This window comes from Thamnophis sirtalis, unplaced genomic scaffold (genome assembly GCF_051295495.1).
Source record: "Thamnophis sirtalis isolate CommonGarterSnake01/CBP01778 unplaced genomic scaffold, rThaSir2_p1.2 scaffold_7, whole genome shotgun sequence".
Classification (NCBI taxonomy): Eukaryota; Metazoa; Chordata; class Lepidosauria; order Squamata; family Natricidae; genus Thamnophis; species Thamnophis sirtalis.
Genome location: NW_028261387.1, coordinates 15,462,623 through 15,736,884, shown reverse-complemented (window position 1 = coordinate 15,736,884; position 274,262 = coordinate 15,462,623). Strand labels below are relative to the sequence as shown.

The 274,262-nt window shown below is 39.6% G+C and overlaps 11 protein-coding genes and 1 long non-coding RNA gene across 20 annotated transcripts; 3 read left to right on the top strand and 9 right to left on the bottom strand.

The window, feature by feature from the left end:
- Positions 1 to 61,360: 61,360 nt before the first annotated feature.
- RPF1 (ribosome production factor 1 homolog) lies at positions 61,361 to 68,694 on the top strand. 2 transcript variants are annotated; one of them, XM_014073041.2, is made up of 9 exons: positions 61,367 to 61,590; positions 61,929 to 61,985; positions 62,775 to 62,855; positions 63,446 to 63,541; positions 65,783 to 65,936; positions 66,193 to 66,275; positions 66,351 to 66,532; positions 66,612 to 66,738; positions 68,260 to 68,694. In XM_014073041.2, the coding sequence occupies exons 1-9, from the start codon at positions 61,384 to 61,386 to the stop codon at positions 68,299 to 68,301; spliced, it is 1,029 nt and encodes a 342-aa protein (XP_013928516.2). In that variant the 5' UTR covers positions 61,367 to 61,383; the 3' UTR covers positions 68,302 to 68,694. The 2 variants fall into 2 exon arrangements, with proteins under 2 accessions (XP_087575511.1, XP_013928516.2); XM_087719385.1 differs by lacking the exon at positions 66,612 to 66,738 and having other exon boundaries at positions 61,361 to 61,590.
- A 64-nt stretch (positions 68,695 to 68,758) lies between these two features.
- GNG5 (G protein subunit gamma 5) lies at positions 68,759 to 76,728 on the bottom strand. The gene is made up of 3 exons (XM_014073042.2): positions 76,440 to 76,728; positions 73,914 to 74,043; positions 68,759 to 70,842 (listed from the first exon to the last, which is right to left on the bottom strand). Exons 1-2 carry the CDS (start codon positions 76,518 to 76,520, stop codon positions 73,918 to 73,920), a joined length of 207 nt encoding a protein of 68 aa, XP_013928517.1. The 5' UTR covers positions 76,521 to 76,728; the 3' UTR covers positions 68,759 to 70,842; positions 73,914 to 73,917.
- Positions 76,729 to 80,460: 3,732 nt separating this feature from the next.
- Positions 80,461 to 100,541, top strand: SPATA1 (spermatogenesis associated 1). 4 transcript variants are annotated; one of them, XM_087719382.1, is made up of 15 exons: positions 80,461 to 80,539; positions 81,010 to 81,121; positions 81,286 to 81,471; positions 84,172 to 84,278; positions 84,777 to 84,894; positions 88,155 to 88,208; positions 88,297 to 88,633; positions 89,331 to 89,573; positions 91,150 to 91,294; positions 91,622 to 91,694; positions 92,317 to 92,440; positions 95,530 to 95,655; positions 95,901 to 96,079; positions 98,706 to 98,804; positions 100,094 to 100,541. In XM_087719382.1, the coding sequence occupies exons 3-15, from the start codon at positions 81,421 to 81,423 to the stop codon at positions 100,196 to 100,198; spliced, it is 1,761 nt and encodes a 586-aa protein (XP_087575508.1). In that variant the 5' UTR covers positions 80,461 to 80,539; positions 81,010 to 81,121; positions 81,286 to 81,420; the 3' UTR covers positions 100,199 to 100,541. The 4 variants fall into 4 exon arrangements, with proteins under 4 accessions (XP_087575508.1, XP_087575509.1, XP_087575507.1 ...); XM_087719383.1 differs by having other exon boundaries at positions 91,147 to 91,294; positions 91,646 to 91,694; XM_087719381.1 differs by having other exon boundaries at positions 91,147 to 91,294.
- Positions 100,542 to 104,515: 3,974 nt separating this feature from the next.
- Positions 104,516 to 116,421, bottom strand: LOC148044552 (di-N-acetylchitobiase-like). The gene is made up of 7 exons (XM_087719380.1): positions 116,135 to 116,421; positions 115,033 to 115,171; positions 113,506 to 113,714; positions 109,707 to 109,878; positions 107,946 to 108,043; positions 106,911 to 107,072; positions 104,516 to 105,714 (listed from the first exon to the last, which is right to left on the bottom strand). Exons 1-7 carry the CDS (start codon positions 116,276 to 116,278, stop codon positions 105,526 to 105,528), a joined length of 1,113 nt encoding a protein of 370 aa, XP_087575506.1. The 5' UTR covers positions 116,279 to 116,421; the 3' UTR covers positions 104,516 to 105,525.
- Positions 105,657 to 123,106, top strand: LOC148044551 (uncharacterized). Its single transcript, XR_015697248.1, has 3 exons — positions 105,657 to 105,859; positions 106,953 to 107,084; positions 123,019 to 123,106. It is a non-coding gene; the product is annotated as an uncharacterized LOC148044551 (long non-coding RNA).
- On the bottom strand, positions 122,642 to 133,974 carry LOC148044550 (di-N-acetylchitobiase-like). Its single transcript, XM_087719378.1, has 7 exons — positions 133,724 to 133,974; positions 132,407 to 132,545; positions 128,655 to 128,863; positions 125,365 to 125,536; positions 124,045 to 124,142; positions 123,780 to 123,941; positions 122,642 to 123,154 (listed from the first exon to the last, which is right to left on the bottom strand). Exons 1-7 carry the CDS (start codon positions 133,862 to 133,864, stop codon positions 122,966 to 122,968), a joined length of 1,110 nt encoding a protein of 369 aa, XP_087575504.1. The 5' UTR covers positions 133,865 to 133,974; the 3' UTR covers positions 122,642 to 122,965.
- A 9,620-nt stretch (positions 133,975 to 143,594) lies between these two features.
- LOC148044549 (di-N-acetylchitobiase-like) lies at positions 143,595 to 154,912 on the bottom strand. Its single transcript, XM_087719377.1, has 8 exons — positions 154,664 to 154,912; positions 153,724 to 153,862; positions 150,627 to 150,835; positions 147,577 to 147,748; positions 146,518 to 146,615; positions 146,255 to 146,416; positions 144,762 to 145,631; positions 143,595 to 144,350 (listed from the first exon to the last, which is right to left on the bottom strand). Exons 1-7 carry the CDS (start codon positions 154,802 to 154,804, stop codon positions 145,443 to 145,445), a joined length of 1,110 nt encoding a protein of 369 aa, XP_087575503.1. The 5' UTR covers positions 154,805 to 154,912; the 3' UTR covers positions 143,595 to 144,350; positions 144,762 to 145,442.
- Positions 154,913 to 171,477: 16,565 nt separating this feature from the next.
- Positions 171,478 to 180,045, bottom strand: LOC148044548 (di-N-acetylchitobiase-like). Its single transcript, XM_087720780.1, has 7 exons — positions 179,867 to 180,045; positions 178,279 to 178,417; positions 177,832 to 178,040; positions 174,565 to 174,736; positions 173,247 to 173,344; positions 172,984 to 173,145; positions 171,478 to 172,355 (listed from the first exon to the last, which is right to left on the bottom strand). The coding sequence occupies exons 1-7, from the start codon at positions 180,005 to 180,007 to the stop codon at positions 172,167 to 172,169; spliced, it is 1,110 nt and encodes a 369-aa protein (XP_087576906.1). The 5' UTR covers positions 180,008 to 180,045; the 3' UTR covers positions 171,478 to 172,166.
- Positions 180,046 to 184,680: 4,635 nt separating this feature from the next.
- Positions 184,681 to 193,558, bottom strand: LOC148044547 (di-N-acetylchitobiase-like). The gene is made up of 7 exons (XM_087719376.1): positions 193,354 to 193,558; positions 191,783 to 191,921; positions 191,336 to 191,544; positions 187,863 to 188,034; positions 186,546 to 186,643; positions 186,281 to 186,442; positions 184,681 to 185,651 (listed from the first exon to the last, which is right to left on the bottom strand). Exons 1-7 carry the CDS (start codon positions 193,492 to 193,494, stop codon positions 185,463 to 185,465), a joined length of 1,110 nt encoding a protein of 369 aa, XP_087575502.1. The 5' UTR covers positions 193,495 to 193,558; the 3' UTR covers positions 184,681 to 185,462.
- Positions 193,559 to 201,811: 8,253 nt separating this feature from the next.
- On the bottom strand, positions 201,812 to 213,235 carry LOC106538533 (uncharacterized). The gene is made up of 15 exons (XM_087719375.1): positions 212,809 to 213,235; positions 212,602 to 212,714; positions 211,154 to 212,290; positions 210,099 to 210,152; positions 209,373 to 209,471; positions 207,984 to 208,163; positions 207,737 to 207,879; positions 206,796 to 206,934; positions 206,269 to 206,380; positions 205,458 to 205,644; positions 204,781 to 204,872; positions 204,183 to 204,280; positions 203,716 to 203,866; positions 202,967 to 203,128; positions 201,812 to 202,108 (listed from the first exon to the last, which is right to left on the bottom strand). Exons 1-15 carry the CDS (start codon positions 212,909 to 212,911, stop codon positions 201,996 to 201,998), a joined length of 2,883 nt encoding a protein of 960 aa, XP_087575501.1. The 5' UTR covers positions 212,912 to 213,235; the 3' UTR covers positions 201,812 to 201,995.
- Positions 213,236 to 213,733: 498 nt separating this feature from the next.
- LOC148044546 (vitellogenin-2-like) lies at positions 213,734 to 230,388 on the bottom strand. The gene is made up of 22 exons (XM_087720752.1): positions 230,349 to 230,388; positions 230,191 to 230,211; positions 227,854 to 227,874; positions 226,739 to 226,759; positions 226,546 to 226,566; positions 225,849 to 225,997; positions 224,346 to 224,591; positions 223,469 to 223,636; positions 222,647 to 222,792; positions 221,205 to 221,259; positions 220,942 to 221,093; positions 220,590 to 220,767; positions 220,337 to 220,459; positions 219,791 to 219,994; positions 219,170 to 219,387; positions 218,742 to 218,812; positions 217,604 to 217,722; positions 217,372 to 217,473; positions 216,211 to 216,397; positions 215,388 to 215,457; positions 214,410 to 214,595; positions 213,734 to 213,812 (listed from the first exon to the last, which is right to left on the bottom strand). Exons 1-22 carry the CDS (start codon positions 230,386 to 230,388, stop codon positions 213,734 to 213,736), a joined length of 2,577 nt encoding a protein of 858 aa, XP_087576878.1.
- Positions 230,389 to 243,036: 12,648 nt separating this feature from the next.
- SSX2IP (SSX family member 2 interacting protein) lies at positions 243,037 to 270,534 on the bottom strand. 5 transcript variants are annotated; one of them, XM_087719373.1, is made up of 14 exons: positions 270,517 to 270,534; positions 266,028 to 266,155; positions 264,510 to 264,676; positions 264,171 to 264,371; positions 260,209 to 260,319; positions 258,153 to 258,288; positions 257,446 to 257,521; positions 257,191 to 257,368; positions 253,843 to 253,993; positions 251,922 to 252,058; positions 250,999 to 251,172; positions 249,015 to 249,126; positions 244,999 to 245,119; positions 243,037 to 244,305 (listed from the first exon to the last, which is right to left on the bottom strand). In XM_087719373.1, the coding sequence occupies exons 2-14, from the start codon at positions 266,068 to 266,070 to the stop codon at positions 244,134 to 244,136; spliced, it is 1,779 nt and encodes a 592-aa protein (XP_087575499.1). In that variant the 5' UTR covers positions 266,071 to 266,155; positions 270,517 to 270,534; the 3' UTR covers positions 243,037 to 244,133. The 5 variants fall into 5 exon arrangements, with proteins under 5 accessions (XP_087575499.1, XP_087575498.1, XP_087575497.1 ...); XM_087719372.1 differs by lacking the exon at positions 270,517 to 270,534 and adding an exon at positions 270,338 to 270,353; XM_087719371.1 differs by lacking the exon at positions 270,517 to 270,534 and adding an exon at positions 270,190 to 270,298.
- Between the last annotated feature and the right edge of the window lie 3,728 nt (positions 270,535 to 274,262).

Here is a 274,262-nt window from a genome sequence, read left to right as displayed (position 1 = left end):
CTTCTGCCAACCTAGCAGTTCGAAAGAATGTAAAAATGCAATGAGAAAAATAGGAGCCACCTTTGGTGGGAAGGTAACAGTGTTCCGTGTGCCTTCGGCATTTAGTCATGCCGGCCACAGGACCATGGAGACGTCTTCGTACAGCTCTGGCTCTTCAGCTTTGAAATGAAGATAAGCACCGCCCTCTAGAGTCGGGAACGACTAGCACATATGTGCGAAGGGAACCTTTACCTTTACCTTAAAACAATGTAATTTGATATTTCATTTTAAAAACTAAACCAGTGGTTTTCAGCCTGTGGTCCACACACTCCATGAAGGCTTGATGAAATCTTGAGTTAAGTCTTGGGGGTCTGTGGCCATGGCCCGTGGCCACAAAATATATTTAAAGAAATCCGTGGTGAAGAAATGACTGAGAACTACTGAGCTAAACAGATGTGCCCTTATTAATCTTAACTATCAAGAATATTTATCCTTCTCCAAAACAAAAGTGCTTTGCTAGGGCTAGAGGCAGTAAGAATCTAATATTCTGTTTGCTTTTTTTTGCTCAGAATGCTGCTTTAGGCTGTGTGAACCCAAGTCCCAGAATTCCAGAGTGAGGAATTCTGAGAGTTAAAGTCCACATGGGTTAAAATGATTGAGGTTGAGAAACACTGAGGTAATTCAATGCTTTCTGCCCTAAAATCCATCCATTCTGTCCGGAATCCTGAATCTGTAAGTATCAGGATCATCTCACTTCATTTGAAGAGATTTCCTTCCTCTTTGCTGCACCATTTATTTCAACCCAGGGTTCTTGAAAAGTAAAAAGTACACACACACACACTATGTTGTCATTTTCTGATTGCTTCCAACAAATGTATTGAGAAACTCTCAAATGCCTTAGAAAGCTTATTATGGATGAAGGAAATTAAATCCCTGCCTTATTATTTGTACGCATCTTTCCTACTGTACAGCACCATTATTCAGCATATCTGTTCGCTCATATCACTGCCCAATTTTAATATAATTGTACATTGTCTGCCTAAGTGCCCAGGGCTGGTGATTAATTTATTTATGTGATCAGCACATTTACCATGGTAGCTTTTCAACCCAAAGAATCTGTTTTAAAATCTTGACATCTCTCCTGAGATTCTCAGGAAATCCTGACTGTATGCATAAAAGACTCTGGGACAGAATCATCTCTTGTTGTACAGGTTTGCATATGAAAATTACATATGACCTCATCTACATCCTAAAGGGAATTTCTCCTCAGAGAAGGGTGGAGAGAACTGACAAGCATATCATATGTAGGACTGAGGACAAGGGAAACTTAACTTCCTGTAATATCGTTCCTGAGTTGGCATAGCAGTTTAAGGTGGCCTAGTTCTTCCTGAGTAACCGTAATTTATCTGGAGATGCTCAAAGAATGCAGAATTCACATGCCCAGAAAAACCATCTTTTCCTTTTCCTGTTGTGTGGAAGATATTTTTTGTGAAGATAGGAAGCCACAGAGAAAGGAAGCATATCTTAGCAAACATAGGATTCTGTAACTTGTTTAGGTTGTTGTATTTGTATTTGTATTTATTTGTCTTGTATGCCGCCCACTCCCGAAGGACTCCGGGCAGCTCACAATAGACAAGGGAAAAGGAAAATAACTAGACAAAGACAACACTTAAAAAACAACAACGCAACATTCACAGTTTCCGTGGGGGTGGATGTTTCACAAGCCCCCCCGGCCTGCTGGAGCAGCCAGGACTTGGTGGCTTTGCGGAAGGCCGGGAGGGTAGTGAGGGTCCGGATCTCCACGGGGAGGTCATTACAGAGGGCTGGAGCTGCAACAGAGAAGGCTCTCCCCCGGGGAGTCGCCAGCCGACATTGGCTGGCGGATGGAATCCGGAGGAGACCTAACCTGTGAGATCTAATCGGTCTATGGGAGGTAATCGGCAGGAGGCGGTCTCTCAGGTACCCAGGTCCGATGCCATGTAGGGCTTTATAGGTAGCGACCAGCACCTGAAGTGGATCTGGAGACTAATGGGTAGCCAGTGCAGCTCGCGGAGGATAGGTGTGACGTGGGTGTACCTGGGTGCACCCACAATCGCTTGCGCGGCTGCGTTCTGGACTAACTGAAGTCTTCGAACACTCTTCAAGGGCAGCCCCATGTAGAGCGCGTTACAATAATCCAGTCTTGTTGGTTTGGGAACACGTCTTAAACTTCTCAAAATTGAGATGTACTGAAATAGATATGCAAATAATGACAGAATTAATTGCTTTATGTCAGCCTTGCAAGATAGATCAGCTAGGAAACAGTCAGATGAGCTAATTGTAGTTTAATGGAAAGTTGCATTAATCTTGCAAATCTGAGATTTCTCTCCTTTCCGTCCCCCTTATATCCCAAGAAACTAGGGAGGGTCTCTTCTGAGCCGCTTGTCTTGCCCATGTTCTTGCTGTGGGCTGTTTCCCTTTATTTGTCTGTTTGCTTTGCTGCATCTCTTCTCCCTGTATCCCAAGGTCATTCCCTCATATCAATTACATCTTGATATGTAACAGACAAGAGACATAGTTATCTTTTGTTTAATTGCATTAGTATAAATGAAAATGTACATTTATGTTGTTCTTGTTTGTTTGCTTAGCAATCTGAATATGAAAGCAACTGATCTATTTGGAAATCACAGGGTATTTTTTTTAGCATCGTAAGATTAAAGAAGGTTTTGTGAGTGAAGGCCCTTTGATTACAAATGGAGAGAAATTCAATGGTATCTGCACCAGTGGTGGGATTCACTTACCTTCCCTACCGGTTTGCAAATTTGAGCGCACGCGACTCCTTCTGAGCATGCACAGAAGGTTGCATATTATGTGAGGGGGTGGAGCCTCCCGCAGCCGCCGCTACAGGTTCGCCCAAACCGGAGAGAACCGGCTGACTACCACCTCTGATCTGCACTCATAAAAGGGTTTCCAAACCCAAGTTCCTGGTACTGTACTGCTAATAAAAGGCTGAAATCAGCATTAATCCATTTACTCAGCTGGGATCAAAGTTATTGATTTTACAATACCTGCAGAAGTGGAAGAGCAGATTCTTTGCTAATTGGTTTATTCTTTAATTATGCTGTAGCTATCCCCAAATGCCCAACTTAGCATCAAAGGATGGGTCGGCTGAAGGCCAATGAGTTTCACCTGCTTTCCTTTTACCAACTATGGTAATGATGGTGATGATGACCAGCAACAAAAATCTGGAGGCGCTCAGAGAAAATCTGGTGCTATTAATAGAACACCAGATACAAACATCTGCCAACACAACACTTCCTAATTATTAAAATGCACATTCAGCCAACAAGTTAAAATGTATAAATGCAAGTGACCATTGCAGCATCGGATCCAACTGTATCAATACAGAGAACAAAATTAAAGTTCATGTGAGGTAAAAGCTCATCTTGAATAGGATTGGACTTTAATTTCTCGTACGAGAAATGGGTTCACAACTTTTTTTCCCTTCAGGATTGTCCTTTAAGGTGTTTTGTAAGATCTTATTTAAACACAGGCTGGAGGGTAGAAAAAGGTAACCACATCATTTGGTGGTGTGAAAATACAGGATGAACAAGACATACTGAGCTGGTTCATTCGTGTACGTGCATCTGTCTGTAGCACCAATTACTTCTATATGTGGATGAACAAGACACCATCACAAATCCAGACCAAGGCCAGCTATTTGCTTGTGGGCAAAACTTTTATTTCCTTAAATTTTCTTTCTGGGAAATTGTTGGCTCATATTCAATATATAAAAGTAGTATTTTTTAAAAGATTACAATAGTGTTGTGGCCCGCCAGCGGAACTGGCAGCAAAGTTGAACAGTGAGGAGATTGGGGAGGAGCATGGGCCAGTCCTGGAGGCTGGAGAAGGCTTGGACGAGGGCTCTGCATCAGAGGCAGAGACGGGGCTGAGGCCATCTGGCAGTGATCAGGTGCCTACGGAGCTAGGCAGCAGTAAGGCAGAGGAACAGCTAGAGCCTGTTCCCAGTGTGCACATGCGCAGAGCTGCTAGAAGAAAAGAACAACTCAGAAATCAGGGTAAAGTCTCAGGTGGAAGGTAATTGGCCCCTCTCATAGGAAATAAAAGAGGAACGAAAGGGGAATGGACTTTTGCAGGAAACAATTCATTTGTTCGTTCGTTAGATTCGTTTTAGGAGTGTGAAGATCTGTCCGTGAATCTCAGAGACTCTGTGCACAGTCTTTCCTTGCGCAGCACCTCATTTGGAAAACATTTACATGGCAGCTTTCCAAGAGAGATAAGGTCTGTAGTCATAAATATTCCTTTAAAAGACTGTTTTCCAGGCCTTGCTGGATCTGAATGAGAGGAATTCACATTCGTTTAATAAAAGGGGTTTTGTTGGGACCAGGACTCCACCTCGTGCTTTTTGGGGAAGCCTGGGTCAGAAGAGATATCTAGGAATGTCAAAAGAATGCATTTTCTTTTGACAGCAGTTAACTAATTCAATAAAAAGTGCTGCATTATCACTTTTAACTTTTTAAACGAGCACTTATCAACTTAACGTACCTTAATGGCATGTTGTAAACATAAAAGGAGACGGAATGAAGTGTGTCATAGGGAACATCTTGAATGAAAGTCAATGTATCAGGCATCTTCCAAATATGTGGATTTCAAACTTCTCAATTTCCACCCAGCATATCCATTTCTGAAACTTCTGAGTGTTGATATTTACATACCCAGATGGTGTGAAGATTGAGGAACGCTAATATAAAGGAATAAATTAACCTGGAATTTCTTTGTGTCTCTGCCCTTATCTCTAATTCATATTAGTTTTTAAGTATGGCATCTTACTGGCTGCTTCAGCTTGTTTATTGTAGTTTCACTGAGCCTTGTTGATAGATGACTGTAAATGGAAGTGAAGTTTATGATAAGTAATCGGCAAATTTCAAGGAAGGTTAGTAATAATGAATGCTTCCTTTTGTGATTTGTAAGTATGTTGTACATGTCTATTACAGGTAGTCCTTAACTTACAACAGTTCATTTAGTGATTGTTCAAGTTACAAAAGGCACTGGAAAAAATGACCTATGACCATTTTTCATACTTATGACTATGGTCATGTGATAAAAATTCAGATACTTGACAACTGACTCATATGATGGTTGCAGTGTCCCAGATCATATGATCACCTTTCTCTGACAAGTAAAATCAATGGGGAAGCCAGATTGGTTTAACAACCATGCTACTAACTTAACTGCTGTGATTTACCTAACCACTGTAGCAAGAAAGGTCATAAAATAGGGCAAAAATCCACTTGACAAACCTCTCACTTAGGAACAGGAATTTGGGGCTCAATTGTGGTCATAAGTTGAGGACTACCTGTATTTGTTATTTCTTATTTGGCTCTATCCTGCCTCTCTGGGCAACTGAAGTGAAGATGGCAAGCCCTTGAGATCAAGTATGGGGCGGGAGGAACCTGATGCATTGAACAGAAATCTGATGACTCTCAAACACTGATCTCTTTAGGGAAAATAACGAGCAAATTAAAGTGGCTTTTGAACTAGCCTGAACTAATCTAGGAAATGAAATGTAGGTTACTGAAATCTAATTAGGTTTCTCTACAATTTAGGCATGCCATTACATTATGACTAATTGCAAAACACTCACTGATTCACAGAGGGCTTGTTTCTTTTGATCAAAAGAAAAAAATAATTATGCATTACAATTCCAAGCCCGAGGTAAGAGGAACATTAAGAATTGCACGTACGTTCAACTGTATTTCACTGATGTGGGATTCTAGCCTCTCATTTTCTTCTTGGTACACAAATGTGGGGCAGGAGAGGAAAATCAGAGATAGCTATTTCTTAACCTCCACCACTTCTGTTTAGTTCTCAAACAATCATCATCTCTGAACTGATCTACTTCCTTTCTCTGGCAATTTCACCATACTGTCAAAAACTCTGAAACTGAACAACCTGCTTCATGTTTAAGGACAATTTTACTAATAGCAGGGGCAGGGCAGCTTGCAATGAAGGGAAATAAGTTGCTTATTCTAGCATATTTTCTTCACTTGGTATTTATATCAACACCAGAATGGCCTAGCAACCTTAATTGTAGCAACTGTACTGGTTTTCTTGCATCTACTTATTCTACTAGAAAGAGGGCTATGAACAAGTACCATCCTGAGGAAAGGTCATTGAGCAAGGGCATGTTCCAATCAATGTTGCCACTTTGGGCAGATTCTGGAGACAGGTCCATGTTCCAGGTCCATGTTGCGTTGGTTTCCATATTTCATGGAAAATACTTTTTTAGATTAACAGAGTTGGAAGGGACCTTGTAGATCATCTAATCCAACCCCGCGCCCAAGCAGGAGATCGTACACCATTTCTGACAAATGGCAGTCCAATCTCTTCTTGAAAGCCTCCAGTGATGAAGCTCCCACAACTTTCGAAGGCAAGCTGTTCCATTGGCTGACCGTTCTCATCATCAGAAGATTTCTCCTTATTAGGTTGAATCTCTCTTTGATCAGTTTCCATCCATTGTTCCTTGCCTGGCCTTCAGGTGCCTTGGAAAATAGCTTGACCCCTTCCTCTCTGTGGCAGCCCTACAAATATTGGAACACTGCTATCACATCTCCCTTGGTCCTTCTCTTCACTAGACTAGCCATGCCCAGTTCCTGTAACTGTTCTTCATATGTTTTAGTCTCCGGTCCCCTAATCATCCTAGTTGCTCTTCTCTGCACTTTTTCTAGAGTCGTTACATCTTTTTTATAGTGTTGTGACCAAAACTGGATGCAGTATTCTAGGTGTGGTCTTACTAAGGCTTTAAAGATTGGTATTAGTACCTCACTTGATCTTGATTGCATCCCTTTATTAATGCAGTTTAGGATTGCATTGGCTTTTTTGGCTGGCACCACATACTGCTGACTAATATTTACCTGGGTGTCCACTAAGGATTCCAAGATCCCTCTCACAGTCACTGCTATTAAGCCTAGTTTCACCCAGTCTGTATGTGTACTTTTGGTTCTTCTTGCCTAAGTGTAAGACTTTACTTTTCTCTACATTGAATTTCATTGGTTAGATAGGGCCGAGTGTTCAAGTCAGTCAAGATCCATCTGGATCTTGAACCTATCTTCTATGGTGTTGGCTATTCCTGCCAGCTTAGTATTATCTGCAAATTTGGTAAATTCCCTTTCTATTCCCTCATCTAAGTTGTTTATGAAGATATTTTTTTAGGATTTAGGATTTTAGGATTTTTACTTTATTTATATGCCGCCCTTTTCCCTGAGGGGACTCAGGGCGGCTCACAATCCAGGGGGAGGGAAGAACAAAACAAAAATACACACATAAAGACATTACATCATTAAAAAGTGCAACAGTCATACTATTCGGGTGGGGTTAAAGTCTTTAGCCCCAGGCCTGTCGGGACAGCCAGGTTTTAAGGGCTATGCGGAAGGTCTGGAGGGTGGTGAGGGTACGAATCTCCACGGGGAGTTCATTCCAGAGGGTCGGAGCAGCCACCGAGAAGGCTCTCCTCCGGGTAGTTGCCAGTCGACATTGACCAGCTGATGGGATTCGGAGGAGGCCAGACTGGAATGGATCAAGATAACTGGCTTCCTCCAGTTATTGAAGAGTACTGGGCCTAAAATGGAACCTTGTGGAACCCCACTGCTTACTTTCATGTAGCCGTAGACCCATTAAGGATTACTCGTTGAGTACAGTTTGTCAGCCAGTTACGAATCCAACTGGTACTTCTGAAATTCCTTCAGATTTCTTCTGTGTGTTCTACAAGTAAGTACATGTTTTGTACCAAGAGGTCCTACCTACGTGATCAAAAGAAGGGGCCAGGTGTTGAGTTTTACAGAGGAGAGTCCCACACAGCAAGCTGAGATGAAGATGATGATGATATGAAAATTACAACATGCAGGAGATAACATCATTGCCCATAGGTTTCTCCTTACATAATTGCACCCCTAAAGTACATAGGCCAGGGCATTTGTATTATGATATAGTTACACATAGGTTGTCATGTGCCCCTCCATAGACTCCTCACACCCTACAGTTGAAAAAAAAAGCATGTCTTTGAAGAACTGTAGGGTTGGACCATAAGCAGTGGCGGATTAAGGCTCACTGGTGTCCTAAGCACTGACAAATCTTGGTGCCTCGCCTTTGTACATACTGTACAAATCGTCATTGGTTTTTCTTTCTTTCTCAACTTTGTGGTGCCCCCTTTGGGCCTGCTGCCCTAAGTCCACGCTTAGTCTGCCTAATGGTTAATACACCACTGACCATAAGGAATAGAGGCTTTAAAGCTGATCATTATGCGCTACCTCCTAAGCAGTGAGCAAAACAGACATGTATCACTTAGTACAGTGTTTCTCAACCTTGGCAACTTGAAGATGTCTGGACTTCAACTCCCAGAATTCCCCAGCCAGCATTCGCTGGCTGGGGAATTCTGGGAGTTGAAGTCCAGACATCTTCAAGTTGCCAAGGTTGAGAAACACTGACTTAGTATTTTTTTTTTCCATTATGGGGAGAAATAATAAATGTTGTGGAATTGGGGAAGAAATGAAAAACTGAAGATGGTTCCACTAAAAATGGAGCTGACCACCACAGCAGAATAAAGTGCTAGTAAATAGGTAAAGGAAGGGCCTGAGTCTGAGATTAGCAACAAGTGCTTCAGACAGTTGCTCCTCATAAGACAGCAATCTCTGTCTGGTTTAAAGCTCTCTCTGAGATCTGGGAAAGCCATTTTTGCTCAAACCGTGATTGGTGCCTTTACGGGCACGGGGTTCATATATTTGCTTTTGTAATCACTTTTGGAAATTTGCTTATTAACTTCTTTTTTTCAGCTGTTAGGAACTTTTGTATCGACAGGTTTTACAGCATAGTGTCAGGTTTCTGAAAGATGCCCTAATTAATTCATGAGTCTGAGTTTCCTTGAGTCCTTAGCAAAATAAATTTTAAATAGAAATTTGAAGACTATTGGGGGGGGAGTATTTTGGGGAATAAACAGCAAAAGGATGATCAGAACATTGATTTTAGAAAGTTACAAATGGATCCAGATAGTTTTGAAAACATTTTATATGAATCCATCTCATGGGAATGATGCTTTTGTTTTGAATTTAAAAATAATAGGATGAAGGTTGGACATTAAAGGAACCAAAAGGAATTAAATATTACAATTGAAGAAAGGAGAGAAGGAGAGAAGAAAGGAGTGAAGGATGGAGGGAAGGAAGGAGAGAAGGAGAGAAGAAAGGAGGGAAGGAAGGAGGGAATGTAAGAGAGAAGGAAGGGGGGAAGGAAGGAGGAAAGGAAGGGGGAGAGGAGGAGAGAAGAAAGCAGGGAAGGAAGCAGGGAAGGAGGATGGAAGGAGAGAAGGAGAGAAGAAGGGGGGAAGGGGGAAGGAGGGAGGGAGGGAAGGAGGGAGGGAAGGAAGGAGGGAAGGAAGGAGAGTAGGAGAGAAGAAAGGAGGGATGGAAGGAGGGAAGGAAGAAAGAAGTAGGAATGTTGTAAGATAAGATGGAGTTATGGGATGGTAAGAAAGCAATTTCAAGTATATTGTCAACTGTAGGGGAAACAATTGTTATAAATACATATTATTAATTACAGTTATGAGATCATATAATTGTGAATGTATATATGAAATTAATAAAATTAAAAAATAAATAAATATTACAATTGCAGGAGGAGAACACTTAAATTTGGCTTACCGATATAGGAAGCAAAATATTTTAACATTGGACTTAAAGGATATTTTCGAACAATGGACCCAGAAGTTAATTTTAAGAATTAATTTTCCATATATATAGATATGATATGGAAGACAAACAAGTTTTACCAGGCAAGAGTGAGGCTCATCTTAAAGTGCATTGAAAAATGATAGGCTACAAGAATGATATGGAATAGATGCTACACTGGATATACAAATGAAACCAGCTGATGCCTTAATAATTAAGGCATAATAAAATAAAGGATCTGAATAACTCCCATATTGGATTTACCAAACAGACTTGTTAAAGCTTTAAATAATTTTATAAAAAGCGACAAAGAAAAATGAAAAGAAATCCAGTTCTAGGATGTTATTTGAAGGGATTAAATGTCAAGATTGTGCAAATTCATTTCATCAAGGTAAAAGTAGATACATTGTTATGTCTTAATGGGTCTTTGGTGACCACTTCTGTGAATGTTGAAGTGAAGTTAAGGATTTGTTTATAAATAAGAAATGGGAGTCATCTTATAGGGGAAATGGGCAGCATAAACATTTAATTAATAAATAAATATGGGACGAAGAGATAATTTGTTATATTTTAAAAGATGATGATGAGTTACAAAAATACTCCATGTTTCCGATAAAGGAGAAAACCTTTTGTTTATATTTTTATTGTTTTCTATTCTTGATTTTCTATTTTTAATTTTAGGTTTGTGTCGTTTTTTATGTTTTTTATTGCCATGTTTAATAAAATTACCATATGAAAGAGAGAGAAATAATGAATGTTAACTTCAATAATAGCAATTAATGATGTGCAGCATTCAGATTCACACCTTGGAAATAGAAGTCTATGCTCATTGCAACTATGACCTTTTTTAAGGTGCTTTTCCCAAGGTTGACACTTACAGGTTAGCCCTGTAATCTCAGGAAAATACATCTTTGTGTTAAGGAGATGCCAGCAATTTGCATCAAGGTCCTTATACCTTGTCCTGTCTCTTTAATGCCAGCTTAATGCAAAGGTGTATTTTCTTGAAATGGCATGGCTGCCATGTGAAAAGGTGTGGCTTTTTGAAGGAGGTGCCTTAAACAAACTCCCAGTTCTTCTTCATGCTTCTGAAGTTCATCTAAAGAAAAAAAGACCTGTTCACTTCCTAGAAGCTGCCCACATGTTCATAATACTTGTCAAATACATGGTTAATCCTGAGTAATGCATACCTTCTTTTGCTACTTTAGCCTCTGAAAACAGACTAAGCCTTAATCCCTACTAATTATTTTTTTTTCTTTACATCATTTTCTTCTGAACAATATTCTTTCTAAGTGCCTAAAGTCTATGAAATATGAAATCTGGCAGAACTGGATCAGAGCACATATTTATAGAATCAAGCTTGGAAGTAGAGGAAACATAACAGAGGATGCTCTGGGGCAAACATTACAGCAGCTGGAACAAATGTGCAGGAACAAAGCCAAGTGATAAGAGATGCAAATGAAGCAAAGATGAGAAAAGGCTTTAACATTCAGAACGACATCCCAGTAAGAAAGCAAAAAAAAATAGCAACACGAAGGCTGTCATACAATGATTTTATATTGCAATTGTTTCGCCTTAACTATTCCCAATATTTTATTATGAATCCAGATAATGTCACGCTACATTGGCAATCCATCTATCTCTTCTCAGCTTTTTTCCTTCATTTTTACATTTAAAATGTACAATACAGAAAAATACAGTGAGTTAGGTAGGCATCTGGAAATAATCCAAGAATATAATCTGATACACCGATAGTCCTCGATTTACGACTAATTGCTTAGTGACCATTCAAAGTTACGAACCCCCCCTCAAGATACTTACGACCCAATTCCAATGTTCTGATCACCATCAACCTGCCCCGCCCCCCATCAACCTGCCCCCCCCCCGCCCCGCCACAACTACATTTTGGGCATTCAGCAACCAGCCTGCATTTGTGTCTGTTTAGAGCATTCCGTGATCACATAACCACGGTTTATTATGTTTTTGGTGAAAACTGGTATTTATTTCCAGTTTTCAACAAAAATGTTCCATGGCAAACAATAGGCTCACAGGTTCACTTAACAAGCATGGGGATTCACTTAATGACCAACCAAAAGTTATAAAATGGTCACATGACCATTTTATACCAATTGGTCTCCGGACACAATTCAAGGTGTTGGTTATTACCTTTAAAGCCCTACATGGCTTAGGGCCAGCGTACTTGCGAGACCGCCTACTGCCACATACCTCCCAATGGCCGGTAAGATCCCACAGATTGGGCCTCCTTCAGATGCCGTCAGCCAGACAGTGTCGGCTGGCGGGAACCCGGAGGAGACCCTTCTCTGTGGCTGCTCCGACCCTTTGGAATCAGCTACCCCCAGAGATCCGGACCTTACCCACTCTCATGGCCTTCAGGAAAGCTGTTAAAACCTGGCTGTTCCAGCAGACCTGGGGCTGTTGAACTCATTATTAAGGTCCAGCCCCAATTAGAACGAATGTGTGTCTTGTGAATTTTTAAACTATCCTTTTTTTAAATTTTCCTTTTCTTTTTTTTCCTTTTCTCTTTGTAAGCCGCCTGGAGTCCTTCGGGATTGGGCGGCATATAAATTCTAACAATAAATAAATAAATAAATAAATAAATAAATAAATAAATAAATAAATAATGATCCGATTTATGATTGTCACAACTGGCAATACTAGGCAAGGCTAACTTTTAGCTTAATACAAAATGCATAAGAGGTATGACTTAAATCCCCATAGGTAAAGATAAAGGTTCCCCTCACACATACGCGCTAGTCATTCCCGACTAAGGGGCCGTACTTATCTCAAAGCCGTACTTATGTTTCAAAGCCGAAGAGCCAGTGCTATTCGAAGACCTCTCTGTGGTCATGTGGCCGGAATGACGAATGACTAATCATCATAAGCCATCATAAGTGACTACCAATTACCAAGCCTTTTCTATTTTCCATATATAATTTCCTCTGGGTTAAGTAAGGTAATTCAGAAAGAGGATAAAGAGAGCAGTCCCTGTCTTCCCATATTATCAGCAACGAATCTCTCAACCTCTATTTCAGTGGTTCCCAAACTTGGCAACTTTAAGACTTGTGGACTTCAATTCCCAGAATTCTCCAGCAGAGCTGGCTGGAGAATTCTGGGAGTTGAAGTCCACAAGTCTTAAAGTTGCCAAGTTTGGGAACCACTGCTCTATTTAAAGGAGAAGGAGAAATATAGCATACAGTAATTGTTCATAATAAGTAGCAAGCTAGGATGATGAGGTAGAGCATTTGTTTGTTCACCTTCCAGATTCTCAGAAACATTTTCCCACAATCCTTCATGGCTATGATCCTCATAATTCCTAGAACTCCCCATCAACCAACCAGCACTTCGTCCAGGTAACTTACTGATCCTTTCTTCCTTGTCTTTGCCTTCATGGTGAGAGGGAAAAGTTGGTATATCTACACTATCATCTATCCCTTCCTTCCTTCCTTCCTTCCTTCCTTCCTTCCTTCCTTCCTTCCTTTCTTTCTCTTTCTTTTATTTTCTTTCTTTCTCTTTCTTTTATTTTCTTTCTTTCTCTTTCTTTTCTTTCTTTCTTTCTTTCTTTCTTTCTTTCTTTGTTTCTTGATTTATTCACTGATTTACTGGCTCAATCTTACTTGTACTCTAGATAAAATAGATAAAATTCAAATAAATAACAAACAAGAATAATGAAATAGCATTTTGGGGGTTTGAGAAAAAAAAAATCATATCCCTCAATTATCAATTAAGAGAACAGTCTCCAGACCAGTCCATAAAAGGTTGTGAGTAAAAGACAGAAAAAAAATCACTGCCTCAAAACACTCTGGATGATAAACTGGATTGGAAAATGGAAGCAATCAAAGTATTGAGATTTCTCTTCATTGTTCCCATCTTCTTTCAATAAATATTTTAAGATTTAAAAGAAACTGGGGAAATTTGCTTTCTTTTGAAGAAAATTGCCAGGAGCTGAAAAATGATAACACAATTAATTGTTGGTAATACTAATAATTATATATGCCATTTTGGGACAGTGACTCTACACTAATCAGTGCTATAAGGCAGTCTAGAGAAGCTAAGTTTTTACCAAGCTTCTGGAAAGCCTGGACAGTGGAGGCCCCTCTTGTTGGGGGCCAAGGAGGAAAGTCTGCATAGAAAATGTTGCTACTGAGCCTTTTCTCACTGCAACTAACAGGTGGGAACCATCAGCAGTTGCTTTCTAGCTACCTAGTTCTAGCCTTATTGTAAGCTTACATTAACAGAATCTTGCAGGTCAAAAAATACCCATCCTTCTCTCATTTTTATGCTCCTGAAAACTAGGGATGGTCCTATCTGAGATGCATTTGCCACCCTTCCTCCTTCAGACTCCAATTTCATTTATCAGGCTCTTGTCTTAGCTGTGACTCTCCCTTGTCTCTCCTAAGGTCAATCCAATGTACCATTGCAGCCTAGGAGCCAATGTCAGGGTTCCAAATAGCATCCAAAAGTACATCAGAGTCCAAGGCAAAGTATTGCTCCAAGTTCCAATTTATTAAGAGAGCAATGTTGGCACATCTGGAAAATCCAAAAGCATCTGAAAGTTTCCTGATTTTCCCCACCCAGTTGAAAGTTCAAGATCCTGCCCCCACACCCACAAGTCCATCACATGGTCCAATCTTCCACTGCCATGCTGGTAGTTTCACCCATCCAGTTCCGGTCCGGTGCAGAGGTGCAAAGACAAAGTATGACCTTGCTTTCTAGACAGAATGTTGTTATGGCTACATGGCATCTAACTCCATACAATCCTTCCTCCCATTTTCCCACAATAGAAAATGCATAGTAGAATAATAGGAAGTGCGGCAGTTATTTCATCCTTTCCTTCAATCCTATTTTCCTGTGTTGGAACCCTTCTGGGTTCAGTTTCAAGTGGGGAGAAAGACACTGGAATCATGGAGACTGTTTGGAAAGATGGTTTTAATGGTGGACAGGACCACATGGCTTGAGATCCTGGGCAAAAAGGCACATGGATGAGAGAGAAATTTATACCCTCTGTTGGGCTTTGAATTTGAGCTTGTATTCTGATTGGTTGTCAGACTCCCATGTGGCCATTCAGGGGCAACTCTGTAGACTGTCCTGAGTCCCAAGCTTAGTTGACTCTTGCTGGGTGACGATGTGATGAAAGGGCTTTTGGATTCCTATTATGGCTGTGCCTGAAGGAGGTAGATATTTGTTATGTAAAATAGACTGGCCCAGGCCTTAATGGCCCATTGCAAAGGTGGGGGGGAGGCTGAGTGTCTGCCTCCCTTTTAGGGGAAATATTCTGCCCTTTTAATATTTCTTAAAATATTTCAATTTTCTAGGAGAGGGGTGGGTGCTAACTTCCTACACTTGATTAACCCTTTGCCTCCCTCTCATCTTCTTTAATCCTAAATTATGGGAGGAAAGGTTTAAACACAATTAATAGAAACAGAGAGAGAGCTCATAATTTCATAAAACTTCCCATAATGTGATTCCATAGAGCCCCATTGTTCTCACGGGACCATGTTCTGCCAGGCCTTCTATGAATGACTCCCTTCTGTGTTCTGGTCTCATGTACCACTAATGAGCATCATTCCTAAATGCTGGATTTTTTCCTAAGATGAGAAAACGTTATATCTTTTGGACATTGGTAGAGAAGTTAAAGATGCAGGAATGAGATGAAGATGCGATATGAGCTTACGTTTATCACGGTTTCTTCATTGACTTTTTGTGGTTATTTTTTATCTCTATAATAATTAAAAGTTAATCATGATGGTAAAATATAATTTAGGCATTCTTACTGCTATTAAGAAAAGTTCAACAGAATTCGTTTTTTGTATCATATTATATCAATATTCCTGTATCCTTGTATTTCTTCTGCCCCTACTCACAGAAGGGTTTCTGCTTATATCAAGTTTCTGCTTGTACAAAATTTTATATCAAAATTTCCTTGTTAATTACAGAACTGTATTCCCAGGTTTCTTTCATTTCCTGGGAAGGCTTATAATTTCCACTGGAAAGAACAAGCAGGCTTTCATCTACGTTATAAAACAAGTGATAATAATTGGGAGAGGCTTCCTATTGATCAGGGTTTGTCTATGAGAGTGATTCATATAGTTGTTGTGTTCATTACATTTGACATAAAAACTTCTTTGAAGATTACTAAGGAGTGAACTTAAATCAAAGTCAGTGATTTTGTCAGAGCGTTTGCAACGTGACTACTACTAGGAGACACCCCAGGAGCAAAACGCAGCACACAGAGACTTAAGACATTTAACAGTGGTTTATATACAACATATATAGAAATATACGTGGTAGCAAATACTTGGCAAGCAATCAATCTTCTTCTTAACTCTACACAGAGAACTTAGCAATGGATACCGGACACACGGAGAGAGAGAGAGATGCCCTCTCCCAGCTGCCTTATATAAACACCTCCTAAAGTGGTAAAGACTTGTGTGTACCCAGTGGTGAAATTCAAAATGTTTTACTACCAGTATGTGGGCGTGGCTTGGTGGGTGTGGCCAGGGAAGGATACTGCAAAATCCCCATTCCCTCTCCACTCTGGGGCCAGTTCTCTGAACTACTCAACATTTCCACTACCGGTTCTCCAGAACCTGTCAGAACCTGCTGAATTTCACCCCTGTATGTACTTCTTCATAGCCTTCAACTGGCTATACCAATGCTGATTCATCTTCATTGCATCAGCTCTTCTGATGCTGAGTTAAGAGCTAGGAACCGGTTAAGCACAGATGCCATGTTTGGATAGGTCTCTAAAGACTTGAAGGCAAAGAGGCACCATATTGCTCATTGCTATGAGGACAATCATACCTGAGGCCTCCTGCTTTGGGACAGCTTAGGAGAGCAGAAAACTATGGATTTATACCTAGCACAGACAATTAGACTTTGAACACTGTAGTTAATCTGCAAGCTATGAGAATATCATACTTACACTCAGGCCAAATTACAGCTGGCCCAAAACATTAAAGGATAAAGTAATTAAATTAGTAGATCAGCAAAATGCTGTGGACGTAATATACTTAGTTTTCAATAAGGCATTTGACAAACTAGACCACAACCCACTTCTTGGTAAGCTAGAAAATTGTGGGCTACACAGCATCACCACCAGATGGATTTGTAACTGGATGACAAACAGGACTCAGTGAGTAGTCCTTAATGGTACTCCATCTACATGGAAGGAAAGAAACAGTGGGTACCACAAGGTTCTATCTTAGGCCCAGTACTTTGCAAAATCTTCATAAATGACATAGATGAGAGAATAGAAAGGGAATTTATCAAATTTGCAGAAGACATAGACAACATCCTAGAAGACAAACTCAGGATCCAAAAAGATCTTGAAAGATTTGAACAATGGGCTCTATCCAACAAAATGAAATTTAATGTGGAGAACAGCAAGGTTTTATATGTAGGCAGAATAAACCAAAGGAACAAGTAAAGATTAGGTGAAACGTGGCTCAAAAACAGTAACTGTGAGAGGGACCTTGGAGTCCGAGTGGACAATTGCTTAAATATGAGCCAGCAGTCTGCAGCGGCAGCCTAAAAAGCTAATACAATCCTTAGTTGTCTAAACATAGAATCATAGTATCAAAATTACATGAACTATGAGTACCAATTTATAAAACCTTAATAAGACCACGCCTGGAATACTACATCCAGTTTTGGTCACTACACTATAAAAAGATGTTGAGACTATAGAAAAAGTGCAGAGAAGAGCAACCAGGATGATTAAAGGCCTGGAGCAGGGGTGGGTTTCCGCCGGTTCGCAGCGGTACGCTAGAAGCCGTTCGATAAATTTAGTGTACTTTTGGAACCCGTTCATCTGGTGGCACATTACCAGAACACTCCCTCCCGCCTGCCCCCCCTCGCTTGCTCCCCCCTGCCTGTCTGGTCGCCGCTTACTTGCCGCTTGCTTGCTTGCCCTGCCCATCCGCCCCATGCTTTCCCCACCCACAGCTCACTGATTGGCTGGCTCACCAATCCCCCCACCTCTGAGAGACAGGGGGGCTTTCTTGCATGCCTTCTTTTTTTCTCTGAAGGCGTGCAAGAAAGCTCCCCCATTGCCTGAACGTGTGAAGGAAGGAAGCTGCAGGCTCCTTTGCCTTTCCTTTCGTTCTCTGTCTGCCTACTTCACTTGTTCGGGTAGCAGAGAACGAAAGGAGGTCGCATAGCCGAGGGCAAATGAGCCTGCAACCTCCTTCATTCCTTCCTTCCCTCAGAGCTCACAAAAGCACTGCCCCCGCTCAGCTGCCGTCACTGCCGCCACACCCCCTCTGCATGGCCAGCCTCCAGCCTGAGTGGTAGCGAGCAACGGTGGCGTGGAGTGGCTGGCAGCGGCTACTGCTCCTGGGCTAGCTGTGGGTCACGCTGCTTGGCGGGCAGCACCCCAACTCCCCTGCCGCTGCCACTGCTGTGCCACGTCAGCAGCAGCACCTCTCGGCCGCAGAACCAAGGCAGGGAAGAAGATTGAGAGACGTGGAGCCACAGACTCCCCCTTTCCCCCACCCCACAGCTCGCCTCCTTGGGTGGGACCAGGGCGCGCACAGGGTGAGTGGAGTTTGTGACCAACTTTAAAATGAATGAGGCTGATTGTGACTAAATGGGACAGAGAACATAGAGGAATGCATCGGAACATGGAGGTAATCTAGTCCAACCCATTCCCAAGGCAGGAGTCCTTCCTTCTCTTTGAGAGTCAGTGGCAGACATGAGGGAAATGGTGTGTGTGTGTGAGAGAGAGAGAGAGAGAGACAGAGAGAGAGAGACAGAGAGAGACAGAGAGAGAGAGAGACAGAGACAGAGAAAAAAAGAAAGAATGAGAAAGAGAAAGAAAGAAAGTTGGAGAGAAATAAGAAAGAAGGAAGGAAGGAAGGAAGGAAGGAAGGAAGGAAGGAAGGAAGGAAGGAAGGAAGGAAGGAAGGAAGGAAGAGAAAGAAAGAAAATAAGTGGGGGAGAGAAGCACCAGAAGGCAAGACAAGAAACAATGGATGGAAACTAATCAAGGAGAAAAGCAATCTGGAATTAAGGAGAAACATCCTAACAGTGAGAACAATTAACCAGTGGAACAGCTTGCCTTCAGAAATTGTGAATGCTTCATCAGTGGAAGTTTTTAGGAAGAGTGATCAGCACTTGTCTCAAATGTATGCGCGTCTCCCAGTAGAGACCCAAAAAACAGCTGACCAGCAGGAGGCACGTCATGCGCATGTGCGATGGAGCTGACCTGGGCGACGGCTTGCATGCCAGCAGAGATGGCTCTGCGTGCTACCTGTGGCACACATACCATAGGTTCATCATAAAGGGTTTAGGGTCTCCTCCTTGAGCAGGGGGTTGAACTAGAAGACCTCCAAGGTCCTTCCTAGTTCTATTCTGACTGATTGACCTCTCAGGAATAGGGCTCAATGACTATATCTTATCCAATTTCTCTATGTCCCCTGCCCCTCCCCCCCAATCACTGAACTGGCACTGCTGCCTATAATTTAGTGGCAATTTCTACTATTCCAAATAGAAAATTGTTCTTTGGGATATTACTTATGTAAATCCCACTTGATTTGCATAAGCTAGTACTTTTATTGTAAGAAACAGTCAGTATTCACTTAAGGACTGACGAAAGAAGATGCAAGGCAAGTCTACTTTGGTTTTTTTAAAGAACATACTTTTTAAAGGTAAAAGCTGTAGAAGCTAAATTAAAAAAAAGGTAGGAGAGCATGCAGACTAGGATATCTAGAATTCTTTTTGCCAAATTTTACCTCTTTTGTTAATTTTCAGAGAGTTGTGTAAGTGGACAGAGTCTTAAGCCTCTTTGGGTTCAAAAGAATAACAGTAAACAACAACCTCATTACTAAGGTGACCAGACATCCCGATTTCAGTGGGACAATCACGCTTTATAACAATTTGTCCCGTGTCCCGGACCGTTTTAAAAAAGTCCCGATTTTCTGGCTTCATGTTGAAAGCCCAGTGAATTTGCTTAAGAAATCCTAACCGGGGCAAGACAAAAGACACCCTGTCTAATCCCTCTCTCTGTCTCAGTACTTTCATTGAAGATATTAAAATGTTAAAGCAACAAAACGGACCCCCCGCGCCCCTTTTACCTCATTTTATAAGAAAAAATGACTAAGTACCATAGAGCTCCAGGAAACACTTGGCTAGAGAGATCACGAGTGTTACTTCCTGGATTTTCCGGAAGGGAGGGGCACGGAGGTTGGAGGTCTACTTTGAAATATATTGTGCATAGAAAGAATAGTTTGAAATGTTTTACTTCAATTTATCCTGTGTGGATTCTTTTTTTAAATTGTCTTAGGCTATTTAAAAAAAGATTCTATCCAAAATACAAAATACCAGCTGCAGTTATTCACTTAAAAACTGTGGCAAGAAAGTGGTATAATGGGCTTAGTGACCAAAGTTACAATGGCATTGAAAAAAATGACTAATGACCATTTTTCACACTTAGCGACCATTTTCACACTTAGCATTGCAGCATCCTCATGGTCACATGATCAAAATTTTGATGTTTGGCAACAGTTACAATTTATATTTGTAAATTGTAGTTATGTTGAAATTAAAAAAAATTACAATACTATTTTTGCGTTGTATGAAAAATTTTGTTGCTCTGTAAAAAAAATTTAATCACCCCCCACCTCCCCCGTGAGGAATGTCCCTCTTTACCAATCTGAAAATCTGGTCACCTTACTCATTACAATAGGGAAAATTATTTCCCTGCAGTGCCCCCTGTCCAAGTACTAACCTTTGATGAACAACTTCAAAATTCATTGACCTCCCTTTTGGAGTACATTATTTTTAAACCCAGTGTTTGACCAAAGAGCCTTTCAGGTAGCAAATTCCGTTATATATAACAGATGTCTATTAGATAAGAGGTGACCAGAGTTTGTCTTGTGGAAAATACACCCATGGCAATAAGGAAATTAGAAGAGGACAGAAAAGTAAAAGGAAGGATTTTATTATCTGCTATAGAATTAATGCTTATTGTCACTTTAAATGTATACTAATTGGGATACATTAAAATGAAATTTGATTGCATACAGTTCTCAAAGAGTCTACAATAGAGATCATACTAGAGTAGAATCTGAACAGGACTATCTTGTTTCATAAATGTATTCTCTCCAGCTATAGTGCTGTTCCAGTTTTAAGGGCAGATACCATGAACTGATACCATGAACTCCTGCCTAGGCAGGGGGTTGGACTAGAAGACCTCCAAGGTCCCTTCCAACTCTCCTATTGTATTGTATTGAACTGCAGACATCGCTTTCTTCCTTCCACTTGTATTTATTAAGCAAATTTTATTGCCCAGTACCAAGCCAGAGTGAGATATTAAAATCAGAAATACTTTTTTGTAGATTTGTAGATTTTATTGTCATTTATAGGCCGCCCTTTTCCCTGAGGGGACTCAGGGCGGCTTACAATTCAAGGGGAGGGAGTGCAAGACAAAACATGAAATAATAAGTGAATAGAAAATAAAACAGTAAAACACAACTTTCATTCAACATTCGGGTGGGGTAGGTTAGAATCTATCCCCAGGCCTGACGGGATAGCCAGATCTTAAGGGCTGTGCGGAAGGTCTGGACGGTGGTGAGGGTGCAAATCTCCACGGGGAGATCGTTCCAAAGGGTCGGAGCTGCTACTGAGAAGGCTCTCCTCCGTGTAGTCGCCAGTCGGCATTGACTGGCGGATGGAATTTGGAGGAGGCCTAATCTGTGCGATCTGATGGGTCGAAGGGAGGTAATCGGCAGAAGGCGGTCTCTCAAGTACTCAGATCCACTACCATGGAGGGCTTTATGGATGGTAAGTAGCTTTGAAATAATTAAAAGACATTTAAACCAACTATTCCCCTTTCAATGGGTTTCAGCCAGGAATGCTAATTTAGACCTTAGGGGCAATCGTGCTGGCTTGCAACTGAGGACGGTTTCATTTCAGTATGATTAAAAAAGAAAGCTACATTTTGGCCCTTTTGGAATCTAAATTCAACTATTCCATGGGGGGCCTCTCCTCTCCTATGATCTTGGCTTACCACCACCAGATGAACTGCAGAAACATTGATCTTCATGAAGCAGCTGCTGCAGACCAAACCAAACCAAGCAAATGGCACCAAAGATATGAACACTGACATTGTTAATGTCCCAGCAAGTTGAAACTACTAACTACCTTTTTCGTTATTTCACCTAGAAAGTTCTAGAGTTGATACCCTGTGTCCTGTCATTGGGGTTGGTTGTTCAAGGCTGAAAAGGACTTAGGAAGGGATCATAATGGTCCCAACCACCCCCATCCCCACTTGCAAAGATCCAGCCACTGCCATAGCTACATATGCAGGGGTGGGATTCAGCTGGTTTGAACTAGTTTGGGCGAACTGGATGTTAATTTTAATTGTTCACCGAACTGGTAGTTCCGACCACCAGCTGGTTCCACTGCACCCCACCCTGCCCCTCCCAAGAGTTTCCATATGGTCCGTTCATCATGCCAGATAAGTGTGGGGCCCGCGTGGTGGTTTTGGGTGGGTGAAAAATGGGTATTCCAGAAGTTCCAGAAGTCCAGAAATGGGCCTGTTTCTGACCTATGGAGGGCCTCCGGAGTCTGGGAGAGGACATTTTTGCCCTCCCGGAGGCTCAAAAAAAGCTCCAGAACCCGGGGAGGGTGAAAAATGGGCCAACCAGAAGCGCACGCTCAGAGAACCGGTTGTTACACTGGTTGAATCCCACCACTGCACATAGGATGGTACCAGTGAAAGGTGTTGACACTCTGAACCAGAAAATAAAAATGTGTTGGTGTGTTGATCATTGGCAGACTGAGCATAGAATAACCGCTATGTTTCTTGGGTTGCTGCTACTTTGACCGGGTATTTTGTAAATGCTACCACTAGTCATTGGGCAAAAATGTAGAAGGAAGAATAAGTCCTACACTTGGGGTGTTAAGAATGAGATAGAACTAGGAACCTTGTCTGAGATGGTTGCTAGTTTCAGAATCGAGAGTGTGGAGGTTTTTCAGTGTAGAAATGTTACTGCAGAGAGATCCCACATTTCTTGGACAATCCTACTGGATGTTAGTTGCTGGAGCTGGTAGGTAGCTTTGGCTGGGATGTAAGGCGTTGCTCAGTTAGATACAGAATATTTCTGATAGGAATAACAATCCTCTGAATGATTCAGGTACGGTTGATGAAAGCTGTTCCCTGCAGTCAGAGTATGTAGGGTGTGTGTGTGTGGGGGGGGGTGTCACCTTCTTTCCTACGATCTATTGAAAATAGGGTTAAGCAGGAGAAAAACCCCTGAGCTGGAATGATGGGGAAAGGCAGTCTCGTTGTATTCATGGATATGTGCAAGGATCCCTGAATTCTTTCCAGATTGCATCTTAAATTAACTATCAGGTTTCACGCCATAGGAAGGAAGGAACTATTTCTGCAAGCTTGCAAGAAATCCAGGAGCGATAGATGACCAACATATGAAGACAATAGAAGGCCATACTCAAAAATTCAGCAACTGCTGTTATTCAAGAACTAGCCTTGCGTACAGAAACATTGTTTAAACATCTTGCATTTTCTTTTTCTTCTTGCCTATATATAACAGATTATTTGTCCCCCTATTTTGGATAGGCTGACATCTCTCTGTCTGTATTTTGTTCTTTAGAATCAGAAGATTTTCTATCAAATTGTTTTTCACTACTGTGTGAGAACTGACTGTCCTAGAGGGACTGGCTTTGGGAACTGAATGCATCTGAAAAATTGTGCCATTTGCCTTGTAAAAAAGCACCAGTGCACCCCTTTTCTAGAATTCATCTCTCAAGCCATTCAATGTAGACTTATCTCTAACTTGCCCTTGAAGAAAGTGGTGAGACAACAACTACAGAGGGTTTAGATAAAATTCATTAAACTGGATCTCTTGCAATTAGAATTCAGGTTTAGACATGGGATGAAAACCACATTGGTTACTCTCATGAGTGGCCTATGGTAGGCCCTGGGTAGATAGAGGAAATGGAGACTTCAAGCTGAGAGATCAAGCTGGATCTCTCAGTAGCTTTCAGTATTGTCAAGCATGGTATCCTTCTGAGCCATCGGCAAAGGTTTAGGGTTGGAAGCACTGTTTTATTAGTTCCACCTTTTTGTAAGTAAGCCACTTTAGCTGTGGGAGGAGGTGAAGGGAGGTTGAATCTTCTCCATATTGTGTAACTTCTGAAGGAATCCAATGGCCAATTAGGCTTTTGAGCGCATGTGCTAAAATAAGCCCTCCCCAAAAATATTGCAACACAGCAGCAACCATGAGGTGACCATGCTCGCCGCCTCCTGCACCTCAAAAATAATAAGTGTTCCCCGAAAATAAGACCAAGCACTTATTTCAGGGGTCAAAAGAAAATAAGACCCTGTCTTATTTTCAGGAAAACGTGGTGTGTGCGTGGGTGTGCGAGTGCACACACACACACATATACACACATATTCATATCAGGGGTGGGTTTCTCGCCCCGTTCCAACCGGATCGGTTGGAACGAGGCCGGCGGCGTCCTCGCGCACGCACGCGGTGCGCGCATGCGTACTAGCGTCTGCGCGATGCTCCAGCTGCTCCTGAAGGATCGCGCAGGCGCTGTATGCGTTCTGCGCATGCGTGGAAAGCGCAGAATTCATAAAAACCGGGTAAGGAGCGGGCGCGGGTGTGCGGGCGCGCGCGGGCGCGGGGGGGGGGGGGCTTCGCCGTTCCCGGAAGTTACTTACTTCCGGGTTTGGCGACCAACCGGATCGCAGGGACTGGTGCGAACCGGTCGAAACCCACCCCTGATTCATATACATATTCATATACATACACGTACTAAACAAAACCAGGAAAACAATCAATCTTAATCTTAAAACTATAACACGGAGGCACACACGGAGAGAAAGACACTCTCACATGGCCTCCCTTATATAGACAGCTTTTTAAAGTGGCAGTAACTCTACTGACTCATTCTCATTTTATCATCAGTTTACAGCTTTAGAACAGCTATTAAATCATTACTTTAACATTATCCATAAATTACAAACACGTCACACAGGATTCTGAAAACGTCTGTAAATGTGGGTCAGTTGTTGCGTGCCCAAAATGTGATCGTGTGACCTTAGGGGAGGGGGCATCAAAACTTTGAATCCAGGGCATAAATAGCCCTGGGGAGGTCTATTGTAACTTTCAATGGTCACTAAGCAACCACCATGCACAGAAGTGTCCGAGTTGGTTGGCAGAGCCTCCTGCTGCCCCTACTACCGGTATGACCAATCTGGGCCGAACCGGCAGCAACCCACCTCTGTTGAGGACTACCTGTAATATTCAGGAGGCTGGTTAAAAGGCCATTCTTCTGAATTCTTCAGGAATGAGTATGAGAATGAATGTCCAAATTTTGAATGTATATCTCCCATGTAGGAGAGGCTCTGGCCTAAACTACTATTTGTTTCCCTAATAAAATTATTCTGAGGGTAAGGCATTACTAAATATTTACTAATTGTAAGCTACTTAAAGTCTACAACTGAAATGGCGTAACGTGGTTTGAAAACAGGTTGATAAATAAATTATTAAATCTCTGTTTACGCCTGAACATTAACAAAATAAAACAGACCTACCCTAGTCTGTTGTTTTGAATAAAAATCAATTGACTAAGCGGAAGCTAGAATGCTAGAATGAGCAGTGGTAGAGGGGGAGATTGCCAGAGATATTTTGCTTCCTGAGGTAGAAGATAAAGTCACATCCCTTTCAACTTTACATAGAGAAGCCAACTAAACTGAACCTACTTCTTGATAATCATGATCTAAACTGCTGTATTTGTTGCATTCAGGCCGGTTAATACACTCTAAATTACCCCACAATTGAGCCTAACATTTATGTTGCTAAATGAGACATTTGTTAAGGGAGTTTTGCCCCATTTTACGACCTTTCTTCCAAAAGTGGTTAAGTGAATCACAGCAGTTGTTAAGTTAGTAACAGGGTTGTTAAGTGAAACTGGCTTCCCCATTGATTTTGCTTGTCAGAAAGACATAAAAAGCTGGTGAAAAGTCACACACACACCCCTGGGACACTGCAACTGTCATAAATATGAACCAGTTGCCAAGAGTCTGAATTTTGATTATGTGACCTTAGGGATGCTGCAACAGTCATAAGTGTGAAAAATGGTCAAAAGTCGCTTTTTTTCACTGCCGTTGTAACTTTGAACAGTCACTAAACTGTTGTAAATCGAGGACTATCTGTACAGCCCAGATTATACAAACTTGGGCTTACTTTTGGACATAGCAGCTGTTTTTATCCTAATGATTTCTGTAAGTACTAGTATATCTCCCATAAACTCCCAACCAGCATAACCGCTTCACTCCCAAAAAATCATTCTCACTTTTTACATATTTCATAATCAGATAAGATTAATATCCTACTTGGGATTAACTAGAAGAAAGCCTGCAGCAGGCCTCTTATCAGCTACGCTAAGTCTTGTTTATGATATCTTTTACATCAAGGACATGTGGATTACGTAAATCCTTATTCAATAGATGACGTTTGTTTCCGATATAGTTGGAAAAGATATCAAAGATGAAAGATTGACAAATGCAGAGTTTGTTTATCAAAACTTTACAAGACTGCACAAAAGAGGAGTAGTCTCCGAGTTATTTGATCCTTGACTCCCCCCTTATGGCCTTCAGTGCTCCCTGACAGCTTCCAACATTTTAATTAGTCTAATCATTTTGCCACACTGTGAAAGATAGTTGGATAACACAATATACAGTGGCTATGATATACAAAAAAGACATTTTGGTCTCTCTTTTCTGTGAGTGCAGTTCATTGTCATTCTATTGTTTTCTTTCTGTAGGAGGTTAGCACCCACCCCTCTCCTAGAAGAATGAAATATTCTAGGAAATATTAAAAAAGCAGAATATTATATTTCCCTCGATGAGAAATGGAGAAACATGTTTTTAGGCAGGAAGAAGACTCACTCTTAATAGCCCCCACCTCCTCAATAGCCCACAGCAGATTTCCGCACTTAAGAGATAAACAGATAACTAAGTCTAGCAAATACCCTCACCCAAGATCCAACAAAGGTAGGATTAGCCCTCTCTACCCATCTAGCAACAGAATTTATCATATGGCACTTGGGAAGATTACATTACCCAGTAAGATTCAACCAAGCTTGGGATTCAAAAGACAACCTACAAAGTTACCCCTGCTTGGCCCCATGGGAGTCTGACATCCAATCAGAATACAAGCTCAAATTCAAAGCCCCATAGAGAGAATAAATCTCTCTCTCACACACACACTCATGTGCCTTTTTGCCCAGGATCTCAAACCATATGGTCCTGCCCACTATTAAAACCATTTTTTAAAGTAGTCTCCATGTTTCCAGTATCTTTCTTCCCACTTGGAACTGCACCTAGATGGACATTTATTCCAACACTACTAATTTCTCCCCCTTCTGGTATCAATTTGAGGAGAGGTTCCTAAAAAGCTAGGAGAAAGGAAGAGGAAAATTTTGAAATGTATTTTCCAATGAGACATTTAAAAAAAAACATGGATATGATGGGAGAAAAGAAGATCACAGCAAGAGACCCATGGAAAGGTGTTGGTTGTTGTGATGTAGGGCTGTGCCACACTTTGGCTTTGATCTCCAAAAGGTGTTTTGAAGGTATGCAGATGTGCAAACATAGCATCCAACTGCAACACTACAAACCAAGTTTATCTTTTTGTGGAATCTGGGAAGGGCACAGTTCCTTTAAAGTATTGCTACAGTCTATGTAACTTATCTCATGTTTGTATACACAACCATTTTGGAGAATTTAGGAATGCTAAAGAAGAAAACATGGATGTATATGTACACAAAATTATGCAGAGCGAGATAGGTAAAATTAAACTGACACGTATTTTTTTTTCCATTTTTAAAAATAGTACCTTAATCTTATCTGTGTAAAATAGAGGATAGGATGTTGAGAGAAAGAAATGGCTTTGGGCATAGCAGAATAACAAGCCCTGAGAAGTTCTTTCTCTTCCTTGCCAAAGTTCCACTCCAGTTCAACCATGCTGACATTTCCATGAATCTTGGTTGTTCAAGTTTGGCAGAAGATCCCCAAGCTTTTTATGGCCCTGGGAAAGAGTGCTGTGTCGCCTGAAAGGAGAGATGAACCTGTCCATCTTGCATGCCAGGAATGCTACTTCCTCAGGAAAGCAGGTGAATGGCTAATTGACCCATGATTAAGGTCTGGATTATAGCTTCAGTGGTGGCTTGAAGAACCTGCAACTAGAAGAGGAAGTTGAAACATCTGTAGCCACCAACTGCTGCGTTTGAAGATTCATTCAGGACCTAGGCTATTTACAGCACTCAAAACAAGTTAATCCAAGTTTTGCTGATCTAAGCTAAAATGGCGAGCCCAGGCAGTGTTTACCCTATTAGAGGTATAAAGAGGTCAGATACATAGGGCTGTAGGGGCCTCCTGTTTTATTAATGCATTTATTGTTAAAGAAGCTGTTTTTGAAATGCAACCAACCATTTATTTTTATAAGAATCTAAAGTAAATGGAACTTAAACTGATCTGTTTATCACCTATTCTGATTTATGAACTGTGGAAGAAAAATGAACTATCTATATTTGAGAAATAAGTAGGTCCAGGTTTTAAGAAACGCTAAACAGTCTTATGATTTAAAGAGGAAGTTAATTGAACCGAAAATTCTATTTTGTGTCTCCTGGACTCTCTAGAGCTTGGCAATTTGAAGATGTCAGAACTTCTAGACCCAGAATTCACCACCCCACAGGTATTATTGTTGCTGGATTGTTTCTTATTCTTGTCTGTTAATTTCCTAATAATAAATAATAATAAAATAGGTGTGGTGACGAACCCTCCAGCTGTCAATTATAAAAGTCCACACTGTTTGGAGCTGCACGTGGACTATGCCAATATATTACAACATGCTAGATTTTTGGGAAGCACTCCATGCGTAGGAAGGCCAATATCAGCGAAAGAGCTGGCACTTGTGATTTCACATTCTTGTGTACATAATAAAATTGACAAACCATAATAATACCTAGTTAGCTGCTACAAAAAGATCACATAGACCACACAGCAAAACATACAAAATAGCAGTAATGGTGCTTTGGAATATCTGCAAGGAATATCATTTAGTTCAGTTCTGCAAGCAAGAACTGGTGTCACCGCAAAATAGGCAAAGTAGAAAATAGAGAAGCTAAAGTCCTGGGAATTCAAACAGAGAAGCAGCTGCCACATAACACCCTAGACCAGTGTTTCTCAACGTTGGCTACTTGAAGACGTCTGGACTTCAACTCCCAGAATTCCCCAGCCAGCGAATTCTGGGAGTTGAAGTCCAGACATCTTCAAGTGGCCAAGGTTGAGAAACACTGCCCTAGACTTAATGAATGTTGATAAGACAGCCAAAAAAAAGTATGGATAGTGGATGTTGTAGTACCTAGAGACAGCAATAGTAGTACCAATAGTATTTGGTGCCGTAGGGGCAATCCCAGAACATCTGAAAGACCACTTGAACACAAAGGTGGGTTGGCAATTTTTTTTACTACTGGTTTTCTCTCTCTCTCTCTCTCTCTCTCTCTCTCTCTCTCTCTCTCTCTCTCTCTCTCTCTCTCTCTCTCTCTCTCTCTCCCTCCCTCCCTCCCTCCCTCCCTCTCCCTCTCCCTCTCCCTCTCCCTCTCCCTCTCCCTCTCTCTCTCACTCCCTCCTTTTCTCTCCCTCTCCCTCTCCCTCCCTCCTTCTCTCTCTCTCTCTCTCTCTCTCTCTCTCTCTCTCTCTCACTCACTCTCACTCTCACTCTCACTCTCACTCTCACCCTCTTCCAGGTGGATGGATGGAGCCTTCCGCCACTGCTGGTTCGCCCGATCCGGGCCAAACCAGGAGCAACCAACCTCTGCTTGAACACCATCAGCATTGACCAAATCATCATTCTACATCAACTGCAAAAGGCAGCTTTACTTGGAACATCTTACATGTCAATAACTTTAACCCCATCAAAAACAATATTTCTCTAACCCAGATCCTTGGAAAGAATTTGGTATATGAATAAAAACGCCAAGTGTAATCTAAACATCTGGCTGACTGAGCAACCAAAACCATAATAATAATTTAAAAGGTACACCTTTCAGCCCTTCAAATAACCACCAAGTACATTGCAATGACAAAGCAGACTATTATAATTAATGAAAGACTGGTTATTAATTAACCAGTTAATTAAATGATTATAAATCCGAAGATAGTTCTGTGCTTGTAGAACATTGTGTGTCATTGGAAATGTAATTCTTTTTCCATAAGTGAAGGTAAGATGAAGAAGACGTTTAACTGAATTCTTATTTGTTGTTTTTTATACATATTTATAATAGAGACCTGAACTTTGCTGACCAAATTGCCTTGTTTTGGTTAAAGAGAAGAATTTATTTCATGTCTAGACTTGACTCCTTGTTGCTGCTGGAACTTTCCCCATTCTGCTGGTTTAATCTGTGAATTTTGGAAAATTATAATCTGTTGTCCACAATAACTGAACTGCCAAAATCCAGATAACTACAAGATGGCAGCAGAATTGGGATTTCCTATCACTTTTGATGCTGTCTGGCAATAGCTTTGATGTTACTTCTCAGATATGTTAGCCTGACCTAAGTACCACTAACAGTGTTTCAACATTACTGAGTCACTTAATTCTGCTAAACCACAATTTGTGTAATGACATCTAGATTACCTAGCTTTTCACCATACACAGAACATAATTCATGGTTTACAAATCCTATGAAAGGGTTCAATCAACATATTACCTCAGAACAAATGATTTTTTTAACAGTATTACCAGATTTCATGAACTAATCAGTTGACAGAATGCTAAATGTTGAACAAGGAAATGGGAGAAATTTATCGTGTTGAATTATTACAGTTGTTATATGCTTTTTCTCCATATTTAAAGCAATATTTTAGATTAACAAGACCATGAAGCCAGGTTTCCAGGAAAGAACTGATCTCATGTAAATAGCATATATATTTAAATAATGATACAGCTGCTTAAGCTTGCAATCCTCATTATCAGACCCCAAGTGCCACGGAAATGACTATGATTTATTCCCATTAACATATGGTTAAAAATGGGATGTTAGAAACCTTAAATGACAATGTGGTATAGTAGTTAAGCATGCTGACTGGGAAGTGTAAAGAGTTGCAATTCAGTAGTTTGGCACAATGGTTGCCATTTATGAATGAGACACAGTTTGCTTCCTTGTAAAATGACAGTATACAGATTCACACACAAATATTCTTGCATCTTGGCCTTGTATGGAAAGGGTGAAAGTAAATAATATATGAGAAGGCTGATATTTCTAAGGCTTTGTAGTTATATATCTAATTATAAGTCTAATATTATCACTTTAGATATAACCAGGATCATCTAGAGTGGAGACAAATACCAACGGTGCTCCTGTGTAGGCTACACAACTGAAATACAATTATTTAAAAACTAGTCACATTTGTTTTTGAGATCCCAAAGTGGGATTCCAAGGCCCAAATACAATTAAGAATTGTGTGTGTGTGTGTGTGTGTGTGTATATATATATATATATATATATATATATATATATATATATATATATATATATATATATATATATATATATATATATATATATATATATATATATATATATATATATATATATATATATATATATATATATATATATATATATATATATATATATATATATATATATATATATATAGTGTCGGCTAGCCACCCCCAGGGGGAGAGCCTTCTCTGTGGGAGCGCCTTCCCTCTGGAATGAGCTGCCCCCGGAGCTTTGTATAATCCCCGACCTCCGATCCTTCCAATACGCCCTAAAAAGTTGGCTTTTCCAGCAAGCCAGCCTGGCCTGAACAAAACAAAATAAATTATTGGTCATTGTTAATTTTAATTTGAATTTTTTTAAAAAAAATGTTATTGTCAATTCTTATTGGATTTGCTTGGGTTATTCTATTTAATTTTTTAAAAAACTTTTGTATTATCTGCTTCTTTTAATGTTGTACGCCGCCCTGAGTCCTAGGGAGAAGGGCGGCATATAAATCTAATAAACCTAAACCTATATCTTTGTCTATGTCTGTCTATACTAGTGTTTCTCAACCTTGGAGACTTGAAGTCCTGTGGACTTCAACTCCCAGAATCCCCCAGCCAGCACAGACTTGAAGTCCTGTGGAATTCTGGGAGTTGAAGTCCACAGGACTTCAAGTCTCCAAGGTTGAGAAACACTGGCTATACCTTCTCTCTCCCTCCCTCCCCCCTCTCTATTATTCATCATATTGGTGTGGCCACCTATCATCCATCTCTCAGACAAGTGACTCTGAGAAGCATGCAACAAAGCTAAAAACAATGTATACAAACAAACATTAATATTACCACTAAAATTATAAAATTATAAAATATGTATGTGCATATATTGTACATGTGTGCTAATTACATTGGAGCCATCTCAATATTTTGCCAGTATCCCAAGCTTGATGGCATAACCAGATGTTCGGGGACTTAAAATGGATAAGGCCAAGCTCCTTTTGGCGGAAAGAGTGTTCCACTAAGTGGGGTGGGAGGGTGGCCACAGCAGAAAAAGGCCCCTTCCTAAGGCTGCCAAAGGACGCTTCCTAGCCAATGGGATCCACACCATGTTCTCTCTGCTGGATCTGATGGAGTAGCCAGATGTAATCAGGGAGAGGCAGTTTCTCAAATAAACAGTCCTATGCCATGTAGTGCTTTAAAGGTCAAAAACAGCACCTTGAATTGGACTTAGAAACAGACTCATAACCAAGGCAACTCATGGAGCAGAGGTGTAATGTATGTTCTTTTAAAAACACACATAACTACCCACACTGTTGCATTCTGCACAGCTAAAACATTTGGATAATCTTCAAGGGCAGCCCCATAGAAAGTGCACTGCCGTAGTCCAACCAGGATGTGAGTAGGGCATGAGTGACTATGAGCCCTTTGATCTAAGAATGGGTGCAACTGACACGCAGTAGGAAGTGGAGCAAAGGCCCTTCTAGCCATGGCCACCACCTGTTTCTCAAGCTGGAGTTGTGAGTATAAGAGAACTCCTAGATTGCACACAAGGTCTGTTTGGGGAAAATAATTCACCCATCCAGCACCAAAAGTAGCACTGTCCCAGAACCCAAACCACTCAGTCTTGCCAGGATTCAGTTGCAGCTTGACCCTCACAGCTTTTAGGCACTAGGATAAGACATTAAGAGCATCATTTAATTTACCAGGGATAGAGATCTATACTTGGATATTTCTGCCTATTGATCAGTAATGGTTTTCTCTTATCTTTGCTATCGGTTTGGAACTGGGAGCACGCGCTGGGTGCTACTGTGCATGCAGAGCATCCATGATGATGGATGAGCGGAGCCTCCCACCGCCACCATTACTGGTTCGCCCGAACCGGGGTGAACCAGCAGAATACCACCTTTGCTATTGATGATACCTCACCCAATGGCAATGGACAAGCTCGCCCAAGGGCCTCATGTACATTTTAAATAGGAGCATAGAGAGAGCACCATCCCTTGAACATCCACAATAAGGGCTGGGGGCAAGATTTCTCCCCTTCCCCATTACAGCATGGACTGGAATTGATCCAAAAAAAGGAAGGTGAAATCGTGCTGCCCACCTCCAATCCTCTGAGTTGATCCAGAATGATAGTATGGTTAATGGCATCGAAAGCTGCTGAGAGGTCAAGTAGGGAGAGGATGGATAAACACCATCCTTCCCTTGCCTGAGATCATCCAAAAGTGTGACTAGTGCCATGCCCATTCCAATCCCAGGTCTGAATCCTGACTGAAAAGGATCCAGATAATCCACTTCATCCAAGGCCCTCTGAAGCTATTGTGCACCAGCTTCTCAACTACCTTCCCTCAAAAGTGGAGACGGTTTTTTTTTTTTAAATATAACATACACATGAACAAACATTCATACCACAGAAGCCAAAAAAGGACATTTTTCTTGAACAGGGATAACAATGTTTAACATTCATTGTTTTTATTTGGCCTATAACTGCCGGTTCCACCACAAAACCGTGTTTGACTAAACTGCGCTCGACGAAACCGCGTAGCTGATGTCATCAACAGCGCGACAACAGCGCGGAGATAGAAGCACGCTGTAAATGCTAAACCTAAAATTAACCCCTAAACCTAAACCTAACCCTAACCCCACTAAACCTAATCCTAAACCTAACCCTAAACCTAACCCTAAACCTAACCCTTAACCTAACCCTAAACCTAATCCTAATCCTAACCCTTAACCTAACCCTAAACCTAACCCTAACCCTTAACCTAACCCTAACCCTAACCCTAACCCTAACCCTAACCCTAACCCTAACCCTTAACCTAACCCTAAACCTAACCCTAAACCTAACCCTAAACCTAACCCTTACCTTAAGTTAAATCGGCTTGCTTTCAAAGCGCTATTTAAAGCGCCCTTCTTTCTCCGCGCTCACTGTTGTCGCGCTGTTGATGACGTCAGCTACGCGGTTTCGTCGAGCGCGGTTTAGTCGGGCGCGGTTTTGTCGTGCCACGATAACTGCCAGGGAGCACTATGACATCCGTTTCCATTTTTATGTTTTCTATCTGAAATCAGTGGTATATAACCCTGAATACATATCATTAGTCACTGCAAATATCTTAGTAGCATTTGGTTGTTAATGAAAATGCCATCACAAGACAAGGTAATCAGACCTTGTCACGTACATTATTTTCAGAGAAGCACTGAGCAGATGAGTGGTTAATAGAAAAACTGCAAACAATAAATAACTGAAAATAGCTATAATTCAGAATGCCTAATTTTTTCTCTGCTAAACTTATTTAAAAATCAAGAATCCAGAACAAATGATGTTTAACTTTCAGCAGCTTTAGCAAAATACTTAGAAGACATTAGGGGATAGTGATATGGGTGAAGAGTAAACAAAGTATATGTGGTTTCAGTCACAAAATATATATTAAGAAGGATCAAAGAATATGGATTCAGAATAACTTCCCTGATTTGATAAGGGAAGCAAGAATCTTTTTTAAAAAAAGTTTTTTTTAATTTTCTTATACTCGTTGCTAAGCCTATGGAAAAAAACACCAATTAAAATAATCCAGTATTTCATCCTGATAGCAACACGCTCAGCAACTGGTTTTATTGTAAGAATAATTACATGCCACATTTGACACCGTTTGATCCTTTTTCTCTTTATATATCAATAGAGATTTTCCTCTTTCATAAGGTAAACCAACTTTTCTTCAGGAATTATTTTAGAAACATAAGCTGCATCTTTTTCTTTTTTGATTTTCCAATTTGTTGTTATCTTTATGCCATTTGTAATTATGAAGTAAAAATTCAGTCAAAATGTTATTTAAAAAAGATCTGACGTAGAAATCTAAATATTATATAAATGTTTTTTGCTGGGGAAAATGCATAAAGGATGTTAATGATAAGAAAGCAGAATGATAAGAAAGGTATGACTCCCTGTGAATTTTAATCTCACAGATTTCCCTGAAACCTGAAAGACAGTATTCCAAAACAGGTGGGTCATAATAATAATAGCTTAAAAATTACTAGGTTTGCTCAAGGATTTTGTTCAGTCTGTATTTCAAAGTAATCCAACCTGATCTATACCATCTAAAATAATCAGCAAACAGAAACACAGAATGTATACAAGAAATACTATAGAGTGCCATATAAAAATAGGTTTACAAGTGCACATTTTGACAGAATAAGTATTTAATAAATTGCAGTCTAATGTGAAATACAGAGTTGATTCTCACTGTAATGGGGACTTATAGCTAAGCATATATGAGTGAACTCTCATCCTTCTTCCAAAAATTTCTTCTATAAAACTTTATTCATTGAAGAGCACAAATTACATTTTTGTATTTCTGGGTGCCTGGTGCTACAGGATTTGTAAATTGAAAGCTGTCTCAAAATAACATCATCTTTTATCCTAAATCCTTGCTTGCTTACTTGTTTGTTATTCCTGTTTATCATCTATGTGGTTTCCCCAGGCATTGTTATGTTCATTGGTTTTGGAATTAGGTTGCTAGGACAATTCCAGAAATGTATAGAAACGTAACTCTACACTTAGATTGTCTACGTTGTCTACTGCATAAGGAGAAGAAGAAGAAGAAGGTATGAACTTACACTTACAGTAGTTGGACATCCAATAGGTCTCTGCATTTTTTGACTCTTGGAGATGGCGCAGGAAAGCAAGAAGAACTCAGACCTACAGCTGGCTGCAAACTGTTGCTGTTAGTGCTTTATACAAGGTGTCATCTTCATAATATGTGGAGGTGGAGCAATGGTTGAGAGGTTGGCCTTACAGATGTCAGTACTGCAGAGTTTACTTAGTGGTAGAACTGAATGTTTTCCTGCCTCAGGCAGAAATGTTAATGAAGGAAAATATGCGAGACAACAAAGGAATTAGTTAGGCAATGGAATAAATTCACTTGTATTTGAACAATGGAAGTTTGCTATCAATAGGTTTCAATATCCCAATATTAAACAACCCGTGCCCTATTGGGTGAGCCTTTTACAGATATTTTCTTACCAGATTCTTCAATGCCTTCTACCGTGACCTAATTTCTAGTGTGCTACCTGGGATACATTCAGAGGTATACCTGCCTTAAAAATAGCTCATATTGAACTGTGGAGCATAGTCAAACATTAGCATAGGAAATGTTTTGTGATATTTTGTATTATCTGCTTTATGATATTTTTTGTGCCATAAAATGTTATAAAATCCCACACCATGTCCTCTCTGCTGGATCTGATGAAATAGCCAGATGTAATCAGGGAGAGGCAGTTTCTCAAATAAACAGCCCTATGCCATGTAGTGCTTTAAACGTCAAAAACAGCACCTTGAATTGGACTTAGAAACAGACTCATAACCAAGGCAACTCATGGAGCAGAGGTGTAATGTATGTTCTTTTAGAAACACACATAACTACCCACACTGTTGCATTCTGCACCAGCTAAAACATTTGGATAATCTTCAAGGGCAGCCGCATAGAAAGTGCACTGCCGTAGTCCAACCAGGATGTGAGTAGGGCATGAGTGACTGTGAGTCCTTTGATCTAAGAATGGGTGCAACTGACAAGTAGGAAGTGGAGCAAAGGCCCTTCTAGCCATAGCCACCACCTGTTTCTCAAGCTGGAGTTGTGAGTATAAGAGAACCCCTAGATTGCACACAAGGTCTGTTTGGGGCAAATAATTACACACCCAACACCAAAAGTAGCACTGTCCCAGAACCCAAACCACTCAGTCGTGCCAGGATTCAGTTGCAGCTTGACCCTCACAGCTTTTATTTTTTTTAATTTAAATTTTATAAAATTGCCAAGTTTAAATTCCATGGGAATCAGAGTTCACAGGCCCAGCTTTTGGATGCATTCTGTAGGTTAGTATATTTAAGGTGCTGTCATTCTATGATGTACCATTTGACCCAGTTGAAGGTTACAGGAATGAAAATTTTAGTGATATATAGATTATTGCGGGCCCAAGTAGCAAAGGAAAGCTCAACACTGTATTGAATGGAAATACGCAGAAGAAGCCTTCATCCTGCAGTGGATAGGCAATGGCTAGGATGATTATGATGATGATATTTGGTAGATTTATGGGAATAGGTCGTCAGAGATGATGATGGTAGTGATGAAGAAGATGATGATGGTGGTGGCAGCATGTTTGCTTAAAATGTACAGACAACATTCTAATTTAACATGAATTGGCAATATACATCTAGACCAGAGGCTGAATATATTTAAGCTGCCTTAATAACTTTGTCCTACATTGCATAATAAACTTGGGTCAGTTAGCAGGGAAATAATGGTATGATGCTGTTGGTATTGATGGGACCTAATTTATGAAGATAGGTTCCTACACCACCACCACCACCTAATTCAGGGGAGGGAAAAACAAGAGAATAAGAAAATAGACATAAGAATAAATTGGGGAGAATATGCATATATTTGAATGCCTATTTCCCTTAGCAAAGTATGGGGATTTAGAGTCTCCTGGGAGTTGTGAATTTTTAAGAGAGAAAAGAAGAAAAAAAGGTGGAAAGAAAGAAAGAAAGAAAGAAAGAAAGAAAGAAAGAAAGAAAGAAAGAAAGAAAGAAAGAAAGAATTTTGCATCTTGTAATTGTTCTGGACGGTAATGCCAAATATAAATGATGTCAACAAAAAAAGACAGAAGCAGTAGTAGACGTTGTAAGAACATTAGATAATAATTTTTGAAAAGAGAAGAAATCAAAATATGTGCGCTACTGTCTCATGTACAGTCAAAAAACTGTCACAATAATTTTAAGCTATGGGTCAATGTTAAAAGAGTGAATGCAGTAGCCCATCAATTCTCAAAATGGTCATTAAAAAAGATTTTTTTTGAAGCTTAGCTTTTTTTTCTGCATTTAGCTGCAGCATGGCAACTTCTCAACATGGATTAACTATGGTTAATGTTTACAAAACTGGCATGTTTTTTAATTAATCCCGGCTGGGATGAAACAATATAATTATTGAATGTGGTTAATTTGATAAGAGCAAAAGAACGGATTGTGAAATCTTGTTTACAAGATGCGAATCAGTTAGGAAACAGGTTTAAAACATTCAGCAAACTTTTATTTAATCACCAGAGATCAGACAAAATTATTTCAGAAGGTCTATTTGGTGTACATGTTCCCTACCAATTAACTATTATAATTTACACTATGTTTCAAATTAATCCTTTTTAAAAAAAAATACCAGCACACTGAGAGAAGGGGAGATATTGAACACTGGACCACAGTTAAATTGTTTTGGAATTCCAGGGCAACTTTAACTGTAAGTGTGGATGTGTTAGTAAATTATTTCAAAAACCTTTTTAAAAAGTCATTACTGTATTGATTTCCTACAATACAATGAACAGGAAACAAACTCTACGGCAGAGGTGTGTCTAACTCCGTGACCCGTCAAAACAGTGATCGTCAAAATAGCACCGACAAAATAGCGCCGACAACGCGACGTCATTAGCGCGCCCACAACTTCACGTCGATATAAGCGCGCCAACTAAACCGCGATGAAGGAAAACCCCACACCATTTAGAAGTAGAAATTTATTATGTCTAAATAAGTTAAAACTTAAGCAGTAAAATGTAAACTGTTTAAAATGTAAAAAAGTTTATTTTGTTGCATCAAATGGCATAAAGAAGTCAAGGTCTGCATACCAGTGTCTGCATACACATAATAAAAGCCAGCTAATTAATATTAAAACTTAGTGCAATAGGTATACTCATTGATAACCTTTTTAAAATAAAGTCTTTTCTTTAGCCTCTCTCCTGGTGGCGGTGGCTGCTCCTTCTCTTCCTCCTCTTGCTTCTGCTTCTCCTCCTTCCAATATAAAACTGGCTTGCTGTTGATACTTTTATGGATGTTTTCTCAGCTTCTCAAACTAAATTCAAGGATTCCCTTGAATGGAAATTCACCAAGTATTAGTGCTTTCTCTCCCCACCCAAGAGTTTCTGCATTTTGATTTTAAACCACAGCGTTTGTGTCAGCATTTTAACATTTTAAGTGTTGACCGTGTTTTGATTGTAAACATGTGCACCAGGGGTGGGTTTCAACCGGATCGCACCGGTCCCTGCGATCCGGTTGGTCGCCGAACCTGGAAGTAAGTAACTTCCGGGAACGGCGAAGCCCCCCCCACCCGTGCCCACCCGCGCCCGCACACCCGCGCCCGCTTCTTACCCGTTTTTTACAAATTCTGCACTTCCACGCATGCGCAGAACACATACAGCGCCTGCGCGATCCTCCAGGAGCAGCTGGAGTATCGCGCAGACGCTAGTATGCATGCGCGCGCCACGTGCATGCACGCGCGAGGACGCCGCGTGCGTGTGCGAGGACACTGCCGGCCTCGTTCCAACCGAACCGGTTGGAACGGGGCGAGAAACCCACCCCTGATGTGCACGCAATTGTGTTGGCACACACATGTCGGAGCACTACTGTCGCATAACGATTAGTGGTTAAGACAGCGCGGATTTGACACACGCGGTTCTGTTGGTGCGGAAATGGTTTTCACACATTTGTCGGTGAATTGTCTAACTCTTCCTATCAGCGAATCCTTACTGTCAAATGGACCTGAGGACATAAACTTATTGTTATATTCAACAGCCAATGCTGTATTCGAGTCACCCAACAGTATTGGCTGAGGAATCCACAGTGCCTTGTGCCAAACAGCATCTCCTTCAAAACTTATTATTGTGAAGGATTATATTTTAATACAAATATGCGTATTAACGCTAAGATTAAAAAAAAGTTTTACTAATGTAATAAATATTATTGTTATTATTGTTATTTGTATCAAAATGAACGATACCCAGATGCCACACTGTTCATGTATTCATGTTGATGAATATTTAAAAACAAAATAATAATATTTTTAAAAACCTCATTATTTGGTCAGTGTTGCAGTGTATGTTTTGAAAAACTCATGACTAAAGGTATTGCTTTTATTTTTCAGATGTTCAAAGAAGAAATCGCATTTTATTAATCTAATCCAGAGATAGCTTGCTGCCAATTTGGCCCATTTCGGCTGAACCAGAAGTGGAACCGGCAGCAACCCAGGCCTGACACGCCCCCGAACTGGTTCTCTGGTGTTTTCCGCCATTGCCGGCAGAAAACACCAGAGAACCAGTTCGGGGGCATGTCAGGGGCATGGTTCTGTGCATGTGCAGAACAATTTTTAGTCAATTGTGCATGCACAAGCAATGTGTGGCTGGCGCGCACACAGCAAACTGGTACTAACCGGTTTAGGAACCCACCCCTGATCAAATCCTATGAGAAACTGCGGAAAAGAAAATGGGGGAGGGGGTAAATAAAATGCCACACCTGTTGGTGCCCCCCAACAAGTTCTACCACCTTCACTGACTGCAAACTGGCAAAAATTAGAAGGGCGCTATTGTCATTATATCTCCTCCCTGCCTTTTCTTTTAACAAGAAGAAAGAATCAATTACAGAAATTATTTGTTGCAGTGATTCACCGGATGCTTTTGCATCAGAAAACTGCAAAATCATCTGTACTGTAGCTGCCTCAGCTGGATGTTTTGCTCTAGTTTTCTTGATGTGATTGTTTTCAAAGAAAAGAACATTTTTAAAATGTACATTCCCAAAAAAGGACAAGAGACAGGATTAAGAACAGTAGTGCTGATTGAATAAGATAACTTAATTACAGGATGATTGGCACATCATTTTCAGTCTAGATTAACATTTCAAAAGAATATTGGCAGACCAATCAAACTGAGTAATTATTTGACATGAGTTCAAGATAGCAACAAGATATTGTTGGCAGCACACACTACCATATTGCCAACTTCCTGTCTCCATGTCTGTATGTCTTGATTCTAGCTACTATTTAAAATAATGTGACAAAAAAAATCTTTGGAGAAAAAAAATAAATGGACTAATTATTATCATATTTGGGTTTTGGGTCCAAATGAAGAATTGCATATTTAATACTGTAAATGATGAGAGGAAATTCCACATTTATCTAATATTTATTTATTTATTTATTTATTTATTTAGTTAGTTAGTTAGTTAGTTAGTTAGTTAGTTAGTTAGTTAGTTAGTTAGTTAGTTAGTTAGTTAGTTAGTTAGTTAGTTAGTATGCCGCACACTCTCGGAAGACTCAGGGCGGCTTACAAATAAAAAGGAAAGGGGGGAAAAAAAATAAGAAAAACAACAATTTAAAATTCCGCAACATTCATAACTTAGGATGGGGCTGGATAAATCAACAGCCCCAGGCCTGCCGGAACAGCCAGGTCTTGGTCGCTTTGCAGAAGGCCAGAAGGGTAGTAAGGGTCCGGATCTCAATGGGGAGATCGTTCCATAGGGCCGGAGCAGCTACAGAGAAGGCCCTCCCCTCGGGGGACCGCCAGCCGACATTGACCGGCAGATGGAATCCGGAGGAGGCCTAGTCTGTGCGATCTAATAGGTCTCTGGGAGGTAACTGGCAGGATGCGGTCTCTCAGGTAACCAGGTCTGATACCATGTAGGGCTTTAAAAGTAACGACTAGCACCTTGAAGCGTGTCCGGAGACCAATAGGAAGCCTGTGCAGCTCGCGGAGGATAGGTGTAACGTGGGTGTACCTAGGTGCACCCACAATCGCTCGCGCGGCTGCATTCTGGACTAGCTGAAGTCTTCGAACACTCTTCAGGGGCAGCCCCATGTAATAATTTGTTAGGTAGCTACAGTATGCAATATATTTTTGATAAAGTTGCATAGAGAGAGCACCTGGTTAGTGTGGGTTGTTTTTCATTATACTTGTGTTTCTAATTTGCCATCTGTTGCTCTGCTGATGCAAATATCCAGGAGGGGTAGTATATTGTGGTTTCCTTCTTCCCTTGTGAATTTTATTTCTTTGAAATGTTGTTAATTGTACCTTATTTTACAGTGGCCAGCCAGATGCAGATAGTAAACTTTAATATGGTTGCAAAAACACTCAACTGCATGAATTCTCATTTAAAAATATTAATAACCATAAATGGGTGTATACTATTTAATTGTCCTTTGGAGCAGTATCTCTTGGCGGTCATCCAGAAATTCCACGGAAGGCTTGGTGCTCTGTGAAGTATTATTTAGCTTCTTTCACTGACCCATCTGTGAGAGAGTAAGAAAAATACGTATGCATTTTCTCAATATCACACGTGTGTTAAAGAGCTCCTTAATCATACTTCTTTTAATAATCCTTTGGCCAAATTAGCCAAGAGTTCCAGGAAGAGTCTTGTGTAGCCTAATAGGAATCTCATCCATAAGAGCAAAAGGTCAAAGTGATTGAAGACATGGCAGCCATGAAAAGGCTTTGGCTGTATCAGATTGAATGAACCTTTGCATCTATCTCTAGATACTCCTAAATGAATATATTCATGCACATGTTATTTGCATGTAGAACTCACAACTGGAAAAGCAAGAGTGACATTTCCTGGCTTCTAGGTATCTTAAGGATGTATTCTTCAGCATGGCTTGTCCTATGCGCTCATCCCACTTGATGCTAGATAGGTAGGGCACAGAGGTAGATCTTTTCCACAGCAGACCTCCATTTGGAGAACAGCCTCTTCCTACCGTCGTAGTCCAAGTGGCACCTACCCAGATGGAGCCCTTGTGCTATGAACTTAACCTTCTTAAAAATGCTGTCAACCTGAACTCTGAGGGATCTGCTCCTTGGATTACAAAATGAAAGCCTAGCATTGTGCATGTTTTTATTCAGATTTTAGTTATGATTTTACAGTTGTGATTTTATGTTTCATGACTACATGTAGTCCTCGACTTAGAACAATTTGCTTAGTGACCATTCAAAGTTGAAAAAAAAAGTGACTTATGATCATTTTTCACACTTATGACCATCGTGGCATCCCCTTGGTCCTGTGATTTACATTCGGATGCTTGGCAATTAGTTCATATTTATAATGCTCACAGTGTCCCAGGCTCATAGGATTCCCTTTTGCAACCTTCTGACAAGCAAAGTCAATGGGGAAGCCAGATTCTCTTAACAACTGTGTTACTAATTTAATAACTGCAGTGATTTGCTCAACAGATGTGGCAGAGAAAAGTTGTAAAATGGGGCAAAACTCACTTAGCAAATTTCTCACTTCGCAACATAAATTTTGGGCTCAATTTTGTTCGTAAGTTGAGGACTACCTGTATTGCACCGTAAACTGCTCTGAGTCTGCTCAGATTGGGTGGCACGCAAGCACAGTAAATAAATGAAGTACAACTGGCTCTGCCCAAGTCCCACATTATTGGACTAGCCCCATCTTGTTTTCTGACAGGTATAAACTCCAGCCCTGATGCTTAGATATTTGTTTTGAAGTCTGTGATAGAAGTAAATAAGGTACAGGTTATTAGATTGAGGGACAGCTGTTCTTGGATGTGGCTTATTTATGTGATTATTTTATTTATTCATCAATCTATTTGCATGCTGCCTCAATAAAAACCGTTTGTGGATAATCTACTATAAGATGACCCAATTCCAACAGATCCTGAACCTGGCTGAGCTTTCTTCTTAGAGCTTTCTTCTTTGCCCAGTTGGCTAAGATTTGGTTTGGCTTATGATCCCATTAGAGGAGTGTCAATCCACGATTCTGGAATTGTACAACGGCATCTCTGTTCCAGTATCCTCTGGGAAAAATGAGGGGGGAAATTGAAATGAGAATGACTATGGGAGAATTAGACAATTGGCATGTTCTGTAGCACATCAGCATAGAAATACTATCTCAGTCCATGAATCTATGTAGAAAGCTGTACAGACCTGCCCTTGAGAATGGCTTTTTCGTCTCTTAGATTCTTAACAGCAGCTTGATCAGCATATAGGAATTATCACCTGTCCCCATCTGTAAATCAAACTGCTACTGTTTGCACAGCAACAAGAGTCAATGGGGTGTAGCCTTCAAGTAGGTTGAGCCACAGCGTTTTTCATTTTGGAAAAGAAGTGGCTATCCACAAATACTTCAATTAATTGTAGGAGGATGGAAGGAAGATGAGCTATCTGGCTATCATCCCACACCTAAACTCACGGGGCGGGAATGGATTCCCAACTTGCATCATGAGAGATTATTAGCCAGGAGCATCCTGTGTTCTACGATTCTGTTTTAGATGGCACAATGAATTAATTTGAGATAGAACTTGAAACCACACAAAAGACAAATTATTTTTCTTCTTTTGGGGTGTTCAAATTCCTGTTTGGGGTATCATTTGAATGCCTTTTATAGCTCTATTACATTGAGCACAAAATTATTTTCACTAAGGTTATATTTGTAGCTTGATCTCTTCTGTGTTGGAGGAGAGTCAGCCTCATCATTCCCAGTCTACAGAGCTAATAACCAGATCATTGTAAATCAGCACCCCAAAAGGATATCACAACTCTTCAGTGGATCCAGTTTCTAAACAGGAGAAGCAAAAAAATGGTTCTCCTCTCCTCATTTAAAATTAAACCCATTTTATTTTCTACATGTATGTGTACCATTGTCTTGGAGGGAGTGATTGTGTTAGCCTGTTATATATGTACTATCTTTTATCTGCCAGAAAAGTTATCTTAATATGATCACCAAGAAAAAGGCTGTTGTGTCATCATTCAGGGGGATAGACTAGCCATCATTACTGCTTACAGTCATATTCCTTGGCAGCCCAGAGAGGAGGAAGCCCAACACGTTGTGTTCTCAGAACATATCCCCTTGTATTGGTCAAGTGGGTCACAAGTGGCCTACTTGTGAAAGCACACAAATAATAGCTGAATTTGCGTTGGCTTCAGACTCTTGTCTGATTGTCCATCTGCAGGATAAGTCTCCAAAACTGAACAGAAGCAAATCAAATTCAGAGTAGGGGAGAAACTGGCAAAAGACAAAGTGGTTTTCAAAATGGACCATGTCCAGCTCAGTTATACAACTAAGAATAAAGCCATTCTTTTGGGAAGGGCAATTGGGCAGTAGTTCAGAATGTGAATGATTGCTCCCCACTTTTTCTGGTCATAATCCTCAGCCAGGCATATGCAGCTGGTCTTATGATTCCCAATGCACACATATGTAATACAAGGGGAGAGTAGAAACAAGGACACAGAGAGTTAAGACATTTGTTAGACAAGAAAATCTTGGCTCCGACCCTTTGGAACGATCTCCCCGTGGAGATTCGTACCCTCACCACCCTTCAGACCTTCCGCACAGCCCTCAAGAGCTGGCTATCCCGTCAGGCCTGGGGGTAAAGATTATAATTCGCCCCCACCCGAATGCTGAATGAATGTTGTTTATTCTTTTAATTACGTGTTATGTTATATGTTATTGTTTGTATCCCCTCCCATATAAGTTGTTAGCCGCCCTGAGTCCCCTCAGGGAAAAGGGCGACCTATAAATAAACTTATTCAATTCAATTCAATTCAATTCTCTTGCTATGGCCAATATTGAAAAAACTTTTGCTCAGAATTCCAGAAACCAGGCTCTGCATATATTCCTTACTGCCATTTTCTATATCAATTTCTTTTCTAATTATTCTCCAAGCAAATGAAGAAAATCTTCAGTGATGCAATCAGAGACTATATGACTATGGAAAGGAGATGTCTCCTATCTGTTTTGCTTTGCACTGGTCACTTTCGGAAAGCGAGGGGAGCCGAATGTTAACTCATAAAGTTGTCATGGTGAGGAAAGAGGTGGAGCGCATTCCACACATATCTTCAGCTCTCAGATTACTACAGCAGGCTTATGAGTCGTGCACCTCATTGGCGAATGTGATTTAGGACACAGATTGAGGGGAGGGAGGAAACAGGGGTAAAGTTCAGCCATCATTAAAATGAGATCAGATCTGACTGCAATGAGGTATTGCTGAAATGGTGTTCCTAATAAACACCAGTTTCTTTTGAAACTTGGCTCAAGGCACATGAATTAATTAGAACATCTTTCGGAAACCTCACATCCTCCCTTTCTGTCTATTTTTCTCCACTCCCCTGTAAGGGGAGGCAAGCATCAGCCCAACCATAGAAATGAACCATCACTTTTACCAATCTTCTGTAGGTCTTTTCTGAGAAGTAAGGAAATTATTAATTAATTAATCTCATCACCAGCAGTTCTTATGAGCCAGGACATGATTGGGTCTGTTTAGAGCAATATTGTCTTTATTCACACAATTAAGTATGTGCCTGGAACATGAGCAAAAAGTTCCATGAGAGCAGCAGACACTGGAGTGATTAATTTACCTTCAGCAATTTTTTTCCATCTGGATTTAATTGAAATAATGGAAGTACCTTATTCAGTTGAGATATAAGGTCTACCATTTGGATAAAAGGGGATAGATGGGGAACTCATCATATTTGTAGATGACACCAAGCTAGCAGGAATAGCCAACACTCCAGAAGACAGGCTTAAGATACAGAAGGAACTTGACAAACTTGAACATTGGGCGCTACCTAACAAAATGAAATTCAATGGTGAAAAAAGTAAGGTTCTACATTTAAGCAAGAAAAACAAAATGCACGGGTACAGTATAAGTGGTCCCTTGCTCAATAGTAGTAACTGTGAGAGGGATTTTGGAGTCCTAATGGACAACCATTTAAATATGAGCCAGCAGTGTGCAGCAACTGCCAAAAAACACAGTTCTAGGCTGCATAAACAGAGGGATAGAATCAAGATCACATGAAGTGTTAACACCACTTTATAATGCCTTGGTAAGGCCACCCTTGGAATGCTGCAACCAGTTTTGATGTGGAGACTAGAAAGAGTGCAGAGAAGAGCAACAAAGATGATTAGGGGATTGGAGGCTAAAACATATAAAGAACGGTTGTTAGAATTGGGTATGTCTAGTCTGATGAAAAGAAGGACTAGGGGAGACATGATAGCAATGTTCCAATATCTCAGGGGCTGCCACAAAGAAGAGGGAGTCAAGCTATGTTCCAAAGCACCTGAGGGTAAGACAAGAAGCAATGGGTGGAAACTAATCAAGGAGAGAAGCAACTTAGAACTAAGGAGAAATTTCCTGACAGTTAGAATGGAACAACTTGACTCCAGAAGTTGTGAATGCTCCAACCCTGGATGTTTTTAAGAAAACGTTGGATAACCATTTGTCTGAAGTGGTGTACGGTTTCCTGCCTAAGTAGGGGGTTGGACTAGAAGACCTCCAAGGTCCCTTCCAATTCTTTTATTCTATTCTAAATCCGTGCAACATCACAATGCATATAACAAAGGAGCTTTCATTGCAACAAAATGCCATTCATTGCCTGTGTCATTTGTTCTCTTCTAACATACCCCTTCTATACTCTCACTTCAGCCCATTTTTGGTAATTGGTAATTATCCATCCTGGATAATTTCTAAAAAAAAAAAAAAGCAAATTTAGTAGTGATGGGTGGCTGTTTATTTATTTATTAAATATAAATGCTGTCCATTTCACTATCCAAGTGATTCCTGATAGCTTACAACACTACAAAAACAAAAATATAAAAATATTCAAAACGTTCAAATTGACGGCGATACATATTGCTATAGCAATAGCAATAGCAGTTAGACTTATATACCGCTTCATAGGGCTTTCAGCCCTCTCTAAGCAGTTTACAGAGTCAGCATATTGCCCCCAACAACAATCCGGGTCCTCATTTTACCCACCTCGGAAGGATGGAAGGCTGAGTCAACCCTGAGCCGGTGAGATTTGAACAGCCGAACTGCAGAACTGCAGTCAGCTGAAGTAGCCTGCAGTGCTGCATTTAACCACTGCACCACCTCGGCTCCTATATTGCTCAGTCCATCAAAGACAGCCAGCAGAAGCAGTCAGATAAAGCACATTCTGTATCCTGATGTATGTATGCATCTAAATTCGTATAATCAGAAACTGAGAATACCGGATTTGATACTGTACGCATTACAAAGCCGAGGTGCCCTATGAAGCGGTATTTAAGTCTAACTGCTATTGCTATTGCTATTACAAAGGATTTCTGTTGTCCAGAGCTCAGAGTTATTTGGGAAAGAAAGATGGGTGTCATATAAATTAAAAAAATATTTTATTTAAAAAAAATATTGGTAGCATGTTTTCCTGATGGAGTTTTGGCACTGGATCTTCCTGGGTCCCTGCTGCTTCCATGTGGTCTTATTTCATTGTCACCACTGGGTGGCTGAGCTGGTTTACTAGTCTGCAACTGTGGTGCTATGTGCAAAATCACTTGTTTTCTCTTCTTTAGCATCCAACCGTAGGGTTCTTAGCATTTGGCCAAGATTGGGGCAAACACTTTTCCCATTGCTAGAAATTGTTCATTTTCACACTTTGCACTGGTTGTTTGAGAGAAATAGAAGTATTCGGGTTAAAGATGTTCCCTTGCAGTGAAGATTTGTTGTTTTTTTTAATCTGAAAAATTATTGTTCTTCAGATTTGTGGGGGCAAATGCTCCAAAAATGCATTCAACAGGCCCTAAAAACATGAATGGCGGTGAGTATTAGCTGATCGTTTTCCTTCTTATTTGTATGGGAGGGGCAGGATTTTTATTACTCCAGGAACTGCATCAATTCAGGGGTTGAAACTAAAATTGGCATTCAAAACTGCAGTGAAACCAGTGCACTTCTCTCTTAAGAGTCTCTCTCATTGGTCAGACGGAAAGATATTGATTCTCTGTCCTCAGCCTTTTGAGGTTGGCAGAAGTGGAGAAAAATGAAGGGCATTTTCAAAGAACTTTCAAGAGAGTAGGAAGCAACCACGAAGGCAATAGGAGGTAAAGGTTCCCCTTGCACATATGCGCTAGTTGTTCCCGACTCTAGGGCGTGGTGCTCATCTCCGTTTCAAAGCCAAAGAGCCAATGCTGTCCGAATACGTCTCCATGGTCATGTGGCCGACATGACTAAACGGCGAAGGTGTACGGGACGCTGTTATCTTCCCACCAAAGCTGGTTCCTATTTTTCTACTTGCATTTTTTACATGCTTTCAAACTGCTAGGTTGGCAGAAGCTGGGACAAGTAATGGGAGCTCACTCCATTATGCAGTGCTAGGGATTCAAACCACCGAACTGCCAACCTTTTTGATCGACAAGCTCAGCGTCTTAGCCACCGAGCCACCTTTGAATGTAGTATAGAAGTCCTTAAATTAATAGTCAATACATTACCATTAATACCACTTTAATCTAGTGGTTAAGTCACCAGGAGAAACTAGGAGCCTGTGAGTTCTGGTTCCACCTTAGTCATGAAAGCCTGCTGGATGACTTTTGGATCAGTCTCTCTTGGCCCACAATGTCAGGCTTGGGCAGTGAATCCTGCACTTATGGGAAAATGCTATGGGGAAAAAAAAAACCACTGTCATTGATACAGGAAAAACACACCCACATTTTTCATCCTTACTATGTTCCCTATGGGGCAAACGATGGTTCAAAAAGCATGTCATAGTGGCTCTTTTCAATCCTATCATAATCTGCTTCCTTCTACGTGGTAGGCGTAGCCAGCAACACTTACTGGCTAGATTAAAAATATAAAAGTAAACCCTTAGTGATGCTACACCGTGGTTGCATTTCAAAGAAATAATTAGAAGCCTGGCGTCAATTTTGTACAATAATTAATGCTTTCTTAGACAGCTTCCCTAAGCTTGTGAGACCAGTTTACACACAAACCCTGGTAAGGTTATTTCGGTGGAAACCTTACTTCACCAAGAAACTGTTAGCGGCTGATCAGGACCTTGGCAGGTACTACATAACTTCCTGGCAGGGGTACTGATTGGGTTTCACTAATATGTACAAAAAGCTGTTTCTCACTGTACATCTCAGCATGTGTATCTGTAATAAAGTCATTTAAGAAATTTACCAATGCAAAGTAGGAATAAAGCCTTTTTAGGTCCAATCTAATCTATCCTTAAGTCGAATAACTCTTGCCCAATTTTAAAAACTGTAATTTTAGTAGAAGCAGGGTTAGATGTAAATGATACACACTAGTGGCACTACTATTTATCGTTTACACTAGTGACACAAAAAGAAAAGGAAAAAGAAACTAGTCCCTTGGGAAGTGCAACCCCTCCCAACATACAAATCAGATTAAGATGATAAGAGCAGGACGGATCCACTCTGTTGTGAGAATCAATGCTTATTATACCCAGCCTTGACTAGGTCACCATATCTTTATTGGGATTTGTAATATTGATTTTTTAGTATTTATTTACTTTTTGCAGTTTTTAGTTTTTTAATCAATGTACTGTGGGAAGTTATCATCCAGCCCTCTCCCAGAAAAATGAAATATCCTAGGAAATATTGAAAAGGCAGAATATTTCTCTGGATATGAAAAGAAACATGTTTTAAAAGACAGAATAGTTGCCTGTAGCTTCCTGCCCATCCCCACTTTGTCAATGGGCCATTGAGAGGGCCAGGCTAGTCCACTTTACATAATAAAGACTTCTCCACTGCAGCCCATGGGGGGATGGGAGTAAAGGCTTGATAATGTTGGAACTTTACTCAACTGGCCACATGGCATGTGAGAACTCATCCAAACCTGGATTCAAAACACAGCCTAGAGAGTAGCCCCCTGCATGGCCCCATGGGAGTTTGACAACCAATCAAAATACATTTCTTACACAGGAACAGGAAACAGAGAGGTGGGACTGAACAGGTTATAAAAAGCCTAGCAAGCCCCTCCTTCAGCCCTTCTCTTCTTCTCCACCAACATTGAAGCATGTGATCACCTTTTCTGTTCAGGGCTCAAGCCATGTGGCCCTGTCCAACAATAAACAATCTTTCCAAGCAGCCTCCATGTCTCCAGTGTCTTTTTCCCCACTTGGAGCCGAAGCCAGAAGGACATTTCTTTCATCAGTACATTGGCAAGAGACACAAACTATGATTTGGGCTGCCTTACACATTATTTAAATAATTGAAAATAAATAATAAAAGTTTTACCAGACCCCCATTCAATTTTCCCTTCTGAAGCAAAGCAGGGCCAGTTGTCTTGATCTGTTTTCATAAGACATAATTCAGGGGTGGTATTCAGCAGGTTCTGACCTGTTCTGGAGAACCGGTAGCAGAAATTTTGAGTAGTTCAGAGAACCGGTAAATACCACCTCTGACTGGCCTTGCCCCCATCTATTCTCGGCCTCCCAAGTCCCAGCTGATCTGGAGGAAATGGGGATTTTGCAGTAACCTTTCCCTGGAGTGGGGAGGGAAAGGAGATTTTGCAGTATCCTTCTCCTGCCACGCCCACCAAACCACGGCCACAGAACCAGTAGCAAAAAAAATTGAATCCCACCACTGACTTAGTTCCTAGTCTACTGATCATCCTCATTACTTTTCTCTCATCCATTTTCTAATCTCTCTCAATCTTTCTTAAAGTGTAGTGGTATGAACTGAGCACAAGATTTGAGGTGGGGTCTGAACAAAATAGAATACAGAAGAATTATACATGCTAGGATTAGTAAACATATTTGTGTCAATACAGCCTAAAATAACATTTGTGTGTCTTTTCAACCATATCACACTGCTAATGCTTACTCATTTTGTATCAACTATTATTGTACGATTCTTTTTTACAACTAATATTACCAGCCTGAAAGCCCTCACATAGAGCTATTTCCTTTTTTAATAACAATTTTATTAAACATTACAATTAAAAGGATAAAATCTAAAAATTAAAAGAATAAAAAATATTAAAAGGACAGAAAATAAGGAAAAATAGAAAGAAAAATAGAAGAGAAAGAAAAATTAGAATATAGTAAAGAAAAAAACACAATATAACTTTTATCAGAACAAGTATAAACTATTTTGGTAATTTGTTACCTTCTCCCAAAAAATAAAACGAATAATCCCTTTTTAACATATCCTATCTCTTAAGTATAAATAAATCCTTAAAGCCTTGTTACTCTATTCAGTCCCAGTTAGCAACAGTTCAGTAAGAGTTACCAAAGATAATATAACATATAAATAACTTTGTATTCCCTCCTTTGTTATTTTTTTTAAGTCTTTAATCCCTTTAAATAATGTGCTACAACTTGAACTCTTTTCATTTTTTTTCTTTTTTCCTTCTGATGAATTCTTTCATGGGCTTTTTTTTGTAAATTCACTATAGGAAAATTATCTACATCACTCTTTTGATTTATTATTTGGATATCTCTTTTAACTATTAAGACATCAGCTGGTTTGGTTTGATTTGTATATCCAGTTTAGCGTCTTTTTCTATTCTATTCTTGTAGCTGTATCACTTTTAAATTCACTTTCAAATCAGTCTTGTCTACTAAAAATTATTTGTCTTCTATTTCATCTTTTAAACACAGTCTATCTATAATGGCAAATATTCTGTAGTTAACGTCTGGCTCCATCATTCACAAATCGCCTTCAATATGTCCAATGTTAAAGTATTTTGCTTCACTCTGTATTAGTAAGTCAAATGTGAAGTGTTCTACTCTTTTAAATTGCAATCTTTAGTTCTTTCTGGTTCCCTCTAGTGTCCAAACATCAAAGCCCCAACCTACATGTTAATTTTTTTTAAAGTCACCTTATAGGAGAAATAGACAGCATAGAAATTTAATTAATAAATAAATAGAACACTTTGCATGGAATCCACAAGTTCCACATTGGGACAGGGATAGTGAAACACACAAGCTGATTAACTCCCAGGTCTTGTGTCACTCATTCTCTGAGCTTGTCAAAATTATTATTAAAGTTGATTATTGAAATTTACATCAAACTACCTTGCCTACATTATACACGGCACCGAAAGGGAGGAAAAAATGTAAGTCAAAGAAATTAAAGGCATTATTTAAGAAAAATATAGCTAAATCAGCATTATTCCTCTCCATATTTGTCTATTCTTATAAACTCACCTTGTTTCCACCATATTCATACACTGCTCCCTACACCATCTCTTCTCTTCTAAACTTCTCACCTCTTTTTTGAAGATATCCCATCCTGCCTTTCTCAGCCTTCTCCTTCTTGATATATTCATTCTTCCTTCATACAATCATTTTACAACTTCAAAGCGAATTTGAATGAATAGTTTTCAGCATGCAATCTGCTTAATAGACAAGTTTATAAATTTGCCAAAGTTAATCATTTGGACAAGAAGAGTTGGGAAAGAACTAGAAACATCAGACAGCAACTGATGAAAAAGAAATCAATAAATAAAGTTATCTGTGATCTACTGCCACTGTTTTGTAGGAACTTTTTCAAAATAAATATATTGCAAATACATTCTGAATTATAGAAATTGATCAGTTCACATAATCATTTTGCAAAAATGGGTCTATTTTCTGCATTGGTACTTAGGAGTACACAACTGAAAAACTGAAAGGTGTTTTGAAGAAGCAGAATGCTAAAGAATTAACAAAGAGAAGAAACAGGCTGGTAAAAAAAAAAAGGGAAAAGCCAGACAGAGTCAGGGATAATCCATTGTATCAAGTGTCAAATGTATACATCCCCCCCAAATGATGCAAAACACATGGACGCAAGGTGTGAGATGAAGGGTTCTTTTTCTATTTTTTTTATATGATTAAGAAATAAAGAATAGGGTGATTTTGGAAACAACCTTCTTGTGGGACTCTTCACAGCCATGATCAGTTGAAGGAGAATGGAGAAATAACTTCTAACTTTATTAGGGAACGGTGGAATTCTGGGAGCAGCTCTTTATATCTAAAGTAGTCTTAATTATGTACACAGGGTGTGGAAGAGATAAGAGGGCTATAGCAAATGGAATATCTCATGAATTTTATTCCAAGAGTCCCATTAAGGGAATGAAAGTTTGGAGTAGTTCCACAGAAAACTTTTCTCCTGCAATTACATTGCCTGATTCTAGTGATTCTCAACCTTTTTTTCCCCATGTACTCCCTTAAAATACCTTTTGTGGCCACCGACCATGGCCACGGACCACCAAGACTTAATTCAAGATTTAAATCATAACCTTTCTTCCAGCCCTCGTGGGGCCCCTGTGACAACATCGTGGCGTCCCCCCAGGTGTCCACAGACCACAGGTTGAGAACCACTGGCTTATTCCATGAATGTGATGGGCAGTCCAGATAATGTCATTTCCATTTGCATCTGCAGTAAGCTCTACAAAGTTGAACACTGATAAACAAACAAGGTGGAACCCTAAATATACAGTTGCACATAATTTCCCTTTCTCCTTGGAACTTCCTTTTGCCATATATTGCAGTTTCTTAATTCCATATCACTGAAGGAGGAGAATAGGGCCTTTCCCAGACTCAAATTATCCTTGAATTAGTGTTATTTATATACTAGTTGTTTCCTGCTGGGAGTTTCATTTGCTGCAAAGGTTTTGCCTTTTCTACTCAGGACTGTAACTTCAAAGATGGGACATTCTATCTGAATTACTAGGAGACACACCAGTCCTCTATGAGGCTTTAATTTAATTCTCATTTCCTTTAATTCCTTATTACATAAGTTCCCTGAATGGGGTGGCTAATTTTATCTCTGCCTATTTCTATTATGGCAACATGAAAAGACTCCTGCAATTATTCTATTCAAGAGTGCTTCTTGAACAACAAAAAAGAGGGTGAGGATTAATAGCAGATCCTTATGAATTCTTCCACTGTTGACACCCAAGTCCATAAATTACTACAATCATTTAACAGAATTTACATTTCATGTTCTATACGTGCTCTGCATTTTGTGTGATGCAAGGAAGACAAAAGAAAAAAAATTAATAGAGAGAAAAGTAATTATGAATACATGAAGTCACATCAAAAAGTGTGAAGGTCTAATCATCCACACATTGCTCAGATGCAATGAATGTGGAATTCCAAATACAGATAACAGGAATAACTTGGAGAGCAGCAAACACTGCTTACTACAGCAGGCAAAATGTACAGTATACATACCAGGACTGCAGGGGTACAAACATCTTAATACCAATCTGACTGCATTTAACTAAGGCTTAGATAATTGCAAGTACTACATTTATCGAAGCATCCTAGAGACTGAACTAAGTAACAGCTGATTTATGTTATCTATGTATGTTTCTAAATGCACGGATCATCTCTTGGTTCTCATGGCTTATTCCTAATATCTGCAAAACCTGGAAAGAACTGTCTAACCTACTCCACAATTTTGAGAAATAGAGCGTTAAGACACACATTACCTTTAGAGGAGGAAAACAAGGGGAAAAAAATCTGCCTCTGCTTCCCAGCATCCATCCAGTATTCATCTGGCAAACGGCAAAGGGCCTGGTCAGCTTCAGCATGTTATCACAGCCCCAGCATGTGGCTTGTTAGGGCTCCGCCCCGTTGCGCCCACCATCGGTCAACTGAGCTGAGCTGCTTCTGCCGGTGGGGAATACTGGAGCCTTCACTGCCGAGCAGCTGATTGGCGGTTGGATCGGCCTCCCGGAATACCGTTGATCAGCTGTTATAGGCGACAGGGATCGCAGCTGCCTGTCACTACCGCCACCTATCACCGTCATCACCACTGTTTGCCCCACCGCCAATTGCTACTGCCACTGTTTCCTACCGTTTGCCGCCATTTGCCACCACCGACTGGAACTCCCTTCATACTCCTACACCATTCAAATGCTATGCACTTTGAGATAAACATCCTTCAAAGAAAAACACGAAGTCCAGTTTCCTCCTTAAAAAAAGCACCTTTGGGATAAAGCTGCAGATTTGGTCAGTTTTGCTGCCATTTCCCAAAAAACCACAGCACTCCCCCCAAAAAACCATCCTGACTCAGCTCCTCAAAAAACAACATTGTGAATATTAATCAGACCTACAGCCAATCCCCACATTAGTGCAAAGCATTACTTAAAGAGAATCAGGCTTGAGCCCTTGGGGAAAGAAACAATAGTGGAGAAATTGTCTTGAAAATGGCTATAAAATGTAAGTCTAGCCAAAGATGTAAGCTAGGGTTTTCTAACTCATGTCATCAAGGCAGCGTCACATGACATATCAAAACTTTTTCCCCCTTCACTAAACCAGACATGGGCGTGGCCAGTGTGAGATGTATCCGGCCAGTAGGCTGGGAATTTGACAGTCCTGACCTAAGCGAACAATTCCTTCAGGTGTCTTCTAGATTTAGTGACTTTTTAGAAAGGCGGTAAATCCTAGGCTTTTCTTTTGTGTAATTAGCTTAGGTTTAAGTGTTATTAATTAAATGTGTGAGAGAGTGAGGGGAAAAAGACACCGGTTGTACTGAAAACCTCTATCTGTAACACACGCAGTAGATGGTGAGAACAAAACTCCCTTTTTACAATCACTCCTGTACTAAAGACTTCCCCTCCCAAATACCATACCTCCCCCTCCCCGTTTCAATGGCAGCCAAAAGCAAGTAGTGAAGCAGAGGCTGACATCCTGTTCTTTTGAGCCCCAAGAGGTTGTGTTTCTTTCCAGGGCTAAGATGGGAGTCTCCCTCTTCTTAGCCGCATGGATGGGTTGGAAAGGAACAGAAACTTTTGTAACCTCAACTCTCTAGTTCTAAAGGTCTTCCTAAACAAGACAAATATCCCTGGTATACAGATATAAGACTTCCACATTTTTCAGGGGAAATTCAACAGTACACTTTGTTGTAGTATAGTCCATTTATGCCAGAGGTCTCCAAACTTGACAACTTTAAGACTTGTGGATTTCAACTCCCAGAATTATACGCATAGTATAATAATTATTAAAACTTTTAGACAAGAAGACAAAAGCTAAAGTAACTGAAACAAAGGAAGAAAAAAGAAAAAGAAATCACCAATAATGCTAAATGTGCCAAAAGAAAAAAAAGTTAAAGAAAAATAGAAAGGAAAAAAGTATAAAGAAACGGCTTCCAATATTCTTCACAGCAGTTATAAGTACAAATATATTTAACCCCTCTTTCTAAAGTTATATATCACTTTTCTTTCCATGATCAATCCCATCTAATCATCAGGACCACAAATCAAAAGTTCATTTTTTTTTCATTTTTCACACAAAGCCCATAAAAGACTTCCAGTCAGCAATAAATGTACTGTAAATGATGTCTTTTTTATAATAAAAAAAAGATAAAATTGTCCATTTCAGCAAAATGCATCAGCTTTACCAACCATTCCTCCATTGTGGTTAATGTTGAATCTTTTAATCTGGGTATAATCTCATTGGTAGCCATGGCCCATTGAGTCAACCCTGAATCCTGGTGACTATGGTTATCTTGGCAACATTTGCAGACGTGGCTTGCTCATCTCTTCCCAAGGCTGAGAGAAAATGACTGGGGCAAAGTCACCCAGCTGGTTTTTGCACCTAAAAGAGGACTCCGAGACGCTTGGCTTCTGGACCAGACATCTACAGGCATCTTTTAACCACTACAATCTGACCAGAGCAAACCAAATCTTCTTCCTGGATCACAGTACTGGTTTTATCAGGTTCCCAACCAAGAATTCAGTCTTCTGTCATCATTTTTTGTCTCAGATTAAAATTAGTTTTTTTCTGGTTTAAATGACAATTGTATAAGATGCTGCTTTGCAATCTTGTGGGCAAATAGGTTTTTGGGGATTGCCACAATGTGGGCACATTTAGTGATATGTTGTGCCTTTTTCACTTTTCATTCACTACTGGCTTTTCTTTATCAGCATATGCACCATTAATTGGGACCAGGTCCTCCTTGAAACCATATCTTTGCTTTCCCATTCTTTCCTTTATCCCAGTTCCCAATCATCCTAATGCAATACTGTGTAAAAAAGATGATTTTACCAACCACGTGGACTAGGCAGAAACAGTAGATTTGAATTGACAGTCAATTATCAAAGTATGACATCTCAGGAATGTTAAAATTCCTAACGTGAAAGTATCTCAGACATTTCCTTAAATTTTGAGATGGGGAAATTTTGAGTTAGATGTTCTTTCTTGCTCTGTTTTGGAGAGAAATTAAATCTTATTCTTTCTTTGATTGATTGATTGATTAATATTTGACTATCAGGGAGTTGTTTTCAACTGAAAAGAATGGAGGGTGGTTCTATAAGGGATTTCTAATGCTCTCCCTGTGTCTCTTATTCATTCATTCATCCATCCATCCATCCATCCATCCATCCATCCATCCAATCTCCCTCCAACCATTGCTACAATAGATGAAGATCTGCAAACTAGAAAGGAATTGCACATCATATCTCTCCAGATCAAATTCCCTATAAAGCATATTTGGGAGTGGTAGTACAATTTTTAGTGAGCACTTAATGATAAATTGTTTTCAGAAGCTTCGTTCAATGTTTCTCTTGTTCTCTGAAGAATAAATTAGGCATAATCAGAATAGTCAATCATATGCGAAAAGAGAGACACTGACAATTTCACATATTGCACTTTTCAAGTCATCCTGATTTTGGAGTCGTAATTAGCATAATTGTTAGCAATTCCACACTTTTCTACCTCAGGACTCTGATGACAGACCAATTTGCAACCATTACATTTATTAATACTTCTGGCTTTTCCTGAATTGCACATTCCAGATGTTTTGTGACACCTGATACGTTTCATCTTGGTGATAACAATATAGGAAAAACTAGAACTAACATGCAGATAAATAAAGGGCTTTGTTTTGTTCTCTTTTAAAGTCGCTCCTGGTGGTTTCCTTGTCACGTAAATAAGTTGTCTTGGTAACAATGAAATGCCATTCTGCCTTCTGGGATGTTTTGATAGTCTAGTCAAGCCTGCATAAAAACAGAAGAACATCCTATAGTAAAATTATTTCTGCTCACAGCATGTTAGCTTGCTCCCTTCCAATCTTAAAAGTAGGACTAGGAATGTTCAGGTTCATACAGACTGACTACTGTATCAAAATGATATCCCACCTAATTTATGGTGCCAGCAATACAAGATGCCTGTTTTGGCAATAAGTGACTGGTAAATAAAGCTCTCTGCTCCGCCATCTTAAAATTCTGCAACCTTAAAGCCAAATTTGCTGCCCTCCTGCATAAGACTTTGTTCTATTGCTAGTATAAAAATAATGAAGAGTTTGGTTGGAGTTTATGGATAAAACAGATTGAGAGAATATCAGATTATTTGTTTCAAGATCAGAATAAATATCTGGGCCGTTTTTGATCTATTGAAAATAACAAACTCTGTACCTACGTCTTTCTTTTCCTTTTCTTGTGTTCCTATCATCTTTATTTTCATTTTCATTTTATAATTTTCATAAATGTTTATAAAAAGTAACAAACCTCCAAATAATGTTTGTGTTTCACCTTTTAGAATCCAGCTGGCATATCCCAAAAATTGAGAAAAAACTGTTGCTTGACAGGAATGCTGAGAACTTTTAAAGCAATTTTTGTCCATCCTCTCACTGAAGTATATTTCTCAGGATCCCTTCATATAAGAGAAGAATAAGTATCGGGATTTCCTGTATTTTGGCTCTCTGTCTAAACACATTTTAAACCTTAAAAAAAGAAATACCAAAATAATAGGGGGAAAAATATGGTCTGGGGTTTTAAAAAATGTTTTAAAAAGTTTCAGAATCATATTAGCTGAATGCTTAAAGACGCTGGTTATGGATTTCAATTCAGATGATTAAGTCGTAAAATGAGTAAGATGCTCTCAAATGACCTTCCATTACTACCTGACGAATTTCTGGTTTGAAAATTAGCATTTATGGTTTTGGGGCTGAGCTTCTGTTCAGATAAAGCATGCTTCAAAAGCATGTCTCATTTTGCAAAACAATATTATGTTTCTTTTATTGCCTTTAATTTGATGCTCTGCTTAAGATAAACCTACCTGAGAAGGTTTAAGAGCCTTTATCTTACAAGTCAATCATCTGATAGGATGCCAGGACTAAATTCATTTCCCAGATATGCAGACGGGCTGGTCTTCTGGTAAAAAAAATGCTGACTGAGAGGCAAGATATTAAACAATTTTGTCTGTGAGAGTACTCTCTCATAGCTGAGTTACTGAGTGCAATTCAAATATCTGCTGTTTAAAAACATCTACAGTCATCAATACTGGTGTAAGATAATGGCTTTCAAGTGATAAAACTTGCAAATGTGTGATATCTCCCTACTTTGAAAACGAGAAGACACAATTCCCATTGAGGAACCATTCGATTAGGAGAAACTCTTTACTCTGATAAGAGCCATGGTGGCGCAGTGGGTAGAATGCAGTACTACAGGCTACTTTGCTGACTGCTGGCTGACTGCAATTTGGCAGTTCGAATCTCACCAGGCTCAAGGTTGACTCATCTTTCCATCCTTCCAAGATCAGTAAAATGAGGACCCAGATTGTTGGGGGGGAAATATGCTGACTCTGTAAACCGCTTACAGAGAGCCATAAAGCACTGTGAAGCAGTATATGAGTCTAAATGCTATTACTATAATCTGGCTGGTGGCTTACTGCATTAGCAAGATTTTGAAAATAGAACATTAAACATTTTTTGATTGATGTCTTATTTCATTCTGAATTTAAATATTGTAGCACACCATTTTGATGCCTTTGAACTTTGGTGTTGGAGAAGACTTCCGAGAATACTATGGACAGCGAAGAAATGTAACAAATGGGTTATTAAACAGAGTTCTCACTCAAGGCACAACTAGGCTCAAATCATCCTATTTTATTTTAAGACACTTTATCTGAACACCCAGCTTTCTATAGACAGCTTTAATGGTGGGAAGATGGAAGAAAGAGCATGACTCCGCAAGATGGGCAGACTCCGTTACGGGGGCTATGGGTGAATCATTGGAAGACAAAAAGGTTAGGACAATCATTAAGAAAATCGATGTGCTCACTAAGAGTCAATAATGACCAAAATGGTGCACAATCAATAGATCATCCTTAAAATTATCCCCAAAGCAGCGACAAGTATAACTTCCAACGTCAGGGCTCATTTCCCACCCATCAGAAATTCACAGATACAACAAAACCCGAATTCCCTTTTAACATCCAGCTTCTTCTCTTAGTCATTTCGCACATGCGCAAATTATCTTCCAATCCTGTCTTGTCCATTTTCGGCAAATATGAGGACGCTTTGAGCATGCGCATGCACATCTCGATCATCTGGCTGGTGGGTTTTGGTTTGAGTTGGGGTTTTTTTGGGGGGGGGGGAGTTGCCTGAAAGACATAGAAAATGTTTGCCTTAATTTAAAAAGAAGGAACATACAAATCAAGATCGAGATTATATTATACTAACTAGGAGTATTTGGTTAAATAAACATTTCACCGCACAGGTAGGCGGTGCATCTCAAATCGGGCGGGCGGGCGGGGGAAATTGGAAAAGATTGCACATGCGCACTAGGCAAACGGCGGAACTCTGGATAACCCGGAAGAGAACGAAGAGGTGAAAGATCAACTATTGAAGCGACGGCATGGCGGCCGGCTCTGAGGAGGGAAAACCTATTCAGGGGAGACCTGATGCTGGCGCTACGAGCGAGGTTGTTTATGGCGAGAAGCCTCATGGAAACCCCGCGGAACCCAGCCAGGCTGCCTTCCCGCCGACTTTTAGCGTCTCCGAAATTAAGAACAAGCAGCGGCGCCACTTCATGTTCCTGCGCTGGAAGCAACAGCAGAAGAAGGTGCGAAGGAAGGGGTCGCAGAGCTTTGAGTCGCTTTCGCGTTTAAGCACCAGCTTGCTCATTAGTAAGGAGGGAGGGTGGGTGGTAATCGTTTTATTAATTGGGAAAGGTGGACAGATGTTAATAAAATAAGAGAAATGGAGCCCTTCGAGTCTTTGCTCAGTGGGGGCTCAGAGATTGATAAGCAAATTGTTATCCTCAGACGCATGAGAAGAAAGAATAGGACCTAGATATTGAGCACCCAGACTTGGAAATGTGTTAAAGCGATGCATGGTGGGTTTTCTTCTGTATGGTGACATGTGACTAATTTCTTTTGTTCAACTTCTTTACTCCTACAGGAAAAATTAGCCCTTAAGAAAAAGAAGAAGAAGGAGCGGGAAGCCCTTGGAGATAAGGTAAAAAAGAGGAGTGAGTAAAAGAGTTCAGATACAATCAGATCAGTTGTAACTTGCTCTTGCACTGTTACTTGGGAGGGGGGAGCCCACAAGCAGAACACAATTTCATGTTTCCTGTGAATTGGTTCATCTACTCATCTATTACTAAATGTTATGCATAACTGTCATGATTGGTAATCAATGATAGCCTTCTCTTCCACCTTTACCTCTGTATGCTATAATCATAAATTTCAGTTTATGTCTGGCTATGTCAAGAATGACTTTTTCTTTTAAATTAAGTTATATTTTTCAGTTTCTGTAGTGTAAGAGAAAGACGTTTTTTCTAATCTACTTTCTTTAAAATCTGAATGTTGCTCAGTTACTTCTTTTTTTATAAGACCAAAATCCAACTTTTTGCAGCATTCTCTGCTTTACAGTATTCTTTGTGATATCATAATTAGAATTGTAATATTAACAATAGTTGCAATACTGATTTCTTTAAAGGCATTAATTATAGTGCTACTTTTATTTTCAGTTCCTTTAATGATCCCTAGCAAGGATTTTGCCCTTTTCAAGAACTTAATATTTGTACTGCATTACCACTCTGAAACTTTGACTACCAATTGGGTAATCTGTTGTTTTCCATTTATTTTGTTCTATAATTCATACATCTTTCCACTGATAGCTCAAATTGTCTACATTTTTAAAAATATTTTTGATGCTATTACTAAACTACATCAATAGTCTTTACATGGAACATTTGTTCAATATGAAATTTATCAATTTCAGGTCTCAACTTCTATTTTATAGGCACCACCAAAACCAGAACCAAAAACCATTGAAAACCAGCGTGTATATGATGAAACCACGGTTGATCCAAATGATGAAGAGGTAGTTTTCTGTAAGCATTTTAAAGGAAATAAATGCCAGATAAATAATTAGGCAATGAATTTGGACACACATTTTCACTTTTCTGTAATGTAACAGTTGGCAGGATGGTTATTTGAAGTTCATGCATCCATTTCTTCAATGTTTAATTTTTCAGACACTTCTTTCAAAAAAAAAAAAACGTTTTGTCTGGCATTTTTTCTATCTGAAAAATTTCTTGCAAATGAGTCATATTTAAAATCTCATATATGTAATTATAATTACATATATAATGTGAAGATTAGAAACTTGCTGATAGATGATGCTGCCCTAGACAAAGAAACTTAAATTCCAATTTTTCAAACATCTCTAATAAAAAGCCTAAAGCCTACACTACTGTATTTAATGCAATCCTGTATTTAAGGGCTTTGATGCAAGAGTGTGTTTAAGATTGTCTCAGGATTATACTGTACTTAGATAATTTTTATTGTAACAAGTACATTATAAATGATGAAAGAGCTATTGATTTTTATTTTTAGATGGAAGGTTCTGATTCCTGAAAATTGACTATATCACAGCAATTTCATACAAATGTCATTATTATATATTCCCAGGTTACTTTAGATGATGCTATAGATGAATTTGCTCCATACTTCAACAGGCAAACTGTTCCAAAAATTCTTATCACTACATCTGACAGACCTCGTGGGGTAAATTATTTTTTTAAGATTAATAATATTTTGCTTTGATTGAGGAATATATATACCGTGTTTCCCTGAAAATATGACCTGTCCTGAAACTAAAGCCTTGCCACATTTTTCGCATGGGCAAAAATATAAGCCCACCCCCCGAAAATAAGACCCCTGGACAACACCCCCTCTCCGGCCAGGCAGAGCACTGCTCACTGACATAACGATATCCTGAAGGCGCCAAGCTGCAGGAGCCGGGGGGGGGGGGGAAGGCGCTCACATTGCTTGCCGCCTTCGAGATACTGCTAGGTTGGGGAGTGGCATTATGTACAAATTTGTCCAGGCAAAGATTGGAATTCAGTAGTAGTTGCATGAATAATGCAGTGAAAGATGAGACTATTTCTCTTATTGGTCTTTTCAATATCGTTTCTCTGCTTGTGACATTCCACTTGGCTTATAGAGTCCATCTGTCTGTTTAACTGTTTGCTGAAAAGAAAATTCATGCACTGACTTCAAAATTCCCTTTACTAGCTGAACAAATTGTGCAGTTTTACTTGGCGCTTGATAAATGCAGTAGTGAATGTGGAACCGAGCCTGTCTGTTTATCTGGTAGCTCTTTTTGCATTGTTTCTACTGACCAGTATTTTGCCTAAAGTTTGCTTCTGTGATGGTTGTATTAACTAGCACACATGTGGTTGTGAGAATAGAGAAGAGACAGAGTGGCGCAGTGGTTAGGGTGCAGTACTGCAGGCCACTTCAGCTGACTGTTATCTGCAGTTCAGCGGTTCTAATCTCACCGGCTCAAGGTTGACTCAGCCTTCCATCCTTCCGAGGTGGGTGAAATGAGGACCCAGACTGTGGGGGCGATATGCTGACTCTGTAAACCGCTTAGAGAGGGCTGAAAGCTCTATGAAGCGGTATATAAGTCTAACTGCTATTGCTATTGCATTCTGCCTGGCCGGAGGGGGAAGTTGCTGGGCGGCTGCTCCCTTGCGAACTGGCTCCCAAAGAGCCGGGCACAGCCTCCGGGGTGAAGCAGCCATGAGGTGAGCAAGCTCACGAGCAACCGCCCAAAAAAAACCCTCTCCAGCCGGGCAGAGCGCCATTCACTGACCTAGGGGGTATCCCTAAGGCGCCAAGCCACGTGGCACTCTGCCCGCTCCCCAGCTCCCGCGGCTTGGCACATTAGGGATACCCCCTAGGTCAGTGCATGGAGCTCTGCCCGGCTGGAGAAGGGGGTTGCGCGAGTGCCTGTTCTACCCCCAGCAGGCATGCCTCCTAGCCTCAACATATCCAGGCCCAGCTCTCCCTGCAGCAGCCGCAGCCACGCTCTGAGCATAACGTCTTCTCCGGTTCCAAACTCTCAAACTCTGCTGCCAAGTCTTCCTGCAGCCAGCCCACAACCATAGAGCAGACTCCTAGAGCAACCGCTGCTGGAAAACTTGGCAGCCGAGTTTGGAACCGGAGAAGACATTATGCTTGGAGCACGGTGGCGGCAGCTGCTGCAGGGAGAGCTGGGCCCGGACATGTTGATATTAGGAGGCATACCTGCTGGAGACGGAACAGGTGCTCATGCACTGACCTAGGGGGTACCCCTAATGTGCCAAGCCGCGGGAGCTGGGGAGCTGGCAGAGTGCCACGTGGCTTGGCGCCCTGGGGATACCCCTTAGGTCAGTGAATGGCGCTCTGCCTGGCTGGAGAGGGGATTTGCCGGGCGGTTGCTGATGAGCTTGGTCACCTCATGCCTGCTTTGCCCCTGAGGCTATGCCTGGCTCTTTGGGAGCCAGTTCGCACGGGAGCAGCCGCCCGGCAACCCCAAAACAATAAGCCCTCCCCTATAATAAGCCCAAGGCCATATTTTGTAAGTAAAAAGAAAATAAGACCCTGTCGTATTTTTGAGGAAACATGGTACTTAACCAATTTCATTGTATTTAAGTACAATGACAATAAAGATTATATTTATACTTAAAATATGGATTGTGGATTATATTAGCTGTAATATACTGTTTTGTAAAATAGTTTGTGAGAGTAAGATACACTGAATAGTAAACATGTAATTATATAGCAAACAGTCACTGTTGCTTTAAATTGGATGCTGTATTATAGCCAAAGTTGATTGATATAATCAGTCATTGGTAAACTTAAAAATTTTAAGTTTAAATAAGCATTGACTTTTTATTTTTTTAAGTTCATCAGTGACAGGGAAGGTAAATATTTCTTACAGGTTTTAAATAATACTTGAACTTTTTTCTGTTTTGGCAGAGAACTGTGAGATTCTGTGAACAGCTAGCCACATGTCTTCCAAATTCACATGTTTATTATAGAAGAGGACTGGCTTTAAAAAAAGTTATTCCACAGTGTATTTCAAGGGATTTTACAGATTTGATTGTTATTAATGAAGATCGTAAAATACCAAGTATCCTTCATGAAAACTATGCAATGCTATTTGTATGCACATCTCTATTAGAGCAGATGATTTACTGTTGGATTGGAAGAGAAGGGATTTAGTACTTGTTTCTGTATAGCATGTTTATTAAAACTGAAGCTGGGCATGAAGTACAAAGTACAAAAAAATATTGTTTCAGTATGAATTTTCTGGGAAAATATTTTCTGCATAAATCGGATTAGTTATAATTCACATGTTTAATTATATCTTAACATACTTGAAATAGATGGGCTTGTATTAAGTCATTTGCCTGAAGGTCCAACTGCTCACTTTAAGATGAGCAGTGTTCGTTTACGAAAAGAAATAAAGGTGAGTTTACTCCAATAGTCAATTTCTCTGCTTGTTAATATTAATATTTAATACGTTTTCATCATTAACTTTTAGCGAAAAGGGAAAAATCCCACAGAACATCAGCCTGAAGTAATCCTGAATAACTTTACAACACGTTTGGGCCATTCCATTGGTCGCATGTTGGCTTCTCTCTTTCCTCATGATCCTCACTTTGTTGGCAGACAAGTAGCTACATTTCACAATCAGCGTGATTATATATTTTTCAGATTTCATAGGTAAGGAAGCATTTAAACATTTATGCTACAATGATTTTTGTGAGACAGCTTTGTTAATGCTGTGTATTGCCTTTAACAGATACATCTTCAAAAATGAGAAAAAAGTGGCCATTCAAGAACTAGGGCCACGTTTTACCCTAAAATTAAGGTCTCTTCAAAAAGGAACTTTTGACTCCAAGTTTGGGGAGTATGAATGGATTCACAAGGTATTATTCCTCAACAAAGCATTGCAGAATTTTATATACTGCTGTTCAGTTAAAATTTGCAGTGTTACATGTGTGACCAATAGTGGATGCTGCTTGCAGACATGCGGGCAGTCTGCCTATATACATTAGGTGCATGTGAGTGGCAGTTGAGGGCTGCTTGATTTCTTATTTGCAAATTGACATATTGTCAGCCCTCTCAAGTAAACCAAATAGGAAACACAACTAGACTAGAACACAGCAACAAGCAGTTTAAAAAGTTGCATCCAGTTTTACAATCTTTTTTTACTATGTTCATTAACATCACAGTTGTTAAGTGAATCCAGCTTCCCCCCTTGACTCTGCTTGCTGGAAGCTGACTGGGAAGGCCAAAAATAGCAATCACTGGATACCACTACACTGCAACTGCCATAAACACTTTGGTCACTAAGTGACCAAATTTTGATTCTGTGACTATAGGAATACTGCAACAGTTAACGTGAGAAACAGTCATAAGTGACTTTGCAATGCCTTCGTAACTTCAGTCACTAAACAAAATGGCTGTAAATCAAGTATTACCTATAATTGTATTTGGTGGGCATTCAGTGAAATGGAATATTGACTAACTGGCCTTCAGTCTGATCCAGTAGAATTATTTTCATGTTTTCACTACCTATGATTATAAGTGAGATATTTTTAAATACTTGATCCATCAACATTTCCATAAGGATTTCATTAATAAAGTCACTCAAAAATGTTAAGCTTAGATTACAATAATTGTATTCTAAAGAATAGAATAATTTTGTTACTAGTATAAGTTATTTTTGGCACATACCCAGCCCATATACTAGCCTTCAAAAGTACTTTTGTGCACAATACAATTAGCTGTCAAAAGCTGTCAATTATATTCAAAATATAATTGAAAAAGAACAGAGGTCAGAGTGCTGTGAATGTTTATATGACCTTTAATACAGCCAGAGCATCTTGCCTATTTACAACAATACTGTTTTCAAGGGAGTATTGTATCCCCACATCAATGCATTTTAAGATTATTTATTTACAAGTATTTGGAAAAACAAGGTTTCAAAAACAGGTTATTGAAAGCATATCAAATATGTAGGAATTCTGTGTAAATACATAAGCTGGTGTGGTGGGAGATAAATGAAGATTTTGCACTTATATGACATACTAAGGTTTCTATTTGAGTTCAATGCTTTAAGGTTGTCAGAAAACAGGAATGCGCCTAGATAAAAGGGTGTATAAAAGTGCCGACTGCCTGTGTGCTTAAGATTATGTCCAATAAATCTTTATTAACAAACATTCTTGCTTGGCAAGTAAGAATTCTAAACTCAAAAGGTCCAGACTAAACCTAGGCTGGCTTAAGTTTGCTGTGATATATTAACCTAATTACTTTCATTCCAGGCATGCCTTAAAAATCTTGTAATTTGGTATTATCTTATTGCTCCATAACCTGAACTGTATTATAGGAATTTACAAATATTTGTATTTTTGTAGCAAACTATAATGAACATTACTGTTTTTCAGCGCCGTGAAATGGACACAAGCCGAAGAAAATTTCATTTATAAGAATGAACACAGTAATACCATTTTTGTATTTTTCTCACCAACAAAAGCTTCTGGAGTACCCTTGAAGATATTCAGGTTACACATGGAACACACACACACACACACACACACACACACCTTGCGAACATGGCCATGACCCTATTCTCTTCAGGGCTGAAAATTCAGTTACTTTTTATAAATAATAGAAGACTTCAAGAAAGAGGAAAGAGACTGCATCAGTCACTATCTCCTTTTGTTAAGAAGTCACGGACCCTTCTCAAAAATAATGCTTTGTAATTTAATTCTTTCATATCTTATTCTGAATTAAAATATATCTAGTTCTGGATCTTAAAATCAGGTTTTGTGTTGAATATATTATTTGCCACAAATAAACATTTTACATGTCAAATACTATTACCGGGTATTGTTGAATGTTCAAGCAGTTCATTAACGCAGAAAAATAACAGTACAATTCAGATATAGTGGCTATACAGATTTTGTTTATTTGATCTTCGGTAAGCTTAATTTTTTTTTAAATTGGATAAGGAACTGAAATATTCTTCAAGTACCTATACAAGGAATAAATGGGAAATGAATCTTCTTTTTTTAAAGGGAGAAGAAATTAGGGAACACCCCATTTTCTGTGTCCATCTTAATGAAACTTGAGATAATGGAAATTCTGTCATCTATAATCACAGGAAGCGAAAGAAAAACAAAGTTCTTTTTAATCTGACCAATATTACTCAGTTCTTAGGCAATTCTAATCTACAGATTAACCTTAAATTCTTTAATATTTGTTTACATACATGTAGGTACTACAAAGCAGTTCCCAGTTTGGACACAATGGTAAACTGTACTTCCCATTTTTCACTAATTGTCCCCAGATATACAAAGAAAAAAATGATTTTAGATATAAAACTTCAGTTCCTCATCAACAAATCCTTGTCAAAGACATATCTGAAAAATACGGCTTGAACATCACAAAAACCAAGATCATGGTCATCGGCAAACAACCCATTAATTTACCACCAATAACTTTGGAAGGAATACACTAGAAAAAGTTGAATCATGTACTTGAGTTCTAATTTACATGAAAGCTGGAACATGACCACTGAAGTAAAAACAAGGATAAAGCTCGAACAGCATTCTTAAAATGAAAAGTCTTCTGCAGTCACAATATAAGCCTAAGATTGAAAATCAGGCTTGTTAGATGCTAATTGTTTCTATCCTCTATAGAGTGAAGAGTTGGTCTCTGACAGAAAGCCACTTGAAGAAACTAGAAGCATTTGAAATGTTGATTTACAGGTGGCTATTACATATAAGTTGGCTTGACGAAATCAGAAATGAGGTGTTAAGCTGCTTGGGAAAGCCAAGGAAAATCATCAAAACTATAAAACAAAAGAATATTTTGGATATGTGATTTAACACCCAGAAATATACGGAATGTGTCACTTAATCCTCCAAGGAAAGATTGAAGGCAAACAAGGTCCAGGCAGAAGATAGTCATGCCTTCAAAATCTAAGGGACTGGTTGGAACAAAACAGCACTTTTTTGTGTATCTGTTGATAAAAATAGGATCAACAACATGACAGACAACATCTGTTGATGGATATGGCAGAAGAAGAAAAAGAAGATATAAAACTGAACTTACACCTTAGAAGTCACTCTGTTTAGATAAGTCAAAAATTAAATCAATGGTCTCTAGGGAATAATTGTTTCAAATGAATGTGATACTCAACTAAGCATCACCTCTGCACTGACCTAAACTGATAGTCAGCTTGGTTAACTCAGATCTTGCTTTGACCTGTCAGGCATAATAATTATGCAAATATAAATAAGAAAAACTATATGCAGCCAGTTATTTAAGATTATTCAGTTTGTTCCAAAACTATTTTAGAAATCTACACAATATTCTTGTTCTATGTTATGTATTTAGTAATCGATTTTAATATTTTGGTTTCCTTTTTGACTAATTTATGCTACTCCAGATTGATGTAAAACAGAAGAAACAAAATTGTATTAGATTGGTAAATAATGTATAACAAGGCATTTATTTATTTTTAGTTTTATAGGATATTCACAATTTAGGATGCTTCTAGAGGCAAATACAATTTACTCCAAATTAGTTATGACTATATAACAACTGAAGTAGAAAGAACAAAATCTATACTGATTGTAAACCGTTAATTTGTTTAGATAAAGATGTTATTTTGTTTTGTAAAGCAGGAATATTTTTACAAAATGCACTAACTTTTACAGTATTTTTAGAATAGTGAAGCTTTGGATACACAGTTCAAAGTATTAGGACAAGTTCAAATACTTATGCTAACATTCAAAATCATGTCAACTCTATTGCTTGAGTACAAAATTGATTCCCTCATGATACAAAGTATAGCAACTAGCATACAGCTTGTTAGAGAGGTAGATTTTAAGGGGGGGTTGAAACAATAGCAATCTTACAAGCTCAAAGTTGGCACATTAATACAAAGTTTCTGTACAGGCTCCAAGCCATCTTGTTTCATTTCCATATTCAACATAATCAGCTAGGAAAAGTTGTTAGATCTGCAAGAAATAGAATACATAAACTCATTAAACAAAGCTAAGATATTTAAATTGTATGTTACTTATATTCAAATGTTTAAACTTACAACAAAATTTTAATAGTTGGCAATATAACACAACAAATCAAAATAAGCCACATAAATCAGTTGCTGGCTATGTTCATGCAAGCTAACAGAAGTGAACATTACTTTTGGTTAAACTTATTTACTCCCTTTATTGGCTTCCAAACCAAGAAAGAGGACACTAAAACAGCATTAAATGGGTTCCTAACTCCCCTAAGATTTGTTTCCCATTATTGTGTACATCTGTATTTCAAGAGACAGAGATGGGGACAGAAAATGAGTTATTCCATGCTTTGTTACAGAAATATTCATTTTTACTTAACCAAAGAACAAATTAGAAGGGGAAGACATATCGTAAAGATGATCAAAATACCAGCCACAATGGTTCTTTTCAGCAAACCAGAAATGCTTAGTTTGTTGTGTTGTCCAATGTTACTTTAGGTCAGGCTAAGCATACTTGATAGTTATGACTTATGTAGTGACCACATAATTTTTAAGTTGCTGTTAACAAAATCCCATAGGGGCATTAAGAGCACACACTCATGTGTAATTCTAATCTTTCAAAAACACACCATGACATTGTTGTCCTATTGTCCTATTCAATAATAAGTGAATACTCAAATTCATGTTTGTTGTTCAGTCCCTATGGGAGGGATGATGATGGTGATTATTATTATGGTGAGATTCACAGGCTTTGGGGCTGGTAGGTAGCTCAACAGCTCGAGTCCTAACCAAGGACCTAGGAACTGTTAAGGTAACGTTGGAGGATATAAGCTGTTCCAAGTAGGGTGGTTTTTTGTTCAAGTCTGATAAATTTAAAATTTCCAAATAGCGAGGTAGCCCTTTAGGTATTTCTCCAAGGGCTCCAATTACAATCGGGACAGCACACAATTTCTTTTATTTTAAATTATTATTATTGTTATTTATTTTATTCATTAAACATGACAAAATACCATCCAAAAAAACTGTTAATTGATGGCATAAAAGTACAAAAAAAGAAAATCAATGAATCATGAAATACAAAATGGGCATATTATATAAAAACCACTACCAGGGTTCAAACTACCCATAATCCTGGACTTACAAAGGCAATTGGGACTGGAATTTCCATTGCTAAGTGATGTTGTAAAACACAACTGCCTCACTTAATGATGGCAATCTCTGCAGTCCAGTTTGCTATGGTTAACTGAAGCCCGGATGTTAGCTGAGCCAAATACCTTCTGACTTTCCACAGCTAAAGTCTGTGGATCTACAAGACCAACCAGGCCAGCAGGCATATAAGTGGGGGAAAGAGGGTCAGGGAGGATATAAGGGGACACATGATAGACACAATGCAGATCAAGGAAGATGTACTAGACTACGTGTGAGAGATGCAGGTTGGGAAGGGTGGAGGGAGGTGTTTAATGGGTTGGCAGGAAGCACAAGAGCACAGGTCAGGCAGAATGCAAGGAGTGAACAAAGTACAGCATGGGTTTTGAAATGTGGAAGGAGGTGCACAAGTGGTCAGTGCAAGCAGAGGGGCTAAGGATGCGCAAATGGAGGAGACTGACCTCAGTGACTTGTAACTTTCCCTATCAGCTTCCCAATTGTCTGGGAAAGCTGTCAGTAAAAGTAGCAAATGACAATCACATGATTGAAGGGAGTCCAACAGCTCCTGCTTCAGTATGAACCTGTTACCATATATCCAAATTACAATCTCATGACCACTGAGGTAGCCAATTGTCCAAGAACCTGGTCATAACTACCATTTCTTCAGCGCCATCATCAAAGTTATGATTCTAAACAGTCAAGTGACTATATCCGTGATGGCAAACCTATGGCACGTGGGCCTGAAGTGGCACATAAGAGTCATGTTGCCTGACATGTGTGGTGTCGCCCTTTCTTCTTCCAGTTTCCTGGCACACACGATGATCAGTTGGCCTTTGCGTGTGTGGCATTGCCGGAAAACAGAAGAACTGATCTTCTAGTTTCTGGCATGCCCATGCACACCTACCAGCAGATCTTCACATGCACATGTGTGCCAGAAACCGGGAGACCAGTGGCCAGTGCACACATGCATACCGGAAACTGGAAGTTCATTTCCCGGCGCACATATGTTCCCTGGGCAGCTCCTCTTCCAGATTGCAGCTCCGACGAGTGCAGGACTCCTTGTCAAAAAGGTTCACCATCATTGACCTATATCCTATTTCCATAAAAGAGATCAGGTGATGGCACCTAGCCAAGTCTGATGGATACTAAAACAGTTAAACCTGGATACCATCTGATTGGGAAATCATCAGGAAATCCCAAGGTTTTAGAATAGTCTAGAAAAAAAAAACATCCTAGTAGAATGCAATGTCCAACTACTTGTTGGCATGTAGTTATTGTATTTGGCATGTACTTATTGCAAGTCTAAGCTGAACATTCAGGACTTTTTACCTCTTTCAATAAGAACAGACTTTGCTGTAATAGACTATTTCATTATTCAAAATCTTAATAAATTGTGAAATATTGGTCATGTATCTTTCAATAAAAATATATTTTGTTAGACTACAAATTTAAGTAAAAACTTATGGTACAATCTGATACTTACAAGGAAGTAAATGCTGAATAAAGAGGGACTTACTTCCCAGAGGTCCTGTATAAAATCAGTTTACAGGAAAGTGTTTGACATATTGTGAAGGATAAGTCATGAACTACTATACCAGAGAACAAGGGTAGCAACCTTTGGATGGCTAGAGAAACCGACACTTAATGTCTTTTAGGAGACATATAAATCAGGCTATGGTTCTCTAGGTTTTAAAGGAAATATGGGGAAATTTTTTTTTTTAAAGAAGCTTCTTTATTTATTTTGTTTATTTCCTTTTTCCAGAAACATAATTTTTGATTACTTTTATAACTCTGACCAAGCAAACTGTGTGAAGTTGCAAAGGGGGGGGGGGGAGTCCAGAGGTCACCATCCCTGTTCTAGGTAAAGTGAAGTCGTAGTTAAACTTGAAGCTTTACAAGTGAAAGTTTCCAGTGGCTCACCAAATCAGAGAAAAGAACAGACTTTCTGTGGTCTGAATGGATTTGTACTTGATGAAACTCCTGTTAATAAAGGATCGTGATGTGCATTTTGAAGGCAAAACTGCTTCAGATCAGCTGCAGCTTGCGAAACCTATGAACAGAAAACCACATTTACATAATGTAATAATGGATTTTATTAATATAACAAATGTCAAAAATGGCCAGACATTAAAACTGTTTTTCCACCCCACTATACAGGTGTGCTCAACTTATAACCAATACTTTAATACCATTCAAAGTTACAACTGACTTACCCAGAGCTAGTTATAATTTTTGAAGTTACAGCAGCTGCAGACACACTCATGGTCATGTCACATTTTGAGCACTTGGCCAACTGGCTCACCTTGACAATCATTTGTAGTATCCTGTGATCATGTGACCACAATTTATGTTTTTTGCCAGTTTCTCATGTTTATTTCCAGATACTGACAAAAAACACTGATTGGGAAAAATAGATTCAGTTAACTCGGGTATGTCAAACTCAAGGGTAGTTAGATTTGGCCCGTGGTTCTGGCCTGGAAATAGCAAAGGACTCACTCGCAGCTGCCTCTGGCAGCTAAAATGGGGTGCCAGAAGGCTTTACACCCTCAAACCCCATTTTGGGCCTGGACAGCCTCTTGCAGCCAAACTGGGGTGTAAGGATCGCACATCCCACCCACACCCCATTTTGGCCAGCACTGCTGGAGGCATCCCTCCCATCTCCCCCAGCCCCCTCCATCCAGCAGAGGACAAATACAATGCTATCCAGCCCTCGAAGAAATCCTGTTTGACACCCTTGAGTTAACTGCTGCATTTGCTTAACAACTATCTGGAAAAATGATTGTAACTTCAAATCTAGTCACATGATGCCTCAGTTTATAACTGTAACAACTTACGACTCTAATTCCAGGCTCAGTTATGATAAATCAGACTATGTGTACAGTAGATTAATTACAAGATTGTCCTATCAACAGTATATAAGAACATTCGGGATTGTCAAATGCATACCCTATCTTCATACAAAAACATATTCACAACCCAACTATGTTTGTTGTCAATGGCAAGAATTCTTCAAAATCTCATAAAATTCTGCCAATTGATATAACTCCCAGATTCAGCCTTTTAAAATCACCAGCTTTTATATCAAGTCTTTTACAGTGCAAGTGTTGTATAATAATCAGAGACTGCATTGTTCCAGAGTATACTGTTCTTGATGGAACATCAAATGATCAGTCTTTAGTATACTAAAGTCAGTTTACTAAAGTATATTAAAAGTTCAGTAACTGCTCAACAAGCTAACTTTCAATATTAAAATTCATATTTGGCTATTGTCAAATATGACAATACATTTTTTGCTCTTCAGAATTCTTATAAAAGAATTGAAGGGTCCCAGATGCTTAAGAAATGTGCAATAGCAAGCAGTATTATTTTATGAGTCTTCCTAATTAATGAAGAAAGCAAATATGTTACAATTCAGGTCCTGAAGATGATGAAGATGGTAGCAAGCAGCATTTTACAATCAATTGTTTCTAATTAACCAATAAAGCAAAGTATGTTTTGATTCAGGTTTGGAAAACAAAACCTAGCAACAAAAGCTTTTCCTGGCCAATAACTCACTCCCCATTTTGCAACAAGGGTGGAGTCCCAAGTTGGTTTGCCAGATGGCGTTTATTCTTTTCTTTCCCTCTGAAGAACAAAAAAGCTCTAGATCAAGATGACAAAACTGCGTCCTTTCTTTCACAGCGACTCCAAACCTAAACGGGGAAACCCTGAACGAACCCGGCAAAAGGATCAAAATCAGCAAAACTTGATCCAAGCGGAAAACTGGACAATGCGACTGGGGCCGCTTTCGGCAACACGGTGCCCTCCCTCCAACTCCCACAGCTTGGGTGAAAATACGATGGGGGCCGGGGGTTGATTGGTTCCAAATGTATTTATGATAAAATCAGTAACCGCCGGGTTAAGTCTGGCTTGCCAGGGAGAGGCCGCACGCTTAAGAGCTGCTTAAACCCGAGTTAAATTGTACGGCATTTCATAGGTTTCTTCAACTTTTGTCTCTTGATCCTTTCCCACCTTTCAAAATTATGGAGAAACCCCAAAGAGCTTTTGTTTGCTTGTGTTGTTTTTAATCGACATTTACTCCATTAAACTTCAAACTGACGCATTTACTTTCCTAAGTTGCCCGATTTTAATACTGTATTATTTTTCGACCTTAACTTGACGAATAATTTCGATTTCGCGGAGTCCTCTAAGAGGGTCTCGGGGTGGGGTGGGGGGTGTTTGTCCCACAGGAATCCTAGGGCCACCTCTTTAAGTAGTACTTAAAAAAAAAAAAGCACCCCGGGGCACTCTTCCTCAGGTCTCCTCAGGCCCGATAAAGGAAGTAAAAGTCTCTGAGGCGGCTCAGCGACCGAGCGCCCACGCAGCCTTTTCCCGAGGTGCGCTAATGGCGGCCGAGCCTGCTCCGACGGGCGGGCGGCCTGGTCTCCGCCCCACTCCGGGGCTCACCTTCACGCGGCTCACGCTAGCCTCGAGCCGCAGTTGTTGCACCACTTTCTTCATAGCGGCGACGTTGGAGGCGCCGGACATGGCCCTCTCCCTCACTCAACTCCGCGCGACGTCGAACTCGTAAAAGAGCCGCTGCTGCTGGCAAACGGGCGGGTCGCTGTGCGGGTGAGGGGGGGGGGCTGCTTCTCGGAACTTTCGGGCAAGTTTCCGGCGTTTGGAAAACTCCCCCGCCCATAGACTCGAGAGAGACTCAGGCACAGCGCGCGCTGGCGGACTCCCTGCGCAAACTCGGCCTCGCGTGCCCCCCCCGCCCCTCGCCCGAAGCGGAAGTCCAAGTTGCCTGTTGAAAACTTAAGTTTGAGAAGCTTGAACGGGGCGGGGCTTCGAGTCCTGTCTCGAGCGGAGGGGGGGGGGGAAACGAGTCGCGTCTTTGCTGCTGCTGGTGGGACGCGGCCGCGCGCCGTGCTTTCTCCGGCTTCCTTATTAGTAACTTTGGAGCGTCGCCCGTGCGCCCTCGGACATAAAGGCGGCCTTTGCACTATCAGAATTGGAGCACCGAACAGCTGCAAAAAAATTGCATGGAATCGGCTCTCTTCTTTATCTTAGAACAGAACAGATTAACAGTTGGAAGAGATCTTGTAGGTCATCTAGTCCAACCCCCAGCACAAACCTTACACCAATTCTGACAAACACCAGTCGACACTATCGCACTAGTGTTGCGAGCCTGTAAATTCGTTCACGTTCAAGCAACACTATGCATTTAAACGTCGTGCATGGTTTCTCTCCCCAGCCTCTCCGGCAGTCAGTGCAAACAACCAGCTGGGTGTTCTATTTGCGCGCCAATTAGGTCGCCCAAGGCTGGTTTTGTGTATATGCGATCGAGTGCTACATTGGGACCGAGAAAAAGCGGGAAAGCGCGTCTTAACTGCAAAAATTCGAGACTTGGGACTGGAAAATTAGAACCGGTCGCCGATAATCTGCAAATGGCTACATTTGTAGGTTTGTTGTAAACTTCCCCCCACCTTTCAGAACTACGGACGTCTACGCAGCCGCAGCGAGGTTAAGGTGGTTAGTTCCGCTGCCACTGCAAATATTGTAATAGTTTTGTTATAATCTCTGCACTATCATTTCCAACGGGCCCGCGGTGTTTGCAGTCTGTTCTGCAAAGGAAAAGCAAGATTTCCCCAAACACGTTTGTTAAATATTTAGCTTAACGCTTGAGCTGTAACCCAGCGGCGAGGCGCAACCCGCTGTGTAATCCACTTTTTTTCCCTGCCGCCCGTCCCAGCGGGGGCCGCGCACAGCTGAGCTTCATCATAAAACGACACATAACTGAGCTTCACCGTAAAACGGGACCACCCCGTTCTGATTTATTTATTTTTTTCTTTTGGCCTCCCGCCACTTTCAACGGCTCTCGGGCGCGAGCAGAGTGAAGCGAAAATACAAACCAACTTCCTGTTACGTGGGAAGCTGTCATGCTACCCCTGATGGGTGAGCGGTTGTGAAGCCGGCTTTTAAAGGAGGAGGTCTGGACTCTTCTTTGAAGTCATCGAGATGGAGTTTAAAGGCAATAAACTAACAGATAAGAATCATACATCCTTCCACATGTTTAACACTTGGGGTCAAAACCTGACATTATTAAACCACAATCTCTCTCCAAATGGTGAAAGACTGCCCAGGGTTTTGGGGAAGATTTTGCTACACGTACCTCAATAAGGAACAACTTCAAGAAATAAGCTTCGTTCCCCCCCCTTCTCTTCAGTCAGCACACTTTTTTGTTTTAGTGCAAATTACTTAAACTTTTACCAATTTCAGTTTTAAAGAATTAATGAATGCCAAGGCTGTTATTTATTTCTCTTCCATTGCCCGGTATAATCTTGTGCAAATTTATGTGAAAGTAAATCCCTTCATTTTGCACTTTTTTAAAAAAGACATTTAAGATTACGGAAAGTGGGAGTTTTAACAATAGCCTCACTTGCAGGAATTAAGTCTTTCCTGGTACTATTAATTATAATATCAACAATACAGCTCTGGATTTACTGAGAGAACAAACAGCTCAACAATTATTTAGTTGAAAGAAATGGCAATAACAAAAAATACTTAACAATAGTATTAATAAACATGATAGCCGCTGCCCTAAATTGAATTTTTAAAATTAAGAAAATGTGTGTGACCAGAACTATATTATGTCAATTGATTGTGAGCTTCATTCAGTTCAGGCTTTAAACAAATTTGTAGTATGATTCACAAAACATGCTAACTCATAATGGAGTTGGTTTTGGCTTACTGTAAATTGCATGAATGTTGCCATGTTGCTTGTAAATACAATTAATAGCTTAAGTGTATTGTGCAAACCTAGGTAATTGAGATTTAATCAGAAGATTATAGTTAATCTGCAGCTAGCACAACAAATCTAGCCTGTATATCTTTTGCATTAAATTCATAAGAACTTAAGCTGATTAATTGAATATTTTGGCTCTTCATCGACCAGCAATATGGCTATGAAAAGTCCATAAGTTGGGAATGAATGTTGTTGAATTCTCCTACTTGTATTCCTTAACTACTTTTACTGAGAATGCTGGTATCAAATAGCAATAGCACTTATATACTGCTTCACAGTGCTTTACAACCCTCGCTAAGTGGTTTACAGAGTCTGCATATTGCCCCCATACTCTGGGTCCTCATTTTACCGACCTCAGAAGGATGGACGACTGGTGAGATTCGAGATTCGTCAGCTGATCTCTTCCAGGTTCTGGCGCATGCATGCGCCGGAACCCAGAAGAGCAGCTGGCCGCCATATGCATGCACACCAGCCAGTTTCACGGGTACACATGCATTCCAGTTTCGGCACTCAGTGCCGAAAAGGTTTGCCATCACTGGCTAGCCCCTGAAGCATGCAGCACCGGTGAGTACGGAATTGTCTTCCATGTTATTTGATATTCCTTTTTGGTTTGTGATTTGAGAAAGTAGATTGGATGCTGTCTAGGATGTCCTCTGCTACATGGAGGCAGATTTGTTGCCCATCTTAGCTTTTTCAAGCATTTGGAGGAGGGATAGTTCCTATATTTGGGGAATTGTTGGTACCTTATTGTAGGAGGAGCCACTACTGGAAGTTTTAAAAGAGAGTTTGGTACTCCCTCATTAAAAGACATTCTAGAATCTAGATCAAGAGAGGTTAGAAAACTACTTTCTGGTCTCTTCACTTTTTTACTAACAAGAGCTTTTGAGACAATGAGGACAAATCAACTGCAAAGCCTAAATGAAACATATTTTCTGGCCCCTTGTCAGTCGGAATGGTATAGAGTGTTTTGGTTGAGGAAGTATATAATTGTTGGGACCTAGATGAGATAATATGCCTCTCTTAGTTCTTTTAGATGTTTCAGTGGCCTTCATTATTAGTGACCTTGATACACTTCTTGACTGACTACAGTAATTGGGAATTGGTGGTACTGTTGTGTAGTAGTTCTGCTCTTTCAATGAATGGTTCTACTTGGTGATAAGAGAGAAAAGGTTGGCTTGGTGGCTCTACAAGTAGGATATATTACACCTTCACTTTGAATCCTACACTGGCTTCCACTATAGACTTTGAATTTAAAGTGCTGGTTTGAATCTATAAGGCCCAAGGCTTAGCACCAAGTTTTTTTTTCAGGACTGCTTTTGTCCATTAGAATCAGCCTCATGAATTAAGTCTTGCTGGGTAAACAGCTGGTAAATTCTCATTTTGATAAAATGATGAGGCAGGCTAGACTTAGAATTGCCACTGTAATTTTCCAAGTAGATGCACCAGTCCTCTAGATTAGAATGTCCTCTCATAAAGAGATTGGCTTAGTTCCTACCCAAACTACTTTCTCAAATCATTTGAAAAGAGGACTTCCAAAGAGTGTTTGGGATTTTGGTTTACTGTGTATGTTTTTAGTAGTAGTAGTAGTAGTAGTAGTAGTAGTAGTAGTAGTAGTAGTAGTAGTAGTTAGTAGTAGTATGTGTGTGTGTGTGTGTGTGCGCGCGCATCTGAATACTAACCATGATATTTTAATTGTTATTGTATTCCTGAAAGCTGTTGTGGGAAGCCCCCCTTCCCGCCAGAAGAATGAAATATTTTGGTAAATATTTAAAAAGTAGAATATCATATTTCCCTAAAGGAGACATGGAAAAACATGTTTTTAGAGGCAGAAAGCAGCCCCTAGCCTTTCCTAATAACCCACAGCAGATGCCAGCACTTAAGGAGATAAAGAGCTTATTGAAACTGGAACTGAATCAGATGAGTTTTCCTTTCAACACTATTTAGAGTCTGCAAGATTTTGGTCTGTATTAAATAAATAAATACATGAGCATGCTGTAATGAACCACAATATTGTGTTTAAGATTGGTTGGTATTCATTCTTGTATGGTCAAGTATATATTTTAAGGGAGATATAAGATCCATTTTAGTCAATGTGAATTAAACTAGATATAATTACTGCTGTTATTGAAGGGAAAAAGAACAGAAAACAAGCAGCAAGACCCTTAATTCTTCATAATACTGAGTAAATGTTTACACAGAGTTCTGATCAAGCCTTTTCATTCCCTAAAGTGCAGTGCCCAGATTATGGAATACTTGTTGAAACACACACCTTGATGTAACCAGTACAAGGAAAGCAGAATTGAATTACTGCAGCAAATCACAGGTGCACAGTCCTGGCTAGGTAATTCATCATGTTACTAAGGTGATTTTACTTACACAGAGGGAGTGGTCACCTCAAAGGTGTTTCAGTTCCTACATTAGCAAATGTTTGGCTCCTTTCAGTTAACAAGAAACAAAAGGTTTTTCTACCCTGAAGCTGTCTTTGTTTTATATCAAAATTTGCAGGATATGGAAACAATGGTAAAATGTGGAATATTGCAACTTAAATACCTATATGATTTATGAGTACAGTGCTAAATAATACTTGGAATTCAATATGTGATTTAAAAAACAATATCCAAAAGTCTGTATAAATCAGAAATGACATCAAGGAATATGCTGTCCAATCAAAACAGACTACGCACTTCAGAGGTAAGAAATAATGGATTGTAATAATCACTGATAAATTTTATGCATGTTACACTGCAATATTTTCTATTGTTGGTTGATAAGAATAAAAATATATTTAAAAACTTGTTAGATCTTTCAGCTTCCAATCCTTTAAATGTCAAAAATGGTGTTACATATAGGCTAAATTTAAATTATAATTAATATTTCAAAACATTAGTATTTAATTATGCTAATTACAGACAAAGGCAGTGATCAAGATTTTATCATTTTTACTCAAGTTATTACCATAATTTTCTTCTATTGAGAGTGCAAGAACAGTTGGTTTCATACCTATTCTTTTATTTGACACCATTTTAACTTTAAGCACAGGGTAATGGTTCTGCAGTCAGAAATAATTCAATTAATATGGTTGCACCTGCTACTAGGTACACACAGGAATTATTCCAGTGTCCTTTGACTAATAGAGACCAAAAGATAAGTGTCAGGTTCTCTAGAACCACACTGTGAACAGTTACCCTATTCCTGGGTTTGACCCGGCACTAGTATTACTACTACTAGCAGCAGTAATTATAATACTAACATACTAAAAAGAGGAATAGCTTCTCAGGAATGTCAAACCTGTCTTTTCCTAATTTAATATTAAGTAAAGAAATTATGCAGGAAAAGTAACACCCACATAAAGAATAGAGATTGTATGATTGTTCTAATATGGTTGGTCCACAATTTGCAATATTCCCTCCTAGCATGAATAGTGAAAGGATTCTTAGATTTGATGTTCCTCAACACTTTGACCACAGATTTCCTATCCCTGATAAGGGACCTGAACACAGGCAATTAAATTTCTAGTGATACCAGTTTCAAGTCTAAGGAAAATACATATTTTTAAAGGATTGAACGAATGGAAGAGTGGAGCTTCTATCTCTTTCCCTGTGTCATCATCTGAATGATATAAAAATACTTCACTGATGATAATTTGCTTAAACAAGAAAAAGCATATTTAGGAATGATTTATCTCAGGAACATCTGCAACTCCTTTACAGGCATATATAATCACATTTGATCATATGACAGTGGTATCACTTCATTAGGAATGGGATGCAATCTTGTCTTATTTGGACTATTGAGTGATGTACATGTGTCTGTCACAGAGACAATTCTGAAATTTCAGTTAGACAAAAATGCAACAGTTACTATTAATTGTTTGTACAGCTTCAGAGTATAAGCACTACTTTTAAATCAGCATCTTTGATTGCTAGTAAGAATCTACATGAAAGCAAGGGTTCTGAAATTTAAACCCTTGCACAGTTTGTATCTGGGAAACCTGAAGGATAAAATAAACTAATTATCAATTATTAATAGTTTTTTATTCCCTACACCTGTGGAACTTCATACGTTAGGAAAATTGCTGAGAAATTAGTCAAAACCAGCTGAGATGCTTTTTCCTTATCACTTTTCTGGCAAAAGACAAAAGATAGACTGAATTCAGGTCAGCAACTGAGATAATTCAGAGAGATTAAACTGAACATCAGCAAAATTACAGCATTTTGTCCAAAAATGGAATATAGGGACAATGGCTAGGAATTATCCAACTTGACAGAGCTCAAGGAGGTTTTTTTTTTTTTAAAAAAAAATCAAATACCTCTGGAGTCCTTGGTGGTCTCTGAGCCTTGCCTTTCCTTGCAGACATTTAATTAATAAGGTGACAACATCAGTGCTAATGAATATGAGGTTTCCTGTTTAGCTTACCCTTTGGTGGGCATGTGTTTTTCTCTTTGGTAGTCCTTGATTAAGGGTTTTGTTTTTGTTTGCTTGATTGTTTGGTGGTCCCTGCTTATATGGGTAATTAGTCTTGATTATTTCGGCCTATGGTAGTGTCATCCTTTTCATAGCTTGTGTAGGTTGTGCTGGTCAGCCTACCAGGGTTAAGTGATCAGGTACTTTTTGATAAAGTTGTGTGGGTATCTATTTTGTTGGAAAGTGTTGGATAGGTGATCTATTCCTATCATTCACCTTTTGCTTCTTTTATAACCTAGAAAAATGGGAATCAAATTGGTCTCATCTAGTCAAAGGTCTTGCCCTATTTCAGGTTTAAATTATCCTTTCTAATTGGACAAAAGAGATCAAATATTCATCCACCAGGTCTGTAAGCATTATGACATCCAAATCAAAATGAATGCAAGTGATTCTAGTTCCAAGTTGCTCACAACAGTATCATGAAACTAGGTGCCTCAGTGGTTAAGACACTGCGCTTGTCGATGAGAAAGGTCGGCGGTTCGAATCCCTAATACAGATCTTGTGCGTGAGCATGGAGTTGCACTAGATGACCTCCAAGGTGCCTTCCAACTCTGTTACTGTTATGTGGCCCATATTTGCACATAAATGTTTATCTCTGTCAGAATAGTTTATTTACTGTCATCCCAATATACATCTTCGTATACAATTTCAACATATATCCTTTTTTACAAGTTTTACAAGAGGTACACTTTTTATATGCAACTTGTCAAAAGTGTTCATTTTTGCATATGATTTTTGGACTGAGAGAAATATTTAAACAGTAAGTTCCAAAAATTATATGTCCATTTATGGCATGATGGATTGCATTCTCATAATTTGCACCATTTTGCCTAAGAAGAAATCATTGACATGTATTGTCAGATGTAAACTCCATTATTAAAATTGCCCATGCTAATTACTAAACAGTTTCTTTTTATATATTTTTAGCTTTTAGAGCTGCATGTATTTTACGTTCCAGAAGAAGTATGGAATTTCAAATTGAATACAGTTTCTATAGAAGTTATTAGCAAATTATTTTCAGCTGGATTTATAAGGTGAGATGCAATAGAATAATAATAGTGGGTGACTTTCTTCCAGTTAATCAGCCAGCTTTGTGCCCAAGGCAGCCTAAAACTCAGAGTTTCCTGGTTTCTCCTAGCATTTTAAACATTATACCAAATTGGTTTTCTATCTTATCATATCAAATCACAAAGACCATGCATGTACATTTAGTTTTAGAGTGTGGGTGATAGCTGTAAGCTATGTGTCCAAAGAGTATTGTACCTTATTATGCCCTACACGCTACTTTATATTTTAGATTTTCTTTTCATTATTTCAATAAAAGTGAACAAGGCTTAATGAAATTGCACTGTAATCTTGAATGCTGCTAAAAGTACCAGTTTCACAATAAGAGTTAATATCTCAATTCTAACATTGAAGTGCCTTCTATGTTTTATTCTCTTTCTATTCCCACCTCTCTAAAACTAAATGCTGTACAATATAAGCATTATCTTATATCCCTATTAATACAACAATAAAATCTGATATTCTAGGGTGTCACCTCATATGACATTGAAAACATTAAGAGAAAACCTTGGAGAATACCTAGGTGAAGATGCAGTTATAGATAAGTATGTCTTTCTAAAATGCATTGGAGAGAAACTTGTGGTGGTAAGTACTTCATGCTTCTTGCTGATTATCCTACAGGATTATCAACATATATAATATAGCCAAGAATCTCACCTAGGAACAAAACTAGTAATATGATATTGGGGTAATGACTTCTGAATAGCACTATGTAACACAATGAATATATTCTGACATTTTATTAACCACAGTACAGGCCTCCTGTAAAGGCCATCTGAAACTAATCTTGGCAGCAAATGACAAGTCCTTTTATTCTGCCTGAATTTCATGGATTAGAATGCCCATAGGCAATTGCCAACCACTGTGTAAATAACAATTTATAAACTTTTCTCTATTTGAAATATTTAGATATTTAGATATTTCTGTGGCCTATAATAATCACGGGGAAAATAAGCATTTCCAAATGAAACTATACAACAAAGCAGCAGGAGCAATGGATAAGCCAATATAATTTTAAATGATTTATTTTATAGCTATGATGCACCATATTTCTTTGCTAATAGTTCAGAGAAGTCTTAAGAAATGGGGGATTTCTGAACAGTAGCCATTTTCATGGATTTAAAAGAAAATATGTTCAATAATAGACTGATGTTTAAAAATAATGAATAATGTTTTAAAGGGAGATTCAGAATAAGCCTGATGAACTATTGCTTGGGGAAAAGAACTGCACATGAGGCATCTCTCATCAAAATGAGTATCAAGAGCCAAGGTGGCGCAGTGGTTAAATGCAGCACTGCAGGCTACTGCTAGATCAGCAGTTCAGCGGTTCAAATCCCACCGGCTCAGGGTTGACTCAGCCTTCCATCCTTCCGAGGTGGGTAAAATGAGGACCCAGATTGTTGGGGGCAATATGCTGACTCTCTGTAAACCGCTTAGAGAGGCCTGAAAGCCCTATGAAGCGGTATATAAGTCTACTGCTATTGCTATTGCTATCAAAACGTACATGCTAAAATTCTATAAGGTTGCATAATATCACTCCAAGAGCAATCCATCAATTTAGAAGTTCTAACTAGTTTGCAGAGGAAATGAGAAACCTAAGTGAGCTAAAGATTTGTTCCCATTTAAAAGGCTGCTTTTCTGTGAATAGTAAAAACTTCCATCAGAGAAACTGAAAGGTTATTTAAGCTTCCTATAGCAAAAGTCACAGGGATTTGGGTGGTATATACTGGTACATTTAATTTAATTAAGATGCTGAGAGATTCTAAAAACATATAGGTAGTGTTTTGTTTTCAATTACTGATGCAGTAGTGGTAATAATTCTGAAACCGAATACTTAAATGTTACTTCTCTTTTGAGTAACTAGAGCATTCACTGATAAGGACATTTGGGTGCTTTTGCTATTTCTTGCCACTGTTGTTTTTTACCAGTTTTTTTTCTGATATTAGCTGTGGGAAACACGACATGTGTCCTTAAATTGCCTGATGTGCCACATGCTTTTCAGGTTATTCCACATGAACACTAAATGTGCAATCATATTTTATCCATCTCGCTTGAAAACTGCTTGAAAGATCTGACTCTGATGGCGGTCCTGGTAACAGTCGATAAAACTGTCACAACAAATCATATTCAGTTCTCCTTTTCACTTGCCTAATTATAAACTTTGACTAGATTTTCATTTGTCTAACTATGGTGCCTGTGATTTATGGTAACAAGTTCAAAACAAGCACAGAAGCAACACTGGTTACTGGTATGCACTGGGTTATACGAGGAAGGAAATCCAGTTGCAACCTCATTCACTGCAGTATCAGCAATGAAACCATTTCTAACTTCTGTACTATCTCTGACTTCTCAGGAATAATTGTTACAGCTTTGCAGTTAGGCTCATGAACAGAGAGGTTTGTATTTAGTAATGCAGTCTTCTTCACTGATGTCAATTATAACTAGTGTTAATTACAATTGACATTAATCAATATTCAAAACCCACTTAAACTTACATTTTAAACTCCTAGCTTATGCTGAAACTAGTTACTGTTGATCTGGTTTTATGTCTATAAATATAATGCATAAATCATATTTTATATATCCAGATATATTGAATTGTATATCTTATAATTTCAAGTGGTCAGTACAATTTAGATATTGAAGTGCAGCACATCTGACAGCACTAAATTGGGGAAGGCTGAATAGAATAATAATAGAATAATAATAGAATAGAATACAATACAATACAATAGTTGGAAGGGACCTTGGAGGTCTTCTAGTCCAACCCCCTGCTCAGGCAGAAAACCCTACACCATTTCAGACAAATGGTTGTCCAATCTTTTCTTTAAAACTCCCAGTGTTGGAGAAGTCGTTCCACTGATTAATTGTTCTAAGTGTCAGAAAATTTCTTCTTAGTTCTAGGTTGCTTCTCTCCTTGATTAGTTTCCATGAATTGCTTCTTGTCCCGCCCTCAGGTGCTTTGGAGAATAGCATCACTCCTCCTTCTTTGTGGCAACCCCTGAGATATTGGAACATTGCTATTATGTCACCCCTATTCCTTCTTTTCATTAAACATTTCAGCTAAACTATACAAACCAAAGGCAAACTAAACTATATAGGAAAAACTCTTTCAAGAGAGGGAAAAAGAGTTGGGAATAGACATTTTTCAAGTTCAAAGATATGTTCCCAATCTGCAAACTATAATTTGCTGAAAACACATGCCTTAGGGTTCGCTGAAGGTGTCATTTATTTTTATACATTTCAATTGGGTTTTTACAAACGTAAGCATCCTTCTGAGAATGTTGAAATTGCTGCATAATTTGCAAAGCAACTCTGTAGCTATATCTATATGAGTAAACATTTGTTTAATTCTACTTATACTGGGGTTTAAAGTTTTCCAAAGTATTTTCTTTTAACAAGTGTTATGAAATACTTTTCTTTAAGAAAGGATAAAAGTTACACAAAACAATGTATAAGACAATCACATTGAAAAGAAAAAAATGTTATGAAAATTAAAATTAAAAATCAACAAAATGGAATAATACAAAAAGGTCTCTCTAAGCAAACAAATACAATCGTATATAAATATCCTTTATATCATCTATGATTTTTTGCTAACTTGAATATGACATTTAAACCACTAATGTTTTATGATTGGGACATGCTTTACTGGAGAAGAAAAGATGTCTGCTACAAAACCGTTGTTTCTGGTACATGTTGGGAGTTTTACAGAACTTCAGAAGAATGAGGCAAAATTGTATTTTTATTCATGTGAAATTGGAATTTTTCCCTATTTCTTTAAATAAAGGTGATGGGATGATGAAAGCATTTTGATAATATTATCTTTCTTGTAATCTTTCAAGGTGAAAGCAAAACAAGAGATGGAACTGGAGCTGAAATCATTTGCTCCTCCGTATGTATGTACAGTATATTATTATTTCAGTTTTAAGAAGAAAACTAAAATTCTTAGTTCTTATTTATTTTCTATCATGTTCCACACTCCAGGCATTTCATCCAGAACTTTATTTGTTACCAGGAATAGAAAATATTTATTCATCTTTGTCACCCACTCCAGAGAAACACCAAAATAATCCAGAATATGTGCTTACATCTGTATCATATGAAAGACCGCATAGTTTAATTTCTCCAAATCCTGATATTTATCCAAACTCAACAATGTTGGATAGCTCCTTCAAAAACAATCTCAGTCAAACTTGGGAAAAAGCTGGTCTTGGTGAGTGGAATGAAAAGGAAACTTTTCCAGTTCTACATAAAAAGCAAAGCTCTGAGCAAGAAAAGAATCAAATTATTCAAGGAAAAAGTAGTTCACAACAAAGGAAAGGTGAGACTTTAAAATTTAAATAGAAAACTATAAAAGTCAAATTAAAAATAAGGTAATGAATGTTGTTTTGCACTAATGGGAAGAAGAGTCATTATAATTTTTCAAACAAGATATATCTAGTTTTGCTATTAAATCTACAGCAATATTTCCTGTTCTGCTTTCTTTGGTTTCAATTTCTAAAATTCTGTATTGTTACATTTGTAGCACAAAGATAATTGATTAAGATGAGTTCTTGGAACATTGGGTATCTAAGGATTTTCTAGCAACATGTCAATTAGTGAGCAATGGAACTTTTGGATTGCCTTATGTTTATATAATTTATATCAATTTATGGCAGTGTCCAACATCTCTGCCATGTTACATAAGCATCTTGGATTTTGGTCTTTCTTGTCGGTTATTATTATTACTATTTAGTGTATGATGAGAACATGCCAAAAGAAACATAAACATATATACATATATTTGTAAACATATATTTGTCTGTTGGTTAATCTGATCTGATATGTTTCTAACATATATTCTAGAAAATAGGATATTTAAAAGATTTGTCTTACATTTTATTAATAGCATATCTTCTTTAAATTATAAATATAAATGTATATACTTTCTATATTAGAAAGTAAAAAGTGATTTCTGAAGTTTACAATACTGTGTATGTCAATCTATGTATATTAATATATCATTCTGTCATTTTCAGGCAAAATCAGTTGTAACATTGACAAAACAGAATCTGCTCCATCAAAACAGCATCCTGCAAAGAAATCAGCAGCAGTGAAAATGTATCAGAAAAACACTGATTCTTCACCCCCAGAAATGCATAATATTCCAGGAAAGGATGAAAAATACAGAAAGACAGTTGCATCTCCAAAGATAGATCAGAACCATGAAAAGGAGGAAAACAACCAGTTTCCACTAAGTCACATCTCACAGAAGACAAAAGGTATACGTTATTTCAGTGATGGCGTATCTTTTTTGGCTCGTGTGCCAAAAGTGGGAGGAGCGCAGGGGGATCATGCGCGAGCATGCCACACCCATAATGCTATGTGCATGACCCCACCATGCATGTGTGCACGACCAGTGCTTCTCCCTGGTTTTGGCGTGCTTTTTTGCCATCCTCAGGCTCCAGAGGCTTTATAGGAGCATGGGGAGGGCGAAAACCACCTCCCCCGCCCTCCAAAAAACCGGCCCTATGGGCAAACTGGAAGTTTGGGAACAGGCTTTTGGTTTGCTCGTAGGGCCGGTTTTAGCCCTCCAGAGCCTTCAGGAGGCTTCCCTGAAGGCTCCGGAAGGCAAAAAACAACCTTACGAGCAAACCGGAAGTGACTTCTGGTTTGTCTGTAGGGGCGTTTTTCGTCCTCCAGAGCCTTCAAGAACCTTCAGGAGGCTTTCCGGTGAAAAATTACCTCAAAAGCAGGCTGAAACCAGCTTTTTACTTCAGTTGGATAAGTGCATTGCAGTTAGTAGATGCTTTTTGGAGGAACTGTAAGACCTCATCTTATACCAGGTTGGGGATCAGGTTCACACATCAGGTTTTATGTGTCATTGAGTTAAACCATCCTTTTTTGATTTGGCAGAAAACAATGCCATCATAACATTGGTTGTCCAGATCATTCATTCTATCCTACTTTGGAAATGGCCATCTGGTGGTCTGACTAGACCAGAATGGAGGGGCTATGCAGGCACCTTCCAGTTTGCCCCAAACATGCTTTGTGTACTGTCATTTCATTTTACTTCACATATAAGTTAATAGAGAGCAAAGTATTATATTACACATTTTGAAGTTGCATTGCAGGAGTGTTAAATTAAGGGGGCTGGTATACAAACTAATTATAGATGATTGTTTAAATCATGAACTGGGAACAAGCTGAAAGCAACATCATACAATCAAGAGGAAAATATTAACGTTAGTCTAATTCTCTTGTAAAATGCCTGTAAAATACCACATCTAATTAAAATCATTGCTGCTTAGAGGACTGGAAATAGCCACAGTTCTCTCTTCTCCAATAATTGCTTGCAGTGATATCAAAACAGAGCAAAAATGTGATTACATTTAACTTTCAATCGGAGAGTTGAGATTGTGTTTTGTAATTTGGGGGCCAAACTAGTTTGGGGTGTAGTTTGGGGTTTAGAACTAACCAGAGCTGTCTGGTTCATGTCACAACTATGACTAGAGTGACAGAAAACTACAAGACAACCAATGTAATTGGGAAGAGAGCATATAACACCACAGTATGTTTGTGATCTTTGGATGATGATGATGTGGATAGCATGTATCTGATGAGATCTTAACTATAGCTGCATCCAAATTCAGAAAGTATGTGGAGTTTGGAATCTCATTTATTCAAAATATTGGAAGTATTTTTGTTTGATGACTACCAAAAAGTAGCCAATGTTACTCTGTATTAAGGCTGTTAGTTGGCAATTTTCAAAAGTAAAAGTTCTGCATTCCTCTATTTGTATATGTGCATACACATTCATGTACAGGCAAGGTAATATTTTGACCTTTGATGCAGAAGAGGTTTCTCTCATGTTGGACACAAATGCAGAAAATGGAGGGAATTTGACAGTGATTGGAAATGGAAGGCATACTATTACTGCTGATTCTGGAATCTCAAAATCCTTGGAAGACCGAGACATAACATACTCACCCAAGAAGAGGAGGTAAGGAAATAAATATACTATTTCTGCTGACAGTATTCAGTGTCAATCATTGACGTCACATTAAGAACTTCTAACATATTCAATAATGGAAAAAGCTAGCTCTTTAATTAGCTTTCAGATAAGTATAATTAAGTATCAGAACTAGTTCACCTAGCTTAATTTCCTGTATGTGAGGTTAGTGCACCTTTAGAATACTTGCTGTTAATCCAGTTTGTTACCAAAAGGCTCTTCCAGTCTGATTTCACTATCCTAATTTTCAGATTAATAACTCAATCAAAGCAACTTGTAACCCCAACAAGTTTAATCAGAGGTTTATTTCTAATGTAGCTTTTACCTTGATTTCATCTGTAGCCAACAACATCCTGGAATGACCAAGACTGCTGCTGTGCAGAATAATCAGGTATGTTCTCAGGGGAGTTGAGCTGAGTTGGTTAAAATGTGTGTTAACACATTTCTGTCTCTTGGGATGAATTAATTTTGACTTAAGATTTATTAAGGTTTACTATAATTACATATAATTCGTGTGATTAATCATTTCATATCTAGCCAATTTTGTATTGTTTTGAAAGCAGTGTTTTTGAAGTAGGACATACATTACAAGCAGTGAGTACTGTCTCTTTCTGTATATAATAGAGGTATACAATATATAATAAAGAATACAAGATATAATAAAGTATCAGATAAGGACAGAATGAGCCTATATCTGTTTGCTTAGGACTAAAACCCTTTGGACTACATTCAAAATCTAAAGTAGATTAGGCACTCTTAAGGTTTGAGAGATGATTCAAATGAAAAAGTTTGCTGTAATGCAAGATGCACTTACACATGATCTCAGGGCTGGCTCTAAACACCCTCAGGCAAAGTTATTTACTAATGCTTCCTACGGTTTGGCTCATCTTCTGTCAAGCTTGTCATAAAGGCCCCTCTTGTTTCTTTTTGTACGTGTTATGATTTTTTCAGCCCCGGAGTTCTTATATTGTAAAAATAAAATTGAACATTGACACATTTTTATTTGATCCTAGGCTGATGGGAATAACCTAAATGACTCTGCATATCCTAGTCACTATCTTTCCCCTCCTACTCCACCTCTTCTGGCTGTCTCAGTAAATAGAGCTCAACTTCCTCACAAAGATTTTCCAACAGAAGGTGAGGAAAACTGTCCAAGACCTCTCATGAGATTAGGGGTTTCACAAAAGGTTTCAGCAGCAGGGATCGTAGAGACTTTGCTCTCTTACCTTTAAAGAAAGAGATCAAGTTTGCTTGAAGGCAATGAAAGCAATGGTGTGTACAGTATTCACATGTCTACTAAACATAATCAAAAAGCCTCTAAACTAAAGGGTCATTTGTGATTGTCAACCATTTTTTTAAGGCAATAATTCAGATAGTGTAATTCATGCCTACTTTTAGTCTAGGTGATTTCTGGAAAAGGCTAAATTGGTTTTTTTTCTCCAGGTATAGAATTTATCTAGCCACTAGCTCCATATCTAGCAAAGCACAGAATATTTGAATGTAAAAATTTTGATGAGAACTATATATGGGTTTGCTGCCCTCTTGTGGTGGTGTGGACTTTTGCAACCCACGTGCAATTGCTCTAAAAAGCATATTACTTGGAGTACGTCTATTCAGGATTGGAAGCATTGTACTCAGTCTATTCAGTTGTTGTTTTTTCTTTATTATCTCTTCCTTTCCCCCACCAACTGATCCTCATTCTGTGCCAATGATGACAATCACCATTAACTGGGTTGTTGGTTTTTCTCCCTGAAGTTGTCACCTCCTCTTCCTCCTCGAAGGCCAACAGTAATTATCTCTTGTGAATGGGTACTGTGTTTCCACGAAAATAAGACATTTTCTTTTGACCCCCGAAATATGCACTTGGTCTTATTTTCAGGGAGGTCTCATTATTTTTGAGGTGCAAGAGGTGGTGAGCATGGTCACCTTATGGCTGCTGCTGCGTTGCAATATTTGCGGGGGAAGGCTTATTTTAGCGCATGTGCTCAAAAGCCCAATTGGGCTTATTATCTGGGGAGGTCTTATTTTCAGGGAAATAGGGTAGCATTTTGCATTCCTTGTAAGAGCCGAGGTGGCGCAGTGGTTAGAGTGCAGTACTGCAGGCTACTTCAGCTGACTGCTAGTTCGGCTGTTCAAATCTCACTGGCTCAGGGTTGACTCAGCCTTCCATCCTTCCGAGGTGGGTAAAATGAGGACCCGGATTGTTGGGGGCAATATGCTGACTCTGAAAACCGCTTAGAGAGGGCTGAAAGCCCTATGAAGCGGTATATAAGTCTAACTGCTCTTGCTCTTGCTATTGTGTTTACATTCAGATCATTATCTGTATAAGATTAGCAATAAATGACTCTTACATAGTTTCTATTATTTTTTTCAAAAATAAAAGTGTGTTCTTCAGAGAGATTGTCCAAGAGACATTCTAGGAGCATTATTATTTTTATCAGTTTAGGCATCCTTTAAAAGTGTTTTTCAAGTCTTCATTACTTTACATGTTTAGCTATAGATAGATGGATGGATGGATAGAGAGATACATACATACATACATACATACATACATACATACATACATACATACATACTTACTTACTTACATACTTACATACTTACATACAGTATAGTGTATGAATTTTTCATCCTTTATAGTTTTTTAACCATTTTTATTGTTAAAAATGAATAAAACGAAAAAACAAAATAGGAGAAAACTGAAGAATAACTATGTACATATTAAAAACATAAAAGGAGTCGCTAATAATATATTCCTCTCAAATGCTGACCATAGTTCAGATATCTTATACTTTATACTGAACACTTAAGACTGTTGCTAGCTTCTGCTTAAGTTCCACAAACTATAATCCAAAGGTCTAAAATTGCCTTGCTGTGTAATATATTGTACGTAAAAGAACCATTCCTGTTTGTGTTTGGCTAAACTATTATGGATACATATTACCAGTTTTGTTGCAATGTATATTGCAATAGAAGGTTGATACAGAAGGATCTTGACAGACTTGAACATTGGGTGATATCTAACAAAATGAAATTCAATGGTGAAAAAAGTAAGATTCAACATTTAGTCAAGAAAACCAAAATGCACAGGTACAGTATAGGTGGTACCTCGCTCAGTAGTAGTAACTGTGAAGGGCTCTTGGAGTCCTAGTGGACAATCACTTAAATATGAGCCAGCAGTGTGCTGCAGCTGCCAAAAAAGCCAACCCAGTTCTAGGCTACATAAACAGAGGGATAGAATCAAGATCACGTGAAGTGTTATTACCACTTTATAATGCCTTGGTAAGGCCACACTTGGAATACTGCATCAGGTTTTGGTACCCATGATGTAAAAAAGATATTGAGACTCTAGAACAAGTGCAGGGAAGAGCAACAAAGATGAATAGAGGACTGGAAGCTAAAACATAAAGAACAGTTGCTGGAACTGGGTATGTCTAGTCTGATGAAAAGGCAGCTTTGGGGTGACATGATAGCAGTGTTCCAATATCTCAGGGGCTGCCACAAAGAAGTGGGAGTCAAGCTATTCTCCAAAGCACCTGGAGGCAGGACAAGAAGCAATGGGTGAAAACTAATCAAGGAGAGAAGCAACTTAGAACTAAGAAATTTCCTGACAGTTGGAACAATTAATCAGTGGAACAACTTACCTCCAGAAGTTGTGAATGCTCCAACACTGGAAGTTTTTAAGGAGAGATTGGATAACCATTTGTCTGAAGTGGTGTAGGGTTTCCTGCCTAAGCAGGGGGTTGGATTAGAAGACCTCCAAGGTACCTTCCAACTCTGTTATTCTATTCTATATTGCAGCATATTGTCCAGTTTTAATTTAGCCTAATATCATCAAAAGTTAACATTTTCCAGTGTTCTGCCATTTGTTCTTGCAGTGGTCAATATATAGTTTTTTCATCTTTAATTCATGATTCAAAGTATGGGAAGAAATTCTTGGACACTGTCATCATTCTTCCATATTATCTGCTGACTACTGTAATCTGTTTATGTATATCCCACATAGCAAACAATTGCTTCAAATGAAAACACACTGATATTTATCTTTTCAACCCAGCACCAAACACTAAATCATTCTTTGGTTGAGTTCATTTCATTTTATTGTAGTGGATCAACCCTGTGTTAACCAATAGAAGAATGGCACATTTTTACTTCAATTTTATTCAGAATTGTTCTCATGTTTAACTTTTGCAAATATGATAAATATGGGATTTCTTCTTCCTCAGGAAATCAATTACATAAGCAACTGAAACATATTAAAATAGAAAGAAGACGCCTGGAAAACACTAGAGCGGAACTGGTTAAAAAAGTGAAAAACCTGATTGAACAACACAAGCTCAGGAGATGCCGTGGTATGTTCAAGGATGATACATCCAATTTTTTCATTGACCAACAACTACAAAAACTGAATGTTGTCCAACATCAGGTTTGAGTTTCATAAAAAATATTTTTAAACTTCTCATCGCTGAATCAAATATATACTTCACTGATTCTTTATATGCAATCTATATACATTCATTTAGAATAAACTATTGAACTGCATGGAATCCTTTTCTGAGGAATATAGGCTGAATGTTTTGTTGTTTTAATCTTGCAGTCCGTGATTACTGGAAAAAAAAATATTTTGAAATGAAGAAGGTCACAGTTTTCTCAGAGGAAGCTTTAAATAAATTACAGGAAAATTTAGAACTACACCATCAAAAATTAATGAGGCAGCTGGAAGCTAGAGACACCAAGAAAAAACGAAATAATTTAACACAAACCACCAATTCAAAGGTAATTTTTTTTTAAAAAAAAGTTTCCTTGCCTATAAAAACTAAGTTTTGTTAATCAGTGCAGCAAATCTTGGAACATTAATGCAGTTTTTAACAGACTGATTGCTAATATATATTAAAAATGCCTAAAGCTGAAGTTGTGCAAAAATTTAACTCAAGTTATACAATGACAATATTTATGTTCTAATAATGGTTTAACATAAATTACTAGGTTCCACCACAAAACCGCGTTCGACTAAACCGCGCTCGACTAAACCGTGTAGCAGACGTCATCAACAGGGCGACAACAGCGCGGAGACAGAAGCACGCTGTAAACGCTAAACCTAAAATTAACCCCTAAACCTAAACCCCCTAAACCTAACCCTAAACCTAACCCTTACCTTAAGTTGAATCGGCTTGCTTTCAAAGCGCTATTTAAAACGCCCTTCTTTCTCCGCGCTCGCTGTTGTCGCCCTGTTGATGACGTCAACGACGCGGTTTAATCGGGTGCGGCTTAGTCGAGCGCGGTTTTGTCGTGCCACGAATTACTATAAATATGTCATAATTAATAAAAAGAAAGTTCTATTGGCAAGAATGAAGAATATTTTGCAGGTTCTTTTCCCTTGAGCTGAATTAATGTTACAAGTTGCTAAAATGATTTAAATCCTCATTATAATATGATACACGTAATATTGTTTTTCTTCCTAGTTTAACAATAAAATTAATGAGAATAAAGTTTAAAATTAATTAAATACTTCCCATGTGAATCATGACTTCCTAATATCAAGGCAATTTGGTTAATTAGTTTAAGTTGTCATTGCCAAATGTATTTGTTACATCTTTCATCCAAGGACAAAAATTTAATCCAAAACAAAGATTAATATCTTCAATAAATATTAAGATCACAGACGCAACAATCACAGAAGTCTAAAGCACACACTTACCCGAGCTAGTATAACTTTTAAAGGAAATAACACCATGAGAATGTACAAATTTATAAGAGAACAAAAATATAATTGTACAATAATAATTAAACAAGAACAATTATTTTTGTTTTTTAAAGTTATTCAGAAAGATATGGCTCAGCTTCAGAGAACCTTCAGGAAAGACATTATCTAGTCGCCTACCAGTTAAGATTCAGACTCAATTGTGACACACCAATTGATAGCATTCTCAGAAACTAACAATGAAGGAAGTACTTCTTAATGGCCTTGAATAGCATTGACTATAGACTGCCTGTGAAGGCTAGGAGAATGAAACACAGTTTTGCGTTGATTCCACTCTTACCTGAATGGACAATTTCAATTTATAGATACGGGGGAAGAGCATTCAGGGCTTTGGTTGACTCTGGTTCCTCAGAATTGGCTGCTTTCCCCCATTCTATTTAATAACTATATGAATTTAGGGAGGGGGGATCATTTATTGGTTTGTAATGAGTTGTCATCAGTATGCTGATGATATTGTACATTGCCATCACAGGTCAAGTCAGGGGTATTGTTGAAAGCTTAAATTGATATCTAGAGACTACAGTCTGGAAAGAGCAAACTAAACTCAGATTAAATAAAGTGCTATACAAAAATTAATTTCTAGAAACATTGATCTTGGGGGCTATCCTAGTTGAGGTTGTGCTGCTTGTAAAGATGTTGGTGTGCAAGTTGAGGTCTGCCTGGACTACAGCTTCTCCTTAAACAGAAAATAGGGGCTGTGGCACAATTGTCTTTGCCCAGCTTTGGCTGGCACATCTTTTATCTCCATATCTGCACCAAAACACTGGGGTTAGTAATTCATGCCTTAATCAACACCTAGCTGGATGTCAATGTCTAAAGTGTTTCCATGACTACTATCAACTTGAGAAGGGAGGAGAATTCCATGCATACTTTTGTCTCATATTCTTGTAACTGGGATGTGAATGTGCATGTCCAGAACCCTGCCGTAACATCTTGTTGGAGAATGTGATTGATGACTTCAGGCAGAGGGGAGGGGACATGGGGGTAAAGTTCAGACACCATTAAGTGGGATTCAGTTTAGGCTCCACAGAAGATCAAGCCAAGATATTGATCCTAATGAATGTTTTTTGTTTGAACTTTGTCTCGAGGCTCGTAAATTAATTAGGTCATCTCAGGAACTTCACAGATAAGATTTTTATAGGGCAGTTTTTGGAGGCAACTCAAAAGCTATACCTGATATAGAATGTGGCAGTAAGATTATTAGTGGGTGTTCTCATCTTTACAGGATTACATTTTCTCTTATTAAAGAAAATCTCTCAATTTTTTTAATAATGACAATTTTACAAGGGACAGTCAAATCCATTTTTAACTGGGTAAATCTAGGCTGGCAATAGCAAAACAAACTTTCAAATACTGATCTAGTCAATGTGTGAAAGCATTGCTCTGCTCTATGGTCAATCCATCTGACCAGTTATGTGAGAGATATCATCATAGTAGTTATATTCTTCTGAAAAAAGATAACATACAGGTGTTCAGAGTACTAAAGAACTTAATATACTGTATATTTAAAAAGGAACTCCTGGAGATCCCCTAGGCATCAGTTTAACATATTACTAAGTAACAGTTATATCATGGAATAAGTGTGTTGTTTATATATATAGTTATATTCTAAATTAATTTGAGGGGTTGTTTGTTTCATAGAATAATGTAATAATCCAGATTACAACCCTGGAGCGGGAAATTGACCAGCTAAAGAGAAAGTTAGACAATGCCAAAATGAAACTTGTCATAGAAATCAAGGTACTGTACTAATTTATTACATGCATGCTTGCACTTGTACACATACACATATATACACATAGCGAAGCCAGTAACAAATCAAAGGTTTTGTTTTAACACTGACCTTTAATATGCCAAGTGTTACACAATTGGAAATCAAGGAAAATAGTAGTAGTCGTTGAGACATATTTTGAGAATGAAGGATAGGCTGATTTCCAAATCCAGTTCAGTTAAGAAATCTTCATTACAGTTGTGGGGGAGAGAGTTGCTTGTTGGTTTTGGTTACCAAAATCACCAAAGTGATGGACTCTGTGCACCTGCATACTTCTTTGGCTACATTTAACAATGATCCTTCAGGTGACTATCACTGTTCCACATTAGATACTTTGTTTTGGTTCTCAGAACATTTTCATCTAACTCTAGTTGGAAGGGACTTTGGAAGTCTCCTAGTTCAACCCACTGCTCAGGCAGGAAATCCTATACCATTTCCAATCTCTTCTTAAAAACTTCCAGAGTTGAAGCACCCACTTCTGGAGGAGGTCCAGAATTTGTTTCACTGATTAATTGTTCTGTCGGGAAATTTCTCCTTAGTTTAGGTTGGTTCTTTCCTTGATTAGTTTCCATCCATTACTCTTGTGTTGCCTTCAAGTGCTTTGGAGACTAGGTTGAGACTCACTTTTTATGGCAACCCCTTAGATATTGAGACATTGCTATCATGTAATTCCCTAGTCCTTCTTTTCATTAAACTGGACATACCCAATTCCAGCAACCGTTCTTTGTTTTAGTCTCCAGTCCCTTAATCTTTGTTGCTCTTCTCTTACTCTCTTTTAGTATGTTACACATTGATGCTACTGTACAAATTATACAAACATAATAATTTTAGGCATTTGCCATAGTTAGAAAAATGATATGAATAGAAATCTATTGGAAATCTGTAGTACAATCTACCGCAGTGTTTCTCAACTGTGGCAACTTGAAGATGTGTGGACTTCATCTCCCAGAATTCCCGTCATGTCATAACAACATCTTTATAATAATAATTGAATGTTTATAATGTTTATAGTCATAATTGAATGTTTCTTTAGCCAATTTCCCATTTATGTTAAATCAAACATGATGCCTTATTATATTAAGATCCACCATCACCTGAAGCATTAACATGTCTCAGAATGCATTGCACGATAACTGGTTAGGCTAGAAAGTTTGAAGACCAAGATTGCACTTGTTAAACCACATAAAAGTTGACTGTTATCTATCAAATAATAGTTGTGATTTAATTCTTCCTGTCATAATCTCTGGATCTTTTGTAGATGAAAAAACAAGCAACTTCTGATTTACAAGCGCTGAAGGCAGAACTGGTGCACAAGAAGGTTCAGTCATCTTTAAGATTTCTGTCTGGAAAGCAAATATTTTAGTTAACCTTTTTAATGAAATTCTTCAGTCTGTAACGATTCAAAACCTAGTTTTGATCAAATTTTGATTAACATAACAACACTTGTATGTAATGAAAAGCTATTCACTGCTAAACCACTCACTCATTGTGTCAGCTAACTATTGTATGCTGTTTTGACTGAAGGCTCTATCCTCCTTCAGCTCTAAACTATGTCAAACTGAATTCAAATTAGAAATACCCAAAGGTACAATCAATCCCACACCCAAATACAATTCAGGCTTGACACATTGGTTCTATTCTGATGTAGCAATAGTACTGCAAACCAGCAATAGCAAGTTCGGAGGGAAGAACCCCAGTTGCATCCATTGCAATTCAGCATTCTGAATTGTTGATGGAGGGAGAAAGCCTCACAGTTAAATATTTGGAAGGAGTACATCCTGGGGAATGGTGAAGAATGCCTAGATTGATTTCAAGCCCTTATCCTTCATTGTCTGTCATCTTGGGGTAGAAGGACTTTTATCTATTTAACAGAATAGTTTGCTATAACTATAGCACACCTGGGTTGAGAAGAACAACAACTATCCAAAGATAGAATTATTGCTCAGTACTTTTTTCCTCAAATAAATAATTTTGTTTATAATTTCACAATCTTGTTTCAGGTTTTTTTGTTTGCTTTTTTTTTTACTGTACACCACATTCATTTGATGCCTGTGTTAATTGTCATGTATGCCAATACATATTTATTACTGTACAAAAAACCAATAACTATAAACAGTAAAAATGTGTTTTCAGTTTTGGTTCCTGGTATAAGCTGTATGAACAAATGTTAACTACTCAGAATCTGTGAATATGGGAAGTTGACCTGGGCAAACTGAACTCTCCTGTTTTTTATTGACCTTTACATACCATATTTTTTGGTGTATAAGACTCATCTTTTTCCCTCAAAAAAGAGGCTGAAAATCTGTGTGCATCTTATACACTGAATACAGCATGTTTTGCCTCCTGAAACCCTGCCCCTTCACCAAAATGGCCGTGCATAGCCTTTAGAAGGCTTCCAGGGTGCTCCTGGGGGCTGGGGAGAGCAGAAATGACCGGAAAATGGGCCGTTTTTTGCTCAATTTTGCCCCCACTCTACCCCCAGGATCACTCTATAAGCCTCCTAAAGGCTATGCATGCCCTTTTTTTTTGACAAGAACCGGGCCTGTTTTTGCAAAAAAGGGGCCATTTTTTGCTCATTTGGGGGGGTACCCCCCAGGAACACCCTACAAGCCTCCTAAAGGCTACTCATGCTGTGTTTATTTAAAAAAAAAAACAGGTCATTTTTGGGAGGTCTGCAGAGTGCAAACTTTTTTTTTAATTTGCCTCTTCAAAATCTTAGTGCGTCTTATATTCCGGTGTGTTTTATACTCCGAAAAATACAATATATGTTTGTGTAGGTGCTATTTATCCTGCAAGAGTGGGATCATGAACTTTTAATGTATGCAGCAAAATTCTATTTGGATTCTTGAAAGGCGACATTTAATTTCCTCCATCCAGATACAATTTTGGTATAGAGAAAATTGACTGCTTTTATCTCATAATACCAAGCATTTTTTTTGTGCTCTCAAGCTTAAAGGCACTTTCAGACAATCAAGACTGTCAGTTTCCAACTACTATAAAATGAAGCCAGAGAAATGAATTTTTTTCTTCAGTTATATTCTAATATTAAAATGTTTGAAGTTTTTGCTTGTAACAGAAAAATTAGGGCTTTCCCTTGATGTTTCAAAACTGACTAATAAATGTGTGTTCTAGTCTCAAGGATTTTACTAATCCTGAATTAACAAAATTACTGTATTTTTCAGACTATAAAATGCACCAGAATATAAGACGCATCAAGACTTTGAAGAGGTAAATTTTTAAAAAAAGATTTTGCCCTCCCCGGCCTCAGGCCTCCCAAACCCTCTGCACGCCCCATTTTATGTGAAAAATGAGGCATGCAGAGAGTTTGGGAGGCCTGTAAAGTGTTCCTGGGGCCTGGGAAGGGCAAAAACGAGCAAAAAACCCATCTTTTTGCAAAAATGGGCCCATTTTTTGCAAAAAAAAGCACGATGTGGAGAGAGTTTGGAAAGCCTGCAGAGTGCTCCCGGGGGCTGGGGAGGGCAAAAATACCCGTTTTCACAAAAAAAGTGCCCATTTTTCACTTGTTTTTGCCCTCCCCAGCCCCCAGGAGTATTTTGCAGGCTTCCCAAATCCTCTGTGTGTCCATTTTTGTGAATAAAGGGATGCAAGGGGCGGGGTTTCAGGAGGCCAAAAATGCTGTATTTGGTCTATAAGACGCACCCAGATTTTCACCCTCTTTTTTTTGGGGGGGGACGTGCATCTTATACTCTGAAAAATACGGTATATCCTCCAACAGATTTGTAAAATTAATGGCTAATACATAATCATTACATCATTAAAGTGATATAGAAACAAGTTTACCTAAAGGAGGCTGAACAATAAACTAGTGGTAAACATATTTCTGAATTGCTGTGACCATGTCACAGGAAAAAGGGAGGGAAGGAGGGATATGGTCCAGGGAGCTCTCAAAGCTTTACAGAAATACTACCAAAACACAAGAAGATCATTGACACTCTGCCGTAATTCACCGTAAAATGGTATAACTGAGCGTATATATGAATAGATAAAAATACCATCCAATGCAAATGTCATTGTAACAGCAGCATTGCTGCTTTGAGGCTTCTTAGTGATTATAACAACATCAGAAACAACATCAGCACATTGAAGAGATACAAAAGCTGCTATTGCTGTTAAGAACAACATGACATACATTGCATCAGAAATGGTCTAGGTTTTGTGTTATCAGAATTGTCAATGATGAGGCATTTTGTTCATATAGATGTGTGGAAATGCTTTAATGTTCTTTAGGACAAAGAGATGAAGGATTATAAGAGGCAGATACTACGAACTAGGCTACACATATTCCTTGGCTCCAGGATCTCTTGTGATTGTTCCATATTAGCAAGTGTGTTTTCCTTTGGAAAGACTGAAACAGGATCAATTTAACAAGGCCAAGCAGTCTAGAGATACAGGATATTTAACAGCTTGCTTTAAAAATAGGGACTTAGATTTGGGACCTTTTCTTGTGAGAATCTCTTTCCTTAGAGAACAAGTTTCTGGAATATAAATCTCATTGTGGTAAACCTAGACAAGCTCTTTCTTCAAGTTCTTTAGCCTGAAAGACCAGTTATAAACCTATCCTTACACCAAGAAATTAGGCGCCAATGTGCTATTTATAGAAAAGTACTAATTACTTTGAGCAAAAGAAGATAAAGAGGATATTAAAATTTCACAACACTTCCCAGAGGAACTTGGCTTTTACATTCCAAATACTTTTAATACTGGTGTATACTATATTTTAAAATGAATAAATCCTTTCAATAAGAGATTTCTTATTAAAGGTTGATGCTCTATAATTGCGGGGAGTGTTTATTTTAATCTTAAATTATGAAGGTAATGAAAGGCTAGTCTGGTATAGTGGTGATATATGACTTCAATATCTCCTTGAAGTTTTAAAGGAAAGGCAGATAGATGAATAAACGTAAGTTTATTCTAGCAGTCATCATGTAGGCAACTGCATTCTTGACCAACTGAAGCAGTGGTGGGTTGCAGGCGGTACGCCTCGGTACGGGTGTACCGGATCCTGCCCGGAGCACCAGGTACCGTTCCGGTATGGTGCTCCTGAGGGCCCACCCACCCGCACTCCTTACCTGTGCTTTAAGCTTTTGGTGCTTCTGTGCACGCGCATGGCATGTACGGTACCTGCACGATGCTCCGTCGAGCAGCTAGAGCGTCGCAGGCAAGTACGACACATGCACGTGTTGCGCGGGTGCACTGCACACATCCACGTGGGTGATGCCCGGGCAGTTCCAACCGTACCGGTTGGAACAGAATCCAGAACCCACCACTGAAGTCTCAGGAGCAGTCCCATATGAAGCAAATTGCAGAAATCCAGGCATGAGATAATTTGTCACTGTAAAGCCGTAAGCTTCACCTGCTATACAAGGAGCCACAAATTCAAAAAGAGAATCAGACTATCTCTTTCAAGGGTAATACAATTGTCCAGAGCTAAAGATTGAGGGAATTCTGGAGCCTGAAGGATTCCTTAACAAATAACACCTTCATCTTCCTGTTCTTCATCCTGTGCCTGCTCTGTCTTATGACAGCCTCCAGCTTGGGATAGAAAAGAGACATAAAGCTGGGTACGATTAGTGTATTGTTATGAGTAAGGAAGTACCATATGGATAAAGGATAGAATCTTCATGTTATTAATGAATGATTGAAAATAACAAGAAAACAAACAAACCTTAATACATTAAAATATTTGAAAGGCCAAATCAATTGTAGTTTTTTTTTAAATCCAAAGCTGAAATTTTAATTTTTTTTCTTTAAAAAGTTGACACATTTTTCTTTAAGTATTTATATATATTTTAAAGAAATTGAAATTTTCTTTCAAACCATGAACAGTTTGAGTTTTGATTCTTATGTAAACCCACAGAAATTATTTGCCTCCTTAAAGGCAAAACAATGTAAGTGCAGTGTATATTGTCTGTAAGGAAAACAACCAATTCAACCTTAAAACGAAAGCCATAACTATAAAATGTACAAACTAATATTGGTATTTCTATTTTGAGTAATTTTACAGCCATCTATATGTAAATTTCACACTACTATGATTCTATTTTCACTGGAATTCTTCTAATATAGTCATAGTGCTTCAGGTAAGTTCAATATCATTATTGAGAAACTACCAACATCTCAACATATCTTGATTTTAAAAGTAATAATTGCCATTTTCAATTGCCACGATTACTGGGAATTAAATGAAAACAATTATACATAATCTGAAAAATTAAAAGCTGCTTCAAAAAAAAAAATTCATTCTACTTCACTAGGTATACAGAGCAACATATTCTGAACCAAACTGTAAATTGAAAAGTTCATCGATGCAACCATTTTTCATTCCCTTCTCTTCTTCTCCAATTATTCATTTTAAAAGTCATAAGCTTTAAACAAAAAGCTTTTATGTAATTATAAAAAAACCTTTATTTTCTGTATTTATGACATGTATTTTCCCTTTCCTTTCCTGGAATTAGAAGGCATGCTTAGAATGGTTGATGTAAATTCTTTTTCTTATTGAGAAATAAGTTACTTCAACCCTGAGGAAAGCAGCACGTATCTCATAATGGAACAAGGTAAATGTACAGCAAGTAGCCTTCACAGCTCTTTACTGTGCCCTATACTGTACCCATTTAAAAACTTAATTAATCGTTCACTGCTGTCTGAATTCAAGTCTGGCCCTTGCATAAATTATGCGCCTTTCAAGGCTTTCCACATTGCTTCCGTTTGCTGTTGAGCTGCAACACTTGCTGAATAATCTAGGCAATTTGCATTCCACATCCCAATGCCCTTCAGACCATGTTCTTTTGCATAGGCTGCTTTCAGAGAAACGCTCTTGGCATTGTCAAACCACAGTTGGTGAAAAGCACCCTTTGAGTCCTACAAAAAGCCAAAAGAAGGAGAAAGTTTTAACTGGTTATCCAGGTCAAGAAATGCTGCTAACGAGAAATATACTAAATATACTAAAATGGAGCTGATAGGGCTACCGTCTCACACACAGGTTTACTCTCAAGAATCCTGCAAGGTAAGTCAGGCTAAGCAAAAGAGCTTTCAGACACGTTTCTATTGTGAAATTAATGGATTCTGCCTTAGGAATGAAAGCTGGCTGTATAATGTTGAGCCAGTCACTTACTCTCTCTCAGCCCAATCCAATTCATAGGGTTAGGAGAAATAGGAGGAAGGAGAGTTTGCCAGCTTAAATTATTTGTGAAAAATAAAGCTTTCTTGGTAAGGGAATGTCATTTTTAATATTCCTACGAAAAGAGAGAGATAATTGCTACACAATGTCTTGATTGTAGTGACACAGGTTAAATGAATCATTTTATGCAATATTTTTACATTAGATTCAATCACTTTGTCAGTCTGATTTTGCTCTCTATAAAATGAAAATAATAGGCATCTTCATAGTTTCATTTTGAAGGCAGGCTGAATCAAAACTACTGTATAAGAAAGTTTCTGAAATCATACAATAAATTATTAAAACAATCTATGAACAATAGCTTCAGTTTATAGTCTGAAGAACAATATAATTTTTAATTAACTCACAGAATGTTATTTTTTATACATTTTCTAGTTCACCAATTCACTCAGCCAAGCATATGGACCTAAATGTGTTTTTGAATAGGAAGTATAAAATAGGGTGTAGTAATACTCTTTCCACTAATAACCTCAACTCCTTTGGTTAAGGCCACTGATAAAATTGGATCTAAGAGGAATTAAAATGTAGTTATACTAGAGACTGTGGAGATCTTGACATGACTATATTGTCTCCATGTTTTTTTTAATTAAAAAATGATCCGTTTATAATTATCTACACTTCCATCTTTCTCTTTCTTTCCTGAGTTGTGATCTATTGTTCATAATTTATGCGTAACTTCTTTTTAGTGTATAAATATAAAGCCATAAGACTGGTGGGAATTTTAAAATCTAAATAGAGAAACTTGAAGTGTACAAAAGAAAGTCAGCTGCAGCAGGAAAAATACATTAAATTTCCTACTAATATTTTTGTTGTTCAATTTTTTTTTTTTTTTACAAATGTGTATTGTCTGTGCAAAGGCATCCTTAGAACAACTTACCTTGTATTCTAAAAAGGGAGCTTTTTGTTTCTCATCCCACAGGATCCCAGAAGTAGAAGTCTTCTCCAATGTCATGATGATTCTGTATGGGGCTTGTCTTATTGAGACATTATTGCACGGAACCCCTGGGAAAACATTCTTTGCAAAAAGGCAAATGTGATCCTGAAAAAGGAGGTAACTTCCATTATGTAGTTACGGTAAACCTCAAGAGAGTTCTGTTATTCATACACACATTCATTTCTCAAATAAGGGGCACTGCAAACCTTCTCTTTATAAATTCTTATTTGTCTCATGCAGGAGAAAATCTCAGTTTCCAAAATTAGGTGATTATGTTTGGGTTCATTATTATAAAAAAAAAAAAAGGTATTTTGAAGAATAATCATTACCTAAGATAAGAAGGGAACTTCAGGTCTTTCAATGTTACCCCAGAAATGGGTTTTACCGATTCCAAAACCACATGCTTCAGACTGCAACCTAAGCAAAATTTCAAATATTGATGAAGTTCCTTCAATCAATTTAGGCTTTTATTCGGCAGTGTTTGAATCATTTCTATGGGGGCATTTATGCAGCCTGAGTGTGGGTATAACCAGCACCACTGGGATTTTTCTCTTATTTTCTCTAGAAGAAAACCCATATGAATTTAGATTAGTATTTTTCCAACTTGACAATTTTAAAATATGTGGACTCTAACTCCCAGAATTCCCCAGTCAGCCGGGAGCTGAAGTCCACAATTCTTATTTTACAGATTTCTTTCTTTTAGTAGTGGGCCTTTTTATTGAATATATAATAGGAAGAAGAAAAAATCCATGGCGCTCTCTCCTAACCATTCTTTTTTCTTTTAACATTTTATTTCTCTTTCCCACTCCACCCCACTTATTAATTCTAGTGATTTTCTGCTTAAACACAACAGTTGCTGTAAGAAGATTTTAGAGTGAGAGAAACTAAAACATACTGGTTATTAACATTGTTCAACCTATAGTCCTGGGGTGAAATTCATGCCCACAAAACCATCGAAATGAACTGTTTTTCTCCTACCTTACGTAACTTTGAGCAGATATAATCATAGCCGTACCATGGAACGCCCATCACCAGTTTCTTTGGATCAATGCCCATGCGAATATAATGATCATATCCTGATTTAATATAGAAACGTACTCTCATGCTCAATATGCTTATTTACATTCAGGCATCTACATTTGTAATATCAACCAGACCCCCCCAAAATAGTCATTAAAATAGATGTTTAAAGTAAAACTAAACCAATAAGAAGGTTTTTTCATATAGCATTTTGTTTTTGAGTTTTACATTTAATTTACATAGAACATTTCTGTGTTGATATTTATTCATGAAGAGATGTTAATAGATTTAAAGATGTCAGATAATGATTGTACACAATTATGATTCCTATTAATCCATTTACTAAACTTTTGCCTCCCAACTCTTACAAAGGAGTGGATTATAGTATAGAGCCGAGGTGGCACAGTGGTTAAATGCAGCACTGCAGGCTACTGCTAGATCAGCAGTTCAGCGGTTCAAATCTCACCGGCTCAGGGTTGATTCAGCCTTCCATCCTTCCGAGGTGGGTAAAATGAGGACCCAGATTGTTGGGGGCAATATGCTGACTCTCTGTAAACCGCTTAGAGAGGGCTGAAAGCCCTATGAAGCGGTATATAAGTCTACTGCTATTGCTATTGCTATTGCTATTTGCATTCTACAAACAAATAAATTAAAAACAGGTAGGTTCATTTTTATTTTCAAAAAGGCTTTGACAAAATTCCTCACCAAGACTTCTTAACAAATTAGCAGCTGTGAACATAAGATAAAAATTCCAACTGATAATTATCTGAAGGACAGAAAGTTGACAATCAATTATCTCAGGAAAGCGGCAAAAACATTCAGAACTCCCAAATCACAACTGGTTGTCCTATGAAATAGGGTGAGATTTTTCATTTTTTAATGCCCTCCCTGCCCAAAGCATTAGCTGGGTTTTTGTAATGGAACACCTGCCACAGCCAACTATTGTATTAGAGAGGAAAAGAAGGCATAAGCCACTCCTGAGTTGATCCAATCAACCGGAAGCTTGAAGCATACAAATTAGTGGAATTAGTGGAAAATTTGGTTTTACTCTCGGCTTTTTCCTTGCCCATACAAATTTATCAATACCCTTCTGCCATTCTAACAGGTTCACATCTTTTTTAAGTATTGGTAGCATTTGGAAAAGAAATAAAAATTAGTGGAAAATTTGGGAGAGAGATGGAATTCTTGATACTCAGGAAAGCTAAAACTATTTGTAATCTAGCATATACCTTGGATTTCAATAACATCAAAGAAATGGTAAGCATGATTTTATGGCAGGCATTAGGGGGCAAAAAGGGTGCTGAGAATGGGTGGGCAATCCTATAACAGGAGCTACTAAAGGAGAATTGCAAACAATTACAGGATGGGAGGGAAGAGAAGAGAAAAACCAACATAAAAAAACCACAATCTGACTATCCAAAAAGTTTGAAAATCAAAAGGATAACATATAGGAGGTAAAAAGAGGCCCACATCATCATTAAATGTCTATACAAATAGACTGAAAATATATGTATCCAGGTTTTGCAGTATAGTGTGATCCAATACTTGGAAAAGGGAAATGTGCCTTCCAGCTTGGAAATTGGTTGCAGAGAGTTTGTAGGGCGAAGGACTGATTTTGACTCAATGCATGATGGCATCTTATACAAAGACCTAGTCTTTATTTTTTCCCCAACTAAAAAAGCTAATTATACTTTATATTCTGAAGAAACTGATTCCTACCCCCTAAAGTTTGTTTGTAAGGGGCATTGGCCCCTGCTATGCAATTGGACCACAATGGGCTCTGTTCATCGTAAGACATCACAAACAGGAAATCACAGGAGTCAGCAATCCCAGTATAGTTGTAACATCTACTGTCTATACATTTAGGAGACCAAGGTACATCAAAAGTTACCTGCAGAGAAAGAAAAGCACAACGTGGGCATAGTTCTGTCTTTAAAAAAGCACAAGCAGTACACCTCTCTTTTTTGTTAATCATTTCTAATGTATTCAAAAAAGAAAAGGTTAGGGTTCTGGGAAGTCAGGGGAGGGAAGGCTGGGGGGGGGGTTGGGGGAGGGTGGGGGGGAGGGTCATATATCAGGTTTGACAAGACATGTTAGATTTTAATGTAATTTGACTCCACATGTATACTGTCTTCTTTTATATTTTCATTACTATTAGTATCATTATTTTTTCCTTCAAACTAGGATATATTAAGCATATTGATATGAAGCGGAAATACACCAATGAGAGGAGGAGTGGGAAACAGAAGGGAGAAGAAAGATGGGAAGAGAGGGTTAGGAGAGAGGGTAAGGGGGGAAGATGAAGAGGATGAGGATAAGGAGGAGTGGAATGTAGAGAGAGGAGAAGGAGAAAGGAAGGGGAAGTAGAGTAGGAAAGGATGATGGAGGGAAGATAGGAAGTTGGAGAGAGGTAGTAGAAAGAGGTGTATGGAGAGTAGAAGAGCTATAATGGGTTTTTATTTTTCTGGGCATTGTTGACAAGAGGAACTGATGTAATTATCTTTTAATACTATATGGTACTGGCTATGTATAGTATACATGTGATTGTATGTTATGAAAATGGAAATAAAAAAAATTGTTTTTTTAAAGAAAAGGTTAGGTAAAATTTCCACTTCAGTCAAGTCTGCCTCTTGATAAACAATATAAACACTAGTCAGATTTGCTTAATAACTGTATGATTCACTTAACCATAGTGATTCACTTAGCAACCATGGCAAAAAAGAGCATAAAGTAGGGCACAACACACTTAATAATTGCCTTGGTTAGTAATGGAAATTCTAATCCTAATTATGGCCGTAAATTGGAAATTACTTGTATTTTAAAAATAATAAAGATATGCTATTTCATTGGGAAACACTTGGTGATAAAATTCGATGTTTTATAGCACAATGCTCTAAATGTTTCTAAAACTTTGAAGAGTTCAAAGATGTACATCCAATTAAACTTTATAGACACTCATTCTGCAACCTATATTTCACAGAATGTGTGGCTATCTCCTTTATTGCAACATCCCACTCTTTGAAAAAATCAGTTTTTTATATTTGGTATACTGTATATTAGGATTTTTCCCCGATTGCTATACAGATTTGTCTGTGAATAAGCAATTTTGAATGGTCATTCGGTGAACAGTCACATGTTGAGGACTACCTATATGTGAATATAAGAGCCGAAGTGGCGCAGTGGTTAGAGTGCAGTACTGCAGGCCACTTCAGCTGACTGTTATCTGCAGTTCAGCAGTTCTAATCTCACCGGCTCAAGGTTGACTCCATCCTTCCGAGGTGGGTGAAATGAGGACCCAGACTGCGGGGGCGATATGCTGACTTTGTAAACCGCTTAGAGTATGCTGAAAGGCCTATGAAGCAGTATATAAGTCTAACTGCTATTGCTATAATTTATTAGTTTCCATTCTTACATCATGATGTATTAGCACTGAATAGCCAAAAAATCAAGTTATAGTTTGGTTATTCCGAATTAGAAGAAGGGACAGGCTTAATATATCTAAATTGTATATTTTAAATACCATGTAAAATATTCTTTTTCCTTTATATTTTTAATGAAAACAGAGTTATTTACATTGTTTTCCTGCTACTATCTTATTTTTATTTTATGACTATTTGTAAAATGTCTTGTGTGTAAGGATATTTCATTTTGAAAATTGAAGTTCAGATTCCTGTGGTCTCCCAAATATAATTATTTTGTTTCTAGTGTAGCTGTATTATTAGTCACCTTTTTGTTCTTCATCACGGCTCAATTAAAACACTTTTCCTGCCGATGAGCCAGCAGAAAACTAAACCAGCACAGATTGTACTGTTCCTATTACCAATCCCAACGTCTTTGTTCTGGGTTTCAGTCATTAGGTGGATGTCTACATTTCCCACGTAGCACTGGTCTCTACCCTCCCACCTTTCCCAAACCAGTGGAAAATTAATGTGTCAATCATAACACAATCGTGATTGTTGATGGTTTTCACTGATAGTTAAGACATGCCTGCAAGTTTAGCCATCTGTCAAAACTTGCTTCTGTTTTATCTACCTCCTTTTTCTTGTGTAACAACTGACCAGACAGGGAGAAGGGAGACATTCATCCAACAGGCACTCTCCAGTTCAGAGGCCTGGATCATAAAAACGTAAGTGGTCCCCTGCTGGATGGGACCCTTGGGTCATCTAGTCCAGCAGTCTGTTCTCACAGTAGTCAACCAACTGCACGATACCCACTAGTCTCCCAGCAGATGGTTATCTGAGACAATTATATTGCCATGCATCACCATGATTTCCCAGAATTGATTTGATCCATTTTTTTAACCAGTTAAGGGTGTTATCTAGCAGCACATCTTATGGTTAATAACAAGTGTATTTGGAATACCGGTAGTTCCAATAGCAGCTGCTAGTGTGGGATTTAAGACAGATTTAGATTTAGATTTAGTTTATTTGTATGCCGCCCTTCTCCGGGAGGGACTCAGGGCGGCGAACAACTCAAGGGGGAAAAAAGGGAACATAAAACACAATACACGTGATTAAAATAAACAAGAATCATACAACCATACAAGTCGAGAGGGGAGGGGAACTCATCAACCCCAGGCCTGCTGGCACAGCCAGGTTTTGACGGCCTTCCGGAAGGCCTGGAGAGAGGTGAGGGTCCGAATCTCCGCGGGGAGTTCGTTCCAAAGGGCCGGAGCTGCCATAGAGAAGGCCCTCCCCCGGGTAGTAGCCAGGTGGCATTGGCTGGTGGACGGAACCCAGAGGAGGTCGACCCTGTGCGATCTAACGGGTCTTTGGGAGGTAATTGGCAGCAGGCGGTCTCTCAAGTACCCAGGTCCAATACCATGAAGGGAGTTGCGACCATGTTTAAAATTTCAAACAAAGGCTAATAGGTTCAATGGGTGGACTGTACTATAAAGCCATGGTTAGTCTTGAGCCAGTGAACAGCTTGAAACCAGGCAGATATAGGGAGAAAGCCAGGTTTGAAAGAACCAGTCTCTTTTGCTGCTAAAAGCAAGACAGAGACCAGTGCTTGATACAGATGAAATATCCTTACTCCAGTCTATAGCCAACTTTGAGTACTGAGACACTCAATGGTAATCCCAACAACAAAATGGCTGGTGAAGCACAACAGATGATACCCATGGAAAAACTTACAGTTATTGCCTGCTTAAGGGGAAAATATTGCTTGAATTAGAAATGCTAAAAATAAGGGGAAAATATTGCTTGAACTAGAAATGCTAAAAATATCTTTAAAAAATATAATATCTTTTAAAAGATTCACATATGGGCTGACTTGAAGATGAAGGGGAATGTCAGGACAACCTAGTAAAAAAAGAGATTCCCATATTGTAATTAAGTGTCAGTGAAGAAAAGCCCTTAGTTGTGTTGAGACTGCTTTGACATATTTGCATCAACAAATATGCAGCACTAAAATGTGTGCTCCTAATAGTAAAAACTGTCAAAAGAAACTCATGTGTTAAGACAGGTTGACTAAGTGGAAAATTTAATGTAAAACATAATCTTTTCCTCTAGTTTACCTGAGAACCAGGAATTTCTTTGTGAAACATTTCTGTTGTTTCCTTAACTAAAGCAGTTAATGCATAATATTCAGCTGAGGATTTTTTAACTTTTTGTTCAATGTCTATATTGATTCCATCCATGTATTGGTCTTTAGCCAAGCTGATTTTTTGTTTTATCCAGGCTGTTCGAACAGTAGGTTTTAAAATTTCCTTCACAGATATATTTCCTAAACAACACATAACAATTAGTTGCCACTAGGTTTGCACCACTAAGAGTTTTAAAAAAGAGATCACGGGGGGGGGGAGAGGGGGAGAGAGAATAGACATGGACTGTGAGTTTTACATTATACTGTGTTTCCCTGAAATAAGTGCTTGGCCTTATTTTCGGAGAGGTGTTATTATTTTTGAGGTACAGGAGACAGCAAGCATGGTCACTTTATGGCTGTTGCTTTTTTGCAATATTTTTGGGGAAAGCTTATTTTCGAGGGGAGGGTTTATTTTAGCGCATGCGCTCAAAAGCCTGATTGGGCTTATTATCTGGGGAGATCTTATTTTCAGGGAAACAGGGTAGCTATATTAATTCAGTTCCATTTCTCCCTAAATGAATTACTGGAATTGTTTTTGTGGGGGGGAAACACAGAAGAAATGATTCAAAACAAAATAAATAGTGTGTTTCTACTACAGTTATAATCAACAATAAAATTCCAAATAGTAATACTCATTATCATATGCATATCACCAATAGCCATATATATTTAATTCATTCAAATTAGCACTGATTAATTGTTCTTACTGTCCTTACTTCTACATTGTAACTTATATCTCTATTTGACAAGCTTCCACCCATTACTTCTTGTCCTGCCTTGTGGCATCCTAGAGAATAAATTAATCTCCTCTTCTTTGTTGACAGACCATCAGGTATGGAGAGACAGTTATCATGTCCACCCTGATCCTTCTCTTCGATTGGCAAGAAATGCCTAGGTTTCAACCATTCATCATATAATTTAATCTTTATTACCTTTGTTGCTCTTCTTTCCGCACTCTTCAGAATCTCAATATCTTTTTTGTATCAGGATGACAGAATTGGGACACAGTATTCCAAATGTGGTCTCACTTTAGCCGTGTTTCAAACTATCATGCTAAGCTGAGCAGTTTAATATTATTTATGAAGAGACTGGCTTGATAACAGCCAACCTAAATCAACACCTATTTGACAAAACTTACTCAAAAACTAGTGGGATATGTTTCTATTTAAAATAGATTCCTAAACTAAGGCATTTCAGTTAATATAATTTCCATTTATTGGGGTAGACTGTGTGGGGGGAGCTTCACATAATAGAGAACATGAGCTATCTGGAAACTGATGGCAGTCACTATAAACTTGTGATAACATCATTCTTGAATAATTATTAAGGGTTATAATTATGTACATGCCCAAGGAATAAAGTTAAGTGACTTCAGATGACTACAGTACAAAAGACCCATGCCAGCAAACTGCATAAAACATAATTGTTAACAATTTATGTTATTCTGGATAAAACAAACCTTTTAAAACAACTCTGGATCCTTTTGAATGAGCATAACATATAAGCTCAGGGTCATAGTTTCCAAAAGTTGCCACTGTTGTAATTTGTGCCCAGTCATAAAATTTCCAGGTCTTCCCACCAATATCAAATACAAAGACCTAGAAAGGCACAGCAAAAAAAAGAAGAAAACACATAATAATCTTCCTTTCTTTCCATGTTCATTTTTTTGGCATTAGAATTAGATCTGGTATGGTGGGCATATTCCTTAATTAATGCGTTCCATAATAAGCAATCATGATCAAATATAAAACTGTGTTTTTCAATTCGTAAAATATAGAGTGGCAATTTTTAAAATGGATTTAAGTTGCTACTTAATTATAAAGATTCTAAGATGACTTCTTATTGCTACCACACTAGCATTTTGTTATGTGAGGCTTTATCCATTTAACAAGTGGAATATATGAATTATATATAATGCATTATTGAGTGCCTCTGTCCTTCATTCCTCACCAGCCCTTTATATCTTTCATAATCTTTCAGTCCTAAATGAAGTCGAAAAACTGCTAACCCTAATTTTGAATACAGAAGGTTTCAGGTTCAATCCTTTGCCAGTTTTCAAGTATGGTGATTTTTCCACCTATCCAAAGTCTAGAGATTTAGCACTGATCGCCTCTGAAATAAACAACCCGAACGCTACATAAACCATTGTCTAGCTTCAAACAATGGCAGGAACCACGAAGCCACCAAAGAAACCAGGCTCTCATGATTCACTAAGCCACAACACAAAAATACCTGACCATGATTAGTGCCAACAAAGCTCAGCAGATTGCTATGCGAGATCCTTAACTAACTTTACCCACGTTGTTAAGAACACCCCTAGCTACTGTGCCCCGACTTCAAAAGGCGGGGAGACACAATAGATGTGGGGGGTCTCCGCTTGATGCACGTTGGCATTTTTAAGGACCGCTCAAAAACATTAAACGGAGTGCAAGGCAACCTATTTAGCGAGCTTAAGAAGGAAGACCGGACAGGGACCGATCGCAGTAACGCGTATCTCCCCGACCCTGCCCTTGAAATTCCCCGTTGCCCCCGTTTGGGAAGACCCACGGCCGCCTGGGCACCTCGAAGTCGCACTGACTCGAGATGGGTTTGCAAAGCGCAGGTTGCTCGCACGGGCACGCGCTGGAGCCCAAGAGCCAATGGCGGAGGAGAAGGAGGAGCGCGAGGCAGAGGGGCGCGCCCCTGCCGCCTAGCAACCGCTTCATCCCGGAGACTTTGCCGCTTGGAATCGGTGTCTTTAAGTTACGGTGGTCATTCTTGTCCTCCTCCTCCTCCTCTGAAATATGGAAAGTGGGATGGGCCAATTCTATTCGCTTCGAGCGTTTGAGAACCCTGCAGAGATTTTTTTTTTCCCCACACAAACACCCCCGCCGCTTGAAATGAGTAAAAGTGATTCATGCTCACAAGTAACAAAGGCGCCTGGACTTTGATATATTTATTGACCAAATATACATAAAGTCTGAAGCAATTTTTCCATCGCTACCTTCATTTGGTTCACAAACTTAACTGGACCTAGGTTCTGGTGAATTTAAAAAGCATCTGGGCTATACTTGACCAGTATCTTTAGCAATATTTTGAGCCACCGCTAGGTGGCAGCAAATGGATTCAGAAAACTTTGCGCTACTCGTTAGAACTCGTTAGAACCCAAAAGAAACAAACCAATTTTATGATTGCATGCAATAGCCAAATTCACAACTAAAGCTTAATAAACAGGCATAGAACCAACATCAGGTGAAGTACAAATGATAATACACCTACAGAAGAAAACGCAATAAAGAAAATATTAGAATGTCTTGAAGTGGATAGCTTAACATTGAAAATTAAGGATAAGGGAGAAACAGAACGTGTTTTAGCTTGGGAACTATTCTTCCAATGGTTAGAAAATAGAAGCAGAAGTTTGAAACTTAGAATGGAGGAGGGTATGTAAATAAAGATGAAATAAATGTGTTATTACCTAATGAATATTGAATAACCAGGATAGGTAAACATGATTAACAGAATTAGAGGATAATGTTTACAAATATGAGATTTGTAATGCTTGATATCATTAACTAAGTATAGATAAAACTGAACAGAATGTTTTATTAAAAAATGGAAAATGTTTAATAAGGATAAGTGAAGATTATGGTGAATAGACTTTGAGAATAATAGTTATAGTTATTGTATGTATGAGGCCTGTTACTTGTATTTAAAAGAGATTGTTTTCAGACGGTACTCTGCCATTGTAGATATGGAACTTTCATATACAATGTTCATTTTTATTCAATCACATCTCTCATGGAATCCCCATTGAGAAAAGCTACTCTATCTGAATTCTTTCAGACATGAATTGACAATTTCTGGGCAGTACGATCCTGTACCAAGAAATCCCCGCGTGGTCAGTTTGTGTAGAAAGTCACACTTCTTGACAAGCAAACCTTGATGCCGTTGCTGTCATTCCAATCCAGATTAATTTTAGATCTTCACTGTATTCTGAAGTTAAACGGCAACCCAGGGGTTCATCTTATATCTATGGGCTCCTTCTAGTGCTGTACAGTAGTGGTAGATTTTGATTACACACACACACACACACACACACACACACACACACACTTGAACAAGAGGAAATTTATTAGAAAAATAACAGAGCCTGTTTGCTAACAGAGACAATTTTATCAATCTGTCCAGTGGTAGATAACTTTTTTGGGCTTGGCGTGTCAAAAATTCAGAAAATGCTTAACTTCACTTTTCTGGCATCTCTCTCACACACACAAAACCATCCAGCAACAAGAGAAATAATTTTCTATAGGCATCAGCTTCAGCCCTAACTCCACCACTGCCACTCAAGAAGGCCACCTTGTGCTGTTCTCCAACGGGTCTACCACGTGCCACTTATCTTCAGATGTGCTCTCTTTCTGTTGATAGGCCCCTGCAGACTACCCGAGGCTGGTTTCAGGTCCCACAAGGCCTCTATTCTTGAAGAAGCTTCAGATAATGTTCTTTTGCAGCTTCTGAAAATTGTGTGAAAACACACCCCATTGTTGTGTCTTTTGGTGGCTGCAAAAACTGTGCAAAAGCATAGCTTTCTTACATGACTTCCAGAAACCGTGTAAAAATACATCCCAGTCTTGCATGGCAGGCAGAGTCTCCGAAAATAATTTGTGAGAACAGGTATGATTTCGAAAATAGATGTTGGTGAATACTGGTTTATCCCCCAAAACATTGTGATGTGTTCAGTGGTGAAATTCAATTTTTTTACTACTGGTACTGTGGGCGTGGCTTGGTGGGCATGGCAGGGGAAGGATACTGCAAAAATCTCCATCCCCTCCCCACTCTTGGGGAAAGGATACTGCAAAATACGGTTCCACCACAAAACCGCGTTCAACTAAAGCGCGCTCGACGAAAACGCATAGCTGACGTCATCAACAGGGCGACAACAGCGCGGAGACAGAAGCACGCTGTAAACGCTAAACCTAAAATTAACCCCTAAACCTAAACCTAACCCCCCTAAACCTAATCCTAAACCTAACCCTAAACCTAACCCTTAACCTAACCCTAAACCTAACCCTTAACCTAACCCTAAACCTAACCCTTAACCTAACCCTAAACCTAACCCTAAACCTAACCCTTACCTTAAGTTGAATCGGCTTGCTTTCAAAGCGCTATTTAAAGCGCCCTTCTTTCTCCGCGCTCGCTGTTGTCGCCCTGTTGATGACGTCAGCGACGCGGTTTAATCGGGCGCGGCTTAGTCGATCGCGGTTTTGTCGTGCCACGGCAAAATCCCCATTCCCTCTCCACTCTGGGGCCAGCCAGAGGTCATATTTGCTGCTTCTCCAAACTACTCAAAATCAGAATCTGCTGAATTTCACCCCTGGATGTGTTACTTTTTACCTGGGTCATAGGTTCACCATCACTGATCTAGTCCACCTTTATTTGTAAGCTATAAATATAGCACTGTCAACAGCTCCATTGAAAAGTAGCAGGGGGAAAAAAAGGATCCATTTAAAAGCAAACAAGTCTCAATGAACCTGAGTCTCTAATAAGCTTGTTTTTAAGGAAGCAGCCTTAAAATGTGATTAATGTTTTGCTTTTGTCACATGGGTAGTTCGCTTGCTACATTGTGAAACCACTTTAACTCATTAGCTTCCACTTTTCTAAACAAATATTTGCTCTGGCCCTGAGTTTATATAAAAAAGCACAATTATTGCCTAAGAAGTAAAATTTGTTAATAGTTCACAGAGATTAAGAGCTTAGGTATCTATAGCTAGAATTCAATCACTTCCATGTGATAAAAATTTTTTATCTTAACTATCATTTTCATGGAAAGTATTATAACCAGCCATTCTGTTTTCCATTCTTGTATAAAATAAGAAATCTTGCAATTCTTTTGGTTGTAACAATGCAGAAAATTGGGTATGTTTTTTTCTTATGTGAACTTCGTTTGCACCAGGTAACACCTTTCTATCTTTTGTTGTCTAGGGATATATAACTTTAAACTTAGAGAAAGCTTCTACTTCAGATTGCAGAAAATATAATCAGTTACTTCAGTTTAGGTGCAAGGGCTTTATATTATTTTATAATACAATATATACTATAATACAATATTATTATATCGCATATAATATAGTATAAACCAGAGGTGGTATTCTGCAGGTTCTGACCAGTTTTGGAGAACTGGTAGCGGAAATTTTGAGTAGTTCGGAGAACCGGTAAATACCACCTCTAACTGCCCCCATCTATTCTCTGCCTCCAGAAATCCCAGCTGATCGGGAGGGAATCCTTCCCCTGTCATGCCCACCAAGCCACGCCCGAACCGGTAGTAAATTTTTTTGAATCCCACCACTGGTATAAACTTATGTAAAAGAAAGCATTGACAGGAAGTACATAACATTTTTGTTCATTTAATTATGACTATATAAAAAAATGAAAGTCGATTTGGTGTAATGATTAAGGCACAAGGCTAGAAAATGGGAGACGGAGTTCTAATTCCAACTTGAGCACAAAGGACAAGTAACTAATGCAAATGTCGTCCCCCCCCAACAAAAAAACAAACCTGCACTGATTTCTTCACCACATAGAAAAGAGGAGCGTTGGGAGGGACCTTGGATGTCTTCTAGTCCAACCTTCTGCTTCATCAGGAGGCTTGAACCCTGCTCAAGCATTTAGTTATCAGAATCAAGGCTGACTTGAAGGCATAAAGGAGTACAATAACCATTAATATTCTTCTCTCCCTTCCATTTTGGACATCTGTTCAAAGAAAAGTGTTCAAACTTATGCCACTCCGATCTTTCAGATTATCATCTGAGAAAAAAAAGAGGGGGGGGAGATGAGTCGTGGTGGCGCACTGGTTAGAGTGCAGTACTGCAGGGTACTTCTGCAGATCACCGGCTACCAGCAGTTTGGCAGATCGAATCTCACCAGGCTCAAAGTTGACTCAGCCTTCCATCCTTCCGAAGTGGGTAAAATGAGGACCCAGATTGTTGGGGACAATGTGCTGACGCTGTAAACCGCTTAGAGAGGGCTATAAATCACTGTGAAGCGGTATATAAGTCTAAATGCTGTTGCTATGATAGACTCAGTGATGTCCTCTGCTTACTATTTTCATTTAACTGCTAATATGATAGTCAATGGCTATTAAAAGGAATGGCATTAGAGAGCTGTTTAGTCACTCCATAAAAAAATCTAAAGAAATTAGATCACTATTCCTTTTGATCTGCTTGGAGTTTGTCTAGCTGGGAAACCCTTCTGGATTGGGAGAATTGGGTTTTTTTTTTCAACACAGTAGAAATCAGTCTTGGGAATACAATAGTGATGGCCAAATAAAGATCAATGAAAGGGTTTTGTCTTATTGTTCATGTTTCCCATCATACTTTTGGTACTTGCTATCCAGTCTTCTCCCTCACTTCGCATCTTGGCTAGTTTGGATTAGAAAGCTGCTTAAATTAGGAAAGATTAGCTTCACTTCTCTATAACTTTAGGATGGAGATGGACGATAATGACACTTGTCTTTTATTAGAAAAAAAGAAATCAATTATTCAAAGGTATTCAATTATTTCTAGGGCTTTGATAACCCTTGGGTTATATTAATTGACCAGAATATAGATTGGCTATAATTAGCCACACTAGTTGGAGGAAAGAAATCATACAATTGTGTGTAAGAAAGTTAAATTTACAATGTATTCAGAAAATATTCAGACCCCCTTCACTTTTGTCAATTTTGTTATGCTGCAGCCTGATTCTACAATTGTTGAAAATCATTTTTTTCCTCATTAATCTATACTCAATATGCCATTGAAAAAGGAACTTTAGAAATATCTGTAAATTTATTAAAAACAAAAAAATGAAGTATCAATTTGGCATGAGTCCCCTTCGGGGAAAAGGGCAGCATATAAGTGCAATAAATTCAAGTATTCAGACCCTTATCAGCAACACTTGAAATTTAGCTCCGGTGCCTCTTGACAGTTGCTGACACGTTTCTTCATCTTGGAGTCCACATGTGGAAAATTAAATTGATTGGACATGATTTGGAAAGGCACACACCTCCCTACAGAAGGCCTCACAGCTTACAATGCATATTGTAGCAGAGCATGAGGTCAAAGCAACTGCCTGCAGAGATCAGAGACAGGATTATTGCAAGGCACAGATCTGGGGGAAGCTACAATAATTTCTGCTGCACTGAAAGTTCCTAAGAGCACAGTGGCCTCCACAATTCTCAAATGGAAGACATTTGGGACAACTAGGAATGTTCCAAGAGCTGGTTGTCCTGTCAAAATGAGCAATTGGGGGGCGGTTAGTAAGAGAGGTGATAAAAAACCCAATGGTCACTCTGACTGAACTCCAGAGATCCTGTGTGGAGATGGGATAGAGTTCCAGAAGGACAACCATCACTGCCACCCCCACCAATTGGAGCTTTATGGCAGAGTGACTAGACAGAAGCCACTCCTCAATGCAAAACATGAAAACCCACTTGGAATCCGCAAGAAAGCACCTGAAGGACTCCGACTGTGAGAACAAGATTCTCTGGTCTGATGAAACCAAGATTGAACTGTTTGGCCTAAATTCTAAACATTATGGCTGGAGAAAACCAGGCACTGCTCATCACTCATCCCAACAGTGAAGCATGGCGGTGATAGCATCATGCGTGGTGTTTTTCAGCAGCAGGGACTGTTCAGGGTTGAGGGAAAGCTGAAGGGGGCAAAGTATAGGGATATCCTCAATGAAAACCTGTTCCAAAGCACTCACGACCTCAGAATGAGCAGAAGGTTCTTTCCAGAAGGATCTTAAGCACGCAGGCAATACAACCGAGGAGTAGCTTAGGGACAATTCTGTAACTGCCTCAGTGACCCAGCTGGAGCCCTGATTTGAACCCTATTGAACCTCTCTGGGGAGATCTGTAAATGGTTGTCCACCGATGGTTGCCATCCCACCTGACTGAATTTGAGAAGATTTGCAAAGAAGAATGGCAGAAAATCCCATTATCCGGGTGTGTAAAGCTTATTGCATCATGCCCCAAAAGACTGGAGTCTGTATTGCTGCCAAAGGTGCTTCAACAAAATACTGAGTGAAAGGTCTGAATACTTATGCCAATGTAATATTTCAGTTTTTTTTTCTTTTTAATAAATTTACAGACATTTATACAATTCTGTTTTCACTGTCATTATGGGGTCCCGAGTGTAGAGGAATGAGAAAAAAATGAATTTCAACAACGGTAGAATCAGGCTGCGGCGTAACAAAATTAACAAACATGAAGGGTGTGTGGGTCTGAATACATTCTGAATGCACCGTAACATTTATTTCTTGACAAGAATAGATTAAGTGTAATATAGTGTAATTAAAACTCAAATTGGTGCACAATTAAAACAGCATTAAATTTAAAATGGCAGTGTACACACACACACACACACACACACACACTATTTTGGCATCAAGGCATCCCACATTGCTTCTGTCTGTTGTTTCGTTTCAGAACTCCCAGAATATTCAAGGCAATTTGCATTCCACATTCCGATGCCCCTCAGGCCGTGTTTTTTCACATAGGTGGCTTTCTGAGAAATACTCCTGGGATCATCAAACCATACTTGGTGGAAAACACCACGTGAATCCTGCAAGATAGGAGAACGTAACAGCAAAAATATTAACAAATATACTAGCTGATGTTCCTTTCACTTCCGTCCTTCATCTCACTAGTCACCTTTCTGCAAATGAAATACAAAAATCAATAGTCGCTAAACAGATTTGAAATTATTTGACGCGATGACCAAGTGAATTCAATGAAGCTGAATAATTTGGATTCAGTCCCCAGCTCCAGGAAAGATTACTCACATCATCTCCTTCCCTTCCCTCTCTCTCCCCCCCTTACCCTTACTCCTTCTTTCCTTTATTGCAGTGTTTCTCACCTTGGAGACTTTAAGTCCTGTGGACTTCAACTCCCAGAATTCCCCAGCCCTGGGGGATTCTGGGAGTTGAAGTCCACATGACTTAAAGTCGCCATGTTTGAGAAACACTGCTTTATTGTAAGCCCTTTAATTTCTACACATATTGCCGTTGGATTTGATTTGAAGCTTACTTGTGACTTCCTTGTAACTGTTATATTGGTCCTAGTAAAAGTAATGCAGTACTTTTATTTGGTGATTTGCCCCCCCCCCATCAATGAATCAACATAGCTATGTTATCTGTTTGATGCGGTAAACTAATTAAAATAATGTTCCAAATAAATAAACAACTTACCTTATATTCCAAATATGGCGCTTTCTGCTCCTCATCCCACAGAATCCCAGAAACAGAGCTATTCACTTGAGACATTATTGTTTTATATGGAACCTGACGTCCTGCTGCATCGCTACATGGAGCTCCCCGGAAAGGGATTTTTTCAATGATGCACTCATGAGTCTGAAAAAAATACAACTTTTGTTATGGATCAGTATTAACACTTTAAGGATTATTGCTTATGTAAAGTAAACCCCAGAGTTGATATCATCTGTTTTACTCTTACCTTTGATAAATTTTGACAAGTATAATCATAGCCATACCATGGCACTCCCATCACCAACTTCTTTTGGTTAATGCCCATGAAAATGTAATTGTCATACCCTAATTTAATATAAAATTCAGAATTTATCCACATGCTTTTTTGTTCTTATATACCATATACTTCCATACATATAGTTATATTTGCATCATCAAGCAAAGGCTACTGAGGTGAACATTCAAGATACAAGTAAATATTCAGATCATTCAGATATGGTCCTCTCTTTCTAGATGAGCATCTTTAGTTTTTCTTACTATTTATTTTGCTTTCATGAGAATGTAGAGAAGTAATAGTACATAGCCATGATGGCGAACCTATGGCACGTGTGCCCGAAGTGGCACATGTAGACATGTTGCCTGTTTGTCTTCCGGGTTTCTGGTGCACATGCACAAACGAAGATCAGCTCGTCTTTGTGGGTGCAGAGGTGCCGGAAACCAGAAGACCAGCTCTTCTGGTTTCCAGCGTAAGCATCCACAGCCTGCATGGCAGTAACCAGAAGACGCTGGCTGGCATGCATATGTGCCCCAGAAACCAGAAGTACATTTTCTGGTGCACGCATGCCCTCTGGCGCAGCTCCTCTTCCTGGTCGTAGCCCAGAGAACCATGTGTGTGTGATTGAAGCCCGTGCGCGTGTGCAAAGTGCTACCTTTTTGGCACTCAGTGCCACATGCACACTCACTCCCTTTTAGGCACCAAGTGTTGAAAAGGTTCGCCATCACTGGTACACAGCCTTAGAGCCTAGAAAAGGTCCATAGCCAAGATTATTGCTAATTAGCCAAATTAATTGAGATATTGTCTTTTGCAAGGGAAGCTAAGTAAGCTCTTAACATCCAATATATACCAGGTATCTCCTATGTTAAATTGTCCTCAATGTAATTCTCAGAACATATCTTGAAGATTCCAATGAAGGAGAATATTTGTAACTCTAGCTACAAATATTACACTTTATTATGATATTTAGCTTTTACCTTATTTATTCTCAAAAGCTTTTTTTTTAAAAAAAACTATATTTAGATCCCTTCAGGTATAGTAAATCTCTAAAGACTACAGATATCATTGTTATGTTTTTTAAAAATTAGCTGTAATTATTTATTAATTGTATACACAGCCCAGACTGGTTAATTTCTGGATTCTAATAATACCTGGGGATTAGTGTTACCATAGAGCAGAATAAAATGCTTTAAATAAACATACTTTACATTCTTCAAATTTCAAATACTGCATATATTGTAGGTTTTTTTTTAAAAAAAGATTTCCAACATTTTCCCTTGTTTTATAGCATACCTGCTAAGGTTTGGTTATATGGAGCATTGGCTCTTGCTATGCAATGTGACCAGACTTGACTCTGTTCATCGTAGGACATCACAAACAGGAAATCACAGGAGTCAGCAATCCCAGTATAGTTGTAACATCGCCTATCTATACATTCAGGAGACCAAGGTACATCAAAAGTTACCTGTGTATGAAAGAAACACACCCATCATTTTTCATTCATCCACTTTTTATGGGTCATCCAACTGTTAATCATGCACTAGCAGTATAAATCATAGGTCTGCACAGAAACCATAAAATTACTAACAGGAATATTAGAGTACAGTGGAACAGGCCCAAACACTATAATGAAACCAAGGCATTTCTCTTGCAATGTACGATAATGTAAAAAAAAAAAAAGGAGAATTTTCCCCTTAGAAACCAAAGCTAAAATACATCTAATGGCATCTAATAGATGCACATCATTTTATGCACTCAATCGAAGGCTACCAGGTGAAATGGCACCGTTTGGGAGCAACTCAAATTTATCTTGGTTTATATTTGCCTAGAATTTATGTCACATTCATATATTTGGGAGACCATTATATATTATTTTAAACAGTATGTATGTGTGCATGTATGTATGATGTATGTATGATGTATGTATGTATCAGAGGTGGGTTCCTACCAGTTCGCACCTATTTGGTAGAACCGGTTCATCAAATCTACCGAACCGGTTAGAAGAGGTTCCACCAGTTGACCCGGAAAGCAGGCCACACCTACAGAAGAGGTTCCAAAATTTTTTGAAACCCACCACTGGTCCTTGGATATGATTATTCTACACTATCATGCTCATAGTTATAAAACTCAGTGCCTCGGTGAAAGGTAAGGATGACTACTGCGTTTGTGGTGCAATCAGAACATTGCGTGTGTTGAAGTTGTTTTAACGCAAACCAAAGATGCCTTTTAAAAAACAAGTTTACATCATATTCTTATGCATGCCAGTGCTGTGTGTGAGGTAATTTAAGGTGGTTCTGACAAGTGTCGTCGGCATCTTCATATCCGGTCACATGGGGTGCAAGCCACTCCCACAAAGGAGGCCACACCCACAGAGTAGGTTCGAACAATTTTTGAAACCCACCACTGGTATGTATGTATGTATTTATTTATTTATACATTTTATGTGGCCACCTTCTCATAGTAATGGTCATTCTGAGCAACATAAAATAATTTAAAATTAAAATTGTAATAAAGTTAAACCAACCATTAAGTAATAATATCTGAACATCCCTAATTTACAATGGAGAAAAATAACAAAATCAATCAGCAGCAGAAATGGCTTATTCTTCCAGACAAAATTCCTAAGGCAACTGCAGGAGAACTTTATTTTTTTCTGAAAGCCTAGTAGTCAGGGTCATCTGGAAAGTGAAGGGGATACTGTTGCACAGTGTATGGCTGCAAATCCCATGTGCCGGAAAATGACATTACATAGTCTCCAACCCCCAGGCCGCAGCCCACCACTATTTGCAACTGGGCCACATGAGCAGTAGGTAAGTGCACACAAATGTGCAGCTCAACTTCAGTGGTGGGATTCAAAAACTTTTACTACTTATTCTGTGGGAGTGGCTTGGTGGGTGTGGCAGGGGAAGTATACTATAAAATCTCAATTTCCTGCCAATTCCAGGGGAAGGTTACTGCAAAATCCACATTCCCTCCCGATCAGCTGGGACTTGGGAGGCAGAGAATCGATGGGGACGGGGCCAGTCAGAGTTGGTAGTTACCAGTTCTCTGAACTACTCAAAATTTCTGCTACCAGTTCTCCAGAAGTGGTCAGGACCTGCTCAACTTGTGCAAGTCACGCTGTGCAGGAATGAGCATATGTGCCAGCCTGCCGCTCACGTAAGTTGAGCTGTGCATGTGAGCTGGCTGGGCTGCCAAGCTGCAAAGATTGGGGATCACTGACATAGTAGGCGAAACATGGAACATGTTTGAATGTTGTTGAATGTTTATTTTATTTATATGCCACCCTTTTCCCCCAAAGGGGACTCAGGGCGGCTCACAACTCAAACCAGGGAAGGGGGGATACAGACAAAATTAAAACAACACAAAACAATGCATAATTTAAAACACACGACAGTCATACCATTCGAGACGGGGGCAACGGTTCTTTAGCCCCAGGCCTGTCGGAACAGCCAGGTTTTAAGGGCTTTGTGGAAGGCCTGGAGGGTGGTGAGGGTTCGAATCTCCACGGGGAGTTCGTTCCAGAGGGTCGGAGCAGCCACAGAGAAGGCTCTCCTCCAGGTAGTTGCCAGTCGACACTGACCGGCGGATGGAATTCGGACGCGGCCTAATCTGTGGGATCTAATCGGTCTAGTGGAGGTAACATGGCATTCCTGTCAATTCTGGTGAGGTGAGGAGAAATAGTCAGTGATCAAATAATACCCCACCCTTGTGCCATATAAGGAATTTGACCCCCCAGCCTGAGCGATGGAACACTGGCCAAATTATTGGGAGGGAAACACAGCAGCCACTCGGTCTTGTCCGGATTGAGTACCAGTTTGTTAGCTCTCATCCAGTTCTTAACGGCCTCAAGACCCCGGTTCATCATGTCCACCGCTTCATTGAGTTGGCACGGGGCGGACAGATACAACTGAGTGTCGTCCGCTTTTGGTGGTATTTTATCCCGTGCCTCTGAATGATCTCGCCCAGCGGTTTCATGTAGATCACTGACATAGTATGCAAAACATGGAACATGGCATTCCTGCTAATTCTGGTAGGATGAGGAGAAATAGTCAGAGATCAAATAATACCCCACCCTTGTGCCATATAAGGAGTGATAACAAGCATGTGTGAATCATATCCAGAAATCTTACTGCATTCGGATATATAGTTGAGAAGCATAAAATTGAATTATTGTATTTTTTGGAGTATAAGATTCACCTTTTTCCCTTCAAAAAAGAGGCTGAAAATCTGGGTGTGTCTTATACACTGAATACAGCATTTTTTGCCCCCAAAACCCCAGCCCGTCACCAAAATGGTTGTGCATAGCCTTATGGAGGCTTTCAGAGAAATCCCCGGGAAGCAAAAATGAACAACCCTCTAGGAGAACTCTGCAAACCCCCTAAAGGCTATTCATGCCTTTTTTGTGGGGGAAACGCACCAGTTTTTGCGAAAAACGTGCCATTTTTGGGAGATTTGCGGAGTGCAAAAACTTTTTTTAATATGCCTCTTCAAAACCTTGGTGCGTCTTATACTCCAGTGCATCTTATACTCCGAAAAATACGGTAGTGCATGCATGAGAAGAGTCACTGTTCTATTTTTACCTGGGATCCTGGAATTTCTGTGTGAAAAGCATCTGTAGTTTCTTTAACCAAAGCTGTTAATGCATAATATTCAGCCGAAAATGGGTTAATCTCTTGCTCAATGTCAATATTGATTCCATCCATGTACTGTGTTTTGGCCAGGTCTACCTGCTGGTTTATCCAGGCTGTTCTAATTGCAGGATCAATAATTTTCTTCACAGATATATCTCCTGAAATAAAAATAGTGATGATTTACCAAATTGCTGCATTATTAAGGCATTAAAAATATTTTGAGATCAAAATTTTTCTTATCACAATTCCTTTGAAGTATGTTCTGTCCTGAGAATTTGAGTTTTGTTCTGTGTTTTTTACAACACTGAAGCTACTAAACAATGATGCACAGAGAGATCTCAGTCAATATTAGTAGCAACTAGATGCATAGCTCTACCCCTGTCCATGTATTTATTTACTTAGCACGCCTGTCCATTTTTGTGCACATAAATCATCTTCCTATCCCCCAGAGCAAAAGGAAGGCAAGAAATTAAAATAATTCTGTGTTTGTTATGGTGATGTGGCTCTGCAGTAAAACTCTTTACAATCACGCTTTTCTGAAAACAGAAATGATGTGGGACAAGTGTCCCCACCAGATAGCCAGGCTACTAATATGCCAAAGCATTACTGATATCTACTTCTGCTTTTGCAGTTGTATTTTCTGTTTGCAAATGGAGAATTCCTGATTGCACAAAACGCCACAGCAACTTTGCTTTGCCAAACACAATAGTGAGTGCCCAGCAACAGCATAAATCATGATCTCTGTTCATTTCACAATCAGATCCGAACCCCTGTCTGATATCACCATTAGAAATAGTCAAGTAATGAATTTAAATCACTTTTTGCTTTTGTAAAATTGTTTCTAGAAAGATGAATTCCAATGAGGAGGGAAAATCCACATGATTATCCTTGTCCAGTGGTGGGTTTCAAAATTTTTTAGAACCTATTCTGTAGGTGTGGCCTGTTTTGTGGGAGTGGCTGGGCGGTCATGTGACCAGGCGGGAGTGGCTTGGCAGTCAGGTGACTGAGTGGGAGTGCCTTGGCAGTTATGTGACTGGGTGGGAGTGGCCAAGTTGATGTCACTGAATTCTTTGCCCCAAAGAATGACCTACAAAAAGAAGAATTTAAAAAAGGAAATTTATTATTTTGAGCACTTACTACTTAAATGAGAATAAAATAAGTACACAAAACAATAAAACAGCTACTTTCAGAGGAAATATGGCTGTCCTTGCTGGTCTTCAACATTACTGACCACCTTACACACACACTTCCAGCCCCTCTGCCTCTTCCCTCTTCCTGGATTCACTCAGTCATTTTTAAAACTCACAGCCTGTGCACACACAAGACATTTTTAAAACCCACAGGCTATGCACAGCACACATTCTTCCAGCCCCTCTGCCTCTTCCCTCTTCCTGGATTCTCTCATTTTTAAAACTCACAGCCTGTGCACACACAAAACGTTTTGAAAACTCACAGCCTGTGCACACGCACAGACTTTTCCACTCTTTTAAAAATGTCTGAGTGAATCCAGGAAGAGAGAAGAGGCAGAGGGGCTGGAAGTGTGTGTTCCTATAATATCTTCCAGCCCCTCTGCCTCTTCCCTCTTCCTGGATTCACTCAGACATTTTTAAAACTCACAGCCTGTGCACAGCACACACTTCAAGCCCCTTTGACTCTTCCTGGATTCACTAAGACATTTTTAAAACTCACAGCCTATGCACAGCACACACTTCCAGCCCCTCTGCCTCTTCCCTCTTCCTGGATTCACTCAGACATTTTTCACTCATGATTTACTCAGACATTTTTTTAAACACACACACACACACTCTTCTAACACTCTTCTGCCTTATAGCACTCTTCTGTCTCTTCTCTCTTCCCCAACATCCTCACCCTCCCCCCCCCCCCCCAGCCACTCACCAGTTCTTTCTTCTTCTGGTTCGTCTTCTGAGAAGGGATGGGAGGGGCAAGTGAAAGAGCGAACAAAGGGATGGAGCATTCTGGCACGGGGCCTCCTGACCAATGGGTACAGGAAGGCACACTAAATTTCACCATCCGGTACGACCGTACAGGTCCGTACTGGTTGAAACCCACCCTGTCCTTGTCCATGGAGTTATGTAATGAAAAGTCACATTTGAAGGCCCATATCTCTTCAGAAGAATAGGGCCAGGTTGTAAAAGATATACTTTATAGCAGCCTTTCTTCATACATTAAGTAAGATTTTTAAAAAGCCTTAATCAACATATCAGGGCAGATCACAGGAATGAATATCTGCTGAATTGTATTAATCACAGAGCTTTAAAAAGAGGCCATAAGCATGAGCATGAAGAGAAGATCAGAAATTAATTAATACATGAAAGAGAAATTACAACAAGGAACACCAAGGTCATAAGTGCTTCTGATGTTGCTTAAGATTCCAAAATAATAATAGCCATTCATCAAGTTGTTCAGCTTTTGTTACTCACTGATTGGGATTTATATACTCATTTTGCTGTGCTTTCTATACTGCTTTGCTGATGACACTTATTTGGACAAAATTATTTGAATACTGTTTAGTGTTAACAGTAATACTGGCTTGTCTGAAAAACAATGTATGAGAAAAATCTAGCAGAGAAATTTTATTATGGAAGAACATTATCACAAAGTGGATTTAGTAATGATTTTATATGGATACATTCCAGATGAGCTCTCAACCATGCTACAAATCTAATACTTATGTATTTGGGTTGACTGGGGACGACTGATCAGAACAAAATCATTAGGCTTTGAGAAATAACTTCCCAGTTAGGACAACATATTTACTTTTCCTGTCAAGGCTAAAAGGCAAACTCTCCATTTCACATGATAATCAAAGAAACTGACTACCTCCACTTTTAAAGAAGTTGATTTTGGACATAAATTTATTTCCTTGTTGTAATTGGAGCCTTGTGAATAAATTTAGTTTGTGATACTGATTAATTTACTTATAACTGCATCACTTTTAAAAATTAATATCTTTTTAGCAGGCTGAATTCTTGTTTCCAAGATTATTATATAATCTTGGTTAACCAGTTATTTAGGATGTTAACAATTAGTAACCATTAGTAAGTGAAGCCTGATGACCAAAATATATTAAAATGATTTATTTTTGAAAAGCATAATATTGTCAGTATGTTTTATTAGAAAAAGCACGGAAAGAAGGCCCCAATTCTCTGAATATATATACATACATATATACATGTATGTATGTATATATATAAATATAAATATAAATTTTATATATTATATATATATCAATTATATATATAGGGTTGTTCTTCTTTTAACATAAATGTAATGGGGCTAAATATGAATATCTATGAAACTGATATTTATTCCAATGAAGTTGTACAGGTAGTCCTCGACTTATGACCACAACTGAGCCCCAAATTTCTATTGTAAGTGAAACATTTGTTAAGTGAATTTTGTTCCATTTTATGACCTTTCTTGCCACAGTTGTTTAGTGAATCATTGCAATTGTTAAGTTAGTGATCCTGAGTCTGGTGATGCCCTAATGCAAATGCTTTTAATATGTCATGAGTAAATTGTGATAATAATGGCAATAGTGTTACATAATGATTAAGTCTGCATTTTTACAGACACTTAATATAGAATAGATTTAATGAAGCTCAGTGGGTCCTACCTGTGAGAAAAGACAATAAAGACAAGGTGCAGAAAATGTTCTCCTTGTCCTAATTAGAACTTACCTTTCAAAACTACTCTGGATCCTTTTGAATGAGCATGACACATAAGCTCAGGGTCATATTTTCCAAATGTGGCCACTGTTGTAATCAGTGACCAGTTATAATTTTTCCACGTCTTCCCGCCAACATCAAATACAAAGACCTATAGAGGAACAGTTAAAAAAAATAGTATCACTCTCACCACTCGTCTTTAACTGATTTAGCTGGTAAAGAAAACATTTTAATTAGGACTAGGGGAAAAAAACTTTTTACAGCCAGATTTGTTTTTTGCTTTTTTGTATGTTGATCCAATTCCCATAATCCTCTGTCCAAAATCCAATTCAAAAGCCAACAAATAGGGAAAGGGACCTAAAAACTATTTGCTTAATATAAATTCTGATAATTTGGAATGACATAGAAATGCTCAATTCAATAATAAGCCTTCTGTCTTCAAAAGGATGACTGCTATGCTAGATTGATGGAAATTCACTAGCTCTGGGGGACATTAAAACCCACAGCCATTTGATTCTTCTGAGGCTCAAGCCCAAGGCAGTTCCTACAATGGAATGTCATCAGCATAATGTTGGAATTTCAACCTGTGCTGATGGATGACATCGCCCAGGCCTTTGTAAGGTAGGTGGTAAATAGGAGCAGGAAGAAGTTTGAGGCACCTTGTGTAACCCTGCTGGATCTCTCCCTTCTCCAGTTATTTCTGCCCATTATGAATATTAGCTAAGTATTTTCAGATTAGTCACCCTTTGCTTTCATTTCACAACCACCTTCCTAGAGTTTCACCCCAGCACCAGGAAATTGAAGAGGAGAAAGACAAGTGACACATCAAGACTTAGGCTAGAAGTTGCCACCGTGTGTTTGTTTTTTCTTCCCGCGTGAAGACAAGAAAAAAATGCAGGGCATCGATCCATTCCAACAGCGATCCATTTCCTGGAATGGATCACCAATCACAGGGGAATTTTCAGTCGCCTGCAGTTCGGGAAATCTTAAGATCCATTAAGGTGGAGTAGGCTTAATGTTAGAGACAGAACAGACTGGCTGAGGAAGTATTTGCATGCATAGGGGACACAGATAATTGGGATCTGGGGAGGATCCTCAGTGGGTCCCTGTCCTTCGCATCTTTTCTGGCTCCCACGGTCGCGCGCGGGCCACGCTTGCTCAACTTTCCCCAGCCAAATGCCCAACGCTGCACGCCTCAAAGTCCCTTAAACTTCCACTTTCATTGGGGAGCGACTGACCCGAGCGAGACAATCCACCCGATCCATGCACTTCGCGGAACTCTTCCCCCCCCCACTCCAGGAGGGGGCCGGCGGGGGCCGGGGAGCTCACCTCGAAGTCTTTGGGGCTCGAGATCGGCTTGCAAAGCGCGGGATCCTGACACGGGCACGCGCCGGCAGCCAACCGCAAGTGCAAAGCGAAGAGGATCGCGGTCAAGAGACGCGCGTCTCCGCCCCCTCCCGCGCTCTTCATGGCTAGGGCGCGTCGGCTCGGCTCGGCTTCTCTCACAGCGTCCCCAAAGCGCGTTCCTTTGCCCTGCGAGGCGATCGCCCTGCCTAAAGCTGGGGAAGAACCTGCTTGGCTGCCGGCTGGCTAGGAAGGTGGGGATCTGGCGCTTCTCAGAGAGGGAGGGGATCTGGGTTGTTGGAGCGCAGGGGCTGTGAGCGCCCCCTAGCGTCGATCGAGGCGTCAGTCATCAGCATCGGGCTGATGCTGCCTTTCATCTAGTATATTTGGAAGGGCGGGGGAGTCACGAAGGAAATAGATACTTCCCTATATATATATATATATATATATATATATATATATATATATATATATATATATATATATATATATATGTATGTATGTATGTATGTATGTATGTATGTATGTATGTATGTATGTATGTATGTATGTATGTGTATATATATATATATATATATATATATATATATATATATATATATATATATATATATGTATGTGTATATATATATATATATGTATGTGTATATATGTATGTATATATATGTATGTATATATATGTATGTATATATATATATATGTATATATATATGTATATATATATATGTATGTATATATATATATATATATATATATATATATATATATATATATATATATATATATATATATATATATATATATATATATATATATATATATATATATATATATATATTTAAAAAAGAAGACTCCTCTTGAGGAAGTCACAAATTTTGCTTGTTTCAAGCTAGCCGTGCTCTTTATATTTAACACATATGCATGCATACACCCCTTGTGGAAAACCAATCTCTAAATTCTTTTTTTTTTTCATTTAAAATAATTTGTCCCCACCTCGTTTGTCTTGATGAATACTGGATTCCCTAATCAATGCATCTGTTTGTTTCAATCGGCTTGGGGTGGATGGAGAAGATATTAAATGCAAAATCCATATTTTATAATCTTCCCAAAACTTTTCATTTGTGTTACATAATTTTCCTGCAATATTTGGATTCACAAAGGGGAAAGAGATTGGCCAATTGGAATTCTTGCAATGGTACTGAGGCAGTGAAATCTTATCTTAAGAAACTTATCCGCAAGTAACGGTTAAATAAGATAGCATGTCATTGTGATTTCTGTCATTTGTAAGATGACATCATTATCCCAGTCATTTATATCATTTGGACAATTTTTGATTTTTGCATCTACTATATGCAGAATTTGATATATTGAGATATGCTAAAATGAAGTTTCAGTATACTAAATACTAGTGCAACTATAATTAGATCATTCCTTCACCGGACCACAGATTATTTTGGCATGACATAGTGCTTCAATATGATGCTGGTACTTCAGTTGTGGAACAGTGTTTTCTAAATTTATGAACCAATTTTTTCCTGATGCAATTGGCATATCTGTCGTGATTTGTCTGGGGGTTATCCTGATTTGCTCATAGAATGAGAAAGTACATAAAACGCCATGTATGAGATGTATGGGGCAGACCATAGGAAAATCGCCTATTTGCTAAGCTGGAGAAATGTGCATTTGACCTGAAGCAGTTGGGCTTTCTGGGTTATCACATTTCCATAGATGGGATCCAGATGGATTCCCAGAAGGTGCACGCAGTACCATACACTCCTGGCAATCCCCTATAATGCAAAAGAGGTTCAGCATTTACTCGGATTTGCTAACTTTTGTAGGTAGTTCATTCCTAACTTTGCGCGTAAAGTTAAGTATCAAGTTCAATTGCTGAAACAGAAAGAGAACAACTCATGAGGGGGAAAAGGGGACACAGACACAATACACGTAATTAAAATACACAAGAGTCATAGAGCCATACAAGTCGAGAGGGGAGGGGAACTCATCAACCCCAGGCCTGCCAGCACAGCCAGGTTTTGACGGCTTTCCGGAAGGCCTGGAGAGAGGTGAGGGTCCGAATCTCCGCGGGGAGTTCATTCCAAAGGGCCGGAGCTGCTACAGAGAAGGCCCTCCCCCGGGTGCTAGCCAGATGGCATTGGCTGGTAGACGGAACCCGGAGGAGGCCGACCCTGCGCGATCTAACGGGTCTATGGGAGGTAATTGGCAGCAGGTGGCCTCTCAGTTGCTGACACGTTTCTTCATCTTGGAGTCCACATGTGGAAAATTAAATTGATTGGACATGATTTGGAAAGGCACACACCTCCCTATAGAAGGCCTCACAGCTTACAATGCAGACTGTAGCAGAGCATGAGGTCAAAACAAGTGCCTGCAGAGATCAGAGACAGGATTATTGCAAGGCACAGATCTGGGGAAAGCTACAATAATTTCTGCTGCACTGAAAGTTCCTAAGAGCACAGTGGCCTCCATAATTCTCAAATGGAAGACATTTGGGACAACTAGGACTGTTCCAAGAACTGGTTGTCCTGTCAAACTGAGCAATTGGGGGGGTGGTGGTTAGTAAGAGAGGTGATAAAAAACCCAATGGTCACTCTGACTGAACTCCAGAGATCCTGTGTGGAGATGGGATAGAGTTCCAGAAGGACAACCATCACTGCCACCCCCACCAATTGGAGCTTTATGGCAGAGTGACTAGACAGAAGCCTCTCCTCAATGCAAAACATGAAAACCCACTTGGAATTCACAAGAAAGCACCTGAAGGACTCCAACTGTGAGAACAAGATTCTCTGGTCTGATGAAACCAAGATTGAACTGTTTGGCCTAAATTCTAAACATTATGGCTGGAGAAAACCAGGCACTGCTCATCACCCATCCCAACAGTGAAGCATGGCGGTGATAGCATCATGCGTGGTGTTTTTCAGCAGCAGGGACTGTTCAGGGTTGAGGGAAAGCTGAAGGGGGCAAAGTATAGGGATATCCTCAATGAAAACCTGTTCCACAGCACTCACGACCTCAGAATGAGCAGAAGGTTCTTTCCAGAAGGATCTTAAGCACGCAGGCAATACAACCGAGGAGTAGCTTAGGGACAATTCTGTAACTGCCTCAGTGACCCAGCTGGAGCCCTGATTTGAACCCTATTGAACCTCTCTGGGGAGATCTGTAAATGGTTGTCCACCGATGGTTGCCATCCAACCTGACTGAATTTGAGAAGATTTGCAAAGAAGAATGGCAGAAAATCCCATTATCCGGGTGTGTAAAGCTTATTGCATCATGCCCCAAAAGACTGGAGGCTGTATGGCTGCCAAAGGTGCTTCAACAAAGTACTGAATGAAAGGTCTGAATACTTACTGTATATACTCAAGTATAAGCCTAGTTTTTCAGCCCACTTTTTGGGCTGAAAAAAGCCACTTCGGCTTATACTTGAGTCAATGAAAAATTTGCCCGAAATGGAGGAGAAAAAGGGGCGGGGCCATGCCGCTGGGTGACACTCGTGAATGGCCCGGTGCCCCTGTGAGTTTCCCCTCCCTCTGTGTCAGTTTGCCGCGCAGCGCGCACCGCACCATCCCCCCTCCTCACGTTCTAATGTAATGCAGGGCTGTCTTACGATTCCCCTTCCTCCCCCTCCTGCCGCTCTGCAACGATGTCCCACCTCCTCCTTGTTATGGCAAGCAGCCACATAGCGATGTCCCACCTCCTCTGGTACAGTGATCCAATGATAGGAATCACTGTGCTGTGTGTCATAGGAGGCGGGACATCGCTCCCGCGGCTGCACGGGACATCATCATCACAGCAGGACATCATCATCATGAGGTGAGTGAAGTATTTCATTGAATACACCGCTAGTTTACTGTTTTTCTTTGAAATAAATATTCAAAAACATTATTGGTATCTATTTTTATTTTTGAAATTTACCGGTAGCTGCTGCATTTCCCACCCTAGGCTTATACTCGAGTCAATAACTTTTCCAGTTTTTTGTGGTAAAATTAGGTGCCTCGGCTTATATTCGGGTCGGCCTATACTCGAGTATATACGGTATGCCAATGTAATATTTCAGTTTTTTTTCTTTTTAATAAATTTACAGACATTTATACAATTCTGTTTTCACTGTCATTATGGGGTCCCGAGTGTAGAGGAATGAGAAAAAAATGAATTTCAACAATGGTAGAATCAGGCTGCGGCATAACAAAATTAACAAACATGAAGGGTGTGTGTGTCTGAATACATTCTGAATGCACCGTAACATTTATTTCTTGACAAGAATAGATTAAGTGTAATATAGTGTAATTAAAACTCAAATTGGTGCACAATTAAAACAGCATTAAATTTAAAATGGCAGTGTACACACACACACACACACACACACACACACTATTTTGGCATCAAGGCATCCCACATTGCTTCTGTCTGTTGTTTCGTTTCAGAACTCCCAGAATATTCAAGGCAATTTGCATTCCACATTCCGATGCCCCTCAGGCCGTGTTTTTTCACATAGGTGGCTTTCTGAGAAATACTCCTGGGATCATCAAACCATACTTGGTGGAAAACACCATGTGAATCCTGCAAGATAGGAGAACGTAACAGCAAAAATATTAACAAATATATTAGCTGATGTTCCTTTCACTTCCGTCCTTCATCTCACTAGTCACCTTTCTGCAAATGAAATACGAAAATCAATAGTCGCTAAACAGATTTGAAATTATTTGACGCGATGACCAAGTGAATTCAATGAAGCTGAATAATTTGGATTCAGTCCCCAGCTCCAGGAAAGATTACTCACATCATCTCCTTCCCTTCCCTCTACTCTCCTCCCCTTACCCTTACCCCTTCTTTCCTTTATTGCAGTGTTTCTCAACCTTGGAGACTTTAAGTCCTGTGGACTTCAACTCCCAGAATTCCCCAGCCAGATTTGTTTTTTGCTTTTTTGTATGTTGATCCAATTCCCATAATCCTCTGTCCAAAATCCAATTCAAAGGCCAACAAATAGGGAAAGGGACCTAAAAACTATTTGCTTAATATAAATTCTGATAATTTGGAATGACATAGAAATGCTCAATTCAATAATAAGCCTTCTGTCTTCAAAAGGATGACTGCTACGCTATTCCCATAATCATTATTTTGGGCCCTTGGCAACTGGCTCACATTTACGACCTGTTGCAGCATCCAACTCTCATGTTTTGCAACATTTCTTGCCACTTTTCACGGGGGGGGGGGAGGCCAATTGTCATGGTCATTTGTGGTCATAAGTCAAGGACTACCTATATTTGTACAGTATCCTGTTATGTGGTGTTTTCTTTTACAAGGGCCCATCTGATTGACTAAGCAACCTGGTGATGGTTTAAAGACAGATTGTTACAAAAATGCCTAAGGCATTTTTTATGTTAGGATATGTTAACTGTCCAGAAAAAATCCTAATAGGGACACGGAAGCAATTGTCAACTAAACATTGTTTATGTTAAAAAATAAAGCCTCCTTCATGAGTCCAACACATTTCTTAATGTCTGTGTAGTTTCCTTAACCACAAAACAGCTTGCCACTGCCACATTCTGCCATGTTTTCTTTTTTCCTATTTCTCAGTCTATCCTGCAGCTCTGCTACTTCTTAGTGAACTCCCATCCAAGTATTAATCAGACATGAACCAGTTCGGCCAAGATATGTAATTTCTCTTTGTTTTCTACAAAGTGGGGTTTGTTTGTTTACATATTTATATATCAAGCCTGCCTCTCTCCCAAAGCACTCTGAACAGTAAACTAACAAAAACAACAAACAGAACCTATAATAGCAATAATAGTATTTTTTTAAAAAGAAATAACAATAACAGTTCACCACCACCACCACCACCCCAAAAGTCTCACTAGGATAAACAGGAAATCCTGCACCCACATCAGAGTTCCACGAATACCCTGACAACTCACACACACACTGGGGAGAATACCCAGGTTTTTATCCTATAGAAGGCCATTAGGGTAATCCATCTCTCTAGGGGAAGTTGTTCCACAGGATAGAAAATATACTTTCCAAGGATCTACTAAATGACAGAGCTTCATTGATGGGACCTGGAGGATGCCCACTCTATCCTTTCTGATGGGATCATCAGAGAGACACTCCCATAAGTAACCTAGCTCCATGCCATCCATGCAGGACTTGGAAAATTGACAATCCACCCGATCCGTGCACTTTGCGGAACTCTTCCCCCCCCCCCAATCCAGGAGGGGGCCGGCGGGGGCCGGGGAGCTCACCTCGAAGTCTTTGGGGCTCGAGATCGGCTTGCAAAGCGCGGGATCCTGACACGGGCACGCGCCGGCAGCCAACCGCAAGTGCAAGGCGAAGAGGATCGCGGTCAAGAGACGCGCGTCTCCGTCCCCTCCCGCGCTCTTCATGGCTAGGGCGCGTCGGCTCGGCTCGGCTTCTCTCACAGCGTCCCCCACGCGCGTTCCTTTGCCCTGCGAGGCGATCGCCCTGCCTAAGGCTGGGGAAGAACCTGCTCGGCTGCCGGCTGGCTAGGAAGGTGGGGATCTGGCGCTCCTCAGAGAGGGAGGGGATCTGGGTTGTTGGAGCGCAGGGGCTGTGACCGCCCCCAAGCGTCGATCGAGGCGTCAGTCATCAGCATCGTGCTGATGCTGTCTTTCATCTAGTATATTTGGAAGGGCGGGGGAGTCACGAAGGAAATAGATACTTCCCCATATATATATATATATTTTAAAAAAGAAGAATCCTCTTGAGGAAGTCACAATTTTTGCTTGTTTCAAGCTAGCCGTGCTCTTTATATTTAACACATATGCATGCATACACCCCTGGTGGAAAAACAATCTCTAAATCCTTTTTTTTTTCATTTTAAAATAATTTGTCCCCACCTCGTTTGTCTTGATGAATACTGGATTCCGTAATCAATGCATCTGTTTGTTTCAATCGGCTTGGGGTGGGTGGAGAAGATATTAAATGCAAAATCCATATTTTATAATCTTCCCAAAACTTTTCATTTGTGTTACATAATTTTCCTGCAATATTTGGATTCACAAAGGGGAAAGAGATTGGCCAATTGGAATTCTTGCAATATTTGGATTCACAAAGAGGAAAGAGATTGGCCAATTGGAATTCTTGCAGTGGTACTGAGGCAGAGAAATCTTATCTTAAGAAACTTATTCGCAAGTAATGGTTAAAAAAGATAGCATGTCATTGTGATTTCTGTCATTTGTAAGATGACATCATTATCCCAGTCATTTATATCATTTGGACAATTTTTGATTTTTGCATCTATTACATAGACAACACATACCCACAATAACAAAAACAAAAGAAAAAAAGAAAAAGAAAAAAACCCATCATCACATATAGCATGTTGTTTGGTTACAAGTGTTTTAACATTTATCATTCTTAAAGATTTATTATTTCATTTAATAGGTTATAATATACAGTTTGGGTTGCTTTGTTTACCATCCCTTCCTCCTGTTATAACACCACCTTATTTTCCCTTTCTTTTCTCCCTCCCTCCCTTCTCTACTTTCCTCCTTCCTTCTCTCCTTCCCCTTCCTTCTTCCCGTACCAAAATGAAATTGTGCACGCACACACAAACACATTTTCTTAGCCATAGCTGCCAACTATTCTTTGAGGAGAACCACAAACACACCCCTCCGTTTGTGCACAAACTCTGCCTTGCGGAATATTATGCCCATTCGGAGATTGATGGAAATTCACTAGCTCTGGGGGACATTAAAACCCACAGCCATTTTATTCTTCTGAGGCTCAAGCCCAAGGCAGTTCCTACAATGGAGTGTCGTCAGCATAATGTTGGAATTTCAACCTGTGCTGATGGATGACATCGCCAAGGCCTTTGTAAGGTAGGTGGTAAATAGGAGCAGGAAGAAGTTTGAGGCACCTTGTGTAACCCTGCTGGATCTCTCCCTTCTCCAGTTATTTCTGCCCATTATGAATATTAGCTAAGTATTTTCAGATTAGTCACACTTTGCTTTCATTTCACAACCACTTTCCTAGAGTTTCACCCCAGCACCAGGAAATTGAAGAGGAGAAAGACAAGTGACACATCAAGACTTAGGCTAGAAGTTGCCACCGTGTGTTTGTTTTTTCTTCCCGCGTGAAGACAAGACAAAAATGCAGGGCATCGATCCATTCCAACAGCGATCCATTTCCTGGAATGGATCACCAATCACAGGGGAATTTTCAGCCGCCTTCAGTTCGGGAAATCTTAAGATCCATTAAGGTGGAGTAGGCTTCATGTTAGAGACAGAACAGACTGGCTGAGGAAGTATTTGCATGCATAGGGGACACAGATAATTGGGATCTGGGGAGGATCCTCAGTGGGTCCCTCGCATCTTTTCTGGCTCCCACGGTCGCGCGCGGGTCACGCTTGCTCAACTTTCCCCAGCCAAATGCCCAACGCTGCACGCCTCAAAGTCCCTTAAACTTCCACTTTCATTGGGGAGCGACTGACCCGAGCGAGACAATCCACCCGCTCCGTGCACTTCGCGGAACTCTCCCCCACCCACCCACTCCAGGAGGGGGCCGGCGGGGGCCGGGGAGCTCACCTCGAAGTCTTTGGGGCTCGCGATCGGCTTGCAAAGCGCGGGATCCTGACACGGGCACGCGCCGGCAGCCCAAAACTTTTCATTTAATTTTCCTGCAATATTTGGATTCACAAAGGGGAAAGAGATTGGCCAATTGGAATTCTTGCAATATTTGGATTCACAAAGGGGAAAGAGATTGGCCAATTGGAATTCTTGCAATATTTGGATTCACAAAGGGGAAAGAGATTGGCCAATTGGAATTCTTGCAGTGGTAATGAGGCAGTGAAATCTTATCTGAAGAAATTTATTCGCAAGTAACGGTTAAATAAGATAGCATGTCATTGTGATTTCTGTCATTTGTAAAATGACATCATTATCCCAGTCATTTATATCATTTGGTCAATTTTTGATTTTTGCATCCATTATATGCAGAATTTGATATATTGAGGTATGCTAAAATGAAGTTTCAGTATACTAAATACTAGTGCAACTATAATTAGATCATTCCTTCACCGGACCACAGATCATTTTGGCATGACAGAGTGCTTCAATATGATGCTGGGACTTCAGTTGTGGAACAGTGTTTTCTAAATTTATGAACCAATTTTTTCCTGATGCAATTGGCATATCTGTCGTGATTTGTCTGGGGGTTATCCTGATTTGCTCATAGAATGAGAAAGTACATAAAACGCCATGTATGAGATGTTTGGGGCAGACCATAGGAAAATCGCCTATTTGCTAAGCTGGAGAAATGTGCATTTGACCTGAAGCAGTTGGGTTTTCTGGGTTATCACATTTCCATAGATGGGATCCAGATGGATTCCCAGAAGGTGCACGCAGTACCATACACTCCTGGCAATCCCCTATAATGCAAAAGAGGTTCAGCATTTACTCGGATTTGCTAACTTTTGTAGGTAGTTCATTCCTAACTTTGCGCGTAAAGTTAAGTATCAAGTTCAATTGCTGAAAGAGAAAGAGAACAACTCATGAGGGGGAAAAGGGGACACAGACACAATACACGTAATTAAAATACACAAGAGTCATACAGCCATACAAGTCGAGAGGGGAGGGGAACTCATCAACCCCAGGCCTGCCAGCACAGCCAGGTTTTGACGGCTTTCCAGAAGGCCTGGAGAGAGGTGAGGGTCCGAATCTCCGCGGGGAGTTCATTCCAAAGGGCCGGAGCTGCTACAGAGAAGGCCCTCCCCCGGGTGGTAGCCAGATGGCATTGGCTGGTAGACGGAACCCGGAGGAGGCCGACCCTGTGTGATCTAACGGGTCTATGGGAGGTAATTGGCAGCAGGCGGTCTCTCAGTTGCTGACACGTTTCTTCATCTTGGAGTCCACAGGTGGAAAATTAAATTGATTGGACATGATTTGGAAAGGCACACACCTCCCTACAGAAGGCCTCACAGCTTACAATGCATATTGTAGCAGAGCATGAGGTCAAAGCAACTGCCTGCAGAGATCAGAGACAGGATTATTGCAAGGCACAGATCTGGGGAAAGCTACAATAATTTCTGCTGCACTGAAAGTTCCTAAGAGCACAGTGGCCTCCATAATTCTCAAATGGAAGACATTTGGGACAACTAGGACTGTTCCAAGAACTGGTTGTCCTGTCAAACTGAGCAATTGGGGGGGGGGGTTAGTAAGAGAGGTGATAAAAAACCCAATGGTCACTCTGACTGAACTCCAGAGATCCTGTGTGGAGATGAGATAGAGTTCCAGAAGGACAACCATCACTGGCACCCCCACCAATTGGAGCTTTATGGCAGAGTGACTAGACAGAAGCCACTCCTCAATGCAAAACATGAAAACCCACTTGGAATTCACAAGAAAGCACCTGAAGGACTCCGACTGTGAGAACAAGATTCTCTGGTCTGATGAAACCAAGATTGACCTGTTTGGCCTAAATTCTAAACATTATGGCTGGAGAAAACCAGGCACTGCTCATCACCCATCCCAACAGTGAAGCGTGGCGGTGATAGCATCTTGCGTGGTGTTTTTCAGCAGCAGGGACTGTTCAGGGTTGAGGGAAAGCTGAAGGGGGCAAAGTATAGGGATATCCTCAATGAAAACTTGTTCCACCGTGACCTGTCAAAACCGTGTTCCACAAAAGCGCGGTCGACGAAATCGCGTATGTAACGTCATCACAACGTGACGAAAAAGATCGAAAAATTGAAATAAAAATTAAATTACAGTAAGCCGATTCACATAAAGGTAAGGGTTAGGTTAAGGGTTAGGGTTAGGGTTAGGTTAAGGGTTAGGGTTAGGTTTAGAGTGTTAGCGTTACGTTTAGCTTTAGGTTAAGGGTTAGCGTTAGGCTTTTCGTTAGGTTTAGGGTTAGGTTTAGGGTTAGGTTTGGGGGGGTTAGGGTAAGGTTTTCCCTTTAGTTTTACATTTTTCTATCTTTTTCGTCACGCTGTGATGACGTCACATATGCGCTTTCGTCGACCGCGATTGTGTCATCCGCGGTTTTGTGGTGGAACCCTGTTCCACAGCACTCACGACCTCAGAATGAGCAGAAGGTTATTTCCAGAAGGATCTTAAGCACGCAGGCAATACAACCGAGGAATAGCTTAGGGACAATTCTGTAACTGCCTTAGTGACCCAGCCGGAGCCCTGATTTGAGCCCTATTGAACCTCTCTGGGGAGATCTGTAAATGGTTGTCCACCGATGGATGCCATCCAACCTGACTGAATTTGAGAAGATTTGCAAAGAAGAATGGCAGAAAATCCCATTATCCGGGTGTGTAAAGCTTATTGCATCATACCCCAAAAGACTGGAGGCTGTATGGCTGCCAAAGGTGCTTCAACAAAGTACTGAATGAAAGGTCTGAATACTTATGCCAATGTAATATTTCAGGTTTTTCTTTCTTTTTAATAAATTTACAGACATTTATACAATTCTGTTTTCACTGTCATTATGGGGTCCCGAGTGTAGAGGAATGAGAAAAAAATGAATTTCAACAATGGTAGAATCAGGCTGCGGCATAACAAAATTAACAAACATGAAGGGTATGTGTGTCTGAATACATTCTGAATGCACCGTAATATTTATTTCTTGACAAGAATAGATTAAGTGTAATATAGTGTAATTAAAACTCAAATTGGTGCACAATTAAAACAGCATTAAATTTAAAATGGCAGTGTACACATACACACAGACACTATTTTGGTATCAAGGCATCCCACATTGCTTCTGTCTGTTGTTTCGTTTCAGAACTCCCAGAATATTCAAGGCAATTTGCATTCCACATTCCGATGCCCCTCAGGCCGTGTTTTTTCACATAGGTGGCTTTCTGAGAAATACTCCTGGGATCATCAAACCATACTTGGTGGAAAACACCACGTGAATCCTGCAAGATAGGAGAACGTAACAGCAAAAATATTAACAAATATATTAGCTGATGTTCCTTTCACTTCCGTCCTTCATCTCACTAGTCACCTTTCTGCAAATGAAATACGAAAATCAATAGTCGCTAAACAGATTTGAAATTATTTGACGCGATGACCAAATGAATTCAATGAAGCTGAATAATTTGGATTCAGTCCCCAGCTCCAGGAAAGATTACTCACATCATCTCCTTCCCTTCCCTCTCCTCTCCTCCCCTTACCCTTACCCCTTCTTTCCTTTATTGCAGTGTTTCTCAACCTTGGAGACTTTAAGTCCTGTGGACTTCAACTCCCAGAATTCCCCAGCCCTGGGGGATTCTGGGAGTTGAAGTCCACATGACTTAAAGTCGCCATGTTTGAGAAACACTGCTTTATTGTAAGCCCTTTAATTTCTACACATATTGCCATTGGATTTGATTTGAAGCTTACTTGTGACTTCCTTGTGACTTATATTGGTCCTAGTAAAAGTAATGCAGTACTTTTATTTGGTGATTTGTCCCCCCCATCAATGAATCAACATAGCTATGTTATCTGTTTGATGTGGTAAACTAATTAAAATAATGTTCCAAATAAATAAACAACTTACCTTATATTCCAAATATGGCGCTTTCTGCTCCTCATCCCACAGAATCCCAGAAACAGAGTTATTCACTTGAGACATTATTGTTTTATATCGAACCTGACGTCCTGCTGCATCGCTACATGGAGCTCCCCGGAAAGGGATTTTTCCAATGATGCACTCATGAGTCTGAAAAAAATACAACTTTTGTTATGGATCAGTATTAACACTTTAAGGATTATTGCTTATGTAAAGTAAACCCCAGAGTTGATATCATGTTTTACTCTTACCTTTGATAAATTTTGACAAGTATAATCATAGCCATACCATGGCACTCCCATCACCAACTTCTTTTGGTTAATGCCCATGGAAATGTAATTGTCATACCCTAATTTAATATAAAATTCAGAATTTATCCACATGCTTTTTCGTTCTTATATACCATATACTTCCATACTTATAGTTATATTTGCATCATCAAGCAAAGGCTACTGAGGTGAACATTCAAGATACAAGTAAATCTTCAGATCATTCAGATATGGTCCTCTCTTTCTAGATGGACATCTTTAGTTTTTCTTACTATTTATTTTGCTTTCATGAGAATGTAGAGAAGTAATAGTACATAGCCATGATGGCGAACCTATGGCACGTGTGCCCGAAGTGGCACATGTAGACATGTTGCCTGTTTGTCTTCCGGGTTTCTGGCACGCATGCGCACACGAAGAGCAGCTGGTCTTTGTGGGTGCAGTGGTGCCGGAAACCAGAAGACCAGCTCTTCTGGTTTCCAGCGTAAGCATCCACAGCCTGCATGGCAGTAACCAGAAGACGTTGGTTGGCATACATATGTGCCCCAGAAACCAGAAGTACATTTTCTGGTGCACGCATGCCCTCTGGCGTAGCTCCTCTTCCTGGTCATGGCCCAGAGAACCATGTGTGTGTGATTGAAGCCCGTGCGCGTGTGCAAAGTGCTACCTTTTTGGTACTTTAACTCTAGCTACAAATATTACACTTTATTATGATATTTAGCTTTTACTTTATTTATTCTCAAAAGCTTTTTTTTAAAAAAATACTATATTTAGATCCCTTCATGTATAGTAAATCTCTAAAGACTACAGATATCATTGTTATTTTTTTTTAAAATTAGCTGTAATTATTTATTAATTGTATACACAGCCCAGACTGGTTAATTTCTGGATTCTAATAATACCTGGGGATTAGTGTTACCATAGAGCAGAATAAAATGCTTTAAATAAACATACTTTACAGTCTTCAAATTTCAAATACTGCATATATTGTAGGTTTTTTAAAAAAAAAAGATTTCCAACATTTTCCCTTGTTTTATAGCATACCTGCTAAGGTTTGGTTATATGGAGCATTGGCTCTTGCTATGCAGTCTGACCATACTGGACTCGGTTCATCATAGGACATCACAAACAGGAAATCACAGGAGTCAGCAATCCCAGTATAGTTGTAACATCGCCTAGCTATACATCCAGGAGACCAAGGTACATCAAAAGTTACCTGTATATGAAAGAAACACACCCATCATTTTTCATTCATCCACTTTTTATGGGTCATCCAAATGTTAATCATGCACTAGCAATATAAATCATAGATCTGCACAGAAACCATAAAATTACTAACAGGAATATTAGAGTACAGTGGAACAGGCCCAAACACTATAATGAAACCAAGGCATTTCTCTTGCAATGTACGATAATGTAAAAAAAAAAAAGGAGAATTTTTGCCCTTAGAAACCAAAGCTAAAATACATCTAATGGCATCTAATAGATGCACATCATTTTATGCACTCAATCGAAGGCTACCAGCTTAAATGGCACCGTTTGGGAGCATCTCAAATTTATCTTGGTTTATATTTGCCTAGACTTTATATCACATTCGTATATTTGGGAGACCGTCATATATTATTTTAAACAGTATGTATGTATGTATGTGTGCATCAGGGGTGGGTTGCTAATCCCGTTCCAACCGGTTCGGTTGGAATGGGGGCGGCGGCGTACACATGCGCAGTTCACGCATGCGTCTTAGCGCCTGCGTGATGCTCCAGCTGCTCACGGAGAATCGCGCAGGTGCTGTATGTGCCATCCAGCTGCTCGCGGAGAATCGTGCAGGCGCTGTATGTGCCATGCGCCTGCATGGAAGCGCAGAAGCCTTCAAAGACCGGTAAGGAGCGCGGGCGGGCGGGCGGGCCCTTCGCTGTTCCCGGAAGTTACTTACTTCCGGGTTCGCCGACCAACCGGTTCGCGGGGACTGTCGCGAACCGGTTGAAACCCACCCCTGGTGTGCATGTATGTATGATGTATGTATGATGTATGTATGTATCAGAGGTGGGTTCCTACCAGTTTGCACCTTTTCGGTAGAACCGGTTCATCAAATCTACCAAACCGGTTAGAAGAGGTTCCACCAGTGGACCCGGAAAGCAGGCCACACCTACAGAAGAGGTCCCAAAATTTTTTGAAACCCACCACTGGTCCTTGGATATGATTATTCTACACTATCATGCTCATATTTATAAAACTCAGTGCCTCTGTGAAAGGTAAGAATGACTACTGCGTTTGTGGTGCAATCAGAACATTGCGTGTGTTGAAGTTCTTTTAATGCAAACCAAAGATGCTTTTTAAAAAACAAGTTTACATCATATTCTTATGCATGCCAGTGCTGTGTGTGAGGTAATTTAAGGTGGTTCTGACAAGTGTCGTCGGCATCTTCATATCTGGTCACATGGGCGGCAAGCCACTCCCACAAAGGAGGCCACACCCACAGAGTAGGTTCGAACAATTTTTGAAACCCACCACTGGTATGTATGTATGTATGTATTTATTTATTTATACATTTTATGTGGCCCTCTTCTCATAGTAATGGTCATTCTGAGCAACATAAAATAATTTAAAATTAAAATTGTAATAAAATTAAACCAACCATTAAGTAATAATATCTGAACATTCCTAATTTACAATGGAGAAAAATAACAAAATCAATCAGCAGCAGAAATGGCTTATTCTTCCGGACAAAATTCCTAAGGCAACTGCAGGAGAACTTTATTTCTTTCTGAAAGCCTAGTAGAGACAGGGTCATCTGGAAAATGAAGGGGATACTGTTGCACAGTGTATGGCTGCAAAGCCCATGTGCCGGAAAATGACATTACATAGTCTCCAACTCCCAGGCCGCAGCCCACCACTATTTGCAACTGGGCCACATGAGCAGTAGGTAAGTGCACACAAATGTGCAGTTCAACTTCAGTGGTGGGATTCAAAAACTTTTACTACTTGTTCTGTGGGAGTGGCTTGGTGGGTGTGGCAGGGGAAGTATACTATAAAATCTCAATTTCCTGCCAATTCCAGGGGAAGGTTACTGCAAAATCCACATTCCCTCCCGATCAGCTGGGACTTGGGAGGCAGAGAATCGATGGGGACGGGGCCAGTCAGCGTTGGTAGTTACCAGTTCTCTGAACTACTCAAAATTTCTGCTACCAGTTCTCCAGAAGTGTTCAGGACCTGCTGGATAGAACCTCTGCTCAACTTGTGCAAGTCAAGCTGTGCATGAATGAGCATGTGTGCCAGCCTGCCGCTCGCGTAAGTTGAGATGTGCATGTGAACTGGCTGGGCTGCCAAGCTGCAAAGACTGGGGATCACTGACATAGTATGCAAAACATGGAACATGGCATTCCTGCTAATTTTGGTAGGATGAGGAGAAATAGTCAGAGATCAAATAATACCCCACCCTTGTGCCATATAAGGAGTGATAACAAGCATGTGTGAATCATACCCAGAAATCTTACTGCATTTGGATATATAGTTGAGAAGCATAAAATTGAATTACTGTATTTTTCGGAGTATAAGATTTACCTTTTTCCTTCAAAAAAGAGGCTGAAAATCTGGGTGTGTCTTATACACTGAATACAGCATTTTTTGCGCCCAAAACCCCAGCCCTTCACCAAAATGGTTGTGCATAGCCTTATGGAGGCTTTCAGAGAGATCCTCGGGAAGCAAAAATGAGCAAAAAACAGGCTGTTTTTTACTCAATTTTGCCCCCTAAGTCCCCAGGAGTATTCTATAAGGCTCATAAAGGCTAGGCATGCAAATTTTTTTGACAAAAAACAGGCCCATTTTCGCAAATAACGGGCTTTTTTTGCTCATTTTGGTGGGGGACCCAACCTCTAGGAGAACTCGCAAGCCCCCTAAAGGCTATTCATGCCTTTTTTGTGGGGGAAACGCACAGTTTTTGCAAAAAACGTGCCATTTTTGGGAGGTTTGCGGAGTGCAAAAACTTTTTTTAATATGCCTCTTCAAAACCTTGGTGCGTCTTATATTCCAGTGCATCTTATACTCCGAAAAATACAGTAGTGCATGCACGAGAAGAGTCACTGTTCTATTTTTACCTGGGATCCTGGAATTTCTGCGTGAAAAGCATCTGTGGTTTCTTTAACCAAAGCTGTTAATGCATAATATTCAGCCGAAAATGAGTTAATCTCTTGCTCAATGTCAATATTGATTCCATCCATGTACTGTGTTTTGGCCAGGTCTACCTGCTGGTTTATCCAGGCTGTTCTAATTGCAGGATCAATAATTTTCTTCACAGATATATCTCCTGAAATAAAAATAGTGATGATTTACCAAATTGCTGCATTATTAAGGCATTAAAAATATTTTGAGATCAAAAATTTTCTTATCACAATTCCTTTGAAGTATGTTCTGTCCTGAGAATTTGAGTTTTGTTCTGTGTTTTTTACAACACTGAAGCTACTAAACAATGATGCACAGAGAGATCTCAGTCAATATTAGTAGCAACTAGATGCATAGCTCTACCCCTGTCCATGTATTTATTTACTTAGCACGCCTGTCCATTTTTGTGCACATAAATCATCTTCCTATCCCCCAGAGCAAAAGGAAGGCAAGAAATTAAAATAATTCTGGGTACAGGAAGGCACACTAAATTTCACCATCCGGTACGACCGTACAGGTCCGTACTGGTTGAAACCCACCCTGTCCTTGTCCATGGAGTTATGTAATGAAAAGTCACCTTTGAAGGCCCATATCTCTTCAGAAGAATAGGGCCAGGTTGTAAAAGATATACTTTATAGCAGCCTTTCTTCATACATTAAGTAAGATTTTTAAAAAGCCTTAATCAACATATCAGGGCAGATCACAGGAATGAATATCTGCTGAATTGTATTAATCACAGAGCTTTAAAAAGAGGCCATAAGCATGAGCATGAAGAGAAGATCAGAAATTAATTAATACTTGAAAGAGAAATTACAACAAGGAACACCAAGGTGATAAGTGCTTCTGATGTTGCTTAAGATTCCAAAATAATAATAGCCATTCATCAAGTTGTTCAGCTTTTGTTACTCACTGATTGGGATTTATATACTCATTTTGCTGTGCTTTCTATACTGCTTTGCTGGTGACACTTATTTGGACAAACTCATTTGAATACTGTTTAGTGTTAACAGTAATACTGGCTTGTCTGAAAAACAATGTATGAGAAAAATCTAGCAGAGAAATTTTTATTATGGAAGAACATTATCACAAAGTGGATTTAGTAATGATTTTATATGGATACATTCCAGATGAGCTCTCAACCATGCTACAAATCTAATACTTATGTATTTGGGTTGACTGGGGACGACTGATCAGAACAAAATCATTAGGCTTTGAGAAATAACTTCCCAGTTAGGACAACATATTTACTTTTCCTGTCAAGGCTAAAAGGCAACGTCTCCATTTCACATGATAATCAAAGAAACTGACTACCTCCACTTTTAAAGAAGTTGATTTTGGACATAAATTTATTTCCTTGTTGTAACTGGAGCCTTGTGAATAAATTTAGTTTGTGATACTGATTAATTTACTTATAACTGCATCACTTTTAAAAATTAATATCTTTTTAGCAGGCTGAATTCTTGTTTCTTGTTTTATATAATAATCTTGGTTAACCAGTTATTTAGGATGTTAACAATTAGTAACCATTAGTAAGTGCAGCCTGATGACCAAAATATATTAAAATGATTTATTTTTGAAAAGCATAATATTGTCAGTATGTTTTATTAGAAAAAGCACGGAAAGAAGGCCCCAATTCTCTGAATTTATATACATACATACATACATACATACATACATACATACATATATGTATATATATATAAATATAAATATAATTTTTATATATTATATATATATCAATTATATATATAGGATTGTTCGACTTATGACCACAACTGAGCCCCAAATTTCTATTGTTAAGTGAAACATTAGTTAAGTGAATTTTGCTCCATTTTATGACCTTTCTTGCCACAGTTGTTTAGTGAATCATTGCAATTGTTAAGTTAGTGATACTGTGGTTAAGTGAATCTGACTTCCCCACTGACTTTGCTTGTCAGAAGGTTACAAAAGGGGATCATATGATCCCGGGATACTGCAATTGTCATAAATATGAGTCAGTTGCCAAGCATCTGAATTTTGATCACGTAACCATTGGAATCAGAGGTGGGTTCCTACCAGTTCACACCAGTTCGGTAGAACCGGTTCGTCAAATCTACCGAACCAGTTAGAAGAGATTCCACCAGTGGACCTGGAAAGCCGGCCAAACCTACAGAAAAGGTTCCAAATTTTTTTGAAACCCATCACTGACACAGACTCACACAGAGAGAGAAAGAGAAAGAAAGGAAGAAAGAAAGAAAGAAAGAGTGAGAGAGAGATGAAAGAAAAAAAGGAAAAAGGAACAGAGAGACAAAAGGAAGGAAGGAGAGAGAGAGAGAGAGAGAGAGAGAGAGAGAGAGAGAGAGAGAGAAAGAGAGAAAACACATGGCCGGTGCCACTCCCACCAGGTCACATGGCCAGCAAGCCACTCCCACAAAGGAGGCCACACCCACAGAGTAGGTTTGAAAATTTTTTGAAACTCACCACTAATTGGAACGCTGTAACAGTGTGAAGTGTGAGAAATAGTCGTCAGTTTTTTCAGTGCTGTTGTAGCTTTGAAAGTTCACTAAATAATCTGCTGTAAATTGAGGACATACCTGTACATACCAATCAACTCCAAATGTACAACTGGAGAATGGTTTTCAGAAGACACGAAAACTACTGAAAGTTGTACATTATTTAAAATACTGGAACTGGGTACTATATACATGAGGTTATGTCTGTGATAGAGTATTCAGCACCCTCTAAATATTTTGAAATGCCTATTAAACTGGCATTTTTCAGTTTATCTACAATCCCTTTGTGTTAAAAATGTTTGGATTGAATAGAAAACATTATTTTACCCTGAGTCTGGTGATGCCCTAATGCAAATGCTTTTAATATGTCATGGGTAAATTGTGATAATAATGGCTAGAGTGTTACATAATGATTAAGTCTGCATTTTTACAGACACTTAATATAGAATAGATTTAATGAAGCTCAGTGGGTCCTACCTGTGAGAAAAGACAATAAAGACAAGGTGCAGAAAATGTTCTCCTTATCCTAATTAGAACTTACCTTTCAAAACTACTCTGGATCCTTTTGAATGAGCATGACACATAAGCTCAGGGTCATATTTTCCAAATGTGGCCACTGTTGTAATCAGTGACCAGTTATAATTTTTCCACGTCTTCCCACCAACATCAAATACAAAGACCTACAGAGGAACAGTTAAAAAAATAGTATCACTCTCACCACTCGTCTTTAACTGATTTAGCTGGTAAAGAAAACATTTTAATTAGGACTAGGGGAAAAAAACTTTTTAGAGCACAGATTTGTTTTTTGCTTTTTTGTATGTTGATCCAATTCCCATAATCCTCTGTCCAAAATCCAATTCAAAGGCCAACAAATAGGGAAAGGGACCTAAAAACTATTTGCTTAGTATAAATTCTGATAATTTGGAGTTTCACCCCAGCACCAGGAAATTGAAGAGGAGAAAGACAAGTGACACATCAAGACTTAGGCTAGAAGTTGCCACCGTGTGTTTGTTTTTTCTTCCCGCGTGAAGACAAGACAAAAATGCAGGGCATCGATCCATTCCAACAGCGATCCATTTCCTGGAATGGATCACCAATCACAGGGGAATTTTCAGCCGCCTGCAGTTCGGGAAATCTTAAGATCCATTAAGGTGGAGTAGGCTTAATGTTAGAGACAGAACAGACTGGCTGAGGAAGTATTTGCATACATAGGGGACACAGATAATTGGGATCTGGGGAGGATCCTCAGTGGGTCCCTGTCCTTCGCATCTTTTCTGGCTCCCACGGTCGCGCGCGGGCCACGCTTGCTCAACTTTCCACAGTCAAACGCCCAACGCTGCACGCCTCAAAGTCCCTTAAACTTCCACTTCCATTGGGGAGCGACTGACCTGAGCCAGACAATCCACCCGATCCGTGCACTTCGCGGAACTCTTGCCCCCCACCCACTCCAGGAGGGGGCCGGCGGGGGCCGGGGAGCTCACCTCGAAGTCTTTGGGGCTCGAGATCGGCTTGCAAAGCGCGGGATCCTGACACGGGCACGCGCCGGCAGCCAACCGCAAGTGCAAGGCGAAGAGGATCGCGGTCAATAGACGCGCGTCTCCGTCCCCTCCCGCGCTCTTCATGGCTAGGGAGCGTCGGCTCGGCTCGGCTTCTCTCACAGCGTCCCCAATGCGCGTTCCTTTGCCCTGCGAGGCGATCGCCCTGCCTAAAGCTGGGGAAGAACCTGCTTGGCTGCCGGCTGGCTAGGAAGGTGGGGATCTGGCGCTCCTCAGAGACGGAGGGGATCTGGGTTGTTGGAGCGCAGGGGCTGTGAGCGCCCCCAAGCGTCGATCGAGGCGTCAGTCATCAGCATCGTGCTGATGCTGCCTTTCATCTAGTATATTTGGAAGGGCGGGGGAGTCACGAAGGAAATAGATACTTCCCTATATATATAAGAATCCTCTTGAGGAAGTCACAAATTGTGCTTGTTTCAAGCTAGCCGTGCTCTTTATATTTAACACATATGCATGCATACACCCCTGGTGGAAAAACAATCTCTAAAATCTTTTTTTCATTTTAAAATAATTTGTCCTTACCTCGTTTGTCTTGATGAATACTGGATTCCGTAATCAATGCATCTGTTTGTTTTAATCGGCTTGGGGTGGATGGAGAAGATATTAAATGCAAAATCGATATTTTATAATCTTCCCAAAACTTTTCATTTGTGTTACATAATTTTCCTGCAATATTTGGATTCACAAAGGGGAAAGAGATTGGCCAATTGGAATTCTTGCAGTGGTACTGAGGCAGTGAAATCTTATCTTAAGAAACTTATTCGCAAATAACGGTTAAATAAGATAGCATGCCATTGTGATTTCCGTCATTTGTAAAATGACATCATTATCCCAGTCATTTATATCATTTGGTCAATTTTTGATTTTTGCATTTTTACATAGACAACACATACCCACAATAACAAAAACAAAAGAAAAAAAGAAAAAGAAAAAAACCCATCATCACATATAGCATGTTGTTTGGTTACAAGTGTTTTAACATTTATCATTCTTATACATTTATTATTTCATTTAATAGGTTATAATATGCAGCTTGGGTTGCTTTGTTTACTATCCTTTCCTCCTGTTATAACACCACCTTATTTTCCCTTTCTTTTCTCCCTTCCTCCCTTCTCTACTTTCTTCCTTCCTGCTCTCCTTTCCCTTCCTTCTTCCTGTACCTTTCTCCTACTCCTGCTCTTCCTCATCCCCTTCCTACCCTCTCTCCTCCTCTTTCTCTCCTTTCCATCCTCCTCTCCCTACCTCTTTCTTTTCACCCTCTCTCCCTTCTCTACTTTCTTCCTTCCTCCTCTCCTTCCCCTTCCTTCTTCCCTTACCTCTCCTTGACTCCTACTCTTCCTCTTTCCCTTCCTACCCTCTCGCCTTCCTTTTCTCTCCCTTCCATCTTCCTTTCCTTTTCCTTTCTCTCTCCCTCCCTTCTCTACTTTCCTTCTTCCTCCTCTCCTTCCCCTTCCTTCTTCCTATACCAAAGTGAAATTGTGCACATACACACAGACATTTTCTTAGCCATAGCTGCCAACTATTCTTTGAGAAGAACCACAAACACACCCCTCCGTTTGTGCACAAACTCTGCCTTGCGGAATATTATGCCCATTCGGAGATTGATGGAAATTCACTAGCTCTGGGGGACATTAAAACCCACAGCCATTTGATTCTTCTGAGGCTCAAGCCCAAGGCAGTTCCTACAATGGAGTGTCGTCAGCATAATGTTGGAATTTCAACCTGTGCTGATGGATGACATCGCCAAGGCCTTTGTAATGTAGGTGGTAAATAGGAGCAGGAAGAAGTTTGAGGCACCTTGTGTAACCCTGCTGGATCTCTCCCTTCTCCAGTTATTTCTGCCCATTATGAATATTAGCTAAGTATTTTCAGATTAGTCACCCTTTGTTTTCATTTCACAACCACCTTCCTAGAGTTTCACCCCAGCACCAGGAAATTGAAGAGGAGAAAGACAAGTGACACATCAAGACTTAGGCTAGAGACTTCCGGGGGAGGAGGTGTCATCGCGGGGGCTCAACGGAGCTCCCCCCAGAGTTCTGGTCTGTATATCTAAAAGATCTATAGATATCTCCCCTTTTAGGCAGAAAGGGGCAGGGGGGAGCTCAGTCGTTAGAATCTCTTTGAAATTCACAGCCTTTTGTTTTTCGCTGTGAACGGAGAAGTGGTTCAACACAAAGCTGAGCTTTTTTTTTTTTTACTCCAGCCAGATCTTCTCAGCTGTTTTTTTCAGCCCAAGGCAGGTCATCCTCCCCCCTCAGAACAAATTTAAGCTATTTAAAATCGGTCCGGGCAGTGACCATTCCTGAAATCCTTTTTTGTTTATCACTATTTAAAATACCAGCTTCAATTTAACCAAAAACTCCTTTGTTTAACTGTTTTTCAAAATGGCGATTTTATAACCTTCGCAGTTGATATATTTAATCAGCCCTGTTTTTCTGAAGACTTCTCTATACTAATTGCCAAAGTTTACTCAAAGTATTTTATTGCAAATCAAGGTGTGCAGAGACTTTGTTTGTTCGCTTTTGCTTTTTTATATAATGGCTCCTAAGTCAAAAAATTCCAAGCGTTTTCTTAACAATACATCCCAAGTAATCGCGATAAAGCCACAGTCTTTGCCTTCTACGCCCCCTACTGGAGATTTGTTAACGAAAGAATTTCTTTTTGAAACTCTCAGAGAATTTAGAGAGCAAATAATGCAATTTATTTCGGAACTATGTGATAAATTTGATGCTAAGATTGCCCAAACAAGGAAGATTACCATCAGAGTGATAACCGTGATGACAGATTACATTGCAGGAATGGAGGATAAATTGGAACTTTTGGAACAAGACAATTTTAATCTGACATCTAAAATCGAAAAGTTGCAACGGGAAATTGAAAAGGCAGAGAGACAACTTGTTATGACAAATTATAAAAAGATTGCGTTTGCAATAAGAGTTAGGGGATTTTATTTTTTTTAGATTTTATTAACATTTGTAGGCCGCCCTTTTCCCTGAGGGGACTCAGGGCGGCTCACATAAAATCAGGGAGGGGGAACACAAACAATGACATAGACACATATAATAAAAGTAATAAGCAACATACATTCATCATTCGGGAGGGGCGGCTATCCTTGTCCCCAGGCCTGACGGGCTAGCCAGTTCTTAAGGGCTGTGCGGAAGGCCTGGACGGTGGAGAGGGTACGAATTTCCACGGGGAGCTCGTTCCAAAGGGTCGGGGCTACTACTGAGAAGGCCCTCCTCCTTGTAGTTGCCAGCCGGCACTGGCTGGCCGATGGAATACGGAGGAGGCCCAATCTATGAGATCGAATTGGTCGCAGGGAGGTAATTGGCAGAAGGCGGTCTCTCAAGTACCCAGATCCACTACCATGCAGGGCTTTATGGGTGACTAATAGCACCTTGAAGCGCATCCGGAGATCGGCAGGTAGCCAGCGCAGCTCGCGGAGGATAGGTGTTATGTGGGTGAACCGAGGTGCACCCACAATCGCTCGCGCGGCCGCGTTCTGTACTAGCTGAAGTCGCCGGATGCTCTTCAAGGGCAGCCCCATGTAGAGCACATTGCAGTATTCCAGCCTAGAGGTCACAAGGGCCCGAGTGACTGTTGTGAGAGCCTCCCGATTCAGGTAGGGTCGCAACTGGCGCACCAGGCGAACCTGGGCGAATGCCCCCCTGGTCACAGCCGTCAGGTGGTGGTCAAACGATAGCTGTGGATCCAGGAGGACTCCCAAGTTGCGAACCCTCTCTGAGGGGTATAGAATTTGACCCCCCAGCCTGAGTGATGGAATATTGATCGAATCTTTGGGAGGGAAGCACAACAGCCACTCGGTCTTTTCTGGGTTGAGCACAAGCTTGTTTACCCTCATCCAGTCCATAACGGCCTGAAGGCCTCGGTTCATCACGTCTGCCGCTTCATTGAGTTGGCACGGGGCGGACAGATACAACTGGGTATCGTCCGCATATTGATGGTATCTGATCCCGTGCCTGCGGATGATCTCTCCCAGCGGTTTCATGTAGATGTTGAATAGTAGGGGGGATAAGACCGAGCCCTGAGGCACCCCATATGTTAGGGGCCTAGGGGACGATCTCTGCCCCCCCACTAACACCGACTGCGACCTGTCCGAGAGGTAGGAGGAGAACCACCGCAACACGGTGCCTCCCACTCCCACCTCCCGCAGTCGTCGCAGAAGGATACCATGGTCGATGGTATCGAAAGCCGCTGAGAGGTCAAGGAGGACCAGGATGGAGGAATGTCCTCCATCTCTGGCTCTCCAGAGATCATCGGTCAATGCGACCAAAGCGGTTTCTGTGCTGTAACCAGGTCTGAAGCCTGACTGGAAGGGGTCGAGATAGTTTGCTTCCTCCAAGGACCGTTGGAGCTGGAAGGCCACCACCTTCTCAACAACCTTCCCAAGGAAGGGAAGGTTGGAGACTGGGCGATAGTTATTAAGAACAGCTGGATCCAGAGATGGCTTCTTTAGGAGGGGTCTCACCACTGCCGCTTTCAGTGCGGCGGGGAAGTTCCCCTCCCAAAGAGAGGCGGTAACAACCGCCTGGATCCAGCCTCGTGTCACCTCACTGCTGTTAGTAACCAGCCATGAGGGACACGGGTCCAGTACGCAGGTGGAGGCACTTACAGCCCTCATGGCCTTGTCCACATCCCTGGGGGTAACATCCTGAAACTCAACCCAGAGATGTTCTACTTGATCCTCCTGTGCCTCGGCTGGAACTGCGGGGATGGAGTCCAAGTCCGACCAAAACCGAGCAATTTTGTCCGCTAAGAATTGGGCATAGTCCTCAGCTCTGCCCTGCAAGGGTTCCCCCGCTTCCCTTTTGTTCAATAGGGAGCGGGTTATCTTAAACAGGACGGCTGGGCGGGACTCAGCGGACGCAACCAAGGTGGCTATGTGAGATCTTTTCGCTGCCCTAAGTGCCCTGGTGTATTCCTTGGTGCAGGTGGTTACCATTGCTCGGTTCGATTCGGACTTATCGGACCTCCATCGGTGCTCTAGGCATCTCCTCCGGCGCTTCATCTCCCGGAGTTCCTCGGTGAACCAAGGGGGTCTCCAGGATCCGCCGCCTCGGAGGGGCCGTAGTGGCGCAATCCGGTCGAGGGCCTCCGATGCTGCCGAGTGCCAAGCAGCAACCAGAGTCTCTACCGGACTGTGGGCGAAAGTATCAGGAATGACCCCAAGCTCCGTCTGGAACCTTAACGGTTCCATAAGTCGCCTGGGGCGGAACCACCTGGTCGGTTCCTCCTCCCTACAGTGGGGGTTTGGTCTCCGGAAGTCGAGCCTCAGTAGGCAGTGGTCTGACCACAACAGGGGTATGATGTCGTTACCCCTCAGACCAAGATCACAAATCCACTGCTCCGAGAGGAATACGAGGTCGAGCATGTGACCCGCCGAATGGGTTGGGCCCTGAATTACTTGGGTCAAGCCCATGGCTGTCATGGAAGCCATGAACTCCTGCGCCCCATCAGAGTTTTCACCGAGCGACGGCAAATTAAAGTCCCCCAGGACCATCAACCTAGGGAACTCAATTGCCAGCTCGGCTACCGACTCGAGGAGCGAGGGGAGGGCTGCTGCAACGCTGTTGGGAGGCAGGTATGTTAACAGCAGACCCACTTGACCCTTGAGGTCCAACTTTATCAGCAGAGACTCACACCCGACAAGCTCCAGAGCAGGGACCCTACGCGGAACTAACGACTCCTGGATAACAATGGCCACACCCCCACCCCTTCCCATGGCTCTCGGCTGGTGTAGCACCTGAAATCCTTCTGGGCACAGCTCTACAAGGGGGACTCCTCCCTCTGGGCCCAGCCAGGTTTCAGTAATACATGCCAGGTCTGCCCTCTCGTCTAAAATTAAGTCCCAGACGAGAGGAGCTTTGTGTACAACAGACCTGGCATTTAGCGACAACAGCCTGAGACCAGGGTCCTGATTACTTGCGCCATCTGGTCTCGGAGTGGGACTCATAGAGCCGGAAGGAGGGATCTCTGTAATGTAGCGAACCCTCCTTCCCCGGTAATGGCCTGCCCTAAAGTCCCCGCCGTATCTGCCCCTCCCTGTTACGACCGTAATACCCCGACCCTCTCCCGTGTCTCTGGTCCCCTCAACCACCCCCATGGCCCCCGCATCTCCCGGCAGGTCCTCCGAATCACACATACTCATGCACTCCCCCAAACAGTCCCCACGTAAGAGTTAAAAACACAAAAATTTACAACAATATGATAATAAAAAGTGGGACATTCATTCATCTCATACGTATCTCATGCATATCCCATACAAAGAGAGAAGAGAAAGATGAAAGAAAAGAAAGAAACTAAAATAGTTGCGCAGTTGATTAAAATTTAAGGTGCGAGTTCAGATGGCAAAATTGGCTCTTAATGTTCGGAGTTAAAGTGGCTAGGGACCAGTTATAGTTCAGATGGAATATACGGGGGAGTGTCTTGTTGCCCCTCTCTTCTTTTGCAAATTTGTTGGTCAAAAGGTCCTGCGGGGGTTCAGTGCGAACACACAATACTGCCGTCGTCTGTCCACCCGCAGCCCAGGTCCAAAATTTCCTTCTGGGGGTAAAACCAGTATAATAGTGATGGTAACAGTCAGGGCTAAGAAAGACAGGATCACAGGCCCTAAATATATGGGTGAGGGAAGTCAGACAGTCAAAGTCCAGAGTGGCAGGAAACCAATGTTGGTAAAAAAGGTAGCGTTGAAACCAATGTTGATGGAAAAGGCAGCGTTGGAGAAGATGGTAAAGATGGTATAGATGGTATTGGGATAGAAGCTCCAAAGGGGCTAAGATGGAGTCTCTTAACAACAACGGGCGGCAATGATTGTACCAACCAGGACTAGATCGTGAGTCCAATGTCCAATGTCCAGTAGCCGTGAATAAGGAACCATATGGTAAAGTCCCGTAACAGTAAGAGCGAACTGAAGGCCAGGGAGAAAAGGAGAGGCTGTGCTGTAAAAAAGGCCTAGGGGGTAGATTAAGGGGTTGTGGTAATGGCCGCAAGGCCAGCTGCCAGGTCTTATACCGCCCCATATCAAACCAACTACCCCTCTATAAAGTCAGCAACAGAGTCTAAAGAGATTCCAAGGCAAACAGGGCCAAAGATGTCGAAAAACGCCAAAAACATCCAGTAATATAATCCACCAGAGTAGAAAGGGAGGGGGGGCGCCTAAAGAGACTACAGCAGCCGGGAGAAAACCAGCTGCCTTGCCTCCTCCAGCATCGTTCGAATCACCCACCTCCTTTGAATAACAATAGTCCTCCGGAGACAACTAAGCACCAGGGTCCTCCCAATCAGCAAAGGAAATAGGGCTAAAGCTAGGACCATAAAAGATCGTAAAACACTGGTCCAAAGTTGCTTGTGGGTGACTAGCAATAGCAGTGGACTTATATACCGCTTCATAGGCCTTTCAGGCCTCTCTAAGCGGTTTACAGAGAGTCAGCATATTGCCCCCAACAATCTGGGTCCTCATTTTACCCACCTCGGAAGGATGGAAGGCTGAGTCAACCCTGAGCCGGTGAGATTTGAACCGCTGACCTGCTGATCTAGCAGTAGCCTGCAGTGCTGCATTTAACCACTGCGCCACCTTGACTAAAACGCCTAAGGCTTAAAAACGCCGAAGCAAAGCCTTTAGCGCAGCGCCGCCATTCCGCCAGCCTAAACGAGCGCTGCAAAGCACACTCCGGGCTGCCGCGTGGGACAGAGGACGTTTGGGAGCGTCGACCCTCCGAAAGATTGTTTGTTCAGCTCCCCAGGATCTCGCTCCGTTGCAGGGACCCTGTTTTGTAAGGCTCCGATCCAGAACGGCGGTTTATTTCGGCGGTTTTTTTGCTCCACCGGACGGAGCAAAGGAAACCAGCGGCCATCCTGCCTCGCACATGCGCAAACGTGAAAACGAACAGGAGAATTTGAAGCAGACCATTTTTGAGGCTTTCAGTCGTGTGGTGGGCGGTCCGGGATTCAACTTTGATTGGCAGATCCAAAAAATTTACCGCCATAATTCGTGGACAGCAAAACAGAGACAGCTTCCGAGAGATATGGTTATATATTTTGCTACAAAAGAGTCCAGAAACGCGATGCTGCAAGAGTTCTACAACAACAGGCTGCGAATTGATGGACAGGATTTGATCGTTTTTAAAGAGGTGCCTCCCCAGATGTTAAAAGCCAGGAGAGACTATGCTTTCTTAACTAAAGAACTTAGAGATAATCAGATACGGTACAGATGGGAAGCGCCATTTGGTATTACAGTCACACTTAACGATCAGAAACATCACCTCAACTCAGCTTGTGAAGCCCGAGACTTTTATCATAAGATTTTAAAGGCGGGACTTCCTGAATTACCCGGACTTGGGCAAATACAAAGATAAGTACAACAGAAATAACCAATCACACAATTACAAGGCGGGAGCTATCGTTTTTCCCCTTCGGAAGGGCAGCAGAGCGGAGAACAAGGATTTAGTTATGCTTTCAAAATATTTGCTTAATCTTAACTTGAATAACACTCTGTGACTATGTTTTGTAGAAAATGGCATAGCGCTATACCGATCAAGAGACATTAAGGCTGTAAGAAATGATGCTGATCACCTCGGAAATTATATTGTATGGGACTTTAAAAAAAAAAAAAGACTTGACGGACAACTTGGAACTTTTACAAAAACTGCTTATGTTTTATTCTCTAGGGTGAGGAAGGCGGAGATTGTGACGCTTTTGGATTGTGGTTTAGGTTGAATCGAGTTGGGAAGGGTGGCGCAGATGGGAGGGTAGTGAAGGATTAATTAGAGATTATTTTGAGCCAGAAAGTAAGCTGACTTTTATAGTAATTTTTATTTGAACATAAGTTTGGAAGAATATATTCAGGGAGCTTGAAGGAAGGCGGAGCAAATAGGGGAGGTGTACGGATGATAATAAAATATATATATGGACACAGGTAGAGGCAGGATGAGTGGAGTTGGAACAGAAACCGAGAGAAATATTTGAAGTGTTTAAGTTGCTCTATAGAGAAAGAGGTAAAAGGGATATATTAAAGGTTTGGAAATGGATACATATTTAGATAGAGACAAGGTCCCTAGTTAGAGTAGAATTTTATTTGATTAACTCACTTGGTTTCAACATAGTTTGAAATCCTGCAAGTAACAAATTAATCGAGATTAGGAATGATGTACATTGTTTAAGTGTTAATATTGATGGGAAGCTGAGTTTAAGGTAGAGAGTTTATTGATTTTTTTTTCTGGAGGGAAGTTTTCCCCCTTTTATTTCTTAATTATTCTTTTCTTTTTTTCCTTTATTTTTTATTTTTTATTATTTTTTAACTTTTAATCTATCTGGTTTCAATATACTCCAGACCTTGCTTGATAAGGAACGATGTCGGGGAATGGGATCTGGGAAGTCGGAAGGGGGTCTGGGAGGGGGGTTCATGGGGGGAGGGGGGAGGGTGGAAATATAGATTCAATTTTTAAAACAATGAATGCACTTGGATACTGTTGCTTTTTTTCTTTTTCTTTCTTTTTTTTTCTTTTCCCTAAAATTTTTTTTCCCCTTATAATTTTAGTGTAAATTACAAAACGAATAGACCAATGAATAGTAAAAATACACCGAAGTGAGGAGTAGAGGGAAAGAAGAGGGAGGAATGAAGAGGGAGTGAGAAGGGAATGTAAGGAGGGTGAGATGGTGGGAAGGGGAGAAAGGAATGGTTGAGGGGGAGGGGAAGTAGAAGAGGGGATTGTTGGAGGGGAGAAATGAAAGTTGGAGGGGTAGAAGAAAGGGTGTATGAAGGATAGAAGTGTTATGAGTTGTATTTATTGCTTTTTTTTTTAACTGCACAGTATTTAAGTGATTGTATAAAGGAAAATGAAAATGAAATAAAAATGTTTGAACACAAGACTTAGGCTAGAAGTTGCCACCGTGTGTTTGTTTTTTCTTCCCTCGTGAAGACAAGACAAAAATGCAGGGCATCGATCCATTCCAACAGCGATCCATTTCCTGGAATGGATCACCAATCACAGGGGAATTTTCAGCCGCCTGCAGTTTGGGAAATCTTAAGATCATTAAGGTGGAGTAGGCTTAATGTTAGAGGCAGAACAGACTGGCTGAGGAAGTATTTGCATGCATAGGTAAGGTGACCAGACGTCCCGCTTTTGGCGGGACACCCCCGCTTTTTGATGCATTTTCCCGCGTCCCGCCCGCTTTTTAAAAAGGCACGCTTTTTTTGGCGCTTGCAGCTCCCGCCCATCAGCTGCTGGGCTGGCTCATCGTTCTGTTCTATGCTACCACCTACAAATTTAAGCCAGCCCAGCCTGCCGCTCACTGATTTGATTGGCTGGACTTCAGCCAATCAGTGAGCTGGCCAACCAGCTCACTGATTGGCTGGACTCCTTAGCTGAGGACGCATGCACGAGTCTCCATTTTATTTCGTCTTTGTTTTGGGCAGCTGCGCTTACTCACTGGTGGTGAGTAAATCATGTTTTGTATTAAATTTGGTACCGTGGGAATTGGGAGGCGCTGGGCTGGGGGAAGGAGACAGCCCCCTTGCGGAGTTCGCAGCCAGCCCCTGTGCTGCGCTGGAACGGGCGGCAAAATCTCTGGAACCACGTGGAAGTTCTCGGGCGGCTGCTCCCAGCTCTCCTCCCCCGGAGGGAGCAGCCGGCGGCGGCGGCAGAGGAGGAAGCAGCCCGGCGTCGCTGCTCGCCGCGCGCTCCCTCGCTCGCGGCCAGGCTTTGGTGCTGCCTTTTCCGCTCTGTGCGTGCTGCCCAGACCAGACCTCTATTCCTTCCGTGGAGTCTGTTCGTGAATCCATGGGATTCGCTGCGGAAGGAAGAGATGTCGGGGGAGCGGCGCCGCCAGCAGAGAACGTCCTCTGGCTTCTGGGGCTCCCCGCTGCTGTCCTCATCTCTCTTCCTTCCGCGGAGTCCGTTCGTGAATCCATGGGATTCGCCGCGGAAGGAAGAGATGTCGGGGGAGCGGCGCCACCAGCAGAGAATGTCCTCTGGCTTCTTGGGCTCCCCGCTGCTGTCCTCATCTCTCTTCCGTCCGCAGAGTCCGTTCGTGAATCCATGGGATTCGCCGCGGAAGGAAGAGATGTCGGGGGAGCGGCGGCGCCAGCAGAGAACGTCCTCTGGCTTCTTGGGCTCCCCGCTGCTGTCCTCATCTCTCTTCCTTCCGCGGAGTCCGTTCGTGAATCCATGGGATTCGCCGCGGAAGGAAGAGATGTCAGGGGAGCGGCACCGCCAGCAGAGAACGTCCTCTGGCTTCTGGGGCTCCCCGCTGCTGTCTGTGGATCAATGGGATTCTGTTAAGGTTACAATTGGATGTGTTGGACGAATCTTAAAAGATGAAACTTTTATTAAAATGTTTGACTTAACTAATAAACAAACTAATCCAACCTAAATGTAGAGGAGGAGGAGAAGGTGGGGGGATTTAAAAAGAGCAGAGGAAAAAGAAAAGAAAGCATGAAGAAAACATAAAGAAAGGGATGGGAGGGAGGGAAGGAAGGAAGGCAGTTTATGTTGAAACAGAAAATATTATATAAGGAAGAAAATGGAAATAACTTAGGAAGGAAGGAAGGAAGGAAGGAAGGAAGGAAGGAATTGCACTTAATATTGAAGGAAAAGAGAATGAAGGAAAAAGTATTGGAAGGATTGAAAGAAGGAAGGAGGAACAAAGAATTACACTTAATATTGAAATGGAAAAGAAAATATAATGAATGAAAGAAGAAGTATAGGAAGGAAGGAAGAAACAAAGACTGTTGAAACAGAAAAGATAATATAAGGAAGAAAATGGAAAGACGTATAGGAAGGAAGGAAGGAAAAAAGGAAGACAATGTTGAAATGGAAAAGAATATAAGGAAGAAAATGGAAAAAATTATAGGAAGAAAGGAAGAAATGTACTTAATATTGAAACAGACAAGGGAATGAAGGAAAAAAATATTGGAAGGATTGAAAGAACAAGGTTTTCCTTGTATGGGATTGATAGTGTCATTCTTAAATTTATTCCCCAAAATTTTTCCCATTTGTCTAGTTCAATGTTATAGCCAAAGTTCTGTGCCCATTTTATCATTGGTTCTTTTACAGTTTCCAATTTCCTCTTCCATTTGATACTTCAAGAGGAATTTGTATATTTTCCCTATCATCTTTCTGTCCAGACTTTGAATAATTTTATTCAATTTGTGTGGTTCTGTTTCAATACCATATATTTTAGTGTCTTTATTGTATTTAGTTTTAATTTGGAGGTAGGTTAGCCAGTCACCTTTCATATTCTGATCTGCCAATTCTTCAATTGTTTTTAAATTTCCCTGTCTGTCAATTAGATCTCTGTATCTTAGAATTTTGTTCCAATCTGTAAAATTTGGGTGTGTCGTTCTTTCTGTTGGTGATAGCCAATTTGGGGTTTTCACATAGTGGATTTTTTTGATTTTGAGCCATTGTTGCAGTAAAGTTCTAATTAAATGATTTTGAAAGTATTTGTGCGTTTTATGTTTGTCATTCATTCCATAAGAAATTATGCCAGCCTGCCTGCAGGTCATGGCCTTCTAAGATCAGAATTCTTTTATTCTTTAACTCAATCCAATCCTTCATCATTGTCATTGTTACTGCAGTTGCGTATATATAGGCTCCCTGTGTGCTTCCATCCATCCCTACGAAGATCTGCTGACTCTGCCTGCCTGCTGGTAAGTGAGCTGGGTTTTTTCTTTTATTTTTTTAATGTATTTTAAAATAATAATTTATTTATTGTGCATATGATTTTTAAAAATAGTGTTATTCTGTGTTGATTCTTTTTTTAAATTGTCTTAAACTATTTAAAAAAAGATTCTATCCAAAATAAATTGAAACAAGCCATTTTTAAAATTTCTATGCACAATACTTTGAAATGGACTCAGGAGTCATGATTGACACTGAGTGAATTTGCACTTTTAATAATCAGGAAGATACAATGGCATTGAAAAAAGTGACTGATGACCATTTTTCACACTTAGCGACCGTTGCGACCATTTTTCACACTTAGCGACCGTTGCAGCATCCTCATGGTCACGTGATCAAAATTTTGTTTGGCAACAGATTCGTATTTATGCTGGTTTCAGTGTCCTGGGGTGACGTTTTGACAAAAAAAAATTTTTTTTAATCAAGCCCCCCCCCCCCCCCCCGGTCAAGGGCGTCCCTCTTTTCCAATCTGAAAATCTGGTCACCTTATGCCTAGGGGACACAGATAATTGGGATCTGGGGAGGATCCTCAGTGGGTCCCTGTCCTTCGCATCTTTTCTGGCTCCCACGGTCGCGCGCGGGCCATGCTTGCTCAACTTTCCCCAGCCAAATGCCCAACGCTGCACGCCTCAAAGTCCCTTAAACTTCCACTTTCATTGGGGAGCGACTGACCCGAGCGAGACAATCCACCCGATCCGTGCATTTTGCGGAACTCTTCCCCCCCCACTCCAGGAGGGGGCCGGCGGGGGCCGGGGAGCTCACCTCGAAGTCTTTGGGGCTCGAGATCGGCTTGCAAAGCGCGGGATCCTGACACGGGCACGCGCCGGCAGCCAACCGCAAGTGCAAGGCGAAGAGGATCGCGGTCAAGAGACGCGCGTCTCCGCCCCCTCCCGCGCTCTTCATGGCTAGGGCGCGTTGGCTCAGCTCGGCTTCTCTCACAGCGTCCCCCACGCACGTTCCTTTGCCCTGCGAGGCGATCTCCCTGCCTAAGGCTGGGGAAGAACCTGCTCGGCTGCCGGCTGGCTAGGAAGGTGGGGATCTGGCGGTCCTCAGAGAGGGAGGGGATCCGGGTTGTTGGAGCGCAGGGGCTGTGAGCGCCCCAAGCGTAGATCGAGGCGTCAGTCATCAGCATCGTGCTGATGCTGTCTTTCATCTAGTATATTTGGAAGGGCGGGGGAGTCACGAAGGAAATAGATACTTCCATATATATATATATATATATATATATATATATATATATATATATATATTCCCCATATATATATATATATATATATATATATATATATATATATATATATATATATATATATTCCCCATATATATATATATATATATATATATATATATATATATATATATATATATATATATATATATTCTATATATATATATATATATATATATATATATATATATATATATATATATATATATATATATATATATATATATATATATATATATATATATATATATATATATATATATGTTTAAAAAGAAGAATCCTCTTGAGGAAGTCACAAATTTTGCTTGTTTCAAGGTAGCCGTGCTCTTTATATTTAACACATATGCATGCATACACCCCTGGTGGAAAAACAATCTCTAAATTCTTATATATTTTTTTCATTTTAAAATAATTTGTCCCTACCTCGTTTGTCTTGATGAATACTGGATTCCGTAATCAATGCATCTGTTTGTTTCAATCGGCTTGGGGTGGGTGGAGAAGATATTAAATGCAAAATCCATATTTTATAATCTTCCCAAAACTTTTCACTTGTGTTATATAATTTTCCTGCAATATTTGGATTCACAAAGGGGAAAGAGATTGGCCAATTGGAATTCTTGCAGTGGTACTAAGGCAGTGAAATCTTATCTTAAGAAACTTATTCGCAAGTAACGGTTAAATAAGATAGCATGTCATTGTGATTTCTGTCATTTGTAAGATGACATCATTATCCCAGTCATTTATATCATTTGGACACTTTTTGATTTTTGCATCTATTATATGCAGAATTTGATATATTGAGGTATGTTAAAATGAAGTTTCAGTATACTAAATACTAGTGCAACTATAATTAGATCATTCCTTCACCGGACCACAGATCATTTTGGCATGACAGAGTGCTTCAATATGATGCTGGGACTTCAGTTGTGGAACAGTGTTTTCTAAATTTATGAACCAATTTGTTCCTGATGCAATTGACATATCTGTCATGATTTATCTGGGGGTTATCCTGATTTGCTCAGAGAATGAGAAAGTACATAAAACACCATGTATGAGATGTGTGGGGCAGACCGTAGGAAAATCGCCTATTTGCTAAGCTGGAGAAATGTGCATTTGACCTGAAGCAGTTGGGTTTTCTGGGTTATCACATTTCCATAGATGGGATCCAGATGGATTCCCAGAAGGTGCACGCAGTACCATACACTCCTGGCAATCTCCTATAATGCAAAAGAGGTTCAGCATTTACTCGGCTTTGCTAACTTTTGTAGGTAGTTCATTCCTAACTTTGCGCGTAAAGTTAAGTATCAAGTTCAATTGCTGAAACAGAAAGAGAACAACTCATGAGGGGGAAAAGGGGACACAGACACAATAAACGTAATTAAAATACACAAGAGTCATACAGCCATACAAGTCGAGAGGGGAGGGGAACTCATCAACCCCAGGCCTGCCAGCACAGCCAGGTTTTGACGGCTTTCCAGAAGGCCTGGAGAGAGGTGAGGGTCCAAATCTCCGCGGGGAGTTCATTCCAAAGGGCCGGAGCTGCTACAGAGAAGGCCCTCCCCCGGGTGGTAGCCAGATGGCATTGGCTGGTAGACGGAACCCGGAGGAGGCCGACCCTGTGCGATCTAACGGATCTATGGGAGGTAATTGGCAGCAGGCGGCCTCTCAGTTGCTGACACGTTTATTCATCTTGGAGTCCACATGTGGAAAATTAAATTGATTGGACATGATTTGGAAAGACACACACCTCCCTACAGAAGGCCTCACAGCTTACAATGCAGACTGTAGCAGAGCATGAGGTCAAAGCAACTGCCTGCAGAGATCAGAGACAGGATTATTGCAAGGCACAGATCTGGGGAAAGCTACAATAATTTCTGCTGCACTGAAAGTTCCTAAGAGCACAGTGGCCTCCATAATTCTCAAATGGACGACATTTGGGACAACTAGGACTGTTCCAAGAACTGGTTGTCCTGTCAAACTGAGCAATTGGGGGGGGGGTTAGTAAGAGAGGTGATAAAAAACTCAATGGTCACTTTGACTGAACTCCAGAGATCCTGTGTGGAGATGGGATAGAGTTCCAGAAGGACAACCATCACTGGCACCCCCACCAATTGGAGCTTTATGGCAGAGTGACTAGACAAAAGCCATTCCTCAATGCAAAACATGAAAACCCACTTGGAATCCGCAAGAAAGCACCTGAAGGACTCCGACTGTGAGAACAAGATTCTCTGGTCTGATGAAACCAAGATTGAACTGTTTGGCCTAAATTCTAAACATTATGGCTGGAGAAAACCGGGCACTGCTCAGCACCCATCCCAACAGTGAAGCATGGCGGTGATAGCATCATGCGTGGTGTTTTTCAGTAGCAGGCACTGTTCAGGGTTGAGGGAAAGCTGAAGGGAGCAAAGTATAGGGATATCCTCAATGAAAACCTGTTCCACTGTGACCCGTCAAAACCGTGTTCCACAAAAGCGTGGTCGACGAAATCGCGTATGTGACGTCATCACAACGTGACGAAAAAGATTGAAAAATTGAAATAAAAATTAAATTACAGTAAGCCGATTCACATAAAGGTAAGGGTTAGGTTAAGGGTTAGGGTTAGGTTTAGAGCGTTAGCGTTACGTTTAGCGTTAGGTTAAGGGTTAGCGTTAGGTTTTTTGTTAGGTTTAGGGTTAGGTTTAGGGGGGGTTAGGGTAAGGTTTTCCCTTTATTTTTACATTTTTCGATCTTTTTCGTCACGCTGTGATGACGTCACATACGCGCTTTCGTTGACCGCGATTTTGTCGTCCGCGGTTTTGTGGTGGAACCCTGTTCCACAGCACTCACGACCTCAGAATGAGCAGAAGGTTCTTTCCAGAAGGATCTTAAGCACGCAGGCAATACAACCGAGGAGTAGCTTAGGGACAATTCTGTAACTGCCTCAGTGACCCAGCTGGAGCCCTGATTTGAACCCTATTGAACCTCTCTGGGGAGATCTGTAAATGGTTGTCCACCGATGGATGCCATCCAACCTGACTGAATTTGAGAAGATTTGCAAAGAAGAATGGCAGAAAATCCCATTATCCGGGTGTGTAAAGCTTATTGCATCATACCCCAAAAGACTGGAGGCTGTATGGCTGCCAAAGGTGCTTCAACAAAATCCTGAGTGAAAGGTCTGAATACTTATGCCAATGTAATATTTCAGTTTTTTTTTTCTTTTTAATAAATTTACAGACATTTATACAATTCTGTTTTCACTGTCATTATGGGGTCCCGAGTGAAGAGGAATGAGAAAAAAATGAATTTCAACAATGGTAGAATCAGGCTGCGGCATAACAAAATTAACAAACATGAAGGGTATGTGTGTCTGAATACATTCTGAATGCACCGTAACATTTATTTCTTGACAAGAATAGATTAAGTGTAATATAGTGTAATTAAAATTCAAATTGGTGCACAATTAAAACAGCATTAAATTTAAAATGGCAGTGTACACACACACACACACACACACACACACACACTATTTTGGTATCAAGGCATCCCACATTGCTTCTGTCTGTTGTTTCGTTTCAGAACTCCCAGAATATTCAAGGCAATTTGCATTCCACATTCCGATGCCCCTCAGGCCGTGTTTTTTCACATAGGTGGCTTTCTGAGAAATACTCCTGGGATCATCAAACCATACTTGGTGGAAAACACCATGTGAATCCTGCAAGATAGGAGAATGTAACAGCAAAAATATTAACAAATATATTAGCTGATGTTCCTTTCACTTCCGTCCTTCATCTCACTAGTCACCTTTCTGCAAATGAAATACGAAAATCAATAGTCGCTAAACAGATTTGAAATTATTTGACGCGATGACCAAGTGAATTCAATGAAGCTGAATAATTTGGATTCAGTCCCCAGCTCCAGGAAAGATTACTCACATCATCTCCTTCCCTTCCCTCTCCTCTCCTCCCCTTACTCTTACCCCTTCTTTCCTTTATTGCAGTGTTTCTCAACCTTGGAGACTTTAAGTCCTGTGGACTTCAACTCCCAGAATTCCCCAGCCCTGGGGGATTCTGGGAGTTGAAGTCCACATGACTTAAAATCGCCATGTTTGAGAAACACTGCTTTATTGTAAGCCCTTTAATTTCTACACATATTGCCGTTGGATTTGATTTGAAGCTTACTTGTGACTTCCTTGTGACTGTTATATTGGTCCTAGTAAAAGTAATGCAGTACTTTTATTTGGTGATTTGTCCCCCCCCCCATCAATGAATCAACATAGCCATGTTATCTGTTTGATGTGGTAAATTAATTAAAATAATATTCCAAATAAATAAACAACTTACCTTATATTCCAAATATGGCGCTTTCTGCTCCTCATCCCACAGAATCCCAGAAACAGAGTTATTCACTTGAGACATTATTGTTTTATATCGAACCTGACGTCCTGCTGCATCGCTACATGGAGCTCCCCGGAAAGGGATTTTTCCAATGATGCACTCATGAGTCTGAAAAAAATACAACTTTTGTTATGGATCAGTATTAACACTTTAAGGATTATTGCTTATGTAAAGTAAACCCCAGAGTTGATATCATGTTTTACTCTTACCTTTGATAAATTTTGACAAGTATAATCATAGCCATACCATGGCACTCCCATCACCAACTTCTTTTGGTTAATGCCCATGGAAATGTAATTGTCATACCCTAATTTAATATAAAATTCAGAATTTATCCACATGCTTTTTTGTTCTTATATACCATATACTTCCATACTTATAGTTATATTTGAATCATCAAGCAAAGGCTACTGAGGTGAACATTCAAGATACAAGTAAATCTTCAGATCATTCAGATATGGTCCTCTCTTTCTAGATGAACATCTTTAGTTTTTCTTACTATTTATTTTGCTTTCATGAGAATGTAGAGAAGTAATAGTACATAGCCATGATGGCGAACCTATGACACGTGTGCCCGAAGTGGCACATGTAGACATGTTGCCTGTTTGTCTTCCGGGTTTCTGGCACGCATGCGCACACGAAGATCAGCTGGTCTTTGTGGGTGCAGTGGTGCCGGAAACCAGAAGACCAGCTCTTCTGGTTTCCAGCGTAAGCATCCACAGCCTGCATGGCAGTAACAAGAAGACGTTGGCTGGCATGCATATGTGCCCCAGAAACCAGAAGTACATTTTCTGGTGCACGCATGCCCTCTGGCGCAGCTCCTCTTCCTGGTCATGGCCCAGAGAACCATGTGTGTGTGATTGAAGCCCGTGCGCGTGTGCAAAGTGCTACCTTTTTGGCACTCAGTGCCACGTGCACACTCGCTCCCTTTTAGGCACCAAGTGTTGAAAAGGTTCACCATCACTGGTACATAGCCTTAGAGCCTAGAAAAGGTCCATAGCCAAGATTATTGCTAATTAGCCAAATTAATTGAGATATTGTCTTTTGCAAGGGAAGCTAAGTAAGCTCTTAACATCCAATATATACCAGGTATCTCCTATGTTAAATTGTCCTCAATGTAATTCTCAGAACATATCTTGAAGATTCCAATAAAGGAGAATATTTGTAACTCTAGCTACAAATATTACACTTTATTATGATATTTAGCTTTTACTTTATTTATTCTCAAAAGCTTTTTTTAAAAAAAATACTATATTTAGATCCCTTCATGTATAGTAAATCTCTAAAGACTACAGATATCATTGTTATTTTTTTTTAAATTAGCTGTAATTATTTATTAATTGTATACACAGCCCAGACTGGTTAATTTCTGGATTCTAATAATACCTGGGGATTAGTGTTACCATAGAGCAGAATAAAATGCTTTAAATAAACATACTTTACAGTCTTCAAATTTCAAATACTGCATATATTGTAGGGTTTTTTTTAAAAAAGATTTCCAACATTTTCCCTTGTTTTATAGCATACCTGCTACGGTTTGGTTATATGGAGCATTGGCTCTTGCTATGCAGTCTGACCATACTGGACTCCGTTCATGGTAGGACATCACAAACAGGAAATCACAGGAGTCAGCAATCCCAGTATAGTTGTAACATCGCCTAGCTATACATTCAGGAGACCAAGATACATCAAAAGTTACCTGTGTATGAAAGAAACACACCCATCATTTTTCATTCATCCACTTTTTATGGGTCATCCAAATGTTAATCATGCACTAGCAATATAAATCATAGATCTGCACAGAAACCATAAAATTACTAACAGGAATATTAGAGTACAGTGGAACACTATAATGAAACCAAGGCATTTCTCTTGCAATGTACAATAATGTAAAAAAAAAAAAATGGAGAATTTTTCCCCTTAGAAACCAAAGCTAAAATACATCTAATGGCATCTAATAGATGCACATCATTTTATGCACTCAATCGAAGGCTACCAGCTTAAATGGCACCGTTTGGGAGCATCTCAAATTTATCTTGGTTTATATTTGCCTAGACTTTATATCACATTCATATATTTGGGAGACCATCATATATTATTTTAAACAGTATGTATGTATGTATGTGTGCATCAGGGGTGGGTTGCTAATCCCGTTCCAACCGGTTCGGTTGGAATGGGGGCGGCGGCGGCGGCGTACACACGCACAGTTCACGCATGTGTCTTAGCGCCTGCGTGATGCTCCAGCTGCTCACGGAGAATCGCGCAGGCGCTGTATGTGCCATCCAGCTGCTCGCGGAGAATCGCGCAGGCGCTGTATGTGCCATGCATCTGCGTGGAAGCGCAGAAGCCTTCAAAGACCGGTAAGGAGCGCGGACGGGCGGGCGGGCCCTTCGCCGTTCCCGGAAGTTACTTACTTCCGGGTTCGCCGACCAACCGGTTCGCGGGGACTGTCGCGAACCGGTTGAAACCCACCCCTGGTGTGCATGTATGTATGATGTATGTATGATGTATGTATGTATCAGAGGTGGGTTCCTACCAGTTCGCACCTATTCGGTAGAACCGGTTCATCAAATCTACCAAACCGGTTAGAAGAGGTTCCACCAGTGGACCCGGAAAGCAGGCCACACCTACAGAAGAGGTCCCAAAAATTTTTGAAACCCCCCACTGGTCCTTGGATATGATTATTCTACACTATCATGCTCATATTTATAAAACTCAGTGCCTCTGTGAAAGGTAAGGATGACTACTGCGTTTGTGGTGCAATCAGAACATTGCGTGTGTTGAAGTTCTTTTAATGCAAACCAAAGATGCTTTTTAAAAAACAAGTTTACATCATATTCGTAGGCATGCCAGGGCTGTGTGTGAGGTAATTTAAGGTGGTTCTGAGAAGTGTCGTCGGCATCTTCATATCCGGTCACATGGGTGGCAAGCCACTCCCACAAAGGAGGCCACACCCACAGAGTAGGTTCGAACAATTTTTGAAACCCACCACTGGTATGTATGTATGTATTTATTTATTTATTTATACATTTTATGTGGCCCCCTTCTCATAGTAATGGTCATTCTGAGCAACATAAAATAATTTAAAATTAAAATTGTAATAAAATTAAACCAACCATTAAGTAATAATATCTGAACATTCCTAATTTACAATGGAGAAAAATAACAAAATCAATCAGCAGCAGAAATGGCTTATTCTTCCGGACAAAATTCCTAAGGCAACTGCAGGAAAACTTTATTTTTTTCTGAAAGCCTAGTAGAGTCAGGGTCATCTGGAAAATGAAGGGGATACTGTTGAACAGTGTATGGCTGCAAATCCCATGTGCCGGAAAATGACATTACATAGTCTCCAACCCCCAGGCCGCAGCCCACCACAATTTGCAACTGGGCCACATGAGCAGTAGGTAAGTGCACACAAATGTGCAGCTCAACTTCAGTGGTGGGATTCAAAAACTTTTACTACTTGTTCTGTGGGAGTGGCTTGGTGGGTGTGGCATGGCTTGGTGGGTGTGGCAGGGGACGTATACTATAAAATCTCCATTTCCTGCCAATTCCAGGGGAAGGTTACTGCAAAATCCACATTCCCTCCCGATCAGCTGGGACTTGGGAGGCAGAGAATCGATGGGGACGGGGCCAGTCAGAGTTGGTAGTTACCAGTTCTCTGAACTACTCAAAATTTCTGCTACCAGTTCTCCAGAAGTGATCAGGACCTGCTGGATAGAACCTCTGCTCAACTTGTGCAAGTCAAGCTGTGCATGAATGAGCATGTGTGCCAGCCTGCCGCTCGCGTAAGTTGAGATGTGCATGTGAACTGGCTGGGCTGCCAAGCTGCAAAGACTGGGGATTTGTAGAATTTTTTGTAGAATTTATTTGTTATTTATAGGGCGCCCTTTTCCCTGAGGGGACTCAAGACCCCGGTTCATCATGTCCACCGCTTCATTGAGTTGGCACGGGGCGGACAGATACAACTGAGTGTCGTCCGCGTATTGGTGGTATTTTATCCCGTGCCTCCGAATGATCTCGCCCAGCGGTTTCATGTAGATCACTGACATAGTATGCAAAACATGGAACATGGCATTCCTGCTAATTCTGGTAGGATGAGGAGAAATAGTCAGAGATCAAATAATACCCCACCCTTGTGCCATATAAGGAGTGATAACAAGCATGTGTGAATCATACCCAGAAATCTTACTGCATTTGGATATATAGTTGAGAAGCATAAAATTGAATTACTGTATTTTTCGGAGTATAAGATTCACCTTTTTCCCTTCAAAAAAGAGGCTGAAAATCTGGGTGTGTCTTATACACTGAATACAGCATTTTTTGCGCCCAAAACCCCAGCCCTTCACCAAAATGGTTGTGCATAGCCTTATGGAGGCTTTCAGAGAGATCCTCGGGAAGCAAAAATGAGCAAAAAACAGGCTGTTTTTTACTCAATTTTGCCCCCTAAGTCCCCAGGAGTATTCTATAAGGCTCATAAAGGCTAGGCATGCAATTTTTTTTGACAAAAAACAGGCCCATTTTCGCAAATAACGGGCTTTTTTTGCTCATTTTGGTGGGGGACCCACCCTCTAGGAGCACTCTTCAAGCCCCCTAAAGGCTATTCATGCCTTTTTTGTGGGGGAAACGCACAGTTTTTGCGAAAAACGTGCCATTTTTGGGAGGTTTGCGGAGTGCAAAAACTTTTTTTAATATGCCTCTTCAAAACCTTGGTGCGTCTTATATTCCAGTGCATCTTATACTCCGAAAAATACAGTAGTGCATGCATGAGAAGAGTCACTGTTCTATTTTTACCTGGGATCCTGGAATTTCTGCGTGAAAAGCATCTGTGGTTTCTTTAACCAAAGCTGTTAATGCATAATATTCAGCCGAAAATGGGTTAACCTCTTGCTCAATGTCAATATTGATTCCATCCATGTACTGTGTTTTGGCCAGGTCTACCTGCTGGTTTATCCAGGCTGTTCTAATTGCAGGATCAATAATTTTCTTCACAGATATATCTCCTGAAATAAAAATAGTGATGATTTACCAAATTGCTGCATTATTAAGGCATTAAAAATATTTTGAGATCAAAAATTTTCTTATCACAATTCCTTTGAAGGATGTTCTGTCCTGAGAATTTGAGTTTTGTTCTGTGGTTTTTACAACACTGAAGCTACTAAACAATGATGTCCTACCTGTGAGAAAAGACAATAAAGACAAGGTGCAGAAAATGTTCTCCTTATCCTAATTAGAACTTACCTTTCAAAACTACTCTGGATCCTTTTGAATGAGCATGACACATAAGCTCAGGGTCATATTTTCCAAATGTGGCCACTGTTGTAATCAGTGACCAGTTATAATTTTTCCACGTCTTCCCACCAACATCAAATACGAAGACCTATAGAGGAACAGTTAAAAAAATAGCATCACTCTCACCACTCGTCTTTAACTGATTTAGCTGGTAAAGAAAACATTTTAATTAGGACTAGGGGAAAAAAACTTTTTACAGCCAGATTTGTTTTTTGCTTTTTTGTATGTTGATCCAATTCCCATAATCCTCTGTCCAAAATCCAATTCAAAGGCCAACAAATAGGGAAAGGGACCTAAAAACTATTTGCTTAATATAAATTCTGATAATTTGGAATGACATAGAAATGCTCAATTCAATAATAAGCCTTCTGTCTTCAAAAGGATGACTGCTACGCTATTCCCATAATCATTATTTTGGGCCCTTGGCAACTGGCTCACATTTACGACCTGTTGCAGCATCCAACTCTCATATTCTGCAACATTTCTTGCCACTTTTCACGGGTGGGGGGGGGAGGCCAATTGTCATGGTCATTTGTGGTCATAAGTCAAGGACTACCTATATTTGTACAGTATCCTGTTATGTGGTGTTTTCTTTTACAAGGGCCCATCTGATTGACTAAGCAACCTGGTGATGGTTTAAAGACAGATTCTTACAAAAATGCCTAAGGCATTTTTTATGTTAGGATATGTTAACTGTCTAGAAAAAATCCTAATAGGGACACGGAAGCTATTGTCAACTAAACATTGTTTATGTTAAAAAATAAAGCCTCCTTCATGAGTCCAACACATTCCTTAATGTCTGTGTAGTTTCCTTAACCACAAAACAGCTTGCCACTGCCACATTCTGCCGTGCTTTCTTTTTTCCTATTTCCCAGTCTATCCTGCAGCTCTGCTACTTCCTAGTGAGCTCCCATCCAAGTATTAATCAGACATGAACCAGTTCGGCCAAGATATGTAATTTCTCTTTGTTTTCTTCAAAGTGGGGTTTGTTTGTTTTCATATTTATATATCAAGCCTGCCTCTCTCCCAAAGCACTCTGAACAGTAAACTAACAAAAACAACAAACAGAACCTATAATAGCAATAATAGTATTTTTTAAAAAAGAAATAACAATAACAGTTCACCACCACCACCACCACCCCAAAAGTCTCACTAGGATAAACAGGAAATCCTGCACCCACATCAGAGTTCCACGAATACCCTGACAACTCACACACACACTGGGGAGAATACCCAGGTTTTTATCCTATAGAAAGCCATTACGGTAATCCATCTCTCTAGGGGAAGTTGTTCCACAGGATAGAAAATATACTTTCCAAGGATCTACTAAATGACAGAGCTTCATTGATGGGACCTGGAGGATGCCCACTCTATCCTTTCTGATGGGATCATCAGAGAGACAGTCCCATAAGTAACCTAGCTCCATGCCATCCATGCAGGACTTGGAAAATTGACAATCCACCCGATCCGTGCACTTCGCGGAACTCTTCCCCCCCACCCACCCCAGGAGGGGGCCGGCGGGGGCCGGGGAGCTCACCTCGAAGTCTTTGGGGCTCGAGATCGGCTTGCAAAGCGCGGGATCCTGACACGGGCACGCGCCGGCAGCCAACCGCAAGTGCAAGGCGAAGAGGATCGCGGTCAAGAGACGCGCGTCTCCGTCCCCTCCCGCGCTCTTCATGGCTAGGGCGCGTCGGCTCGGCTTCTCTCACAGCGTCTCCAATGCGCGTTCCTTTGCCCTGCGAGGCGATCGCCCTGCCTAAGGCTGGGGAAGAACCTGCTCGGCTGCCGGCTGGCTAGGAAGGTGGGGATCTGGCGCTCCTCAGAGAGGGAGGGGATCTGGGTTGTTGGAGCGCAGGGGCTGTGACCGCCCCCAAGCGTCGATCGAGGCGTCAGTCATCAGCATCGTGCTGATGCTGTCTTTCATCTAGTTAGTATATTTGGAAGGGCGGGGGAGTCACGAAGGAAATATATTTATATATTTATATATTTAAAAAGAAGAATCCTCTTGAGGAAGTCACAAATTTTGCTTGTTTCAAGCTAGCCGTGCTCTTTATATTTAACACATATGCATGCATACACCCCTGGTGGAAAACCAATCTCTAAATTCTTTTTTTTTTTTCATTTTAAAATAATTTGTCCCCACCTCGTTTGTCTTGATGAATACTGGATTCCGTAATCAATGCATCTGTTTGTTTCAATCGGCTTGGGGTGGGTGGAGAAGATATTAAATGCAAAATCCATATTTTATAATCTTCCCAAAACTTTTCATTTGTGTTACATAATTTTCCTGCAATATTTGGATTCACAAAGGGGAAAGAGATTGGCCAATTGGAATTCTTGCAGTGGTACTGAGGCAGAGAAATCTTATCTTAAGAAACTTATTCGCAAGTAATGGTTAAAAAAGATAGCATGTCATTGTGATTTCTGTCATTTGTAAGATGACATCATTATCCCAGTCATTTATATCATTTGGACAATTTTTGATTTTTGCATCTATTACATAGACAACACATACCCACAATAACAAAAACAAAAGAAAAAAAGAAAAACAAAAAAAACCCATCATCACATATAGCATGTTGTTTGGTTACAAGTGTTTTAACATTTATCATTCTTAAAGATTTATTATTTCATTTAATAGGTTATAATATACAGTTTGGGTTGCTTTGTTTACCATCCCTTCCTCCTGTTATAACACCACCTTATTTTCCCTTTCTTTTCTCCCTCCCTCCCTTCTCTACTTTCCTCCTTCCTTCTCTCCTTCCCCTTCCTTCTTCCCGTACCAAAATGAAATTGTGCACGCACACACAAACACATTTTCTTAGCCATAGCTGCCAACTATTCTTTGAGGAGAAGCACAAACACACCCCTCCGTTTGTGCACAAACTCTGCCTTGCGGAATATTATGCCCATTCGGAGATTGATGGAAATTCACTAGCTCTGGGGGACATTAAAACCCACAGCCATTTTATTCTTCTGAGGCTCAAGCCCAAGGCAGTTCCTACAATGGAGTGTCGTCAGCATAATGTTGGAATTTCAACCTGTGCTGATGGATGACATCGCCCAGGCCTTTGTAAGGTAGGTGGTAAATAGGAGCAGGAAGAAGTTTGAGGCACCTTGTGTAACCCTGCTGGATCTCTCCCTTCTCCAGTTATTTCTGCCCATTATGAATATTAGCTAAGTATTTTCAGATTAGTCACCCTTTGCTTTCATTTGACAACCACCTTCCTAGAGTTTCACCCCAGCACCAGGAAATTGAAGAGGAGAAAGACAAGTGACACATCAAGACTTAGGCTAGAAGTTGCCACCGTGTGTTTGTTTTTTCTTCCCGCGTGAAGACAAGACAAAAATGCAGGGCATCGATCCATTCCAACAGCGATCCATTTCCTGGAATGGATCACCAATCACAGGGGAATTTTCAGCCGCCTGCAGTTCGGGAAATCTTAAGATCCATTAAGGTGGAGTAGGCTTAATGTTAGAGACAGAACAGACTGGCTGAGGAAGTATTTGCATGCATAGGGGACACAGATAATTGGGATCTGGGGAGGATCCTCAGTGGGTCCCTGTCCTTCGCATCTTTTCTGGCTCCCACGGTCGCGCGCGGGCCACGCTTGCTCAACTTTCCCCAGCCAAATGCCCAACGCTGCACGCCTCAAAGTCCCTTAAACTTCCACTTTCATTGGGGAGCGACTGACCCGAGCGAGACAATCCACCCGATCCATGCACTTCGCGGAACTCTCCCCCCCACCCACTCCAGGAGGGGGCCGGCGGGGGCCGGGGAGCTCACCTCGAAGTCTTTGGGGCTCGCGATCGGCTTGCAAAGCGTGGGATCCTGACACGGGCACGCGCCGGCAGCCCAAAACTTTTCATTTAATTTTCCTGCAATATTTGGATTCACAAAGGGGAAAGAGATTGGCCAATTGGAATTCTTGCAGTGGTAATGAGGCAGTGAAATCTTATCTGAAGAAACTTATTCGCAAGTAACGGTTAAATAAGATAGCATGTCATTGTGATTTCTGTCATTTGTAAGATGACATCATTATCCCAGTCATTTATATCATTTGGTCAATTTTTGATTTTTGCATCCATTATATGCAGAATTTGATATATTGAGGTATGCTAAAATGAAGTTTCAGTATACTAAATACTAGTGCAACTATAATTAGATCATTCCTTCACCGGACCACAGATCATTTTGGCATGACAGAGTGCTTCAATATGATGCTGGGACTTCAGTTGTGGAACAGTGTTTTCTAAATTTATCAACCAATTTGTTCCTGATGCAATTGACATATCTGTCGGGATTTGTCTGGGGGTTATCCTGATTTGCTCAGAGAATGAGAAAGTACATAAAACACCATGTATGAGATGTGTTGCGCAGACCATAGGAAAATCGCCTATTTGCTAAGCTGGAGAAATGTGCATTTGACCTGAAGGAGTTGGGCTTTCTGGGTTATCACATTTCCATAGATGGGATCCAGATGGATTCCCAGAAGGTGCACGCAGTACCATACACTCCTGGCAATCCCCTATAATGCAAAAGAGGTTCAGCATTTACTCGGCTTTGCTAACTTTTGTAGGTAGTTCATTCCTAACTTTGCGCGTAAAGTTAAGTATCACGTTCAATTGCTGAAACAGAAAGAGAACAACTCATGAGGGGGAAAAGGGGACACAGACACAATAGACGTAATTAAAATACACAAGAGTCATACAGCCATACAAGTCGAGAGGGGAGGGGAACTCATCAACCCCAGGCCTGCCAGCACAGCCAGGTTTTGATGGCTTTCCAGAAGCCCTGGAGAGATGTGAGGGTCCGAATCTCCGCGGGGAGTTCATTCCAAAGGGCCGGAGCTGCTACAGAGAAGGCCCTCCCCCGGGTGGTAGCCAGATCACATTGGCTGGTAGACGGAACCCGGAGGAGGCCGACCCTGTGCGATCTAACGGGTCTATGGGAGGTAATTGGCAGCAGGCGGTCTCTCAGTTGCTGACACGTTTCTTCATCTTGGAGTCCACATGTAGAAAATTAAATTGATTGGACATGATTTGGAAAGACACACACCTCCCTACAGAAGGCCTCACAGCTTACAATGCATATTGTAGCAGAGCATGAGGTCAAAGCAACTGCCTGCAGAGATCAGAGACAGGATTATTGCAAGGCACAGATCTGGGAAAAGCTACAATCATTTCTGCTGCACTGAAAGTTCCTAAGAGCACAGTGGCCTCCACAATTCTCAAATGGAAGGCATTTGGGATAACCAGGAATGTTCCAAGAGCTGGTTGTCCTGTCAAACTGAGCAATTTGGGGGTGGTGGTGGTGGTAGTAAGAGAGGTGATAAAAAACCCAATGGTCACTTTGACTGAACTCCAGAGATCCTGTGTGGAGATGGGATAGCGTTCCAGAAGGACAACCATCACTGCCACCCCCACCAATTGGAGCTTTATGGCAGAGTGACTAGACAGAAGCCACTCCTCAATGCAAAACATGAAAACCCACTTGGAATTCGCAAGAAAGCACCTAAAGGACTCCGACTGTGAGAACAAGATTCTCTGGTCTGATGAAACCAAGATTGAACTGTTTGGCCTAAATTCTAAACATTATGGATGGAGAAAACCAGGCACTGCTCATCACCCATCCCAACAGTGAAGCATGGCGGTGATAGCATCATGTGTGGTGTTTTTCAGCAGCAGGGACTGTTCAGGGTTGAGGGAAAGCTGAAGGGGGCAAAGTATAGGGATATCCTCAGTGAAAAACTGTTCCAAAGCACTCACGACCTCAGAATGAGCAGAAGGTTCTTTCCAGAAGGATCTTAAGCACGCAGGCAATACAACCGAGGAGTAGCTTAGGGACAATTCTGTAACTGCCTCAGTGACCCAGCTGGAGCCCTGATTTGAACCCTATTGAACCTCTCTGGGGAGATCTGTAAATGGTTGTCCACCGATGGTTGCCATCCAACCTGACTGAATTTGAGAAGATTTGCAAAGAAGAATGGCAGAAAATCCCATTATCCGGGTGTGTAAAGCTTATTGCATCATGCCCCAAAAGACTGGAGGCTGTATGGCTGCCAAAGGTGCTTCAACAAAGTACTGAATGAAAGGTCTGAATACTTACTGTATATACTCCAGTATAAGCCTAGTTTTTCAGCCCACTTTTTGGGCTGAAAAAAGCCACCTCGGCTTATACTCGAGTCAATGAAAAATTTGCCCGAAATGGAGGAGAAAAAGGGGCGGGGCCATGCCGCTGGGTGACACTCGTGAATGGCCCGGTGCCCTTGTGAGTTTCCCCTCCCTCTGTGTCAGTTTGCCGCGCAGCGCGCACCGCACCATCCCCCCTCCTCACGTTCTAATGTAATGCAGGGCTGTCTTACGATTCCCCTTCCTCCCCCTCCTGCCGCTCTGCAACGATGTCCCACCTCCTCCTTGTTATGGCAAGCAGCCACATAGCGATGTCCCACCTCCTCTGGTACAGTGATCCAATGATAGGAATCACTGTGCTGTGTGTCATAGGAGGCGGGACATCGCTCCCGCGGCTGCACGGGACATCATCATCACAGCAGGACATCAGCATCATGAGGTGAGTGAAGTATTTCATTGAATACACCGCTAGTTTACTGTTTTTCTTTGAAATAAATATTCAAAAACATTACTGGTATCTATTTTTATTTTTGAAATTTACCGGTAGCTGCTGCATTTCCCACCCTAGGCTTATACTCGAGTCAATAACTTTTCCAGTTTTTTGTGGTAAAATTAGGTGCCTCGGCTTATATTCGGGTCGGCCTATACTCGAGTATATACGGTATGCCAATGTAATATTTCAGTTTTTTTTCTTTTTAATAAATTTACAGACATTTATACAATTCTGTTTTCACTGTCATTATGGGGTCCCGAGTGTAGAGGAATGAGAAAAAAATGAATTTCAACAATGGTAGAATCAGGCTGCGGCATAACAAAATTAACAAACATGAAGGGTGTGTGTGTCTGAATACATTCTGAATGCACCGTAACATTTATTTCTTGACAAGAATAGATTAAGTGTAATATAGTGTAATTAAAACTCAAATTGGTGCACAATTAAAACAGCATTAAATTTAAAATGGCAGTGTACACACACACACACACACACACACACACACACACTATTTTGGCATCAAGGCATCCCACATTGCTTCTGTCTGTTGTTTCGTTTCAGAACTCCCAGAATATTCAAGGCAATTTGCATTCCACATTCCGATGCCCCTCAGGCCGTGTTTTTTCACATAGGTGGCTTTCTGAGAAATACTCCTGGGATCATCAAACCATACTTGGTGGAAAACACCATGTGAATCCTGCAAGATAGGAGAACGTAACAGCAAAAATATTAACAAATATATTAGCTGATGTTCCTTTCACTTCCGTCCTTCATCTCACTAGTCACCTTTCTGCAAATGAAATACGAAAATCAATAGTCGCTAAACAGATTTGAAATTATTTGACGCGATGACCAAGTGAATTCAATGAAGCTGAATAATTTGGATTCAGTCCCCAGCTCCAGGAAAGATTACTCACATCATCTCCTTCCCTTCCCTCTCCTCTCCTTTCCTCCCCTTACCCTGACCCCTTCTTTCCTTTATTGCAGTGTTTCTCAACCTTGGAGACTTTAAGTCCTGTGGACTTCAACTCCCAGAATTCCCCAGCCTGGGGGATTCTGGGAGTTGAAGTCCACATGACTTAAAGTCGCTATGTTTGAGAAACACTGCTTTATTGTAAGCCCTTTAATTTCTACACATATTGCCGTTGGATTTGATTTGAAGCTTACTTGTGACTTCCTTGTGACTGTTATATTGGTCCTAGTAAAAGTAATGCAGTACTTTTATTTGGTGATTTGTCCCCCCCATCAATGAATCAACATAGCTATGTTATCTGTTTGATGCGGTAAACTAATTAAAATAATGTTCCAAATAAATAAACAACTTACCTTATATTCCAAATATGGCGCTTTCTGCTCCTCATCCCACAGAATCCCAGAAACAGAGTTATTCACTTGAGACATTATTGTTTTATATGGAACCTGACGTCCTTCTGCATCGCTACATGGAGCTCCCTGGAAAGGGATTTTTCCAATGATGCACTCATGAGTCTGAAAAAAATACAACTTTTGTTATGGATCAGTATTAACACTTTAAGGATTATTGCTTATGTAAAGTAAACCCCAGAGTTGATATCATCTGTTTTACTCTTACCTTTGATAAATTTTGACAAGTATAATCATAGCCATACCATGGCACTCCCATCACCAACTTCTTTTGGTTAATGCCCATGGAAATGTAATTGTCATACCCTAATTTAATATAAAATTCAGAATTTATCCACATGCTTTTTCGTTCTTATATACCATATACTTCCATACTTATAGTTATATTTGCATCATCAAGCAAAGGCTACTGAGGTGAACATTCAAGATACAAGTAAATCTTCAGATCATTCAGATATGGTCCTCTCTTTCTAGATGAACATCTTTAGTTTTTCTTACTATTTATTTTGCTTTCATGAGAATGTAGAGAAGTAACAGTACATAGCCATGATGGCGAACCTATGGCACGTGTGCCCGAAGTGGCACATTTAGACATGTTGCCTGTTTGTCTTCCGGGTTTCTGGCGCGCATGCGCACACGAAGATCAGCTGGTCTTTGTGGGTGCAGTGGTGCCGGAAACCAGAAGACCAGCTCTTCTGGTTTCCAGCGTAAGCATCCACAGCCTGCATGGCAGTAACCAGAAGACGTTGGCTGGCATGCATATGTGCCCCAGAAACCAGAAGTACATTTTCTGGTGCACGCATGCCCTCTGGCGTAGCTCCTCTTCCTGGTCGTGGCGCAGAGAACCATGTGTGTGTGATTGAAGCCCGTGCGCGTGTGCAAAGTGCTACCTTTTTGGCACTCAGTGCCACATGCACACTCGCTCCCTTTTAGGCACCAAGTGTTGAAAAGGTTCACCATCACTGGTACATAGCCTTAGAGCCTAGAAAAGGTCCATAGCCAAGATTATTGCTAATTAGCCAAATTAATTGAGATATTGTCTTTTGCAAGGGAAGCTAAGTAAGCTCTTAACATCCAATATATACCAGGTATCTCCTATGTTAAATTGTCCTCAATGTAATTCTCAGAACATATCTTGAAGATTCCAATAAAGGAGAATATTTGTAACTCTAGCTACAAATATTACACTTTATTATGATATTTAGCTTTTACTTTATTTATTCTCAAAAGCTTTTTTTTAAAAAAATACTATATTTAGATCCCTTCATGTATAGTAAATCTCTAAAGACTACAGATATCATTGTTTTTTTAAAAAAAATTAGCTGTAATTATTTATTAATTGTATACACAGCCCAGACTGGTTAATTTCTGGATTCTAATAATACCTGGGGATTAGTGTTACCATAGAGCAGAATAAAATGCTTTAAATAAACATACTTTACAGTCTTCAAATTTCAAATACTGCATATATTGTAGGGTTTTTTAAAAAAATATTTCCAACATTTTCCCTTGTTTTATAGCATACCTGCTAAGGTTTGGTTATATGGAGCATTGGCTCTTGCTATGCAGTCTGACCATACTGGACTCCGTTCATGGTAGGACATCACAAACAGGAAATCACAGGAGTCAGCAATCCCAGTATAGTTGTAACATCGCCTAGCTATACATTCAGGAGACCAAGATACATCAAAAGTTACCTGTGTATGAAAGAAACACACCCATCATTTTTCATTCATCCACTTTTTATGGGTCATCCAAATGTTAATCATGCACTAGCAATATAAATCATAGATCTGCACAGAAACCATAAAATTACTAACAGGAATATTAGAGTACAGTGGAACACTATAATGAAACCAAGGCATTTCTCTTGCAATGTACGATAATGTAAAAAAAAAAAAATGGAGAATTTTTCCCCTTAGAAACCAAAGCTAAAATACATCTAATGGCATCTAATAGATGCACATCATTTTATGCACTCAATCGAAGGCTACCAGCTTAAATGGCACCGTTTGGGAGCATCTCAAATTTATCTTGGTTTATATTTGCCTAGACTTTATATCACATTCATATATTTGGGAGACCATCATATATTATTTTAAACAGTATGTATGTATGTATGTGTGCATCAGGGGTGGGTTGCTAATCCCGTTCCAACTGGTTCGGTTGGAATGGGGGCGGCGGCGGCGGCGTACACACGCGCAGTTCACGCATGCGTCTTAGCGCCTGCATGATGCTCCAGCTGCTCACGGAGAATCGCGCAGGCACTGTATGTGCCATCCAGCTGTTCGCGGAGAATCGCGCAGGCGCTGTATGTGCCATGCGCCTGCGTGGAAGCGCAGAAGCCTTCAAAGACCAGTAAGGAGCGCGGGCGGGCGGGCGGGCCCTTCGCCGTTCCCGGAAGTTACTTACTTCTGGGTTCGCCGACCAACCGGTTCGCGGGGACTGTCGCGAACTGGTTGAAATCCACCCCTGGTGTGCATGTATGTATGATGTATGTATGATGTATGTATGTATCAGAGGTGGGTTCCTACCAGTTCGCACCTATTCGGTAGAACCGGTTCGCCAAATCTACCAAACCGGTTACAAGAGGTTCCACCAGTGGACCCGGAAAGCAGGCCACACCTACAGAAGAGGTCCCAAAAATTTTTGAAACCCACCACTGGTCCTTGGATATGATTATTCTACACTATCATGCTCATATTTATAAAACTCAGTGCCTCTGTAAAAGGTAAGGATGACTACTGCGTTTGTGGTGCAATCAGAACATTGCATGTGTTGAAGTTCTTTTAACGCAAACCAAACATGCTTTTTAAAAAACAAGTTTACATCATATTCTTAGGCATGCCAGTGCTGTGTGTGAGGTAATTTAAGGTGGTTCTGACAAGTAATAGCAGTAGATAGCAATAGCAGTAGATTTATATACCGCTTCATAGGCCTTTCAGGCCTCTCTAAGTGGTTTACAGAGAGTCAGCATATTGCCCCCAACAATCTGGGTCCTCATTTTACCCACCTCGGAAGGATGGAAGGCTGAGTAAACCCTGAGCCGGTGAGATTTGAACCGCTGAACTGCTGATCTAGCAGTAGCCTGCAGTGCTGCATTTAACCACTGCGCCATGTCGTCGGCATCTTCATATCCGGTCACATGGGCGGCAAGCCACTCCCACAAAGGAGGCCACACCCACAGAGTAGGTTCGAACAATTTTTGAAACCCACCACTGGTATGTATGTATGTATGTATTTATTTATACATTTTATGTGGCCCTCTTCTCATAGTAATGGTCATTGTGAGCAACATAAAATAATTTAAAATTAAAATTGTAATAAAATTAAACCAACCATTAAGTAATAATATCTGAACATTCCTAATTTACAATGGAGAAAAATAACAAAATCAATCAGCAGCAGAAATGGCTTATTCTTCCAGACAAAATTCCTAAGGCAACTGCAGGAGAACTTAATTTTTTTCTGAAAGCCTAGTAGAGTCAGGGTCATCTGGAAAATGAAGGGGATACTGTTGCACAGTGTATGGCTGCAAATCCCATGTGCCAGAAAATGACATTACATAGTCTCCAACCCCCAGGCCGCAGCCCACCACTATTTGCAACTGGGCCACATGAGCAGTAGGTAAGTGCACACAAATGTGCAGTTCAACTTCAGTGGTGGGATTCAAAAACTTTTACTACTTGTTCTGTGGGAGTGGCTTGGTGGGTGTGGCAGGGGAAGTATACTATAAAATCTCAATTTCCTGCCAATTCCAGGGGAAGGTTACTGCAAAATCCACATTCCCTCCCGATCAGCTGGGACTTGGGAGGCAGAGAATCGATGGGGACGGGGCCAGTCAGAGTTGGTAGTTACCAGTTCTCTGAACTACTCAAAATTTCTGCTACCAGTTCTCCAGAAGTGGTCAGGACCTGCTGGATAGAACCTCTGCTCAACTTGTGCAAGTCAAGCTGTGCATGAATGAGCATGTGTGCCAGCCTGCCGCTCGCGTAAGTTGAGATGTGCATGTGAACTGGCTGGGCTGCCAAGCTGCAAAGACTGGGGATTTGTAGAATTTTTTGTAGAATTTATTTGTTATTTATAGGGCGCCCTTTTCCCTGAGGGGACTCAAGACCCCGGTTCATCATGTCCACCGCTTCATTGAGTTGGCACGGGGCGGACAGATACAACTGAGTGTCGTCCGCGTATTGGTGGTATTTTATCCCGTGCCTCCGAATGATCTCGCCCAGCGGTTTCATGTAGATCACTGACATAGTATGCAAAACATGGAACATGGCATTCCTGCTAATTCTGGTAGGATGAGGAGAAATAGTCAGAGATCAAATAATACCCCACCCTTGTGCCATATAAGGAGTGATAACAAGCATGTGTGAATCATACCCAGAAATCTTACTGCATTTGGATATATAGTTGAGAAGCATAAAATTGAATTACTGTATTTTTCGGAGTATAAGATTCACCTTTTTCCCTTCAAAAAAGAGGCTGAAAATCTGGGTGTGTCTTATACACTGAATACAGCATTTTTTGCGCCCAAAACCCCAGCCCTTCACCAAAATGGTTGTGCATAGCCTTATGGAGGCTTTCAGAGAGATCCTCGGGAAGCAAAAATGAGCAAAAAACAGGCTGTTTTTTACTCAATTTTGCCCCCTAAGTCCCCAGGAGTATTCTATAAGGCTCATAAAGGCTAGGCATGCAATTTTTTTTGACAAAAAACAGGCCCATTTTCGCAAATAACGGGCTTTTTTTGCTCATTTTGGTGGGGGACCCACCCTCTAGGAGCACTCTTCAAGCCCCCTAAAGGCTATTCATGCCTTTTTTGTGGGGGAAACGCACAGTTTTTGCGAAAAACGTGCCATTTTTGGGAGGTTTGCGGAGTGCAAAAACTTTTTTTAATATGCCTCTTCAAAACCTTGGTGCGTCTTATATTCCAGTGCATCTTATACTCCGAAAAATACAGTAGTGCATGCATGAGACGAGTCACTGTTCTATTTTTACCTGGGATCCTGGAATTTCTGCGTGAAAAGCATCTGTGGTTTCTTTAACCAAAGCTGTTAATGCATAATATTCAGCCGAAAATGGGTTAACCTTTTGCTCAATGTCAATATTGATTCCATCCATGTACTGTGTTTTGGCCAGGTCTACCTGCTGGTTTATCCAGGCTGTTCTAATTGCAGGATCAATAATTTTCTTCACAGATATATCTCCTGAAATAAAAATAGTGATGATTTACCAAATTGCTGCATTATTAAGGCATTAAAAATATTTTGAGATCAAAATTTTTCTTATCACAATTCCTTTGAAGGATGTTCTGTCCTGAGAATTTGAGTTTTGTTCTGTGGTTTTTACAACACTGAAGCTACTAAACAATGATGTCCTACCTGTGAGAAAAGACAATAAAGACAAGGTGCAGAAAATGTTCTCCTTATCCTAATTAGAACTTACCTTTCAAAACTACTCTGGATCCTTTTGAATGAGCATGACACATAAGCTCAGGGTCATATTTTCCAAATGTGGCCACTGTTGTAATCAGTGACCAGTTATAATTTTTCCACGTCTTCCCACCAACATCAAATACGAAGACCTATAGAGGAACAGTTAAAAAAATAGCATCACTCTCACCACTCGTCTTTAACTGATTTAGCTGGTAAAGAAAACATTTTAATTAGGACTAGGGGAAAAAAACTTTTTACAGCCAGATTTGTTTTTTGCTTTTTTGTATGTTGATCCAATTCCCATAATCCTCTGTCCAAAATCCAATTCAAAGGCCAACAAATAGGGAAAGGGACCTAAAAACTATTTGCTTAATATAAATTCTGATAATTTGGAATGACATAGAAATGCTCAATTCAATAATAAGCCTTCTGTCTTCAAAAGGATGACTGCTACGCTATTCCCATAATCATTATTTTGGGCCCTTGGCAACTGGCTCACATTTACGACCTGTTGCAGCATCCAACTCTCATGTTTTGCAACATTTCTTGCCACTTTTCACGGGGGGGGGAGGCCAATTGTCATGGTCATTTGTGGTCATAAGTCAAGGACTACCTATATTTGTACAGTATCCTGTTATGTGGTGTTTTCTTTTACAAGGGCCCATCTGATTGACTAAGCAACCTGGTGATGGTTTAAAGACAGATTCTTACAAAAATGCCTAAGGCATTTTTTATGTTAGGATATGTTAACTGTCCAGAAAAAATCCTAATAGGGACACGGAAGCAATTGTCAACTAAACATTGTTTATGTTAAAAAATAAAGCCTCCTTCATGAGTGCAACACATTCCTTAATGTCTGTGTAGTTTCCTTAACCACAAAACAGCTTGCCACTGCCACATTCTGCCGTGCTTTCTTTTTTCCTATTTCTCAGTCTATCCTGCAGCTCTGCTACTTCCTAGTGAGCTCCCATCCAAGTATTAATCAGACATGAACCAGTTCGGCCAAGATATGTAATTTCTCTTTGTTTTCTTCAAAGTGGGGTTTGTTTGTTTACATATTTATATATCAAGCCTTCCTCTCTCCCAAAGCACTCTGAATAGTAAAGTAACAAAAACAACAAACAGAACCTATAATAGCAATAATAGTATTTTTAAAAAAAGAAATAACAATAACAGTTCACCACCACCACCACCCCGAAAGTCTCCACTGAAATCCTGCACCCACATCAGAGCTCCATGAATAGGCTGACAACTCACACACACACTGGGGAGAATACCCAGGTTTTTATCCTATAGAAAGCCATTAGGGTAATCCATCTCTCTAGAGGAAGTTGTTCCACAGGATAGAAAATATACTTTCCAAGGATCTACTAAATGACAGAGCTTCATTGATGGGACCTGGAGGATGCCCACTCTATCCTTTCTGATGGGATCATCAGAGAGACAGTCCCATAAGTAACCTAGCTCCATGCCATCCATGCAGGACTTGGAAAATTGACAATCTACCCGATCCGTGCACTTCGCGGAACTCTTCCCCCCCACCCACCACAGGAGGGGGCCGGCGGGGGCCGGGGAGCTCACCTCGAAGTCTTTGGGGCTCGAGATCGGCTTGCAAAGCGCGGGATCCTGACACGGGCACGCGCCGGCAGCCAACCGCAAGTGCAAGGCGAAGAGGATCGCGGTCAACAGACGCGCGTCTCCGTCCCCTCCCGCGCTCTTCATGGCTAGGGCGCGTCGGCTCGGCTCGGCTTCTCTCACAGCGTCCCCAATGCGCGTTCCTTTGCCCTGCGAGGCGATCGCCCTGCCTAAGGCTGGAGAAGAACCTGCTTGGCTGCCGGCTGGCTAGGAAGGTGGGGATCTGGCGCTCCTCAGAGAGGGAGGGGATCTGGGTTGTTGGAGCGCAGGGGCTGTGACCGCCCACTAGCGTCGATCGAGGCGTCAGTCATCAGCATCGTGCTATATATATATAGAAGAATCCTCTTGAGGAAGTCACAAATTGTGCTTGTTTCAAGCTAGCCGTGCTCTTTATATTTAACACATATGCATGCATACACCCCTGGTGGAAAAACAATCTCTAAATTCTTTTTTTCATTTTAAAATAATTTGTCCCTACCTCGTTTGTCTTGATGAATACTGGATTCCGTAATCAATGCATCTGTTTGTTTTAATCGGCTTGGGGTGGTTGGAGAAGATATTAAATGCAAAATCCATATTTTATAATCCTCCCAAAACTTCATTTGTGTTACATAATTTTCCTGCAATATTTGGATTCACAAAGGGGAAAGAGATTGGCCAATTGGAATTCTTGCAGTCGTACTGAGGCAGTGAAATTTTATCTTAAAAAACTTATTCGCAAGTAACGGTTAAATAAGATAGCATGTCATTGTGATTTCTGTCATTTGTAAAATGACATCATTATCCCAGTCATTTATATCATTTGGTCAATTTTTGATTTTTGCATCTATTACATAGAGAACACATACCCACAATAAAAAAAAGAAAAGAAAAAAAGAAAAAGAAAAAAACCCATCATCACATATAGCATGTTGTTTGGTTACAAGTGTTTTAACATTTATCATTCTTATACATTTATTATTTCATTTAATAGGTTATAATATACAGTTTGGGTTGCTTTGTTTACCATCCCTTCCTCCTGTTATAACACTACCTTATTTTCCCTTTCTTTTCTCCCTTCCTCCCTTCTCTACTTTCTTCCTTCCTGCTCTCCTTTCCCTTCCTTCTTCCTGTACCTTTCTCCTACTCCTGCTCTTCCTCATCCCCTTCCTACCCTCTCTCCTCCTCTTTCCCCCCTTTCCATCCTCCTCTCCTTACCTCTTTCTTTTCACCCTCTCTCCCTTCTCTACTTTCTTCCTTCCTCCTCTCCTTCCCCTTCCTTCTTCCCTTAACTCTCCTTGACTCCTACTCTTCCTCTTTCCCTTCCTACCCACTCTCCTTCCTTTTCTCTCCCTTCCATCTTCCTTCCCTTTCCCTTTCCTTTCTCCCTCCCTCCCTTCTCTACTTTCCTCCTTCCTCCTCTCCTTCCCCTTCCTTCTTCCCGTATCAAAATGAAATTGTGCACACACACACACACACAACATTTTCTTAGCCATAGCTGCCAACTATTCTTTGAGGAGAACCACAAACACACCCCTCCGTTTGTGCACAAACTCTGCCTTGCGGAATATTATGCCCATTCGGAGATTGATGGAAATTCACTAGCTCTGGGGGACATTAAAACCCACAGCCATTTTATTCTTCTGAGGCTCAAGCCCAAGGCAGTTCCTACAATGGAGTGTCGTCAGCATAATGTTGGAATTTCAACCTGTGCTGATGGATGACACCTAAGGTAGGTGGTAAATAGGAGCAGGAAGAAGTTTGAGGCACCTTGTGTAACCCTGCTGGATCTCTCCCTTTTCCAGTTATTTCTGCCCATTATGAATATTAGCTAAGTATTTTCAGATTAGTCACCCTTTGCTTTCATTTCACAACCACCTTCCTAGAGTTTCACCCCAGCACCAGGAAATTGAAGAAGAGAAAGACAAGTGACACATCAAGACCAAGATCAAAGGCCAGAGAGAGGGCATAAAACCATGGACTTTCTTGAAATCTTGAAGCATGTGTTTCTGTCTCCTCCCCCACCCCGTTTTTCCCGAGGACCTCAAGCCATGTGGTCTACCATTAAAATTATCTTTCCAAGCAGCCTCCATGTTTCCAGTGTCTTTTTCCCCACTTGGAACTGAACCCAGGAGGACATTTCTCCCAACAATATCCCTGTATAGTAAGCAGAATATAATAAAGTAGTGAGCTTGAACACATGCAGGTCAGGTTCATTGGATCTAGATCTGCCTGACAAATGTAGATCCTTCCATTGTTCTTCCTCTCAGGAAATGACATCTGCAAAGCCAAGAGGCAGCACTCCACCTCCGTTGGTAACAGCAGCAGAGGTTGAAAAATTCCTCATCAGCTGTCTTGATTCTCATTGCTGCTAAGGTTACTCACCTAACTGTCTCCTTGCCTTCTCTACCATCAACTCTAGATTGTTATGTTCTGGGTTTGATTTTTGAAATTATTTATACCTGATTTAGCTGCGGAGCATTGTAAATTACTCTTCCTATTGGCAGCAGTAAAGGTCTGTTTTCCCATTGTCAGAGATTCTTGCCATGCTCTTATCCCAGTTCTTGGGCTTTGGCTGATGTTGCCATCATTTCATAGAAGCTTGAAGAAGAAAAAAGTAACCTGATAGTTTCATAAATCCTCCTTCATTGCAACTCCTCGGGATTGTTGTTGTTTTTCACACAATCGGACCCCTACCTGGCGAAGAGATACTTAACAGCACAGAAGCTGGTCTCATTAACACTTTTGGCACTCTCCCAAGGAAAGAAGACGGTTCCACCACAAAACCGCGGACGACAAAATCGCGCTCGACGAAAGTGCGTACGTGACGTCATCACAGCGCGACGAAAACATCGCGCTGTGATCGATAAATGTAAAAATAAAGCGAAAACCTTACCCTAACCCCCCCAAACCTAACCCTAAACCTAACCCTTAACCTAACCCTAAATCTAACCCTAAACCTAACCCTTAACCTAACGCTAAACCTAACGCTAACCCTTAACCTAACGCTAAACGTAACCCTAACTCTCTAAACCTAACCCTAACCCTTAACCTAACCCTAACCCTAAACCTAACCCTTACCTTTATGTGAATCGGCTTGCTTTAATTTTATTTTTATTTCAATTTTTAATTTTTTTCGTCGCGCTGTGATGACGTCAAATGCGCGCTTTCGTCGAGCGCGCTTTTGTGGATCGCGGTTTTGACGGGTCACGAAGAAGACAATATATTATACAAGTTAGAAAATTTAAAGAAATCCTTATTGGTCACAATGGACACAGCAGAGCCGCTTATAGATCTGGTTTCCCCAATAATTGAGCCTCTCACTTCTCCCCCAGAGGACAAGGGATTACATGAATACAAGATCATGGAAAATAGAAGCCAAGATCCAAAGGGGATATTAGAGATTCCAGTAGATATGGAGATGTTTTCATCCCTGTGTAAATATCCCATGACGCCTTCAGCACCTTCAGCACCAAACCAAGAAACTGAGAGTCGACCCACGTCAGAGCCACCATCCCAGAGAAGAGGCATCGGAATGGCAAGCTCTGTTAGCATTTTACAAACCCCTGTAAGGACTGAAGAGAGCAATTAGGGCAACACTCGGCTATTGCAGGCAATGTTCCCTCTAATTTTTTTTCCAGTGTGAGCAGAAAAGTATAGTGTTTGAGCTGCATAGTTTCATGCCTGAGCACCTAAGAGAACAACAGTTTGAATGCTATCACGTCTGCTGGACATTTGCGCAACATTCCAAGCGTCAAGCGCCGATTGTGAGCGAGATTTCAGCCTGAGGAATGCCAGGCATGAAAAGTGCCACTCAAACACTATACTCTCCCCCTTTAAAGTAGTAAGATCAATTAAATAGTCTAGCAAGTTTGGACAATATGCTATATGTTATGTTACTTAAGAATATATATATCCCAGAATCAGATACAACATCCACATCATTCCCAACTGAGTCAATAAAATCATATGCCATGCCAAAACTATTTTAAATAAAGATATGAAATTAATCAAGTATTGCATTTATTTTTCAAAATGAATGTACAATTTTTTTATTATTTAAGTTTTGTACCCTATCTTTTCTAACTAACGTTAACTTTAAAAAGATGTTACATCAGACTACAATACAAGTAATTAAATGAAGACTAAAATATGTGTTTTGGCATATTGAGCTTTTTATATTTCTTTCTTATATTGCTTCCTTAGTTGAGAACTTGCTCCTCAGCTTACTTACGCATTAACTGTTTGTTGCTTTTATGGTTTATTTATTCACTGCTCCATCTTCAGTTTTTTTCACAGGGGGCAGGGCTTCCTTCCTTCCTTCCTTCCTTCCTTCCTTCCTTCCTTCCTTCCTTCCTTCCTTCCTTCCTTCCTTCCTTCCCTCCACTCCTTTGGCCACCAATTTTGATCCAATTCGCAATTCGTATACTTTTTCTACCACCATCTCATCAAGCGGAATCACACACACACACACACACACACACAAACACACACACAAACACATGTTCTTTGGGGGGGTGTTGAATTACTCCGCCTCACAGCAAAGACACGGCGCAAAGTCGGCGCAGCATGTGTTCGGCCCCCGCTTACGCCGAATCAAATCCGCGGCCGGCGGGACCAGGGGGTTGCATTGCAAAGCCGCCAGTCCTCTTGTTTCTTCTCCTTCTTTGCTGGTGAAGCCGGCAAAGCTCCCGCTGGCGCACCCGCCCATGGCAGCGGCCGTGGTGCCTCCCCCTCCACTCAGAGCACCTCAGCTGGGCTCTGGATTACCCCTGCCGCCACCTCCACCTCCGCAGCTTTCCTACTAGCTCCCGCGGCCTCAAAAGCACGGCAGAGGAGGAAGGGGGAGGGATAACACGGGGGCCAGCTCAGGTGCTCCGCGTGGAGGGAGAGGCACCACTGCCACAGACGGCTCATCAAAACAAGTCTGGGGAGGTCCTTTGTGGGCGGCCAGTTCTAGTTGCCTGCAAAGGACTTCCCCACGTTTGCTTTGGTAGAAATCTCTGCGCGGCAGTTAGAAACTGCTGTGCGGGGGTTTCTTGCCATGTGCGCAGCCGCGCAGCCGCGCACCTTAGAGGGAACAGTGATTGCAGGCAAAACAAGCTGGTCCTTAACTTTGATAAATCAAAATTTTTAGTTTTTGCTAAAAGACCAAGCCAATACTCCTGGAAAATAGAAGTACATAGTTTGGAACAGGTTAGAACATTTAGATACCTTGGGGTGGTTTTCCACTCGCAAAGGACATGGAAGGCACACCTGGATCACACATCGCAAGTAGCCAATAGGCCCTCAAATGCAATTAAACATTTCTTTTATACAGGTGGAGGTCAGTTAGTACCTGCTGCCTTAAAACCTTTTGAGGACAAAACATTGGCACAGATTCTATATGGGGCACAAACAGGAATCCTTGCAAAGAAAGTCTTGCTAGAAACCATACAAACCAAATTCCTGCGAGCGATCTTAGCTGCACCCAACGGAACTCCAAATGCCCAGTTAAGAATTGAGACAGGTATGCCTCAAATTCAGGTAAGAGCCTGGAAGATGATGATCATTCATTAGCTTAAAATGCATTTCTTTCCAGAGGGACTGTCCCCACTAGTGTTGACTGACAATTTCCCCTCCCCCTGGAAACAGGCAATTGATCACAAGCTGGGCTCTTATGGGCTCTCACCAGTATTCTTAATGTCCCTAGGCTTTGATCAAGCAAAGCAAGTAGTAATTAATAGAATGAAGGACATGGAGTTCCAAGAAGAACTAAATAGGTTGCCTCTCCACAGTAGGGACAGAATCAAACAAGGAGTGTGGGAATCGGCAAGATATCTAAATGACCTGATCTTCCCAAAACAAAGAATAGCTTTCTTCAGAGCCAGATTTAACATTCTTCCTTCAGCACTCCTCCAGGGCAGGTATAAGAGAACGCCTATAGCAGAACGGGTTTGTATATGTGGTAAAGGAGAAGTGGAAGATAATTCACATGTTCTATTACACTGCGAGCTACACAAAGCTTGTAGGTCTGCACATATTCTCCCCTTATTAGAGAGTTTGCCAGGGAGGGCAGACCATTTTTATCTAGGCTTTCTCCTCCAGGACACTAACCCGATTACCACGTATGCAGTGGCAAAGTTCTGTGTGGCTGCAATGTCCATAAGAAAAAAAAAATGGCTACAGAAGTATAGTTGTCATCTTGTACCAATTATCTGGACATATCTCTAACAAACTTTGGACCATTGTATTTACTCCTATACTTAACGGCGTTGCACCCAGGTAAACCAGGGAGGGACCTGAACAATCTGAGAACATGTATGTTATTTTCCACTTTTAACGTCAATACTTTTTAATTATATCTTAATGCCAGTACTTTTTAACATATTATAAAAACTAATGTCTGTTGCTGGTCTTTGACCGTAATAAAGATTTATTTATACTTATACACAATCAGACAAATGCAAACCTGCTCATTCTACTTTAAGTTATTGGGTTAATTTTTATGTCCTTCTAACCAGGGAGTGAAGATAACTTGTTAACTTTTTGAAGAGTAATCTCATCATTTCTAAGTCTAGAGGTAGCGTACTTGGTCTGTTGTTAAAAAGGAATTTTCTTTTTCCAATACTATGTCACTTCAGTGAGGTGGTTGGCAAAGGAGTGGTGTAGTGGTGGAGGTGGATTTCTCGTCTCACAATCAGAAGGCTATGAGTTCAATCCAAGGTAGAGGCAGATATTTCTCTCTCTGGGCATATATCTGCTGAACAAAACTCCACAGTGGCGACAGGAAGGGCATCCAGCCATTAAACACTCTGCTAGCTCAATTCAGTTGCCCTGACTCCACCTTGCAAGGAATTATGGGGTTATTAAAATATGATGGTGATGAGTGAGGTGATTGGCAAAGACATGGTTAGATCTATGATCTACTTGGATCCCAATGGCCACTTTAAACTCCTGTGGGCCTATTTCTTTTATTTTGATCCTATAGCTCTGCCTACTATGATCAATTTGGTTTGGGTTATGAGACCAGACAGTTTGTTCATGCTCAGACATCCGTTCAATTTATACCACAATGGTTTGATTATTATGTGGGTTCCTTATTTCCAACAATGGACCAATCTGTAGAAGTATTGGTCTTTTAGGTAGGATGATGAAGCAACATGAGTCTCTGTCAATATATCTTCTGTTATTCAGGGTGGATGGAGCCCCTTACTGGAGATGCTAGCGGTGTTTGGAATGTGTCTTTCAGGTTGGTTTGGGTGGGTTCCCTATCTGGTTATCTCTTTTATATTGTGCTTTTATCTTTGGTTGTATTGTGAAATACCAAGGGAGACATGGAGCTTTCAAGAAGAGATTGGGCTGCCATCTGTCAGAAATGGGGTAGGGTCTCCTGCTTGGGCTGGAGGGGGGGAGGCAGGACTAGATGACCTATATATTCCCTTCCAACTCTATTATTCTGTTATCTGCAAACTCACTCCATCCTGCTGAACTATTAGAGGCAATATTTGTCCCTATAGATGACATCCATTTTATTATGGGTACTGATAAGCACTACTGAGAAATATTCTACTTAAAAATGGCTATTTTTCTCCCATTGCACATACCATTGTCTACAAAATATAGAAGAATACTTCTAGATTAGATTAACAATCTCACTAGATTATTGAGCCAGACTACAGTGGAGAAAATATGGACCTCATTACAGTGCATTAAATAAATAGTCACCGGCTTAGTTTCTACTCCATTAAAATTGTGCCCTACTCTGAAACTGCCATTGTCATCGCTGCTCAAATATGGGCTCTTGAATGTTCAGATTTGTATATGAAAACATAATCACACATGCACACATACACAATACTGATTCTGGATAGGTGCATATATATATTACTACATGACTTTATCAATCTTATGGCTTGATTTTTCAATCTGTGATTTTAAAACAAAATAAAGAAATTCTGGTAATTGGGAAGAGGGTTTTAAATCAACAAATATTTTCTTTTGATTAGCAAGGGTATGTGGATGAGTTAACAAAATCTATTAACTCGTATTATGTAGCATTTATGGGCCTTAGCAGATGCCCGTAATTATAAGATTAGCCCGCTGATCTTACTCCAAATAATTTAACTCCATAAATCTGAATATTATTCTTTCTCTGTTACATATGTAGCTTGTGAGAAGTTTACCATATAGCATTTCTCAATGATGTGAGAAATCTACATTTTTCACTGAATAGGAAAATATTTATTTAAAACGGAAATTCTAATGAAAAATTCTAATAGTAACATGTAATTTTAAAAAGCACTTCCTATTATCCAAATGCCCAATCATTTTTGCTCTGCCAAACACAACCTTTCATTCAACTTTGCTAATGAAATAAAGAAGCCACCACTTCATTTTTTTTCTTTTGGAATGCAAGTGTTTATTACAAAATTATCTGTTTCATTTAGAGTTGACTTTGTTATATAGGAATAAGGCTTAGATTTACTTTAGGAAGAATTGGGTTCTTTAAGAGGGTACAGTAGGGTTCTTAAAATAATTTAATTAACAACTTTGTAGTAGCCTAGAATTGACATATCAGCTCCCACAGCAAACAAGAGAACATATACTGAGTCTACTCAGTTGAAGGCTCATGCAGTACATTTTTCCTGTTCACAAGAGCAAGATGTGTGCGATTCAACTAAGTCTAACAGATCTTGAGACTTTTCAGCCAGGACGGTCAGGTCAGTAGGCAAGGTTGATCCTGAAGGAAGAGGAAAAAGAATAAAATCATTAAAAGAAACAACATGGCGCAAGGCAAAGAATGTTTTTCTGCAAAGCCAAGGAAAACTCCCTCAGTGCCATTAAGGCCTATCCCAGCCTTGCCTAGAATAACTTTTCTCAAGCCACTGTTGTGTTGGAAAAGTTAAGAAAGGTACTGCAGCAGGGAAATGGGATGATTTTTTTCCCCCCAATCTCACTTTCCATATCCCAGAGGATAACTCAGCTTCCTCAGATACACACATTCACTGAATTTATGCAAGCAAATTGTCAAATCTAATTTGACCCAGTCCTTTATTCCAAGATAATGAGCTCAGCTAGAACACCAGAGTATTTCCCCTATTCAGGCTTCAAGCCTGTTCATAGTAAATATGAGATATTTCTAAATACTTAATTATGTGTTAAGACTGGGCTGCAGTTAATTTTTCAGTGTAGGTATCTCTATATGTATTTAATGATAATAGAAAATAGGTAACAGTCAAGCCCACTTTAAACAAATTATTAAGACAAAATATTTAAAAATATTAAGATTCTTTTAAGGTTTTAGTGCTTTTGTACAGTTCAGGACACTTTTTTAAGGCTCTTTCTTCTCCACATAGAAGCAAGAGTGGGAAAATCCACCATTGAGCAAACAAAATGTTTAAAGTATTTTGAATGACCCAATAAAATCAAGTCCTTCGGTGCTCCCCTCTAAAAACAAGGTATTTGAAAACCAAGATATTGCAGAAAACTCCCAGAAAACACCTCTCAAGTGAATAATCTAATGTGCCTGCCCCCTATTTAAGATTTATGTTACACGTTATAAGAATATCCAAAATAAGTAAACATTACATGAACTTACCAGATGGCACACAATGGAAGCTAGCTAAGGTTTTGGTAGTACTAGTGGCCGAGCAGCCTTCAGCGCAACGGGTGACAGGAAGATTGGTAGCACACTGTGGATTTTCTTGTCCCATTAAGATCGGATTCTCGTGTCTCACTGTTGTGTGTCTCAGTTTACAGTCTACAAGAGAACAAGGCAGATTTCTTCAAAAGGAAACCAGGAGCTCTACAGCTTCATTCCCCAAAGTAGCATTTATGAAAGCATCATGCTCACGCTTACTAGCTTTGAAGGTAATGCGATTTGAATTAATTTATTGCAAACAATATATTCTACAGGTATACAATAATCTACTTGGAGGCAATACTAATGACTAGCAGTTAGCAGTTAGACTTATATACCGCTTCATAGGGCTTTCAGCCCTCTCTAAGCGGTTTACAGAGTCAGCATATTGCCCCCAACAACAATCCAGGTCCTCATTTTACCCACCTCGGAAGGATGGAAGGCTGAGTCAACCCTGAGCCGGTGAGATTTGAACAGCCGAACTGCAGAACTGCAGTCAGCTGAATTAGCCTGCAGTGCTGCATTTAACCACTGCACCACCTCGGCTCCTAGCAGCCACAGGCTACTCTTTTCTGAGCCATTATAGGAAATTAAAGTGATGGTTCAGTCCAGTTGCTTACAGTGATGTCAAAGTGCTGAGCAGAGCAAGGGAAAATCTGGAGCAGATTGTCGGTGACCATTAAAGCAAGTCGTCAGATTCTGCTTACCTCCACCACATTTGTCAGGGACCACCCAGGACTGAACAAAGCTCACTTCATCTGTAGCTCTGTGGCCACTTGGTCTTCGGAACTTTTGCGCTTGTGAACCAAACCATCCACAGAGACCACATGAATTTTCTATCAAGGAATTAACTTCAAACTTCACAAAAAGAGAGAGAAAAATTACTTTAAGCATGAAAAGAAATGAAACAGCATAAATACATTCTGAACCAGCAAAACAAGAGCGTCCTTCAAATTGTTTTTGCTCATCCCCTCCCCATTTTAAACAGGATTCATCAGACCAATTTATCTCAAACTCTTATGTGATTCAAGTGCTGTTCTCCTAAGCACATCAAGAATGTATGTAATTAATCTCCAAAGGAGCAAGAATCCTTCCTGTATTTGCTTTATCATTTAACATTCTACAACTTTAAATATTCTGTAATAATGACAGTAATACGTAATAATAAAAATACCATGGCAGAAGTTCCATTGTATCTCACTTCGTCTAATCCATAAGAGACCAGCTTCAACACCAGTTCAGTTGCTGTTTTATGGAATTCAATCGGCAACTCTGTAAGTTTTAACAGTGAAATGAAAGTTATGCTGATGATTCCACCAAGAGAGATAGTAGGTGGAATCTCCTTCAAATAAAATTTGCCTTCTCCCATTCCCATCTGAGCATTCCTGATCATCAAACTACCCCTGTTGGTTTATTCTAATATATTTCAGAGTCAAGAAATATAAACATTTCTATATGGGGAATGCATAATTGAAGGACTACTTCTAAATCCAAAACCAATCAATATTTGTTTGTAAATTCAGTTCATCTTTATTTATGCTGTAGCGATATTTTCTATTTCTTTGCAATGAACTTAGTTTCTTTGGTTTTTTTTTTTTTTTACAAACTCTTCAATTGTTACATTAACTCAGTGTTTCTCAACCTTGGCAACTTGAAGATGTCTGGACTTCGCTGGCTGGGGAATTCTGGGAGTTGAAGTCCAGACATCTTCAAGTTGCCAAGGTTGAGAAACACTGCATTAACTCATTATTAAGATTATTTTCTTTACATACCTTTCATTGAACGAGGAATAAATCCATCCCGTACCCTAGTGCCATTTACTTCCAGAATGAGGTCATCATCACGCATCTTCATGGTAAATACACTTTAGAGAAACAGAAAATGTAAAAGAGAGCTCATCTGCTGAATTCAAAATTCATGAGTTTTTGGTCAATATGTTTACAATAGTGAGTTAATTAACATTGAGCATTATCTTATTCTCTAATGCAAGTTTATTTTATCAGGCATAAAGAGACATAGCATTTAAAACAGCCAGTTATAATAGGAATCTCAGTATCTAAAAGCCTAATTACTAGCTGAAAAATGCTGGTTGCTTGGAGGCAACAGAATTTTCATCTATTGTATGAGCAAAGCACAGAATATCCTCCTGCCAAACCCAAACATGACACATTTATTTATTTTTCACATTCCTGAAATATCCATCTCCCACATAGATGGACTCTTGACATTCATAAGCCAAGAGAAAAATCTGACAGTTTGGTTGATTGCTTTGACTTAGTTATATTTCATTTGCTCAGATATTGAATAAAATTAAGTTTTGTTTTTTTTAAAAAAAAAAACCTTACAAAATTTTTAATAGAATGGTTCTTTTCTGGTCATTTTAGAAATTACGCTTTTCCTCATCCTGAATTCAGGCTAGATTATTAAAAGTGCATTGGAAATTACTTACAGGTTTTGTGTATGGATTTCAATTAGAATATTATTATTGTATGCAGTCTCGTATTTCATCAGCACTATCAGCCTCTTTCTACAAGTACAATCTCCCAATACATTTATGAAGCAGTCGTCAGGCAATCCTTTTGTAATGATTTCATTGTTGAAACTTAGAATTCTTTTTTCGTTTACTTTACAAACACCTGATAACAGCAAGTAAGAATGCAGTGAGAAAACAAAGAAGCTTCTGATATTTTGACTATTTAGAGAAGCCGCTAATAAATTGTATTTTAGAACTTTAGAAAATAACTATATATTTGTGATCACAGAAATCTAATGTAGCAATCAGTCGATAGTTTTAAAAGGAGATCTATTTTCAGTTCATTGTAACATTTTCTTTGCATTCTCACAGATCACATTGGAGTAAGTGATGAATTTTTAGACTGTGTTTTAAATTGACTATGAAATATGATTTAAAGTCAGTGTTCCACATTGGTTATGAAATACTTTGAGGAATACTCTTTTATACATATTATACATAGACATTTTATTTGGGATAAGAATAAAAATTAAATCCTAAATTACTATGACTTTCTCTACATATTCAAATGAATTTAAATAAATCAGATTAATTTTATAATATCATATATTTTTAAACAGGTGAAGTAGGGGAAGGGAAGGAAACCTATGATCCTTCAGATGGTATTGAAACTCATCAGCTCTGATTACTGATCATTTGGCAGGGAATTATGGGAACTGATATTCAACACCATTGAAAGGACCACAAGTTTGTCCAGAAATTATAAGTACATAGTAAAACTGCTGACCATTCAGACTAGCAAGAAGCAATTTTGGAATATCAGCAATTTTTGAAGTTTGGCCTTTGGGAACCATTGGCACTGAATATGGAAGTCTGCAGTTGTCATTGTAGAGGAGATCCTGGAAAGAAATATGAAAACAAAAAAAATAAGTAGAGCTGATACCTTAGTTATTTTCCCCAGTGCATTTTCAAAGAGGCACAAAGATTCTATTTTTATTTAGTTTGTAGATACAGTTTGACAATAAACTACTCCTAATCAATGTCCTTCTCACATTGGATTACTGTTTTGTCTTGACTGATAGGACAGCCAGATTTTAACTGCCCTTGCTGTATACATAGGAAGAGCATATGTGGCAAGCCAAGAACAAACCTTCAAAATGTCAATAACATTCACCTGTGGCCCTCCCTGTTTGTACACGGCTATCAAGCAGCTGTTTTGAGAACCCCATCAAAGCTGATCAGAATGAACAAGTAAATGTACAACTGATTGGTATTTAAACAAAAAACAGTTATCTAAAAAAATGTGTAACTCACTTCTGGCAATTTCATGATCATTGTACATTCGTCTGGACGTTTTAGAGCCATAATCATTGAAATTTCTTGAGGAGCATTCTTTTGCAGTTTGTGAGTGAAGTCTGCTCTGACAGCAATCCCAGGGATCAGTGCAATACATCTTGAGAAAGAAAGAAAAGCCTGGTTTAATGGAACGTAATTTAAGGGAGATAGGAAGGATGTTCTGTATCTAAGAAAACAAACCCTTAGAACAAACCTCATAGTCTACAATATATCATATTTAGCCTCTAAAGCAGGTGGATAATATTTAAAGATTGATTTAGCCAAGAGCAGGTTTGAGCCTGGTTGGCATTTAGCTTTGACATTTATTATTATGTTGCCTGCCTGGGTGATGGAGTAGCAGTGGAAATGCATTTATAGGGAATCTGGATTCATCCAACAAAAGGTTATATAGATAGTTCGAAAACAGCAATTAAAATGGCCAATAGTCTTTCCTTCCTTAACCAGTCAAGTTATTTAAAGATAGCTGTCTTTGAGAAAGTGTACTTGGTCAAGGAACCAATTCATTCATTCATGTTGATCATGTGTAATAAAGTTAGCTCTTTCAGTTAATAGAAATGAATGCATGAGTAATGCTCATAGAGGAGTAGTATATCTCATAATTCTGATCTGCCTCCATCGAATACAATTGTTGACCTTATCAGGGTGAAAAAATAACTAGTCATTTTTTGAAGACTATTCTTGAAAAATGAGGTAAATGCAATTTTTTTCACAGATTAATTTCTAATATTGCCCAAATTTTGATACCAGAACTAGCTTGAAACACAGTTTAGATTAAAACAAAGCCACCTCTTTGTTGTGGAAGGCTCATTTAAGCACACACACACACACACACACACACACACACACCTCAGCTGCTATGGCATATATGTAGCATTCGATAATCAGAAACATTTACTTACTTATTTATATAAGAAAGCAATTGCTTAGAAACCTTAGGGTATTTAAACGTTGCCTGAAGAGCTGGCTTTCCAGCAAGCAAACCGGTCTCTATCTCGAATAAAAAGTTGTAGTCTCTGCAATCCTGACCAGCTCTCAGATTTAACTAAGAAGCAAAGAAAGATATCAGATATAATTTTGCTTAACAGATATCGCTGATATTTGGATTTAATGCTCATATGGAACCAAGTACATTTTGAAAAGGCTCACCGTTGTTTTATGAGGAGTGACCTCATAAAAAGTGAAGCATACCACTGGATTAGCTGGCCGTGTGATGTCTTTCACTGTCACTTTAAGCGCAGAGGTACCTTTGAATACTACAAGATCATGTCCAGCTTCTCTCTTATCAGTATATCGGTAGCGGAAAGTAACAGTGGCATATGGCTTCATCTTTAGAGCAGAAAAAAAAATCCAAAAAAAAAAAATTTTATTTAATTGCTGATCTGGATTTAACAAGTGCATTGTTTTAAAGTGAATAACATAATTACCACTAACTCTCAAATGTGTTATTAAAGAGGGTCATTGGTTGATGCTTAGCTTACCTAGGTCATTCTGACATCTAGGTAACTTCTGAGAGCTAAATAGCCACCTGAAAGTTTCTCAGCTACTGAGCTGTTTAATATAGCCAGATGTTCTTAAACTCCAGTCCCTATTAGACTAGATCAGCCTGACCAACAAGCTGTAGTCCAACAATTGTAGAATTATAGGTTGTCATCCTTGCCTTCAAAGAATAATGAGGTTTGCTTGTTAGGCTTTGGGAGGATCTATCTCTTTAAAGTTGATCCTGTGCTACTTGCTTTTCTATTGATTTATTGCCTGTATATATTATCATTTTTGCACAATACTAGGATCTTAACTAGTTTCACTGTTTACATGAAACTTCAGTTGGATTAGCACTAGCACTTAGATTTATATACCACTTTGCAGTGCTTTACAGCGCTCTCTTAGTGGTCTACAGAGTTAGCCTATTGCCCCCAATAGTCTGGGTCCTCATTTTACCAACCTCGGGAGCAGGGGTTGGTTTCAACCGGTTCACAGAGGTCCCCGCGAACCGGTTGGTCGGCGAACCCAGAAGTAAGTAACTTCCGGGAACGGCGAAGGGTTCGCCCGCACTCCTTACCGGTCTTTGAAGGCTTCTGCGCTTCCATGCAGATGCATGGCACATACAGCGCCTGCGCGAGTCTCCACAAGCAGCTGGAGCATTGCGCAGGCGCTAAGACGCATGCTTGAACTGCGCGCGTGCACGAGGACGCCACCGGCCCCGTTCCAACCGAACCGGTTGGAACGGGATTAGCAACCCACCCCTGCTCGGGAGGAAGGAAGGTTGAGTTTTAACCTTGAGCTGTTTAGGATCAAACTCCTGGAGTGAGCAGGGAGTTAGCCTGCAAAACTGTATTCTAACCACTGCACTGCCACGGCTCTATTAAAACCAAGTAGCATACTAAGTCTAAAATAATGGATAAATATTCAATGGTAAAAATAAAATATAAACCACTTTAATCTCATTATTGCCTTCTCTGTTTTGCATGCTTAAGCCAGATAGCTATTTATTTTCCCAGGATTAATGTTTCCCAATGGAAAGGTATTTTGAATACTGACCGCAGGGTCTTTTATGTTTTGTTCACCACTGACGCCTCGTTTCCTTTTGTAGTCCTGTTGAGAATCAGACTCGGAAGGCTCATCAGACTGTTTTCCTGGCTGCAAAAATTAAAAGTATTAAAGCAAATTTCAGATTACGCAGTGTCATGAACAGAGTATCTTCTCTAGAGCAGCTGCAGAGCAGTGGAAGAAAGTCTCGCAGTTAGAACAGCCTTCCCTAACCTAATGCCATCCAAAGAGGTGCAGAATACACATTTATGAAGGACTAGCTAATTTGCCATGCTGGCAGGGAATTATGGAATTTGTATTCTCCATAACTCCAAAAGGTGCCAGGCTGGAAACCATTTTTCTGCCTCAAATTAGAAAAGAAACTTCACTGCTGAAAAAATGGGTACGGTGATTTATTTATATAGAGTATATGTTTTGTTTTGGTTTTTTGACAAAGGAAAATCATAATAAATCAATACTTTAAACAAGTGGAGAGCAAACTGTATGATGAAATTATTTATCTTTTCAATAATAAATAGCGAAAAATATTATACTGATAGGCGGAGAAAATGGAAACATTTCAAGAAGCAGATACTTTCATCTTAATACATTATATTTCTACTACTCTCCTCCACTCCACACCCCACACACCCCCAAAAAAGAAATACTGCATTGCCACTAACATCCCATCAATAGTTTTCTGGCTCTGTTTAAATTTTCTGTACTCCCATATCTTACCTTCTGTTTCTTCACAGATCGGAAAGAATATGCATGCATCTCTTTTTTTACTCCCTTAGAAAAAAATAAAAAAGAATATTCAGAGAAATGTTCACAAATTGGTATATAAACTATTATTTTTAAAACAATATGGATGGAAATTATATTTCTGAAAGTCATGTCCCTGAAGATCCTCTTTGAAGATCAAAATCCATGTCTACCTTATTGAATGATTGATTAAAGCAAAGTGGCTAGCATCATTAATGCTGCTTTTTTAGGGCTAAAATAATAGTTTGGGATGCTTTCAAAGTTTCAAAATTTGATAGAAATGCTATTTTTAAAATGAATATTCTGTGATATAACAACAGTCATCACTATAAGCTTTCCCAAAGAACTTATTTCTAAGCACTATTATCTCTTACTGAAATTGCATTGTGGGCTAATTCAAAACACCCAATACTGCAGATCACAACATTACTAAACACCCAATGCTGATTTCTCATACCCCCACCCCCGAAATCAGATGACAGATCAGCATGATGATAGATGAATAGAAATCACAATCACATCATTTGTTGTTACTTCAACACTACTTGTTACCTTTTAAGTGTGCATAGTTGTTCTCTATCATTTTGCATTTGTGGAATATAGTGCACTCAGATGATAAAATATAGTGCACTCTTTGATAAAATTGCTTACGCCAATGCTCCATTGTCAGCCCAATAGGCAACCAAAAGTTTCATAATAACCTGCTAGTATGATGGACACCAACCTTCCTATTTTATGTCAAGATTTCTTTTTAAATGCCATGCCTTACAACATTACGTTGAAATATCTGTGGGTGAGCTCCATTTGATGCATATGTAAACTAATGTTTAGCTTTCAAATTCCAAGAATCAGAACCTAGGGCTAACAAGCAAGTTGGCTGGGGTGTTCCTTCATAAGTCAGATGGACTCTCATAGCTCTTGGCCAATATGTAATTCATATTAGTCAGAAAAGATAATGCTATATACATTAGCTTCAATGAAGCAGGTTCCCCATTAACTATATTGAAAAAAAATGACATCCTAATTACCTGATCGTCATTGTCATCATCAGCGCACTCACTGCTGCTCTCACTGCTGCTCTCACTGCTTTTGCTCTCAACGGTGTTGTCGTCACTGTCGCTGCTCTTGCTGCTGCTGTCACTACTGCTGCTGCTATCGCTGCTGCTGCTGCTGCTGCTGTCACTGCTGCTGCTACTGCTGTCACTGCTGCTGCTACTGCTGTCACTGCTGCTGCTGCTATCACTGCTGCTGCTACTGCTGTCACTGCTGCTGCTACTGCTGTCACTGCTGCTGCTGCTATCACTGCTGCTGCTACTGCTGTCGCTGCTGCTGCTACTGCTGTCACTGCTGCTGCTGCTATCACTGCTGCTGCTACTGCTGTCGCTGCTGTCACTGCTGCTGCTACTGCTGTCACTGCTGTCACTGCTGCTGCTACTGCTGCTACTGCTGTCCCTGCTGCTATCACTGCTGCTGCTACTACTGTCGCTGCTGTCACTGCTGCTGCTACTGTCACTACTGCTGCTGCTGCTGCTACTGCTGTCACTGCTGCTGCTACTGCTGTCACTGCTGCTGCTACTGCTGTCACTGCTGCTGCTGCTATCACTGCTGTCACTGCTGCTGCTGCTGCTGCTGCTACTGTCACTGCTGCTGCTGCTGTCACTGCTGCTGCTGCTACTGTCACTGCTGCTGTCGCTGCTGCTGCTGCTGCTGTCACTGCTGCTGTCACTGCTGCTGCTGCTACTGTCACTGCTGCTGCTGCTACTGTCACTGCTGCTGCTGCTGTCACTGCTACTGCTGCTACTGTCACTGCTGCTGTCACTGCTGCTGCTGCTGCTTTCACTGCTGTCACTGCTGCTGGAAGAACTCTCACTAGACTGACTCTGGGAAGAACTCTTTGAGTCACTCTCTTGGGACTGGCTGCTGCTGCTGCTTTCACTGGTATCCTTGCTGGAGGTGGAGCTGCTGCTGCTGGTATCACCTTTCCTTTGGTTGTTTCTTTTTTTCACGTCAGAAGCAGAGTCAGAGGAAGAGGTGGTGTCCTGATCTGGGCGCTTGGTATCCTGGCCTGGCTTCTTCTGACCTTCCTGGCGTGGTCTCTTCTGATCTTCCTGGCCTGGTCTCTTCTGATCTTCCTGGCCTGGTCTCCTCTGATCTTTGATGTTACCCTACAACACAGTTGAAGGTTAAAATATTGCTTCTTTTAAATTGTTCTTAATAATTAACCATTTCTTCGGAATTAACAGTTCCTTCCTTATAATACTCTACCATGTAATTGTTGTGTTATTAGTAGAGGGCAGGTGGAATTGCACAAAATACAAGCATTCATTTACCCCAAGAGAAAAGGAACCTTTCACATATGACTGAAATGGGCAGCTATAGAAATTGAGCAAATAAATAATAACCATGACATCTATTGTTTCAAACCTGGCTAACCTAGACCTTCTAAAATGTCCCTTCCTCCATGGGTTATATGTACCTCCTGTTTTTCTACTTTCACTTGTTGTTGGTCTTCAAGATCCAGATCTCTTCTCATCCTAATTTTTGCAGTGTCTAGGTTGACATCCACTTGGATCTTTTGCAAACCAGCATCTGCGTGGATTATAATGCAGGTACATATTTTAGAAAGTGATCAGCACGAATAATTCCAAGTATACACACTGAACATTTCACCACATAGTAATACCTTTTTCAAACCAATACTTCATTTCATGTTCTGCGCACAAGACATGCAGCAGTGTATTCTGGTATGGCACATATCCTTTTTCCGTGACGGTTTTCCCGCACATGTCTACTGGGAACCAAGCTAAAGGCCAGCAATTTTCCCAAAGCTCTTGAGGTTTCTGGCTACTTTTAGATTGTTGCTGAAATGAAGATAGATAGGTTAGCATTTGGCTAGTACAGAAATGTGAAGAAATGGAGATTAAATTTGTGTGTTAAAGAAAATCCTAAGTCTCATAGATAATAGATAGTTAAGGGTTCTTTATGGGCAGTATGAGAGAAACAAAAAAATAGACAGCTCGTCACTGTAGCTACCAAGCTAACAGACATTCTGGATAGAAAAAGTATGCCAATTTTACTTCTATAGGAAACAATTCTATAATAAGATTAATTTAGCATTTTAATTGGTTTAATTGGTTTAATTTCATTCTCGAAGATCATATTATATCATTCTATCAGCAGCTTGACTAATGTTCTCGTACTCAATTCTAAATGTATCGTTTAGCATTATATTTAAATAAAGCATGTACTTGAACAAGTTGAAACCATAACAAAATCCTTAATACAAACAAAAAATATGCTAAGATTTCTAAATAATGTTACAAAAATAAAAGCAGCCATTCTTTAAGAAGTTATATCAGTCAGATTAACTGCACAATAGACCATCAAACATCAGTCTTGACACACATAAACAAACACAATATTTACTTTGATGTTGCCTTTGCCAGATTCGTCTTCCCAGTCTCCCATGTAAACTGAATCGGGAAGAATTGGAGCTGTTTTCTGAATACTTTGGCACCTTGCTACAGCCTTTGCTGTGTGGCTAGGTAGAAATTCAGTGAGAAGAAATAGAAAGTGCTCCGTTATATTCCACAGTAAGTTAACATGCTCTAAGTTAACATGAACACAAACTCAATATCAAAGCATCCTGAGAATGTGGAAGTAAGATGAAATTTTCCTTGTTGAGGTCTAGGAGTAGAGGGAGGAAAGGATAGAGGGGAGAAAGTGGTACATTTTATGGTACTAGGCCAGACGGTTAATAGCCAGAGTCAAATGTTTCTAAATATTATTATTATATATTTATAATTTCTCATCAAACCTTCCAGAAAGAACATTGTTACAAAGTAAAATGTTTGGGAAACTCAGCAAAAGAACACACTACAGGTACCCAGCTATAATTCTTGGCTTACACCAATTGGTAAGCTATGACTGAGTTAATAGCAATAGCAATAGCAATAGCAGTTAGACTTATATACCGCTTCATAGGGCTTTCAGCCGTCTCTAAGCGGTTTACAGAGTCAGCATATTGCCCCCACAGTCTGGGTCCTCATTTCATCCACCTCGGAAGGATGGAAGGCTGAGTCAACCTTGAGCCGGTGAGATTAGAACCGCTGAACTGCAGATAACAGTCAGCTGAAGTGGCCTGCAGTACTGCACCCTAACCACTGCGCCACCTCGGCTCTGATGTATAATGTTTACAGTATACAGAAGATGAAAGCCGTACATAAATGCAGCAGATAGCATGACAAAAAGATATTAAATAAATTATAAAAGAGCTTCTTCTACCTTGCAATCAGTACATCACGCTTCTCCTGAAGATTATCAATTTCTACTTTAAATCTGTTTTCTGGCACGTCCAACGAAAAGTTCATTTTGAGTGCAGTATCTGAATGGATCTCAGCGGATATTTCTATTCCATTACCAAAAGTGTCTGCCTTAATTTGCCAGCTCAGACTTCCTTGACCATCGACACTAATAGTAGAAGAGAAATTTTAGGATATGGTTTCAGATTACAATTACAGAGGGAACTCTAATGTCAAGAAGATTGAGGACACCACCTCAGACTAAATGGATTTGAGCAACACAAAAGAGTGGTGAAGGTTTCCTTATTTAAGGCTTTTGAGATTTACAATTCCAGATGCCAAAGCAGCTGGACCAGTCTTGACTTCTATACATTGATTTTGTATGTCTATATGTCAGGACAGAAGAGTTTGGGGTGAGAGAGGTCATTCTGTTCGTGACCCGTCAAAACCACGGTGGAATAAAGCGCGCCCGACGAAAGCGCGTACGTGACGTCATCAGCAGCGCGACGAAAAAAATTAAAAATAAATTAAATTAAAATTAAAATTAAATTAAAGCAAGCCAATTCACGTAAAGGTAAGGGTTAGGTTTAGGGTTAGTGTTAGGGTTAGGTTAAGGATTAGGGTTAGGTTTAGGGTTACGTTAAGCGTTAAGGTTAGGTTTAGGGTTAGGTTCAGGGTTAGTGTTAGGTTTAGCGTTAAGGGTTAGGTTTAGGGTTAGGTTTAGGGTTAGGTTAAGGGTTAGGTTTAGGGTTAGGTTTGGGGGGGTTAGGGTAAGGTTTTCGCTTTAATTTTAAATTTACCGCTCACAGCGCGATGTTTTCGTCGCGCTGTGATGACGTCACATACGTGCTTTCGTCGAGTGCGCTTTATTCCACCGCGGTTTTGTGGTGGAACCATTCTGTTGCAGAATTCTGCTTACTTTATGGGAAAGGAAGATAGAAAGTAATGTTATTTTGCTTACCGAACTTTGGTATCAAGTTGTGATTGTATTTTGATTGCTGTGATATCATCTTGAAATATTTCTGATTTTGCTACAAGAAATAAACATTATTTTAAAATGGTTCAAAGGTACACCAACTTAAAGATCAGGGCTTCTTAGTACTAATATTTTTTTTCATACAAATATTCCTATGTTTCCATTGTTAATATAATTGACGATGGGGCAGGGCAATGAGCTAAAAGAAGAAGTGGGAAAAGATGGAAAGGTTACAGGTGAAAGATGATATTCTAGAAGCCTGTACTTCTAGAATAGAATGTGATATAGAATAGAATAGAATAGAATAGAATAGAATAGAATAGAATAGAATAGAACAGAACAGAATAGAACAGAACAGAACAGAACAGAATTCTTCATTGGCCAAGTGTGATTAGACACACAAGGAATTTGTTTGTGGTGTGTAAGCTTTCAATGTACATACAGCATTAGTGATAAGCAACAAAGTTATAGCCATAAGAAGATTGTTTTGTGAACAAGAAAACAAGAATAAAGGAAGACTGATGATAATATCCTACTTTGAAAACTTTCAAGCTAATTAATGATGTGTCACAGAGAAAGAAATCTGAATTGTTGCCTTTATAAAAAATAGTAACTACATTTTAAATAAGATATTATCAGGTTATGAATGACATGTGTTTATCAGAATCATACAGAAATCTGGCTTGCTTCAGACTGGTTGGGTAACCTGCATTGCTAATATTTTTTAATTGTTTTTATTCTAGGCCATTTTCCCCACCATATATGATTTATCCATGCTATTTTGAATTATGGTGATTTCCATCCTTACCTTTCCAGTCTACATATGCTCCCAAGACAGCATTAAGATTTATTTGGAATGGTAAACCAGGAGATGTAGGAAGAACCTGCCCCACATCTAACATGAGGTAATGGGTCCAGTGAACGTGGGCCAATTTGAAACATACTTCAGCAAGTTTCATCCACACTTTGATCATAGCTGGTCTAAACTCTTCTGCCTAAAATAGGGTAAAGAGACAAGGGGCTTTAAGCTGACTGAGATAACAATATGGATTTTATGGTGAAAATGTATTAGACATTTTTACCTTCCAATGTTGATTCATTTCTGAAGAGTGGAAATACATAATGTGGACTCCAAACAATCTGACTGAAACACCAAAGACAGGTTCTTTGGCAGGTATTTCTTGGTATGCTGGAAGCTAAAGTCAAACCAATGAGAGTAGTTTAGTATTGGGTCAGTTCAAATAAATAAAGTTCATGTAAATAAAAAGACAATGTAATGCTCTGAGTTATTTGCATCTCCCCTTCAAACATTATACTTTATAGAAAGATATTTCCAGTTCTGACATACTATGATTCTACAATGCCACAAGACCTGTTTAATTTACAGGTAGTGCTCGACTTACAACTATGCATTGAGTTGCCATTCAAAGATACAACGTCGCTTAAAAAAAGGAATTACAATCAGTTTTCATACTTGTAACCATAGTAAAATCCTCACAGCCACGTGATCAAGATTTGAGCACTTAGCAACAAGCCTGTATTTGTGACATCCCAGAGTAATGTGATCATAGTTTATGGCCTTCCCAGCTGGCTTTTGACAAGTAAGTCAGCAGGGAAAACTGGACTTACTTAACGACCACTTGGTTCATTCAACAACTACAGTGACTTATTTAACAACCCAGGCGAAAAGGTCATAAAATTGGACATGACTCACTTAACAACTGTTTTCTTTAACAACAGGATCTCCACTGTGGTTGTAATTCAAGAACAACCTGTATTTAGATTCTACCACACAAATAAAGTGATCAGATGATTTACTTTATCTTAAATTACAATATTAACCTGGGAAGAATTTTGCTACCAGATGCAAGATTTTTGCAGGGCAGCCCTCCTACTAAATCTCCTGGAATAATCTTATCTAATATCCCCTTTAACATTTATATTCAAAGGAATAAATACAGAAATATACCTGGTCTTGGATATTTTTGATCTTCTGCTTGGTAGCGGATTGCTCAGACTGGTCATCTGATTCGTCAAACAATCTATCTAGACCTTGTACTTGCAGTTCAACCTGAAAGAAAGAAAAGAAAAGAAAGAAAGAAAGAAAGAAAGAAAGAAAGAAAGAAAAGTATTATGTGTGAAGTGACATGGTAAGGGCATAATGCTTTTTAATAATGAACTTTAAAAAATACAATATATACCTCTAGCAGTTCAGCCTTGCTATGGGGAAATGTGAAGTCTGTTTTCAAGACAACCTTTGAAGGGTGTCTATTGTCACCAGACATGAAGAATTTCATAGTAAATCCATTGTTTAGGAAAGCTGTCATACAAAAAGAATAATACAACACACATAATGAGATTATTAGCTTTTTGAAATGGAAAGATTTGAAATTTTACTTGTTTGGTTCACTTGTTTGGCTTAGTCCTCATTTAACTACAAAACTAAGAATACTATTGCCATTGAGGAGCCTAAGCTAACATACCTGCCTTATGCCCTAGGATTCTGAGAAATTATGTTGATGCAAGCTTTTTGTCTACCTATTTATTTAGATCTATAGTAATTTGCTTGGTCGATAAGCAAAGCATATGATTAGGCTCGTTTTGCGAACTGCATTGCAAAATAAAGTTTAGATACTACTCTCAGATCTGGACTACAGAGATTCAGATGATACTATGATATGGTAGCAAAGAGTGAAGATTTTTTTTATATCACCCTACTGCTGTCCCACAGTCCTTTATAATCTTTATAATCCAGTTTTGCAGTCCTAGTTCTACCTAAAGAGAGCCTGCAGAGTTCAGAGCCATTTTTAAGTGTCTCAGAGCAATAGAATCAATTGTTCATTTTGTATCACATTTGCACAACCTGTAATTTCACACTTAATGTTTTGTATGAAATAAGGCAAGGTTCAGTTAAAGGAGATGCCTGAAGTATGGAACCCTGGACCTTGCAAAGTTAGTATCTGGAAAAACCAGAAAGCAAAAAAGGGATGAATCTTTAAAAACATCTTCGGGCATTGTAAACTAGGAAATCGTCCTCAGTTTTACTGGCCATTACAATTAAATCATTGCAACAGTCCAGGTCAATTATTTGGTTCTGATTCCACATTAATAGAACAATTTATACATGAATAACTCCTCTTCTCCTTTTGAGTTTATAAAGTGTAAGGCATATAGGACACAGTACAGAATTCGAAAATCAGAACTACTTGGTAGGAAACCAAGTAAACACAATAAGGTGATTTTTCGCTTGGATCATAATGGAGCAAATAAACTTACTCCAAATATTGTGACGCATCCCATAAAGAGAAATGGAGAAACCATTAAGTAATAGCTACTCACAGTTGAAAAAGACAACATGCATAGCCCTATTGAAAGGGGAGTTCAGTTCATCAAGTCGGGGGCTCAGAATTCTGAGGGCCAAAGAGCAATAAGAAGCCCTAAATGGAAAAAAAGAGGACATTGTTAATATTAGGTTCTTTTAACTATTAACTGGGGCAACGTCTACAGACTGACTCAAGAACAGGCAGCGCTAGACTCTATGGAATTCAGCTCACATCCTGTATCCTCTGAGAAGTTGTGTATAGGATTACAATTTAACAATCTTGCAGCCTTCTGCAGGCTTAACAAACTTCCTAATCTGTGTATGATGGGAGTTCTCATTGCTGGTAATGTATTACTTGGAACCTTGATTTGGTTGCAAGTAATACTTGGAACTATAACATTTCTGTACCTAATATAACACATAATCTGAATGTCTCTTTACTTACAGGATGTAGTATGCTGGGTCCCTGATCTTTGTTATAGTCTTCATGTGAGAGTACACAAAGCTGGCAATATGGACATTCTCCTCATACAGCATTGCATTGGCCATGGCTGTCACTATAGATAGAGAAGGGGCACTGTCTAGGAGGACAATGCAAGCCATTACTCGGACGGGCTCACAGCGTGAAACATCCATAAAGATCTGAAGGAGTAAACCTTGAACCTAGACGGAAGAAACAAATGAATATGGAGTTCAGCTAATACACATGGAAACAATCAGGGGTTTTTTCTCAGGATTTGCTTTCTGTGACTTATAGGATAGCCAAAGAACCACAAATATGGCCTCTAAAATTGCATTGTGGTTAGGCCTTTGAGTGGAGCATTTTCTTTGGCATGCAATAACTAGCTACTTTCTCTCGCTCTCTTTTTTTTTTTTCTAGGTAGGAATCCCATTTAAGCCTCCACCAATTGCTGTAAATATTGTTCGACAATGTGATTTCAGGGATTACTTAGAAGCTCAAACATTCAGCTTGGTTACAAAGTTTTGCAGTTACCTGAAAGCTAGACCATAAGCTATATATGATTTTTACCTACTTTAGAAAAAAGACATGTTTTCTGTCACTTACCTTTGTAGGATCCTGCTTGCCGACTTGCGCCAGGGTCTGAACTGCAATCACCTGGATGTACTCAGAATGTTTATCACTCTCACACAGGACTTTCACTTGTTTCAGGCTGACAATCTGACCGGCATTGCCAATAGCTTTCAGAGCTAATGCAATTTTGTTTTCTTCTTTTTCCCGAACTGCCTCAGTTAGGAGGTTGTGGAGAGGCTATAAAGAATAAATAAATAAATAAACAGGATGTGGGTCTGTGCACTTTTATGCATATATTTTCATTGCTGTATCCAAATAGTCTGTATTGCTTTCTGCAAAGAAAAATCATGTTCTTTTGTTGCAATATTATCTATACCAGTGTTTGTCAACCTTGGCGACTTTCAGTCCTTTGGACTTCAACTCCCAGAATCCCCCAGCCAGCATAGCTGGCTGGGGGAATTCTGGGAGTTGAAGTCCACAGGACTGAAAGTCGCCAAGATTGACAAACACTGATCTATACATAATCAAGATTTAGATCTTGATATCTATCTAGATCTATAGATAAAATTAGCCATATACCTCAAGCAATTTAGGATGACAGGTTCTAGAATTGGAACATTGCTTGTTCACCATAGTCCCATATGCCAGGTAAACGGCTTTTCCAAGGATAGATGTTTTGTCAGTGATTTTGGAAAGTAATTCCTGTTGGGAAGAAAACAAAATTGTTCTTAGAATTTAGGAGAACATTCTCAATCTAGGGTCACAATGCATCCTATGTAGATTTTAAAAACATGTTATAGTGCCATCCAACAACACCATAACATATACTCACTGCTGTCACTTTAGCAATTTCTTCCATTCTCGTAATATCCACGTTGGCAGAATGGAAGGCTGTGGGAATAAGCCAAATCAGGTCATGATATGGAAGTTCTCCACTGACGGCTTTGTCCTTGATGAACTTCAGTGCGATCAAATTACCCGCATGGGCACATGAAACCAATAGGAATTTTCTGCAATGAATAAAGGGACACATTCTTTAAAATATCATGAATCGTCCACTAATGAAGAAATGTTTTCTGGCTCATTATTCCATAAATCTTAATAATTCCTCTGGGAGAACAATATTTGGGGTTTCAGGAAATTAAGGTAAAGCTAGTATGCAATATACAAGTTAGCTAACATACCTAGTAGCAGGGATTCTTGAAAACTTGCTGTAGAGAGTGTTCACATCATTTAATGACAAGCGTTGTATGAGTCGGGTCAATACTGTAACCTTGGTGGAAAACATTTCATCCTGCATCTGCCAGTGCACTGATTCTTCTAAGAGTTGCTCAACCTGTCCAAGGAAAAATCAAGAACAGCATGCATTCATTCCAATCGCCAAGATCATGGTGTTTTCTGTTTGGTTTTGAAAGGGTTAAATTGTTCACTATTTCATTTTTTTTACCTGTCGTACAGGATCTATGATGGGGTTCTCCATCACAGGCAAAAACAGATTTGCGCTATGTTCATAACGAATGTTGATTGTTACAAGTTCTCCTTGTTGTTGTTGTTGTTGTTGCTGCTGCTGCTGCTGCTGCTGTTGTTCAGGTCTCACTTCAGTCAAGATGAGCACTTGCCTGGAAGAAAACAAACAAACACACACACACACATATGACTAAATCATCAGAAATGAGGACTCATCCATTTGAAATACTGTAGGATTGGCTCCAGAAAGTCAGAAGATGGTAACTAGAGATAAGAGATGATGCAACCAAAGCCAATAGGATGCACTGCACTTCAAAGACTTGGACCTGTCTTCACATTGGATTAAAAAAAAACATACTTGAGCTATGCCTATTTGCTAATTTTCTAAAAGTTTTTAATCTGATTTCCCCACATTGTGTCGTTCATCCTTTAATGTAAGACTAGTGTATTCAATTCCATAGGAAATTATGGCTTGTGAGGTTTTTCTGCAAATCAGATCCATTGCCAGGTTATGATAAGTATAATATATTGTATTATTATGAGCCGTGGTGGCGAAGTGGTTAGAATGTAGTACTGCAGGCTACTTCTGCTGACTGCCAACTGCAGTTTGGCAGTTCGAGTTTCACCAGGCTCTAGGTTGACTCAGCCTTCCACCCTTCCAAGATAAAATGAGGACCCAGATTGTTGGGAGCAATAGGCTGACTCTGTTAAACCGCTTAGAGAGTGTTGTTAAGCACTGTGAAGCAGTATATAAGTCTACAGTAAGTGCTATTGCTATTATCACGCTTAATATATTTTTCCCATTGCCAATTAAACAAATATAATAGAGGGCAAAATCCTTGAGAGTCAATGTTATCCTTCCACAACTTTAAGGGCATAAAAATGCAGTTCTTCTTTTGGTCTGAAAATGAAAAGTGGTGCTGTAAAAGCTATATTTGCTGTATTGGTTTCGGTTTTCATGCAGCCCTGGATCTGCTGGTAGATTACTGGAGTTTGGTACAGAACAGAGAAGTACAGATCTATTGAAGTTACATTCTAATGTAACATAATCCCCAACTTCCGGTCCTTCCGGTGTGCCCTAAAAAGTTGGCTTTTTCAGCAAGCCGGCCTGAATAGAATAAATTAAATTTTAAATTTTAATTTAATCCTACATTTGATTTAAATTGTCAATTGAAGGTTATTGCATTTCCTATTTAATCCTTTTTTAACTTTTGTCATATGTGTTTTTATGGTGTACGCCGCCCTGAGTCCTTGGGGAGAAGGGCGGCATATAAGTCCAATAAAACCAAACCAAACCAAACTTAGAATGTTACATTAGTCCTATATAGGCATACATCTATGCCTTTCAATGCATAGAGATGGTGGACTAAGAAGCAAAGCAAACTAAAGAGTGCGAAATGTTGTTTTGATATTGCTACTTACTGAGCTTTCATATATCCGGTAGAATCATCTCCAGCTAGAGGGAAGTCCAATACTTGTTCAGAAATGACTTCAGTGACCATGTCACTCCTATCGTCCCGCTTGATTTTGACGACTGAGGCAGTTGCCCCTTGGACAAATTTTTCTCTCTAAGTAACAAAAAGAGACATATTTCACAAGGAGAAATACAATGCAATTTTACAGCAAAATAGTATACTATTTTAAACCTGTGGCTGGTGTTCTTCCCTCCCCCATTTTTAATATTTCATTTCATATTTTTTTCATTTATTTGACATTTATAGGCCGCCCTTTTCCCTGAGGGGACTCAGGGCGGCTTACAATTTGTAGGAAGGGAGTGCAAGACAAAACACAAAAAGAAAATGTGGAGTATAATAAAATAAAACAATAAAACACAACATTCATTCAGCATTCGGGTGGGGCGAGATTAGGGTCTTATCCCCAGGCCTGACGGGATAGCCAGATCTTGAGGGCTGTGCGGAAGGTCTGGACGGTGGTGAGGGTATGAATCTCCACGGGGAGATCGTTCCAAAGCGTTGGAGCTGCTACTGAGAAGGCTCTCCTCCGCGTAGTCACCAGTCGGCACTGACTGGCGGATGGAATTCGGAGGAGGCCTACTCTATGCGTACATATGTACATATGAAAGTCCTAGTCTAGATCAGAACTATAACCTAAGAAATGGGGGACTCTCCTCCCCTCGTGTCCCAGTTCAAGATCTCGTATTTGTAGTTTGCAGAAGAAAAGCCCTCTATTAAAGCTCAGAGACCCACACCAACATGTGATAAAATAGATGTACAGCACTCTTACTTGGTAGCAGTTGGGTTGCTGGAAGAGCTGGAGATAGGGCATTCCAACATTCAGCATAATTTTTTGTTTGCATTGGTTCAGGTCCCTGATTCTGTTATACAAGAAGACGTTGTTCCTTTTATCCTCGTAGAGAACATATCTGGTGTTGCACTCTCCTTCAAGTCCATCCTGCCAATATGGAAAAACTCAGTTTGTACAAGAACACAGGACCTCAAATTCCCAATGAGAGTCAAAGGGAGAGATTTGCAGCAGGTTTAAATAAAATCAGGTGCATTTAAAATGTCTACAACTTTAGAACAATTTTCCCCCCTCGCCTTTATCTGCTCCTTTACATTTTGTTCATTTACTGATATTTTTTCCAAATCCAGCAGGAAATAGACCAGGGGTGAAATTCGGCAGGTTCTGACAGGTTCTGGAGAACCGGTAGCGAAATTTTGAATAGTTTGGAGAACCGGCAAATATCACCTCTGGCTGGCCCCAGAGTGGGGAGGGAATGGGGCTTTGCAGTATCCTTCCCCTGCCACGTGCACCAAGTCACGCCCACAGAACCGGTAGTAATTTTTTTGAATTTCACCACTGAAATAGATGTTATAGATTTTGTTCAAGAACATCCAAAGAATCCCCTGGGAATGAATATCTACATATTTGAGGGAGAATAGCAATTGATACCTAAACAGATTGGTTCAAATCTAGCTATCTAGAAGTCGCTATTTCCTTATTCAGGAAAAAAAAAATTACAAAGAGCAATCCAATATGCTTTGAAATCACATTGCTCAAGGAGATAGGAGACCCTTGATTCTTCATATGTTAATGGCTCATTGACTGTATTCTATTGCAGTAAAATAAAAGATGAGAAAAAAATTAAAAGAAGCCTAACCTCAAATAGTTCATACTCTTTAAGGTTCCGTGGTGTGACAGCGAACATGCTCAGCAAGCCTCTGAAAAAATTCTTGCAAAGTAGACTTGCTTGCGCTGGTATACGGATGGAGTTAATTTTTCCAGCATAGATGAAATGGGTTGTAAACTTCTGGCATTCAAGGAGCTCTTTATATTCCCTTCGTGGTTCTGACAAGGTATCTCTCGGACGGAATCCAACAGCATCTCGTACTCTCATATTCTTCAACTAAGAACAAAATGGAGGGCAAGAAAGGAAGCAATTGTTAAATCTTTTGGACACCAGTAGAAGAGATTGAAAATTGTTAATTTGGAAGGGATCATGCTTATTCCCCATTACAGAATGTGTTTCAAATTCAAATAGGAAGCAAGTAAACAAATGCACTAATATTATTTTACTGAGCTGCTATTTGCCCCGCTTAAAAAAAAAAAAGATTATTTCTGCACTAGCCAATCATAGCAACATTCAACAATAAAAAGTCTGTTCCCATTAATGATTAATTGGCATAGTGATGTAAACCTGGAGACACTTACTCAATCTACAATTGACATCATCCCTACTGTTCTCACAATGTCATGGGAGGATACTGATGTGCTGGCCAGTACTTCCCCCAGTTGACCAATAAGGGAGAATAATTGTCCATCAATCTGCGTCCCACACCTGTCATAATTTCACATGGCATTTATTTTTGCAGTGTGGAAAGGAAAATTATCATTCACTGGGTGGAAGACCTGCAACGTTACCTAGATCTATTTTCCAAAGGCTAGTGAAGTGGGGTCACATCTTCATGTCACCTCTATCCCAGTGGGAAGAACAGCAGGAGACAAGACATACAAAAATTCCAGGAAATGGGAAACTGCTTGCTCCCTAGCTTCAGCTTTAGTATTGCAAAGTTATTTTGTAATAATCTCCACTGCCTAAAGACCCAGGGGACCAACACCCAGAAAGGTAATGTCTGATCCACCCCAATTCAGCAACTATTTGAAACACCTTCACTAATTACATTTTAGTTTGTGGAACACTAATTTAAAATTCAATTATGCCTCAGTTTTAAAATCTCAGTTATTCTTGTCAGGAATATAATGCACTTATGAATGAATAGTTTAGGATTGCTTAACTTTTTTTAAAACTGCAGACAAATAAAGAATTGAAGCTTAAGATGATCATTTTTCTCTTGGCCTATTGTACAGAAAATGTTAGGTCTGAGAATGAATGTACACTACTGTACAGCATAGAGTAACTCTGTGGTTACTGTTTTATCTGCTTGCTATGGAGTTTTCTTCACCTCTCCATGAAGCCTACTTTACCCTCTGAGAAGCTAAAGCAAAGCTGGAAATCTCCTTGCATTTTGTGACACAAAGCTTTAATCAATCTGTGGTTCATATATGGGAATATTTCTTGAATGAATGTACACTATAGTTTCCCTTCAATTGAATGGGCTTGACAGTTACTGAAAGGAACTTTATCCTTGAGGAGAAAACTTACCTGAAGCATATGCTCTGATTGACCTGCTATGATGATTACATCAGCTTCTATCTTTAGAAGACTCCTTCCATAACTTTTATCTTCAACTCCAGTTACCATTGTGGTGTTGTAACTGTATTTGAATGTTTGTCCGGCAGGAAAGTCTGGTTCTATAAACAGAAACAAACATATGTGGTTGTCTTCAGTAAAGAAGGCATTTATACTAGGATGAAGGTTTTAATTGAGTAAATTCCATGATTATTAACCTGAAACTTTAAAGGACAATGGAAGTTAGATTTTTATTAAAGGCTTACTATTTATATATGCTAATTTTGGGTCTCTTTATGATTTGCTGGGGAAATCACAAAAGGAAACAAAAAGATTGGATTCCATTTAAGCAGATTTATATATGCTAATTTTGAGTCTCTCTATGATTTGCTGTGCAAATCACAAAAGGAAACAAAAAGAATGTATTCCATTTGAGCAGATTGCTATTGTTTTTGTGTATTGAATAATAATTTACCTGTATTTTTTTTTAAAACTCAAAATGGAGATCAATGTTATATAATTTAAAAAGATTTAAATGAAGAATTTCTTTTTTACAACTCATGTGTCTTATGCAACTCAGCTAATGCTGTTTCCTTTACTCAGCAGTGACAGCCCAAATATCATTTTAATATACTGATTTAAATATAAATACAAATATGAATATACTTACTGATGTCAACATTCTCCGTTCCTAGAAGAAAAAAAATCATAAATTGTTGAGTACAGTTTTAGAATAAAACAATAGAGTGTACATTTTCTTATTTAAACATCCAAATGAGAATTGCAAAATTATGTTTTATTATATGATCATCTTCTAACACAAGTATACTGATGAGTTGTCTTGTTATCGTCATTACACTTACCAGTTTCAGGATTCTGGGTTTCTGTGGGATAGAGATGCAATATTTAGTAAGTATATTAAATTTCTGAACTTCTTTTATTGCAAAAAAATATACAAGTAGGAATTACAACATAGTTTTTATACTGGTCTGTTCAAGATTACACAGCTTGTGTGGTGTTTTTCTTTGGTAAGAAAAGGTCTCTCTGGAAATCATGGCTTTCCTTTGAAACCATTTTTATCTTTTCTAATGCTCTACACCCGTGATGGCGAACCTATGGTGTGCATAGCAGAAGTGGCACACAGAGCCATCTCTCTGGGCACGCAAGCTGTCATGCATTGCTTTTCCAGGTTCCAGTGTGCCGGCCAGCTGTCTTCAGGTGTGAGGGAGCGCTGGAAACCAAAAGAGCAGCTGCCCGGTGCACATATGAGCCCCAGGAAGATAATCTTCTGGATTCCGGTGCGCACGTGCTGATCTTCACACGCACGTGGGCACCAGAAACCGAAAGACCAGGTGGCCATTGGATTCAAGATTTATGACGCATTTCACCCCTCAATCTCAGCCTGATCGTCTCTTAAAAATGTTAATTCATTAAGAGCCGAGGTGGCGCAGTGGTTAAATGCAGCACTGCAGGCTACTGCTAGATCAGCAGTTCAGCGGTTCAAATCTCACCGGCTCAGGGTTGACTCAGCCTTCCATCCTTCCGAGGTGGGTAAAATGAGGACCCAGATTGTTGGGGGCAATATGCTGACTCTCTGTAAACCGCTTAGAGAGGGCTGAAAGCCCTATGAAGCGGTATATAAGTCTACTGCTATTGCTATTGCTATTTCTTATGTACTGTAAAGATTAAATCATTGGCCAAACTCATTGGCCAAACTCATTAACTAAAGTTGAAAACCAAGAAGGCCATTTTAAGTTTTCAGGGTTCTCATTTAAGAATACACCTAGGTTTTTTTTTAGTTTCCTTCTGTTTTGATGTATCAGTTTCCTTTAAATTGTTAACGATTACAAAAACTAACTATGTTTGACTTAAAATGTGATGGTCCTTAAATAAGTATCAATTAATTATTTAATGTCAATTGATTTTGTTTAATGTCATTTCAACAAGAGGCTAGGTTTGTTGTAATTTTTCAACTTACTTGACTGAGGTTTCTGGTTCCCTGGTAGAAAGAAAATGAACATGTTATAGTGTTAGTTTTAGCAGTATGGTTATGATTTATATGTTATATATTCAAAAAACTCTTATTGTATGCTGGTTTATAACAAAAAATCATTAATCCCAGCAGTGTTCTCAAGAGCTAAAAAGTTTCCACAAAGACTACTAAAAAGTTCCATTTACTGAACATGCATTGCTTTTATTAAATACATAATAATCAGATTCTTTAAATTGTAAATAATCAGTCTGATTATTTACAATTTACAATTTAGTAAATTGTATAATTTACTAAATAATTGCATTAAAGTATAAAATAATCAGGAGTATATTTTAATTAGCAGGATTGCAAGTAAATAGCACACTTCCTCCCCAAGATAGCTGCTGACTGGAAGGAAAATGTTTCTCTCTTTTTTGACAATCTGCTGATTTTGCTGCCAAAACTGGGGTTTTTTTTTGGCAGCGTTGCTCCTTGGATTTGTATGGGGGCACTTAGGAATGACCCAACATGATTTTTGGATAGCCATGGCTCCACCCACGAGGAAGCACCCTGGAAGCAACTGGTTTTTCATGCACCTTTTCCTCTTAGCTGAGTATTCTCCAGAGGAAGCCTATTTTTTGATTTTACTGTTTGAAGTTTTTGTTTTGCTTTGTTTTTTTTATTTTTAAAAGTTAATTGGCTGGTTGAATGCTGATTTATTCAACCAGTGTTGGATTTTATCTTTTCTTTTTGCTTTTGATCTATCTGGCTGTTTTCATTAATTTCTGCTTTTCCATAAGGAAAATCACATGGCCTTTCTGGCTAGTGAAAGTGCTTTTACTCGATTTACATTTTTATTGGATATTCACTGCAGGGACTTTTTACTTTTATCAATTTGCAAAAAATTTGGAGCTTATTTTTCTCATTCTTTCTTTTAATTTTGGATTAAAATATCCAAAAAATATCTTCCCTGCTCCTTAGTTTATTGTCTTATTCTGCTTTGAAAAGCTCTCTTATCTACTTTATAGAGGAACAACATATCAAATTACAGAAAAGAGGATGAGGTTGACACTTGAGAAAAGACTCTCTGATAACATGCAATTCCTACCTGAAAGCTTTTTTAAAAAAAGTTTGATGAAGTTATAAAGGCCGTGGAAAATATTCAAAGTCAGGCCATTGTAAATAAATTAAACCCACAAAAGGAATGTGATTTCAAAGCAGTAGATTCATTGGGAAGAAATATGGACCCAGATTTAGAATTAACTCAGTTAATTTCAAGCCTGAAATTCAAGCCTGCATTCTTATAAAAATAGTAGAAAACTATCTGAGTGATTAAGTGATAATTTGGTCTTCTTTAATTATATTGAAGGGATTGAATGGATTTATCACACCTAACTGGGAAACAATTTCATCTTGATTTTTTGGGGGGAAGATAGATTGGCTTTGGAGATTGGATTTATTATATTTAACCAGAAAACAATTAATGGTATTAAGAAAAAAACCACGGATATTTGATTCGGGATGAATCAGTGTTAATTCTTAAGAAATGTGGCACAGTTAAGAAGCCATGGTAAATGTTCTATGGGTTGATTACAACAACAGTTTGTTAATAACGATTTTGAAATTCTATTTGTCATTATTATTATTATTATTATTATTAACTATTTTGTAATTAATTTCATACATAGATGACAGGTTAATAACTTGCAAATAGAACTAGTTGTTTAGTTGTTTTAAAAACACACTATTACGTGTTTTTTTCCTTGTTTCTTAAAAAATGGTCTTTTTAAAACTAAACTAAAATAAAGTTTAAATATAATTCTTGTCTAAAAATATGGAGCAAAACTAGCAAATGGTTTTGACATATGAACTAACAATTGAATGAAATGCAAGTCATAACTGTATAGAAGTTATTTTTATTTAGCATGTGCCTTTTTATTTTATATCATAATGTTAATGAAAATGTTAATTTTTTCAAGTGTTAATTCTATATTTGTTCTGCACTCAGTTATAACATGATACATAAGGCTACAACTATTCATTCAAATTGATTAAAGCAGATAATTTATCTTCTGACTTACTGATTACTGATTATATTTATATACTATTCCAGTTGCTCACAATGTTAGAGAAATATCTTGCAGAAGGATGATTGCTTTTTGCTAATGGGGCAGGATAATATCCTACTCTGTCCAAGATTTAATAGCAGGCACTAGGAGATTTGCGACTTATCTACAAAAGATAGTACGTCATCACCCCATTTTCAATGATGGAAAAAATGTTTCAAAAAACATGCATGGTATAAAATAGAAATAATATAAGGTATATTGATGTCAGACTTACGGGCTGGGAACTTCTCGGCAGCTGAGGAAAGAAAAGAGATCAAGAGATTACAAAACGAACATAGTAGGATGGAGTTTTCTTTTAATTTTAAAATATATTTTGACTAAACTATGTAAAATTTTACCATGGAGTCATAGTAAAAAGAAAGCCATACTCACCCACAAGGGCCACTAGGAGAGCTATGACGATTCCCTTCATGGTGAAGGTGAATGGCAACTCTCACCCATCCTAGGTATTTTATAGAGAGATGAGAAGCATCACGTGATCTGTGTCAACCAGGATTTTGCTGATTGCACATTTTTTAATCAATTTCAGCAAACTTTTTTTTTTTGGACTCCTGAACTGTTCCTACTTTTAATCCCGGAAGAGAAAAGAATCCTGTTTTTCTTCTATCTTTCCACAAATTCGTCCATATTTTTTAAGTTCACCAGACATACATTGCTACACTATTTTTGAAAGTCATCAAATATGTCATAAAAATATGTTTGAAGAGATTTTATTTTCAATTTTTACTTCTGGCTGATGGCCATTTGGGCACTATTTTAGGTGTTGAAAACTTTGCCCTGGTTATTTTGACCGAATACATGATGCAAATATTTACTTAACAGATCATCATGGGGAAAAGACACTGGTATCTTTGCATAACATCTGCAAGGTTAGTTGATGTATGAGGGTTTTTTTCCCTTGTACAAGGCAGTGCAATCCTATAGGCAGTTTCTCTGAAGTATCAGTAAGTCCCATATATCTAGTGTCAGGATTACAACCATAGAAAAATCCTATACAGGTAGTCCTCAACCTATGACAACAACAACTGAACCCAATTTCTGTTTCTAAGTGAGACAGTTGTTAGGTGAGTTTAGTTCATTTTATGACCTTTCTTGCCACATTTGTTAAATGAATCACTGCAGTTGTTAAGTTAGTAATATGGCTGTAGAGGGAATCTGGGCTTCCCCATTGATTTTGCTTGTCAAAAGGAGCAAAAAGTAATCACATGACCCTGGGATACTGTAGCCATCAAAAATATGGAGAAGTTGCCAAGCATCCAAATTTTTAATCACGGGACCATGGGGATTGTGCAATGGCCGTTAAGTGTGAAAGAGGGTCAGAAATCACTTTTCCAGTGCTGTTGTCACTTTGAATGGTCACTAAATGAATGGTTGTAAGTCGAGGACTATCTGCAAAGGGGAAGATAGTGAAACAATAGAGTCCCTCAAGTTAGCAGAATTTTCATTGGCTGATTTTCACAAAAACAGTGGGAAACATTTTGTCAGCTGTAATGTAGCTAAGAAACCTCTGCAGAATAGAATAGGCAGCAAGGCCATGAGACCTGAACCCAAGACTGCCTATCCCCAAAGGCTTAATTTTGGAAACCCAGAAACTACCCAGAAAAATATCAGCAGCATAACATGCTTCATCTGCAACTGCACTGCTAGGATAAATCTATGCTCATTCATGCTGGATTTCATTGTTGAATAAGCATCACTTGTTGATCATACATTAATAGCGTCAAATATTGGCAAAATATTGGCAACTTTTGAAATTATTTGAGTTCCAAGTTATCAAACTAAAAACTCAGCCAAGTATTTTTTTTAAAAAAGCATTGAGAGCCTGGAAATATTTAGCTGAAAGAGAGAAATATGATATCTTAAATTATAAGAGAGAAAGAAAATGATATCAAGTTATGCAGATATTCTGAAAGGATGTTGCTGGTCTTGTTATCCTTCACTTGGTAACTTTCAGACAACTAGAAAAAGTGGTTATACTGGGCCCTTCCTCTTCTACTTCAATACCACATGTCACTGAGAAAGGGTGAAAGGAGAAGAAAGATGGCTGAAGAAGTCAGTCAGATAACTAAGGGATCGAAAAGAAAGAAAAGATGGAGGACATGACTAGGCTGAAGTCCAGCTTGAATTTCTTCTAATCTTAGACCCTGCTAAGTTCCCTTGTTTGCTAGTAGTTCAGATTCTTGTCAGAGCTCAAACTTACAATAAATCTTTATACCCATTTGAACTGTCTGGACCTCCCGATTTTCTTGGCACTTGACATTAATCTAAACTACTGGCAGACATGGAAAATTAGTGGAAGTTAAAAGTAGAAGGAATTCAAGGTGGGCTGGACTTTGATCTTTTGCTAGCGTGAGGGCACTCAAGGCTAATGATGCATTTGACACCTCTGTCAGGCTCAGGCTACCATCTCCTATAGGGCAATGGGTAAAAATCCTGAAAAGTTTTTAAATTATGGGTCTGGGACAGGATTTAAAGCAAATCAAAGATGAGATCCAGAAACCTTGAATATTTTCCCCCAAATTGTCAACTTTAATGTATGATAAAGGAAAAATATTAAATAAATATTATTTAATATGTTTAATTTTTTTTCCACATTTTGTTGAAATCTTGGCAATCAGAAAGAAAATACCAACAAGAAATATAAAGATCTGGGAAGGATAAATATGTTTTCATAAGACTAAAAATTAAAATATATTAATTCACAATACGTTTTTCAAAATTATTTTTCTACTCTGCCAACCTTACTTGCAAAGGTTACGTAGCCCTGTGATACAGGTCACAATGGCCAAAGGATTTATTTCAACATGAAAATATCTGCAATGATCAGCAAACACTTTAGCTTCCAAGGTAAATGTCTGGTTAAAATGGGAATTACTAGGAACCAGAAATTTCCAGAAGGCTGCGGTTCAGGCTGACCTGCAAATCAACAAGAACTTTCTGTTTTCCTAAAACCAAGTCATCTTAGGAAAGCCAAAAGGTGAATGAGGAACTCAGCTGTTTTCAGTCAGGCTAATTGTTACTAAGTGGAAATCTTTGTTCTATTTTATAATATGTCTGGATTTGATTCTATACAAGAGATTTGCATATTAGTGAATCAGTTTTGAAGTGTTTATAACAGGTATAAGAATTTTTTTCTCTCTAATGAATGAATTGTTTTAAGCCACAAATGAGCAGAGATCACAGTCAGGTCAGAATAAAAAAATGAGTCAAACCCTAGTCACATTTTATGATATCCCTTTCTAAAATGAAATATTCTTCTTCTTTATCCTGGAGACCGTTAAGAAAAGGAAAGATGGCAGAATACAGAATAACGGAGTTGAAAAGGAGCTTGGATGTCTTCTAGTCTTCTAACCTCCTGCTCTGGCATGACACCCTGTTCCAATCTGGATAAATGGCTGTCTAATTTCTTCTTAAAAACCTGCAGTAATGGAGCACCCAGAATTCCTGAAGGCGTTCCACTGATTGTTTTCACTGTCTACATCTACATGTCAATTGCAAGAAGTTCTTGAAATTAAACCAAGATTTATGTACCCCCATAAATCAGAAATAACCTATATCATTATGTAACTGTTTCTATATTTCGAAGGGCACTAACTCTAGCATGTGGTAATGCTTTTACCACAGCAGTTCTGGAGGGCAGATACAAAAATGTCCTGTATGAGCTGAGATTGTGCCCCTGTGCATAAGGGGCCAATGAATCCTTAGCGTATGTCCTCTTTATGCTGTACTTCTGTAAAGATTTGTGGACTCTTAACTTTTCACTGGATGCAACATACGGGAAATTCTGATCTCTTTGGTGTGCAGTTGCTACTACCGGATCAGCATGATACATTTTCATTGAATGTGGTTAAATTCTGCTGAAGAAGTCAGTCAGATAACTAAGGGATTGAAAAGAAAGAAAAGATAGGGGCATGGAGGACATGGCTAGGCTGAAGTCCAGCTTGAATTTCTTCTAATCTTATCCCCTGCTAAGTTCCCTTGTCTGCTAGTAGTTCAGATTCTTGTCAGAGCTCAAACTTACAATAAACTTACAATAAATCTTTATACCCATTTGAACTGTCTGGATCTCCCGATTTTCTTGGCACTTGACATTAATCTAAACTACTGGCAGGTATGGAAAATTAGTGGAAGATAAAAGTAGAAGGAATTCAAGGTGGCCTGGACTTTGATCTTTTGCAAGCGTGAAGGCACTCACGGCTAATGATGCATTTGACACCTCCGCCAGGCTCAGCCTACCATCTCCTATAAGGCAATTGGTAAAAATCCTGAAAGGTTTTAAAATTATGGGTCTGGGATAGGATTTAAAGCAAATCAAAGATGAGATCCAGAAACCTTGAATATTTTCCCCCAAATTGTCAACTTTAATGTATGATAAAGGAAAAATATTAAATAAATATTATTTAATATGTTTAATTTTTTTTTCACATTTTGTTGAAATCTTGGCAATCAGAAAGAAAATACCGACAAGAAATATAAAGATCTGGGAAGGATAAATATGTTTTCATAAGACTAAAAATTAAAATATATTAATTCACAATACGTTTTTCAAAATTATTTTTCTACTCTGCCAACCTTACTTGCAAAGGTTACGTAGCCCTGTGATACAGGTCACAATGGCCAAAGGATTTATTTCAACATGAAAATATCTGCAATGATCAGCAAATACTCTAGCTTCCAAGGTAAATGCCTGGTTAAAATGGGAACTACTAGGAACCGGAAATTTCCAGAAGGCTGCGGTTCAGGCTGACCTGCAAATCAACAAGAACTTTCTGTTTTCCTAAAAACAAGTCATCTTAGGAAAGCCAAAAGGTGAATGAGGAACTCAGCTCTTTTCAGTCAGGCTAATTGTTACTAAGTGGAAATCTTTGTTCTATTTTATAATATGTCTGGATTTGATTCTATACAAGAGATTTGCATATTAGTGAATCAGTTTTGAAGTGTTTATAACAGGTATAAGAATTTTTCTCTCTCTAATGAATGAATTGTTTTAAGCCACAAATGAGCAGAGATCACAGTCAGGTCAGAATAAAAAAATGAGTCAAACCCTAGTCACATTTTATGATATCCCTTTCTAAAATGAAATATTCTTCTTCTTTATCCTGGAGACCATTAAGAAAAGGAAAGATGGCAGAATACAGAATAACGGAGTTGAAAAGGAGCTTGGATGTCTTCTACTAACCTCCTGCTCTGGTCGCATTGACCGATGATCTCTGGAGGGCCAGAGATGGAGGCCATGCGTCCATCCTGGTTCTCCTTGACCTCTCGGCGGCTTTCGATACCATCGACCATGGTATCCTTCTGCAACGACTGCGGGAGGTGTGGGTGGGAGGCACTGTCTTGCAGTGGTTCTCCTCCTACCTCTCGGACAGGTCGCAGTCGGTGTTGGTCGGGGGGCAGAGATCGTCCCTGAGGCCCCTAAAATATGGGGTGCCGCAGGGTTCGGTCTTATCCCCCCTACTATTTAACATATACATGAAACCGCTGGGCGAGATCATTCGGAGGCACGGGATAAAATACCATCAATATGCGGACGATACGCAATTGTATCTGTCCGCCCCGTGCCAACTCAATGAAGCGGTGGACGTGATGAACCAGGGTCTTGAGGCCGTTAAGAACTGGATGAGCGCTAACAAACTGGTACTCAACCCGGACAAGACCGAGTGGCTGCTGTGTTTACCTCCTAACAATTTGGCTAATGTTCCATCTATCAGGCTGGGGGGTCAAATTTTATACCCCTCAGATAGGGTTCGTAACTTAGGAGTCCTCCTGGATCCACAGCTGACTCTCGACCATCATCTGTCGGCTGTGACCTGGGGGGCATTTGCCCAGGTTCGCCTGGTCCGCCAGTTACGACCCTACCTGAATCAGGAGGCTCCCACAACAGTCACTCGAGCCCTTGTGATCTCTAGAGCCAAGGTGGCGCAGTGGTTAAATGCAGCACTGCAGGCTACTGCTAGATCAGCAGGTCAGCAGTTCAAATCTCACGGGCTCAGGGTTGACTCAGCCTTCCATCCTTCCGAGGTGGGTAAGATGAGGACCCAGATTGTTGGGGGCAATATGCTGACTCTCTGTAAACCGCTTAGAGAGGCCTGAAAGGCCTATGAAGCGGTATATAAGTCTACTGCTATTGCTATTGCTATTGCTCTAGGCTGGAATACTGCAATGTGCTCTACATGGGGCTGCCCCTGAAGTGCATCCGGCGACTGCAGTTAGTTCAGAATGCGGCCGCGCGACTGATAGTGGGCACACCTCGGTTCGCCCACATAACACCCATCCTCCGCGAGCTGCACTGGCTACCTGTTGATCTCCGGGTGCGCTTCAGGGTGCTGTTGACCATCTTTAAAGCCCTTCATGGTAGTGGATCTGAGTACTTGAGAGACCGCCTTCTGCCGATTACCTCCCTCCGACCGATAAGATCGCACAGACTGGGCCTCCTCCGAATTCCATCCGCCAGTCAATGTCGACTGGCGACTACACGGAGGAGAGCCTTTTCTGTTGCAGCTCCGACCCTGTGGAACGATCTCCCCGTCGAGATACGCACCCTCACCACCATCCAGGCCTTCCGCGCAGCCCTCAAGACCTGGCTATCCCAACAGGCCTGGGGATAAGCCTCTAATTTGCCCCACCCGAGTGTTGAATGTTGAATGCAAGTTGTGTTTTTATTATTTTATTTTGCTCACATATTGTTTATTTTGAATTGCACCCCCTCCCTAATGATTGTAAGCCGCCCTGAGTCCCCTCAGGGAAAAGGGCGGCCTATAAATCCTAATAAAATACTAAAATAAATAAATAATACTCTGGCATGACACCCTGTTCCAATCTGGATAAATGGCTGTCTAATTTCTTCTTTAAAACCTGCAGTAATGGAGCACCCAGAATTTCTGAAGAGGTTCCATTGATTGTTTTCACTGTCTACATCTACATGTCAATTGCAAGAAGTTCTTGAAATTAAACCAAGATTTATGTACCCTCATAAATCAGAAATAACCTATATTATTATGTAACTGTTTCTATATTTCGAAGGGCACTAACTCTAGCATGTGGTAATGCTTTTACCACAGCAGTTCTGGAGGGCAGATACAAAAATGTCCTGTATGAGCTGAGATTGTGCCCCTGTGCATAAGGGGCCAATGAATCCTTAGCGTATGTCCTCTTTATGCTGTACTTCTGTAAAGATTTGTGGACTCTTAACTTTTCACTGGATGCAACATACGGGAAATTCTGATCTCTTTGGTGTGCAGTTGTTACTACCGGATCAGCATGATACATTTTCATTGAATGTGGTTAAATTCTGGTATCTGTAAAATTAGGCAGAAGTTGGCTGCCCGTAAAAAAAACTCACCACTAACTGCAAAGTACTGTGATGTCTTGTTCTGTTTTTTTTAAATTTTATTTTAATGTTTTAGTTTTTAATTGTGGTTTGTGAGTGTAATAAAAGATTTAGTGAACAATTATGTAAGAACAGAATTAGACCTTATCCTGTTTTACCAAATCACAACTCAATTGGATCTCACTAAATAAATTGGAGGATGGTTGATGGAGTAGATCTTTTTAGTGGTAACACTCCAGGGAGATTCATTTGACACCACCGTAACAACTTTGCTTTATGGCCAGGCCTAATAAAATCTTTGATTTTTATAGCAAAGCTGCTGGTTACCTGCTGTAATACATAGTTTTAGACATGAGGTGAAACTGGCTATATCTCTCCCAGTATTAATAATTTTACCAAAAAAAACACCTTTAAAAATTGATACTATAGTTTTATTGCATATCTTATTGTATCAAAAAATGCTGGAAATTGCTGCTTTTGGTTTATTTCTTTTTTCCTCTTCCCTCATTTTATTCTTTCCCCCTTTCTTTTTTCTGTGTTCATTTATTTCTTTTTTATACTAAGAAAAAAACTTTAATAAAAATGTATTATTTCTGCTGCAATTTCTTGCTTTCTATAATTTTATTTTTAATATTCTTTATGAGAACCAAGTTATTAGTCAGCCCTTATATTGAAAATGAATGAAGAATACTTTAATGATTTATTTTATTCTTTCAATTCCACTCTCAGATTATACTGTATCATGTTAACTCATGTTTTTTTGGACTTACAGTAAGTTTTAATTGCACTTTGCTGTCTGGTTCTTCAACCTGGAACTTGATGAGTGTGGGTTAATTTAGAAATGCAATAAATTCATATTTTAGCTGTACTGAATGCAATGGAGCAAACTGATTATGAAAATAAATGCTTACTAAATTAAACTGGGTTCATCTTGTTGCACATATCCACAAATACAAAGTGGGCCAATTCTTCATTGCAATTTCACTGTTACTAATTAACTGAATATGACCTTATTGAAATTTTCACTGACCTGGCAAGTCAGTCAGTTTTATCAGTCAAATATCATCAATTGACCGGTCAATCAAGGATCAATTTTTGTTCACTGTCATATCCACAAATACAAAGTGGGCCATTCTTCATTGCAATTTCACTGTTACTAATTAACTGAATATGACCTTATTGAAATTTTCACTGACCTGGCAAGTCAGTTTATCAGTCAAATATTATCAATTGACCGGTCAATCAAGGATCAATTTTTGTTCACTGTCAAATATTGCCAAATATCCCATGAAACTGTGAATGCCATAAGCAAAGGACAAATAAGGTAAAGATTCCCCTTGCACATGTGCTAGTCGTTCCCAACTCTAGGGGGTGGTGCTCATCTCTGTTTCAAAGCCGAAGAGCCAGTGCTGTCCAAAGACGTCTCTGTGATCATGTGGTTGGCATGACTACAGAACGCTGTTACCTTCCCACCAAAGTTGGTCCCTATTTTTCTACTTGCATTTTTACATGCTTTCGAACTGCTAAATTGGCATAAGCTGGGACAAGTAATGGGAGCTCACTCCGTTACATGACACTAGGGATTCGAATCACTGAACTGCCTTCTGATTGACAAGTTCAGCATCTTAGCCATTGAGCCACTGCGTCCCACAAAGAACAAATAGAATATTTCTATTTCTTTCAGGTATAATTGCTTGGCGAGTCGTTTTTTTTCTCTTAACTTTGGTACAGGAATCAGATGTCACTGTAAGAAATGTTATTGTAGAAGCATTTTTGCTAATAATGCTTGAAGAAGTCTCTACTGCTTGGCAATTTGCTTTGTTGTATTGCTATTAATTTATTTTCCTTTATTGGGTGGTTGCTGTGATTTAAGATAGAAGCAAGTAGAATTGTTCCTGATCCATTCATATTTATAATAGACAGAATGTTCCCAAATTCCCTAAAACTGCAAGATATTCATTACAATTTAAAACTATTTTAAAACAACATGCAATATTTTTGTAACTTTTATTAAACTTGCTTGCTGCCCATCTTGTTATAACTAGATTAATTAAACCTGTTGAAGATTTAAGATGTAGTATTTGATCCCTGGGAGATGTTCTTTAAACCATCTCTTCTTTGCAAGGATGGAGAATATGCTAGGAATGTAAGAACAGACCTGTTGGACCAGGCTGAGATCAATCTTAATTCAGCATGTTGTTTTTCAATTGCCAAACAGAGGTCTCTGGGATCTTTGCGATGGTAATGGATCTGACCATGGTCCACATCTGCATGCTGGTGATTTATAGTATCTGGTTGGGTCCATTTTTACATCCGTAATGGGGTGAGCTAGGCTGCTTGCTCCTAGGATTGATCTCAGCCTGGTCCAACAGGTCTGTTCTTACATTCCTAGCATTTTCTTTTTATTGTAAGCCGCCCGGAGTCCTTCAGGAGTGGGCGGCATACAAAACTAAGAAACTAAAACTAATAAACTAAACTAGTGTTCTACAGAACTTACACACTCAAACGACAATGTTGGTGACAATAGGAATTAACTGACAGATCATTTGGAAGTCTGGTCTGCATCCTGTGGCTATTGCAAGGCCTGCTATAGTGATAGGTTATAAGTCCTGTGCTCTTTCCTCCTCTCTCTTCTTGGTCCTCCACCATTGTCAGGACAACCCAGATGCCGATCAAATACCAGCTGCCAATCAAACAGCAGTATTGGGCAGGAGGAAGAGGGAAATGGCTACCTGGCAGCTCTGCAGTTATAGAGGCTCACAAAGAGCCTCATAAACAGCCTCACAAAGAGGATGAATAAATGGAGACAAAATCCAGAACTCAAAGTAATAGGGCAAAGCAAAGAATGGACAGCCTGCTGACAAACAGGCAATAGGAAAGAAGGCAGCAGCTGAGAAAAACAGGGAGATGCCTTCATTTCCTTCCCCCCCAAGTGGTGTGAGGTAACCATTCTTCTATTCGTTTTCCTCAAAAAAGACCAAGATTTGAAAGAGGAGAAGAATCAAGAACAGGCAGGAACAAACAATGAGAAAAGATGAAGAGAAAGGAAAAGTTGAGCAGAACAGAAATAGAAACACCCAGTGGTGGGTTTCAAAAATTTTTTGAACCTACTCTGTGGGTGTGGCCTCCTTTGTAGGAGTGGCTTGCCGGCCATGTGACTTGGTGGGAGTGGTTTGCCAGCCATGTGTTTTCTCTCTCTATCTCTCTCCTTCCTTTTGTCTCTGTCCCTTTTTCCTTTTTTTCTTTCATCTCTTTTTCTTTCTTTCTTCCTTTCTTTCTCTTTCTCTTTGTGTGTGTGTGTGTGTGTGTGTGTGTGTGTGTGTGTGTGTGTGTGTGTGTGTGTGTGTGTGTGTGTGTGTGTGTGAATGGTGGGTTTCAAAAAATTTTGGAACCTCTTCTGTAGGTGTGGCCTGCTTTCTGGTGGAATCTCTTCTAACCGGTTCGGTAGATTTGACGAACTGGTTCTACGGAACTGGTGCGAACTGGTAGGAACCCCCTCTGGAAACACCGCACCCCCAACCCAAAATAAACCCCTCTGTAGGTCATTAGTTTAGCTCTCTAGAGAGTGACCATATTATGCAGAGATTAAGACAATAAGAACATAAAAGTCAGCAATAAATTGATGAAATTAGAAACATAGAATAAATATATTAATTCAATTTATGTGGCTGCCCGTCTATGCATTTGACTAGGCAGCTAATAATTAAACTAGAAAAAGCCAATCAAAATTATTAACAACCCAGAGCATAAAGCAGCAGCTGAGAACATTCATGTTATAATACCCATTAAGACAGACTATCACATCTTTTTCGGTACACCCATTCTACTGTATAATGACAGAAACAGCATTAAATGGTTTTTGTCTTTCAATAAAAAACATATTTGTATTCCTTCTTTAATATTTTTGATTTGCTGGGTCGGTATGGAACAAGACTAGTAAAACTTCATATTAAAGCACAGGAAATAATACTTAAATTGGACTTTTATAGAGCCTATAGAAAGTAGATAAAGTATTGTTTTATTATTGAGATTAATTTCAGAAATAGTTGAAGTATTTATAAACATTCCCCTTTTTGTGTATTCTCCTTTTGTAAAAAGTTTAGTCTTTTTCCCACCATTGAAGGGACATACCAAAACAATCATCCTAGTTGCCAGTGGTGTGTGTTCATTGGGGCTGGTCAATATGGTTATTGGTGGTTGAAACAAGAACCCATAGAGCAGTGTTTCTCAAACTGGGCAACTTAAAGATGTCCGGACTTCAACTCCCAGAATTCCCCAGCCAGCGAATGCTGGGAGTTGAAGTCCAGACATCTTCAAGTTGCTAAGGTTGAGAAACACTACCATAGAGCCTTCCTGATTATGTGTGCTTGGACCCAGGAAGTAAGTCCATACATCCTCAAGGGAGGGCTGGTTCTGCCTGCTCTTAAAGACATGGCTGTATCACTTCTCATTAAGAAATCATCCCTGGATCCAATAATGCTCAAACAATGTCATCCCATATCCAACCTTTCCTTTTTAGAAGACAGTTGGTGTGCCAGTTTTAGGGGGCCTTTAAAAAACAGCTTTTTCAGTCAGGTGTACAAGACCAAGATTTTGTATTTAATTGATTGCAAACTTTGCCAGGATCTTTTTGATTGCTCAGTGGCCTCTGAGTGTTGGGAATGAGAAGACACATCGTGGTGATTGTTTTTGAGTTCCTTTGGACCAGGTCCTTTGATTTTGGATAGGAGAGAAATCTATTGTAGTTTTAGAACTTTTATCTGTGAGGCTTGTCAGAGCTGTATACTCTCCTCTCTTATTTAATATCTACATGAAGCTGGGTGGTTTTCCATCAGCATGGAGCTAAATATAATTTGTATACAGATGATGTTCACATTTTTCTCTCTGCTCAACCAATCAGTTTTCCCCCAGTCCAGTGTCTGAAGGCTGAAGGGGTATCTATTTGGATAGGGAAGAATAAGCTTCAACTTAAGAGTAGCTATAGCCTGAGAACTTTGGCCTGGGAACTTTCCATTTTTATGGAAAGAGTTTTCCAGGACCAGTTCCACATTCTCATACATTGCTGGTGCGCAGTATGAACTCTCTGCTCCTTGAGAAATAGATGGCACATGCAATTTGGATAGTTTTTGCATACAGCCCTTTTGTTCACAAACTGTGTATATTTCTGGATCAGAAGTCCCTATTCACAGTCACTTTTTTCACAGCTGAGTTCACATTTTTATATTATCACCCTGGTATCTTTTTCCCACTTAGTCAGTTTAGACTCCTTTAGAGTATCTATGACGTTTCAGATTTTATAGCAATAATAGCAATAGCAATAGCAGTAGACTTATATACCGCTTCATAGGCCTTTCAGGCCTCTCTAAGCGGTTTTACAGAGAGTCAGCATATTGCCCCCAACAATCTGGGTCCTCATTTTACCCACCTCGGAAGGATGGAAGGCTGAGTCAACCCTGAGCCGGTGAGATTTGAACCGCTGACCTGCTGATCTAGCAGTAGCCTGCAGTGCTGCTTTTAACCACTGCGCCACCTTGGGAGATTTTGCTCCCAAGTGCATCATTTAATGATTGGCTTAAACTGAAACATCCTTTGATCATTTGCCCACTTTACAACACTTTTCCCCAACTCATAAGCACTGTAAAAACTGCGGTCAACTTTTTACTCTGAACTTCTAAATGGGTACGGGATCTGCTCCTATCTGTGAATTGGAAAAAAACAGACTATAAAATATTGAAATGCACATTGCAACATTTATTTCCTTTTAAAAACTGAGATATTTTCAGAGGGGTTCAAGTCTGCTGATTTGCTTACTTGAAGCATGCATCATCTACATTCAGACTGTGCTGTGGAAAAATATTGCAACCATCTTCTGAATCATCTGGCGTATCTCCACTCTAGTAAATATAGATTGGCTCCTGAAGCGTAGATACACCAACAATTCTTGCATCAGGAACATGACATATTGTCTGATTGTTGAATTCCAAAGGCCAGTTAGAACACTTTGACAAAGTAGAGACATAATGCTTATCTCTGATTTACTGTACAGTATCCACAACATATGAACTCCTAAAAAAGCACCCCATCTCCATGTACATTTGTCCATATTTTGTAGTTCTTCATTTTTTTAAGTTTTGTTTTCCTGAAATGTTTTTTTAAAAAACCCTAATTCATAAACATGTTTTTTTAATTAAAAAAAAAACATTTGGCATGTAAAATACTATGGTTTGGGGAATGTAGGGCTTCATACATTTTATGGCATTATCACATAATGCTTTATATCTTATCTGTTTGAAAGCTAAGGCCCTGCTTTTAGTTTAAAATATATGAAAAGAGGTAATCCAAAATTATACAATAAATATAGAACCTGTCACGTTACTCTATAATATACTATACATTCAAGTTAAGAGAAAAAAGTTTCAATGTCAGTTACACTTGAAATATACAAGTGACCAGTTCATCATGACTGCTAAAAGTGCTATTTTTGCTTGCAAGGAAACATACAAATGCTGAAGCACTTCATCTTTTGCTTCAAAAAAATAATAATCACACATTCCTTCAATTAAAGAGCCATATCATCTGTAATAAGAATATACATAAATCTGAATAAAGTTTTACTATTTATATTGAGTCAAGGGCAGAGACTCTCTTTCTAAACGGGACATATAGGAAAAGTTTTTGGGGGGAGGCAGAGAAGGGTGGTTAAAAAAGCCACACATACAGCATAACAGCTATCACCATCAATTCCACTCATGAATTGTCTGTTTTGTGAAACTCAAAAAATTTATGGGTGAAACAACTTAAGAAAAAGAGCAAGAATGTTCAAAAAGCTAAGATGAATTAATGATGTGGTCTGTGGATAAGTCTGATAGTGGCACATGAATGTTGTTCCCACTGTCTTCTGCCACAGGGCTAGTTTCCTTAATCTGCAGCATTAATGGCTCCCTTTTCATCTGGTTGGTCTTTTGGTCTTCAGGTATTTTATCCAGAAAAGTACTCAAACTGGGAGAAAACAAAAATAAGAAAATTAATGCACTATTCTTAACATAAGCATTTGCAGAAAAGGAATGATAAAATATAGGATCATAACATCATGAAAATGCCTTATCTACTTTTCTCAGATGTCAGGACCCAAGTAATAAGGGCATCATTTTGGCATCAGGATTTGCTGCAACTGCTACTGGTTTTAAATATGGTTTGTACACAAATACAATGATGAATAAAAGTTGGCTCCCTTTATGAAAATATCCATCCATCCCAAACCAAATAGTTTGGCAACATTATACGACAACATATTATAGTTCCAATTCTTCTATATCTTCATTGCTACAAAAATAAAAAGCTCTTTGTGCAAGACATCCACAGTTGATGTTCTACACTTGTCCTAACATATTATAAGTTGGACATATGCCAGAGAATTCCAAAACCAGCCTCAAAACCAATAATTTTATTGAAGTCCTAGGAAGAAATGGTTACGCGCATTTGCTTTCAATCTGCAGACACTACTGTGAGTTGAATAGCCTAGCATTTGCCTTCTTAAAACCAAATATTCCAATACATCATATTGAAAAAAAACTATTTTGCCACCTTTGGGAACTGCTAACTGTAATTTCTCCCAATTCAAAACACTTTGATTTTAGCTGTTTAATGTTTTCTGTTGTTGGAAAAGAAAGAAAAAAAAGAAAAAAAACATACCTGTTCTCAATAATATGTTGAGTTGATTGATAAACATCTGAAAATTTGGGTACATTGGACATGTGATTTAATTTCTTTTGGTGCGACCTGACATTGGTTAATGTGTTATCTGATTCAGAACCTGAAAGACAAACACAGTTTCTCAGAAAAGGCTCAAGCCTTCCCTAGAGAGGCTGGCAACTATGATTTTTTTTCAGTATCAAGGGAAAAATCTGTATTTTATTTAATTCTGTGATATTTTAAGTATTTTTACAATTATTAATTCTTCTGTGAGTTGCTACTAGCTTTACTATAAGGTTTGTGCCCTATTTGTCATGATTAGCATTATTGCTGATGATGTTATAAACATTATTTCCCTTTGTTGTTTTCTATATCACTTGATTGTATAGAAAGTGTTTTTAATGCATTTGTATAGTCTCCACAGAATTGTGATTGTTGGAAGTTTACAACAGAAATCAATAAATCATAGCTAAGTCTACTCCTTTTTCTTCAATCTGATTTTAGAGACAGCTTTCCAAGCTGACAAATGTTCTGTTGTTTCTAATTATTTGTTTTAATTACAAGTCTTTGAAATTTCATTGGGTCAGAGTCAGACGGAGAAAATAATGGGGGTTGCATTTACCTCATGCTTTAAACAGTGTCAAGAGCTCCCTTTATAACCAAAGAAAGAGGCTCCCCCTCTTTATTTGCGTATAAAGCTAAAGCTTGGGGTATAGTGATATGGCCATTCCAGGAATTACAGGGAAAGCAGCTGTTCCTTCTCAAAGAGCCTATTACCAGTCTAAACAGGCCAACTTTCTTTTGTTTTCTTAATAGCAAAATATCCTCATCTTATAAAACTTACAAAATAAATCCACCTTGACCATTGATTTTCCCGTACAGTACCACCAGCCACCCTGGAAAGGGGAGAACTTACATAGATATGTGTCCTGGCTGGTATCCAGCCAGCATGGAATACTCTGGAATCAAAATACCCATTACCCAATCTACCAGAATGTGAGATAGAATTCATTTAAGTACATACTTTAGAAGTACAGTAGGGGAAAATGATAAGTAAAATAAACAAAAGAACAAAATACATGTATTGAAAAAGTAAAGAAGAATTAGGAAAGGCATTGCCATTAGCACTATCTATTCACAATGCTGAAAAAGTACAATGGAAGAGAAGAAGCTGTAGCTCAGAATTGCAGATAGCAGCTGTAGCTGTAAGCAATAAATCCCACAGCCATTCAGCTGGGAACAGAAGGGACACCGAATTCATCAAGGACAAGTAACATATTTTTATCTAATACAATACAATACAATTCAATACAATACAACACAACAGCAGAGTTGGAAGGGACCTTGGAGGTCTTCTAGTCCAACCCCCTGCCTAGGCAGGAAACCTTACACCATTTCAGACAAATGACTATCCAACATCTTCTTAAAGGCTTCCAGTGTTGGGGCATTCACAACTTCTGGAGGCAAGCTGTTCCACTGATTAATTGTTCTAACTGTCAGGAAATTTCTCCTCGGTTCTAAGTTGCTTCTCTCCTTGATTAGTTTCCACCCATTGCTTCTTGTTCTGCCCTCAGGTGCTTTGGAGAATAGTTTGAGTCCCTCTTCTTTGTGGCAACCCCTGAGATATCGGAACACTTAATCTTAACTTTCTGGATGGGAATCACAGGTAAAAAAAAACAAAACCAAATCTGAGGACATAATCTTTATTTCTCATAACTGAACTTTGCAGAAAGTTCCCAGAAACGTTGGGAAATGAAGATAATATAATAACATAAACTTGGTATATGTTATGCATATTAACAAAAATACATACAGCAAGCCAAGTTTGAGAACTGGTGATTTTACTAAAACACCACAAATTTCAAAAACAAATCTTCCTAATTTCCTCATGTTGTCACCATACCATGAGCTCTTATTTTTTTATAGTTAAAATGGTCAGCAATATACATGTCAGCAACCAGACCTTTCAAACCTCATCCATTAGCAACTTTTAGCAAAAGCCTTCAAACACTGGAGGCCACTGCTATTGCTAATTAATTTCATTAATCCTAAATTAGCCAACCGTAAACCTTGTTACATTCTGGGTACTCAGCCAGAAATAGTACACATCCTCTAATTCAGCAGTTCTCTAACCAGGACCATATGGTGTCCCTAGAATATTTCAGATGAAAAATATGAAACAGGGGACCACGGCATCTGCAAAAGGACTACAGACAAGCCAAGGCATATAAATGTAATCAAATCAAATCAAGTGATTATACTGCAAATACTGACTTTATTATAACTAAAACCATGTTTTAGTTACCAGCCAAGTGGCAATCTCTAGACAAGATGGGTGGCACACAAATCTAATAAATACATTTTATTTACCAGTAGCAAGACCTGGTTTAGGAAGCCACAAATGAAAAACAAACTTGGAAGGATGCCATGGGCAAAAAGAAAAAGTTGCAAAACATTGCTCTAGTTAACAATCTCTCTATTACACAACAATATCTAGATTTGGATTTCTTGGAAGTTATGAGAGCCAATGCAACTACATAAGACACTACTATAATACATTCACTACCTTTTTCTGATTGAACTTAGGTGTGCAATCATAGTCTTTAAAACTGCTGTAGTTATTAGACAGCAACTGAATGTATGTACAAAACCTCTGAAATTTTGGAGGTGGTGTGTGTACTTAAAGAGATACCTGAAAGAGCAGGCAGGGATGTCTTTGGGGATATAGCAGGAATTAGCTCTATAAACATAAAAATTTAGACTAGTGATATATATCTAAGGGCAATACTCTATTTATAAGTGGCCTCTACCAGGCTGTGGCCTGTTTGCAACTGGGCTACGCAAGTAGCATGTGCAGCTCAACCCCATTCATGTGGATGCATGCCAGCCCATCACTCATGGAAGTCAAGATGCACGTTGCGCATGTGCAATGCCCCAGGTGCACAGCCCAGTTTCCTTCTCCACCCCCACCCCCCTGTGCTGGGCCACCAAGCTCAAAAAGGTTGGGGGACACTGCTGTGGACTAGATGAGCAGCATGTAAATCTAATGAATAATAAAAAATAATTATAGAGATGTGCCAAATTTGTGGCAAGATGGATTTCTGCCCGGAAACACTGTATCTGAAATATCTGAGATCACTTCTTGCCTGAAGACTTATTTTCAGAAATCCCTTTAACTTCTCTTAGAAATCACATACAGTTATCTGGAACATTAAATTCCAATTTTAGAAAAGTTTGGTCTTAAGCAGAAAAAAAAATCCATCTACCACAATTATTTGGCTTCAACTGTAGACCTACAGAATGAAAGAATTATCACTTGTACAGGACCAAAACTAAACAAACTGTAAAGCTCAGAGGAGGGACAGGGAGAGGTAGAGGGGGAGAGAGGGAGAGAGAGAGGTAGAGGGGGAGAGAGGGAGAGAGGGAGGGAGAGAGGGAGAGGGTGAGAGAGGGAGAGAGGGAGGGAGGGAGGGAGGGGGGGAGAGAGGGAGAGAGGGAGGGAGAGAGGGAGAGGGTGAGAGAGGGAGAGAGGGAGGGAGGGAGGGAGGGGGGGAGAGAGAGGTCAGCATGATCCACTAAATCATATGAAATAGATAGGTTTCTGCTGTTAACTAGAAGCAATCTGGTTCCCACTAGCTATTAATCACCAAATTATGATCACTCACTCACTGAGAGCAGAATGTCTGTTTTTCAGTATAGTTGGCATAACGTTTGTTTAGATTAATACTAGAGGAAGGAAAAGGTTTCTTCCCCCATGATGTTCATCCTATTGAATATCAGAATAACACAGTTGGAAGGGATCTTGAAGGTCTTCTAGTCCAACTCCCTGCTTGAGGCAGGAGACCCTATACCATTCTGGGCAAATTTGGCCACAAGAGAAAGATACGCTTGTATGCATCTATGTGTGGCTTCAACCTTCTATTCGGGTATGACCAGTGATTTATACCAACAAACAAATATTTGAGACATCAAGGAGAAACCAAACCTGATAAAACATATATATATAAAAATCTTACTTCCCAGGAAAGCATTCTGCGCTTTCATCCGATCAGCCTTATTTTGATCAGCAGTCATATTTAAGAACTGTTGCTTCAGCCAAACTCCACGGTCTTCCTCAAATGCCTTTCTCTGCATCAAGAGAAAATATAAAATCCCAAAAAAGTCAATGTATTTAATGTTTTGTCAACTTCAAAAATAATGCAGAAATTACTTTTGCAATTTGGGGGGGGGGGGTATTTATAACGTATCATTTATTTTATTTATACTGTGCTTCATTTTCTACTCTGGTGAGCATTCAAAGTAGCTAATAAAACATATAGAGTTAGTCCTCGCTTAATGAGCACTTGCTTAACAATTGAAACTACAAAACCTCAAAAAGGGCATTTTACAGCCTATAAATTATTTCTGACTATTGCAAAATGTTGCAGCCACCAGGACCACCCCAGTATTCACATGACCATGATCTGGGTGCTTGGCAACCTCTTTACACTTATGAGTTGATTGCCATTTGCAATCTTCTCTTCCCAGAAAGTCAATGGGGAAGCTGGTAAGGAAAATTGCAAACTACAACTCTTGACTTGGGGAACAGAATAAAAGAGGTCCCTGCCATTTCCTGTATGCTTGGATCTCAGCAAATGCAGAGCCCGAAATCCTCTCTACGCTTCTGTGGAGAGCTCCACAAAGATAGGGAGATAAGGACCCCCAGTTCCATGCCATGGCTCCTGCCCTCTGAAACTTCGTGCCCTTCAAGGTAAGATCCACCCTCTTTGGCCTTCCAAAAGAGCCTAAACCTTGTATGAGCCGAAGTGGCGCAGTGGTTAAATGCAGCACTGCAGGCTACTTCAGCTGACTGCAGTTCTGCAGTTCGGCGGTTCAAATCTCACTGGCTTAGGGTTGACTCAGCCTTCCATCCTTCCAAGGTGGGTAAAATGAGGACCCAGATTGTTGTTGGGGGCGATATGCTGACTCTGTAAACTGCTTAGAGAGGGCTGAAAGCCCTATGAAGCGGTATATAAGTCTAACTGCTATTGCTTAACTGCTATTGGCCAACTGGCTTGGGGCCGTGTTGGGGGCTCTCCCATTTTGGAAGTGGCTAGTAGATTAGGGGAAGATTCCCACTTCCACCCCAGTTATGCACTGGCTCTTTTGTATTAATTGTAATGTTTTTTCAATACTGAATGTTTTAATATTTTTAACATCCTAATTGTTTTATACTGTAATTTATGGCATCGTAAACTGCTCAGAGTCACTTGATGGGTTACATATGAATTTAATAAATAGAAATAAATAAACAATTGTATAAGGGTCTTTCCTTAACAATTAAACCAATTTGTAATGAGAGAAGTAATCACTTAGGCATGAAACTAGTTAGGGCTTTGAAGGGCCACATCAATACTGCAAATTTTGCTTGGTAAATATCTGGTAACCAGGAAAGATCTTTTTGTAGATACTATGTGGTTGCTATACCTTCTATTAATTTGCAATTTACTTGCTTAATTTTCATCAACTGAAACCTTTGGGCCACTTTCAAGGAATAGCCCCCATATAAAGAACATGCAGTAGTCAAGAAGGTTTTACCATTCAACAGATAACTATTGTTAAATCTAACCAACTCTGGAGCAGTTCTCCATCACAGTTGCTATGTGTGGCAGCTATAGATCAGGAACCTGCTTCTTCAAGGGTGTATAATGGCATGCAACTAGTTAAGAATATGAGAAAGTACAGAGAATTCTGATGATGTTGGCACTTGAGTTATATGGCTGAAAATGAAGTCTCAGACTTTTCAAAACAACATTGTATGCAGCGATAGCGGGACAATCTATCTTTTAAGTAAAAAAAAAAGTGGACATGCTATTATAAATATTCCTCCTTTTGAACTCTTCAACGATCCCCGCATGAAACATGGATAAGGTAAAAAGAAAGCCTACTGCATTTATGGATATAATTCTTGGTCATTTGGTTGCCTAAGAAATTATTAATCTCCTGTTTTATGAAAAGTACCTCCAGTCCTAATCGAATAGCTGCGTCAGTAAAACTTTTGCGCTCTTTTTCAAAGTTCTTCTTTTGTTCTTTGAACAACTTCCATTCTTCTTTGAGTCTTTCTTTTTCTTCCAGCAAGTAACAATCCTGTAGCAACATATTGGTATCATCATCACAGGGAGCAGTTAGCTGCTGCTGCAGATAGAATGTGAGGTACGGAGAAATCAAATGAAGTTATTTGAAAGCTACCTTCCTGGCCACAATCAAGTTCTCATTAGTTGCTAGAAAAAGTTAATCAAATAACCTAACTGGAACAAAACAAATGGTATGGCATTAAATCAGAAGTCAGAAGAATGTATAGGATGGAGAGGGGAATCCAAAAACTAAATTACTAAATAAGCAAAACCAAACCAAACCCAAACTCTACATGAACACTGTTCTCTTTACAGCTTCCTTTTTAATTCGGGATAAAGTCAGGGCGACTGGATGGAGTTGAGGGTTTACTGGTTGGATGACCTTCCTGATGCCACAGAGAGTTCACATCAGATTTTTTTTTCTTTGCATCCTAGAAGAGAGAAACATCTTTCGCTATCTAGGATTGAACTCTCAACCTTCTGGTGAGCGTGGTGAGCGTCTTCACCTCTAGGCCACCGTGCCACTCAATGTTCTCCTTACAGCGAATATGAGAAAATGCCTAGTTCCAAACAATGCAAAGAAGGCAGAGTGGATGATTCATGCAATGTTCCTCTCTTCATCTATATATCAAAACCAGTGAAATATTTAGAATGTTAAATTCTGAAGATCACTGCTATGCCAGTTCTTAATATATGGTTTTCTTCTATTTGTACAACTGCCAACAAACAGGATTATGCTCTGATGCACTTTTTATTCTTCTTGTAAATTTCATCTCTTTTTTTGAAACTGGTACATATCTCAATGCTTACCTGTAAAAGCTGCTGTTGAGTTTTTATCATCTCTTTGCATTGCTGAATTTCCAGCTGCAGTCCTTCGACTTCCAGTTCATGCTCATGTCGTGAGACTGTATCTTTGTCACTCAACGAGCCAGAATATACATGCGATACTACACGTTTGAAAAAGTGCTTGATTATTTTTGATATACACTGCATTACATTGTATATTTACAAAATATACCAGTTCTGACATAGCCCTTCCTTGATATGTAGCAGAGATAGTCCTGGATTTACAATCATTAATTAGTAACTGAAGTTGCAATGGTACTGAAAAAAGTGACTTATGACCAGTTTCAACAATTACAATCCTCATGGTCGCATAGTAAAAATTCAGACGCTTGGCAACTGGCTTGTATTTATGACAGCTGTGGTGTCCTAGGATCACATGATCATCTTTTGCAAAGTCAATGGGGAAGCCACTCACTTAACAACCATATTACTAACTTAACATCTGCAGTGATTCAACTGTGGCAAGATTGATCGAAAAATGAGGCAAAAGTCAAGTTAAAGTCTTGCTTAGCAATGAAAATTTTGGGCTCAATTATGATTGCAAGTTGAGGGCTACCCACAAGTTCTTGCTTGCATGCAAATGGTAATACTTGCAGATCTTACAGTGCACCATTATTGCTACTTTGCCGTGCCATTGTTTGCAGTCAGTTACAGGTAGAGGTAGAGATAGAAGTACAGGCAGTCCTTGGGTTATGAAAGCAATTGGAATTGCCATTGGTAAGAAATATGGTTGTACGGTACAATGTCACATGACTGAACTGATTAGTGATGGCATTTCTGGGAGTCCCAGTTGTCATTAAGTGAGGACCTCATGGGTTGTTAAACAAGGTTCTCAAGTGACCACAACTTCCAACTTCTTGCCAGCTTTGCCATGGCTTTACTTGTAGGAAGCTGGCAGGGTATACTGGAAATTGCAATCACATGACCACAGCTTGTTGAGACATCATAATGGTGAGCTGGGCACTGAGTACCCTGCTTGTGATCATGTGAGCAAGTGAATGTTGTGAAAGTTGGAATTCCAAGGACCAGTTGTAACAACCACTTGTTCAGCGCTGTCATAAGTTTGCATGGTACTGAACAAACGGTTGTAACCGGAGGACCACCTGTATGTAACCTGAGGACCACCTTCATAGACAACTGATTGCATTAATTTGTATTTCTTATTGAATTTGGTTTTAGAATGCACTATATAGAAGAATTCTACATAAAACATATTTTCATTAAATCTATTTAATCCTCTAATAGGCCATTAAATTGCTTCTTAATTGTTTATAATTTCATGACTTTTATTTAGATCTTTTAGATTAACAGGGCTGTTTGAAAATAATTATATAAAAATCCAAAAAAATAATTGGTAAGGCTTTGCCTTAAATGAGGAGAATCAGACATGATTGCCTAGAGGACAAAGGAATAAAAGGAAATATATGCACTAATATCAATGGGTTCATTAAGGACTTCCAGCTATAAAAAGTGTAATTTCTTTGAAAAGTTAAGCTAAACCAGACCATAAGCATTCATGGAGATCAAATAATGTAGAAAAAAAACCGCTTTACTTATGTTTAATACTCTAAATCAAAATTAAACTAATCTTATCATTTCTCTGCCTTTGTTCCTAATTCATGGATGTCACAACATTTGGTTTAACTGACATAAATTCTTTGGAAAGAAGATAATGGGAAGATTATTGTCAAAATGATATTATAAAAGGAAGCAATTTCTCAAAAAACAAAACAGTGTTCAAAACAGAAAAGTCACTATATGCTTAAGAATACAGGAAATACATATTGTGTTTCATGATTTTTCTATTTTAATAATGTTTTATAACTATATTAGCCTTTTTTCTAATCAGAAATCAAATAAATGTTGTAGGGAAAATAGACATCACCTTGGTTATCCAGATTTTCAACATGATTTTTCAGCATTCTCCACTGTTTTCGAATGCTATTAGCAAGTTGTTCACGCACTGTTTCACAAGAAAGTTCCCACATGTCTTCTTTATTTGCTTCTCCAGAATCTTCCTCCAAGTCTGAGAGAATCTGAAAAAAACATATATAAATATGCATTTTAAAAATGGATCTTTAAAAGCAAGATTATCCAAAACTTTGCATTCTAATAGTTTTATAGTGTATATTATTTTCCCTGATGGCAAGATAATTCTACTGGTTTCATATGTATTTTGTTATGGGTATTTATTGTGAGCGTATTTATTTACAATACTATTATTAACTTCAAAAAATTATAATTATATATTTATTAAATATTAGTATATCTAATTTATGTAATATATTAAATCAACTACAATCTTGGGAAATCTCTTTTGTGGTTATGTGTCAGTATTCCTCATGTAGCACAACTAATCACTTAGCGTTTGATTCCTCTAGAGCTGTGATGGCGAACCTTTGACACACGTGCCACAGGTGGCACATAGAGGCCTCTCTGCCGGCATATGAGCCATCGCCACAGCTGAGCTCCACCACGCATACGCACAGGCCTCCCACCAGCCAGCTGGTTTTTGGGTCTCTGCAGCAGCAGCACATGTTGTTTAATCAAAATGCAGTTAAAACACTATACAAATTATGGAGAATATAACTATATATATCCAATAGGAACAGGAAGTGCCTCACAGGACCAGATAGAGGTAAATCTGACCGTGGCAGGAAATGTAAAAATGAACTATGGAGATGAATGCTAGAGAGGAATAAAGCTGCATACAAGGCAGACATAATACCTGTAACAGCGTAGCATGCAAGGGGATGGGGGGCAGTGCGCCCCCCCTTTTCCCCCTGCGCCCCTTTTTTGGTCCCAGGCGGCTTCAGGGAGGCCTGATAGGCCCAAAACAGGTTGTGGGAGGGTCGTGTGCTCATGTGGGGAGGTGCAGGGGGAGTGCATAGTCACAGGGGCAGAGGTCACGGGGGGATCATGCGCATATTGTATTATGGGTTTGGGCATGCATACACACACTATCATAAGCTTGCGTGTGCTTTTGGCACGCAAGGACAAAAAGGTTAGCCATCACTGCTCTAGAGTCTAGACAATGTACTAGAATCAATATTTCCTAAAAAAATCTTCTCATGTCCTAGTCCCGTGATTGTGAACCTATGGCACGTGTGTTGGAAGTGGCACGCAGAGCCATCTTTCTGGGCCAGCAGCTGTTGTTCATTGCTCTTCCGGGTTCCGGTGCACCAGCCAGCTGGTCTTCAAGCACGTGGGAGCAACGGAAACCAGAGGAACAGCTGCCTGGTGCACATGCATGTGCTGGGAAGATCAGTGCGCATGTGCGCCAGAAATTGGAAGGCTAGGTGGCCAGTGTGCATGCGCACATCCAAAACTGGAAGATCATGTTTGCAGTGCATGCATGCGCACGCACACGGCTGCTCTTCTGGTTTTCAATATACACATGTGTGCACCTATGCACCAGTACTGAATGAACAGTGTTCACCAACACTGTCCTAGTCTGTCACCTTATTCTTGCAAATTAAGGAGCAGAAGAATTGATTTGTAACCTTTGTTCTCTAACCATATGTTCATACATTATTTATATAATGGGTTTTTTTGTTGATTGAGATCAATCATATTGGGCAGCTTAAGTGTAAAAGGTATGTCTCTTTTTAAAAATCTGCCAGTAAAGTATTAACTACAGAACATACATGAATTCACTAGCTATAGTTCATTGTCCAACTTGCATACTTTCTATGATGTTGTTCTTTAGGTCAAAGAAAAGTACTAGCTCCACCTACTGAGTAAAGAGGGTAAAAACACTTAATTCCTATCCTGCATAGTATATTGAAAGAGATTAAAAATTAAGGGATGTATTAATATAATGGTGGAGGGGACTGACGGGCAGAACAACAGAACAGCTTTGAAACAAGAACCAAGTGCCCCCGATTAGAATAATTTGTCCACCGAGAGCAAGTAATTTGTGAACAACAATTATTACGAGTTCAGCATCTCCAACGCAAGCCTATCCTTACATCTATGTAATGGAATATTAAAAGTGAAAATGTTACAAAACAATTTACAGTTTGAAAAATTTTTATGAACCTGCACAGAATTCTAAAAGTGTAACTGGTTTATATTCTTTCTTCTTAAAAGGCTAATGGTCTCCTAAATGGAAACTATATAAAAACTTTTCTATTCCTCTCTTATGTTTGCATAGGAGAAAAAAATCCATTTATTTACTAAATAATTTTTATGATTGTCTAACTCAAAAGAGAACTACTATGGGTAGCCTGCAAGGGGGGAAAACAGTCCAAAATAGAAACAACAATCAATAATAATCAATCATAGATGCTGTGACTCACATTTATATCCTCTGTCAGAGCATTGGATATAGAAAATATTTTATGAACCTTACAACATATGGGGACTTGAACTTCTCAATTGTGGAACTTAAAATCACATGATGTTGGGTGTTTTATTACTGTTAAATGAAAAAACTATGCAACCTAAAGAACATTTATCATTTTTTTACCATTTTATATTTTTTATCTTTCTAGGTAATTTTATTTCTGCATTTTTAATGCCTTTAAATTCCTTGTAGCCCACCCTCTTAATGCTGGTCTTTGACCATAATGGAGATTTATTTGATTTGATGATTCGTAGGGTATTTCTTTACATTTTAATTATTAATTATATTTAAATATTATATATTAAATATTTTATTTTTATTCTTAGTTTTATCTTCAATAGCTTGTTCCAAAAAAAGTGGTACATAAAATCCCAAAAGTGTTCAGATGTGCCCAAAATATAACCAGTGAATTCAATTCTATCCCTTTAAAATCAAACCAAAATGACCACAACTTGCGACCACAATTGAGCCCAAAATTTATGTTGCTAAGATATTTTTAAGTGAATTTTGCTCCATTTACAATCTTTCTTGACACAGTTGTTAAGCTAATCACTGCAGTGGTTAAGTTAGTAACCCAATTGCTAAATGAATCTGGCTTCCACATTGACTATGCTTGTCAGAAGGTCCCAAAAGGTGATCACACATGAGCCTGGGGTGTAGGAACTGCCACAAACATGAACCAATTACCTAGCATCCAAATTTTGATTACATGACCATGGGGATGCTGCAAGGGTTGTGTGAAAAACGGTTGTAAGTCACTTTTTTCAGTGACATTGTAACTTTGAACAGTCACTAAATAAACTAAGTCAAGGAATACCTGTAAGAGTTTCACAAAATTTAGCAACGCATCATTTTGTTTTAATCATGTGCTACATACAGACTTACAGGCCCAGTGTTATCTTCAATCTTCTCTTTAGGCATCTGCTTCTGTGATGGAAGCAAAGAAATTATCTCCTTCTTCATTTGTTGAAGTAATTTTTTTAGTTCAGCATTTTCAACTAGGAGCTGTTTCTGCCGCTGTTCATACTCATTTAAGAGAGTTTTGAACATTTCTTCTTCATTTCTGAAAAAAAAACACCTCTTAATTTAATATGAAATACAGTAGCAAGCAAAAAAAGAAAATTTTACTGGCCAACTCACTTAGCTTCAGTTTTCCCAGTTCTCCAGGCACCTCTTTTGCCATCAATTCTTCCAACATAATTTAAAATATCAATAGCTATAAAAAGGAAAAGAATTTTAAAAAGCAATGTCTTAAAGATCTTTAATAAAAATTGACTTGGCACTTGTCATCTGAGCTGATTGACCTGTCACCTGAGCTGATTGACTACTATATTTCAAAATTTGTAACCCAAAATTAAACCAAAATCACATCTCCTCTATATATACTTTCATTTCTTGTCTTCTCAGAACCTTTCTATTTGATAGATGATTTTTTTTTTACTTTAAACTAAACCAATGTATTTTCATTTAGAAAAATACTTCTACACACAGTGATATTATGTGTAATAGATGGCCAAATAAGTAAATGTAAAAAGCCAGATTCATTTTGTTTCAGATGGATTAGGTTTGGAATCAAGCTAACGCACAGCATCTAAGATGAACAACACTATAGGATCTATTCTAGTTTGGAGTTTATCATACATTTTGTTCTGGATATCTATTTGTCCTTAATAAGTAACTTCCTTGGTATACATTCCCGAAAGAAGTTTCCCAACTTTTATTGGGAATTTACCTACTCTGTGTATTTACCTACTCTTTCCATGCTTCTAACAGATCACTCAGTCGCATTAAAATATGAAGCAGAAGCAAACTGCTGTATCACCATTTTTACCATAATAAAGTTATACCTATTTTTTTATCCTTTTTACTCATCAGAAGTTGATGAAGCCGCTCTTTTAGTTTGTTATATTCTCGTTCTTTCCTCTTCATATCATGATTATACTGGGATGCTCGACTTGCCACAATATTCTGTAGCTTCTGAATCTAAAATGCATACATTTAAAGAAATGTGCATGTTTTAGAAATCCCAGGCTATTCACATTTATATCAGAGGTCTAGCCATAAATGAATATCCACTAAGAGATAGTAATAATTCTTTAGAAGTGTCATCAAGACAGGATTGGTTCAGTAATTTCTTCAGGTCAGGAAGTCATTTGTAATTACCGTATTTATCGGCGTATAACACGCACCGGCGTATAACACGCATTCCCCATTTTAACACAAAAATTTGAGTAAAAATTTTTTTCATTAAAAATAAATGACTTGGAAGCTCGGAACTTAATGTTGGATTAAAATTTATAACATTAGAACATGAATTACTTCCCCACCCTCTTCTGTCACATCATTTTCCCCCCTCTGATCCCCCTGTACCACCTAATCCCCCCCCCAGATCCACCTGTACAACCTAATCCCCCTGTACCACATAGTCCTGATACCACCTGTACCATATAACCCCACCCCCCATATCACATACTCTTTCCCCCTGCGCCACATAACAAGCCCCCCCCCACATAAACCCCTATTTCTATATGTTTTTGTTTTCACCACAGTACCTGGCCTGTGTCGCTAGCAGACTCAGGTTACTCTTTAATTGCGCTGACGAGTAACGTCCTCAGCGTAACGTCAGGGACGTCACTCGTCAGAAGTACGGTGGCCTCGGAGGGTCCTGAGGAGCAGCCTTTAAAACAGCAGCGCGGGCGGCTGCGGACTCACAGCTGATTGGGAGAATGCCGGCGCGTACACTTGGGACCAGAGAGCAGGCGGGCGGGAAGGTAAGCACCCGCAATGATGGAGAAAAAATACAGGCAGCGGGCGGCTCTCTGGCCGCTGCGAGCCGCTGCTGCTAGGATGGGGTTAAATCAGGCAGCGGGCGGCTCTCCAGCCGCCGCTTGTTCAATGATGGGGTTAAAGCGAACAGCAGGTGGCTGGAGAGCTGCCGCCACTGCTGCAAGGTAGGGGTTATATCAGGCAGGGTAGCTGGAGAGCCGCCGACGCTGCCATGAAATGGATGCTGCACTTCTATGAGTATCATGGGCGCCGGTGAATCAGCTGGAGCAGGCAGTTTGGGACCCGGCGTATAACACGCAGTATCGGCGTATAACACGCAGGCAGGGTTTAAGCTTGCAATTTTAGTTTTAAAACTGCGTGTTATACGCCGATAAATACGGTATCTGGAATGCCTTCATTCTCATACTCTTACAAGGCTAAGTAAAGGATTTTTCTGATCTGTTGGTCCTGCTCTTTCCCCCAAAATAAAGATACATTAGTCACATTTCCTCTTGTTAATTAAGCTCCTAAAGAACAGCTATATAAAATTAAACAGGTACAGATTTTCTAAAGGAAGTCGAGCTAGGTAAGTCTGAGGACCATACAAACCACACTTGAATTATTTTTATCTATATGTTTGGTGTTGTCTTTCTGAACTTTCAAATAGATATCAGACACATTATTTCACATAATTCATTAGAGGCTAAATGTCATGGATTTTTTTTTCTTATCTTCTTGGCCAAATTGAAATGACAGTTTCTTATGGTGTAAAAAACCCCAAAAAGATGCTTTGCAAAACTCTGTGAAGGGAACAAAGCATTTCACTTCAATTGTTGGAATTGCCTTGCTTTCTAAAATCAGAGTGTTTCTGAAACATCTTTGAGTTGCAGAAGACATTGCTGCTTCTCCATTTAAAAGAATAGCTTTTCATTTATATGGCCTGAGTATCAAAGAATACAGAGAATATGAAACTGCAGGACAAAATAATGTAATGTAAAAATGTAATCACAACTGAACTGCAATAATCCCATGAGATTGACATAGTTCTAAAACGAATAACTAGGAATGTTTACAATACCCACCCAAGTCCATCAACAAGTTCAGTGATTTTGCCACAGGCATACAAGGTTAACTAACCTCATCTTTTTCATTCTTCAGTAACTGGTGAAGATTCCTGTTCTTACATTGAAGTTGCCTATCCCTTTCCTGAAGTCCAACAATTTCTCTTCTAGAGGATTCCAGCTGCTCCTAGTAAAAAGCAAAACAATTTAAATGTTTAAAATTTTCTACAGATATATGAGAAATATCTTAAGATTTTAAACCAACAGGAAACAAAGGCCTATTTTTTTTTAAAAAAAGATATTTGAGGAAAATTGAAATATAATGTGTACTACATATAGAGTCAATGTATTACTTTATAAAATGCCTTATGCATAGAGGTAGTCCTCTACTTATGACTGGTCGCTTTCACAGTTATGATAGACCCATCCAAAAGGCACCCAACTTCCAAGTAGAATTACAAGTTGCTCATATTTTCTCTTTTGAAAAAACAAGGAGCAAGCAAAAACACAATACTAATCAACAGTGTGTTCAAAGAAAGAAAATCAAATAATCTGGCATTTGTTTTCAACTCCTAAGGTGAAAGAAAAGCAATGCACATTCTGCCTCATGAAACTTTCCTCCTGTTTCTAGATCTGTATTGCTATCACAACTAGCAATGTCTACTACCTCTAATCTTTTTTTAACAAATCATTCCATGGAATTTTGAAAATTAAGGGTTTGACAATAATGAGAGAAACATCTTGACCCTTTCACCTGTTCACAATTTCTCTCCCTCCAATTAACCTTAGGGATGCATTTCTAATTGGCTGAAATTAAGTTGTAATTAAGCTACCTCATTTAGAGTCAATCTTTGGCAATTAATAAATCAAATACTGGCTATTATATAGTCAATATTATCATAATAACATATATTAGTATTGAATATTATGTTCAATATTCTTATATTATTATATTACTGTAAACATATATATTAATTCAATATTATATATTCAATGGAGTGAAGTGGATCATGTGATTAGGATGCTGGATTGGAAGTTAGCAAGCCCGCATTCAAGACCAGACTGCTGCTGCTGTGTGGTGGGATGAGCTCTCATCATTTGCTCCAGCAACATGATGGGCACATGATAGGAGTTCCCATAAGCATCCCATGGGCAACAGTGATGCCACTGGCTAATCCCTTCAACCCAGAAGTGTCTTAAATGGTGTCTTCAATACAAAGGGATGGGATATATTCAAGGTAATTTATTCATCCATAAAAAGAAATCACAAAACGTACACAAATGCAAACTCCAGCATTAAGTAGTAGTTTTGGAAGCACTATAACTAGAGTAATTTATGTGATCGCCAGGAGTAAAACATGACTTGATGGCCCATAATCAATCAATATAATCACCACACTGGTTATATTTTTTCTACATGTATCTAAGCAGCTGTTTATCAGTCTAGATAAGGTACACACTATTTATACTTAAGTTTCTGCATTTATTAACCATTTTATAAATCCTAATAAAATCATATCTCCCCTGCAAAATATTAGAATAATAATTCTATTATTTTTTATTATTTTATTTTTTCCTTCTACACTACCTTAGTCATTATATCAACATTATTATGTCATCATAGCTGTACATGTAAATATTATTTCACTTCTATGTTTATAAACCTTTATACACAGATCTATCATCTATCTATCTATCTATCTATCTATCTATCTATCTATCTATCTATCTATCTACATATATTGTTTTTTGGCTTAATTAATTTTATTCTTGTTTTGCAGCCATTTGTACCAATTGTTCCAAATTTCATAATATTCCAACTTTTTTGTCTTTTAGTGTTAATTTGTCCATCTCTGCACAATCCAAACATTTTTGTATCATTAATTCGTCTGAGGGGATATTATTTTGTTTTTAGCATTGGGCAAATGCTATTCTAGCTGTGGTCAGCAGATGTGTTAATATATACTTAATTTTCTTTGTATATTTCCCTTTGATTATTCCCAGCAGAAAGAGTTCTGGTTTGTATTTTATTTGTTCTCCTGTAATTTCTTGCACCCATTTCCAAATTTTTGTCCAATATTTTTGAGTTTCCGGGCAGGTCCACTATATGTGATAGAAAGTCCCTTGTAAAGGCTTGAATTTTATAATCCTCTTTTAATTTTAGTTCCTCTTATCTCCAAATTTTGTCTAATTCTTATTAGCAGACTTTCAAGCGTCAGGATAAAGAGCAGAGGTAATAGTGGGCAACCCTGCCCTACTCCTTTCATTATTTTAAAGGTCTCTGTACTTTCCGCATTTAATAATATATTTGCCCTTTGGGTAGAGTATATCATTTCTATTAATATTTCAAATTGGTCCCCTAATTTCATATTCTTAATTTGTTGCATCATGAATTCCCAATTTAAATTGTCAAATGCCTTCTGTGCATCCAGAAAAACAAGTGCCATTTGTTTCTCTGGATGCGTCGCATAGTACTCTAAGATATTTGCTACTATTCTGGTATTATTTCTAATTTGTCTTGTTGGGAGAAATCCATTTTGGTCTGGATGTATATAGTCATTTAATAGTTTTTTTTCAATCTCTCTGCTATTATTGTTGTGAATATTTTATAGTTGGCATTTAACAATGAGATTGGCCTATAGTTTTGAATCTGTTTTTTATCTGTACCTTCTTTAAATATTAATGTAATATGTGCTTCCCTCCATGAATCCGGTATTTTTGCTTTCATTAGTGCCTCATTATACATCTCCAACATCAAGGGTTCTATCAATTCGTTCAATTCATCTATTATTTTATATCATTCTGCTGGAAATCCATCTGGGCCTGGCGTTTTATTATTTTTCTGTTTTTGGATCGCCTGTTTCAATTCCAGTTTCGTTATTTTTTTTTGACATTTTTTTCATGTCTTCTGTTATTGACGGTGTTTCTTCTCTGTTCAGATATTCTTTTATTTGTTTTTCATCTACTTGTTCCCCTTTATACAGATTCTCAAAGTACTTGTATGCAATCTTTTTCTTCCCTTTCACTGTATGTTGTAATTCACCAGTTTCCTCTTGAAGTTGATATATTAATCTTTTTTGTCTCTCTTTTCTCAATCTCTATGACAACCACCACCCTGGTTTATTTGCTTGCTCAAAGAAGTTTTGTTTTGTTAGTTTTAGGCCTTTTACCATTTCTTCCTGGTGTGATATATTTATGTCCAATCCTTTCTAATTTTGTCATTCTGTGGCTTATTTTGTAATTCTATTTCTAAATTTTTAATTTCCTCCTCTAATATCTTCCGTCATGCCAATTTCTTTGTTTCTTTTTGCTGAATACACTATAATAATTATGTGGGAATAAGCTTTCATGGTGTCCCATAGATTTTGTATAGATGTCTGTTCTTTTGTGTTTTCCTTAAGGAATAACTCCAATTTGTACATTTTTAAATATATATTTTTAATATTTGCAAATTTAACATCCATCTTCATCTAGGTTTTTTTCCTTCCCAAATTATTTTAATGGGGTTGTGATCCGCCCACATATTTGGTAATATTTCAATTGTGTTAATGACAATCACATGGCCCTAGGATGCTGCAACCATTATAAATACTTGCTGGTTGCTAAGCACCCACATTCTGATCATGAGACTATAGGGAAAACATGACAGTCTGAAGTGTGAGGATTGGTCACACATCCCTTTTTTCAGTGCCATGGCAATTCAAATAAATGGCTGTAAGTTGAGGACTACCTGTAATAACAGTTCTCCGACACTGCAAAAAGTTCACAGGCAAGTATTTTTCTAGAATCTTTCTAGAAATCTAATTTAAAACATTCAGCTGAGCTCCAGTTTTTAACTGTTGAACATTTTCAGGGACAACTAAATACCCTGGTCTAATTTCTATGTGAAAAAGTTTGAATTGCACATATTAAATAAAAGATCAAAGATGACATAGAACTTATGTTCGAATATTTCTTCACAAATTTGATGTTAATACCTTTAGCAAATAAGAGCATCTTCACCTATTAAAAAAAGGGTATCACAACATAGAATGTTACCTTTAATTTAATGTAGCAGTTTTGCAGATGGTCCATATCGCTGCCCATTTTCAAATGTTGGGTTTCTGTTTCTTCCTGAGCACGTAGAGTTTTACGCTGCATCAGCAGTAGCTCATTCATACAGTTTAATACAGAAACTATGCTTACTTCTTTGCCTCTGGAATCAGCATAAAGTGATGGGAAGCCAAGCGTGGTCAGTTCCTATCACAACAGATAAGAGTATTTTTTAATCAATCTTGGACGGTGGTGAAATCTGAACCATGTTACCAATTTCTAGGACTGAGGCTGAAAGGGTGAGTATTCTTCAGGAGAACCTCTTGGTAATAAAATATGTTTTACCTTGTTAAGATAGGAGAGGCTCTGTTCAATATTCTCTTCTGTGCAGAGGACGCTGAAAAAGCTGTGCATGCTTTTAGACGGAGGCAGTGCTGAGTTTTGCACCTGAGGCACACTTAAGCTTGAGGGAGACATATTTCTGGATGAGGTATACCAAGTAATATTATTATCTGGGAAAGGAAAAAGTTCAAGCAGTCATACACCTAAAGAATAATCGCGACTTAAGAAAGCAACAGTTTGAGAGCTAGACTTGGCTTTCAAACTTGGCTTAAAAGTATTTTTAATATCCTTTAAGGTAAAAAAAAAGGTTATTCAAAATACCTTCAAGCCAAGTTTGAGAGCCATGATTGTTCAAATTACAGAAAGATGAGGGAAGGGCTATATAATTAGCATACCAATCTTTATTAAGAAAGCTTTATTGAAACCATTCTACATCATCTGTGGCAATACCACTTCAATAGTTAAATCTGCATCTGATTAAATAATTATGCTACCATTCCAATTCATATGTCAATGTGCTGCTTCTTCCAGTTATGTGCTTTTCCATACTGTAATACTTTAGCATGATACATGGAAAATATTAAATTTACTACTGGTTATTAAATGAAAATATATGAAAATTTGTAACGGGTCTGCCAAGTCTGGATTTACAGCAGTGAATTATAAGCCACCATATCATTCTGCATTCACATTTGAAATGTTACATATTTTATGCACAGATGTCCAGAGCTTACGAATGGATAAAATATGTGAATGCTATTAAGTCTCTTGCATTAAACCCAGGACCTATATGGTGCTTTGGATTCAATTCCAAAAGGATATTTTGGAGTTTAAGATTTAAAATCTTCCCCTGTCCAGTTCTGACTGACTCAAGGGAACGGTGTTTCTTTTCAGCCGAGGGAACCTGCATTGATGAAAGATGTTTCCATCATCATGCAGCCAACATGAAAATACAGAATGTGGTAACCTACCCACTGAAGCATAGTTATTTATTATTTGGATTCACATGCTTTCAAACATGTTGGCAGGAGCTGGGGTGAGTATCGAGAGCTCACATTTTTGTGAAGCACTTGGGTCTCAAACCCGTGCTGTGGTCTTTCCAGCTGACAAGCTCAGCATCATAACCAATGAGACATTGCCCCCTCTCATTTTGGAATACACGTTGGCTTTAACATAAATCAGTCAGCAATTTCAAGTAGCTCATGGTTTCTCTCAGGATTATTTGTTTGATCCCCACATTTTCTTCAGCAACTGAATACACAATACTGCCTACCCCAGTCCTATTCTTTATTTCACCCCATCTGATTCAGATGTCCTGAGAGAATCTGCTTGTAACAAAAGTACCATCCCTTTCCTGAGATGGAGAGGGATCGAGGCTCATACGTAGTAGTGGTGCTTCTGTCTTTGTAGTCTTTTGCTATGGGTATTTTACTGCATCACTATTCAATTCACTATATGTGAATTGCCAAGAGTACAAATCAAATCAAATATTCTGAAATTTCCACTTATCACTTGGTTTACCTGAAGACAGCTCTGGCACTGTTACACTGGTCCAATCTCCCATAGCAACTAACACATCTAGGAAGCCTCATTAATTAGCAGAGGACCATTATGATCACTGTGGGTCAGGCCTCCTAGGTCAGCATTGCCTAAAACAGCAAAAAACAAATTTAAATTAATGAAACTATTTAAACCAAACCTGAGCATAAGCAGACCTAGAAGACATCCTGCTTGGTTAAAGCACACTTTCCATTTTCAGATTTGATATTTATATGGTTACCCATCTGACAAAGAATTTGGATTCATACTCCCCAATGCTTACAAATACATCAATAGGATATTTTGCTCAGACATGATAAGGCAAATAATGAACTTATCATCAATGTGAATTTTAAAAATTATAACAGGGTTGAATTAAATCTATAATATTTTTGCTGGGCTTCCAGGGAACTTTTTTTATCTTTTATCTGTGGGCGCAAGATTATGGAGGCTGATGTAACAATGTACCAATGTTCCCTGATCTGGGGAAGAAAAATTCAGAGGCCTCCACCAGAGCATGAGCCTATTGCTCACAGGCTACCGAGCCTTGAATTGGATACATTACCTTTACAAGACAGCCTTTCTAATATAAGACCTTTTAAAGTTGAAAGTACAACAGTAACTTCATTTTGTTCAACTATTGCAGTGCACTGTACATAACAAACATGTAAACATAAATATATGAAATGTCATAAAAAATAATCTTGGAAGTGCTATCTGATTCGTCGATATTTTACATCCCTTTTTATGCTCATTACACATTACAAGACAGTTTGGAAATATACACGGAAAAAAGAAATACTGCTTCTAACAAATTCACAATGTTTTTTTTTTAAACCCTTCATTTTCAAAGCAGGAAAGAAAAACATAACCACCAAGTCAAAATCAGATTAAATAATGTTATCACATAATCATTTCTGGTGCCTTGATTCATTCTGCTGCTGCCAAGACAATTTCACATGGTTTATAATTCAATGCAGCAACTATTACATGTGGCAAGAACATCAAGCACAAACTTCAGAACTCACTTCTTCATCTAGTTAAATATTCATCAAGATCAGGTTCAAAAGAACTAATATCATTAACTATAGCATAGCGTTTTAATTCTTACATGCCAAGATTTGTTTATCTCATTCCTAATATTCTTAATATGATTAATTTGTCATAATATTCTTAATATGATAAATGTAAGAGGCACTGCTTGGTGTAGCTATATTAAATCAGTTCTCCGTTCCTTGTCAGTAGAGCTTGAACAGAAATATATATTTTAGATAATGCAAAATTAATTCTAAGTTAGAAAACACCCGCTTCTCTACAATTGTTTAGTGGTGTTCAGCATAACTGTTTCGTATCTCTTATCAATATTTATACAGATTATAATTTAAGAAAAGTTCTGTAATCTGAAAGGTTGGTTTAATCAATCTGATTACTATATATACTGATAGTGTTGCATCTTGAGATTTAATATACATATATATATAAGGTGCACATTAAACAGCACATTCAAATTACACCATATGGCTGCATCACCAGCCAAAAAGAGAGATGCTTGTCCAAGATTTATACATACTCTGTTGTCTTTTTGAAATAGTGTCATACTGCTCTCCAAAAGACAGCAAAGTATTTTACTAAGGATGAAACAATGGATTTAAATTAAAATAGAATATTGATACTGAATTCTTTTGTAGTCACGTCTAATCTTCATTTCTGACTTTAGTGTAAGAATTTGTATTTTACTAGTCCCTCAAAAGGTGCTGGATAACAAGAAACATCAACTGTTGCAAGAAAAATTCTTGTAGCATGAATTTATAAAAAATGTAAATGCTTTGGTAAGCAAGCAATTTATTATACAGAATGTTCTAAAGCAGGTGAAATAAAATCAATTTTATGAATGGGAATTTAAGAGACCCCAGAAGCCATTCATGTGTATATAACTTTACATCTAATATTTAAGAATTCTAATATTTTACATTTGCTTTCTTTATAGGATATTTTTCATGCATGCTTATGTATAAATTAAGCACAATGAAGGATGATGAAGACCCGCAAAACTCATGTTTTCCCAACTTGGAGGAAATTAACTTTTCCCAACTTGTGTACTCTGAAATGAATTAGCATGAAGCATCCTCAATGGACTCAAAGATTGTTTTTTTAAAAAAAACTTACAATTCAAAATATTCTAAAAAACCTGTAGAATCATTTTCATTTATTTTTCAAATTCTTGAAATAATTTCTCCCACCTAGTTAAAAAGAATAGGTTCCCTCCATTAAGATGCAACATTGTGCAAGAAAAGCAACAACAGCTGGTTTTAAGAATTTTGCCACTGTTGTAGCAGGTTATTTTCAAAGCCATGCAGATAACTTTGTAATAGACATTATGTTGGGATGGAACAGCCAAAAATTATAGAGGTCTGATGCCATTCCTTTTTGTAAAGATTACAAAGAACCTACCTGAACAGTACGCTTTGGGGAGGAAAAAAAACCCTATACTCCCTAACAAATGCAATACACACTTGAAAACAGCAAGTGTAACTTCACTGAATGTCCTCATTAATCATGAATAACAGTTTATTCAGCCTTCACAAATCTCAGCCTTCAGGCAAATTAAACTGATCTCAACCAGGCGTATCCAGGAGGCACGGGATTGGGGAAAGCTGATATAATGTAAAGGAATACAATATTTTTAAATTTTTGAATGGGGCAAATACCAAACTGTCTGTTCTCTGAAGGGACATGATAGCAATATTCCAGTATTTGAGGAGCTGCTACAAAAAAGAAGGGGGTCAAATTATTCTCCATAGCACAGGAGAGCAGGACAAGAAACAATGGTTGGAAACTAATCAAAGAGCCGAGGTGGCGCAGTGGTTAGAATGCAGTACTACAGGCCACTTCAGCTGACTGCTATCTGCAGTTCGGCAGTTCAAATCTCACCGGCTCAAGGTTGACTCAGCCTTCCATCCTTCCGAGGTGGGTGAAATGAGGACCCAGACTGTTGTTGGGGGGCAATATGCTGACTCTGCAAACCACTTAGAGAGGGCTGAAAGCCCCATGAAGCGGTATATAAGTCTAACTGCTATTGCTAAAGAGAGAAGCAACCTAGAATTAAGGAGAAACTTCCTAACAATGAGGACAATGAACCAGCGGAACAGCTTGCCTACAGAAACCGTGGACGCTCCATCACTGGGGGGTTATTAAGAAGAGACTGGACAGTCACTTGTCTGAAATGGTATAGGGTCTCCTGCTTGAGCAGGGGGGCTGGATTAGAAGACCTCCAAGGTCCCTTCCTCCAGCTCATTCGTTCTACTCTGTGTCTCAAACAGAGAGAATCGATCCGGAGGGGGGAACCATTTGGAGACCGGGCAAACTGGAGCAACCAGATCTAAAAAAAAAATATGCGACGTCGGTCATCGTCCCAGGCGATTAAGGTTTATCACCCACAGAACACGCCGTGGAGGGCAGGAGGGCAGTTTCGGACGCCGCGGCTTATCAAAATCTCCCCCCCCCCCCGCCGCCGCCTCCTCCTCCTCCTCCTCCTCCCCGGACCGGCAAGTTCGCAAGGCAGAATGCGCGCGCACGCTCCCACCTTGGGGAGGGGGGATTCTCCACCGCCTACCTCCAAATGTCCCCCCCGCCCGACGCGCGCACCCTTTGCCGGGTTTTTTTTTTTTTGCGTCCGGAAGTAAACGGGGGGGGGGGGAAGCTGCTTTAAACGGAGAGGATATAACAGCCCCGCAGGGTTTATTAACAACTTATTCAGACGCGGGAAGCAGGCTGCGGTCCGCACGTGGGTTTCCTCCCCCTCTCCCCCCTCCCCATTTTTCTCCACTCCAACGCGAATCCTGTCTCTCTCTCTCTCTGCAATACGACTACCCGTTTTCCCAGCCTGCACCAACCCACCAGTCATGCTTTCTCCTCGGCATGCAACGGCAGCCGGCGCGCGCCGCCTCCGCGCCCCCCCCCCCCGCTCCGCTCTCTTGACGCAAGCGCGTCCCCGGTTCTTCCCACCACTATCGCGGTGTGCAGTGCTCCAAGCCCAGACCTGCTCCAGGAGAACCGGGAGGGTGGGACATTCCACCGCCTCCTCTCTCGGGGTTGGGCGGCAGCTGCCCGTCCTTTAGTGGACATGCCTCTCGGCGCTTCCCACCTGCTGCACAGAAGGGGCGGGGCGACGGGGCTGCCTCCGGACAACCCAGCCCGAGCTTCGGGTTCCCAACGGCAGCTGCTCGCTCCGCTTCCGCCGCTGCTGCTCCCACCCACCCCCCCAACCCCACTCCTCGACTCCGCCAACCGACCTGGCCCCTCCCGCTCGCACGGCTCGCGGCGTTGGCCGCAAACCCCGCCTTCTCTTTCCCCACGCGGCACCCCAATTGGCCCAGCGGTTGCTATGAAACCTTTCAACAAGGGGCCTGGGAGACGCTGCAGCTGCTACACCACCACCACCTCCCAAGCCAGAAGCGCTCTGTCTCCTCACCTGTTGTGGCCTCCGCCTCCGGTTTAACTTGCTGGAGATACACCGAAGTCAGACCGCGGTATCTCGACGGACCGTGGCTTGTTATCCCCGAGGCAGTGATATATAGTCGAAACGCTCACATTTAAGTTGCCACACAGTACTTTCCTTAGGGATTGCTGCGTCCTCCGAAGCTTGCTGCAGAAGTTATTGTTAGCTTTTGCTAAGACTCCTAAGGCGAGGAAAGAGCAAGGTCTTACTGAAAGGATTTGTGAGGGGCGGGGTTAGCTTTAGGAAAAGAGGATTAGAGTTGGGGGAGGAGGCGATAGATTTCCCGTTATTAAAAGTTCTCAGATAAGAAGATGCACCTGCTGGGTTGAAGAGAAGAAAAAAAAGGCCTTAATTTCCCAGGGAGTTTTAAAGAAATTTCCAATAATTGCATTCACTCACGGCTTAATTTGCTCCGCGCAGCGTGAGTGTTTTCCCACCATTTATGTGTGGCAGTAATTTGGTCTTGCAAAGTGGGTTGAGAAAGAAGGTGACGCTGCTGTTGCCGCTTCCTCTCTGCTCCCCGAAAAGATATTTTTACTTCGTAGGAAATAGTTAAATCTTTCTTTCTGTCCCTTACAAATGTGACAAATTGCTAGGCATATCTAAACTAGTTTTACCCAACTTGGTATTCCTTAGTCTATTCTATCGCAACTCCTACCACCCCAAAAAGTGGGAGTTAACCAGGTGACTGAGAATTACCATAACCGTGGTTCCATAAAATCAGAAAGGAATAGCATAGAAAAGTTCTTTATATGATTCTGTGCCCAGACATGTTTCTATTGGTTTTGAGCTTCATAAAAGCTCAGCATGTGTTTAAATAGAGCAGTGTTTTTCAACCACAGTGCCGCGGCACACTAGTGTGCCGTGACATAGTATAAGGTGTGCCGTGGGAAAAACACTTTATATATAGTCAATATAGGCACAGAGTTAAATTTTTTAAACATTTTCTAATGGTGGTGTGCCTCGTGATTTTTTTTCATGAAAAAAGTGTGCCTTTGCACAAAAAGGTTGAAAAACACTGAAATAGAGGACTACCATACTCAATTTCTGTTGTAGCGGTTAGATAATGGTGACAGAGATTGAACTCATCTTCTGAGGCTCCAGAGGGACCTCTTCTGTAGACGACGCACTTTCTAAGATTTTTGCCCAACAGTGTTTGAAACACAACCTCTTTTGATATTTTTCCCCTTTAAATTATTAATTAAAGCATTTTGGACATTCAAAATTTGAATGACCAGTTGAATAGCAGTAAAGAAATCCTCTTAGTGGCCACCTGGATTTTTGCATCTGAGATCTGGTCCCCTAATTGAGAGATGAATAATTCACTTAAGATTTTTAATAGGATATCATTCTTCAATTGTATATGGGAATTACTTTTTCATCACACAATAGTAATAGAATCCTTCCTGGAACTAAAACTATTATCTATATAAAAATAACTGGGTAAAAATGGGATTTGGTATGAGTCTGATTGTGATGCACAATTCAGCTTTTTCAAGATATGCAGATGAGACAGTAGTAATCACAAACTGCATAAAATTTAGACACAATAGTTCAACATAATCCCTACTAACTATGTTTTTTTTATTTTGTCACTCATGTATTAGATAACATAACATATGTATAAACATGATTTTGGATACATGAAATGGATACAAATAAAAAGAAACATTAGGACCAGAATAATAGACACATTGGTGTGTTTATGCACGCCCCTTACAGACCTCTTAGGAATGGGGTGAGGTGGACAGTAAACAGTCTAAGATTAAAGTTTTGGGGGTTTGGGAAAGAAACCACAGAGTCATGTAGTGCATTCCAGGCATTGACCACTCTGTTGCAGAAGCCAAATTTCCTACAATCGAGTTTGGAGCAGTTTACCTTAAGTTTGTATCTATTGTGTGCTCATATATTATTGTGGTTGAAGTTGAAGTAATCACTGACAGGTAGGACATTGTAGCGGATAATTCTATGTACTACGTTTAGGTCAGACCAAACGCGGCATAGCTCTAAGTTGTATAAGCTCAAAATTTTAAGTAGTGGCATAAGGTATTCTGTTGCAAGCAGAGGAGCGGAGGTCTCTTGTGAAATATCTCTGGACTAGATTGTATTAATGTCTGATATGCAGTGCGGGTTCCAGACAGATGAGCTGTATTCAAGAATTGACATTAGCAAATGTTTTGTATGCTCTAGTTAGCAGTAATATATTACCACAGAAGAAGCTACACAAGATTAGGTTAACAACTCTTAATGCCTTTTTGGCAATGTTATTACAGTGGGCTCTGGCCCTTAGATCATTAGATATGAGTACTCCCAAGGTCCTTGACAGAGTCAGGGTCATCTACAAGATCATGTCCACCTAGCATAGACTTTGTGTTCTTTTTTTTTTTTTTTTGTGCCAATGTGTAAGACAAAGCATTTGTTGGTTGAGATTTGAAGTCGCCAATTGTTTGACCATTCTGACACATAATCAAAGTCTTTTTGAAGGGTAGCAGCATTGTTGTTGGTGTTAAATAGTTTTACATCATCAGTGAAGAGAATGCAGTTGCTTGTAATATGATTGCAAAGGTCATTTATATAAAGTATAGAGTGTTAGTCCTAAAACGCTTGGGGGACAACACTATTAACGGGCAGGATTTGATAGGGTGCTCCCTATTTTGACCACTTGTTGCTGGTTTGACAGGAATGCAGCTATCCAATTATGCAGGGGTCCAGAGATGTCATAAGATTTTAGTTTTAGAAGTAGTTTTTCGTATACCACTGAATCAAAAGCTTTGCAGAAGTCTATGTAAATTGTGTCTATTGTTTTGCTATGCTCAGGTTGTGTAGTCCATATGTTTTTGCAGTGTAGGAGTTGTAGATTACAGGGTAAGTTTTTCCTGAAACCAAATTGTTTGTTAGAGAATAGGTTGTTCATTTTTAAGTGGAGGGTAATAGATTGGTTTATGATTGATTCCATAACTTTGCAGGTGACGCAACATAAAGAAATTGATCTGTAATTTTCAACTAGGCTGGGGTCTCCCTTTTTGAAGATAGGGATGACTCTGGCTAGAGACCATAGGTTGGGCAAGGAGCTTGTTCTGAAAGATTTTTCAAAGATTATGCTTAGAGGTTCTGCTAGGCAGTGGAAAGCTTTTGATAGTTTATTTCTGAAGAGGATTACTTTTATGAGCTCTTAATAAATGAATGAAGGAACACAGAGCCAAATCCTATGCACAAGTTATTCGGTTAAAAATCCTACTCATGTGGTCTGTTAAATAACTACTATAGGGCAGCAGCATCTATAACATACTTTCAGTTCAATTTATTTCTGAATAAATGTATTTAATATTAGTCTAAATTGTCAACTGTGGATATTATGGCACACAATAATGGTAGCTTCCCAGTTATGGTTGCTGGTTATTAAATTACAATTTTGAATATTCTTTACTGTTGCTCATGCTTTGTTTTAGGCTGGGATTTAAAAGTGAGTAAAAACTGAAGAGCAATAGGTTCCCCACTCTGCATGAGGAATCATTTTATCACAATCATTTTTACTTTATGCAGTACAGTGGCTAAGGTTTTGGACTAGGAAGAAGAAAATCAAGGTTTACATTTGCACTGAGTAATTGGATTACTTTCAGCATAATTTACTTCAAAGAACTACAAAGTTATGTAACTGTGAGAAGAAATTAAATGAAGATGTTTTATTTTTATTATCTAGCTTGTGTATAATTTTACAT

Bases quoted from the DNA above. Each gene is read 5' to 3' on its own strand.
- LOC148044550 (XM_087719378.1), bottom strand. From the start codon at position 133,864: ATGAAGAGCGCGGGAGGGGGCGGAGACGCGCGTCTCTTGACCGCGATC. The intron at 132,546-133,723 runs GTGAGCTCCCCG...GTTCCTCTATAG, and splicing joins CGAGCCCCAAAGACTTCGAG to GTCTTTGTATTTGATGTTGG. The intron at 124,143-125,364 runs GTATGCTATAAA...ATATTAAATTAG, and splicing joins ATATAACCAAACCTTAGCAG to GGTATGACAATTACATTTTC.
- LOC148044552 (XM_087719380.1), bottom strand. From the start codon at position 116,278: ATGAAGCGGTTGCTAGGCGGCAGGGGCGCGCCCCTCTGCCTCGCGCTC. The intron at 115,172-116,134 runs GTGCCCAGGCGG...GTGCCTTTCTAG, and splicing joins CGAGTCAGTGCGACTTCGAG to GTCTTTGTATTTGATATTGG. The intron at 107,073-107,945 runs GTAGGAGAAAAA...CTCCTTTTTCAG, and splicing joins TCTGCTCAAAGTTACGTAAG to GATCACATTTGCCTTTTTGC.
- LOC148044546 (XM_087720752.1), bottom strand. From the start codon at position 230,388: ATGAAGGGAATCGTCATAGCTCTCCTAGTGGCCCTTGTGG. The intron at 226,567-226,738 runs GTAAGTGTAATG...TTTTTCTTCTAG, and splicing joins AACCCAGAATCCTGAAACTG to GAACGGAGAATGTTGACATC. The intron at 225,998-226,545 runs GTAAGTATATTC...TTCTGTTTATAG, and splicing joins AACGGAGAATGTTGACATCA to AACCAGACTTTCCTGCCGGA.
- LOC148044549 (XM_087719377.1), bottom strand. From the start codon at position 154,804: ATGAAGAGCGCGGGAGGGGACGGAGACGCGCGTCTATTGACCGCGATC. The intron at 153,863-154,663 runs GTGAGCTCCCCG...GTTCCTCTGTAG, and splicing joins CGAGCCCCAAAGACTTCGAG to GTCTTTGTATTTGATGTTGG. The intron at 145,632-146,254 runs GTAAGTTGTTTA...CCTATCTTGCAG, and splicing joins CGCCATATTTGGAATATAAG to GATTCACGTGGTGTTTTCCA.
- LOC148044547 (XM_087719376.1), bottom strand. From the start codon at position 193,494: ATGAAGAGCGCGGGAGGGGACGGAGACGCGCGTCTGTTGACCGCGATC. The intron at 191,545-191,782 runs GTAAGTTCTAAT...TTTTTATTTCAG, and splicing joins ATCCAGAGTAGTTTTGAAAG to GAGATATATCTGTGAAGAAA. The intron at 188,035-191,335 runs GTAAAAATAGAA...TTTCATACACAG, and splicing joins CAGAAATTCCAGGATCCCAG to GTAACTTTTGATGTATCTTG.
- RPF1 (XM_087719385.1), top strand. From the start codon at position 61,384: ATGGCGGCCGGCTCTGAGGAGGGAAAACCTATTCAGGGGAGACCTGAT. The intron at 61,986-62,774 runs GTAAAAAAGAGG...TCTATTTTATAG, and splicing joins GGGAAGCCCTTGGAGATAAG to GCACCACCAAAACCAGAACC. The intron at 66,533-68,259 runs GTAAGGAAGCAT...ACTGTTTTTCAG, and splicing joins ATATTTTTCAGATTTCATAG to CGCCGTGAAATGGACACAAG.
- LOC106538533 (XM_087719375.1), bottom strand. From the start codon at position 212,911: ATGTGCGGGAAAACCGTCACGGAAAAAGGATATGTGCCATACCAGAAT. The intron at 212,291-212,601 runs GTACATATAACC...ACTGTGTTGTAG, and splicing joins TGAAAGTAGAAAAACAGGAG to GGTAACATCAAAGATCAGAG. The intron at 205,645-206,268 runs GTCAGCAGTTTT...TGCTGTTATCAG, and splicing joins GCTTCTTGCTAGTCTGAATG to GTGTTTGTAAAGTAAACGAA.
- SPATA1 (XM_087719381.1), top strand. From the start codon at position 81,421: ATGACATCAAGGAATATGCTGTCCAATCAAAACAGACTACGCACTTCA. The intron at 84,279-84,776 runs GTGAGATGCAAT...CTGATATTCTAG, and splicing joins TTTTCAGCTGGATTTATAAG to GGTGTCACCTCATATGACAT. The intron at 98,805-100,093 runs GTACTGTACTAA...GATCTTTTGTAG, and splicing joins AACTTGTCATAGAAATCAAG to ATGAAAAAACAAGCAACTTC.
- LOC148044548 (XM_087720780.1), bottom strand. From the start codon at position 180,007: ATGAAGAGCGCGGGAGGGGACGGAGACGCGCGTCTCTTGACCGCGATC. The intron at 178,418-179,866 runs GTGAGCTCCCCG...GTTCCTCTATAG, and splicing joins CGAGCCCCAAAGACTTCGAG to GTCTTCGTATTTGATGTTGG. The intron at 178,041-178,278 runs GTAAGTTCTAAT...TTTTTATTTCAG, and splicing joins ATCCAGAGTAGTTTTGAAAG to GAGATATATCTGTGAAGAAA.
- SSX2IP (XM_087719373.1), bottom strand. From the start codon at position 266,070: ATGGGAGATTGGACCAGTGTAACAGTGCCAGAGCTGTCTTCAG. The intron at 264,677-266,027 runs GTAAACCAAGTG...TTCCTTTCCCAG, and splicing joins AGTGCCAGAGCTGTCTTCAG to ATAATAATATTACTTGGTAT. The intron at 251,173-251,921 runs GTAAGCATTGAG...TTCTATCTGCAG, and splicing joins CTCAACAGCAGCTTTTACAG to CAGCAGCTAACTGCTCCCTG.
- GNG5 (XM_014073042.2), bottom strand. From the start codon at position 76,520: ATGTCCGGCGCCTCCAACGTCGCCGCTATGAAGAAAGTGGTGCAACAA. The intron at 74,044-76,439 runs GTGAGCCCCGGA...TTCTGTTCATAG, and splicing joins CTAGCGTGAGCCGCGTGAAG to GTTTCGCAAGCTGCAGCTGA.